A 276849-nucleotide genomic window follows, 5' to 3' on the forward strand; every position below is an offset into this window, starting at 1 on the left:
AGTTGGGGGGGGGGGGGGGGGGGGTGGGGGGGCTCAACACTTGACATGAGTACTAAATGTGGCAATAGTAACAAGAATCGCAGTGCTATTCGACAGCTTACAGTAATTATACTTTGGGTGATGTATTTTTGTCCAATTATTATATGTTCAAAGTTACATGTTCGTTGCCCCTTTTATCCTACTTAACACAGGAACGAGCGTCCCGCGGGAAACCGGACATGGCGGAATGACACTGCCCAACCCAAGAACGATCAGTAACACCGTCCATCGCGCCGGAAACCAGATGCTGGAGGAAAAGGCGTTCTCTTACATGATGATGATATTCGGACAATTCTTGGCCCACGATATTGTCCTCACTGAGATGTTTACTCGTAAGCTTATTCGTGATTATCATGTTCATAATAGAATATATGTACCTGCTGCCATTTATAGTCATTACGTCATCACTCATAAAACAGTTAAAAAGGTTTAGAAAAAAATAAAAAGTGCACCTCTAAGAATTTCAACTTTCGCGGGTGTTTAAAGGTCCGCCTACTGTCACCTATTCGATACACAATTCCTCCGTCAGATTTTGCGTTGACAATGTGTCAGCCAATGATATTTTATAACTGGGTTGCAGATATTTACGCAAATAATTGCTCATTCAAAGACAAAAGATAAAAAAATGTAAATCTGTGAGACTGCAGCTTTAATCATTAAGATTTAAATTCATGTCATCTTGCTATTACTAAATATTAATAAAAATAACATTAGTTTCCCTTCCTAAGTTTAATCAATATATACGCCTTGTTTAGCTATTGATAACACTGGAGAAAATAATATCCATAGATTTAATTTATTTCAAAAACCTATTGTCCACGAACTTTACGGACAGCCCTCATACAAGCTGACATATATCTCTATCCTCTCACGCTTATTTTCAGGGGATGACGGGGATCCTCTAGACTGCTGTCAAAATGATAGCGCAAAGTAGGTGCACTGTCCCAACCGTTTGTTAAGCTTGGTTCTGTTATTAAGGACAACGGATTGCTCGAGAAAGCGGGACCCTGAAGATAACTTTTAGCTTTTCACATTTATCTGAAGTGTTTAAACCTAATTTTGTTCCATATCGCAAAATTTGTTAAAAATACATGTGATGCTTAATTATTAAGTCTTAGTTTGTATATCCTGCCTCAATATGAAAATTAAAAAATAAAAATGTGTCCGAAATTGACAAACTCGTTGTCAAATTGTTATATAATTGTATAATATGTACACTTTCCTTTCAGCTCCGAGTGTTTTCCTATCCACATTCCCTCCGGTGACTCCTTCTTCCAGGACAGGTGCATGCCCCTTGCCCGGTCCAAGGCTCAGATCGACTGCAATGGTAAGGGATAGGGTGTTTCTTGCGTATTTTGATAACATGTCAGGGATTACGAGGAACACGTTCAATATAATGCACCAGTCAATTGTAACCACGCCCCCTCCCCAGCTCCGGGGGTATACCGAGGATGGCGGGAGAAATGGGTCGTGTTTGTACCTTCCAGGTGGCACCGCAGTGCCGAGTAAATGCGGTGGTTTTGTTTTCGCGCCGAAAACAGCTGGGAATAGGCCTTACCTAAGATGTCCGTGTGGTGCGGGGGCATTTGGCGGGTATTTTACCAGCAGTTTGTTCCCGCAGGACGGGGATTTTATCTGGGATTGGCTGGACCGAAAATCAAAGTCCCCGCTATTTCCCAGACCTGGAGAGACGTGGTGACAGTTGACTGGTGCATAATCTTTCGAAATTAAGACATTATAAAAGAAATGACCCCCACTACGATACAGGCATTTTCATAAAATATTAAAATGCTGCGTTTTGAGACGGTCTGATGTCATTAATTTTATTCTAGCGGAATAAAGAGACTTTTATTTCAAATATAACACATTTTCCAGATATTCGCATTAGGATATTGATGGAATGCATCCATCTATATAATAGCCATATATCAGACTTTTTGTTATCACGTATTCATTCATAAACAGCCACATTTATGACATTTTGTTACAACGTATTCATTCATAAACAGCCACATTTCTGACATTTTGTTACCACGTTTTCATTCATAAACAGCCACATTTCTGACATTTTGTTACCACGTATTCATTCATAAACAGCAACATTTCTGACATTTTGTTACCACGTTTTCAGTCATAAACAGCCACATTTCTGACATTTTGTTACCACGTATACATTCATAAACAGCCAAATTTCAGGCATGGTGCCACATGTTTATCCATAATACTTCAGACATTGTCGCCATGTACTTACACATATTCCAGCCGTACTAAAGACATTGATGACATGTACTCACACATACTCCAGCCATACTTCAGACATTGTCGCCATGTACTCACACATATTCCATCCATACTACAGACATTGACGCCATGTACTTACACATATTCCATCCATACTACAGACATTGACGCCATGTACTTACACATATTCCATCCATACTACAGACATTGACGCCATGTACTCACACATATTCCATCCATACTACAGACATTGACGCCATGTACTCACACATATTCCATCCATACTACAGACATTGACGCCATGTACTCACACATATTTCAGGGATCAGGCAGCAGTTTAACTCTCAGACATCCTATCTTGACTTGTCCGTGCTGTACGGAAGCGATGAGGAAGAGGCGTTGTCCCTTAGGGAAATGTCCGGAGGTAAGTATTTTTGCATGTGTGTATCATGTTTGTGTTGTTTTGTATATGATATATCTGTGTGTTTTTATGTGACCTGTTAATGTTGTTTTGTTTGTGATATGTTTGTATAGTTTTGTATATGGTCTGTCTGTGTTGTTCTGTATATGGTTTGTCTGTGTTGTTCTGTATATGGTTTGTCTGTGTGGTACTGTATATGGTTTGTCTGTGTTGTTCTGTATATGGTTTGTCTGTGTTGTACTGTATATGGTTTGTCTGTGTTGTTCTGTATATGGTTTGTCTGTGTTGTTCTGTATATGGTTTGTCTGTGTTGTACTGTATATGGTTTGTCTGTGTTGTTCTGTATATGGTTTGTCTGTGTGGTACTGTATATGGTTTGTCTGTGTTGTTCTGTATATGGTTTGTCTGTGTTGTACTGTATATGGTTTGTCTGTGTTGTTCTGTATATGGTTTGTCTGTGTTGTTCTGTATATGGTTTGTCTGTGTTGTTCTGTATATGGTTTGTCTGTGTTGTTCTGTATATGGTTTGTCTGTGTTGTTCTGTATATGGTTAGTCTGTGTTGTTCTGTATATGGTTAGTCTGTGTTGTTCTGTATATGGTTTGTCTGTGTTGTTCTGTATATAGTTTGTCTGTGTGGTACTGTATATGGTTAGTCTGTGTTGTTCTGTATATGGTTAGTCTGTGTTGTTCTGTATATGGTTTGTCTGTGTTGTTCTGTATATGGTTTGTCTGTGTTGTACTGTATATGGTTTGTCTGTGTTGTTCTGTATATGGTTTGTCTGTGTTGTTCTGTATATGGTTTGTCTGTGTTGTACTGTATATGGTTAGTCTGTGTTGTTCTGTATATGGTTTGTCTGTGTTGTTCTGTATATGGTTAGTCTGTGTTGTACTGTATATGGTTTGTCTGTGTTGTTCTGTATATGGTTAGTCTGTGTTGTTCTGTATATGGTTAGTCTGTGTTGTTCTGTATATGGTCTGTCTGTGTTGTTCTGTATATGGTTAGTCTGTGTTGTTCTGTATATGGTTAGTCTGTGTTGTACTGTATATGGTTTGTCTGTGTTGTTCTGTATATGGTTTGTCTGTGTTGTACTGTATATGGTTTGTCTGTGTTGTTCTGTATATGGTTAGTCTGTGTTGTATTATATATGGTTTGTCTGTGTTGTACTGTATATGGTTTGTCTGTGTTGTACTGTATATGGTTTGTCTGTGTTGTTCTGTATATGGTTTGTCTGTGTTGTTCTGTATATGGCTAGTCTGTGTTGTTCTGTATATGGTTAGTCTGTGTTGTTCTGTATATGGCTAGTCTGTGTTGTTCTGTATATGGTTAGTCTGTGTTGTTCTGTATATGGTTTGTCTGTGTTGTTCTGTATATGATTAGTCTGTGTTGTACTGTATATGGTCTGTCTGTGTTGTACTGTATATGGTTTGTCTGTGTTGTACTGTATATGGTTTGTCTGTGTTGTACTGTATATGGTTTGTCTGTGTTGTTCTGTATATGGTTTGTCTGTGTTGTACTGTATATGGTTTGTCTGTGTTGTACTGTATATGGTTTGTCTGTGTTGTACTGTATATGGTTTGTCTGTGGTGTACTGTATATTGTTCGTCTGTGTTGTTCTGTATATGGTCTCGATATTTGTATATTTGTATTGTGACCAGTCTTTGTTTTTCTGTATGTTATTTGTCGGGGTTGCTTTGTATATGATCTGTTTGCTTTGTTTTGCAAATGATCTGTCTGTGCTGTTCTGTTATCGGTCTGTCTGTATTGATGTGTATTCGACCTATCTGTTTTGTTCTGAATACCCAGTGTTTTCTGTGTGCGATATGTCTGTGTTGTTCTTTGTGTGACGGGTCTGTGTTGTTCGGGATGTTATCTGTCTGTGTCATTCTGTGTGTGGTCTGCCTGTGTTGTTATGTATATGACCAGTCTGTGTTGTTCTGTATATGAACAGTATGTGCTGTTCTGTTTATGGTCTGTCTGTGTTTTCTGTATATGACTAGTCTGTGTTGTTCTGTATGTGGTCTGTCTGCGTTTTATGTATTTGACCAGTCTGTGTTGGTCTGTGTGTGATATGTCTGTATTGTTCTGTGTGTGATCGGTCTGTGTTGGTCTGTATGTTGTCTGGCTGTGTTATTCTGTATATGATATGTCTGTTACGTTTTTTTATATATGGTCTCTCTGTGTTCTTCTGCATGTGATATTTCTGTGTTGTTCTGAATGTAATCTGTCTGTTTTGTTTTGTATATGATCTATTTGTGTTATTCCGTATGTTATCTGTCTGTGTTGTTCTGAATGTTATTTGTCTGTGTTGTTCTGTATATAATCTACCTGTGTTGTTCTGTATGCTATCTGGCTGTGATATTCTGTATATGAAATGTCTGTTTTGTTTTGTATATGGTCTGTCTGTGTTGTTCTGTATGTGATATGTCTGTGTTGTTCTGTATGTTATTTGTCTGTGTTGTTGTGTATGTTATCTGCCCGTGTTGTTATGAATGTGGTCTGTTTTTGTTGCTGTGTGTATGACCAGTCTGTGCTGTTCTGTTTGTGGTCCGTCTGCGTTTTCTGTATATGACTAGTCTGTGTTGTTCTGTATGTGGTCTGTCTGCGTTTTCTGTATATGCCCAGTCTGTGTTGTTCTGTGTGTGATCTGTCTGTGTTGTTCTGTGTGTGATCTGTCTGAGTTGTTGTGTATGTGATCGGTCTGTGTTGGTCTGTATGTTGTCTGGCTGTGTTATTCTGTAAATGATATGTCTGTTTAATATGTTTTTTTTATGTATGGTCTGTCTGTGTTCTTCTGTATGTGATATTTCTGTGTTGTTCTGAATGTAATCTGTCTGTCTTGTTTAGTATATGATCTATCTGTGATATTCTGTATGTTATCTGTCTGTGTTGTTCTGCATGTTATTTGTCTGTGTTGTTCTGTATATAATCTACCTGTGTTGTTCTGTATGCTATCTGGCTGTGATATTCTGTATATGCAATGTCTGTTTTGTTTTGTATATGGTCTGTCTGTGTTGTTCTGTATGTGATATGTCTGTGTTGTTCTGTATGTAATCGGTCTGTTTTGTTTTGTATATGATCTGTCTGTGTTTTTCTGTATGTTATCTGTCTGTATTGTTCTGTTTGTTATTTGTCTGTGTTGTTGTGTATGTTATCTGCCTGTGTTGTTATGCGTGTGGTCTGTCTTTGTTGTTGTGTATGTGATCGGTCTGTTTTGTTTTGTATATGATCTGTCTGTTTTGTGTTGTATATGGTCTGCCTGTGTTGTCCTGTATGTGGTATGTCTGTACTGTTATGTATGTGATCGGTCTGTGTTGTTCTGTATATGATCCGTGCCTGTTATTCTGTAAATGATATTTCTGTATTGTTCTGTATGTTAAATGCTTAAGTTGTTATGTAAATGGTTTGTCTGAGTTGTTATGTATGTTGTCTGTCTGTGTGGTTCTGTATATGATCTGTCATCTTTGCTTTGATGTTATCAGGCTGTGTTGAATTGTATGTGGTCTGTCTGTATTGTTCTGTATGTGATCTGTCTGTATTGTTTTGTATGTGGTCTGTCTGTGTTGTTCTGTATGTGATCTGTCATCTTTGCTTTGATGTTATCTGGCTGTGTTGAATTGTATGTGATCTGTCTGTATTGTTTTGTATGTGGTCTGTCTGTGTTGTTCTGTATGTGGTCTGTCTGTGTTGTTATATATCTGGTCTCTCTATGTGGATGTGTATCTGGTCTGTCTGTGTTGTTCTGTATGTGGTCTGTCTGTGTTGTTGTGTATCTGATCTGTCTATGTGGTTGTGTATCTGGTCTGTCTGCGTTGTTCTGTATGTGGTCTGTCTGTGTTGTTGTGTATCTTGTCTGTCTATGTGGTTGTGTATCTGGTCTGCCTGTGTTGTTTTGTATGTGATCTTTCTGTGTTGTTGTGTATCTCCTCTGTCTGTGTTGTCCTGTATGTGATCTGTCATCTTTGCTTTGATGTTATCTGGCTGTGTTGAATTGTATGTGATCTGTCTGTGTTGTTTTGTTTGTAGTATGTCTGTGTTGTTCTGTATGTGGTCTGTCTGTGTTGTTGTGGATCTGGTCTGTCTATGTGGTTGTGTATCTGGTCTGCCTGTGTTGTTCTGTATGTGGTCTGTCTGAGTTGTTTTGTATGTGATCTGTCTGTGTTGTCCTGTTTGTGATCTGTCTGTGTGATTGTGTATCTGGTATGTCTGTGTTGTTTTGTATGTGATCTGTCTGTGTTGTTGTGTTTCTGGTCTGTCTGTTTTGTCCTGTATGTGATCTGTCTGTGTGATTGTGTATCTGGTCTGTCTGTGTTGTCCTGTTTGTGATCTGTCATCTTTGCTTTGATGTTATCTGGCTGTGTTAAATTGTATGTGATCTGGCTGTGTTGTTTTGTTTGTGGCCTGTCTGTGATGTTTTGTATGTGGTCTGTCTGTGTTGTTGTGTATCTGGTCTGTCTATGTGGTTGTGTATCTGGTCTGCCTGTGTTGTTATGTATGTGGTCTGTCTGTGTGGTTGTGTATCTGGTCTGTCTGTGTTGTCCTGTTTGTGATCTGTCATCTTTGCTTTGATGTTATCTGGCTGTGTTAAATTGTATGTGATCTGTCTGTGTTGTTTTGTTTATGGTATGTCTGTGTTGTTCTGTATGTGGTCTGTCTGTGTTGTTGTGTATCTTGTCTGTCTATGTGGTTGTGTATCTGGTCTGCCTGTGTTGTTCTGTATGTGGTCTGTCTGAGGTTTTTTTGTATGTGATCTGTCTGTGTTGTCCTGTATGTGATCTGTGTGTGTTGTTGTGTATCTGGTCTGTCTGTGTTGTCCTGTATGTGATCTGTTTGTGTGGTTGTGTATCTGGTCTGTCTGTGTTGTCCTATATGTGATCTGTGTGTGTTGTTTTGTATGTGATCTGTGTGTGTTATTGTGTATCTGGTCTGTCTGTGTTGTTTTGTAAGTGATCTGTCTGTGTTGTTGTGTATCCGGTCTGTCTGTGTTGTTTTGTTTGTGATCTGTCTGTGTTTTTTGTGTATCTGGTCTGTCTGTGTTGTTTTGTATGTGATCTGTCCGTGTTGTTGTGTATCTGGCCTGTCTGTGTTGTTTGTATGTGATATGTCTGTGTTGTTCTGTATGCTGTGTCTGTCTGTTGTGTTTTTTACAGTCGGAGTATGGGTGTTTTTCACTTTATCTACTTTAAAATATTTCTTCGCACACAGGCCTTCTGAAGTCGAATGGCGAAAAGTTGACACAGGATTATGACGGCGCTACATGCAGTTTGGCGGGAGATTTTGACATCAATAATAATTACTGTGGGAGATCAGGTGAACACACTTCATTGTTAAGAAAGAAGAACCTACGGTATAAAATAGTGCTGGCCTTTTACAAAACTACTAGTATATGTTTTACAAAACTACTCTAGTATATATTCGTCGGAATAGGGTTAAAATGCCTAAACGCGATAATTATTTTAAAACTTAAAGCATCCAATGCTTATATGGTTAACTTATAATATCGCCTATTACGTAATTTATGCCAGTCCTGTATTGATTGATATTAACATATACATTATTCACGTTCTATGGTGATTGCCGATTGATTTAATAGCGTGTAGAAATCTGGATCAGTGTGTCATGGGTTCGATTTCCACACGGAGTTTTGTCACTGATCAGTTCTGGGATGGTAAATGGTTCTTAATCACATGGCGGATCTCCTTACTGCACATAAATATCTTTGATGCACAAACGTACTTCTAAGCTTTCATTAAATGCTCAACAATGCGACGTTAAGTAAAACGCTTTCTACTTCTGTTGTAGGCGACATCCGCCTCCATGAGCAGCCCGCCCTGGCGTCCATGCACACGTTATGGTTGAATGAACACAACCGCGTGGCAAGAGAGTTGGCTCATATCAACCCGGCCTGGGGAGACGAGTGGTTATATCAGGAGACCCGGCGCATCCTGATCGCCGAGTGGCAGCACATCGTGTTTTCTGAGTACCTACCCTTGGTACTTGGGCCGTACGCTATGCGGAAATATGGCCTTACAGTCGATGTAATTGTTTGTTTAAAAAAAACGTTTTCTTTCGCTTATTCTTTTACAAGTTAGCGTATATAGCATCACATATGTTAATACGTCTGTCTATCTGTGAGCGTATACTAGATAATAAATCACGTCATATATGCTACGTCGGAAGGCAACATTTTGCTTAAAATGAAGTCTTAAAACAAAGATAACTTTTCCTTTACTACACCATTTTAAATGGCTCAAAGGGCAGTCTATGCCGCTTAAAGAGCACCACCTTCGTTTTATTACAGGAATTAGATAAGGTGATTAGTTTCATCAAACACTTCGACAAAGCTGTTTCTAAATAATGTTTTGACAGTGCTCCGTCAGACGGCCGTTCTGTAAAAAAGGTTTGTCGAAGAGTTTTAAGAAACTAAACTCTCAATCAAACTCTTGTAAAAGACCGAAGGCGGGGATCCGTAAGCGGCGTAGGCGTAGGCACACCGGAGGTATGTTTCATTTTAAACGGTGAAGAAATAGTAAAGTTATCTTCGTTTTAAGTCTTCATTCGAAGCAAAATGTTTCCCTCCGACGTAGCATTTATGACGTCATTTATCACGTGGTATACACACACTGTCCGTGAATAAATGCAAAATGCATAAATGAATGTAACATTTAAATGGATTTCTATTAAATTAAATAGTTTCTTGTTTCATCAAGCATCACCGCTATGTAGCGACATATACGCTGTACGATACTGCTATGTTATTTCAATTTTAGGAAGCAATATTGTACCTTCAATGTTCGGAATTAAACTATACGTAATATAAGGTAATAACTTACCTCGGTGTTTGCATTTGGGTGTGGGCTAATGGCAATCGGGGCTTTTATTTTAAATTTTATGTTTATTTTATGTCAATTTGACGTAGATCGATTCTGACGAATGCACCAACAAACACCAAATAAGAAACAGTCCAATTGTTGACCAAATTCAAATTTTACGAACTACTTCTACTGATGTACCGGCATATATCCGAGGTTGTTTCCGTAGAAAATGGCCGAGGAGTTCCGAATATTGTTGACGGTCCACAGAAAATAGAGCGGGTTACCTCAGACTGCCGAGTTACGCCCGTTCTATTTTCTGTAGATCGTCAAAATTGAACTCTTAACATATACCTAGTTAAAAACCTTTTTTTCTCCAACCAGCGATGCAGCTATAGAGACACGTATAATCCTGACGTCGACGCCACCGTCATTAACGCGTTTGCCTCGGCAGCGATGCGTTACGGCCACTCTCTGGTACACAAGAACATCTCAATGATGGACGCTGCGCACGTGGAAACAATGCCACCGGAAAAGCTGGATGACCACTTCTTTAAAGTGGGTATTTTGTGAAATAATATAACTAATAAAAATCGATATAATTATAATATTGATATTGAAAATAATGCAGCCTAAATGATTTTGTAGCATTAAGTTTTAATTTATCGTCTTAATATCTAATCAAGGATTGAAAGGAACTGTTGACGTGTTTCTGACTTATGCAAAACATTATCACACTCTATCGTACACCCTTAGTCTAATGACCTATATCTAAAACAAACTGTACTAGATTTTCAATTTGAGTTGTCTTTCGTGTGCTGAAGCATGCAAAATGGCGGTTTAAATGTATTTCACAAGATCTTCATTTAAGTGTTTCCTAAAACCATGTCATTAATAATGGTTCGCTTTTTATATATTTTCGGCAGTTCAAGCAGGTCTTAAACATGCTGCCTTGCCCTTTCCTTTAAGTACTAAAAAGCAGGTGAGTGTTTTCTATAAGTGTTTCCAAAAACATGTATTACCTTGAACTGCAGGTGGCGCTTTATCACTCGAACGAGAACGATGGCTATGCCTATCACCACATACTGAGGTGGACAATGGACATCAAATGTCCGAGAATGGACGGGTATGTACACTCATATCAAAGCACTGAACGCACTTACTAGATTTGCACACAAAGGTTCACAGCATTGATAATAGTGCTGCAAATTTTGAGAGGTATAGAGCACCTAACTGGTCTATGTCTGCCAACAGCAAGTTTCATATACCAAAATGTTCGCAAAGGTCTGAAGTTTCTGGAATGGATAATCATTTTGTTCAATGCCGATGCGAAGCTGAGAAATCCAAGATGGCGTCCAAGATGGCCGCCAAAACACAAACATTTAGTGAGTATTCATATTTGCCTATTTCCATTACTACATTTGAGTTTTTAATGACAATTTTCAACTGGTATGTTAGTAGGTATATAACGAATGCGATATACTTGTTTTTTATTACTGTCTTTGTCATTTTTGTTTATTTATTTAGCTAAAATGTGCTAAATTATGTGCAAAATAGTGGTTGGGGGTAGCATTTTTATGTGCATACTGAAAGAGGATAAACAAACATATGTATTTTTCAGTTTAAATGGATGCACAGAGTATGGACATTCATGTTTGTGGCATTTTAATTAAAATTAGTGTGATGTCCTCTTGCAGTAAGGTTTATGATGTGGGTGGGGTAATTAAAACGAGTTTCAGCGGTACCTCATACTGCGCTTTTTCTACTACAGATCTACTATTTTTTATCTAGTTTTAAGTATTCTTACACTTCATAGTTAAACAAGACACATATTAAAACAGTTAAATACACTCTTTAATGATTCATAATTTGTTGGCCAAGCTAGGTGGCACCTAATTTTAAAGAATATGTGGGGAGGGGGGTAAGTTTTCATAATTTTATGAGAGGTCATACCCATCATAATATATTACATTTAAAAAAATGAATATAATTCATAAATCTGTGTTGCTTCTTTAATTTATTTCTTTTTACAGAAGGCGCATGCTACATTTGCCTTTAACTGCGAAATTATCAGTAAACCTACTTTCTAGTGATTACAATATATCTGAGCAGTTACTCCCCCTTGATATAATTAAGCCATGGGAAAATCTACTGTAAGTTTGTAAGTCAGTGGTGTTCACATTTGATGCTATTGATATTATTGGAGACAAGTAATTTTTATGGTATGTATCATTTCATAGAATTGATAAAGTATGTTTCTTTATGTTTTGCTACACATTCAATATCTTTAAGAGACAGTTTGAGTACAGTTTGGAGTGCCACTTGAGTATGAAACAGAACTAAACAGAACTAAACGATTTTAAAATGTACAATATGAATTCAAATAATACGAATTTAGGCAGATAAAAAATAGGTTAGTAGTAGGGGTGAAAAACTAGGTATATTTGGTTCTTTTGTCACACACCCCCATGTATTTTTTTTTTAGAAACTTGAGTAGTAATCGGATACTCACTAGTAGCCGGATATACGAGTTATCCTTCTTGACGAAGTGTTTAATATATAATACTTGTAAAAATATATATCCGATATGTTCGAAAGATGGCATCAAGCTTATATCTATTTAAAATAAGATAAAATGAATATTATTTTCAAGGAATCCATCTAGAAGCTTTTTTGTGAAGAGCTTAGTCACATTGATGAGCCAAACACTTATGAAGAAATCGACCACCACCACACTTTACGCACATGACAAAACTGATTCTTATGCATATTACATATGGAGGTATATAGCTCATGCATTATGTACATTTGTATAAACTCAAATACAGTTAGTTATTTATCAGTACATTAGTAACTTGTAGAATACCAATATTATAACAAAATTCATACATGTTGAGAGAAAAAATATGTTTTCATCTTTATAGAAAAGATCTTTATAGAAAATTTGAAGTACACACTATTATGTAAAAAAATCATATACTGTTGCCTGTTGGACAACTTCATAAATGTCAATTCATTTTGCAAAGAGATCGTAATGTTTGTTATAAGGAAGCTAAAACACTCTTACTCAAACTCACTGAGCAGCATCCGTGCATGTATAAGAGAACATGATGCATATCATTCTCAATCTAAATGTATTTACTTTCAGAACCATCGGCTGGAATGACGCTGGGTTTTGAATATGGCCAACAAGGAAAATATTGGAACACATTTAAAAACAAGATCTTACAGCGATAACTTTGACTGGAAAGAACATTGTTTTATTTGTGGATGTAAATGTGACACTAACTGTAAATCGTCATCACAAGGTTATTCGCGAAGTTGGTCGTATGTTGAAAGTTCTATTTCTACAGACCATAATTCCATATATCACAAGGTGTTAAAAACTGCTCTACAGATCAATGATAAAACAATTATCGATCGGTTAAGTGCTGTTGCAAATGGTGATCTTGTAGCAGTTGAAGCCCGCTATCATAGGAGAAAAGGCTGTCTTGCGACTTAATACAGTTATGCACGCACTGGTGGCCGTACTCCACCCAAAACTGTATTTAATGAATCTGACAAGTATAGTGAAATATATAAAAAGGCAGCAGAGAGGCTAAAGGAAGAGTACGAGCACTCGATTGTAGTCCAAAATAAAGTGTATTACTTGTCTACGTTAAGAGAACGTTTCATCCAAGTAGCAACAGATGAGGGGTGTACAACTGCACATAGTTATAAAAGTATGTTGGCTATCAGACAGGAAATGTTTCAATGCCGCATCGGAAACCACAAACAGAAAATGTATGCTTGCAACATTACTACTCTAGTTACGTCAACCCCATCACCGAAGCATCTTGGGCTAGGTGTTCATCTCTACCACGAATTCAACAGCCGCCACTTAATTTAAGACATGTCAGCCCTTGGGTATACAATAACGTATCCTGATCTAAGAATGTTTCTAACCTCGGCTGCTCATCAAGCAATTACAGCACAGAAAGTTACACCATCTGGAGGAATTGTACCGGATAATATTGCTTCCAAACAGAGAGGGGGTAAACTTGTGGTCGCAGTGGCAGATAATTGGGCCCATGATGAGAGGACGGTTGATGGGAAAAGGAATACTCATGCAATGACCAGTATTCTAGTGTCCAGTACAAGTGTTGAAAACAGAATCAGTCAACGATTAGAAAAATCATCCATAAGGCCATTCGACAAAAAGTGCCTACCAGGTGGTAGTTTATGCTGCCTCACTGCTTACAAGAAACCAAGTCAAAGCCCAACTCCCATTTTCGAAAGCTCTGTCACACTAGACGAAATAAATTCAATAGAGCCCAATGCTGTAAAATGTGCGAGACTGAAGGAGTTGCTATACTCATTGGGACGGAGCTCCGTCTTTTGTGATGACTTAGCTGAAGATAAAAAAGTTCCAAACTGGAGCATTTTTTTTCGCAAATTCAATTGGGCAAGCCAATCAAACCATCTCGACTATCGCCTACAACCCAATCATCATGGCCAAACAACAGATTACAGCACTGTATACACAACACTTCTTCGGGCCAAAGAGGTTATGCATGAGTTAGGACAGAGTCATATATAATTTTTGACATGGGACTGCTGTCAAAAGCTTGTGAAATTGTATGGAGTCAAGACATTTCTCTGGAAGGTGTTATTCTCGTCAAAGGTGGGATGCACCTTCTCATGTCTATTTTTGCTGGAATAGGCTACTTGTACGGGGAAGCAGGCCTGAAGCATCTTTTAACCGATGCTGGAACATATGCCCAAGCTACAACAGCCAACATCATGACTGGGAACGATTTCGCATTGACAGCCTTCAAGTTGATTGACGAAGTGTTATACAGCCGTCTGCTCATTAACTTTGAAAGCTGGTGTATAAACAACAACAAACATTTACATCATGACGTTACATCGGTCTTGTCAACCCTCAGATGTATGAATGATGATTCTTACCCAGAGCCTGAAATAGAAAGTTTCTGCCAAGCTATTGCGACTCATGTGGTGCGTCTGCTCGACGAATTCCGAGAGGAGGGTCGGAAAGTATCCCCAACGTTCCAGGTATGGAACAATTATTTATCAAGAGTATCAACACCCCTTAAACTTCTCCTGGCTTCTACAAGGTCTCCAAGTTGGACAGTATATCAACATGCAAAATTACAGCTTATGCCTCTACTGTTCGCTTCCAATCATACAATTTATGCTACGTTTATGTCAATACAAATTTTGACTATGAACAGGCTACCGACGGAAGTCGAAGAGGGATTTCTTGCATGTCTTTTCACGAAAACGGTAACACGAAAATACAGGGGTGATTGTAGCAGTTGTAGAATTGTTGATGTCCGGGGTGAGCTTAAAGTATCGAAGGACTGGAAAATGTTTTTGAGTAACGGGCAGAATAAGGAGAGACTGATCCAGTCTTACAGTTGATACATAGCCGAACATGCATGTACTAAATTAAAACCACAGGAAGTCCTGTTGATCAATGGTGGTAAAAGCACACCATGCGTTATTGTCACCACAAATGGGTGTTGCAATCAACCCATACTCGATACTAACCAAGAGGAAGCAGACACTGTAATGATACTTCATGCCAAGTATGAGGCGGATAGAGGGTCAACTTGTATAGCAATCCACTCTCCAGACACAGATGTTCTTGTGCTCTTGCTGCATCATTATCAATATATAGGCGCTGCTCATCTGTGTATGTCAACTGGAAGGGTTACTCTTCACACGGATGGTAGACGATTTATTCCAGTCCACCAGTTGATCAACAAACTGACTAAAGACCAATTAAATATTCTGCTGTCAGTGTACTGTATCACAGGATGTGATACTACCAGCGGATTTTTCGGAAAGGGAAAGCGCAGAGTATTCAAATTGCTGACGGAGCGCGCGTCAAACTACCAACCTCTCTTGAACTTGGGCGAAGAATTACTGCTTTCCGACCTTCAAAGAACAGCATGCACTAGGTTTGTTATCAGTTTGTACGGGGGAAACGACGTGCAAACTCTTCACCAGTTATGATGCATCAAAGCAAAGTCTTCTGTTCATCCCAGGAACATTCCCCCAACCGCTGAGAGTCTCAATCTTCATCTGCAAAAATGTGTGATCCAGTTGTGGATATGGAGACACGCCACTACAGCACAACACGATCTTCCTCCATTTACCTACTTTGGATATGAAATAGACGGAGATGGTTTGACACCAAAAATGATGAGTCAGCCAGCTGCTGCACCGGAACTCTTGAACGACCTCGTTTGCGAATGCGAAATATGTAGCGAAACATGTGTTTGCTTTGCAAACAGACAACCATGCACAGTGGCATGTTCTTGCACAGGAAACACTCACACAGACGAAATGATGTGCACGAACGTTTACACACTTGAATCCGTCTTTGTCGAGGACACCGAAAGCTCCGACGATGAATAAAAAGAATGCCAACACTTGTTTCCAGTGTAATATAACTATGACACATTTCTTAAATAACACGCGTTATTTATAACACATTGTCCTGCAGTTAGTACTAAATTAATTTAAAACGTGAAATTTACTCATATACTGCCATGTGATCAATTAAATCTGACTTTCGCTGTCATTTCATACACATTTATTCAACATTTGTTCAGGAAAACATTATACATGCATACCCATATTCTGTATTGTCATTTAAACAGAAAAAAAACAAATGTTTTTTTCAGTCAACATATAGAAGTGCTAACTCAAACCCCTATTTTGCGCATAATTAAGCATATTTTAGCCTAATAAATAAACAAAAACGCCAAAAATAGTAATAAAATACACTTATCTTGCATTATTTATATACCTACTAACATATGAGTAGATATATGTCAGTGAAATCTTAAATGTAGTAATGGAAATAGGCAAATACGAATACTTTCTAAATGTTTTTGATTTGGCGGCCATCTTGGACGCCATCTTGGATTTCTCGACACAAACGATTAACTTTTCCAAAAACTACATATCATTGCGAACATTTTGGTATATGAAACTCCTTGTTGGCAGACATAGACCAGTTACTCCTCTAAATATTCGTGTAAGGTGATCTGATTTGCAGCACTATAAATCACGTATAACGAATAACGCACTTCTAAAAATGTATAAATAAATTTTGGTGCTCGCACTTATTTGTTAGCAAATGCCAGTAAAGGATTTGTTAAATTATACGACTAAACCCCCAGCATATCTATTGAAAAAGTGTCTTCTTACGGTTGTAAGCGGACCGTGCACGAGATTTTCGAGTTATGCCTTTAGCCGATACATTGTATTAAGAAAGGTCATGCTAATAATCTAATGTTTATCTTACGGAAAAAAAATAATATTTATCTATTTATAAATCTGTATTTATTAATGTATTTATTTGCCCACTAATATATGCAATACACTTATCGTCGTATAAGTCTATATCTATTACTTGTCCGTGGCGCAATATTCTCCGTAGATAAATAATGTTATAAGACCCAAGACACAAAACCACATTCTTGCGTATTTACATCGTGACAACGAGTGCAATAAATGAAATGTTTTGTTTCACATTGGTTCTAAATCAAACAAATGTAATTCTCAACCAAAACTAAGTATCGGAGCAAAAGTATACATCGTGAATATATCGTGTACAACGACAAGCCTAAGTTAAAGGCAAAGTGACAATTATAAAATATATTAAGAAAGAAAACAGTATTTTATCTTTATTCCAGATTTTTGGAGACAAGTATTCAAGATAATCTGTACAAGGACGAAAATGAAGACTCCTTCGATCTGGCCAGTATCAACATACACAGGTACATTACTGGTTATAACATTATTGGTAAATATACTCTGGAAAAAAAATCAATGAAAAAATCCATCCAATAAAGTGGACATAGTTTGCTTGTGGTAATTGAAATATAACTATGCATATACAATGTATATACTCATCTAGTTTTGAATTATTATGAATGTTGCATTTCTCACGGTTGCCGCCATCTTTTATGAGACAAACTACTCAGGGGATATAGCTGTGCATGTCCTTGCAGATCCATTTAAATTGCATTTCATGTTTAGAGGTCGTGACCATGGCAACGCACGGTATAGTGAGTACCGGAAGTGGTGTGGACTGCCAGTTCCAAGACATTTCGGCCCGGGGCATGGAGGGCTGGTGGATCACGACCGGTCAATGGCTCGAAGACTCTCAGAGGTGTACAGGTCGGCTAGTTGTCCGTATTCATTGTTTTTCTACATTGCAATTATGATAAGTGTATAAATTATAAGAGTAATGTGTTTTAACTGTGTAGGGGATATAAATTTTAAAATAAAGATTTGAATTTTTAAGTATTTTCTCCTTAATGTATTTCTGAAATTAGAGTGCGACTTCACCCTTAAGTTCACTTTTCAACAAAATCTTAAAAATATATGTTCACTTTCATAATTCCGTGAATCAAACTAACTTACATTTATGTTTTGTTTTCAATCAGTATCCCATTGTCGACCCACACTCTCTTAGCACAATTGCGACAATATACTCCATTCCATTTCTTAATTTCGACATAAAACTTCAGCTCAATAATTCCTGTCGGTAATATTTATTTTCGCACTTGACTGTCTGTACATTAAATTTTCCGTTCGTTTTTCATTGACCGGTCGACTTTTCAACCTTTGTAAAAAAAGACCTTTGTCATGCATATGTAATACACGAATTAAAAAAATCTCGATATTTTTTTTATTAAAGCGAAAATTTATACAACAAAAATCATAATTACCACAGAAAATAAAGTAATGAACAGGGGAAATGTAAAAATATATGTAAGGTTTCTTATTTTTCGTGCATTCTCATAGTTTGAACGCTCGTCTGCGCTTCTATAACTTTTCTAAGAAGCACGAGCGCGCTTCATGGGTTTTCAAAATCGCGGCTAATCGTTCATTCTGCATGAACGCACGGAAAATGAGAATCAATCTTTAAGTGTACGTGTAATAATAATATATGAGAGATATTGGCAACATTATCATTATAATAAAAATGAATACGTCAAATGATAACAATTTAACTATTATTTCAGGTGTACTGATGATATAGATCTGTTTACCGGCTTGGTGACTGAACGTAGGTCCCGAAAAAGCTTGCTGGGCCCACTAGCTCAATGTCTCATAGGCTCTCAGTTCAAGCGCTTGAAAGACGGTGATCGGTTCTTTTATGAGAGAGGCGATCCAGTAATAGGATTTACAGCTGGTATTTATATCTTTTTTTTTTAATTTAAAAATAGTTCAATATGAAAGTTATTATTTAGAACACTATCTACCTTACAGCGTTCAAAATACAACATTGGTCAAAAGGTGTCTAGTAATACCTCATTTCTGAGAGACATATATATATTAATTGAATAAGTCAAAAATTTGTCTGCATTAAATTTAAAATTCGATAAAAGAAAATATCTTACGTGTGTTTTAAACATCGAAAGGTGGTTAAACACGTGTTAGAAACAAGACATGTCAAAACCTAGGTTTAGGATAAAATAGTCGATTTTCACAAATGGACCTAGTACAACGATATTTTATTTTCTCAACTAAACTTTATAGGTGGTTACTGGTAAAGTATATTACTTTTCAATGTACTCATGTAACTCCATTTTAATTGCAAAATTAATACCTGGTGCCATTCAATATAAAGTTTAATCTATGAAATTACTGTGTCTACTTTAAGAATGGGTCCATTCCATTTCAGAGCAACTTCAGAGTATAAAATCAATACAGCTGTCTTCTGTATTTTGTGAAAATTCCGAAACGGGGACGATTCACAGAAATGTGTTTATAAGTCCTTCTTATCACAGGTAAGACAACTATTTCTATGATTTTTTTCCACTGCATTTTAAGACTGACTGTGATGAAATTAATAGTTGCTCATGCATGTATTTGAATAACATCAAAATCAAAATGTATCTAGAGGTTTATTTATTCACCCCTCTGTCTCAGATTTAACCGAATGCTCTTCCGATGCGTGAGTCTGTCAGTTCCTATTTGTCTGAAAAAAGTTCCTTTATAACAATCCAAACCAAAAACCAATCCCATCCAATCCATCCCACCGTATTCCATTTTTTTCCTCGACCATTATCCTTTTATCGCCACCATTCCCGAATAATCTTGACCCGCCATCTATCCATTTGATAATCAAGTGACCTGTATCCCCGCACTCCATTTATCACTGTAAGTTGAATGAATCTGTAGAAGTGTTCGTACAAGTTCTATACTAATAGACATTTCTAGTTGTGGGACCAATATGCGACTAAATGTTATGTCCCTCACTGCTCGGCCAAGAATTCACAAACGGCACCACCAAGTGAAATTTATGTTAACCAGATCAACTAGGATACAAGTAATGCCTGATAGGGGATATTGTAAAACCAGCTTAATTACTTGTTAAATGTTTGGTTACTTCAAACTGTCCATTGAAAATCTTATCTTGTTCGGTTGGACCCCTTATTTTCAACCCTTTAGCATCACCCTGCCCTATGTACCTTCTTAATGGTCCAACCTTCTTCACTATACTCTCCTTCGACTGGCCTACGCTGGTTAGCTACCGTCGATTCTAAGACTGGTGTTCCTTGAAAGTCAACACATTTGTGTCCGAGTGATGCACGTGCTGGTACATCCTACATGTTTTTACGAAAAAAACTCCCTCAATAAAAATACATGTATGTACTTCAACACATCTATGTATTTTTTATTAAGATCATCCATGACAAATCGCGACTAATAAGCATATACAAATTGTCATTATATTCAATTCCTTTTTTCTTAGTCACATTCATTTCCCATTCATATCCCATTCATATCTCCTTTTTTAATTACTTCAGCGCATTGATATCTTTTAAATTCGCCCATAGTCTGTGATGTCCCCAAAGCATTGTGTATGCTAGTACGCCCCTGGAACTTAGTTACGCTTTTCCAGTTAGCGCTTAAACTTAACCATTCGCCCATTTCTATAATAAACATTATCATTTAATCCAGCCCATTTCCTTGATTCAATCTCAAATACAATAAGACCAAGGACAGTTCGCTCAGATCTTACTCAATCGTATTATTCAATCTAGTCTATCCAATTTTAAAGTGGCAGTTGCTCCTTTCTAGGGGAAACAACTGCTTTGATTTAATCAAAATAATAACAACCCAGTTGGGTGATCCAAGGTGTAAAACCAATCGTGTCAGTATTGTTTTGGAACAAAGAAGGTTCAAACGACTATTCTTTACCTTCGTTCACAGTTCGTGTATACCACGTGATAAATTACGTCATATATGCTACGTCGGAAGGGAACATTTTGCTTAAAATACGAACTTAAAACAAAGACAACTTTTGTTTTCCTACACCATTTTAAATGAAACAAAGGGCAGTCTATGTCGCTTTAAGAACCCCGCCTTCGTTTTATTACCGGAGTTTGATAAGGTGATTAGTTTCATCAAACACTTCGACGAACCTGTTTCCAAAAAAAAATGTTTTGACAGTGCTCCGTCAGACGGCCGTATTGCGAAAAGGTTTGTCGAAATGTTTTAAGACATTAAACTCTCAATCAAACTCTTTGAAAGACGGAAGGCGGGGCTCCGTAAGCGGCGTAGGCTGTGCTTTGTTTCATTCAAAATGGTCGCGAGATAGTGAAGATATCTTTGTTTTAAGTCTTCATTCGAAGCCAAATGTTGCCTTCCGTGGTAGCATTTATGACGCAATTTATCACGTGGTGTACACGCACTGGTCCAAATTTTGTACAATTATATTAAGGGCATTCCACAGTGATAATGTGAGTTTGAAAGACCAACACATAAAAGTTTCAAAATTTCATTTCTTTTATTTTTAGGTTCAATATTAACAAGCATAATACATACATCAGATACACCATGCGTTGTTGTAAAAACGAGTTTGAGGAAATTTTATTAGATATGATTGTATAAGATATTCAATCAAAAATCATTTACATATTTTTCAAAAATATCTTTATACAAAATGAATATTCAAAATATTCAAGACCGCTATCAACAACGTCTTGTGGCTTTGTGATGATTGCAGCTATTTTAAGAAGATATCCAGACTAAGTTGAATCCATTATTTGCATTATTTTCTTAAATACCTCCTTTATTTTTAAGGGTATCATCAAGGAACCACAGAGCATTGTTGATTTGGTATTCTTGAGCACTTTGAGTCAAAAACATTTTTATATTTTCGACAGACTTTTCCGAAAATATTATGATGCTTTTTTATCCAAATCTGATAAAATATTATTTCGTAAAGTTTGCTCAACTCGAAATTACCTCAAAACAGGTTGCAAAGTACGTATGTTCTACTCCTGAAAACTGAATAAAACATGGAGTTTTGAAACATTTTTATTTTTAGCCTGCCCCACCAACTTTTGCACTGTGGAACGCCCGAAACTAAGTTTGGCTTCACCGTCATAATTGGTTTGAGACTCTAAATAAATATATCTTGTTTATTATCATGTTTATTTCAGGGCATCCAGAAACATGTTCCTTGATTGTAGTCTACTTCCAAGGATAAACCTGTCATTGTGGAAGGCAAACTAAACACCTAGCGATGTACTGTGATATAGTCTTAAATGATTCTATTAAACTTACATGTTTAAAAGGGTAAAGTCATGTTGCAATAAAATGTTCGATCCAGTTTTTTTAACTCATTTCTTTTAGTGCGATTGTGGCGAAAGTTGATAGCTTAAAGATGCACTATTACTCCCAAATAAGTTTTAACACAATTGTTTTAATATACCATAAAGGATAAACGGATGTCGAAAACAATGGTTCTTATGAAGGATACCGAGTTTAATTTCAAAGAAATGTGCAGAAAACACGGTATTGCTGCCTTATGAGACCGTAGTAGATCGCAGTAAATCTTTTATCATTCACCAATCATTTAATATTTTTGCGTTTTCAGCTATTAGATACACGGTTATAATATTGTTAATAGTAATTAATATTTTCCATAAATACATTATTAAGTAAGTAGTTGAGGGTGTATCACTCAAAATGTATGTTTGTTTTACATGTATATGTATTGATTTTCAATAAGAGTGTCACTTTAAAGAACCACTCTTGAGTTCGTTTCCTGAATAGACTGGTGTCAATCTTGAGAGGATAATAGAACGTACCCCTGGTGGGGATCAAACCAACACCTTAACTACTGGACCACTCTAAAGCTCTCACATTCGATGCATTTTGTCTTGAGACTTCCGATTCTTTTCCATTTCCTCAGAAAGATACACTGTACTCTATTGTGAACCGAATATAAATCTGCAAGCAAAGCATATTGAGCGTGCAATATGGCCGTATTATACACTGAAGACGACATATCGTATCCAGTATTATTGCGAGTGAATAAAATTGCGTCATATTGCAAAATAGTGCGTCATTAAAATGCAATTTATTATGTTATATATTGCCGTTTATGTGATTTAAAGTGGTATTCTATATACTAAAAGAGTTATAAGTAGTGCCTTTTGATCCTAAGTGCTGTACATGTTGTATTACAATGTCTTTTTGCACTATTGCCAAAAAGTCCACTTGAGTCGAACACGACCGTTTTACATGTTTTAAAATTTCTAAAGGTCTTTGACCGCACTCATTGGCTGCCATATGATTATATACTAATTAAATTCCCTATAAATTTCAATACTAGCAGGCAAGACTTCAAAGTGGAAAATAAACATTTCTAGCGTTTCACGAATATGACAACCATACATTTCCTTAAAATTCTGTTCAAACCCAATTGATTTCAACAACGAAAAGGTATGTCGAGTTTCTCCTAAGAACATTAAAGTTCAGTACCGTTATTTTTTCAAAGAATCCAACTTGCATCAGGCCGAAAGACAGCCAAGTTTTGGTCAAGCTAAATCTATTTACAGATTATTATATTTCTGAGATATTTATGGGGGGGTTTCCTCTCTGGGTGCAGATATTGGACTGAATATTGACTACAACAACTATAAATAATGTGCATCACTCAGACTCGAACATATAGTTAGAAGTAGCATTCTCAACCTCTAAGGGGCTGTACTCCGTATGATGAAACAACGAAAAACAAAGAAAATTGTCGAAAACTGTCATAAACTTGGTATCGATGTGTACAATGCATTGAAACTTAATAACTGAAGTACCATATAGTTTATAATTAATTTATTTTTGGCAGTTTTTTCGTATTTTCAATTAAAAAAGATTACTAGGTATGTCTACCTAGCACAGTGGATACAACACTGAACTGTAATTTTGGCGACACCGGGTAAAACATTTTATTAAATAATTGTCCTGAGATTCGTTACAGAAAAAAACATTGGTGTACAGTCCCTTTTATATTAGAGAGGTTACCCTGGACCACATACTTTATTTATCATTCAGTAATTTTATGGATTGACCCTGCTATGTGACTTAAAGTGTAGTTTACTTTCATACGAGGCATGCGTTATAAGTGGCCGCCATTTCACGTCATTTCTAGATATTTGCATATTGGAAGAAAACAAGATTCGGAACCATGATACTGGGCGAGTACCTAAATCGGAACAGTACCTAAATATGGAACACCTATTATAAAAGTGTTTTTCCGATCGAGATCAGTTTATTTACGATTTTAATCAATAAAGACGCTTGCTTCAGATACAAGTTCCAAAGAACACGATTGTACGGTAAGTATTTCAAATAATGCAATCATTTAAAGTTTTTCATGTTCAAATGTCAATACATGGCACTCGGGGGGAAAGACTTTATGCTTGCCACAATCACAGCATACTGGTACAGTCTACGTTTTACTGAAATCATCAACTTTTACTGACAAAAATGCCAAAAAAAATGACAAGCTGAAAATAACATAAATTATTAATTTACTTAAACAAAACATGGAGCAATAATTTTAAAAGAATACATAAAAATAAATAACAGATAAATACTGTTCCATATTTAGGTACTCCGAGGACGAAAATGGCAGTCCTTGATTGTGCGGCTAATAGGGTACTTTTCATGCAGATTGGTAGTATCTTGAAAAATGCAATTTATATCAACCAATTGGTCTTGAATCCTAGTATGCTGATGGAAAATTTTGTAGTTGTGGTGCAAGTCCAACTAAATATATTTCACAAATAGTGTCGAAAGTGTTCCGATTTAGGTACTCACCCAGTACACGGGACAACTGTGCCCGGTTTTTATCAGTATATTCAGAACAAACCGATCATAAAAGTTGTTTATAAATACGAGATTCATCAATATTGAAGGCCAAATGATGCCAAAAAAATGAGTCAGACGAGGCTATCTTTCTTTTAAATGGATAAAATAAAACAAGTACATTTTATTCGCTCATTTAGAGAACACATGCAACATTATTTCGCCCATTTCTAATAGTATAAGTAAAACGTAGTTTGGCGCATCCATCGCATTTAAAACAATCGAATAGGCCCGAACTACACAATGGTAAAGATCGAATTTTAATAAACACACTTCAATGCACATAACTGTATCAGACACGTATATTTTTCAAGTCGTCTTCAAATGTGTCCATCTGATGCTCGCTCTAAAGGAAGTGGACAATACTACTGTAAAATAGTATAATATGTCATTTGAGATCAACTTAAATTCACGTTTGGTTTTATTTATCTTTAATGTTGTTGTACCCAGATCTTGGGACACAAAAGACATTAATTTAAAGTTAGACTTGTTATTGTTATTTACATAAATACAAATCTAAACGTTATAAATGTTACCTATAATATTTAAAGTTATCTTATTTAACACTTACCCGATTATATTCAGAACATGATGACATTCGGAGGGGTAAAAGTATTATGAACTGACTCTGTATTTACATTTGCCAAAAGTGCACTTCAGATATACTTTATCCCACACGGTAATTGTAAGCATTTAGTGAACTTTTTCAACAGATGCATGTTTTTAAATTTAAATCGTTCAACAATAGCTTTCCTCGATATGTTGGTGTTAAGATGCATTTGATTTCCTCACCGCTGGTGCGACGTTATATCCATATTTCTTGCATTATTTATCGTAAAGTTTATGTACTCGCACAATGCCAGCCATTTTGTTTTTCTGTGCAACTTCCGCTCGTTTAAGGTCAAGTGCAGTCATGTATAAGGTGACTCATCTTTTTGATTTGCTTATGTTTACATTCCAAAACTTAAGGCTATGTCCGGAGCCTTTCTTTGTATCAGTTACATATTTTTCCAAGATGGCTGCCTTTGATTCATATAAACGTTCTATTTTGTGGCAGTCACATGACTGCCATTCAAATCGTTGTCACTGCCATAATATTTCTTGGCGCTGCCAACGTTTTGGGTGGCATTGCCATCATTCTTCTTGGCAGTAGCGTTTTGCCAACTGTGCGAGTATAAAAGCGCCACGATTTTCGTTGATAGTCAGTCTGAGTCAAGCATTTGTTCAGTGCAGTACCACGTTACGTTTGCTTAAGTAATAAATCTGAGTTTCAACTGAAATAATTGCAATAGTTACATTAAAGAACTACTTGATAAAATAATCACTCAGCAAACGTATAACTTATGTGACTTTGTATCAATTGAACATTTATAAGTATTTTTACTAACGTTCATTATTGATAAAATTGACAAAGTCCTACTAGTACAGTATACATATTGAAGATATAACGCACAGACAACTTTTATAAGCAAGTAGGGTGACTTTTGTAAGTTATCTCGCTTAGATTGCCATTACCAGAACAATATTGAAATCGCGTTGAACTACAGAAATAACAACGCTAGATTCATGAATAATATAACAAATAAATTATATTATATAATACGGGTTTGTCGGAACGTGCGCACCAGCGAAAACTAGTGACTTTTAATGAATATTATGATATAAATACATAATATTTCTGTATAAACATTTGTACCCAGTTCGAGTGATGTTTCACCTTTATTAATGCAATAAAACTGTTAAAACTGTTTTCGATACGTGGTTGAAAATTGGTACGAACTACAGAATGTCTGCGTAATATCAGAGTTGAGTTGGTTACTTGAGAGCCAAGTTGTGATATAAATTTGCGTCAAGTACATTAACTAACGTGAAACTAGGGCGAGCCCCCTACAATATTATTAAATTAATAATATTTTAGAGGATTCATTATGTTTCATTATTTTTCATGAAAAGTCCTACACATGTGACCCTTAGAGAGTTTACGGTATTTATATGGTCATGATTATTGTTTACTGTGAAATATTATTTCATGGTGCCAGTGACCTTCATTTTTTTAGTTACCAATGAGTACTAGTATATGGTTCCACGTGTTTTAAACCAATGATAGTCCTTTATCGAGCTTTTGGTGAAGATTGGACCAGTGATAATTCTTATGGACATTCTGATTTTGGTTTCTGGCATGGCAAGTTAGATATAAAATTACATAAAGTTTATTTTTCGAATTTGGTAGAGAAACATCATATTGAAGGTATTTGTTTCTTTTTTTTATATTCTAATTATATTGTAATTGAGAGTCAAATAGTTGTTAAATGAGATTAAGTGTTGCTGGAATATAAGACATTTTTTGAACAATTACTTATTTTTGATTAAAATGTATTTTTCATGTTAACAAAAGAATAAGCATGTTATTAGCGATTTGACGAGCTTATCAAAGCGGAGTTCGTATATCAACTAGTGAGTAGACTCCCGGTTTGAGCTCTTTGGTAAAATACTAATTATATGTATATATCTTTGTGTTGTGTTTCATATAATGAATAACCTTAATGAAATTTTCGAAACTCGCTGTATTTCTGTATTTACAATGTATTTGCTTTGTTTTATCTACGATTTCATCATTTTATTATAATCATGTTTTGTTTGTTTCAGGGCTGGTAATTAGCTCAGATCATTTTTCATGTTAACAAAAGATTAAGCATGTTAGTAGCTATTTGACGAGCTTATCAAAGCAGAGTTCGTAAATCAACTAGTGAATAGTCTCCAGGTTTGAGCTCTTTGGTAAAATACTAATTATATGTACATATCTTTGTGTTGTGTTTCATAAAATGAATTTCCTTTATGAAATTTTCGGAACTCTCTGTATTTCTGTATTTACAATGTATTTGCTTTGTTTTATCTACGATTTCATCATTTTATTATAATCATGTATTGTTTGTTTCAGGGCTGGTAATTAGCTCAGATCATATATCAAATTTAACTGTAAAATAAAGAGAAAATAATAACTTACGCCTTATCTATTTAATGTCCCACTTAAAGAATCAAAACTCGGATACAACACTATTTCTGACAGCAAATGATGCGTTTGAACGCCATTTTGAAATCCGGGTTGCAAAGAGCATAGTAGAATGGATTTATTGTGGAGTTGAGGAGAAGAAGCCAACTGACTGAAAAGACACATGTATAACGAAATGGTTAAGTTTTATCTGTTAAATATATATACTTATAGTATACCAATTTATGAGAAATTGAAAAATTATCAATACAGTGTAATTACAATGCATGTTCAAAATTCAAGGTTCAACAACATTAGCTGAATTAAAATTAATGCATTTTCGCTAAAGGGGCATATCAATAGTAAGATCATATTTATAGCATATATCTGTGAACTTGTGTACCTGTACTTGTAAAAATGAACTGCTATGAATACATTATGAAATCCGTTGTAACTTTCGTACTAATTCACGCAGTCTATGCTGATTTAATGAATTGTTTTTGTGTGCAATCTTAAACTTGTCTGATTCGTCAGCTTTCATGGACAAGATGTTAAAGCAACACACCAAAGCAGCGCCACGCGCCCCACCTCCGCCCCACTTCCCCCTACAAAGTTAAGATGTCCAAGCTAATACACATTTGAATACATATCAGTGATGTGCACGATCTAATAGTGGGTGAATCGATGCATGTTGATGTTTAGTGATAACAAGTTTTACTCACGAAAATGCCAGAAAACATTTGGTACGCACGCACCACAGAAAGGCTGAATTGAGGAAGTCAAATTCATTGGCATCCAAGTGATTAGAAACGTGAGGAGAATAAGGCTGAGAATACGAGCGGCCCTGTCCCCTTGCTGTCTGCGATTAGTACGGTAATTCTGCGTTTCTGCTACAGTACGTTTATGAGTAGAATCACGACATATTGATGCTACTTTCATTACTCCGGGATTTTGTGATGCCCTGCTGTTCTCGCTACGGTCAGTTTCCACGTATTGACTTGATCGTCCCGAATGTAACTTACGTCTTTGTTTGGTTACTCCGTATATTTTCAGGTACATGAAGATGATAGCTGCAGTAGGGATATAGACGACCACGGCATTCAAGATCGTTGATACTATGTCGTTGTCGAATATAACAAAATAACACTGTTTCTCAGGAATTGTCCTTTTCGCGTGTACAACAGGCCAAAGTAGCACGCAACTGACAGGTATAAAAAAGGAATAGATCCACACTAAAGCTAACATTACTACTACACGTTTTGTAGTACGTTCAACTCGGTATTTCAGAGGTTTTGTAACTGAACAATACCTGTCGAGACAGATAACCAATATATGGGTCACCGAAGCTCCACTCAAAGAATAGTCCAAACAAACAAACACGTCACAAAGCACTGGCCCCAGTGGCCAATGACCTAATACGAGGTTAATAGTCGTTAGAGGCATAGATAAACCTCCAATCGCAGCATCTGCAACTGCCAAACTGACAAGACAATAGTTGTTTAGTATCTGCAACTTCTTTGTCTTATAGAATGCAACAATGATTAACAAGTTTCCGGATAAAGTCACCATGGATAAAGTTCCGCATAGGATAAGTATGATGATTGTTTTAAAATCTTTGAAGTCAACTGCGGTTCTGTTGTTGGTTTCTGGTCCATTTTTAAAGTCCCCGGTTATGTTAGGCAATGTTGTTACGTTACCATAAATTGCGGCTTCCTCTAGCTGTGTGGTGTTAGACTGCAACTCGTTAATTTTTGGTATATGTTCATCTGTTTCATGGTCGCAGTGTATATCCCTTATGCAATCTCCGATGCCAATAATAAGGATCAATTTGAGAAGCATCATCGTTCACTTAAATCACCAAGTTAAATCTGTTATTGAGATATTCTTTGTAAAATATTCTTGCAAACACTTGTGCTAGTGCCGCTTAAAAACTCACATATTTATATGTCTTTATTGGTATTGCTTCACATACTGTGGATTTCATTCTGTGAGTGAGCCAATCCTCGTCGTATTGTCTTGCAATTAATTCTGACAGTGCCACTTATATACTCCAGCGGATTCCATAACGTCAGCATCAACAAAGTATCACGGCCGATATAGGCATACAACTTTATTCTTAGATAAAATCCGTGGGAGAGTGTCCCGGCGGTTTGCTGTGTTATTCATTGTCAATTAACGGTTATGGTATTACATGTTCTGCGAGTATGAACAGTATTCAGGGATTATTTTCCGGCGAATTATGTAAACAATTAGCATGAAATCACGTACAATTACAAACGAAAAATAGAGAGGTAAAATACCACTGATAGTTCAAACAAGAATAATGCATTAACAGCAGTTTTATCCCTTCTCTATGGATAAGATTTAATTAAAGACGGCGTATATTCCACGTGTGTAGTGTACCACGTGATAAATTGCGCCATAAATGCTACGTCGGAAGGCAATATTTTGCCCGGAATGAAGACTCTAAACGTAGACCTTCATTCGGTCTTTTACTTCAGTTCGAGTTTAGTTTCTTAAAACACTTCGACAAACCTTTTCACAGTACGGCCGTCTGACGGAGCACTGTCGAAATATTATTTTGCAAACAGGTTTGTCGAAGTGCTTGATGAATCTAATCACCTTATCAAACTTCGGTAATAAAAGCCGGCGGGGCTCTTTAAGCAGCATGGACTGCCCCTTGTTTTATTTATAATGGTGTAGTAAAAGAAAAGTTATCTTTGATTCATGTCTTTATTTTAAACTAAATGATGCCTGCCGACGTAGCATATATATGACGTAATATATCACGTGGTATACACGCACTGTATTCGTTGGATATGTTCTTTCAGTCGATTTGTTTATGAAACAAAGGAGATGTATCGTACAAAAGACGAATGAGTGGCGCCGGTCTACAAAAAGTTATCATGCAGACATTTATGATCGTAAATCGGAATCTACCATCGGCAGATCGACATAACATTTGACAAATTAATGCGCGCACGGGCGTATCAACCCCAGCGCTGCTACAACTGTTATGGTTAACGACCTAATTTACATTACCGATCTGATCTTATAGCTTCGGTGCTGCATTCTGCATTTTAAGGAGTTTGCTTAAAGTCGCGCTGAAATGAGTATTCATTATATCTTCCTTGATTGTAGTCTACTTCCAAGGATAAACCTGTCATTGTGGAAGGCAAACTGAACACCTAGCGATGTACTGTGATATAGTCTTAAATGATTCTATTAAACTTACATGTTTAAAAGGGTAAAGTCATGTTGCAATAAAATGTTCGATCCAGTTTTTTTTAACTCATTTCTTTTAGTGCGATTGTGACGAAAGTTGATAGCTTAAAGAACCACTCTTGAGTTCGTTTCCTGAATAGACTGGTGTCAATCTTGAGATGATAATAGAACGTACCCCTGGTGGGGATCAAACCAACACCTTAACTACTGGACCACTCTAAAGCTCTCACATTCGATGCATTTTGTCTTGAGACTTCCGATTCTTTTCCATTTCCTCAGAAAGATACACTGTACTCTATTGTGAACCGAACATAAATCTGCAAGCAAAGCATATTGAGCGTGCAATATGGCCGTATTATACACTGAAGACGACATATCGTATCCAGTATTATTGCGAATGAATAAAATTGCGTCATATTGCAAAATAGTGCGTCATTAAAATGCAATTTATTATGTTATTTATTGCCGTTTATGTGATTTAAAGTGGTATTCTATATACTAAAAGAGTTAGAAGTAGTGCCTTTTGATCCTAAGTGCTGTACATGTTGTATTACAATGTCTTTTTTATTGCCAAAAAGTCCACTTGAGTCGAACACGACCGTTTTACATGTTTTAAAATTTCTAAAGGTCTTTGACCGCACTCAATGGCTGCCATATGATTATATACTAATTAAATTCCCTATAAATTTCAATACTAGCAGGCAAGACTTCAAAGTGGAAAATAAACATTTCTAGCGTTTCACGAATATGACAACCATACATTTCCTTAAAATTTTGTTCAAACCCAATTGATTTCAACAACGAAAAGGTATGTCGAGTTTCTCCTAAGAACATTTAAGTTCAGTACCGTTATTTTTTCAAAGAATCCAACTTGCATCAGGCCGAAAGACAGCCAAGTTTTGGTCCAGCTAAATCTATTTACAGATTATTATATTTCTGAGATATTTATGGGGGGTTTTCTCTCTGGGTGCAGATATTGGACTGAATATTGAGTACAACAACTATAAATAATGTGCATCACCCCGACTGGAACATATAGTTAGAAGTAGCATTCTCAACCTCTAAGGGGCTGTACTCCGTATGATGAAACAGCGAAAAACAAAGAAAATTTTCGAAAACTGTCATAAACTTGGTATCGATGTGTACAATGCATTGAAACTTAATAACTGAAGTACCACATGGTTTATAATTAATTTATTTTTGGCAGTTTTTTCGTATTTTTCAATTAAAAAAGATTACTAGGTATGTCTACCTAGTAGAATTCATTCCTTATGCGTGATTGGCTAGTCGATGTTATCCCGTGATATTACCATGTTAAGTATATAGCTTAAATATTCAAACTGCTTAGTCTAAGCCTTCGTAGCAAAGTGGATACAACACTGAACTGTAATTTTGGCGACACCGGTTCGAACCCTGTATCGACTCAATTTTTTGGTATTTTGGTATGTTTTTTTAAAATAATCATATCAGAGAGAAAAATATTTTATTTAATAATTTTCCTGAGATTCGTTACAGAAAACAACATTGGTGTACAGTCCCTTTAATAATAGAGAGGTCACCCTGGACCACATACTTTATTTATAATTCAGCAATCTTATGGATTGACCCTGCTTTGTGACTTAATGTGTAGTTTACTTTTATACGAGGCATGCGTTAGAAGTGGCCGCATTTTCACGTCATTCTAGATATTTGCATATTGGAAGAAAACAAGATTCGGAACCATGATTCACGGGACAACTGTGCCCGGTTTTTATCAGTATATTCCGAACAAACAGGTCATAAAAATTGTATATACGAGACTGATCAATATTGAAGGCCTAATGATGCCAAAAAATTGAGTCAGACGAGGCTATCTTGTATTTAAATGGATATAATAAAACAAGTGCATCGACATTTTATCCGCTCATTTAGAGAACACATGCAACAATAGTTCGCCCATTTCCCATAGTAGAAGTAAAACGTAGTTTGGCGCATCCAAGGCAATGATACACGACGGACAATTTTCCCAGCATTAAATGCAGCCATATTTAATACAATCGAGTAGGCCCGAACTACACAATGGTAAAGTTCGAATTTTAAGTTGCCCTATTACTCCCAAATAAGATTTACCACAATTTATATAATTGTTTAAATATACCAGAAAGGATGAATAAATGTCGAAAACAATTATTCTTATTAGGGGTACAGAGTTAAATTTGAAAGAAATGTGCAAAAAACACGGTGTTTCTACCTAATGACACGATAATAGATCACTGTAAATCGTTTAGCTAGTGTTTTCCATAAATGCCTTTTTAAGTAAGTAGTTAAAGATTTATCACTCGAAATTTATGTTTGTTATAAATGAATATGTATTGATTTTGAAGTCGTCTGTAATTGTGTCCATATGATGCTCGCTCTAAAGGAAGTGGACAATACTACTGTAAAATAGTATAATATGTCATTTAACACATTTAACATCAACTTTAAATCATGTTTGTTTTTATTTATCCTTAATATTACTAAATTAATGATACTTTAGAGGATTTATTATATTTCATGATTTTTCTTGAAAAGTCCTACACATGTGACTGTAAGAGAGTTTAGGGTATTTATATGGTCATGATTATTCATTACTTTGAAATATTATTTTATGGTGCCAGTGACCTTCATTTTTTTGTTACCAATGAGTACTAGTATATGGTTCCACGTGTTTTAAACCAATGATAGTCCTTTATCGAGCTTTTGGTGAAGATTGGACCAGTGATAATTCTTATGGACATTCTGATTTTGGTTTCTGGCATGGCAAGTTATATATAAAATTACATAAAGTTTATTTTTCGAATTTGGTAGAGAAACATCATATTGAAGGTATTTGTTTCTTTTTTTATATTCTAATTATATTGTAATTGAGAGTCAAATAGTTGTTATATGAGATTAAGTGTTGAGTCAAATAGTTGTTAAATGAGATTAAGTGTTGAGTCAAATAGTTGTTAAATGAGATTAAGTGTTGCTGGAATATAAGACATTTTTTGAACAATTACTTATTTTTGATTAAAATGTATTTTTCATGTTAACAAAAGAATAAGCATGTTATTAGCGATTTGACGAGCTTATCAAAGCGGAGTTCGTATATCAACTAGTGAGTAGACTCCCGGTTTGAGCTCTTTGGTAAAATACTAATTATATGTATATATCTTTGTGTTGTGTTTCATATAATGAATAACCTTAATGAAATTTTCGAAACTCGCTGTATTTCTGTATTCACAATGTATTTGCTTTGTTTTATCTACGATTTCATCATTTTATTATAATCATGTTTTGTTTGTTTCAGGGCTGGTAATTAGCTCAGATCATTTTTCATGTTAACAAAAGATTAAGCATGTTAGTAGCTATTTGACGAGCTTATCAAAGCAGAGTTCGTAAATCAACTAGTGAATAGTCTCCAGGTTTGAGCTCTTTGGTAAAATACTAATTATATGTATATATCTTTGTGTTGTGTTTCATAAAATGAATTTCCTTTATGAAATTTTCGGAACTCTCTGTATTTCTGTATTTACAATGTATTTGCTTTGTTTTATCTACGATTTCATCATTTTATTATAATCATGTATTGTTTGTTTCAGGGCTGGTAATTAGCTCAGATCATATATCAAATTTAACTGTAAAATAAAGAGAAAATAATAACTTACGCCTTATCTATTTAATGTCCCACTTAAAGAATCAAAACTCGGATACAACACTATTTCTGGCAGCAAATGATGCGTTTGAACGCCATTTTGAAATCCGGGTTGCAAAGAGCATAGTAGAATGGATTTATTGTGGAGTTGAGGAGAAGAAGCCAACTGACTGAAAAGACACATGTATAACGAAATGGTTAAGTTTTATCTGTTAAATATATATACTTATAGTATACCAATTTATGAGAAATTGAAAAATTATCAATACAGTGTAATTACAATGCATGTTCAAAATTCAAGGTTCAACAACATTAGCTGAATTAAAATTAATGCATTTTCGCTAAAGGGGCATATCAATAGTAAGATCATATTTATAACATATATCTGTGAACTTGTGTACCTGTACTTGTAAAAATGAACTGCTATGAATACATTATGAAATCCGTTGTAACTTTCGTACTAATTCACGCAGTCTATGCTGATTTAATGAATTGTTTTTGTGTGCAATCTTAAACTTGTCTGATTCGTCAGCTTTCATGGACAAGATGTAAAAGCAACACACCAAAGCAGCGCCACGCGCCCCACCTCCGCCCCACTTCCCCCTACAAAGTTAAGATGTCCAAGCTAATACACATTTGAATGCATATCAGTGATGTGCACGATCTAATAGTGGGTGAATCGATGCATGTTGATGTTTAGTGATAACAAGTTTTACTCACGAAAATGCCAGAAAACATTTGGTACGCACGCACCACAGAAAGGCTGAATTGAGGAAGTCAAATTCATTGGCATCCAAGTGATTAGAAACGTGAGGAGAATAAGGCTGAGAATACGAGCGGCCCTGTCCCCTTGCTGTCTGCGATTAGTACGGTAATTCTGCGTTTCTGCTACAGTACGTTTATGAGTAGAATCACGACATATTGATGCTACTTTCATTACTCCGGGATTTTGTGATGCCCTGCTGTTCTCGCTACGGTCAGTTTCCACGTATTGACTTGATCGTCCCGAATGTAACTTACGTCTTTGTTTGGTTACTCCGTATATTTTCAGGTACATGAAGATGATAGCTGCAGTAGGGATATAGACGACCACGGCATTCAAGATCGTTGATACTATGTCGTTGTCGAATATAACAAAATAACACTGTTTCTCAGGAATTGTCCTTTTCGCGTGTACAACAGGCCAAAGTAGCACGCAACTGACAGGTATAAAAAAGGAATAGATCCACACTAAAGCTAACATTACTACTACACGTTTTGTAGTACGTTCAACTCGGTATTTCAGAGGTTTTGTAACTGAACAATACCTGTCGAGACAGATAACCAATATATGGGTCACCGAAGCTCCACTCAAAGAATAGTCCAAACAAACAAACACGTCACAAAGCACTGGCCCCAGTGGCCAATGACCTAATACGAGGTTAATAGTCGTTAGAGGCATAGATAAACCTCCAATCGCAGCATCTGCAACTGCCAAACTGACAAGACAATAGTTGTTTAGTATCTGCAACTTCTTTGTCTTATAGAATGCAACAATGATTAACAAGTTTCCGGATAAAGTCACCATGGATAAAGTTCCGCATAGGATAAGTATGATGATTGTTTTAAAATCTTTGAAGTCAACTGCGGTTCTGTTGTTGGTTTCTGGTCCATTTTTAAAGTCCCCGGTTATGTTAGGCAATGTTGTTACGTTACCATAAATTGCGGCTTCCTCTAGCTGTGTGGTGTTAGACTGCAACTCGTTAATTTTTGGTATATGTTCATCTGTTTCATGGTCGCAGTGTATATCCCTTATGCAATCTCCGATGCCAATAATAAGGATCAATTTGAGAAGCATCATCGTTCACTTAAATCACCAAGTTAAATCTGTTATTGAGATATTCTTTGTAAAATATTCTTGCAAACACTTGTGCTAGTGCCGCTTAAAAACTCACATATTTATATGTCTTTATTGGTATTGCTTCACATACTGTGGATTTCATTCTGTGAGTGAGCCAATCCTCGTCGTATTGTCTTGCAATTAATTCTGACAGTGCCACTTATATACTCCAGCGGATTCCATAACGTCAGCATCAACAAAGTATCACGGCCGATATAGGCATACAACTTTATTCTTAGATAAAATCCGTGGGAGAGTGTCCCGGCGGTTTGCTGTGTTATTCATTGTCAATTAACGGTTATGGTATTACATGTTCTGCGAGTATGAACAGTATTCAGGGATTATTTTCCGGCGAATTATGTGAACAATTAGCATACCACGTGTGTATACCACTTGATAAATTGCGCCATAAATGCTACGTCGGAAGGCAATATTTTGCCCGGAATGAAGACTCTAAACGTTGCCCTTCATTCGGTCTTTTACTTCAGTTCGAGTTTACTTTCTCAAAACACTTCGTCAAACCTTTTCGCAATACTGCCGTCTGACGGAGCACTGTCGAAATATTATTTTGCAAACAGGTTTGTCGAAGTGCTTGATGAATCTAATCACCTTATCAAACTTCGGTAATAAAAGCCGGCTGGGCTCTTTAAGCAGCATGGAATGCCCCTTGTTTTATTTATAATGGTGTAGTAAAAGATAAGTTTTCTTTGATTCAAGTCTTTATTATAAGCTAAATGATGCCTGCCGACGTAGCATATATATGACGTAATATATCACGTGGTATACACACACTGTATTCGTTGGATATATTCTTTCAGTAGATTTGTTTATGAAACAAAGGAGATGTATCGTACAAAAGACGAATGAATGGCGCCGGTCTACAAGAAGTAATCATGCAGACATTTATGATCGTAAATCGGAATCTACCATCGGCAGATCGACGTAACATTTGACAAATTAATGCGCGCACGGGCGTATCAACCCCAGCGCTGCTACAACTGTTATGGTTAACGACCTAATTTACATTACCGATCTGATCTTTTAGCTTCGGTGCTGCATTCTGCATTTTAAGGAGTTTGCTTCAAGTCGCGCTGAAATGAGTATTCATTATATCTTATTTGGTTCATATATTGTGAATAAGCTGCGTTTTTGTGGAATAATATTACGCAAATATTTTCAAAATTACTGCGTTCTGAATCAAATTAAATGCATACTTGTTCAGTTTTTTTGTGTGATTGTAATTCATTCATTGGGATATTTTCTATGTTAAAGCTTAAATCGGTTCTTTTTTGACAAGTTTTGATTAAGATTGTAAGTGTGTACTAACATAAAATAAATGGTTATGCGTCACATCAAACCATTTACTTGTGTAAGTACATGTGAGCAACCTTCAAACATTACTAAATACATAGTATACACGTTTACAATAAAATCAAAGCGCTAAAAGCGTTGACAGGCTTTCGATCTGCTACAATTTATGACTGTGGTCATGTAATCCAGAATGGAGAATAACGGAAAGCGTGTGAAGCTTTCTCTGTTTGTCTAAGTTATTGCCGCGAGAGAAACATCGAATATTATTCATTTTATATGATTGTCACCGTAAATTATTTTAAAATCCGATGCTTTAAAAAGCTGCAGTCTCACAGATTGAACGTTTTGACAACTGTTTTATTTTTTGTCATGGAATGAGCCAATTTTTGCGAAAATCCATGGAAACCAGTTATATAAGACGGCTGACAAAAAATCAGATGGCAGATTGTTATATATAAGTTCAAAAAATTGATATTCTATGCATTTTTCATAAACCGTTAGTAACGGTTTAAGCCATAAAACATTAATTTTCGAACGGAAATATGAAAATCTACGATCTGTTTTTTTGTCAGCAATCTTATATCATTGGTTTGCAGATATTTACGCAAAAATTTGCTCTTTCCAAGACAAAAAATAAAAAAAAGTTGTTAAAATGGTCAATCTGTGAGAGTGCAGCTTTACATCGGCCGATCCTTGAAAGATGTGTTAATGATAGGTTGCCGATGAGGAGCGATGTGGGGCGACCACCCCGTTTTTACGACCAACCCGCTAATGAGACCGATTTTTTCAGACCCGAATTTTTTCTCTATAATTCAATGGTCGTAAACCCCGAAAAATGGGCACATGTATACAGGATAGGTGAGAAGAAAAACTGTAATGTTTTTTAATGATATGCAGTATTTTTACAATTCAAAAAAGGGATAATGACCTATTGGTGTAAATATCAACACCCTTTAATACTTTTACCAAGCAAACAGGGTTCATACCCCGAACATGACGTCATTCACGAACCCTTATTCGATTGTACTTGACACCATCTTGAATACTGATTCCCACCAAGGGTGGGGCAGCTCCATCACTCGGAGTTTTATATTTGAGGATCTCGGCTATCAAAATAATGCGGAATAATTTCTTTATACCTTAAAGCAAGGATTGGCTAATCTAACTCATTTAGCTTCCGGATTATACGATTTTAAAACAAACCGCGGAGAGTGTTATAATGTTAACACTTAGCAAATGAATATCACTCCCATGTGAACAGGCATGTTATGCTGATGGCTAAAATATGCATTTCAAATACATAAAGTTATGCCAGCGGGAGTTTTATTTTCATTAATTTAAACAGGATCTAAAATGACTGATGAGTGTTGGGGTGGGTGGGTAAACACAGATGACATCCCAAATCATCACAGACTACCCCGGATCAGCTACGCACTGTACCGGAACCAATATGTGCCGCCCCGGGAATGATCCTTGTGCAACACGACATGCCTGATCGCCCAGGATCAATACGTTGATACTACGGACCATCCCATATCCAAAACGGTCGCTACACGGACCTTCTCGGGCTTCCCCGGATTGAAAATCCCCCGCATGGTCTTGGCCGGTTCCGGATCACCACGGCAAAATTAACAGTCGGGGTAGTTTCCCGGACCATCCCGGACCACCTGTACTGTCACGGATCTGCCCGAACCCAGCACGGGACGATCCGGGACAGTCCAGGACTATCCGGAGATTAAGGCTTTAGACAATCATAGCTGCTGTGTATGGAGAATTTGATTTATAACCGTCTCATAAAAATAGATTCGTGCCTTTTTTTAAATAAAAGCTTAATAGAACTAAAAAAAAATGCAAAATACATATAAAATGATTATGTATCTATTGAAGATTATTTTATGGAGTTTTTTGCAAAAGAACTGGCAAAAAGCTTAAATGAAAAATGGGTGTATGTACATGTAAATGAAAATGTATAACATATATTCTTATAATTACTCGATTGTCTACAAAGGTTGTGACCCGTGATGACCCATGTGAGGACCCCTTTAAGTCACGTGATTCCTACCCCCCCCCCCCCTGGTATTTAGAAATAAAAGAGCAGATAATTAAGTTATTCAATGGGTCATAGAATTTTTTTATCTTAAAGCATGTAAATGGTACAGAAAATTTGTTAAGTAAAGCAAGTATCATATATATTTCAAATTGTGTATGGTGCAATGTTTCACACTTAAACACCTATTTTTTAATAACGACTTATAGACGAATATCAACACCAATGGCAGGTTAATGTCACTGAAATAATGCTTTGACTGAATATAGAGTACATAATACTTCATTTAATTTTGAGTCCTTTTAGATCATTTTGTGTCAGGAAATTTTTGATGGCAGATTCAGCTTCCACTGATTTGCAAAGTATGATATGAATACAAATGATGTGTATTACGCTTGTTAATCATTTTTACTTTCAACATATTTGCAAGAAGCACTCTTGCTCTTTCTGTTGGTGGTTTTGATATGATTCTATGGTGTTTACGTTTTGGTCGTTTTTGGTTTTTGTTGGTTTCTCATAGTCACCTTAGTTCGGCCACTGAGCCCTTGGGATGGTGAGAGTGTTGCAACATGCAACGATTCTTTGTCTGGTCTACCTCCGTTGTACAGGATATGACTCCTCTTTCTTATCTTATTCCGTGTGTGTTATATTTTAGATGAATGCATGGTTGCTAAAGAATCACTTAACGGAGGTTAAAGATACACTCTTATTCCCATGCAAGATTTACAACAATTAAAACTTTCGTTTTAATATTCCAAAATGGATGAATAAATGTCAAACAATGGTTCTCATGAAGGATACCGAGTTGAATTTGAAAGAAATGAGCATAAAACACGGTATTTCTACCTAATAACACTATAGTAACCCACAGTAAATATTTTAGCATTCACCAACCATTTAATATTTTTGCGCTTTCTGCTATTAAATACACGGTTACAATCTTGTTATCAGTAATAAATAGTTTCCATAAATGCATTATTTAGTAAGTAGTTTATCAGTCAAAATTTATGTTTGTTATACATGTGCATGTATTGATTTTGAATAAGAGTGTCACTTTAAATTGTTCTCTTCGAGTGTACACCTGAATTAATACTGAGGGCAGTTTCCCTTGCTTTAAGCTTTCAAAAAAACACACTGTTTAGACGATGCAAGGGGAATGCTGCAGGGTCAAGCGTCAATGCAGCTAATAAGCAAGAGCATACCATAGACACCCTTTAAGAAGTTAAACAAGATGTATTGCTTTGGTATTTTGTTTAAAGGCATCTCATTAGCAAACTGTACATGTATGTGTGTTCTTCGCAATTTATCAGACGGACAAGATACGTTATAAGTATAAGTTATGAATGCAGTGTATTTGTGTTCTCAGCTTAACAAAGTTATCAAAGTTATTTTAATGGAAGATTATTGCTTCAAAACCTCGTTTTTTGTATGTCAAATATTTATCTTATACACATACCGAGTTAAGAAGACGCTTAGGACAAGGTACCTGGTTTTGTTGATAAATTTAGTTAGCGACCGAGAACTACTTTTTCAGCTAAAAGTTGGTCATTCTAATCCAAATAAAAAGTGAAGTTATATAACAATCACAGAGGATAAGCTGAAGTTTTTAATAATTGTATTCGGATATAAAAAAAAAATATAAAAAAAATGTGTCCGAGGATTACTCGCCTAGCGCATTTTTGCCGGAACAGAATCGTCGAACTCAGGAGTCAAACTACATTTCTCACTCAGAAAAAAATCGTTTGATGAAATAATCCGGAATTGTTTTATATCGATACGATAAGTTTATTGCGTAAAACATTGTACAATGTTCATAGCATATCATATGCAATACAATAAATGGAGAAAGTACAGAAATACAATTTTCTGGAGCAATTTAATATAAATAACATCCTATAATTCTTCGAGTGCGGTTATAAAAATAGAAATATAGCTAAATTTGTTAGTATAATTGCATTAAATAACAGCAATTCAGGTATAAAAGGAAATACGTGCCTAGTTATGTAAAACCTCCCCTAGCAGGTTAGCAAAGAAAATATATTTTGCTAGTCTATATGTGTTATTCTTTGTGTTACAACACTACATGGATTCAAATTTATTTAACGTTGGGCAGTGGCAAAAATAAGGCTTACAAAATGTGTTTCTTTATTCCCTATTTTTTGGGCACACAAGTAGAAAATGAAATTCAGATTCTACCTGATTCAGATTGCATGATACACATATTCTTTTATTTACGGGTGTGTTAGTATACCTCAAATGTGTAATTATAAATACTTTCAGTTCGCCAAATATCAGGAAAAAAAACATGTCCATTCATAATATTTTAACTTGAGTGGCCCAGTTTTTATTTTTATATGTTTTATTACTTGAATCGTCTGCTCGTAATACGTTATAAGTATGTTGGATTAAACTATTATCTCTCGAAACAATAACATTTTTCCAATATTTCATAAAATTTCTTTTCCTAAATACTATCACTGGTACCCTTCCAACTTCTTCGTACAATGCAATTAAGTTTGTTGATTTTATACTCCAAGTATATAGCGTAGAAATATCACATGAATCATTACTATGTCGGTAATTGGATTCATACCCCAGATTTCCGAGCAGAAATTAAGAACTGAGCCCACTTACACATCAAACAGTTTAATTTTCTGATGAATTGGAAGTTCAGTATTATTAAATATTTGATATAATTTATACAGTGAAAAAGATGCATGTTGAGCAATCAGTTTTTGATACCTTTTGAAGTTGCCATTTTTAAACAAATTGAGTATTTAAAGGAATTAACAACTTCTATTTGGTTACTATAAATCTGTAAGGTTATATGCGTTGCCCTTCCATTTTTAAAGATCATTGCTTTAGTCTTTGATACATTTATTTTCAATCCCTACCTGTCGCAGTAATTTTCAACGTCATTTAATATTAATCTTAAGGTTTCAGCTGATTTTTCAAAAAGTACCATATCATCGGCAAAAAACAGTAGGAATATTTAATATCATCTAGAGATATCAACCCCGGCAGATTAACATTAACATTGTGTATAAGGTCATTTATAAAGAACATCGCTATCACTTTTACAGTACCTTTACGGTAATTGATTAAACATACAATTATTAATAGTATTATTAATAAATTGCAGTGTTGTAACGTTCAACTCTTATCAGTAAGTTTCAACCGATTCCAAGTGAGGACCATTAATGCATAAATAATCAAGATTCCTACGACTTAAGTCCTAAGGCTTAACTGCCTAATTGAAATTACTCCGCGTATTACTTGCAGCGTAGTTAAATGTGAAAAAGTATAACACTGTTTGATGAAAAAAACGAGGTGCATTGATTGCCCCTGAAATTTAACATTCTGCCACCCCAACGTCCTTTGACCAGAAATGAGATCGAGTAACATGCATCCAAAATATGGTAACGACCCCATTAAGGACCCCATTGGAAATAAGTTGAATAACTTTAATGGGTTATCCTGTGTTATATATTTGTCACATTGAATTCAATCTTTATTAACGTATGTATGTATCCAAAGCATTCTAATGATAATGTGCTTTAGTATAGATATCATCCCTTATACTTTGTTAATCATTCTGTGATATAACTTTATGAGATATTTGGTTTGTTACTATGACATATATATATAATTATGCACGAATAAATATATGTATCAAGACGTTAATAACGTCAATACACAGCGTATATAAATGTAGTGTACATGAATGGGATAGGTGGGGTTTCATCGCGGACGTCACAGAGCCTGACGTCAACCTTGTCCATGAACTAACATTAATGGACGAAGAAACATTTTTCCTCGCTCTTCTTGGCGCAGAACTCACAGTTTCTGACTACCATCTGACTCGCAAACAGTTCTTGGGGCGATCGTTTATGTTTATATATAAGTGCCTGAATGTCTAAGACATAAAGCTGTGTTTAAAACATGTAAGAGACATAGTGTAAGAGACATAGTGTAAGAGACATAGTGTAAGAGACATAGTGTAAGAGACATAGAGTAAGAGACATAGGTGTAGGAGACATAGTGTAATAGACATAGTGTAAGAGACATAGTGTAAGAGACATAGTGTAAGAGACATAGTGTAAGAGACATAGTGTAGGAGACATAGTGTAGGAGACATAGTGTAAGAGACATAGTGTAGGAGACATAGTGTAAGAGACATAGTGTAGGAGACAAAGTGTAGGAGACATAGTGTAGGAGACATAGTGTAGGAGACATAGTGTAGGAGACATAGTGTAAGAGACATAGTGTAAGAGACATAGTGTAGGAGACATAGTGTAAGAGACATAGTGTAGGAGACATAGTGTAGGAGACATAGTGTAAGAGACATAGTGTAGGAGACATAGTGTAGGAGACATAGTGTAGGAGACATAGTGTAAGAGACATAGTGTAAGAGACATAGTGTAAGAGACATAGTGTAGGAGACCTAGTGTAGGAGACATAGTGTAGGAGACATAGTGTAAGAGACATAGTGTAAGAGACATAGTGTAGGAGACATAATGTAAGAGACATAGTGTAAGAGACATAGTGTAAGAGACATAGTGTAAGAGACATAGTGTAAGAGACATAGTGTAGGAGACATAGTGTAAGAGACATAGTGTAAGAGACATAGTGTAGGAGACATAATGTAAGAGACATAGTGTAGGAGACATAGTGTAAGAGACATAGGTGTAGGAGACATAGTGTAAGAGACATAGTATAAGAGACATAGTGTAAGAGACATAGTGTAAGAGACATAGTGTAAGAGACATAGTGTAGGAGACATAGTGTAAGAGACATAGTGTAGGAGACATAGTGTAAGAGACATAGTGTAGGAGACATAGTGTAGGAGACATAGTGTAGGAGACATAGTGTAAGAGACATATTGTAGGAGACATAGTGTAAGAATATACAGTACAAAGTGCATGTTTGAAAAAAAAATATTTTTCAATATTTTTTTACATATTCGGTATTATAATTTTTAGTAAGCAATTATAAGATTATTTTTTTTGATTTTTAAAAAAAAATGTTTGAGTTTGAAAATCCGGTGCCAGTGGTGAGGTTGTATTTTAAGTCGGTAGGGTGACCTGAATTATTATCTGAATTATTAGAAAGGGCTCGTTCGCTATGCACACCCCGCCCATTCTTAATAAGATTTTAATTCATGTCATGTATCTATTACTTACACTTGACCATGTAAATATAGGGCTTGTCTATGTGTCCTTTAACAATAATATACATGTAGTAGGTTTTTGGCTAATGGTTTTGTCACTATATTGTGTACTCCTGTATAAATTTGGAAATATATATTAACTGTAAAATTATATGTATAACTCATGATTGTTTGATTATATATGTACGTGTTTATCTTCAGCAACTTTTAAATAGTCAACAGCACTCGTCTCGGGATTGTCATTACTCGTTATCGCCAAACATGATAACGGGTAATTTAAGATATACCTTCATGTTTGTCATATGATGATACCAAATATAGTACAAAAAAGTGTTGCATTAATTTATGTTAACAAAAAATGTTTTCATTTTTATATGATATATATGTTAACCATAGTTTAATTTTATAAATTCTTGTTTTAACATACTTTCGTCTATTTACATTAACATCTATTGAGTGTATACAGTGATCACTGGGATTTATTTTAATATCTTCTAACACAGAACAAAACCTTAACAATGGGAATAAGAAAAGTTTCAATTATTTCTGCGCTTAACCGGAAGTTATCACTTTGCACATTAGTGCTACTATTGCTGGCCGGAACTAGTTCCGGTCAGAAAGACTGCACAATGCAGGACCAGTGCTCGTGCACAATGACAGACGGGAGTGGGATTGTGGACCTCACCAGTCTTGCCAGTAAAACGGACGGACAACCAACGTGAGACTTTGTATATCATAATCATTTTACTCTTTGATACCTAAATTGGAGAAGAAAAGAATACAATTAAAGTTTAAAATAAACCTGTTTGTGGAGGGGAGCGAATTCAAGATTGGATAACGCACACCTTCCTTGACTGTAAAAATTAACATCATTGTGTCGTTCATTTTAAAACAAAACCACTATAAATCAATACGATTGTGTTCTAAAGACCGCTCTCTCGGCTAGAACTTTTTTTTCAGTTTACTACAACTGGCGGTAAGTGTTATGTAAAAACATAATCCTTACTTTGAACCTGGTCCGTAGTGCAGTTATTTTATGTCTTTGTCTTACAAGATCCTTGTCGAAATGATTACCATTTTACCGACAGTAAAATCAAGAAAAATAAGTAAACTGACACCATATCCATCCGACCACAAGGAATAATACGGATATTTAATCTTTATTAATTACATTGGTATTATCACGTGCTAATGTCAATCAACCAATCACACTACAGCCATTTGCTGTGTTGCGTTATTAATGTTTGTCAAAATCGTGGACTTGAAAGACAATATTTGAGCATTTATCAACATTTGTCTAAGTGTTCCAGCCGTCAATAACTTAGTTTTAACACCGTCCTTTATTTTGTAATAAAAAAGTGCATTTTAAAAACCAATAGTTCACAAGGCGGTAAATCCCAACTTCTATTGTAATAATATTTTAACATTACTGAACGATTCTGTCTCTCTGTATGAGTAATCAATGAAGAAGAAGAAGAAGAAGATTTTATTAACTATAAGCTTACAGCCCATCAGTTACATATAATATAAACGTGTACAGTATATAAACATTCCCGATAGAACAACTTTCAAAATCAATCATAATGTATAAACAAAGTAAAGTTATATCACATTTGCTTTAAATACTGAAAAATAGTTAGTGGAGAAAAGTGTCTAATGTCTAAACTGACGCATTTCAAAGCCCTTATAGACAAAACAACATAGTTTTCTAATAGTAGTTACATTTTCGCTCGAAATCAGTTCGATAAATTTAGGAATATTTGGATTGGAACAATGTGGCAGTGCGCAAGTCATAGATTCTCACGAAACCCAACGGCTCAATGAAAGTAAAGACACATTCTGCTTGCCCGGAAAGAATCCTATTCCCTCGGCTCGTCTCATCAGCTGTCCGCGAGGCGGAGCAAAAGCGCACACGCTGGGACCCGAAAAATGGTGAAATATGCATGAGTAGGACTAAGCGAGGTCAAAGTGATTGTTTCGTCTGCTAGGCTTGGGCCTGTAAGATCCATTGCATTGCATCATCGTATGTGATAGGTGTTTTATCTGAGGGTTTTATACCCTCACATTAATAATGTATACCTTTTTTTCAGATTTAAGGACGTTATGGAACAAGAAGAGGGCTATTACTATTCGTATTCGCCTTGTGGTTCATTCTCAGAGGTGGAATGCAAGCAAGCGACGGTGTGTACATATTTTCTTTGTTATTTCAAAGTTATTTTTAACACAAATAGAGATTTGATTAGGCTTCATGCATATCTATCAATTATTTACTCCCATCCTCTTAATATATAGAACCAGTTGCAACAAAAAAGCCCATGACAACAAATATAACATCGATTATTCCCACATCTCACAATTGTTATCCTATCTCCAAGCTTGTGTAAGACGTGGAAGAAAAGTAATGGTCTATACCAGGGTATATTACAATAGTACTCGATATTAATTTTCTTCATATCTCACAAGCGTAAAAGAAAACTTATCCAAAATACATGTATGCACACTTTCAGTTGTGTAAGTAACAACTTGTGTCCCCATATCTCGCAAGCGTAAATTTTGATTCACAGGCATGTGTATTAGATCAAAACAAAAAGCAGTCGCAACAGATTGGGGACAGCGGGAGGGCAGCCTTCCAATACGATGCTGACGCTGGAAATGTGGTGGTCGCCTACACCGCCGGAACTGGTGTTTTAAAGTGAGTATGATGGGGGGTGGGAGAAGTGCTGTACATAGATATGTTTTAAACCCGGCCATATTTACATTTGAACAAACACCATGTTTAAGTATCTGGCAACACTTAACTTTCTCACCTAGGCGACCCGAGTTCGAGTCGGCGTATCACAATCGTTGTTAAATAAATACGTTTAAACTAAACTAAAGAGGCTCCTGAATGCACTATCTTTACTGTAGACCGAAGTGAAGTACAGAAACAGTTGGAAAACGATTGAGCAACTCTAAGTAACACTGAGTGTTCAGAGGCGTACAAGTGAAGTTCAGTGAATAATATTTACGAAGACATCATAGGATCATTGCTGCAGCTGTTTTGATGTAAAGTCGAATTTAGTTAGCTTAGACAAACCAGAACCGACTAATGCGGCGTTCACACAGTGCCGATTATGGCTCCCGTTTGAGATCAGACAGCGCTACGACACGAAAAGCGAAAAAGTCGGATTACTACTCTCAATGATCTGGAATGTCCTATCATTGTCTGAACGCAGTCGTATATGTTCGTAACAGAGTCCTACGGATCGGGAATGGTCCGGAGAGGTCGGCCAAGCACTCCCGACAGTTAGGTGCGTCCCGTTACATTCGGGAAACACAGCCGATTTTGTCTAGTCGGATTACAATCGTGACTATGTCGTGACAGATTCGGTCGTTTTTTACCATGACAAAGATACAAATCGAATCAAAATCGGATTGAGAACGGGATAATCGGGACGAATTCTGCTGGAAACGGCTGGATCGGGACGCCTCCTGAACAATATGTTGTCGTGATTAAATAAATGTTTTTACAAATTTTAATAAAAAATTGAATCTCCAGCTACGAATCACAGGATCTTGATCCGACTTTTGACACATTTTAATCGGGAATGAAGATGTGTAGATCTATTATTATAATTTTAGACTGACCACTGTTGACCTTATATGTGACGAGAGTGCATGTGACCCGACGTTTACACCGAAAGGGGAACAAGGAGCGGGCCAGTTTGTAAGTTTAAGACATTTAAGCTTCCAAGTAAACACTGTTGTATTTTGAACCATTTGCCATGTGATGTGTTAAATATATTAATATTCCTCGTACGAAAAAGTTTAAGCCATTGAACAAAAACTCCACAAACCACTTCAACTTGTAAATGTTTACTGCTCTATTTCTCTGTTGGGATATTTAGCCATATTTGTTACCAAAAGGAAAACTTTGAAGCTCAATAGCAAAGCTTTCATTTCAGATTTAACCGAACACCTCTTGTTTCAGGAAATGATGTTGAAGACCGTCTGCGCATGCCCAGGCAAATGTGACAGCAAGGGGCCCACGGGAGATTGTAAGGGAGGATCGGGGGCCTCTGGGGGCCTCAGCGGCGGCAGCATTTTATTGATCATGTGCGTAAACCCTTTTTATTGTATGGCTTTTGCTTAGTTGCATCAAACGTGTGGTAGCATAAAAAACGGAAAGAAATATGTATATTGTTATCAAAGTGCCAAAAGGTATATAGGGAAGTAAAGAAAATATGGACATTTAAATGTATTCATTGATTATGTACATAAAAAAGTGAAGCCATTGAATGTTAATTTAGTGCTTTGAAAACTGTGAAAACCCAGTGAGGGCGTTTGATTTAAAACAATCATAGAATATACCAGTAGCCGGATACAGCTAGGAAGGCCGGAAGAGAAACATTTCGTGCGACTACAGCTTTTATCATTTATTTCAATCTCATCAATGCATTGTACATTGATGAATAAAAGTACATTCAACAAACATTACATACAAGTGCATTGCCACTCTAGTCACGGTTATAGGAGACTAATTTAAAATACAAGTAAGACACTTACATCTTTTTACAGATAAGAGCAAAATACATGGCATGATAATCCCCTGCTTTGCATCTCCTGCTAATTGCACTGGTGACAAAGTAGGGGCCAATTTTCTGTGTATTCATGTATTGGCTCAGGGCCATTTAGGGTCCAATTTTATAATAAAACATCCAAAACTGCACAGCATTGGAGATCTGATAAGACAATTAGGCAATATTAAGATCAATTAACAGAAGTTGAGTACAAATACACGTTTATTGTGTGTTTTTATGTATAATCCCAATGTTGACTATCTGTTTCCTGTTAGTCAGATACGATTGAAAGAAATGTATGGACATTTCCTGATTCTACTGAATGGATGCAGGAGCTCTCAGGAATGCATTTTGAGCATTTTCCGATCAATTTGCATGGATAACGTTCTGTGGTGTACTGCATTCAAGTTTATAGAAATATATTAAATTGTGCATAATCTGGATAGTCTGCAGTTTTGAACTCTTTGATTGGTTAAAAGTATTTATTGAATAAATACAACTGTTGTATATCGCAGACCATATCAAAACTTAACCCCGTTTATATAATTGGCTGCGATAGCTAATCGTATATAACTTGATTAAGCTGCCCCAAGGTTGTCCTAAGTCTTGTTTGCATATTTCGGTAAATGATACGATTGGTTAATAATTATTATCGGATAAATATATTGATCAATAAAACACAAACTAGCCATCTTTAACAAAACCAAAAGTTTAACCAGTTTTATACAATAAGCAAACTTTCTCGAAACTGCTTTAGTCCGTTATAGTATGATTAAGCTAAGCTCACTATTTTTGTTTTGGTATAATTTGTGTAATGTTTACTCCTTTAAAGGTTTTAAGACTTCAATATCTTTATGATATTCATAATTAACCATTTTTTGTATATCAATATCAAGTTTAAGTATGTATTTTGGCTAATTGAAATAAGCTTCTTAAGCCGGTTTATCTGATGAAGTTACGAGAAACTGGGGCTAGTTAGGCTGATTATGTCTGCTAAATGGTGTTTACTTTTTTAAAATGGTCAAAGTATTTACTAGAATATATAGTTGTGCATTTCCTTCAAATATTTCAGAGTATTTGGAGTACTTGTTTCGTACCTGATTGGAGGAATATTGTTTATGAAGTTTGTCAAAAAGGCAGAGGGTTCGGAGGCGATACCAAACAAAGGTTTTTGGGCGTCTATACCACGAAATGTGGTGGTAAGTCAGGATTAGACGCTATTTTGCTGTTTTTATTTTTTTTATTTTTCATAAAAAAAAATTGCAAGGTTTTTATCATTAAGTTTCATGTACAGTCTGATAAAATCGTTAAAAGATAGTAGAACTGATTGTCGGGTTCCGCCAAAGAGATATTGAAATTTAAACGTTATTTGTTTTACAACGGTTGTGAAAAAATACCTTGTACTAAATCACTCTCGTTGGCACGAGATTGCGCGTGACTGTGATCTTGTGTTGTGGGGAGACCGGATTACCCGGAGAAATCCCACTTGTCCGGTTCGGTGAGCACAACAAAATAGTTGTACAGTACATGTACGATAGTTGGCTGCTACGGTATGTCCAACTGAAGCTTTATGCGATAGCATTCGAGCATCTGGGCCATTTTTTTACCGAAAACAACCTCGGATGCACATGGACGATTTACACTGTCAAAATTCTTTTCATTTAACTACGCTGCAAGTAGATCGCGTATTCAGCAGGAAAACTGAATGCCTTTACTCTTGGGTAATCACTGGTAATCGACTTAAACTTAGTAATACGAACTACACGTTAAAACACTTAACTAATAAATTAAAACTATTATTTAAAAAAATTGAACTACTTCCATGTACGTACCGTCACACATCCGAGGTTGTTTTCGATGGAAAATGACCGACGTGTACCGAATGATGTAATAGTCGTTCCTGCCATCGGTACCTTCGTTGCTTTGATTTATAAATGAAATATTCTGTCATTGTATATTAACTTAGATCTATGTATGTTTTCAGAATGGTTGCAAGTTTACGGTTAGCAAGATTCGACGGAAAGATGTTACATATGATCAGATCTGATGTGAACTAAGCTATTTTGTATGTGAAAATGTGAATAGTTATGCGATGAATATGAATTCAAATGTGAAAACCAACTTCAATGTGGATGTTCAATAGTTATGAGTTTAGAATGAGATTTTTCGTAGGCCAAGGCAACAAACATTGTTTAAAATATGAAATATGCACACGTTTTTAATTCCTAACTACATGCTGCCTGTTGCTATGAACAATAGTTTATGACAAAAATGTTGTTCCTGATTATTCTGTTGTTGTATGTATCACTAGTGGAGGGTTAGGGGGCACGTGTTAGATAACACCAGAATACCCCCATTTAATAATGAATTGAGGCAATCTTGTCCTCTCCTTGGAAGGACCAACTTATCACCCAGATCACGTTTAGAGCCTATATTGTTTCGAATCTTGGGGATGAACGTAAACCCCTTTACATGTTACGACGCCACCCCAACCCCCACCCCACCCAAAGTAAAAGCCCTCAAACGTCAAGTCCTGTATCATACTGGCTTACTTGCTTAAATTGTCTTACTTAAAACTTCTGTTATAAAATCAGTAGAGTATATCATATTAATGGTAGCCTTTGGTAATTTATTTAAAATAGTTTTATTGGGAAAACAGAGACTGGTTTATATCCCCTTCAAAGCGTTTTTAGTGTTTGCCTTATATTTTCAACCAATTATTGGTGCTAGATTTTTAAAATGTTTCTTGTTTGTGAAGAATCGTTTCTTATTGCTGAAGACGACTCTTCATGATTAAGTGAGTTGCTATAACTGCGCATGCGCATATAGCCACGACTACTGTCAACACTAATGTATTGTCTCGTCATGCAGTGATTGGCAGGTCTTTTTGACAAGCGCACGGCTTAGTTTTAAAGCTGGTGCAATATAAGAGGGGCTAACTCTAAGTCCCTTAGAACTTCGTTGCGCTCCGATCCTTTAGCGGGGGTGGGGGAGGGGGGGGGGGGGGGTTCGTCATGCGCCTCATGATATTTTTGAAATAGAGAATCAATACTACTTACCAGCAAAAAAGGTTCCAACCAAATATCCTATTTTTGAACGTTTCGCCGCAATCTTGCAGCTCAGATTCACAATCCTCACTTAAACCGTTGCAGATTCGGATAACGTGTACCCCTCTCCCCAACCCCTAAACTCTAACATTAACTTAATTAGAACTTTCAGAAAATATCATATGTACATGTTTTGAAATATTAATCGGAACTACTCAGCGATTTTCCAATCTCGGATGTATGCCGGTACATTAGTAAAAGTAGTTCGTAAAATTGATAATAATGATAAGATTAATCTGTTTTTGTGTTTAAACGTGTAATTTATATTGCTAAGTTCAAATTGATACCCATTGAAGTATATTATTGCATAGATATAAATATTCCAAGGAGTAGAGTCCGTAGGTTTAACTGCTGAATTGAAATTACTACGCGATCTTCTTGCAGCGTAGTTAAATGTTAATAATTCTGACATTGTAAACCGTCCATATTACATCGAGATTGTTTTCAATTTTCGCTTGAAAATGGCCGAGGAGTTCCGTCTGATGAAATATTTAAAATGAGATTGTACTGTGCACTTTCTTTTATTCGGGCTGCGTTTGGATCATGTTGATCGTATATTGCCATCAAACACACCGGTTTGATGAAATGCATAAAACATCACATAAAATACATACTCATATAAACAGTGAATGAATAAAACAAAAACAAAAATATTAAATGCATTTTCTTTTATCAAACTTTCATACTTAGAAATTGCGAAACTATAAGTAACATTCTGTGAATGCACTTCGCTGGATATATCGTAAATTATGTCGTATCGATATATACATGTGCTGATGCTGTAACTCAATAATTAAATGATTAATTTATGATGAGGTCATTGAAAGTATGACAGACTGGCCTTAGGGTAATTTTTCAATTAATCTCAATTTGTGGGGTAGTTTGACAACTTGCGTCACGACAGTTTATATAAGGTTCAGATCAAAATAATCATCGAATAACGTTGTCCTTGACCCTTTTGATTTTCATATATTTATATTTCATACGAGTTGTTGCTCACGATGTTACTAATATATAAGATGTTATATAAATAAATTCTGAAAAGTTCGTCAATGTGCGTCCATTCAATAACTTGTTCCCAATATTAACTAATGCGTGTATATAGGCTGTTTCACGTATGATAAAATAGCAACAAAAAAAAGAAAATGATTGATGATGATGATGATTGATGTGTACAATGCATTGAAACATACTAAGTACCACATAGTTTACAATTTATTTAAGTTTAGCAGTTATTTCGCATTTTTCCATTAAAAAAGATTACTGGTTATGTCTACCAGGTAGAATTCATTCCTTATGCATGATTGGCTAGTCGGTGTTATCACGTGATATTACCGAGGTAGGTGTATAGCTAAATTATGTCACCCGATTATAGTAAGGCTTTGTAGCTCAGTGAGTACGACGCTGGACTGCAATTTTGGCGACACGGTTCGAACCCGGTCTCCGACACAATTTTTTTTTTTACATTTTGGTACTTTTTTACAATTATGATATCAAAGCGTAACAACTTCTATTAGATAATTGTCCTGAGGTTCGTTACAGAAATAAACTTTTTTGGTGCCAATACGTGAAACAGCCTCTTTAAGAACATGACATTGATTATTCGGAGGTCTTGATAAAAATTTAAACGATCATGCCTAGCGCCGCCATTCAACATCTGTTGGTGTTTACATTTTTGTATGGGCCAATGCCAATCAAGTTGTTTTCAAATTGCATGTGTAGATTACTTTGGAAAAACGTGATATTTACTTTTGTTTGAAGTGACACTCTTATTGAACATCAATACAAACACATGTATAACAAATATACATTTTGACTGATAAGCCTTAAACTACTTACTAAAAAATACATAAATGGAACATAACAAATACTGATAACAAGATTGTAACCGTGTTTTATAGCTGAAAACGCAAAGAAAAAAATAAATGATTGGTGGGTGCTTAAGGATTTACTTTGATCTGCTTTAGTATCATAATGTAGAAATACCATGTTGTATGCACCGTTCTTTCAAATTAAACTCGGTATCCTTCATAAGAACCATTGTTTTCGACATTTATTCATCCTTTTGCCGGGCATATCGAAACAATTGTATTAATTGTGGAAATCGTATTTGGGAGTAAGAGTGCATCTTGCATATGCGTTATATTTTAAGTCACACCATCAATGCCTTAAAAATGCTTGTTTCGAATTCGAAGAACAAATTACTACTTAATTTACAATTTAAAAACATTTTGTAAATAAATAGCGACCATTAATTGTTTTGAATTGCTATTTCCACCAATTATGTTTTCATCAACAAACTTTTGAGAAGTTATAAAAGTATGTCGGATATTGTTTCCGAAAGTCAAACAAATGAAAATTCACGCCAAAATAAACTAACGGCATCATTAATAAGCTTTCACCTCGACGTCCAATATGGATGTTTTTTTATTGGAACATATAACAATGAAGCCCATATTTGTTTGGACGTATTCTCTTTCGCACAACTCATTTCTTTATCAAATATGTTTTAATTGCTTTTGTATGATTAGATGAACTTTCATCTGCGCATATTTGTGATACGCGTCACGAAAAATGTTCACTTAAATGACGCACTGCTCAGTGTATGTCAGTCAGTATACTATGAATTCATTGATTCAAAATACACTGGGAAACTCACAATTTGTTCTTTTTCTCACATTAATCATGCGATTTCAATAACTACAGAAATGGCAAGAAAAAACATCAACTACATGTCATTCAGTTGCCCAGATCGTTTGAACTCAAAGGTTGGAGTCCCACTCTGGGCTTGTTTTGTTATGGCCGGTTGCTGACAACGTGACTAGTTAACTAATGGATACCAATTGCCTTCCTGTCAGGCGCACGGCATATAGGATAGGAATCAGCCCCAATTTCTCCTTCATAATCCCTTTCAACAATTGCCTTCCTGTCAGGCGCACGGCATATAGGATAGGAATCAGCCCCAATTTCTCGAAACTCCATAATCCCTTTTAACAAGATTAAGCAAAGCTCACTTTTTTCAACAATTTGTATCATATATACTTCTTTAAGAGTGTGTATACTTAGATAGGAATTATTGTTATGATAATAGCAATTAACTTTTTCTCATTAATAAAAATTCAATTCAAGCATGTATTTTGACTAATTGAAATAAGCTAGTTAAATCTGTTAAGCTTATTAAGTTTCATGAACTTGGGACCAGCCGCGTGGGTAAAGGTGTTCAAAGATCAAGATGTCTTAACCCTTAGGCTGCTGATGGCGATTAAAAAGGCTTTGCAAACAGCTTGGAACCAGACCAGACGCCGAGTTAGACGCCGAGTAACTCGGCGTCTGGTCAGGTTCCAAGCTGTTTGCCACTCAGTCAATATATCCCCAAAGTTTAGAATAAACCAGATGACATTTTTGAGCAGACGACAATTTACCCAGCATGCAAAGGGTTAATAAGTCCAGTGATGTCTCAATAAGTCCAGTGGGTTAGCTCTTACTTGAGTGTGGTGACACTATTACAAGCAAACACTTTCCTTTACATATACAAAATCATGCGACTTGCACACTACGAAAATACGAAAACGAATATAGAGCTCATTTGTTTTATTATAAAATAAATGTGTAGCGTACGAAAGTATAAAGTATTTCAAGAAGTAGAACAGTCATACAGTCAAATTAACAATATGAAAGTTTACAAAGGGTGAGATTTTGCATTTTACATGTTTTTTTGTAATTTTATATATAAACAATTATGCGACAATCATTCAAACACATGCATTCATTCAAATACGCACAAATAACAAACATTCAGCTCACAATAAACAAAACAGAACAGAACAAAACATAACGTAACAGAACAGAACAGAACAAAAGAGAAACATTTTACAATTATGTCATGTACCCACAATGCCTATTTATTATATCGGAATGTAATAGAGTAATAGAGATATATACTTTTGTCATAAAGGTCATCCTTAATTCGCGTCTGAATTTGATTATTTTGATTTATTAATGTTGAAACATAAACAAATACCGAGGTTACTGAAAATTATTTTCAAAAAGGGCTTCTTCTCAGGTGCTTTAGTAAATGGATGAGGTAGAAAACACTTCAATTCACATTTAATCGCACATACACACATTCAAACAAACACTCAGACATACTAAGACAGAATAATAAGCGAACTCACAACATAGCACACTTCCACATATACAACAACATTTATACAACAACATTTACCTGAACAGAGTCAAGTGAAAAAATGTTATGCTTTTTATAATTATTATGTTGGATGAATTTTGGAAAATGCCTTTTTAATGTCAACGATTCACAGTTAATCAAAGTATGAAAATAAATGCTGTCATAAGATACGTATGTATCATTCAAGCATTTAAAAGATAGACGTTTTAGGTAAAAATGTGATAAAAACAATCTTATGAAATATGATTAAAAAATTCTAATAAAATGGGTAAAAATGCTTATTTATATATATACAAATTATCACTTGGTCATTTTAAGTAGTCGGCTACCACTGTTTTATTTTTATGATGCTATATTGTCCAACAGTACTTTACAGTCTTCGTGAAGATAACCTCCAATCAAATACAGTGACGAAAATCCCGTTTAACACAATCTTCCATTGAAAAGATAATGTAAGGGATAAAATCCAAGATAATGGGGGAGAGTGTTTCATTTGAAGAGGTAGCAGACAACAGTTATCATCGAAGTCAACACGAGAACGAGGCTTGAAGAGGCCTTCGATCCACTGTTCACAAACCAACGGGCAGTGTTAGCTGAAAGAAATAAAATAGAATGTAAGAAATATGTTATAATATATAGTCTTTAAGACATGCTTTTACTTTATTATTTGTATTTTTTCAAAGACGTTTAGATATTGAAAATAACTAAAATGAAATTTACTGTGTTATCTTGCAGCCTAGGATTTTTTATGAAATTGTTTTCTAGGATTGTAAACTCATTACATTTGGATGTCCTTTGAATCATTGTCAAATAGTTTAATTTGCAATATTTTTTAGACAATGACATAAAATAATAATGCAAACGCTTCCATACCTAGTCCACCACCGGGTCTGTTTCTAAGAGCGCGTCTAGGGCGGAGCTCCCGTGACCTATGACCCATCCAGAACGTGTTGAAGTCCTGAACAACCGTCGCCCTGATAACAGAAAACAGATGTTGATAATTATAATATTAAAAAAATATTATTTCGAATCTTACAAGACATATTTGGTACAGAAGCATGTTCAACAATCATCACCAAAATGTATGTTATTTTGTATACGGCACTTGAATAACAAATACAAAAGACCGTCATTTTCTCGAGGACTCTAGGGACCGACCTAAAAGCTCGAGTTAAACAGACTCTATTTTGAGGTACGCCTGTGTCCTATGACAAGTCAAAACTCCTATAAGAAACTTGTAACCTTTTCGAAAGCCTGGGTCAGGACCCAAACTGGGACCCCATTTATGCATAGATTCAATCACGATCATACATAAAAAACTTAACTATCTCTAAACCCAAAACACCAACCCAACCCAAAACTATGTACTTACACAAACTGTATGCCACCCTGGAAGCCCACGGGAGGGACCCAGATCAGTGTGATACCTCGTTTGATCCCGCTTTCAGTGTGGGTGACCGCCGAGCCTCTGACACACTGCATCCGCTGTACCTGTACGTTATTTATGATGTTGTTCAGGTTGCTAGAAAAGAAAAATATTCATTTATTATAAAAATGATCCCTTTAAATAAATTGAAATATTATAATTTATTGCCAAAATAAAAATCTTTGGTGTTTCAATAACCTGTTTTAGTTAAAACTGAAAAAAAATTCAGTAGTAGTGAGATATAATTTTCATATATTTCTCTGAAACATTATTTTATTTTTTAATTAAAAGAAACGAATGATTGCTAAAAAACAACTCGCTTTTATTCGATATTTTCTTATTTAGTGATTATCATATATAGAGAGAGGATCTCAACTGAGTTTTTATTTTGTATCGAATTTATTAAACGAGTTCATTTTAAAACGATAAAAACGAGGCTCTGTCGAATGTTTGTTTACGTTTTTTTGTCAGCGCGTATGAATACATTTTTCTGTGATGTGGTAACCTAATTTGCATAGTTATTACACTAGCTATATATATGAGAGGTAATATCACTCCTGCGCCGTAAGTTATGTTATAAATAAAAATAAAGACACTCACTTTCCAACGCCATTCATTCCTTGAGTAAACTGGTTCCCTGGGAAACCCTGACCGCCTGGCACTCCTCCGGGGAAGTTCCCTGGACCACCGGGTCCACCGCCAGGAAATCCGGGAGGCCCGACCTGTCGCTTCTTACGGCCGAAGGGATTACCACCACCTGCACCAAACTGGCCGGCCATACGGGCCTGGTTGTTCATCATTTGGTTGGCGTTGTTACGGGCTGTGACAGCCTGAAAACAGGAATGAAATTATCATGAAATGATGAGGCATAAATCAAGCGATCTTTTTAAACTACTTTGCTTTGAATATGAAGACATTAAAATAAAATAAATTGAAGTTTTGCTTTAAATTTAGTTAATTTTAGTATTACATCTCGCGTTATTTATTGTCGCTGGAATTAAAAAAACACAAAACAAAGCGGTTCAATGTATACATGTAAGTCATCGTTTTACCTTATGGGTAGTTTATTTAGTAGGCATTATAAAGAAATAGCACATACCTGCCCGTTCGTGTATCTGTACTCGCCCACATACTGGAGCTGTCCGTCCGCCGTCTTGGTCCGCGCCTGTAACAGGAAGCCCTTAAACTGGCCCCCGTTTATTGCCCCGATACGACTCCGGATACGAACTGAAAGAAAACAGGTCATTATTATTTGCAAACGTAGATCTATGTGTACTGGACGAGTAGCATCCGTAAATGAAATTAAAATACTGACTCGGAATAACCGCAACAGTTTTGTTCACTAACGTAGCTCCATTTGGGCACATGAAAGTTCGTGGACCAGCACGTCAGATTAAAAATAGCTTTTTTTTCAGGCATTTTAGAAAAGTGAGCACGCCCACAGACTTAGCCAAGCAGAAAGGCAAACACAAACTGATGGTGTTTTTAATTTGCTGTTGTAACACTAAATAGTTATCATATCTGAAATGACATGTATGCATTATAACAATCTTATTCGTTCAAAACGCTAGTTTTTTTATTGATTTTGTTTTAACATCTTTAAAAACTGAGATAATTCGTACATCTACTTACCAACAACGCCGCAGTCCCGCTGTTGTGCATTCTCGCATGGGACATATCCCGCCATGTTTGTGTCTATAATGTAAGGCGTAGCCCGAGTTTGCCGCACATTAGAACCGTGCCCTGGTTTCATAGTGTCACAAGCCATTGGATCCGCTCCGTATCTATGGGCTGAACCCAACCCCACTAGCGCGAGTGTCGTGTATATTAAAGAAATTGTAACATACATCTTGGTGTTTGATAGTTTTTCAAAGTTTTAATTAAAGCAAATTACAAAACGAGCAAACTTATTATGAACAATGTTCTACCGTTAAACTAAATTCAGTTTCAGTCACTTCATAGCGAAATATTATTTGCTGTTAAAAAGTCCCTTTTACTTCAACGACCTCTTCCTCGAAAACCGAAGTTCAGACTGATTTGCTGAAGCTTGGGCGCGATGTTTTATTTAACGGATGGGGCTGAATGTTTAACCTCTGATTGATGTTTTAATCATTTCGGATGGTTGTCAAAATTTCAGTAAAAATCATGGGTAAGATGCGCCAAAAATTTCACTTCGTGTGTTTCCGTCACTTCCCGCCTCTACGAACGTCAATCACGTGTCTCACGGAAATTACCGATCGGTCAGTAATGAATTAAAGACATGCCTTGATTGAGTAGTTACCTGTCATCAATGAAATTTCGTCATCTGATTCATAATTATGATATGCCCGTAAGTTAAGTAACCAATCTGGTATTTGACTGAAAATGTTGTGGTAAAATTGTGTAAATGATCCATTACAGTCACAGTAGTCGAAGGGCAGATATCTTTGACGTTTTAAGTACATGTTTGTTATTTTTCGTGCAAAACATGGCGACATGTAACAACAAAGTTTGCAAACGAAAGCCATACTTATCATATGTTTTAATTATTTGAAGAAGCAAAGAACTGAGTTGTAATTATACAAAACATATTGTGTTTACTATATATATGCCAACGTTTGTTTTTGTTGTTGTTGTTGCTTTTTTGCGTAAATATGTGCAACGTCGATACTAGCATTATTTTATTATGACTCCTGGGGCCGGTATCAATAAAGATCTTTGTCAAAAACTTTCGTGAAATAAAATTTAGCCAGTATCTAAATTGAACACATGGGTAATTAAATATAAAATATCAACTTGTTAACATTTGAGACATTTCTACAGATTTAAGATGATTGGAGTTGCAACTTAGATCTGTTCACAGGGGGAAAAACAATTTTATTATTTCATTTTAGCCTTTATGTATACCCTTGATCATTGACAAGAAACTTGTTCATATAATCATGGCGATCAGAAAGAACAGTTCGTATTTGTGCACACAGTATGTCCCATTGCTTGTAATGGAAATCCTATTTCCATGCCTTTGTTTTCAAGTATTTTTGTAGATATCTTGACCATATATTACACATGCACATACCAGGACATTTAAATGCTAAATAACTTTTCGACCATTATAGGGTTATTTCAAGAAAATACTTCCAGATTATTTATTTTTTGTACAATTCTGCATAAAAATTAAAAAAAAAAGTTATATTGAGGAAAAATGGTTATTAAACAGTTCTCACGAATTAGTCTTTCAACCAATCAACTTACTTCCACAGTTCTTGCCCCTTATGTTTTGTTTTAAAGTTATTATTTTTACATTTAGGTCCTTTTTTAAGGTTTTGTTGGTCACCCAAAGTTAAATTGAATTAGGGAGCTTATGGACATCGGCTTACGAATGAAATTAAAATAGCTTGGGTCCATTTTGAACATTTATGTAAAATAAGAAGAAATTCGTAAAAATCCCGTGTGTTCAACTGTGTGATATCGGATTTATTGCCCCTCCCGCTGCATGATCTCACTGGGGTAGGAATGTGTAACAGGTTTGTCATTATTGTAACGGCTACAGCCCGGACAACATTGTACGGACGGACGCACGCAAGGACGGATGCACGCACTTACTTACACTTAACCGTCATTTTAGCAACTATATCGGGCTCACCGCAAAGGAGTTCGACAAAAATACATAAAATAACTTATCACAGTACTGTTTATGTTTATTTACTTTAATAAAATAACTGTCAATACACACTTTGAACAATTTGGGCAAATGCTAGTTTAACTTCATCAAAAACCAAAATACAAATCATAGTATAGAATAAGTATCCAACTGAACCACTATCACTCGTGAAAATAATAACATGCCTTTTACAAGGGATTTCAAAAATCTGGATTGACTAGAAAAACATCAATACTATTTTCTACAAACAAATTGTTTCCAGTATTATACCCATAACCAAAGATAGCATATTTCTATAATAAACGGAATGACATTTCGTTGTGAAAGGGATTACAATTTACATTGCCCATCTAGTAATGAATGGTTTGTCCACCAGGGGAGAGGGGGTTGGGGGATGGGAGAGGATTGGGGAGGGGGTTTGGCAGAAGCGGGGGGGGGGGGTGGGGGTCGGCGGGCAATATAGCGGACTTGGACAGCCTGAAATTCTTCACAGGTGGTATTTTCACTGGCTTCCCAGCCCGTAAATAGACTAAACCAGGTTCTTTGTCGATGAATTTTTAATGCATCAAACTCTTCAAATCTGAGGGATTTTGTGAAATGTACCTGCATCTAGAGTGGGGGTAAGACGAACAAAATACACTTTGTCTAAATCTTATGGCTATGCCCACTGCGCTCAAAGTGAGTGGGGTGGGGGAGAGGGGAGGGGATAGGGAGATTAATAGGTGCATTAACACAAACATGGTCAAAAGATGCATTACATGAAATCTGAAGGTTGAGTGAGGGTATACAGGCACTTTGAATATTGTATATACATATGGCTGATAAGGGCAAAACATTGAGTTGTTTCATAACACTCGCATAAAACAGTCATTGTTTTCTTAACATAAGGAATACAATTCCATTAATGATACAATATAGGTTGTCTGAGACAAACAAAATAATGACACAAATCACAGGTTGAAATAAACAAGTATACTTAAATCATAAATTAACATCAATGAACTAGTCTAAAATAATAAGATAAAAATCAATTTTGCTGGTGTTATTTTATGAACAATGCAGAAATATTATCAACTAGCGCATGACATAATATTATAAATCAAAATTTACAATTTAATATCGATATTTAATATTAAGAAACCTCCTCGTAGTAATATTGGCACTGGTTATTTATTTTCGTTATTTTTCAACTTTAAATGTCAATATGCTGCAGACCCCATTGAATGAGACAGGGCAGAGAAATTTTGTAGTATTTAAGTATTTTTTATAGTAACAATAAATAATTGATCTTTTTTAATTTCCAATTACTGCAAAGAACATTGCAATAATAACCTAGATATTAAAAGAAAAATAATGCTTTTCCTGGTTTTTAAGTTATCAAATGAATATTGTATTGCTGTTTTCGATGCTTTGTGTCTCATTTGGGTGACATTTTCATTAGTAATTTTTATAGCAGATTTTTTCCCAACCAATGGAGGGAAGGTATTATAGTTCCTTATTTAATAAAAAGAGTTCCCCTTTTCGATTGTTTGTTCATCCTTAATGCTTATGTAAAACAATATTTAATAAAATATGATGTTGAAATACTGATTCATTATAGTAATCATATTGTTTTTCTCATCTCACATTCAAACCTGTGTGTTATTATTGTGTAAATGTATAATTAAATTAATCTTTTGATCTTGTAATGATCATGGCACACCATTGTGTTCAAATTATGGAATAAATGTGTTGAATATTAAATCTTAAAATTTATGGAATAAATGTGTTGAATATTAAATCTTAAAATTTATGAAATAAATGTGTAGAATATTAAATCTTAAAATTTATGAAATAAATGTGTTGAATATTAAATCTTAAAATTTATGGAATAAATGTGTTGAATATTAAATCTTAAAATTAAGTTAGTGTCACACATTGAATTTAAAGATTTAATTGCAAAATCAAACAAATATAAAAAACTGTCACTATAACACTTGTAAATGGAAAGATTTACGCTATTTAGAATTAAAAAATATGATGATGTTATCTCATAATGGCAACATCATTTATGATGATAATGAATTATTGTAAGAGCTGTGATATATATATATATATATATATATATATATAAGATTGTCAGCTTGAAGCACCTTAAGGACATGCATGTACATATTTTTGAGCAAAGGCATCATTTGTAGAATGTCTCTGAATTTCATCAATATTTAAAATATTTATCTGTCATTAAATAAACATGTCATAGCTAATTAAAGGCCTAAATAATGACATCATGATATTCTAAGCCCTGCAGCCATTTTATGACTTACTATGAAAACAATAAGTGGGAATATTAATGATATGTTAGACTTAGTAAAACTTGTATGGTAAAACTATTATTTTCTTTATCAAAATGAAACCAAAAAAGCAATGAAATAGATGATATTTGTTGACTGAATTACTACGCTATTTATCGATTGAACATTTAAAAGATCATACGTGTAAGCAAAAGCATTGTGGATAATCATTGGATTAAAAACATTTTTATTAGTTTTAGAGTTTGTTTCATGATACATGGGTATTAAGTCATCTATCACTGTCACAGACCACTCACTGTCTGGCTGTCTGGTTCGCTTGAAGAATTGTGTTGTTTTCCAGGTAAAAAGCGAAGACGATGTAGGTTGTTGACAAATTTTGAGGCATGTGTGGGGTAAAATCAATTAATCTGTTAATTATTGGGTTAATTTTTCGGATTCGTATAACAATGACAAACAGTTCAAAAAGATATGTGAGCGCTGGTATAACATCGTATTTATGTTCGAGCAGTTGTTTTCGTCTATAATTTGTTTTGTACGAAAGCAAATGTTCGAACATTCAGCTTCAAAGTTTAAGAAAACGTTTAAAACAAGATTACCATTTTTCTATTTAACGGTAAGTTGATTATTTCCAAATACATCTTAATTTAAACTTATGCAACCTACTTTAAATTTTTTTTTTTTTTTTTGGTTTAAAAGTGATGTATTGATTTTTGACCCAGGGGAAGTAACTACAATGGATTTTAAAAGTAGTTCTTAAAGCTGCACACTCACAGATTGAACGTTTTGACAACTTTTTTATTTTTTGTCTTGGAACGGGGCAATTTTTTCGAAAATCCATAAAAAGTAGTCAAATATGACTGCTGACAAGAAATAAGATCGCAGATTTTTATATTTAAGTTCAAAAATTGATGTTTTATGCATTTTCCTTAAACCGTTAGTATATTTTGCACGGAAATATGAAAATCTATGATCTGCTTTTTTGTCAACAATCTTATATCATTGATTTGCAGATATTTACGCAAAGATTTGCTCTTTCCAAGACAAAAAATAAAAAAAAGTTTTGAATACGGTATATCTGTGAGAGTGCATCAACATTTCACAATTTTTGGGATATATACTCAAAGTGGGTATATTTCGACAAAAAAGACAAATCATTTTTAAAAGTGATTTCAGACTTAAAACACAGAAACCCGAATAATACATAATCTGGGTAAAATGATACATGATAAGCAACAGAAAACAGGCAAGTGTCTGGATAAATACATGCAGCCCTTAAACCAGGTACATTATATAATATGATTATTTCATTAATTGAATACATTACAAATGTATACTTCCTAAAAGATTTTATTGACGAAAGTTCTTATCCTAGAGAAAACAAAATGGCACATTATTAATAATGCAGAGTAAAAACTAGACCTATCACAATAACTTTACAAATCCCCCCAGATCAATGACACAATGTTTGAGCAAATCACACTACAGGACATTTTCAAAGTGCTTAAACTGAGTGGGATTATTTCACTCTTGTAGGCGGAGGGGAGGGGGTTACTGTTTTTATGACGGAATGCATCCAATATTCAACCTCAATAAGGCTGAATGAAGGCTCTGAAGTATGTATGTGTGACCTTCACCTTGGTGATGACAACACAAACCTTAAATGTGCAACATCATCAGGTGCCCTACAATTATGTGAAGTTTGGTAGAATATCCATTAATAATTTAAAAATATCGCTGATACACATCTTAGTGCTATAAATTTGTATTTTGTAACATTGACCTCCAAGTATGACCTTGACCTTTAAGAAGAGAGCACTAATTTCATACATGGCAAAACTTTCCATGGTGCTCCACGACAATGAATCAACTTTAATTATAAATCAATAGCTGAGACTAGGTATAAATATATACACCAATGGACAATTGGCCTCTCTTCTGCAGTTTCTATTCATTATAATAGGAATGTAATTCAAAATTTGTTTAACACTGTTTCACACATACATGCTGCATTTCCATAATTATACAAAACATTATATATACATGTATTAATATATTATAGCACATACCCATAAACACAATTTGACTATTGTAACTTTTAAATATATATTTTATCTGTTACACCCATATATTGCTTATGTTATGCACACATGTTTATACACTCGTAAAATCAAGCACGAGACTAAAAATACTCTGAGACTAAATTTAGATCTAAGTGAATGGCAATTATGTGACATATAGATATAAAGATTAAAATATCCTTAACCACCATTTCTTAATTGCACAATTTAAAATAATACCAACAATTAAAATACAGCACATTAAAACAAATATTTTCAACATACAAAATACAATAGGCAACCAATTTTACACTAGGTAAACTATTCATTGTCTCCATGTATTCCAGAAGTTCTAACAGCTGTTAGTGGTTATTCCAAAAATAGCAAGGGTCTGTTTGAGTATAAGGGATTCATGCCCAAAACAGGAGCTTAGAACCCTTTTTATTAAAAAGAAATTCCATTTTTTGATACATAACTCGCACCTTTTTGAGTGCAGCAACAATTTCATGAATCAAGATTGTTGAAAAAATATGGTGGTAATAGTACAAAGTTCATGACTTTTTGTGTCTTAATTCAAAGCTAAGCTTTGCAAAGCTAAGCACCAACTATGGCAAAAAAGTTATCACAGCAAATGAACTGATTCAAAAGGAAAAAATGCTTTAAAAACAACAATGACTCTTTCTATGAAGACCATATAAAAACAGTATTAGTAAAATTAATTCAATGGGTCTGCGAGTTACATTTTGTTTAATTGGTCCGTGAGTTACATTTTGTTTAATTCGTCAGTGAGTTACATTTTGTTTAATTCGTCCGTGAGTTACATTTTGTTTAATTCGTCCGTGAGTTACAATTTGTTTAATTCGTCCGTGAGTTACATTTTGTTTAATTGGTCCGTGAGTTACATCTTGTTTAATTCGTCCGCGAGTTACATTTTGTTTAATTGGTCCGTTGAGTTACATTTTGTTTAATTCGTTCGTGAGTTACATTTTGTATAATTGGTCCGTGAGTTACGTTTTGTATAACTGGTCTGTGAGTTACATTTTGTTTAATTGGTCTGTGAGTTACATTTTCTTTAATTGGTCTGTGAGTTACAGTTTCTTTAATTGGTCTGTGAGTTACATTTTGTTTAATTGGTTTGGAGTTACATTTTGTTTAATTCGTCCGTGAGTTACATTTTGTTTAATTGGTCCGTGAGTTACATTTTGTTTCATTCGTTCGTGAGTTACATTTTGTTTAATTGGTCCGTGAGTTACATTTTGTTTAATTGGTCTGTGAGTTACATTTTGTTTAATTGGTCTGTGAGTTACATTTTGTTTAATTGGTCTGTGAGTTACATTTTGTTTAATTGGTCTGTGAGTTACATTTTGTTTAAATCGTCCGTGAGTTACGTTTTGTTTAATTCGTCCGTGAGTTACATTTTGTTTAATTGGTCTGAGTTACATTTTGTTTAATTGGTCCGTGAGATACATCTTGTTTAATTGGTCTGTGAGATGCATTTTCTTTAATTGGTCTGTGAGATACATTTTGTTTAATTGGTCCGTGGGTTACAATTTGTTTAATTGGTCTGTGAGTTACATTTTGTTTAATTGGTCTGTGAGATACATTTTGTTAATTGGTCCGTGGGTAACATTTGTTTAATTGGTCCGTGAGTTACATTTGTTTAATTGGTCTGTGAGTTACATTTTGTTGAATTGGTCCGTGAGTAACATTTGTTAAATTGGTCCGTGAGTAACATTTGTTTAATTGGTCTGTGAGTTACATTTAGATTAATGGAACAGTTTTTAATGACGTTGAATGTTTAGGGGTGTGGGGATATCAGGAGACTGGGAACAGAATAAACACCAGAATTGTGAGTAACTGATTTTCTAAATAAACCTTACTTCATTTATACACCTTTACTTACATAAATGCAAAATAAAAACATGAAGGCAATCTCTCTCTCTCTAGATTATATGCAGAAAACAATTTCCTTGTCTCTTTCTAGATAATATGCAGAAAACAATCTCTTTCCCTCTCTCTCTCTCTCTCTCTCTCTCTAGATTATATGCTGAAAACAATCTCTCTCTCTCTCTAGCTTATATGCAGAAAACAATCTCTCTCTAGATAATCTGCAGAAAACAATCTCTCTCTAGATTGAATGCAGAAAACTGTCTCTCTCTAGATAATCTGCATATAAGCAATATCTCTCTAGATTGTACACAGAAAACAATCTCTCTAGAATGTATGCAGAAAACAATCCCTCTCTCTCTCTAGATAATCTGCAGAAAACAATATCTCTCTAGATTGTCTGCAGCAAAACAATCTCTCTAGATTTTATGCAGAAAATAATCCCTCTCTCTCTCTAGATAATTTGCAAAAAACCGTCTGTCTCTAGATTGTATACAGAAAACAATCCCACTCTCTCTCTCTAGATAATCTGCAGAAAACAATCTCTAGATTGTATGCAGAAAACAATCCCTCTCTTTCTAGATTATCTGCAGAAAACAATCTCTCTCTAGGTTATCTGCAGAAAAAAATCTCTCTCTAGATAATCTGCAGAAAACAATCTCACTCTAGGTTATCTGCAGAAAACAATCTCTCCCTCTCTAGAAAATATGCAAAAATCACTCTCTTGCAGATTTTTTTTTCCCTTTTTCTCTCAAGATAAACTTAAAAGTCAACTTTCAATAAAATAGTATAATTTAAATTAGATAAAAAGAATATTTTAACTAGAAATGTGTCCATAGGACACGGATGCCCCCACTTCGATTTTTTGTCACAGAAAATAAGCCATAATGATTATTCAGGATAATCTGAGGGCCCTAACTCCTAAATGATTAAAGCGATTTCCATGGCTATCGAACTTGATGAAGATATTATGGTCACAAACATGTGTTAAAAGTTTGGTGAGGATTGGACAAACAGTTTTCAAGAATTAGATCGAAAGCAATCTTCGGGACGTATTTTTCAAGTCTTTTTTTGCAAATAAAGGGCCGTAACTCCTAAATGACAAAAGCGATTTCCATGGCTATCGAACTTGATCAAGATATTATGGTCACAATCATGTATGTAAAGTTTGGTGAGGATTGGACACATACTTTTCAAGAATTAGATTGGAAACATATATTTTTGAAGTATTTTTGGCAAAAAAGGGCCGTAACTCCTAAATGACTAAAGCGATTTCCATGACTATCGAACTTGATCAAGATATTATGGTCACAAACATGTGTTTAAAGTTTGGTGAGGATTGGACAAACGGTTTTCAAGAATTAGATCGGAAACAATCTTCGGGAATATTTGGCAAAAAAGGGCCGTAACTCCTAAATGACTAAAGCGATTTCCATGACTATCGAACTTGATCAAGATATTATGGTCACAAACATGTGTTTAAAGTTTGGTGAGGATTGGACAAACGGTTTTCAAGAATTAGATCGGAAACAATCTTCGGGACGTACGTACGTACGTACGTACGTACGGACAAGGGCAACCCTATATGCCGCCACTTTGTGGGGGCATAAAAATGTTATTTAAGAATTCATTAATCATAACAATTAAACATTAAACATTTGAGCAAAAAGTCAAATCACCTGATCCTTTTATAAATAAAAAATACCAACAAAAACTTTGAACAGGAATGAAAATTAAAACACAAAAAAACTTAAGATCTGTCTCCCGTAACTTAATTAAAATATCTCCGCCTTGCTCCATTCATTGGCTTCTTTGATTGACCTTTACCATCCCCATTTTCCTGCACCTTCATTGCTAAACCGGTTTTGGTTCCATTTTTCACCCTTGGTTTTGTCTGTGTTTGCTTTCCGGTTCCCGGCCTCCTGATGTATATTTTCTTCTGTATCTGCACGCTTAGCCAGGAACCAGCCATGGGTCCGATCCAGTAAATGAGAATGTGGGTGAATTTGGATGTGTCCCCACACCCCCATGTGTGCCCGGTTGCCATGGCTGGATGGACGTACATGCCTGTCAGGTGGACACCTGCAATGTCATTCAAGAGTTCAGTTAGTAAGGTAATTATAAAGTAAAAAGCAGTTATGATAAAGTAATTATAAATTACAAAGTAAATGCAGCCTTTTTAGTTTTATAAATCACAAGCTTGAATTAAGTATTGACTAAAAGTATTAGTGTTTTTACCAAACAAATGGTTTCATGCCTTGCAGTCAATAAATGCAAACAAATTTTTTGTTTAACCAGGTTAGTGGATTATATTTTGTCTACTGGCCCAGTTTCTATTTATATACCGGGTAGATCCACCTATTCACCTGGCTGCTGCTGGCTGCTAATTAACCAGAATAATTGTAACAGTTTTGGAAAATACTGCCATCCCACTGGACAACATGTAATTTCGACCAATAAATTACAAATACATGATGTGATGCGACTAGCTTCATATGATATGATCATGGTGTTTGTGAATTTGTGTTCAATGTGAATATTTTGATATTTTAAGTTGAAGCCAATGGTTAACTTATAACATGACAAAGCTGCTGACCTTACACCAATCCTTTATGACAACACTTCAACTTTTTTCATCTTAAACAGGTTAGAAAAAAAATGTAAACATACCTGCTACCACTAGCAGACTGCTGTTGACAATTTTGATGAGGAGATCAATATAAGGAATCCTTGTGAATTCTTGACATTGGAACCAGGAATCGTACACCACTGCAGCAAACTCGATCAGAAACCCCACATGGACAGGAACATGTAGGTCTGTCTCACAAAACTGCTCATAATAGTTCTTCAGTCGATTAACGTAAGCTTCATGAAGTTCCAAGTTCAAGATATACATGCCTAGATGATATGCTGAGATCCCAGCTGATAACTGGATAAGATTTTTTACCAGGCATATCCACAAAGGCATGACCTTCTTAAAGTACTGCAGCCAGACTGCTATGGGGTTACCAAATCCATCACGCTGAGTGGTCAGTGTCAAAAACACCATGGGTACCATTGCTGACACATACCCCACCTCCCCGTAGTACTTTCTCATTATCCCATGTCCAAAAGGATAACCACAAAGCGTCATTGTTTTGACAAAGTCCAGAACAAACCCTCTCAAAAATGAAGGCACAACAAGTTTGGTAATGTTGTGAAGGACGAGTCCAAAAATAAATATTGACAAGTACAAGGTGCAAGCGGCAGGAATAGCTGGAAGATACTCCATCTCGGGTCTCCAACCTGTGATGGTTGTGAAGATTTTCTGCCATCCATGAAGGCCGGGTCCAGATCTTCCAATGTTCTCCATGGTTTTGAATGTCAAAAATTCAAACTAGTGTACTACCTCAAATGTCCTGAAAAGTAGCAGTAAAGGTAAAAATTATTTCACAACAAAGTTATAAACAAATAACAATAAAATCCCTAAAGAGCATTATACCGATGGACATGAAGAATAGTATGATCATAATATGCTACATAGATTTTTTATCAAGCTCAGCAAAGGTTCCTTATGAAAACATTATCTCTATCAATCTTTAATAAAATATGTTAGGGCATTACTTCCTTAATTATTTTTTTCTGGAACGATTTGGATGGAATCAAAGAAATTATACGTGAATTAGAAAGTTTCCAATATTTATAACAAATTAAATATATTTAATAATATATATATATTTTAATAGCTTTGTTTAAATAAAAAACCCAACAATGTTACGTTTTTATGCCAAGTGTTTAAAGGAGAACAATACCTGTTGATATATTTTTTTATCAATTTTATTGCATTTTAATGATTTAAATAATGCCCCCCCCCCCACCCCCCCCCCTGGTACGGGGGTATACCAGGGATAGCTGGGGAAATGGGCCATGTTTTTACGGTCCAGGTGGCTCGCAGTGCCGCGTGAATGCGGTGGTTTTGTCTTCATGCCAAATATAGCGGGAAATTGGCCTTATCTAAGGTCCCTGGGGTGCAGGGGCATTTGGCTGGGGTTTACCAGCACTTCATCTTCGCAGGGCGGAGATTTTGCCCGGGCTTGGCTGCACCAAAAGTCAAAGTCTCCGCTATTCCCAGGACCTGGGGGGTGGGGGTGGTTACAATTGACAGGTACATTTTGTTTAATTCGTCCGTGAGAATTGACACGTACATTATTAAAACAAAAAACATTTGATTTGTGTCAAGTCAAGATAAAACACATAAGCTTTATACTTTATTTTTGAATCAACCTGTCTTTTAAAGGGTTTATAGTCAATGTCTTGGGTTTGGGTTGGGTAAAATTTGATAACAATTTGACAACGATTTTTTATTATTACTGCCAGTAACGTACAAATCAAAGTAACATGCAGAAAATAAAAAAAACAACATACACGTTAGCTTTTTTTTATTACAGTACGAGTTATTTGCCCTTGACAGTTTTTTGGTAGACTTCGTTACAGTCCTACTACTTAGACAAAACGGAAAAGGCAGAATCGGTTTACATATACAAGAAGCAGGACTCTAGTAGTTTTATTCGTGCAAATATTTGAATGTACAACAGTACATGTTTCAACAAATCAACCAATATCATCGATTGCAATAGCATTATACTTAAATACAAACAAGATCACAGAAATTAAATCATACTACATCACAAAATAGAGATATAATTTGTGTTTTAACATCAACATGAAAACGACTTAATATCGATAGTAAAAGGTTTTATGCTTTTAAAGCTTTTTTATTTAATGACTAAAATGAGGTCTTTGACATATTTCCCGTATAATGAAACTGCAAACCTTAATAATACACAATATGACAATCGCAATATTAACACCATAAAAGACCATCTGAATGTACACTTGCTATTTCTTTTCTTTTTTGAATACATATACTTAAGTATCATTCACAATTGTCACTAAGCTCCATTTGCATGAATATTGGTAAAGAGGTTCATTAACTGTACTCTAAACCTTTAGACTGGCAGTGAATAAGGCAATATCATCGCCAGAAAAAGGTAACATAAATATTGACAGCAAACGAATGTCTTTCGCATCACTGTTGGTAAAGTCTTGTATTTTATGATAATATATAAATATAATGGAGAAGGGGGTGGAGGGTGGGGCGGGGCATCCTGTTTAACCCTGATATTAACATCGGAAACATTCAAATCTATAATACTTGATGTAACATTTTTAGATTGAACCATACCCATACCATATTGCATACGCATCAAAATTGCTTCATGTTAAAGAGTATCAAAAGCAAGGCAGAATATAATTTCAACAAGGGATGTTTTTCAAACAGTATGCCTCCCCCTCTATGTTGTCAGGATTACTTGGACAATTGAATGAAATATGCATGGACCGAAATGACAGCTGATTTGTCATTGACATTGGATGCCTTTGAGGCAGTTTTAAGTGTGAGGATAGTAGGTACATTTTTAATCATGTTTAGATGATGACTGATATTTGCAGATATCACTGTGACCTTGACCTTTTGCCCGATGACCCCCAAAATCAAAAGGGTCAACAACTGGTCAGATCCAAACTCCAAGTCAAGTTGAGGGTCATGGGTGCAAGCATTGTTAAGTTATCACTCGGAAAACCTTTTATCATTCAATGTCACTGTGACCTTGACCTTTGACCCGATGACCCCTAAAATCAAAAGGGGTCTTCTTCTGGTTAGGCCCAGCCTTCATTTTAAGTTTGATGATCATAGGCCCAGAAATTGTCGTGTTTGCCTTCAAGGTTACTGTGACCTTGACCTTTGGCCCGATGACCCACAAAATCGATAGGAGTCATCTATTGGTCAGGCCCAACCTCCAAGTCAAGTCTGAGGTCCATGGTTTCAGGAATTGTCGAGTTCACACTAAGAACAGCCATTTAAGGTCACTGTGACCCTGACCTTTAACCCAATGACCCATATAATCAATAGTTGTAATCTACTAGTCAGGCCCAACCTTCATGTCAAGTTTGATGACTATATACGTCCAGGAATTGTTGAGTTATCACTCGAGCAACCTTTGGTCTACCGACGGACGGACCGACCGACTGACATGAAGCAAAGCAATATACCCTTCTTCTTCGAAGGGGGGGGGGCATACTTAGGGCGTTTTTGTTGGTAATAAACTGGTTTCCGGGTTTATTTCGGTATCACAAACTCTGTAATTGTTGTTACAGTTTCAAATAAAACCAAAACCAGTTGTATCGTGTTATTTAACAAAAACCGAAACCGGTTTTCAAACTATCGAAATCCCTACCGGAGGCGGTTTCATCGGTTCGTTCAATCCGAAAACTTGTTAACTTTAAGAACAACATGGCGGTAATTGATCAACCACGCTTGTTGAAATTAATATTTTTGATAACAATGCCTTACAACGGGCAAATGAGCTTAATGAAAAAGGTACTATTAATAAGTGTGTTAATATATCAGTTTGTATGCTCCGCCATGTTGTTGAAACTGTTCAACCATTTGTTACTTCGAGCAAAATTATCAAAACCGGTTTCGAAACTGCTGAAACCATTGAAACCAAACTGAAACTGGTTTGGTATCAACAAAATCGCCAATAATGATTCATCAAATTCTGAATTATAGTTTTGTAATTGGACATACAAATATATGAAACCGATTCCCGGTTGGCATTAGACCGTTATGCATAATGTGCCGATAATGCGCCTATGCGATACAGACAAGCGCCTACCTACACAGACATGAAGAAAACAAGCAACACGTGAAAATGGAATCTAAACCGAATTATAAGAATTTGACATCAGAAAGCTATGGTAAACCAGCAGAGAAGCAAAATCCGGTATGTATTGAAAAACTTATTATGCGCCACCATCGTTTTAACATTTGCATTCCTTTCAAAATATGTGCTATTATAATTTGATGTACCTAGTGGCACCGGTCATGCCAGTAATGCACCAGTCAATTGTAAACATGGTCCCTCAGGTCCCTCAGGTCCGGGGAATAGCGGAGACTTTGACTATTGGTCCAGCCAATCCCAGGTAAAATCCCTGTTCCGTGGGCAGGGACAAACTGCTGGTAAATCCCTAGTCCAAATAATTGTACTTTGACGGATTTTTTTTTAGATTTTTGATATGGCAAATCCTTCACGTACAAATTGTTTAGTATCAAAAGTGGGTAGTTGTTCCGATCAGGATTCCGGGTTAAAGCATATAGCGTCTATAAAATATCATAAAAACAAGAAATATTACCAGATAATGTTATTTTATATTAGTTCCGTACACAAAAAATAAATATCCAACTTATAATTATGAGTTTGATGGCTTTTCTTCTTTTCATTCTGTCAAAACATAACGATATATACATGAAGGACACCTGCAAGGCTTCACGGCACAGTTTAAAATCGCTCGGAACATTTCGGCCATGGCCGAGTTGTTACGATTGTATAACGAGGTCTATCTCGAAGCTTTGGCGTAGGAGGCCGAGTTATTACGCTTGTATCGAGTTGTTCCCCTTCGCATAATTGTTTTCTGTGTCAGTCAACTTTCGTTTTATTGGAAACATAACAACTTGTTTTAATGCATTACATGCTTGTTTAGTGCAAAATAGCATTTCACTTACATGGTAAAATATGAATATAACTCTTTATGATCAATTTCAACCATAAAATACTTCACTTAAAAGAATTTCAATATTTTTAAAACACCCCCGTTTTTTGCACATTCCCGTTTAGACGTTAGGGATTGGAAGAATCCCGTAAAACACGTCTATTATTTTAGACTAGTAAATCCCTGCCAAATGCCCTCAAACCTCGGGGAGATCCCAGGTAAAGGTAAAGGTAAGGCCTATTATAATGTACAAATGGCACGAAAACAAAACCACAACATTCACTTAGAACTGCGGGGCTACCTGGAAGATATAAACACGGGGGCAGGTTGCATTGTTTTGACACACCAGGCCCCCGTCCGTTGTTTTTTTTATTATATATATATTTTTATCAATTTTTAGTAAGAATATGATGTGGAAACTGTAACTTGTGATAATTGGCATTTTTTTATTTTTTTAATTTTATTATCTTTGTAAAGGGTGAGGACTTGACCCTGAATTTCCATATATTTGCCGATAAGACCCTGTTTAAGAAGCCATAACTTTATCAAATCTTAACCAAACTCTACATTTTTGGACTTTCCTTGTAGAGTTAGTGTCAATCTTTAAGAAAATGTACAGTTTTAACGAAAACAAATGCAATTTCAAACCTGAATTTCCTATAACATGTTACTAGACGAACCAACTACCCGCTTATTTCACCGAAATTTTCCTGACTAAAATGCATTATCCTGCTATTGCATCTATGTTACAATTGACTCGTGCATAAGCATAAACTAAAGATAGTGGCAAGTATTTGGTACTCTCAAATCTTTTCTAAAGTAAATTTTAAGTAGGAATAAGATTGTACAGGTGAGTACAAATTATTTCCCTATCTAGAGTTGTTTTTTATGCATATTTACTGTCTTTTTTTTTTTAAAGGCTTTTTCCACTCACAAAGAAATAATGTACATTTCTCAAAACAATAATAACATGTACCAGTGCAATAGACACCATTTCCTTGAAGAAATAAATAAATGTTTATTCAAAACAAACAAGATCTTCAGAAGACTAGCTCTGATTGTATGAGGGATAATCATAAATAACTTTCTTATCGCTGCACATATTATTCTATAAAAAACTAAAAGTTGAAATGCATATCAAAGCGTAATATTTTCACTACATGCTGAGCAAATTTCTGCCTTCTGTTATCTAGAAGTTAAATTTAACGAAATACAGTCATGATTAACGCTTTAACCCCGGTCAAGTGCATGGTGTTTTTTATATAAAACAAAAAATTTACAATTCTGCAAATTTTTGCCTGTGTCATGATGATTTCCAAACAGTTTTTTTTTCGTTCTGTTCGTTTTTACAATACTTTTTATTTATTCTTATATATGTAAAACTAAGATCTTAGTTTGAAAACTTTTTTGATATCCTCTATCAAATTCAAACGGGCGAGTGGATTTGTAGGACTGGTCAATAAGTTTCCAGCATTTTTATTGTTGAAATGTATTTTTAAATTAGAGTATATTTTCAAGCTTAATACGGTACTTTGAATTTGAACTGCAAAGGGTATGTGTTACAACATGAGAATTTAAACCTTTTCCTCTCATTCCATGTTTAAAATTTTGTCCTGAAACTCATCGGCCTAGTCACAAATGTATTAAGTATTGGTTGTAGTACAAGATGGAAAATGGCTATACATGTATAGTGATAAATGAAAAATATTTTAAATATTGCGTATTATTGCAGGTTTTGCAGAATCTGGTAAAGCCACATGTAGAGTCATTCAACTGCTTTTTACATGAGGGCCTAACAAAAATTGTAGAGGTTTGTTTTATGACTTCTTACCCTTAGTCTGTGACGTAAAAATATGTTAAAATTATAAATCTGTATTAAGAAAGAATAATACCATATATCTATAAGTGAGAGAACAATAATATATTTTGTGGTGTTTTATTTTTACGCACTGTCAATGTTATGTATTATATTGTGCAAAAGTAAATGTTTTTTTAAATGAACAAGACAGGTGCATGATAATTTAAAATGTTTGTTCATTATACACGCCTCTTAAATATTGTGCAGTGCAGGGCTCACGCTGGTGATTGCCATTGTTGTCATTTGCACAAAATCCCAACAGTAGTGATTAGTAGTTATTTTTTTCTTTTAATTTGGTGATTTTTAATGTGTTTTTTTGTTGTTTTTTTCAGAATCTAGACCCAGTAGAATTTTCCTTACCAAACAAGGATAAAATATCATTAAAGATTGAGGTAAATTGAATATGTGCATGATTTTCATACTAATAAATGTATGTGGGTTATATATTTTCTTCATCACATTTGAAAATGAAGTCCATAACAGAATTTCCTTTAAACTTACCTTAGCAGCTATGTTTTGATAAATATTATCAAATCTTCAAACTTACCTCAGCAGCTATGTTTTGATAAATATTATCAAATCTTTAAACTTACCTCAGCAGCTATGTTTTGATAAATATTATCAAATCTTTAAACTTACCTTAGCAGCAATGTTTTGATAAATATTATCAAATCTTTAAACTTACCTCAGCAGCTATGTTTTGATAAATATTATCAAATCTTTAAACTTACCTCAGCAGCTATGTTTTGATAAATATTATCAAATCTTTAAACTTACCTCAGCAGCTATGTTTTGATAAATATTATCAAATCTTTAAACTTACCTTAGCAGCAATGTTTTGATAAATATTATCAAATCTTTAAACTTACCTTAGCAGCTATGTTTTGATAAATATTATCAAATCTTTAAACTTACCTTAGCAGCTATGTTTTGATAAATATTATCAAATCTTTTACAATAGCTTACAATATTTCACATGTATTTTAATTATGCTTTAAAGTCATAGAGATAATATGAGCCACATCACACGATTTGGGGCCTTCGGACATAATTATTACAAATGAAATAATCATTAATAAAAAATGCCAAAAATAATGTTTTTTTCTATGTAAATCAATTTCTTCCTGACTTTTTTCTTTTTAAGGTTTGTCATTGGTGCATCATTTTCTTGACAATTTATGACCATTGGTTTACTCATGTTTCCATGGCAACCATGGATTTCGTCCCGGCATATTTTGACTGGATTAATATTCTGTGTTTGAAATGGCCAAATGTATTAAAAATACAAAAATGATTCATTATTTTTATCTTAATTTATGTTTCTTAAGATTCTGTGATAAGAAAATAGTTTAGATTATAAGTTAGTTGTAATATTGATACGTTAATTTTGCACGTCATTTGAATAATGTGCTTTCATAACAACGTCAAATTTAGTATTCAAAATGAGCAATACATGGTCTCACTTGTAAACATGTATCTTAAGCAATTTAAGTTTTATTATCATAAAATTTTCAAAATGTCTTTCTGAAATATCATTTCATTTAAATACCTTAAAACATTGTTATATTAAATATATGTTCGAAGGCCCAAAATCGCGTGACACGGCTCATATGACATAAATGTGATAAATTGGCAAAATTAAGTTTCAAGTCCTTATTTGAAATTAGATGGTTTTAAGCTTGTCCAGTAAACAAAAAAGTTTCTGTCATAGCCATGACATTGTTGTTGACATTCGGGTTTTGAGGTGCAAAAACTTTAAACCTGACCATTACTGAAAAAATGTTCAAATGAAACTTGGTAGTAATATTTAAGAGACAATATGATAATGCATGAGTACAGACCCATCACTCTGTCATTACTAATGAATTAAGTTCTTTCCCTTCTTTGCTAAAAGACAACCGATAAGCATTGGTGTTTACTCCTTGTTTATGGCACTCTTGTAAAATGATGCGATATCTATAAATATCCCTCGACTCTGTTTGTTACAGAATGTGATAATTGCCAGTCCACATGTCAGTGAAAAGGCAGTCTGCCCCCGAACTGTTAAGGTGTACCCTGTTGAGGTAAGATACATGTATAACTTTACACTGTTTTGTATGTTTCAAATAATTTATTTATAAATAAAAAACATAGGTCTGTGTATGCACATAAATAGCAAAAAGTAAAACATCATTTACAGGACTAATCCTACACTTATATTCTTGGGAGAAGTGACTTCTCCCCAGTCATTCAAAAGAGAGAAGAGTGTCTCAGTGTAGATGATTTTTGATAATTCAAGGGGCTCCTGCTGGTGATTGCCATTTTATGAAAATAAGGACATGATCAAAATGAACATTATCGGTAGATTCATTAATAAAAAGTTTAAAAATGAGTTAATCTTGTTCATGTTCATCCATGTTGATACTGATGTATAATCTTATTAATGGCGTTTGATGACCAATAGATAATGGAGATAAACAAAGACTTCTGTAAAGCCCTTTGCTATGAACTTTGTTAAAGGTGAAATCCTGTGACAACTTTGACCAATAGAATGAGCCCTAGATTTAGAATTATAGTCATAATAATCTTACAAACGTTTTTGATGCAATTTGTCTATTTTGCAATTATCAAGTTAATAAAGGATTCTTCAATTAAGGATGGCTAGTCACAGTATAGATCGGCTACAGTGTGAATGGCCATGTGGGGCCTTCTCTCACCAAAAACGTTTGTCTTTTTTTCCAGTGCCGAGGGCGAGGGGTGACATACAAAGGATCACTGCAGGTACAGATCGGATACAGTGTAAATGGCCATGTGGGGCCTTCTCTCACTAAGAACCTTGGTCAAGTGCCCATCATGGTTAAGGTAGGTTATTTTGGTACTTCAGATTAGTACAATATTGTGAGGTCCTTTTTCACAATTTTTTGTTTTGGCAAATTTCATGGGATTTATAATTTGCATTGCTTTTATTTAATCAACTTGAAGCAACGGTCAATTGAATATTTTGTGCTAGGTTTTAAATTTCGCAATGTTATTTTAACATTCTACCGTATCTTTGTATGTTTTGCAAAATTTAAAACAGAAACACCTGCTTAAGATGAAAATTATTTGAAATTGATGACTGTTATGGTTCCTGATATGGCTGTCGTTAAAAATAGACATACATACACTATTACTTAATTTTTTCAACTCATCAGCAAACATTGTACTTTTTAAGAGCTTGTAGGCTTGTGCTGATTCCTATCAATATTATGATTTCAGAGTGCAATGTGCAACTTGGCGGGGCTGTCACCAAAGGAGCTTATTAAAAGGGGAGAAGAGGAGGAGGTAATTCATTTGGTGAAATTAAGTATAATTTATAATAATTCATGTTTGCTCCTTTTTTAGGTAAAGGTAGTAACATAAAGCTGATGACATGAATTACAACATGTACTCATGAGTTTGTTTCCTGCATAGAAACGAGTTAGAAGATCAAGAGAATGTGTCCATGGTGGGTCTCAATCCCAACCTCGCCTAACATCCGTTTTAAATCAATTTATTTGGTAATCTTAGATAATTGCTGGTAACAGAAATTAAGTTTTTTCATTGTCAGTCTTTTAATTTTGCAAATCTATATAAGTTCACTACAAAAAAACGGCAGTGTAAAATGAATGAGGTATATTCTAGGAATTTGTTTAGATAGAATATCTATATTCATACAGATGCAACATGAATTTTGATTGATGACTTCATGTATGTTTGCCATCCAGGAAATGGGAGGATATTTCATCGTCAACGGCATTGAGAAAGTCATCAGGATGTTAGTACTGCAGAGGAGAAACTTTGTAAGCTTTCAGGGGGTTTTCTGATGTTCCTAATGCTAAAAAGAACTCCATTTTTATCAATTTTTTGATGGAAATTCCCTATGATTTTTATCAATTTTTTGATGGAAATTCCCTATGATTTAAAAGAACAAAACAACCTTAGTCATCAGTAAAATTTATGTTCTGATTTTAGTTTATAAAAACCCACAAGTAAATGGTTAAGAAAAGTGTTTGTGTATATTCAACCTGCGTAATCATTCATAAAAAACATCACAATTTATTGAAAAACAAATTTCGCAAATAGCAGAATTTAAAAAAAAGAACCCTGTTTTTTGTAACAAGCCTTGTGCTGACCACATCGCAAAATATGTTTATATATGTTCTTGCAGCATAAATAATGTTATGGTCGGCATTTCCATGAAAACGTACAACCAACTCCAGGAAGGGACTTTCAAATTGGACCTTCCCTCTTTAGAAATTTTGTTTAACACTCTTTTAGAATTTCCTTATTTTGCTTTCCTGGTTAAATGGAATAGTCCTTAGTTGGTCGTTATGAAAAGGAGTTACCGGGTATATTAAATTCCTTAGGGAAATGCATATATGGCAACATACATAGACACAAATGTACAGACAAACCCTGTTGGCTTGAATTCACTTGGCTCGATTTCCGTTTTGGCTCAAATTTCATGAGGCTCAAGCTATATTCGCCTGTTCCTGGGAGCCAGCCGGGTTCGACTGTATTAGTTTGTTTGTTTTGGAAAAATAAATGTTTAGGTCTACTATACCATTTATTGATAGCTTTGGTTGACACCCACAAAATTATAGTGCAAAAGCATTTACCATGACCATAACTCAAAAACTGTTCAAGATATTCAAATGAAACTTAATACACATGTTGCTTGAGAGGCAATATGCATATGGACGGCAAGCTTTAAAACTATGAAATCATTGTTGAGTTATCCCCCTTTTTCATCTGATAAGCAGAAAATGATTTGTTTGTTCTGCAGCGCTCTTATTAAGCACTAATGTTTAAAGATATTAATCATTTGTGGCATATCTTCAGCCAATGTGCACAGTGAGACCCACTTGGAAATCCCGAGGAGCATTGTTCACGGAGTATGGCGTTATGATGAGATGTGTCGCGAATGACCACTCTGCAACAGTAAGTTGTTACGTTAATTAGGTAATCTTCAATTATTTAAAAAGATTGTGAAGAAAGTTGTACCAACAGTTGTAACAAATTATACTAAGTCACTCTCATTGGAACAATGCCATGCAAGAGTGTGGTCTTATGTGGTGTGGGACCACAAATTAATTTCACATGCGCAAGGTCTGGAAATCAAAATGAAAATCTGGACGAACAAAACAGTTTTTACACTAGGGCATATCAACAAATATCTTCAACCAGCCCTGGTATATAGAATCTGGAAATTAAACACTTTAATCTTGGTATTTTAGTAATGTTCACCTTTCACAATCTTGCAATTATGTGCTGTCAGTCATGATTATGTGCTGTCAGTCATCAGTTTGGATGGGTTTGTAGGTATAGGGGCCCTTGTGTCAATGATCCTTTGTATTTGCTTTCATACTATTGATTTTTAAAACCAGTATCCCTGAGTTGTGATGATACATTATTTGAAACAAATTCTAATGAGAAAGACTTTTTTTAATTTTCATGTTAAATGTCAATTATATTTGTGATAATAAAATTGAACCAAAATTCTTGATCTTATAAATATTTGGTCGTACGTTCATAGATAATATGACACCCACATGTAACTGACAACTTAATGTATGATGAAAAGTTAAAGCTGATTTTTTTTATTTTTCAGAATCTAGTGCTACACTACCTAAGTAACGGGTCATCCCAGCTCTGCTTCTACAACAAAAACCAGGTCTACTTTGCTCCCATAGTCATCATTCTCAAGGTATGAGTGAACATTTAATGGAAGTTGATAAATTGATTGTTGTTTTATTTTTTGATCATTAATATATGCATACACTTTTATCTGTTACTGATTCTTCAATGAATTATGTTTTGTCTATTTGATTATAAATCATAATTAATGTCCCATTATGCAACACAACTTATTACATCAACTGAATGTGTTATTTTATATGTTAGTTAACTGATAGCAAAGAGGTTGATGATAACTATTACCTACATGTTATTTACTTTCTGTTTCCCTGAAGGGTCTGGTATCGATGCCTGACAAGTACATTTATGATGAGTTGGTCAAGGGGAAAGAGGATGACTCTTTCTACAAAGGGTAAGATCTAAAACCTTTTATTACCTTTTTCAAATGGTATGGTCTAATGCCTTGTTGTTTTTTTTCATTTATTATTTTATTACCTTACATGCAATGATATGTTTTTACACATTTACAATGTTTGTAAGCAATGCTTTTTGAAGCCCTGACAACCAATCAGTATACATAATGTTATCATGCAATGACCTTGAATACATCGACCAGTGTGTGTGTATATTATTTTGAATTTTCAAAATGCTATCTGAAGCATCAATTTTTTTTTTTAATACAAACAACTTGATGTTTTTCTTGCATCTGTATTGTAGCAAAACTCAGTGAAGCCCTGACTGAGAAACTATACACACAACAGGATTTTTTAAAGTACATGGGATCTTGATTTCAAGTTATTACTTGGGGTGAAGATGTATAGTGATTTAATAACATGTTTTGTTTACAGCTGTATTGTGGCCATGCTCCGTGAAGCTTTGAATGAGAAACTATACACACAACGAGATGTCCTGGAGTACATGGGGTCTCGATTCCGTGTAATCACGCATGGAGTTGCTGACTGGAAGACTGACGTGGAAGTCGGACAACACATTTACAGGTGAGGCGGGATATTTTCCTTTCAATTGGTGAAAAGGACATTAGTCTTAGCATTATAACATAAGTAGTAACATGGATTAGTAATGTGTTGAATATTTCTACCACTTGATTCAGAGGCGTACACCTTTATCACTACATCACTCTCAACCTATCTTATGTCTTATTAAGGATGTGTGTTTACTCTTTTCAGGAGATGCATATGTTCCCATCTCACGAAAGACATTGACAAGTTCAATCTACTAGTGTAAGTAAATTGTGAGAACCATGATATGGAGAGATTTTAACAAAACATTTTAAATATAGACATATTTTAGCATATATTTTCGGTATAGACATTTTGAACTAACATTTTCAATAAAGAGATTTTGACTTTTGAATAAATGAAAATGATTAGGAAACTGCTACTTTTGTCAGAAAAAAACTACAGGTCTAATCTTCATTTTAAATTAATTACTGTATTCAATTCAAAGTTTATACCGTCTGAATTATTTGTTTGTCCGTGAGCTTGTAATTACAGACACATGACCCATCAGCTGTTTGACTTTGTGAAGGGTCATTGGATTAGGTAAATGTAAAATGAACTTGACCTTGTATTTACAGGCACATGACTCGTAAGCTGTTTGACTTTGCGAAGGGTCGGTGTGCAGTAGAGTCAGTAGACAGCCCCATGTTTCAAGAAGTGCTACTTGGCGGCCATCTTTACCAGATGTTGGTCAAGGTTAGATTATACTAAATTTCATCAAGGTTTATTTTAGTTTTGGGCTGTTTGACCTAGGGTCATTGGTACTAAATAAAGTATTACACAAAATGATTCAATTTTAACGTGTATAAAGAATTAAAAAATATCACAAATCCTACCTTTCCAGTGAAAAGTTCATGCATTGAATAGAATATAATTGAAATTGTGATAAAATTTGATTAGATTTTTATTTTAAAGATAAATACTTTTGGTGTTTCCTAAATAATGATAGAAAAAACATATTAATTTTGATAGTATTTATGATTTTACAATAAACGGAAGTCAAATACAAATATATGCAGACTGCATTTGATTGTCATCGGAAAATGTATAGAGTGCTCTGTTTCACAGGCCAAACTGGAGCAGTATTTAAACGTGCTGCGAACAGTGATAGACAGACATGCCAAGTCAAACAAGGACGGGGCGGAATACTACAAACTTACGCCCGGTATTTCATTCTTACTATTTCATGAACTTCTGTTGAACAATACCTTACGCCCATTATGTGGTATCATGTCAATTCTCCAGACGTAAACAGGTTCTTAATTTTCTGCTTTAAATGTGGGCCTCTGTACCACTAGACCACCCTACATTCAAAATTGCTATGAATTGTTCTTAAATTGATGTAAAAAAATCCTTTCTTTCCCTACTTATTGTCATTAAAACTCCTACTTTTTCTTACTATTTTGTCAATTATATTGATTTTTCGTCAAAAGGATATCTTATTTACAAACTTTTAAACTCCTTTTTCTTAAAGTTTGGGTACTTTCCTATTGCAGATTCCCTCATGCGAGCTCTAAGGTTTGGCCCAGATATCTGCAAGTCGATAGAGTTCACAATGTCGACGGGCAACATAGACTCCCAGCATGCTCTCTCCCTGCTTCAGGCAAGATGCATATGGTTTTTAGATATTTGAAGAAAGATTGTCGAGGTGTTGTCACAGCCTTGGTGTCAAAGGGGGTGTTGTCGTCATAGTGCACTTTAACATAAGCCATAACACAAGAAACTGTTCATGATTTTCAAATGAACTTGGTACACATGTTGCCTAAGACAATACACTAATGTGAAGGAAGGCCAATAACTCTGATTTTTATGATTATTGAGTTATATTGTCAATACAACAACAGACAAGGTCTTTGCACTCTTCGTTGGGAGGGGTATTACTGGTAGCAGGATGAAAACAAACTAGACATACATTCAACATGTATATTGGGGACTAATACTCTTAGTTCATGTTTGAAAATCATAAGTTCATCATTTTGTAAAACATGACTTGAAAGAATTCCCTCATATAATAAATTATTCCCTTTGTAAAATATGAAAACATTTTACCACTAATGTAAAATTATAACAGGATTTCAGGTAGGATAGAAATGAAATGATGTATTTAAGTTTATGAGTTTATAATGAATATCCAAACATTTTCAGATGTCCGGTCTAACAGTTGTAGCAGACAAGCTCAACTTTATGCGGTTTGTCTCTCACTTCCGATGTATCCACAGAGGTGCTTTCTTCGGCCAGATGAGAACCACAGGTGTACGGAAACTGCTACCAGAGGCCTGGGGTATGTTATATCTCATAGTTTTAAGCATCACCAATTTAATTTTCTGTTCTACGGATTTCAGCTGAAAAGTTGAAGCGAGCAGGTAAAAATTAGAATAAGATTACAAGTTGTCTATTTTGTTAATATAGTGGAGCAGGCAAAGATAAAACCATTATATATATTTTTTTTTTACGTAATTTGACATTTGGACTTAAATTCCTTAATTTCCGTTCTAATTGTCATTGGAGGCAAAAACCAGATGAATTATTCATTTCCAATAACTGTTTCAATCATTTGAGAGTTGTCAGATATATATTAAAAAATGTTTTGGCATTGTTTGATATTCCATGATTTAAATATATATCTTGGCACTTTATGAAAAATAGGTGTAGTAAATTCAACGATATATTAAACAATACATGACTTAGGAGTGGCCTTAAGCATGAGACAATGAAAGTTCAAATTATGATCACCATATCATTATAGTAATTGGCGCATAATGTTTTAAATAAGAGTATCATGATAAGTATAGGATATAGGAAGTATTTTTGGAAAAAAGGACCTGAAAATATATTTAGATTGTTTTTAGGTTTTCTGTGCCCTGTACACACACCAGACGGTTCCCCGTGTGGACTGATGAACCATGCCTCAGCACTGTGTCAGGTACAATTACCTTATATCGTCTCATTTTCATGAGGTTCTTTAGCTATGTAATTTGTAAAGCCATTATTTGAATCATTGGTGTATAAACATTTTATTTAAATGTTCTTTTACTTTAAGTTCTTGTCGTGATAGTTTGAAAAAAAATGGCAAATATTCAGTGTCATAATATTTTGTTGAATTTCTTAAATGTTCAGATCCAAGTATTCACCATGTCCCCCCAGCCAGTGTTGAAGGCCCTCTACTCCCTTGGAGTGTGTCCCCTCTCTGACCCCCCGGGGCCGGTACGGGAGTGTTACACCGTCATGGTAGATGGGAAGATGGTGGGGTATGTGGCTGACGACCAGGCAGAGACTGTAACACAGAAAATGAGATATATGAAGGTCAAGAACCTCAGTAAGGTATTAAAATTGTTCCTGTTGTCATTAGTTTTTACTAATGGGGATGTGATTTGTCAGCGGATTCCTGAAATTCCAGGGATCTAATGGCTCAAGAGTACAAAAAAAATCAATATTTTTTTAACTGATTAAAAAAGTTCTAGTTGCTGTTGGTTGCTACTTTATCTGATGTTTGTATTGACACTCCTGTCTGCTTCAAATTTGAAGTCGGGAGAGCCCTTAAAAGGATTTTAAAAAGCCAGTTCGTTTCTTCAGCAGGGTGCTTCACCCCCTTTGATACCCATTTGGGTCCTAAAACGCCCCACAAACCCATCCCTAAAGTGGTTTCAGCCCTTCAGCTGCCAGGTCAATGACGTCCCGGACTAATTTCATTCAGCTTGATTATGATGAAAGCTGATTGCTTATAGAATGACACTTAAGTCCATTTCATTGTTTGAAATTAGTACTTGTGTCCTTTTTAAGAGGCCTTTAAAAAGTTGCCCTGGTAGGGATTGAACCCATAACTTCTTAAACAGGGATTCTTAAGTTCAGGATTATTCCTGAAATTAGAGATTGATTGAGAGCTTTTAACTTCCGACTATTGTTCAGTTGTAGAGATTGTTTTTGACTCAGACATTTGCTTAAAAACAGTAGAAAGTACCTAAAAATGAATATAAATGACTTTGCCCTGCTTTGGGCATAATTCCCTCATACTAAAACAGACCTCCAGCTATATATCAGAACTGACATTTATCAGCTGCTAGAACCCCTGTTAAGTGAGAGTGAGAGACATGCACGTATAACATTAGACTGCTCTTCTGCTTTGTGCTTCATCATGTAATGAAACACCAGCCAATAACTTTATTATAGGCTTGCAAATTTAATTTTAATTTAATGAAGACATGACATCTAGTTGTTTCAAAAAGTCTCATCTGAAGGATAATAAATTTTGTTGTCTGTATGGAATCTTGGTACTTCTCAGTCTGCTGTCATGATTTCTAAAAGATAGATTATTAAATACTATAATTAATGTACACAATGAAAATAAAAAAATAGATATCTGCTTCCACAATACATTTTTATTACCATTATCTACTTGTGTATACATTGATTTACATTATGCTTTCTATCATTTCTGTAATGATCCACAAATGAATATACTTCAGGTACCAAGCACGATGGAGGTGTGTCTTGTGAAGAGGACGCCCTACGCCAGTCAATACCCAGGTCTGTACCTCTTTACGACCCCCGCACGTATGGTCCGCCCCGTGATAAACCTTGCGCTGGAGCAGGTGGAGATGATCGGCACGTTCGAACAAGTCTATATGGACATCTGCATCAACCAGAACGAGGCTTACGAAGGGGTGGGGTTTTGATTATTGTGACATTTTGTTTCCCGATAGTTTGTTTTGTAGTTTGTAAATGGATGTGTTTTTTTCTACCATGAGTTGCTTTGTGTTTGTTGCCTGATTTAGATAGAAAATACAGGTGTGTTCATCACTATGAATTTATTATCACGTATTCAGTGTTTATGAATTTAATTATCCCATTTTAAAGGTCATTCTCAATAGCAGATTGTAAATCAATTAGATGGAAGCAAAAGAACTAACTGTATTGTGCTCCATTTATTTTTGTGATTTTCCAATTTCTGTGTTTTCAATGTTTCACAGTAAATGAAAAAACATTTTTATGAAATAGGTTACAACACACCAAGAGCTGGACGATGTCAGCATGCTGTCATTTGCAGGCAACCTGACACCATTCTCTGACTTTAACCAGAGTCCGCGAAACATGTACCAATGTCAGGTAGGAAACACGTATAAATTTACATTTGCCATGGACTTTCCGTATCACGTATATTGTATAACACACAAGGTTTTGTGTTGTCATTGTTTATTTCAATATAGCGCTCTGATTGTATTAATGTGACTTCATTAAACCATGGTAAACAACCTTTCAATCATCAGCTCTTCATTTATACAATCATGTGTTGTTGACCTTTCTTAAACGATTCATAAGCTGCTGAAAATTTTGCCTGCATGCTCTACTGCATGAAACTGGATGAACACTAGAACGAATGGGATTTACACGTATACTTAATTTACAGTAAGTATTAGGGGATTATCCATGGGACTATCTTAAGATATGTTGAGTATTTGATTGGTGCTTTATGCTGGCTTCAATGAAAAGGTTTATTATTATAGAAACCACTTTTAATATACCTGAAACAGTTTCTTACCCAGTTATGTCAGACGGTTGCTTGATCGCTTTAAAATGAATTTTTCAATGCAATAAAAGTTGAAATTTTGGCATAGCCTTCTATTTTGGCGTCATTTTTGTTGACTTTTGGGGAACGATTCAATATATTGATATAAAATTGGTATTGTAACATATGGAAGATAGGCTGATGATGGACATACACACTGATATGCTTCAGTGGTTCAGTATGGGAACATCTTACGTTTTAACCATAACGTACAGTCGTTTGCTCAATATCCCAGGGATCGGCCAAAATACTCCCTGCCTTGCAAATATCAAGCCAAGCGGGAATGCTTACAGAGAGTAAAACAAAATCAGTCCTTAGTATCAAGTTCGAGCCAACAAGGAAATCAAGCCAAGCAATATCGAGCCATCGGGAAATTGATCGGGAAATCGAGCCAAGCAATATTGAGCCATCGGTAAATCGATCGGGAAATCGAGCCAAGCAGTAACGAGCCATCGGGTTTCAACTGTCCTTCCATTTTAACTTTTTGCAACATTTACACAAAGTTTAAAAAAGAAAATCAATTTCAGATGGGTAAGCAGACCATGGGCGTACCTACCCACACGCTTCAGTACCGAAATGACAACAAGGTGTATAAGCTGCAGACGCCTCAGACCCCAATGGTTCGGCCCAGGAAATATGATGAGTATGACATGGATAACTATCCGCTAGGGACTAACGCTGTGGTCGCTGTCATCTCTTACACTGTGAGTTATGATTGCTTGTATCTTTTGGAAATCATATTTGTTTATTGAATATAATCATTTGCATTTTTGCCAGCACTATTGTGCCAAATAGTTGTTGGCCATGAATGAAATATTTTTACATCTTCATAACATAAATGTATGATTGTTAAGCAGAAAGTATGTATAAATTCTGGCAAAACTATTCTGAAAATAAAAAATACCCAAGCATTAGGCATAACTTATTCCTCTTCCACCTGCCATGGCATTCTCCTGTCGACTGTTAACAAGATTGTTATAAATGAAGAATGATATATTCCAGGGTTATGACATGGAAGATGCCATGGTGATCAACAAGGCATCGTTTGAGCGAGGATTTGGTCATGCCTCTGTGTATAAGACAGAAATGATCAACTTGTGTAAAAAACAGACAGCAGGAAGATTTGATAAAACCATACTCACATTTGGTAATTTTAATGAAAATTTTTACTTATTGGCTCCATTTTGTTATGAAATTAGCAATACATGTATGAAACAGAAAGACCATACCTTAGAATCCTTTGATTTCACTAGGGCCATTTTCAAAGATGATTTGCAAATTGATCAGGTCTTAATTTTAAACCAAATAAGGTTGAGTACAAATTCTTGTTGTCTTTTTAACAATAATGTCGCTAAGATTTAATGTAAACCTGTTTGACTGCACTTTAATTACTGTTCTGTTTTAAAGAATATAATAAAACATAAGAAATTAATTGTTTATGTCTACTTTCAGGTTGCAAGCCAGACACTAAGCCTTTCTTAGAGGGGGAACTGGATTCAGATGGCCTTCCTCACATTGGAGCGTATTTGACAGAGGGATGCACTTACTATAGGTAGGGAATGATGGCGTGACTCTGCTTTGTACCAGTAGCCACAATAGGGTGGGCAGCTGTATCAGTTTGGGTGTGTTTGATGGAGGAATGGATTTTTTATAGGTAGGGAAATAAATGATAGCTTGACTCTGCTATGTACCAATAGCCGAGATAGGGACGCCAGCAGGATTCAGATTGGGCGTGTTTTGTAAATGAATTTCCACATACAAGTAGTTAAGCTAGATTAAGATGGCCTGCTGCCCATGGGCCACATATGAACTTTTGGAACTCTAAGGTAAGCAAATAGGCTTGAAAAGATTCACCATCTATTTACTTATTTAAAAAATATTCACAGTCGAAAACTTTCAAGCTCATTAGAACAAATGCTGAAAGACCTCAACTTTATCATTTCTGGTTGTTTCATGTATTCCCTATGACACAGAATATTTTTTTCAGTGGTATAGCTTCTGCTAGACCAAGCTATATAAGGAAAGATTAATCCTATCCCTAAATTAAGCCTTTTTGTATTAAAATTTTAGTCTGATTTCCTAGGATATATGTTCCATTAACAGTCTGTTTCACAAAAAAGCTGGTGGCTTGTGGTGTGGGATGCCCCTAGACCCTTGGTCTGGTGCCTATATACCGAAATTGGTCTAGGGATGTCCTTGTCTATTGACATAAAGATAAACAATACACACTTTATATCTCCATTTTCCAGCTATATAAATACGCACAATGGTGAACAAAAGGTTGTCAAGTACAAGAATAATGAGCCAGCATGGGTAGAACACATAAAGGTCCTGGGTAACGACACTGGGGAAAACATGCGCTACAAGGTCGCCATCATGCTACGATTTAATGTAAGTATGGGATTTTTGTGCCATTCGTCGAATATTGTGAAAAATGCATTTGATTGTTTTAAATTTGTTATTACACTGAATAAAACATGTGATACAAGGTCAGATGTGTGCATGGATTACAGAGTGTTTTTGTGTTTTTTAGCTCTTCTGGCCTTTGGCCAGTAGAAAAAAAACCCAATTGTTTACACAATAGCATTTTTGCCATTTAGCCAAAGGCCAGAAGAGCTTATGCGATGGTAATGTGTACGTAGTATGTGCATCCGTGCGGTCGTGCGTTCGTGCGTCTGTAAACAATTGCTTGTGAACCCAATACAGTCTTCAGTTTTGATTGTATCTCGATGAAACTTGTACAGTATTTAGATATCCATTAGAGCTGGGTTCCTTTCGAAAACCAGCCAGATCCGCCCATGCATGCCTAGATTATGGCCCTTGATAGTATAAAAAAATGCTATTGTGTAAACAATTGGTTGTGAACACGATACAGTCTTCAGTTTTTATTGTATCTCAATGAAACTTGTACAGTATCTAGATATCCATTAGAGCTCGGTTCCTTTCGAAAACCAGCCAGATCCGCCCATGAATGCCTAGATTATGGGCCATGAAAGTTTTAAAGAAATGCTCTCTATTTTTAGCCAGGTCTGCATGAGCGAATTCTATTTTTAGCCAAGTTTACATGTACATGTAAATTCAAGTCTAGAGTTAAGGGAGACAATTTGCAAGTCTAGGATTTTGAGAGACAAATTGCTTTTTGCTTCTGCAGCTGATTTTGTGAATTACTCTGCCTTGTTCTTGTTGAAAGCCCAAAGGCCATTTTTTAGCTTTAAGTTCTGTAGTTTGCGCATTCATCTTAACAAAATTGGTTGTGAATGTTTAAGTTATGCACCTGGTGTCATTACTGGCCACACCCAGGGTTCACAGGTTTGGTAAGCATAAATCTGGAAAGGTTTAAAAATCTTTTTGTGTGTTCGTGGATCCATCTCAGCACAATTGATTGTGGATGTTTGTTCAAATTGATCAATGTTGTCCTAGGATGCCCTTGACTTTGACCTTTTGACCAACTTTTTTTTAACTTTTAAAACTACAGAAATTTTTACTATGAGTACAGTTTTGAAAGCATTTTTTTTTTTTGTCAGATGACTTTTACTTGGCACATATTAAAATAGTTCATGGAACTAATCTGCTTACAATATTTTCTGGGCTCAGATGTTGAACGTGCTACGTTTTCAGGTAAGCCAAACACAAAACATAAACCATATATCTGTTGCCTTTTACCCATACATACATGCTCTGGATTGATATGACCACAAAAGCCATGCCAGTAGAGCATAGGCCCTTTTGGGCCTCTTGTTTATTTATAGATCTTTACGTACAAATTAAATGTATGTACTTTTTAGCTAGTGTTTTATATGTGATTCCAGAGAAATCCCATCATTGGTGACAAGTTTGCAAGCAGACATGGGCAAAAGGGTGTTTGCAGGTACACCTATTTATTTCTTTTAGACCATTCTGCTTTACCACTTTCTTTAGGATGAAGCTATACATAGTATTCTTTTTGAATTTAAACACAGTTATAGCCTTAAAGAAAATTATTGTCCTAGCCTTGGCGTTATTGTTGTTATTAGAGTGCAGCGTTCTTTGTGCAAAAACATGAAAAGTTTATGCTTATTATGCCCCCTTCAAAGAAGAGGGATAATATTGCTTTGCACATGTCATTTGGTATGTAGGTCGGTCAGTCCGTCAGTAGACCAAAGCTTGTCTAAGTGATAACTCGACAATACCTGGTCCTATGGTCATCAAACTTAACATGAAAGTTTGGCCTGACCAGTAGATGACCCCTATTGATTTTAGTTCTTATCAGGTCAAAGGTCAAGGCCACAGTGACCTTTAATGGGAAATGGTTGTCAAAGTTTGTCTGATTGATAACAATGCCATGACCTATGGTCATCAAACATGATATTGATAACAGTAGATGACCCCTATTGATTTTAGGTGTCATAAGATCAAAGTTCAAGGTCACAGTGACCTCGAATGCTAAAAGGTTGTACAAGTGAAACTTGGCAATGCCTGCACCCATGGCCCATTTAACTTGACTTGGAGGTTGGGCCTGACTAGTAGATGACCCCTATTGATTTTGGGGGAGGCCATGAGAAATTACCCTTGGTGGAGATAGAACCTACAACCTCTATGGTGATAAGTGGATACCTATACCACTAAACCCCTCTCACCCTAGTAAGGATTGAACCCACAACCTCTTTGTTGGCAGGCAGATACCTATACCACTTGACCACTCTCACCCTATTAAATGATGCTTAGTACCCATGTTGCCACAGACAAGGTGCACATGTATAGCAGGGCCTATATCTCTGGCTTAAACATTTCTAGAGTTATGATCCTTATTTAACTGGAAAAAAATGAACCAACAAGAATTGAGGTTTGCTCTGTGATGCGTTTCTTTGTCTCTCCAAAACTTGCCTGTTTGATTTTTTTTTTCAAATTATAAACAAAACTATGTCAAATGAGGGGAGAATGTGTCAAAGGTTATCTTACACTATTACAGTATGATGTATCCGGTTGAGAACATGCCATTTACAGAGAGTGGAATGACCCCAGATATTATCTTCAATCCCCATGGCTACCCATCCAGAATGACAATAGGTATGTTAGGGTGGGTGTAATGTGACTTGGTTACTTTTCCACTTGTATGCATAAAGAGTCATTCACTGAGAGTAAAATAATGTTATTGTTTGTCTTCTGTTGCGTTATTGATAATAAATATGGATTGAGTCAAAGCACTTAATTTTGGGCTTTTGAACATAATAATTAAAATGAAATAATCATTATCATTTATAAAAAATGCCAAAAAACTTCTTGATGATTTATGACACTTAATTAACGAACATTTCAATAGTAGCCGCAATTTGTTTTAAATTATTGTGAATGCATTCATAGTGTCTGTTTCAAATGGCCTGATTGTCTCAAAATACTGAAATGAATCATCAAACTTTGAAAAATTGAAATGTAATGTCTTATTTCAATAAATTAAATGTATTTTCATTCTGACGTCATGTTTGTGAAATCAAATTTAGTTAGTTTATTATGTGCAAGTTTTGAGAAGAATTATCATACATTTTTCATGTACTGAAAACATGTAAGTCTTAAAGCACTTGTCTCAGGATTGCCGTCTACTTCCAGGTATGATGATTGAAAGTATGGCGGGAAAGTCGGCTGCCACGTTTGCGCATTGTTATGATGCCACACCGTTCCAGTTTTCCGAGGACGATCCTGCTATCGATCACTTTGGAGAACTCCTCGTAAAAGGTCTGATTCTTTTCCTACACTATATGAATGCAAAACCATTTTGCATAGCTATATATACAAGGCACAAGGTTGCTGTTTTTTGTATGGCAGGCCCAAAATTCTTGAATAGATCTTGAGCAATTACCATATTTCATTTAGCCATGATAACACCTTGATTTTACAAAACAAAAAATAGTGTACAGTGATTTTCTTAAATACTGTTTCCTTCGAAAGTCCCAAAACAATTAAAAAGCAGGAGAATATAACACAATTTGTACCAAATGGAAATCATTGTGCTTATCTTGATCCTGATATATGGGAATAAAATTGATTGATAAATTGGGGCCAGATTATTATAATTTCATTGCCAATCCATTTGTTCATTATGAAATGTCCTAAAAATTAGGTTTATTATAACATTTTGACAGGTATTTTTTTATCTTTATTTTTTTTAAGCAGTTTACAGAATTTAAGCCTAAGTTTATGCAATTCATTCAAAATCACTCAAATTTTGTTTTCCACAGCGGGCTACAACTACTACGGCACGGAGCGTTTCTACAGTGGAGTAGATGGCCGAGAAATGGAGGCCAATGTTTTCATGGGGGTTGTATACTACCAAAGACTGAGGCATATGGTGTCGGACAAGTTCCAGGTATGTAATTAAGTGGTTGGGTTGGTTAAGTTGTGAGGGGGAACAATTCAACGGGAGTTGTACACTACCATAGGGTGAGGCATTTGGTGTGTGACAAGTTCCAGGTATGTAATTAAGTGGTTGGGTTGGTTAAGTTGTGAGGGGGAACATTTCAACGGGAGTTGTACACTACCATAGGGTGAGGCATTTGGTGTCGGACAAGTTCCAGGTATGTAATTAAGTGGTTGGGTTGGTTAAGTTGTGAGGGGGAACATTTCAACGGGAGTTGTACACTACCATAGGGTGAGGCATTTGGTGTCGGACAAGTTCCAGGTATGTAATTAAGTGGTTGGGTTGGTTAAGTTGTGAGGGGGAACATTTCAACGGGAGTTGTACACTACCATAGGGTGAGGCATTTGGTGTGTGACAAGTTCCAGGTATGTAATTAAGTGGTTGGGTTGGTTAAGTTGTGAGGGGGAACAATTCAACGGGAGTTGTACACTACCATAGGGTGAGGCATATGGTGTCGGACAAGTTCCAGGTATGTAATTAAGTGGTTGGGTTGGTTAAGTTGTGAGGGGGAACAATTCAACGGGAGTTGTACACTACCATAGGGTGAGGCATTTGGTGTGTGACAAGTTCCAGGTATGTAATTAAGTGGTTGGGTTGGTTAAGTTGTGAGGGGGAACATTTCAACGGGAGTTGTACACTACCATAGGGTGAGGCATTTGGTGTCGGACAAGTTCCAGGTATGTAATTAAGTGGTTGGGTTGGTTAAGTTGTGAGGGGGAACATTTCAACGGGAGTTGTACACTACCATAGGGTGAGGCATTTGGTGTCGGACAAGTTCCAGGTATGTAATTAAGTGGTTGGGTTGGTTAAGTTGTGAGGGGGAACATTTCAACGGGAGTTGTACACTACCATAGGGTGAGGCATTTGGTGTGTGACAAGTTCCAGGTATGTAATTAAGTGGTTGGGTTGGTTAAGTTGTGAGGGGGAACAATTCAACGGGAGTTGTACACTACCATAGGGTGAGGCATATGGTGTCGGACAAGTTCCAGGTATGTAATTAAGTGGTTGGGTTGGTTAAGTTGTAAGGGGGGACATTTCAACGGGAGTTGTACACTTCCATAGGGTGAGGCATTTGGTGTCGGACAAGTTCCAGGTATGTTATTAAGGGGTTGGGTTGGTATGGTTTTGAGGGGGAACAATTCAACGGGAGTTGTACACTACCATAGGGTGAGGCATTTGGTGTCTGACAAGTTCCAGGTATGTTATTAAGGGGTTGGGTTGGTATGGTTTTGAGGGGGAACATTTCAACGGGAGTTATAAACTACAAAAGGCTGAGGCAATTGGTGTCTGATAAGTTCCAGTATGTTATGAAGGTGTCAGGTTTGTTAAGGTTTGAGGGTTGTGTACTACCAGAGGCTGAGAAATATGGTCTCAGACAAGTTCAAGGTATGTGGTAGTGGGTTTAGTTCTGATGGGGAAATTTTCATGGGGGTCATATACTATCAGAGGTGTAAACAAGTTTCTGGTATGTAATAAAAGCCTGGGGTTTCTGTAGTTTTGTAGGGGACATTTTCATGGGGGTCTAAAAGCAAGGCATATGGTATCTGACAAGTTCCAGGTTAGTTCATGCATTAAACTCATGAGTAAATGAAAAAAAGGTTTGAATGTAAAATATACCTTAGATGATGTGAACTATGTATCAACTCCCTAAGTTTAAATCACAAACACCCATTTTAACAAGATAACATCCTATAAATATGAATTTTGAAATATAGATTTCAGTTTACTTTGAAACCCTGATTATTATTTTGTTTATTTCCAGGTCCGTACCACTGGGCCAGTTGACCCTGTGACCCAGCAGCCAGTGAAGGGTCGTAAGAAGCATGGCGGTGTCAGGTTCGGGGAGATGGAACGGGACGCACTCATCTCTCATGGCACACCCTTCCTGCTGCAGGATAGGCTGTTTAACAACTCAGACAAAACACTTGTTAGTAGATACATGGTTTTTGTTCGGCTTCTTCTTGCATTTAAATATCTTTCTATCAGTCTGACAAAATGCTGGTATTTTAATGCTGCATTTTACACTCAATTTAAATCCAAAATACCGCAAATAATATGTGGTTCGCATGCTGCAAGTGTTGGGCAAAACGTTAACTTGAGCTAGAAAAAGGCTAATTTTTCATCACAAGGGTGTGTACAAAATTGTGTACAAGATTATGTTCACACAACTTAGCTGTCTTACGGAGTTGTGCATGCTAGTCATGATAGACTCATGAATGATGTTTATGATAGGTATGTTGGCACTTGATTGAATGATGGTCATAATAATGCCCACAATGCATCTCCTACATCTTCATACTGCTGAAAAAATTTCAGGCCCCAGTCTGCACAAAGTGCGGGAACCTCATCTCCGTATCTACGGAGAAACTCTCCACCCTGGACAAGAAGGAGCGTAACCGCAGTCATGTGTGTTCACTATGCAAGTCAACTGACCATATACAGATGATCTCGGTGCCCCATGTGTTTAAGTATCTGCTGATAGAGCTTGCAGCAATGAATATTAGGGTGGATTTGAATGTGAAAGAAATGGGTTGCGATTGATAAAAAAAATGAAATTATACTCTTGCATTAGGAAATCTGTGATGCAAGGGAATGAGATTGATGGAAAAGTTATAATTCCAACTGTCATATTGTTCAGAATTGTGCTACATTTAGTTATTGAGTTAATAGGCTTCACCATTATTGTTACCATGTGTACAATGTATGCAATGTATTAATAAAAGAGGAATACAAATCATTAAAAGTAACGTTTTAACTTCCTCACCAAATTTATTTAAACAATATATTTTATTTCTTAAAACCAGAATTCATATTGAACTCCCTTTCCTGGGTAGGAACTTCCCCCCACCCCCTATACATACCATTGGATCAGTAAGATCAGTTGAAAGTGTAGTATCCTAAAATAACAGATTGACAATGATATTACAAGAATTTATGGTTGAAAAAGTCGAGGTCAAAGGAAAAGTCTTTTTTACAATGTGTATTGTTTAGTGTCAAGTCTTGATTAATGTTTGTTTGGCCTTGGTCCATGTGGCTTTATACAGGATATCAGGCTATTTAGATTAAGGCATCTGTCCTTAGTCCTAGTGCCTTTCAGGATATTGGCTAAGCTTAGGGCTACTGTCCTAAGTTTAAGTGCCTTTCAGGATATTGGCTAAGCTAAGGGCTACTGTCCTTCGTCTTAGTGCCTTTCGGGATATTGGCTAAGCTAAGGGCTACTGTCCTTCGTCTTAGTGCCTTTTGGGATATTGGCTAACCTGAGAGCTACTGTCCTAAGTCCTAGTGCCTTTCAGGATATTGGTTAAGCTTAGTGTTACTGTCCTAAGTCCTCGTGCCTTTCAGGATATTGGCTAAGCTACTGTCCTAAGTCCTAGTGCCTTTCAGGATATTGGCTAAGCTACTGTCCTAAGTCCTAGTGCCTTTCAGGATAATTGTCAAGCTAAGGGCTACTGTCCTAAGTCTTTGTGCCTTTCAGGATATTGGCTAAGAGTAGGGCTACTGTTCTTGGTCCTAGTGCCTTTCAGGATATTGGCTAAGCTTAGTGTTACTGTCCTAAGTCCTAGTGCCTTTCAGGATATTGGTTAAGCTTAGTGCTAACGTCCTAAGTCCTAGTGCCTTTCAGGATATTGGCTAAGCTTAGTGCTACTGTCCTAAGTCCTAGTGCCTTTCAGGATATTGGCTAAGCTTAGTGTTACTGTCCTAAGTCCTCGTGCCTTTCAGGATATTGGCTAAGCTACTGTCCTAAGTCCTAGTGCCCTTTAGGATATTGGCTAAGCTAAGGGCTACTGTCCTTGGTCCAAGTGCCTTTCATGATATTTGTTAAGCTTAGAGCTACTATCCTAAGTCCTCGTGCCTTTCAGGATATTGGTTAAGCTTAGGGCTTCTGTCTTAAGTCCTAGTGCCTTTCAGGATATTGGTTTAGCTTAGTGTTACTGTCCTAAGTCCTCGTGCCTTTCAGGATATTGGCTAAGCTACTGTCCTATGTCCTAGTGCCTTTTAGGATATTGGCTAAGCTTAGGGCTACTGTCCTTGGTCCAAGTGCCTTTAAGGATATTTGTTAAGCTTAGAGCTACTGTCCTAAGTCCTAGTGCCTTTCAGGATATTGGTTAAGCTTAGGGCTTCTGTCTTAAGTCCTAGTGCCTTTCAGGATATTGGTTAAGCTTAGGGCTTCTGTCTTAAGTCCTAGTGCCTTTCAGGATATTGGTTAAGCTTAGGGCTTCTGTCTTAAGTCCTAGTGCCTTTCGGGATATTTGTTAAGCTTAGGGCTTCTGTCTTAAGTCCTAGTGCCTTTCAGGATATTGGTTAAGCTTAGGGCTTCTGTCTTAAGTCCTAGTGCCTTTCAGGATATTGGTTAAGCTTAGAGCTACTGTCCTAAGTCCTAGTGCCTTTCAGGATATTGGTTAAGCTTAGGGCTTCTGTCTTAAGTCCAAGTGCCTTTAAGGATATTTGTTAAGCTTAGAGCTACTGTCCTAAGTCCTAGTGCCTTTCAGGATATTGGTTAAGCTTAGAGCTACTGTCCTAAGTCCTCGTGCCTTTCGGGATATTTGTTAAGCTTAGGGCTTCTGTCTTAAGTCCTAGTGCCTTTCAGGATATTGGTTAAGCTTAGGGCTTCTGTCTTAAGTCCTAGTGCCTTTCAGGATATTGCCTAAGCTAAGGACTACTGTCCTAAGTCCTAGTGCCTTTCAGGATATTGGCTAAACTTAAGGCTACTGTCCTAAGCCTTTCAGGATATTGGCTAAGTTTAGGGTTACTGTCCTGGGCCAAATGCCTTTTAGAATATAGGTAAGAGTTGAGTCCTGGTGCATTTCAGGTTATATGTTAGATTTTAAGCTACTGTCATTGGTCTTTTCAACAAGATATTGGTTAGATTTTGGGCTGCTGGTCTTGGTCCTTGTTAATTTTAACATGAAATTGGTCATATTTTAGGCTACTGGCCTCGTGCTTTAAAACTGAACCTTGTATAACATTGTGTCTACTTCTTCTTACTGTATCTACATAATTGTTTCATAAATTGAAATGGATATGGCCTATAATGCCTACTTCAACAAAATAATTGAAATTGCACATACACTGATTGTAGAATTGTGAAGCCTAGTTAAACCAATTTGGTAATATATTTTTTGTTTTGCACTATCAATGTCTAAGAAAGACAAGTGAACTTCTGTATAGTTGTTGAACTTTAAAATTGAAGCTCGGTTGGTGAGAGTGCTTGAGGTCCTTGAATTTTAGAAACTGTTGCGCCTCTTTGATCACTAGGCATTTTACTATTTTTTATTTTTTTTAAATAAAAGATGACTGTTTTGCTTTAAACATATTTTTTAAGCCATCCAACATGTACATATTGATATTTTGGATAGGGAATGTGGATGAGATCTAAAGATTTTTCTACTACAAAACAATTTTCAAGACAAGCATTTCCAATGTGTCCTGCTTCATATTTGGTATCAGATTAAAATTACAAATGTCTAACACCGGCACCTTAAAACCTTTTTAACTTTAGCAACATTTGCAGATTGATGCTTCAAGTGCAATCCTGATTAATTCATTAAGTAGCTCACATATTAAGAGTGCATTTTTTTTTGGACAATTTTAAGTTTTATATCTGGTTCATTCATTCTCTTTCTCTTATTTGAGTAACTCAGCATTTTAAGTATTCTCTTATTTTATACAAAATGAAGAGCCAAGGATTATGGATGAAGAAAAATATATCTGGCCTGGTATTCATAAAACATCTCAAGTCATTTCTTAACTCAAGTAGACATCTATTTAAGATAAATTAATCTTAAACAAGAGATGTTAGTGAAACATTTATGCCCCCTTGGGAGCCAAATTGTTAGTAGGATTTGGACACTTAAATAAAATATGGACAATCAGAAAACCTTTTTTCAGCTTACAGTCACACTGACCTTGACCTTTGACCCACTGACCTCAAAATCAATAGGGTTCATCTGCTGGTCATGACCAATAAGCCTACCTAGTATGAGGTCCCTGGGTCAAAGCGTTCTCAAGTTATTGATCGGAAACCGTTTTTCATGTTAAGGTCACACTGACCTTGACCTTTGACCCACTGACCTCAAAATCAATAGGGTTCATCTGCTGGTCATGACCAATACACCTACCAAGTATGAGGTTCCTGGGTCAAAGCGTTCTCAAGTTATTGATCGGAAACCGTTTTTCATGTAAAGGTCACACTGACCTTGACCTTTGACCCACTGACCTCAAAATCAATAGGGTTCATCTGCTGGTGATGACCAATACACATACCAAGTATGAGGTCCCTCGGTCAAAGCGTTCTCAAGTTATTGATCGGAAACCATTTGGTATTCCGACCGACCGACAGACCGACCGACCGACCGACCGACCGACCGACCGACCGACATGTGCAAAACAATATACCCCACTTTTTTCAAAAGGGGGCATAATTAACAGAAAGGTCAATGAAAATAAAGTATTTCAGAAATAAGTTCCATCATTAATTTTATGATTTCATATCATAGGACCAGTGAGATACTTGAATAAGGAAAATACTTAAGTTAGATAATGAGTTTTGGAAGTTTTATGAATTCCGGCTGTGAGAATCTAGCTTTATGGCTGGTTAACAAACATTTCCAAAAAATTACTCCCATATACATTCGGACCAATTTAGGTAATGATTGGCCAAAATATTTTAAGTTATTGATCAGACAAGACTGATTTTAGGTAATAACTATAATTAAAGGACGATTTCTCTTAAGTGACTGGTGCAATATTGCTGGTTATCCAACTTGTCCGAGATACTATGCCCTTACACATTCTGACCAAATTTGTTGATGATTGGACATAGGCTACTAAAGTTATTAACCGGCCAACATACTGGATGCCGCCCGCCTGTCTGACCATTCACCTACCCACCTTTATGCAACAGGTGAAACTAGAACAAGTCCCCATCTATACAGTCATACAAAAACTTTGTTATTGAGTTATTGCGTGGCATTCTTTAGACAACCAAGGGGCATAACTGAACAATGATTACATCTAGAGTTATGGGCCTTGCTATAGAAGTGAAGGTTGTCACTGTCATAAAGCATGTATCATGTAAAATATCTGGCTTGGTGTTCAATCATGGCTTGCGTAAAAGTTTTGCAAGTCGACAAAGACGCGGAAGCAGACAACATCAAGGCTATGATACTCACACACAGCAACAACCAACAAGCTAAATTTATCAACACTGCTCAAACTATTGTGTGCCACTAAAAATAGAATAACAAAACACAAAATCATTTGTCAATATTTTAATGTAATCATAATATGAAGGCACTGAACTTTTGGTCCTCGCTTATAATGCAACAATAGAAGGCCGTTGAATGATCAAAGTATACAATGAATCTTGCATGGCTAACACAACAGGGCAGTCTGGAACTTAAAGCAGACAAAATGTAAGCCGGATGATTTTCATTGACAGAAACAATTTCAAAAGAACAATAATTAGTTTAGAAAAAAGGGTCTGGCTTATTTTGTAGGGAATAAGTTGAGGTCTTGGTAAAAGTTCTGAAAAAGCTTCATTACATCAATATTGCTTGTGATATGTCCAACTTCAAACTGAAGACCTTCCTCCATTGAAAGTTCAATTTTCCAATTTTGGATGCAGCTGTTTTTAAAGCTATTTAGGAATAATGTGATTCAAATATCAATCTTAATTCAGAGGCTTAAGTTCTCAAAACTGTAAAAACATTTACTTTAAGCAACACTTTTTTTTTTTTGAAATACAGAAAACATGTTTTGGGTTGAAAAGATGTCTGCAATTGAAAGGCAGTACATGTAAATCTCTGGATATATCCTCATATCTGTCTAGATATCTGTCAGACTGGCTGAATAGAATCCGCAACTCTGGATTTGAGTCTATATGAAATCCCCACTTAATTTTGTCTGCCGAATTGTAAAATTGAGGTGAAAAATAGCAATTTACATGCAGCAAAAAACATTGACAAGAAGAATACATATATATTATCCTTGTATACTTAACATTGAAGAAATTTACATCTACCAGTAATTGTAAGTGAAAATACAATCATTCTAGCATACTGCATCTAATAAACATTTGTAAATAACACATACCAGGTACTATGTCATCCTCATCAAAAACCTCGACAAACGCACATAAAACTCTGTTCATGAGTACTGGATTAAGTGAACATTTATTTGTCTGACATAAAAATCATTGAGTTTATCTAATCAACCCACATTATGTTATACAATCTCTTTTCCAAATAAATACATCTAAGAAGTTTTTCAATTTTTCTGTAAATAAATCTTAATTGGTCAATAAAGACCAACTTCATATGTTTTTGCTAGCAAAACTTTCAATCAGAATTGTGACACTAGCTAAATATCAAACTAAAGTTCTTGATGTTGCATAGTATGATTGCTGATTAAGCAATCCCAATAGTTTCTAAAAGGTTCATGATCTTGATCTCAAAATACTGGGTATTCATAAAACATCTTATGTCATTTCTTATTTTTGTCATAGTCAAATCAAAAGGAAAGTTAGTGTTTTTAAAATAAAAGCATGAATATTGAATGAAATTAATGTCTATTAAGTATTTTAGATAGTTTCCAAATAGTCATATCATACGATCAGTTTGATACTTAACTTAAATAAATGACTTAAGATAGGTAATGAATTAAAATGTTAATGAATACCGGCCTTGCTCTACATTTTTTTACCGGTTTTAAATTCATAATAGCATTTTTTATATATATATTTTCCTGTCAAACAGATATTTGGTAATTTAAGATTCTATTAATAAATCAGCATACAATTTTAAAAATTCACAAAAAAGCCAATAGATATTTACAAAGAATAAAAATACACAAATCAATCACCATGCATGTAGGTATTAGAAGTGTGTCAAAACCATTGACTTATTGCTTATTCAACTTGTATTGCTTGGAAAACTGATAAAATTATCAACATTAAAAAAATATCAACATTAAAAAATATCAACATACAATAAATCTTTACATTAAATACAACAACTTAAAAATCTAAAAACTCGGCTTAAAATTTAACAAATCATATATATCTCATTTTAAAGCTTTATATATTCAATAGATACCATAAATTTTTAATACATAATACAACACAAACTACTGTAAACTGCTTTATTTTCTAAACATTCCTTTGAAAAAATCTCAGATTTGATGTTTTTTTTGGCTATATTGGTCTGGTTTTAAGTTTCCGACCATTAAACAAATTCATCAGCAAAAGAAAAAAAAAAACAAGTATTTTTTCAGGTTTTCAATTTCTGATCTGATTAAATGGCGAAGAATAATTGGAATAATACATAGGGAATACTACAGCCTTTCAGACTGCAATTTGCAAATATCATGAATATTTTAAAACCTTGAAAATTTGAACAATCTACAGCAGTCATGGGCTCGTTAGAAGGGAATGTTGTTAAACATACATGGATAAAAAGGGTTGCATGTTTTTTAATAATGCTTTAAGCCCAAGGAAAATATCATTAAAATTTTCTGGTCCACAAAAATGCATATAAATTGGAAACATTTCATTAAAAATTATAAAAGATACTTATATAATTCACATAAGTACATATACTGTTACTGCAAGCCAAAATTCCACTTAAAAATATACAATGAAGAACGAGGGCAATTAACAACGCTCGTGTAACAAATCAAGTTATTTGGACACAAGCTACAACTACATTCAGAGGTCAAACCTCACCAACTGAAGGCCCTAATTTCTCAAAATATCTTGAGTGCAACAGGTTTAAGTATCTTTTTTCATACGTCAAATTCATTTTTTAAACTTGGTTTTACGAAACAAAAAGGTGTTTAACGTGATTATCTTCAATATAATAATTTCAGTAAAAGCTTCAAAACTTATAACATTTCATATGATGATAATAACAGTGTGCTTAGCTTGATCATGTTATTAGGGACTTAAGATTTCTCAAGAAATTGAATCTAGATGATTATCAATTTCATAAGTAAAATCATATACATATATACGTAACCAACCAGGTGTGAATGAACCCTCAACTAAACTGTACACATAAAACACAAGTATATTCACTACTATAGGATAACACAAAACTGCTTTTTATCATGATAACTAGTCTAAGCTAAGCTAAGTATAGAGCCATCGTTTGAGATTATTGACATATCGTGGATTTCAGGATCATTAATGAATAAATAATACAATGCATTCGCTCTGTGTCAGAGTAAAATATGATGTTTAAGTATAAGATACTCTTTGAATTAAGCTAGCTGTTTCCAAGTAAAATATGATGTTTAAGTATAAGATACTCTTTGAATTAAGCTAGCTGTTTCCAAGTAAACTATGATGTTTAAGTATAAGATACTCTTTGAATTAAGCTAGCTGTTTCCAAGTAAAATATGATGTTTAAGTATAAGATACTCTTTGAATTAAGCTAGCTGTTTCCAAGTAAAATATGATGTTTAAGTATAAGATACTCTTTGAATTAAGCTAGCTGTTTCCAAGTAAAATATGATGTTTAAATAAATAAAATACTATTTGAATTAGGCTAGCTGTTCATGTGTGATAAATAAGACTAGCTGTAGAATCTAAAAAGTAGGTAATATTTGGCTTTGTTAACAAAATCATGTTGTTTTATGCTTTCCATAAGCCTAACAATAATTTTATCTATAAACAAACCATTATGCTTATGGAAACAACAATTTCCATAACTTCTTCTCAAAACAGGCTAGATTACATTGAAAAGAAGGAAATATAATTACTCCTACTTCTTGTATTAGATACAATATCGCTAAATGTTTAAAATTCTGTGTTAGTCGTTTAATGATAGATTTAAAACAAGTACCGGGTATCTATATCTTAAAGCCTTAATGGTTTCTAAAATAACCAGATAAGAAATCAACACCTTAAAGAGACCATTCTCATTTTCTATAAAACCTTGTGACTAGGGGGAGGGAGGAGGGGGGAAGGAGCTGTAGGGGGGTGTGGGGGGCATTTTATCAATTATCTTAGGAGCAATTATGATCCTAGAAGAGTTTTTAAAAAGAAGTAATATACCATTCAAGATCTTTCCTAAGGAAGTACAAAATCCCTTCTATGATTTTTTATTAAACTGCCCCCTTTGTAACACTTATTTTTCAACCTTTTGTAAGTCAATACCATAGGTGTCAGAATCAGTTATAACTAGATATTTCACCAACAAACACTTTCATGAAGTTTGGTGGAAATTGGATGAGAAATGTTCAAGTTAGAGAGCGGACAACATTGTGGAGCCGCCCGCCCGCCCGCCCAATTTTGACAAATTCAGGGGGCCATAACTCTGGAGTGCCTAGAGCGATTTGGCTGGTTATCGAACTTGACCTAGATATTTCACCAACAAACACTTTCATGAAGTTTGGTGGAAATTGGATGAGAAATGTTCAAGTTAGAGAGCGGACAACATTGTGGAGCCGCCCGCCCGCCCGCCCGCCATGGGTGTTCCCATAATACGGCCATCGTAAGGTGGGCGTATAAAAAGACACAGTTTTTGCAAAAGTGTTCAAGCATCCAAGATCTTCCAGGTAATAGTAGGTACATGTACCTGCTCATAAATTTATATACTTTGTTTTATTACATTTAACATTAAAGTTATTGGGCTTGTTAGGTTTACTGGGCAATGGGTGTCAACGGTCTTGGGAGACCTTATCACATAAGTTATTATATAAATAATATTGTCAAAACAATATATCTGACCATCAGTGGTTTCAAATACCGAGGTGCAAAATCCGAACATCCATCATTATGCTACGTACATATGACTTAAGTAAAATAACCTAATTAAAACACCAATGTTTAAATATGCGACACAGGCTTTTTTTATGAACCAAAAATACTATATAATTAACACATGTTTACACAAAGTTTAACACTTTTCACTGGTTCAGAATATGATGCTATGCACTTTCGTGGCTCCTTGGTAACACTTTCGACCCCGGGCAGCATATTATTTTCAGAAAACAATTGTTTTCAGCCTTAAGATATCCCAGAAAATGCTTCACCTGGCATTAAAGAAAAATATCTCCTTATAAGAATGCCCCTAGACCCCCTCGCGCATCTACCTTGGTCTATCACCTCGCCTGGAATGTATATGAAACATTTAAGCTCTAAGTACACATGTCTGTAAAACTACACTAGGATAAAAATTACTCAATATACAATCAAAATCTGTTGGCTCGATATCCCAGGGACCAGCCAAAATACTTTCAGCCTCGCGAATATCGAGCCAAGGGGGAATGCTTACAAACAGTAAAGGTAAATCGGTCCTTAACTTCCAGGTGGAGCTAATGAGAAAATCGAGCCAAGGGATATCGAGCCAATAGGTTTGGACTGTATTTCATTTTTACATATTTAAAGCACAACATGTTACCAATGTTGGTATACACCACAATTATCATAATACGAATACACTAATGATTTTACCATGGAATGTATAATATGCCAACTGTACATTATGTCATCACAGGTTAAAAAATATGAAATAAAAATATCAAATCGGAGTAAACATAATTAAAGCCAAGTGAAAAAAGCACACGCTTTAAAGAAACACAAATTAAAACCATTTAACTTTACTTCTTTTCTTAATTTCAATATTCTTTTTCTAAAATTCTAAGATTGTAACTCTTACTTGTAACTTGGAGCATTTTATAAATGAATTAACAATATTTGTAGGGTTTCTGTTTTGTTTTATTATAAATTTTATATTCTAATACTACAAAATAATTTCGACCATTGAATAATGAAAATTTCTATTTTGACCACTGACCAAAGAAATCATAAGCAAGTAAACCTTAAGCTTAAAAATCATGTGTAATCTAAGCCAGCTGAAAGTTAGAAAAACAGTGCCTGCAAATGAAAGACAAAAGATTAAGTAAGATTAAAATCAAAACAAGAGCACCACAAGCAGATATCAATGCTCGTCTGTTGTTGTTGTTGTTTTTAGTCAAAAGGGGTATAACTCAATAATGATTAAATTCTGAGTTATGGGCCTTGCTAGATTTGTGTGAATTGTCCCTGGCAATCTATTTTTATGTACCAAGTTTCATGGGAAATTCTTGAATGTTTTTAAGTTATGGCCATGGCTTAAAGTTTTAGCATGATGACACCAAGACTATCGCGATAACAGAAGTGTTTTTCTACCCCCCCCCCCCCCCCCCCCCCCCCCCCCTTGAAACCTAAAACCTAAAAACCAGTGCTACTTTTACCTTCTCCCTTTAGGCCTTACATAGGGAACATAGTACTGAAAATACAGAAACAATGCATTATAAGGTATTCAACCCACAATAAGCCTAAGAAATTTAACCCACTAATAAGCCTTACTTAACATAGGTAGATGTTAAATGCATTATTTAAAGGAACAAAAGTCCCCCCAAGCAGGTACAAAAGCTCATCCATTTTTCATGTTAACATCTATCGACAAACAATACTTTGAGTTTCCACTAGCAACAGATGCAAAGAATAAAAAGTTTACTTTTTAAATAATCACTTATGGTCGCAGTGGAAATATTTTATACTTCATTAAAAGCATGTTTCTATCTGTACAAATATTATTTTTCATAAATTTCAAGAAAGAATTTCAAAATAAAACAACTTAAATAGACACCCTAAAATACCGATGACAAATTCATTTACATCAAAAATTGTAAGTCTGCATCATAAAATTACGCAATAAATATGAAGTATCACAAAAACACCATTTTTTTCAACATCACACTTTCAAAATTGAATTAAAAAAACACCACCACACACACGTGGGCCTGGGTTCGAATATCAATCACACGTGAAACAAATATAGGAGCAAAATCACAGATTTTTGCTACAATGTATAGTCATGGGTATGTAAAACATGTATATTTACAATGATAAATGGGTAACAGTCTTGACATTTATGGATCATAAAATGTAATTTTCCATAAAATCTGAACACATTTTAAATATTTATTTTACAATCATCAAATTGATTAAAATGGTAAGAAAACAAATTTTTACCGGTAATCAGTACATTTCTAGAATTGGTACACAATTTTGATTTTTTTTAAAATGAAGATAATTATTCTCAATCCATAAAGGAATACATTCTGTCTGATAAAGAAATTCATCAAAAATAAACTAAAAGTACTTCAACATTAAAAAAAGTAACGGTGGTATGAAAAGTGAAAGAAAATAACCCACACAATTTCAGCAAACTATTATGTATTAAATAAGCATAATAACTTGGGCTAGTTTTTATCATACAATATTTTGGCTATCAGCCGACTTGCGCTTCCATGTCCAAAGCTGTCGGTCGATTCCCGTACATTTCTCCATCTGCAGTTTTTGGCCATCCAGTGACACCGTCATACATTTGTTGGTGTTGACATGTATAACTGTATTGTCCTGTAAGAAAATAAGAATTGAAATTTTACATTTAGATTACTTGATACATTGTACAAATACTAATACCTGGGGGTCAAAGGATATTTCTTGGATGTAAAAAATGAGATCTGGGACAGTCGCCTCAAAAAGCTTGATCAAACCTGGCGCCTTGTTGGTGACATGGTAGACAAACGAGGGCTGTGGAGCAAACACCAACGCTGTCTGTCTATTGAGAACAAGAGGCATAACTATTATAGCACCTGAGTTGCCAATCAGACATTCAATTGGTCATTAAGACCCGATTATTTTGTTAGTAAAGAAAAGCACATGGTTTCATATTCCAAGTTAGTGTTCAAGTTTGAAATTTAATACTTGAAAAGTTGTTTTAACCAAAACAATTGCAAATAATTACGATCTTGGGAATTGAATTAGCCGAAAAACATAGAATGTTTACAAATCAGATAAAATGCAATACTTAAAAAATGATGTAGATTTAACGGAATTGAGATATAACCAAAAAAGTCTTCTCTGTAAATAATTTGGTATTGCAACAAGAGGCACATCAGTGCCTGTGCTCCACTGGCCAAAAGGTTCAAGCAAAGACCACGAACATTTTCGTCAAGTTTCATAGAAATACAATCATCAACTTGTATAAATGTAAGGTTTTTAAATTGATCTTTTTGTGAGAACTTTATGCTTATATGTTTACTCATAAATTATTTTTGTTTAAAAATTATTTAAAGATGCTATACGTGAAAAATTAAGACATTATTTTTTTTTCTATTAAAGGGAGGTAATTCAGTAGTAAAATGTAATCAAAGCTATTAAAGCATGGCATTTCTTTTCTAACCATGTTGATATTATTACAGTCTATTCAAGCAAGATGCCTTTTGTTTTTACATAGTACCCATAGGTTCTGAAAAACAAGGAGCACTATTCCCAACAGAAGGATGTCACTCCCTATCACTGCATGAGCATCATAATAAAGAAATGTTTACTCAAACTGCAAGCTGCTCAATTGAAATAGGTATTTACCTCAAGCATACAGTTTTATAATGTGGCAAAATAGTCGGACTACTAGATTGTCATTCGGACTAGTAAAATATGCCATTATGCTAGTCCAACTGGCAATTTTGGTTAAGGACCACCCAAGGAACAATTCTGTCAAGTTTCATCAAAATCTGCCTATCCGTTTCAGAGGAGATGTCGTTTAAAGATTTTGCTATTTTTAGCTGTGGCGGCCATATTGTGCAATGGACCAGAACCATTTGAGCAATTTTAATAAAGGACCACCCAAGGAACATTACTGTCAAGTTTCATCAAAATCTGCCGAACCGTTTCAGAGGAGATGTCGTTTAAAGATTTTGCTATTTTTAGCTCTGGCGGCCATATTGTGCAATGGACCGGAACCATTTGAGCAATTTTGGTAAAGGACCACCAAAGGAACATTCCTGTGAAGTTTTGTCAAAATCGGCTTATCAGTTTCAGAGGAGATGTCATTTAAAGTAAAAGTTTACGCACGCACGCACGCACGCACGTACGCACGCACGCACTCACGACGGACAATCTGTGACGACATAAGCTCCATGGCCTTCGGCCAGTGGAGCTAAAAATCAGGTAAGAATTTGCTGTATGCATAGCTATTGCCTGGCGAAATTAGTAAATGAATCCAAGTGGATTTTGTTTAATTTAATTCCCAACCATTGACACACAACTCCATTACTATCCTTTCTCCCGATCCAAACCAAGTCTCATGCAACTTGGAACCACAAAAAAACCTGCTGATTAATGAGCTGAGGCGTTTTAAAATTAACTGGACAAATACATTACCCATGAAATAAATTGCTTCAGCTACTAAGGTGTTTAATATTTCATGGAATCCCTACAAAGCAACCAGCCAGTAGATTCTGTTATTTAGACTGGAAATATTTTAAAACCAATTAGATAGGAGAAGCCATCGCTGAGAAGTAATTTAGAAACGTCAGGATGGTTTCACATCTTCATCAGACATAACAAATCAAAATACTTGCCACTCAATCAAGCTGAGAAGTACACCTCCGGAAATAGAACATATGTGTCTATGTGACAGATCTAGTGCGGAATTTATATTACATATATAGACATGCTGTCAGAGTGAGCAAATCTCATTTAAAGATGCCTGCACGTCATGATATATGATTTGTCAAATATGGATGTTAATGAAATTAATTAAAGTTATGTAACCCGCTGGCAGTGCACTCAAAGTGTTAAGGTTGATCTAAATGATGTAACGAGATACACTGTAAACAGATGGCCACTCACCCAACCAAAAATGATTAATCGAAAAATCAACCGGTATTTGTTTCATAACTTAAGTTCATTAAGAGGAAAATCGTGTTGTGGAAACCAAAAAGAGAATCAGTGTGTGGGGTTCAAGAATCAGAGATAATGCCACAGCCTAAATTTCTCGTGCAATCGACCATAAGAACAGAAAACAGCTAAGCAATCAATTTTTGTTTCAGTATAATTTGTGTTATATTATCTTTTTAAAGAGTTTTGAGACTTAGTTAAGTAAATTATTTCTAAGACAATCAATAAAGACTTCTGTAAAATCCTTTTGGCTAAATGAATTAAGATACTTAAGCCAGGTTTGCAACTAAGAAAATGCCCAGGAAAAGACCACTGTGCACGTTTATTACCGCATGTACCATGTTGTACTACAATGGAAAGTTTTTTTCTTTTCTTCATTTTCGTCTATGCATTAACTCTTCATGTTTGAGCAGAAACAAGTCAAGCGGAGCTTATAACTGTTCAATAATTTAGATATCTTGTAGATAAATAACAATACTTCATATGTATAATTGATGCGATCACTTATATGCATGCTAGTTATTGAACACGCTCCTTGACAAGATGGTACAAAACTGTTACTTCACCAAATACCCTTGTGATTAAAATAATTCGCCATTTTGCAAAGTGCTTGTGTATATTTCAATTACTCTGTTTGCGAGTGCTGTAACTTTTACTTACAAACTTGGAGCATAGAAATAATTGTAAAATATTTTTAACACAAACGTGTTACCGGTATATTCAACATAATTGTTTGCACTTTATCAGAAAATCAAATCAACACATGAACTGCAAATATCAATTTAGAAAAAAAAAATGAATAATGGTTGATTAGAACATTGTTTGATTAGGAATTCAGACAAATGGAAGTTACATTATATTACAGGCCGAGTTACAGAATTTTCCCACGCAAACTTTGATCCAGTAATAAAATGCTATTACAGTATTAATTCACTTGTTGTTATATGATTTTAGCTAGTGTGAATTACAATTGTGATGCTAGCCCTCAGGGGCCAGAAAAAGATCCTTTAATCCATGTTATAATTGCCACTGAAGTTGCCCAGTAGTTCTACTGGAGTTATATTTCAAAACCTGGATTGAACACAGCACGATGACTTCAATGTACTTATGCATTTTTTTTTTTTATAACTAAATCTGACAGGGCGCAGTTGAAACTGAAGCTCGAATGACTGAATATATGCCAATTGTCATTTTCAAGAACAAGAGTTTAATTAATGCAATCATCGATTTTTCTTAAATGATGGCAATGACAAGGAAAAGGCTAAAATTGTCTGTTGATATAACATTTTAAACAAGAGCAAAGAAAGCCATTGTTATTTTTGTATTGTTTTTTCAGATGACCAAGTGCCTAACTCCGAGGTTTCTTTAGCTAGCAGTATAGGACTTGCTTTACAGGTGCATATTGTCATAGAAAACATGTGTACCAAAAGAAACAACCAAACTTATATTCACCTCTCTATAGTTCCATTCCTGGTTGCCCTTCTGTCCGTGACACGGGTAGATAATCACGCTCTCCCCTCCGGAGAAGTCAAGGCATCCATCATCTCGGCGAATTTCTCCATTTTTACTCAACATCCAGTACTGGTTTCCCCCTTGGTTATGGCAGGGCCACATGTTCACCGGTTTGTGGTAGTTTTGCGAATCAACAGCACTGTCCACGCACATTGGTTTGGCTCGGCTCCTTATCTGCAATGTTAAGAGAAAATGTAATAATTATTATCCTATCACTATAATTTTATTATATTTTTGAATTCTCTGAACATTTTATCACAGGATGTTGTTAATGTTTCAAGTTTAATACATCCATTACACATCTTTTTATATCACGCTATTGTCATATAACTTGACATTGAAATTAATTAGCCCTACTAATGTATCGTCAAGCATTTTACTGAAAAAAAGTAATGTCGCCAATGAATGGGATAAAAAAATCTTTCATTTTGTGGTATTCAGTACAAATTTTTATGAAACTCCTTTAGAAAATTTATAAGCCTATCATAGGCTCACTTGATAACTTTTCCTTAAGTCATAAATAAATGTTTGTATTAGATGGCAACTTCAGTAAGATCCAATATACACATATATATATGACTTGTTCTTCTTTTCTTTGAGCAATAGTCATTGGTTCACTTGGTTTTGGTGGGTTTATACAAAACATGCAACTTGTAAACATTTCACCTGAAGAATTAACACAATTACATTGGTTTGTGAAAATTATGAGTTTATAGCCCTGCAGTAAATACACACGACTCACTTGACGTGAATTTAGCGGACTTCCTCCAAAACCAGATTCGAACAATATTAATTGGGACTGGTCAAAACCATGTCAATACCGCCTTACCGCTACTGAGTCCATATTGACTAATGTCTTAAGTCTGAGTCTGAGACTTGACCTTTGACCTGATGACCCCTAAAATCTACAGGTGTCATCTACTGGCCAGACCAAGCTTCCATGTAATGTTTGATGACCATAGGTCCAGGTACTGTTGAAGAAGCTTTATTAACCTATTCGTGGTAAAGGTCACTGTTTGATGACCATAGGTCCAGAAATTGTCAAGTTTTGTTCAAGGTCACTGTGACCTTGACCTTTGACCTGATGACCCTAAAATAAAAAGGGTTCATCTACTGGTAAGGCCCAACCAAGTCAAGTTTGAGGGCCATGGGTACAGGCATTGTGGAGTTGGTACAGGCATTGTGGAGTTATCACTTGGACAACCTTTTAAAATTAAAGGTCACTGTGACCTTGACCCAATGAACAAAAAGAAATACTGCAGGTCAAACATTGATCAATTAGACTTTCAGGGCAGTAAAGATTTGAAAGTTAACAACAATGATGTTAACAACATTGCTCACTTTAACAAAGTTCTGGACAATCTGCATGGTATCTGCATGGTATCTACCAACTGTTACACATCAAGCTCAATATAGAACACGGACTAGTCCAATTTTGTTGAGACTACTGCCTTACCTCTCCAGAAGCAATGGACTCTCCAGGCACGAATAAGTCGGGGTAGACGTTGTGGACAAACCAACTGAAACTTTTACACTGGAGCCGTTCTCTTAAAGCCTTTCTCTCTGAGACGTCACCATAGTCACCCTGTGAAAAAAGGAATTAATACAATTTATAAAATGATAATTTTAATAAAATCCTAGAATGGCTATTGCTGTTGGATTCTGTTCTACAATTAAAATTTTGATAGAATACATGTTTGTGAATTGATCTAGAAAAACAGTCTGGCACTTTGATGAAAATTTGTACAATATCCGAGGTTGGAAAAAAATATTCGGTATTTTGTAATTAAAGTCAAACTTAACCTGTAATTTAAGGTGTAAAGAGGACACTTGATAGTGTGCAGAATAATTCATATTAACTTTTTTAATGAAGATAAAAGTGGTTTACAATAATTGTCAGAAGAACTTTGCCATCGTTGTGGGATTCAGTTTCAACTGTTTTTTCTTCTTATTTTAGTAATCGTGACCTTGACTTTGACCCTAGGGGCCCCAAATGCAATACCATGGAAGCTCTCCATAAACTCTTCTTAAAAAACAACTACCGGTATTGGTCACAGTATGAAAACCTTATTCAGTACCAAACAGTTACTTTTTTTAGTAATAATGACCTTGACCTTGACCCTTAGAGCCCCACAGGTCATCCCATGAAAGGCCTGCATAAACTCCTCCTGTATACCAAGTTTGGTCACAATATGTTGATCCTAACTTAAGATATTCAGTACAAACCATTCTATTTTTAGTAAAATACCTTGACCTAGCTTGACTTAGGGGCCAACTAGCCCTTAAACTTATCACCTGGCACAATGTGCCCTACAACTTTTACTTAAGTTCCTAAGTCAATCAGGGGCCATTATTTGTATTTAGGATAATATGGAATTATGTAACCTCATTATTTGAGCAGACGCCGAGTATGGCCTCCTAATTCTTCAAAAAGAGGAGCTATAAAAGGTATCAAAGAGTTTCCATGTCACATTTCGCTTCATTTGGTCAATAAATAAAGACATTCAAAGTTCATTTCATTTGCTTTTCTGTAGCATATTGGAAGACCCTCATTATCAAAAGAAAAACAATTCAGTATTGTAAAAGATCTAATTTGATAGTAATTAATCATGTTATGTGTTTTTTTAAACTATCATTGGTAGTTTTCAACAGCCCGTTAAAAGACCATTTTCTGGCTTAGAGAATCATTACAATGATCTCACTGGTATTTAATACCTTTAAAATCTAAGTTCAGGCATGTGGAAGGTGGACCAAGAAAACCTTAGAATACAATCTACATTCTCAGCCAAAAAAATTGCAGATAGGCATTTAATTATAAGTCAATCATCTGATACACACTGCCTGCGTCAGATTTTGCATTTACAATGTGCCAGCCAATGAGGTTGTATTCTAAGTAAGTTAGATGACCTGAAATAGATTTTAATGATTAAGAAAGGCTCGTTCGCTACATTCACTTCGCCCATTCTTTATCATTCAAACCTTACTTCATGTCATCTTACAATTACATAAAATCCAAATGTTCCCAGGTCAGCATTGCCAAACCGACTGTTATGTTATGTTAACAGTCATTTTCATTACTGGGAAAATGAAAAGCTTTCCAAATATCTCAGTTTTCTTTGACAGTGACTTAATAATGTTTTTAGTAGTTTTTATGGTTTTATTATTAGTTCTGCATTTTTGTTAAAAAATATGTACAAATTTTTTTTTAATCGGTTAACTTTTTAATGAGTAATTTGTCCAGACAAAATCAACAGACCAAAGGACAAGCTCACTCCTCAAAACTTTGTTTTGTGGTGATATAAAAAAATCACATCTTTTCAATTAAATTGAACCTAGAAATCAGATTTACACAAAAATCTCTTTTATTTTTCCATATCTATAAGCAATTCAAATTTCCATTTTAGCCTCATTCTTCCTTTAGAATAAATGCATTGAATATGAATACTGAAATATGCATTCATTAAATAGTTCATCAATTCTTTAGTCACATACGGAAGTAATTGCAGACGGAAATAATTGCTTCATCAAGTCAAACAATTGATAAACCACATAAATTGCATAAATGAATTATTCAGCCTGTTCAAACAAACCTTCCAAACATTGTTTTATCAAAATAGAAAGAATTTACATAAAAAATATATAAATATTATACATCAATATTTGACGTATTTCCGCAAAATCAGTTTGTGATTGACATATCCTTTCATGTTTAATTCACTTTTGATGTTCATATAAAAATAGACATCTTATCAAGCCTTCAAAAGCCATTACGCCTTCCGCCGATACTAGACATGTTCAAATCAACTGCAAATTAATGCCCACAATGTGTCAAATTGATGCACTGCAGTTGCTGGGGTTTTTTTTGCATGATTAACACATTTAGCCAGAAATGTTTCACCATGAATGATGAGGTGTATATTTGATTCAAGAACTAGATGTTTCATGGTCCAAGCTTCATACATATGACTCGATTGAAACGCACCATATCACCCTTTTCAAATGCTCATAGGCTCAGTTTTTGTTGCAACAACCTCTGGGGTGGTATTCAATATACAACTTAAGGTAACCTTAGGGTTATACATCATTGACTTCATTCACTCTATTGGTCAGTTATTAATAACCCTTAGGGTCATACATCATTGACTTCATTCACTCTATTGGTCAGTTATTAATAACAAGTAATCTGATTAACTACATTGTTCTTAGATCCAATTTAGACCAGTATTGAAAACAGGCCTGAGTCTATTATATTCAATATGCAACTTAAGTTAAGCTTAGGGTCATAAATAATTGACTTTATTTACTCTATTGGTTATAAATAACAAGTAATCCAATCAGCTACATCGTTCTTAGATCCAATTTAGACCAATAGTGAAAAGCAGGCCTGGGGCCGTATTCAATAAGCAACATTGATTGAACTTTAATTTTAGATTAGAAACTAAGTGCTTTGATTGGCTATTATATTTAGCTGACCAATAGGCTAATTGGAATCACTGAGGCATGTCTAAGAATAAGGATAAGATCAATATTGAATACTGGCCCTGGGGCCATATTCAATAAACAACTTAAATCAATCTTTAAGTTAAGAGTAGAATCAGAGCTTTTGATTGGACAGTAAAATAATATGACCAATTGACTGAATGGAATAACTGAGGCATGTCTAAAAAAGGATAAGATCAATATTGAATACTGGCTCTGACCATTCCATAATTCTTATTTTGACCAAAGAAAGCTTAAGAAGATCAAGTAAAGCCATGGGGCAATCATGAGTCACCATGCATAATAACTTAATGATAATAAGTTTAGCACAATCTTACTATAGTTTAAACTTTACCAATTTTACAACGATTGCGATGAAAGATATATATCAATATAGGCCAAGTCACTTTTGATTTTACCGAGTACTTGGAGAAAAACCACATGTCTAGCTTTGGTGACCACTAACAAAAACTCACATACGCCCAGGCCAGCATTTGAACCCGGAACACCTTGGTGAGAATCGAGTCAGCTAATCACTAAGCTAACGGGACAATCTACATATCATATTTGTGATGAATTTTAGAAATGTTGTTTCAGGCTCAATATCCTTTTAACCTGCTACTATAAAACGATTGTTTGAGTCAGTATGAATGAATAAAATAGCTAGTAAATTATTTGTGCATTTGGTGGCAAAAAGATTATTGTCAATTTAATGGAGTACATATTTTTTATCAGTTTTATTGTTTGTGGATCAGGGCTGCTTTCAGTTCATAGTGAGACAGTTATCAAAAAATCATAATATTACAGTCATTTCTTTATTACTGATAACCTATATTTTCTTTGAATAAGAAATCACAAGGGAACTTTAAAACAGTGGCCATGAAGATATAAAGAATGACAAGTTACTGGCTTTTGCAGACAGAACATCATAAAACTGTTATTTATTTTAAGAGATCTTCACAGATGCCAGGAAACCTCAAAAATTATGTGTAATATTTATTCTTGGAAACCAGACAAGTGGTTCCGGTCATGTGACCAGTGCTGAAAAGGTCATATGACCAGTTCTGGAAAAAAATGGATCCTCAAGATGAGTCACGTGCAACAATGCACCAATTAAGAAATATTACACACCATGTTTACTAATGCAACACCTTTCAGTGTGGTTTGGCTTTTTTTCTTCTTTTTTTGTTATCCAATCAAAAATAAGCAATTTTGGGTGTTATATTTCATATATCTTATGGCCATTTTCTTACCAAATTAATCTTTAAACATTAAAGCAATAAACATAAGGTCTTACCAAATCATTATTAAAGCGTTCGTAGTAATACTGTTTAAATTCGTCCATCCACACTTCAGCAAGTCGTATGGAGTTTTTCTTCACCACATTGACGCCTCCTCGCCATTTATACGGGGATCGCTTGCGGAAAATATGGCCGACGTGAGAACAAGGAACGATCTCTAATGTTCCACCACACATCCAAACCTGTAAAAGAGGCATTAAACTTACATTTTTTGTTCATTAAATTTTAACTTACTATTAAACAATTATGAAAATGTGGTCATCAAGGTCGGAATAACAGCCATGTGTTCAGTAAACGTGTTTGCGGCAAACGTTTGCTGTTTAGTTCCCCGAGCGCATTGTATGCGCTGTGTTGCAACCAGGATGCTGTACAAAACAGTTTCCTTATGTTTTGTAAATGCTCGCCCTGCACTGCAGGTTCATGTTGATATGCTACATGGGAAGCCGCCTGTGAAAATGAGTCCTGTTCTGTTGGAGTATGCAAATCAAGAACGAAAACAAAAATTAACAAAGAGATATATACATACGCAAATATGTGTACAATCACATTTAAGAACATTTTCAGAAATATGTAAAAAATGCCATGATTGCCTGAAAAAAGAGAAAAACTTCACTTTATCCCCACAGGACTCATTTTCAATGACAATGTCACATAACATATATATCTGTTCACAGTTTTCGGGTAATGATAAATATTCAAGCTATAACACAATGCAGAGAAAGGCAACGATGAAGATACAAGGCCAAGGCTATCGACAATATGCTAACAACATTTCTTCCACAAACATTGCATTATTTGTTGGGAACATTAACTAAAAAAAATATGGTCACATCAATTTTGGGAAACACATAATATCATTACAATTTTAGCAGATTGATTAACTTTGATAATAAATTGTCTGGCAAATTGAGGTCTTAACAAATTGGCAATCATGCTAATAGTAGTTTAAACATTAATACATCACTTGGCAAAATTTGAACACTGAGCCCCTTTATCATGGAAGTTCTCGAGTTATTTTAAAATCTCAATGCCAAGCTGAACTTCTTTTTTCACATTACAGCATGGTAAGATTTAAAAGCTATACATTTTCTTGTGCATGATGTTAATAAACATCTTTGCTTATTATTCTAATGGAAAATATTTTGAGTACACAAAATGTTCTCCAGTAATATCTCAAAGATAGTAAGTTGGACTTCAGTACAATTTTTACTGTTTTTTTTTTTTTTTCGATAAAATATTGGCGAAATTTTTGGTGAACATTTATAATCAATGAGAGAATAATAAAAAAAATAATTAATTAGTAAAACATGAAATATTGAATTATATGCTATGAGGATCTGTGTAAAAATGAGTTAAGACTGAAATCTGACTTGAGTATTTTTGTGATATTCGGGCCAAGCTTGGAAGAAGCAAATATTTCTTACTCAACACTAATTCAATATATTTTTTTCAAAACTGTTATGCCAGTTTAGGTAGAATCTATGTAGTATATGTTAAAGTGTTCATTTTGGCAATCTATAGAAAATGGAGGACAGTCAGGCCGAGATTGCTCGTGCTATACCAGCTCTGTATCCAGAGCTTGTTTGTATTCACCGTCAAATCTGCTCTTTACGATATGAAGCTAGGGTATATAAGGTAAATCCTCCATTACCATTGGCCCACAAATATATGAGGACACAAATGATTTATGCGACTTTCGATAGACACAATGGCCAATATATTTTTTGTTGACGTATTTCAACTCTCTCCCCACAATTGCCTAGGCTTTCTCATTACAGGACAGATTTTTTACTAGCTGACTGTATTGGATTATTTCGGAAAAGAGAAAAAGCATGTGCACTTACGCAAGTCCCACAAGGGCTTACTGTGAAATCATAAATATTCGTGAGACATTAATTTTCGTGGGTTTCGTGGGTTGGCTTATTCATGAATTCAAGATCCCAACGAAAATTTGACCTTTAATTCTGAAATCATAATGTCTATATAAAAGAGTATACATGTATATACATGGTCGCGGTATACAACTTGTAAGTACCTGATTAATTGTTTATTTTACTGTTAATATGGTTTATATATTTTTTAACTTCAATGATAATAAATTAAAGTCAAATATTAGTACTTGCATTCAGTTTTTTATATAACATTGCCACAATTTAATATTCAACCGCCTTAATGCCGCACATGTAAAACATGCTGATTATTAACCTCGTGTGTTTGAGCGTCACCACTTGATTTTGTTTCTTTGATCAAATACTTAATCGATTATTTAATTAAACACCCTTATAATATTTTTCACAGTTTGCCAAAACACATTCAATGGCTTCACTATTTTACATCCTTGATATGGGTGCACCCTTATTTATGACCCTTAATTTACCGATCAAGCAATTATAGACATGGGTATATGCGCTAATTGACATATTGTTTCATTGTAGTCTCATTAACTGTGTGACGTAGATGATACATAACACAATATCAGCCCATGGAGAATTTGCAGACAATATAAGACCGTAATTTCGGAATATTTATTTTTTTTTAAAAAGAAGAAAATCCACGAATTTTAGAATCTACGAAATTGTCCTTTTTCCAAAAACCAAGAAACATCAAGCCAACGAATATAAATGATTTGACAGTATTTTTTTTCCAAAACAGGAAAGTAAACATATGCACTTGCTTTAACAGCCCACAAGGACACTCATGGTTAATTTCAGTACACGTTTTTGACTAATTCATTTACCAGCCAGGGTTATAACGAGGACAAATCAATTACTTCTTTCATCAGTCTAGCTGGAAGCAGCTGACAAATTAATCCAGTCTTGTTTTCATGCACATGGGGTGTTTCTGGGATATTATGGCGAGACTTACAGCATTTAGTATAATATTATAAATGCCTAGTGCTCCCAATTTACTTTGGTATCATGTTTTTATGTATCATTAGAGAATGAACACCTGAGTATGTAAGTTTAAACCATAAACATTACAAACTAGCTTTTTTGGCCTTTAAAGACTGCAAAATACAGTTGAACCCTGTTAGCTTGAACTCCCAGGGAATGGTGAAATTACCTTGAACCTTGGGAAATTTGAGCCAGGCGGGAATGCTTACATTCAGTCGTAAGAAATCAGACCTTTACATTCAGTCCAAGCCAACAAGGAAAGAGAAAATCAAGCCAAGCCAGTTCGAGCCAACATGGTCGACTATAGGTAATATCCAATCTTATTTCAGTTAAATTGAGGACTAAATACATACTGTAATAATCTCATCTAAAATATATTACTGGTCATACAAGTCTGGTCCTTAAATTCTTTTCCAACAATTTTCACATTAACAATTTGACACTGAATCACTGAGGACAATGAAATAAAGGCTATGACAATAACCCAATACCAATTTTGTACAACCGCTGGCCCAATATTCCATGAATGTCTTGGGTCTGATTTTGAGACACCAGACTTAAAACTGCAGTTCTTGATAGTTTGCAAAATAAGTATCTGAGCATTTATAATTATAGGTTGCTGTAAATATCGCATATAAAAAGTTTATTGGTATTCATTCAAGTTGTGTCAATAAAACTGAAGCCAGTTAAAATTTGAAACATCCTGAGTTCCTCAAACATAGACTCAATAAATTAATGCATACTAATTTCTTTTAGCTTGATTGTGACAAAAGCTAATAGCTTATAGAATCACTATCAGGTCCGTTTTCTGCGTAGAAACCAGTACTATGTCCATTTTGAGAGGCCTTGAGCATTCAGTACTCCTGGTGGGGATCGAGCCCACAACCTCTGGCTGATAGACGGACACCTATACCACTAGACCACTCCCACCCTCAATACTCAATACATTAGTGAATATTGGCCCTGAGCTTTACCTCCGAGACAGGCTTATAACCTCACAAACAAATACCCTGCCTCGTCACATACCCTGAAAGACAGTTCAAGGTTTTCCCCGCCCCAGATGTCCATTCCTGGGTCATAAGCACCTAGCTTCTCAAAATACTCCCTCGATATTGAGAACAGGCCACCTGCCATAGTAGGGCTCCTGAAATGGGCAATACATTATTTTGTAAACACTTTCAGAGAAATATTGATAAATCTGCATTCATGAAACCGATACCAACTTTAAGCTCTGTCAATCATAAAATCTTGTAATCTCTCCTGTTAACATATATTACATTAGCATAGCTTTATATAGTAAAACAACTGCTTTAAGGTGTAGAACAGCCTCTTTTCAATGTGAGTATATGCAAGACCGCAACATAGATGCCATATGTCTAAAATTGTCGTGATCTATTTTGAATAAACAACTTTAACAGATGACTATTGATAGATGCCATTGTTGAACTTATCAGTCAATTTTTTATGATTATAAATAAGTCAACACCTAAAAAAAACACTTTAATTTAAACCTTCTGTAAAAGCAAGGCTGTAATATATGTCACAGCTTCATTTTGGAATTTGAAGAAATTACGCTTGAAGTTGAGAATTTTTGCTTCATTTTTAACAAAGTCAGGATTTTTTATAAATAACCATACAGGTTGAATATACTCAACTCTTCTTATGGGCTTTCAAACGTTCAACAACAATAAACAACAATACTTAAATAATACCTTTTATATTATTATTTTTTATAAAATTGGCTATTTTCATTCAACAAAAATCATACTTTTTGGCATTGTAAACATATTGAATATGGGTTATAAAAATAGCCCCCCAAAAACCCTGATCATTGATAAGTCTCAGTTTCAAAAACAATAAAGTAATTTCAACTCAATTTTAGAAATAAACTATTCAGAAATAATGTTTCCCGTCATTTTTTGCCAAGAGACATGAAAAGCAATCATCAATGTCTGTTTGAATGCTTATTTCCCAAAAGATTTGAAATTAATGTTGCATTGTTTTTACTTCATCCGCATATAAATCCCAGAACATATTCAACAGACCATTATTAATTCATCATCTATATTGAAGTGCATTATTACTGCCAGGACCTTTTAAGCATTCATAAATGTAAAAAATGTCCATCGGAAACCAATGGCCATCATTGGACAATAACATAATGAAACTGCTAACTTCATTCCAATAAAACCTGGCTGGTTTATTCTTTCCTAAAATTGTTGTTTTACAAGTAATTTCCGTATTATATTTCAAACACCAGCTCTTTTAACCTTTGCTTTTGAAAATAATATTTGCTCTTGAACAAGAGAGCCATCAGAGAATGCCAATCCAGAGGGATAACAATTTGCAGTAAAAGGACTTCCTAAGCACTATTATTTCATACTTATAAATTTCTGTGGAAAATTTTGTAAGATTTAAATATAAAAATATTGACATTCAGACAAAATTTCCCTATTACACAGTGTTTTCTGATTCAGTATCACACAGTGCCTAGTGCCTAGTGCGAATGTGCAAATCAACTTCCACAATACTACGCGAAATAAATAGGATGTTTTTTCGTCGAAAAATAATTGCCTAAATTGCAAAGAAAATTATAACTATTTTTATTTCTTAAAATACTTGGTATGAAATAAAGGTATTACAATATTTGTTAGTTGATCTGTGGGATTAAATCTTCTCTTTGATTGCGTAAAAGGTAAATGGCACTGGACCTTTGGTCTCGCGCGATATGGACTTTACGCAAGCAATTTGAAGTGAAACAATCTCACAGATCAACTGACTATTCCATTCATGCATTGCACCAAGTTTCATAAAAATAATTGAACTTTTTACGATGACAGGGGCTCTGAATGTTTATAACTGTCAATCCTGAAATAATAGCCTGGGGTCTGGTTAAGTATTAGGAATTCATACTCGAAGCCGAGTAAAGGGGCAATCACTGTACACTCCTACCTAACAGGTAAATAATCCTTGTTATTGCGTCGTTTCCGTTCGTACTCCGGGATGGCATGCCAGTTAAACTGCAGGTTCCAATCAAATCCACCAATACTTGTAGAGCGGGCATTCCCGTACTGGAACTTGAATGAGTCGTCTTCGATGACATCTATCACGGGACACACAACGTTGCTTTTATTCTCTGCAATTCTGTCGAGCAATGGTTCAATCCATCCTAAAAATATAAACATTCCATAATAAATATATAAGACTCAATTCTTGTAGTGGCTGTGAGTAACACAACCATGGCTAATCCTTTGGCCAATTTATTCTAACATCATTGCCAATTGCTGAAATGTACCCCTGTTGGGCATATAAAAATTAGTGACGTCATCAAGTGATCTGCTAAGGCCGCCTGGCACCTTTGTGTGGTAAAACTTCAAACAGTGTATCAAAAGATGTAACATTGGGTGATAGGCACGCCCATTTTTTCCCTAGACTCTATATACTAGAAATGCCAAAATGTACTAGCAGATGACTGTGAATTTGTAATGGTTTCATATCCGGCTAATAACCAGATGAGCTCATGAGCAGTAACGATTTTCATTGACTTTTAAGGTAAAATAATGTTTTTGACATCCAACTGAAATGAACATGGCTTGCAAGAAAAAGCAGTTGTTTGCATTCTATTGATGGATATTGGCCAGAAATGGAAAACAAAATGACAGTGATGACCCAAGAGATCTGAATAACCTAATAGTTTTGTCATCTTCGTTCCACCCAGCAATTTTGATGAGAATCTTGATTTTTAATTCTAATTTTCTTATTTCAAACTGTTATATAAAAGCAATCACAGTTATGATTAAATTTTGTTTGTTCAAATGTTGAAACGCTGGAGAACCTGCATTCCCCATAAATAATTTCAATAACTTGGGTAGTTGGTGCATTCACAGTATTAAACAATATCATCAAGCATGCCATTCCATAAGTAGCATGCAAATATTGAAATATTGTTGTAATTTATTGGCAGTTATAGTAAGGCTAATGTATAAGCAAACAAAGAAAAACAGTTTACAGTTAAATTATAAATACATTTATTCAACACATTTTTGACATTTATGATGCATTTATGATGTCTCTCAGATGAATCAGAATCATGACTTTAAATATCAATTGAGTGCTCAGGGCATAATGGACATAACACCTTTCATTTTTAAATGGAGTTTCACTCATCCTGCACCTAGCCCTAAAACTCACAGTCTTGTCAATCCATCAGATGATAAAGTCTTTAAATAAACCATAAAACACATCTTGCGACAAATGAGGAATTCCTTAATGACAGCCCATGCATTATGCATGCATCCATGATAATATATCAAACCCTTTTACTGATTAAATTAGAATAAATCATAATACAATTTGGAATGACACAGTAAAGTATGCAAATTTTATGAAACCCTTCTTATTTATCATTCCTATATTTACTCAATGATTATTCTGTGGCGTAACTAGCCTTGCTTTTAAGTTTATGATAGAAACTCAAATGGATAATTAAACTGTTTATCAATGCAATTGAATCCTGCTGATTCTCACAACTTAGGCATTTATGGCCGATGTCTGGATGTTAAATGCGAAAGGTTGATTCCAGTTTGATATTCAATTATCTCTTAAGGCTCCGTCAAACACTAAAAGCATTGTGAGAAGCAAGGGAAGTAACTATGGCAGTACTTGGTAACAAGTAGGTTCCCAAGACCAAAACTGAGAGGGTGCAAATTCTGCCCCCAACCCCTCTCCCTGTGATTACCAAAGACTCATTCATCTTCATCTTTTCCCAATTCCTGCATAACAACTATTCAACCATTTTGACAGTCTGTGTATGAAAAAGTGCCAATATCTGAATTTCTTATTGACGCGTACCTCGCTAGTTTAGTCATTGAAATTAGACTTTTGAAAGAATACGTAAGCCCAAATTCTTATACTATTGCGTGGCATCAAATTTTTGAACAAGCCCTGCTATATAAAATTCAGAATTTGAGCAAGCCCAGAAGACATTTTGCCAGGGCAGGGCTTGCAGGCTTGGGTTAATTTCAACCACTGTTAGTTCTCCTTAAAAAGCCACTGAATACAACATATGAAAAAGAGGCTTTTCAGCCTTTAACCTGGATCCAAATTATGATAGGTATCAGAGGCAGACACAATAAACACTACTTTAGAAAAAAACACCTCTTTTCTATAATATATAATGCAAAGAATTTGGATTTATCAATTTAGACTGGGCTTCTTCAGCATAATAATAAAAGACCAAATGAAACGGAAAATGACCCAAGCTTAAGTAAACAAGACAGACAGAATAGCTTAAAGATGATCCGAACCTGATTCTATAAGCCGAAGATGACCAGACCAATTACTTGCTGTATCATTTTGATAGTCTAGACACAGATTTCGATGTGATATCAGCTATGTGGTCTAACAAAATAGTAACAATATCAGGGAGTTTTGATAGATTCATTAAGCGTCAAGTGCTCCTGAGATTGCTACTTATGGGATCACTTATGTTTATCTGTAGAAAGTGATACCTTATTGTTTGGCATTTTTTATCATGGTCATTAATTTTGCCTCAGCTTATGTGATTTTCTTTTTTGCAATTAATGTTACAACTTGGCTTTATATAGGATATCATATGAGTGATTATTCGATATGGAATTTATCAAACAAGTAATCTGAAAATGATAAGAACGAGCCTCGATTAAATGATCATGAACGTTATATTTCTATATATAATAAATTATACAAATTTGATGGTCTACAGCACTAAATAAACAAAATAGAGCTATATACCGCACATAACTTGCAATGTTTTCATTTATTATGCCATGTTAAAAGTCATAATACTAGGTTTATATATATATCTAAAAAATATATTGCCAGTATTTCATGACAACGATCTCATTTATGATATAAGGAAACATGGGCACCTCAAGGCGATCACAGTTTCTTTACGACGAACAAAACATTTGATTGTAAGTGATGTTTTACAGTAATCAAATCAAATTGTTTTAAATCATTAGAAAAACAGCCGTGGACAAACAAACCTTAAAATAAAACTTACAGACAAGCCCTCTGATAAAGGGGTGCTTAAAAGTTATAATTTCGTACCTGCTGCACATTCGCAGTGGGAATCGAGGAAGGTCACAACGTCTCCCTTGGCCGCAGAGAAACCCAGCAGTCTCGCTCGTATCAACCCCTCGCGCTGTTTTGTACGCACGATCTTGACTTTGGGGTAGTCCTTGATGTAGTCTTCCAACTGTGTCTTCAGGAAGTCTGAATATTAAACAAATATACGGAATTAGAAAAAAATATTTTAAAGCTTCACTCTCACAGGTTTTGACAACTTTTTTTATTGTCTTGCCTTTGAATCAGTCAATTTGTGTGTAAATGACTGGAAACCAGGGATTTTATCGCTATTTTTTTTAAGTGTTAGTAACGCTTTTAGCCATAAAACAACTTTTGAACGTAAATATAAAAACTGCGATCTGATCTTTTGTCTGCAGCTAGTCTTATACCAATGGTTTACCGAGATTTACAGTAGGCAAAAATTGGCTCATTCGAAGACAAAAAATTAAAGTTGTCAAAACTGTCTATCTGTGAGAGTGCAGCTTTAAGGACGAAGACTGAAGAAAAAAGGTCCAGACTGGTTTACTTAATACATCAAAACTATGTTCAAGCCTTACATTAGTGTAAGATTTGCCCAGCTTAGAAAAAAGACAAATCCTATTAAAAACTGAAAATTATTATAAAGGGCATTTTCGGGGCAAGATCGATGCAATAAAAGCACTGTTATTTTGTTCTTGTTGTTTTCTCTTAATTTACACTAGATGGCAAATTTTAACGCCATATCTCAGATGAACCTATCTTCAGCAATGGGCAATGTAACTGTGAAAATAATTTAATTAAATATCAATGTGTAGCCTATGATAATCCAGTGTTCAGGCTAAATTATCAGCCGATGGGCTCACTTGACATATTCACATTTAATCATTTTGAAATGCAAAAAAACAACCAGAAATCCATTCAATAGATAACAAAACTGCAAAATTTCGACTGTGTTACAATCCTCTACATGTCTACAATTAATTTTCACAAATGTATTCATTTTTAAGAAAATATGAAATCTTTAATGTGGTTATAAATTTTATATTAGATTCTTTAGACATAATCAATTAAATCAAATTTTAAGGTGGAGTAAATCATATGACAAATCTTTCTTGATTAATATTTGAGAGGAATTATAATAATTTCAAAATTATATTTCGGTGCAAAAATGGCCTTCATCAACTAGATCAAGCAAACAGGACAGTAAAGCTCTATTACCAACTCTTACAGCATTTTTTTGCAAGGAAAACTATGGAATGTCTTTGTACTGGTCTACCAGTAAAGGCCTTCCATAGAAAACACTTCCCATACATTTGGAGGGAAAATTTTCATCAAAAATTACAAAAAAGTTTATTTAAACTTATAGCAATCATAAAGTGAGTGAAGCGATTTTTTATGCATGCTATTCCAATGCAAGAATATTGAAAGTCAATGTTCATTGCTCAATCTTAGGGAATTCCTATGATTTCTCAATTCCAATTAATGCAATAAAAATTCTCCGAAATCGTCAGCCTCTAATGAATTAATGATGACGTTATCCAACTATTTGTAATGTTTTACAAAAATTTTAATCTCATAACAATGAAATAAAGACCATAAAACAAATAAATCAACATTTCCAAATCCAACATTGTTTGACTTAATTTTGATTTATGGAGAAAAGCAGACTTCTAAAATTTAATAAGCACCCTGATTTATCTTTGCAAGTAATCCTCGGGAGAATTTCAGGATTTTTGCTCTCTCTGCTATAATTAAAGCATACCAGGATATCGTTCCAGAAAATTTCTCGTTAATTTCAACGTAAACGATTGTTTTTAAATTCCGTACTAAAAATCACTGTCATTTTTTTATTGTATGGAAGAGGAGTTTTGAATAATATATTGAAGTTTGGATAATATATATGTTCAAAAATATTAAAGTTGTAAGCTTTGGCAATGTATGCATTGAAACATTTAAAGTGACACTCTTATCCAAAATCAATACATACACATGTATAACAATCATCAACTTTGACTAATAAACCTTTAACAAATTACTAAATAATGCATTTATGGAAAATATATTTACTCATAACAAGATAGTAACAGTGTATTTGATAGCAGAAAGCGTAAAATATTAAATGATTGGTGAATGCTAAAAGATTTACTGTGATGATACTATAGTCTCATAAGGTCGAAATACTGTGTTTTTAATGCTCATTTCTTTCAAATTAAACTTGGTATCCTTCATAAGTATACCATTGTTTTCGACATTTATTCATCCTTTTTGGAATATTAAAACAATATCATTAATTGTGGCAAATCTTATCTGGGAGTAAGAATGCATCTTTAAAATAAAGTTATAAGGAATTAAAAGCAATACTTAAATAACGCTAAAAGCACAAGTTTTGATATTGAGAAGATTCTTAAATTACAAATTATATTCATAGCAAAGATTCCCATAACAACCTAGCTGCACTCAGGTAGCATTTAGTGTGAAATAAACCTAGATTTGTGTCACATCCTAGACAATGTCCCATTTTTATGCTAAGAAATATATGAAATTGCTTCAGTTTTTTCACATTTCGTTTTCTACTAAATTTCAATTCATGAGCACCACAACCTTTTCATTAGCACCACGAAATCGAGATATATTGCACCTGAAGCTAGTATAGCAAATAAAGTTATAAAATATGTAAGGAGGCAACCTTTTATAATAAAAAGCTACAAACATGTGAAGAAATTGCTTCTACCTTTTAGGTAAGATTACACTAATCTCAGGTAAGATTACACTAATCTCGTGAAAATCTAGATTTTTACGTTGTCAACATTTAGCTAGGGATCAAATATAAATAAAGCAGTAATTTGTGTTTTTTTCTAATTTTTTTCATTTTAAAAATGGGGAATTTCAGGGGCTATTTTTGGGTAAAAAAAAGGGACCAGCCCTTGGAGAAGAAGCTGGGTTATTGCATCGCTATGGAAATGAAGGGTTAAAAGGTCCCACTGGGGAGGCTAAAACTTGAACTTTTTGGTGCTAAAGCTTTGTTGAATTGATTGAGGAGTATGATTCAGTAAGTTTATTTGCAAACAGAGGTATCATTTGAGTAACGTTGGAATGAAAAATATTTGCTAAAATTTAGATCTCAAAGACTTTACTCAGGTTTTATTTTGGTCAGTTTTTCAGTTTTCTTCAAAAAAGCTATTGTAACTTTACATTAATTTTCTTGTTTACATGATATATGATATATACTAACTGAAGATTGGAAAAAACATCAAAGAGATCTCACAAACTAAATAAATATTTTATCACACACTATCATCTTCTTGTGTTAATGCATTTTGCCCATAAAGAGCCCCTTGGGTCCATATACCGGAAACCAAAATAGGATTTTTGTAGATTTTCGTATACCATTTCCATGGAAATAATGACAATTATTGAAAATTAAGATGACAAATCTTCCACTATGTTACTATCTGTTTGTTTAATTACCCCCTTTGGTAAATTGAGTTCCGTAATATCCGTATTCACAAAATATGGTCAGACAAGCCTTAGAATGAAGAAGCTCCATAGGGAACTATTGTTCAGATGCAATATTCGCAATATGGCGATATCTGCTTTATTTGGGGTTTTATATTTGCATTTATATTGAAATTTACCATACAATATTATCCAAACAGCCTTAGTTGTATTTATGACCATTTTCAGAGATAAATTTCTCATTGTTTGTAAAGCAGTCTGGTACGAAATACTGTGATAAAATGTTCCATCAGGGGTGAATCAATTCTAGCGCCTCGTTTATTTGACTGTTCAAATTTCCTTTTAGTTTAGATAAAAATATGGCCATGAAAGTTCCTATAAAATACCGTCTATATTTATAAATATTATATATGCATGGCAACTTCACACAAAAAAAGAAATCCAAAAAAATGGACATTATCATGTTTCTCAAAATCCTAAAATGTATCTAAACAATTTTTTTTTTCTTCTTTTTATCAATGAATCATTTTGCTGATGTTATATAACTGTCTATCCATTATCCAGTACTTGGGATAAATGAGCTTAAAGCTTCACACATTATATTTTCCAAGTTTGAAGTGTTTATGCAAACAAGTATTTCCAAAAATAAAAAGGCCACTCGCTCACTATAATAAAAGCTGCAAGTGCATTTTCTTGACACGATGTTGTTTTTCCTAAGTCCCTATGATGAAGACACGGGGCTTACTTGTAGTGTTTCATCCAGGATTGGCATGGTATTTTTTTCTTAAAAGAGCACAACTGTAATGCAACACAGTTAATAATTGTCAATCCTGACAAATAGCCAGTGATCTGTTTGAGTATGAGGGATTCATGCCCACAGCAGGGTAAAGGGGCTTAATTGTTTCCAAAGTCATTTATATTCATTTGAAGGTACTTCCGACTGTTTTCGATTAAATGTCAGAGCAAAAAAAATAATTTTACAACTGTACAATAGATTGAAGTAAAAAGACAGCGAGGCCTAAAGGGAAGCATATCGAGACAAAGCTTAAGTCTTCCTCTAGGTTACAACAGTTACTGCTTTTTTCCTTAAAACATGATGCAATATTCTTCTGTGACATTTTTCCAAAAATCAGATTTAGGGTTATTATATGGGCAACATGGATGTGAAACCTCTTGTATCTTTATATGAACAGTCTGACAATTACTTCCATCTTGTTAGTCCTCGCTGAGTAATAGCTCATTTTCTTTAAGGCCTAGTTTAAAGAATGTTTGGCATGATAGTTCCCTGCTGTACATCCCTTGTTTATTGTCCTCGTGTCTTCGAGTCGTTTGTTCCTGTGTATTTGTTTATTGGCTCAGGGCCATTTAGAGTTGACACTTTTAAAAAGAGTAGATAATCTCACTGTCTCACTAATACAATAAAAGTATAAACAATATATATGAATGTACCAATGCATTGATTAATTTGACTGATGGGAAACCTTTTTACGTCATAATTTGAGTAAAGTTTACCACCATTGTCATTTTTTGTCTGTAATTATTGCTATTAAATGGCCAACTAAAATTTTGCCTGACTTTGCTAGAAGATCAGATAGGTTTCATGAAATCTGGGTTTTGTCATTTTTATGCCAACACAAATAATAAATGTGGTTCTGCCATCATGATGTGAGTCATTATGATGGCAGAACCACACTTATTATTTGTGTTGGCCTTATATTTAGGCCCAAAGAAAAAAACTGATACTGAGGATGACTTAAAGCAAAACTTAGGTTCATAAGCGCAACAGTGTTTTAATAGACATTTGGAACAAAAAGTGTTAAAAGAAAAAAAATATGCATGCATGAAGCAAGTCACCAAACTTAATCAAAACAAACCTTTATCAGAAAAGTCGTCAACAAGGATGATCTCCCTTAGCAGCTCTGGGGGAGTTTTGTCGAGGACACTGTGAAATGTACGTAACAACACCGTCCATGCCTCGTTGTGGAAACAGACAACAACACTTGTGTCTGGGAGTTTTCTTCTGTATTTCAAAGTTTTGCACCTGCAACAGAAACAACATATAACATATAACATATAGTAAATGGATGGTTTAAAACAATATACTCTTACACAATAATTTTGGTCATAAGGACATGATTGTGTAGAAGAAAAAAGATATTTGAGAAATAGTCAAGTTTTATTGAATTGTAATGTGTTTAAGAATTGATGATGAAAGTTTGTTATAATATGTCAAACCTAAAGTGTACTAAAATGAGAAAAGTATAAAAAAAAAATGGAATGTTTTTTTTTTATAAATTTTGAACACAAATATTTTTTTAATAAAAGCAATTTCTAGTTTTTTTGTTATTTTGTCTGATTCAGCCTTAAACACGGCACTTCATCTCTATAATTTACAGCCAGAAATCAAATCTTCTTGAGAATAACCACAGAATAGCCTTTAGGCATAGGACCTAGACATATTAACACTTCTGTATGCCTAATTCAACAGGTCTTATTCGTCACACAAATTTCTTGGAAACAATTCTATGGAGCTGAAAATGTATAAATACAGAAAATGTTTATAATATGTATAACACGTTTGGTGTTTTTTAATGCGGTCAACTAAATAAATACCGAACTAATGTCAATTTTCTGCCATGACTTCTTCATATGGTTGACAAAATAATCAAAGTTAAGTATTTCTTTCTGAAAGGTTCCAATATCTGGCATACAGATCATGGACAAGAGTAAGAAAATGATGATACTAGTTTATCTCGACCTTTAAAAGTACACAGATTATTGACAAGAGGATATCAAGATGAGACTAGTTGATCTTGACTTTTCAAAAGAACACGGATCACGGACAAGAGGAGAATATGATGATACTAGTTGATCTTGACCTTTTAAAAGTACAGGGATCTTTGACAAGAGGAGAAAATGATGATACGAGTTTAGTACACGGATCATTGACAAGAGGATATCAAGATGAGACTAATTGATCTTGACCTTTCAAAAGTACACGGATCATTGACAAGGGGAGAACATGATGATACTAGTTGATCTTGACCTTTCAAAAGTACACGGATCATTGACAAGAGGAGAACATGATGATACTAGTTGATCTTGACCTTTCAAAAGTACACGGATCATTGACAATGGGAGAACATGATGATACTAATTGATCTTGACCTTTCAAAAGTACACGGATCATTGACAAGAGGAGAACATGATGATACTAGTTGATCTTGACCTTTTAAAAGTACAGGGATCTTTGACAAGGGGAGAACATGATGAGACTAGTTGATCTTGACCTTTTAAAAGTACAGGGATCATTGACAAGAGGAGAACATGATGATACTAGTTGATCTTGACCTTTTTAAAGTACAGGGATCTTTGACAAGGGGAGAACATGATGAGACTAGCTGATCTTGACCTTTTCAAAGTACAGGGATCATTAAACAGAAAAGTACTTGATGAGACTAGTTGATCTTGACCTTTTAAAAGTACACAGATCATTGACAAGAGGAGAAAATGATGAGGCTAGTTCATCTTGACCTTTTAAAAGTACACAGATCATTGACAAGAGGAGAAAATGATGAGACTAGTTCATCTTGACCTTTTAAAAGTACACAGATCATTGACAAGAGGAGAACATGATGATACTAGTTGATCTTGACTTTTTAAAAGTACAGGGATCATTGACAAGAGGAGAACATGGTAAGACTAGTTGATCTTGACCTTTTTAAAGTACAGGGATCTTTGACAAGAGGAGAAAATGATGAGACTAGTTCATCTTGACCTTTTAAAAGTACAGGGATCTTTGAAAAGAGGAGAACATGATGAGACTAGTTCAAATTGACCTTTTAAAAGTACACATATCATTGACAAGAGGAGAACATGATGAGACTAGTTGATCTTGACCTTTTAAAAGTACAGGGATCTTTGACAAGAAGGGAAAATGATAAGACTAGTTCATCTTGACCTTTTAAAAGTACACAGATCATTGACAAGAGGAGAACATGATGATACTAGTTGATCTTGACCTTTTAAAAGTATAGGGATCTTTGACAAGAGGAGAATATGATGAGACTAGTTCATCTTGACCTTCAAAAATAATATACAGATCATGGACATGAGATTATGATTAGACTAGATGACTCTGACCTTCAAAGATCTACAGATAATAAGCAAGAGAAAAACATGATAAAACTAGTTGAATTGACCTGGAAAATGTACAGATCATTAAAAAGAAAAGTATTTGATGGGACTAGTTGACCATGACCTTCCAAAATATACTTTGAGCACTTGCGTTTGAGGTGTCTTCACTGTATCAGCATGAAAAAACATCCACCTAAAATTTCTAACAATTATTGTTCATACCCCATGAAGGAATAATAATGTTTTGCTCAAAACCTAAATAAGCCAGAAGTCACAGTGATAAAGTATATACAGTTTCTTGACCTTCGCAGCCAGAGAGCTGTAATTTTTCACCAACCATAATTTGCCATAAAATATACCAAAATAAGCCTTAATTATATTGAATAGAAGGAAAAATCCACTGGAGGAAACCTCTTGTTATTAAGTGTCACCAAATTACATTAGGAGCATCTTTGTTTGGAGATGTAACTTGGAACTGGTTCATTTTCAGCACAGCGGTATTAGTTTTGTTTTAGACAAAATGTTAATTGATTTACACCAACGCCATACCAATAGGTCATACTCAACAAATTAGTTATGGAGACCACACGGTTTATCATTACCCTGGATTGACCTTGGATTGACCATGGATTTACTCAGATTGACCTTGGATTGACCATAGATATACCCTGGATTCACCCAGGCTTGACCATGAATTTACACAGGAATTGACCATGAATCAACCCTGAATTGATTTACTGTGGATTTACACTGGATTCTTAGACAACATACAAAACTTATTCCATTAATTTTACTGAAACAAAACCCTTGAAATATTACCTTTGAATTGACAATCATACATGTGCTTCAAGAGTCAACTGTACACTGTTAGAATTTAATATGCATACATGTACTTTTTTTTAATAAAGAAAAAAATGTTCAGCCAAGGTAATTTCCTGTGAATAGGTTTCATTGCCATGAACTTTAATTCACAAGGAATTTACTGGGCTGGAGATTGTTTTGTTACAAAAAATAACTTTTTTTCTTTTAAGTACAAAAATTAATTATGTGGTGTTTCTAAAGTACACCAGTGTCTACAATTTAACACTAACTCAAGTCCCAACATTATCAAAATAACAATTAAGATCTAATATAAAGTTTCGACAAAACCTTGACTTCTTTCTTGCAAAAACAATGCAGTCAGGCTTCGTCCTTAACCCATTTTATTACGTGGCCAGCAGGACTAGTTGAAAAATCTAGTAGCCCAGCCTGGTATTAGGTAGTGTGTGTTTTATTTCGTAGTTTAAAACCTTTAAAGATTTATGATTTAAGAAAATGACTTTAGCACCATACTCAGATGACAATAACGTTCTTATTTAAGGCCTAATAAAAAAAAAAATAGAAAAAAAATTAGCCTACCTTCTCTACCTGTTATTGAAAACTATGTTACCCTAACCAAACCATTTTTTTGCCTGATATAAAAGGTGGGGATAAAGGTGACAGTTGTGAATGTCAACAAATTGATCAGGACGCTTTAATATAGCAAAGTGTCTAAATACCTGAGATTAAAAATCATATCCTTTAACTGTACAAAAACACACGCAGCAGTTACTTCCCTTCACATTTTGAAGTAAGGGAAGCAGCCGCCTTGTGGTGTTTCCTAACAATATCGTTGAGGTTTACTGCTAGCTTCACTTCTAGATTAGTCTAGACAAACACATTCTTTATTTGGCTCTCATAAAAAAACGAGATGCCTGGCGAACTACCAAACTCGAAGAAATAAGTAGTCCTACTGAAAAACTGGTAGCCTCGGGCCTGGCAGTAGAACTATGGTAAATAAATCATTTCAAACCCAAACTTACTCTTCGTCTCGAACATCTTTTAGACTTCGATGCAACGAGATCTGGTCGCTGACGTACTGGTTGAAAGCATTATTTTGCCAGCCATCGTCATATTTCTTTCGTTCTTCCGGGGACAATTTCTCTTTGTCTATGTTTACACCCTCACCATTTTCACCTGCAAGAAAAATATTTGACAACTTTTGGACACAGAAATTAAAGAAATATTCGATAAAGAAATAATTATATTTACTGATTTTAAAATATAGTGTTTGTCATCCATTTTAATGGGGGCGCTGGGCCCAATTCATTTTAAGGTGCCTTTTATTTAAAGCTGCACACTCACAGATATACCATTATTACTTTTTTATTTTTTGTCTTGGAAAGAGCAAATTTTTCGTAAATATCTGCAAACCAATGATATAAGATTGGTGACAAAAAATCAGATTGTAGATTTTCATATTTCCGTTCGAAAATAAATGTTTTATGGCTTACACCGTTACTAACGGTTTAAGAAAAATGCATAAAACATCAATTTTTTTACTTAAATATAAAAATCTGCGATCTTTTTTTTTTTGTCAGCAGTCTTGTTTAACTGGTTTCCATGGATTTTCGCAAAAATTGGCTTGTTCCAAGACAAAAAATAAAATAGTTGTCAAAACGTTCAATCTGTGAGAGTGCAGCTTTAATGGCAGTCATCCATATAAGACTTGTTTTTAATACCAATGGTAATGATGATGATGATGATGATGATGATGATGATGATGATGATGATGATGATGATGCCAGAATGTACAATGTACCAAGGGAAAATGGAAGTAGGGTGTTAAAATTGTTATCTTTTGCCTTCCGCCAGTTACAAATTTCCCATGTGATACTCATCTCTTTTTTTATCTTTTCTTGTTATGGCCAATTAAAGTGTCTAAAGATTATCATTTTTTTTAAATAACAAATATTTTTAAAACCCATTAGAAATTGGACTCCTTGCAGTTAAATTTCTCCTTAGTATAAACTTCTGATCCATTCTTTATAACAAAATCCATTTCCAGGGAGGAATAATAAACGCCAATCTTAATTTCGCATAACCCACTTTTTAATGCATTTTCGACATGTTGGTGAGACTTCCAAACATAATTTCTGTATTAAATTTAAATTAAGTTCCTTCGCTATTTGACAGATCTAATTTCCTTATTCCAAATAGCTTTAATAAAATCACATCATTTTTATTAAAGCCCACTGAAAATCATTTATTATTTATAACAAGGTTTGAAAAGTCACACATAGCCTCTTTAACTCCTTCACAAGTTCTAATAAATGAAAACAATAAACTAGATGAAAAATGAAGATTCAATATACTTCCAATTGATCCTTTTAGATGCCGACTAGGTCGGGATATTTTGTCTTATTTGGGGAGTTAAACTAGAAATGTAAGGTTGTGCAACTAAAGCATATAACTGGAATTCAGCAAATCAGACGTGTCCCCTTTCCAGAATACCTATCATTTGGACAATTCAAGGGCCATAACTCTTTATATTGACAATTGCTGTCTGATTATTTAACTTTTCTGCTAATAGCGGCCATTTTTCCTTCATGAACTTTTCATTAAAAAGTTCATGAATAATTCATGAACTTCATGAACCTTTTTCGCTGGGGCTGTTACACTTATACGACACTTGCAAAAAATGCAAATGATTCTTTATAGCAGAAAAATAAATGCAAGAAAATTGTGAAACATTTTAAAACAAGATATGTTTGTATCAAAAAAAGAGAAATGTTACATCAGTCAGACATTTGACCCACATATCAACTGACATATTAAAACTCTAAGCTCACATTTTACCAGAAAATGATTCAAGTTAGCACAAACAACAGCCATTTTAATATAGTTTATTCACATTGACCTGACAGAGCCTGGCTACCAGCTAGATAGGATTTAAATGAAGTTGGGAAAATGGCACTGTCAGGTCAATGTGAACATGCTATAGAGTAATATATTAACATTAGTCAGCTACATGTTTCAATATATTAAGAGGCAACCATCTCTCTCATTTTTTAGATTTCCCATATTTTCTCTGCACTACTGGTACTTTCTCTTCTTGTCTGCATGTCTGACATATTAGCAGGACAGTTTTATATACTTTTTTCAAGTTAGGCGATCGTGGAGGCCGCCATTTTCCCTCCGATATAGTAAAAAAAACTGCGCTTTGTCATCATCTTCGGTTTCGTATCCAATACATTTCGTAACAAATGCTTTTCGTACCCAAATCACTTTTTTTTTTTTTCATTTTTTTTTTTTTTTTTTAGAGAAAAATAGGTTAGGGTCTGTGGGGAAAAAATAGGGTAGGTCGGGTAACCTGAGACGGACCTATTTTTTTATTTGGTCTAAAGGTCTAAAGGTTATTTTTTTCTAATTCTATGTTTGCCACATAAATGCAGTTTTTTTATAACAAGTGAAGAAATTTACCATTAAGCTACTAGATAATTGTGTTTATAAATTTTTCCCAGCAGTCTGAATGGCATTCACAATTCATTTCAGATGGAAGAACCCTCATTTTGTGGCCAAAATACTGGTATTAATGGCGATTCCTGAACTCATATGATATATATAGCCGGTAAATTGGATGTTTTCTTGGAAAACGAATCCTGTGTAATAAAGTTCCGGCCTAAATAAGTAGGTGTTAGGCTTACAATAAATTGACATCATAGAAAAATTATGCTATATACACAACTCATTATATTTCTATTCTGAAATACGGACAATACATAATTGAAGGCTTCGTGGGATATTGCTTTAGTATAGTGCTCAGTGTAGCCTTACATTATTATAGGAGCCATATGCCTGTAAATTATATGTTTCTGCAAGTTTTCTTCAGTTTATTCGTCAATCAATATGCAATTTCATGCATTTTAGATAAGGAAGCAGGACAAGGCTATAAATAAAGTTTAATGTTTAGATCTAAGGCCTACTTTTTTGTTGTTTTGAATTACCTTACCAACCATATTTTTTTAATTGCCAACCAACTTTCTTTTTCAGACATTATTTTTTTTTCTTTTAAATACCAGAATGACCCCAACAGGTCCAAAGGGATTTGAACACTGCCATGCAAGAAGATAAAATCCTTACCTATTACCGACCAATATTTTTTTCAGGCAGTAACAAGAAACAAATCTTTTTTAGGCCTAATATCTATCATCTTTCAACAATGATTGTTTCCATTTTTACAAAGTTTATGCAATCTGCTAAGAAGACGTTTTTTTTTTCAAATAAAAGAATACATGATGTCTGGAAGAAAAAAATCACACATTAAGAAAAACAAAGCCCCCGAGCATATTTCTTTTAATCGCCCAGTATCAATTTCATAACCTAATTAATGTGAAATGCTTAAATTAGGCTCTTAAATGACAAGATTAAGAATTAGGAAATCTAATTGTAGAAAACAATGAAATACTTAAGTAACGACCAATTCCCATTTCAGAATGGGGGCGTAAATTCAATGCTCCTGAACTTGGTCTTTTTCACTCCTCATTTAATCACAAAACAAGCTCCAATTCCATGCTACTTATTGAGAAATAAGAAAATAATTCCCGATCGTCATGGAAATTGATTTGTGTCCCTCGTCTTTCTATTCAAGTGGCCGAAATTTATGTACAACTAAGGGAACATGCAATTTACATTAACTTCTCTCAAAGTTTCAGCAGATTTTATGATAGAAATTGGTTTTTCAAGTTATGGATGCTGTTTGCGTTTTAGCGCTACTTTTGGCTTAAGTTCTTGAAGTGTCTTGATAAGAAATTGTCGGGAAATAAGTCGCCTATTATTTTAAATGTTACGATGACAAATATTTGATAGAAATCAGGCGCATATATACCTAAAGTGTTTTAACCTGTACAACTGCTACATTATTGAGGTATCAAAATGTGAAGGTCTTTCATTAGTTTGTTCTTAATATGTTATACGATTTTGGAGGGGGGGGGGGGGGGTACCCATCCCTTACATTCTGTAGATTCTGAACACAAACATTCAGTAAAATTTATGACAAACATATTTACTCGATATCTTTAGCATTCAATTGTAATTCCTGATTTCCAGATTTTAGCACTTGCCATTTTGGAGGCACCAGAAATGATTTGTTCGCCCAGGCAAACTGTGGCGTATGCCTAGGTACGTCCCTGAAAATATTATTTTATTATACTTATGAAAATTGCAAACATTTGAAAATTAATAACCAATACAAGTAGAAAGACCTAATATGAGCTGGGATTTGTGTCCAAACTGTCATATGTACACAAGCATGTTTGTTTTACTTCCAACCTCAAATTAATATCAACCATCTCAATCAATGACAATTTTGAACTACAAAGAAATATTGATAAAATGTGCTGCAATTATTCCTGTTGCACAATCAAGTTTGCTTTGATTAACAAATGAAAATGTTGTATAGTAGCATTATGTGACAACATTCTCTGTATTATTGCGGTCTATAATGCCACACAGTATCAAAACCTTCAATGGGAGAGTTGTACAGGCAGAGCACAAATCAAGACACACATATAAGACTTGTCAATTACCTTAGAAATGAACTGATTTTAAAAAGCCCTTTTGGGTAAACATACAATATATAAGTTATCTAATAGAAAAAAGCAGGAAAGGTTAAGCTCAACCTCAAGAAAGTTCCTAACCCTTTGCATGCTGGGTAAATTGTCGTCTGCTCAAAAATGTTGTCTGGTTTATTCTAAATTTCTTTCAATTTACTTAAAACTTTGGGAATATATTGACTGAGTGGCAAACAGCTTGGAACCTGACCAGGCGCCGAGTTACTCGGCGTCTGGTCTGGTTCCAAGCTGTTTGCAAAGCCTTTAAAATCGCCATCAGCAGCTTAAGGGTTAATTATGGTTTTTAACAGTTCAATTTAGAAGAATATTTTCTTTGCAATAACCTGATTCAAAATGGTGTTATCAGTGTGGAAGTATTATGTTAAGGGACTACATGTACACCAGATTGGCACCAAAAAAAGGTTTTTTTTGTTACGAATCTTGGGACAACTATCTAATAGAATGTGTTACGCTTTGATATCATAATTGTAAAAAGAAGTACCAAAATGTAAAAAAAAAATTGTGTCGGAAACCGAGTTTGAATCCATGTCGCCAAAATTGCAGTCCAGCGTCGTATCCACTGAGCCACGACGGCTTACTTTTATTGCGTGACATATTTAAGCTATACACTTACCTCAGTAATATCTCGTGATAACACCGACTAGCCAATCACGCATAAGGAATGAATTCTACCTGGTAGACATACCCAGTTATCTTTTATAATGGAAAAATACGAAATAACTGCTAAACTTAAATAAATTGTAAACTTTGTGGTACTTCAGTTAGTAAGTTTCAATGCATTGTACACATCGATGCCAAGTTTATGTCAGTTTTCAACAATTTTTATTTTTTTTTTCGCTATTTTATCATACGTGCCCCTTTAAAGCAATGATGTAGGACTGAGCTGAAGGAAAAGATCTCCCGTTAACAGACTGATGCATAGAAATTCATTTCAGTACACCAAATTGTATAGCTTAAAGTGACACTCTTATTCAAAATCAATACATACTCATGTACCGTATTATATCATGCATAGGACGCACTTTTTTACCCCCAATTCTCGTCTTAAAAATTGCCTGCGTCCTTTCTATGCTATTAGAATTTTATCTGTTTTTTTTCCAAGTCCATTTCAGGTCGAAAATATCAGACTGGGGAAGAACGCGGTAATAGTAAGTATCTGTACTGCGTCACCGAAGAGAACAACTGACATAGGTAAAATCATGCAAGTTAACACACGCAGAAATATATTGAATGTTTACTTTAACATGATTAATTGAGAAATAAATTGAAAACAAACATGAGTGTTTACTTTTTTACAAAAGGGACGCTACTCACAAAAACTCGATGTGAGTCAGCACTTTAACTGGATTGAGTTATAGCGGCAACGGAAAATCGGGAAAGGAGGTAAATATCAATTAATCTTTATTCATGATTTTAATGTTTCGATATTTTACAAAACATTTTGTTGTATGTTACTGTTTTAAAAAACTAATAAAGGAATGTGCATAACGCAAAGTAGCATTATTGTCACTATCAAATCTTTCAAATGTGTGAAGGTGTGAAAAACACCCGCTGTCTGTCATTAGAAAAACATCAATAGAACACACTATTGCGATGGTAATACCACATGGTTGTTTATTCGCACCATACCCAACGTGCCTTCAGCTGGCAAGGCTAATTACCGACACGCATTAATTATGCCGACATGCTTTAATCTGCGCAGCGACAAGCCTTATCAAAGCAATCATCAGTTTTGACAATACACACTTTTGCTGCGATTGCAACGGTTGCAACGGTTGACTGTCATTCAAAAGGCATGTCGGGACTATTGCAACGGTTGCAACGGTTGACTGTCAGTCAGATGGCTATCTGGACTATTACGGCATTTGTATAAGTCTTATTATATGCGTGAATGTTCTCAAAATGTCAAGACTTATATCATTGTAGTGTACGCTAAATACCGAAATACGACGATAATTATCAAAATACACAAGACAGTTATCGAAATATGCCTTATATACAATTTTTTGTTTGTTTTTTTACTTCAAAATATGTTATAAATACTTTACCGACCTCAATTTTTCGGCTCCGATTTTGACATTTTTCCGCTGCGTTCTATGTTATATATTAGGGGTTTTTACCCGTTTTTCCAACTATTTTTTTGCCTATGTCCAATCTATGCTAGCGTCCTATGCATGATATAATACGGTAAAACAATCACAAAGTTTGACTGATAAACCTTTTACTACTTACTAAATAAATCATTTATGGAAAATATTAATTACTGATAACAATAATGTAACTGTGGATATAATAACTGAAAGCGCAAACATATTAATTGATTGGTGAATGCTAAAGGATTTACTGCAATTTACTATTGTCCCATAATGTAGAAATACCGTGTTTTATGCAAATTTCTTTCAAATTAAACATCAAGTATCCTTCATAAGAACCATTGTTTTCAACATTTATTCATTCTTTTTGGTATATTAAAACACTTGTATTAATTGTGGTAAATCTTATTTGGGAGTAAGAGTGCATCTTTAAGCAACACACCGAAGAAGTATATAAACGTCAGCTGATTCCCTTTAAAAATGACCTCAAACATTATGATTACTTCTGATTGTTCCCAGACTTGGTTAAGATCATAAAAATGTCTTAAGATACTAACCTGGTGCGTTGGGTGCCACATCTCTGTATTTTTCGGAAGCATCATACGCCTGATGTACGATTAAATCGTCAGGATTTCCAATATCTGCAGGCGGATGTAAACCTTCTTGATCCATGTTTTGTATTTCATTCTTTGGTTTATCTTTATGAGTTACAAAAGGATTAAATGGTTCAACCATCCGATTAAATTTATTGATTGGATTTTGGAATCCTTCAAAAACTCCGCCACCGCCGGAATTCTGCACGTCTTTTTTCGCGATATTATGCTCGTGATGCTGGTTTTCGCGAAACGGAGGATCATTATCCGTATTTTGAAAACTTAAAAATATCACTATAACCAGCCACAATGCCGGTAATCCTATTACTAATTTACATATAAGGCTACGCTTTCTTCTAAAGAAACTTGCCATTTTTCTTGAAAAATCCCGACCAGCAGTTTTTTTACAATCCTCTTTTATAAAATTATTTTTCCTTTATCCAAGGGAGGTAATTTGCTTTCTTCACAGAGAGTTTACAGAGTTGTACCTCATTACAAAGACACTATCACAGACTATAAAGATCACTCCAGTGCTGCCTGATAAGCCATTCTTTCTCAAACGGACATCTTGCCTGAAAATAGAAATTGCGTTGTCTTAACAAAAATAGTGTCAGGTTAATTGTAACATGTAGAAGAATTGAATTAGAAACACTACAGAAATAAATGGACTTGATGACAGAAATTATCATGTTTGTTGAATGGAATTATCATCAGAAGAATAAATTTTAAATTTTAATGTTGAAGGGACATTAGCCTGATGAAAGTCAGCTCACAAGGAGGCCACAAAATGTAATATCTATAGTTTACATATTAACCTTTTTAGGTGCCAGAAAAAAAGTTTCAACAATTTGAAAAATGTCTTTTTAAGTCCTTTAAGTTAATGGCAACAGGTCAAGCTTGTTGAAAGAGCCTTTGACACAGTGTAATGCTCTTCCATTCAATTGGAATACAGAACATGTAGTTGAACAAAACTGGAAGGATTATTTCAACCTTTGACCTCAACCTTTACCTTTAATAAGTTTAGGGTAAACCTTTGATCTCTTAGTATAACCTTGACCTTTGAGGTACAAACCTGGGTCTTGAGTGCAACATGCGGCCTTAACATGGTGAATCTTCATGACAAGTTTTTGAAAATCCTATTATGCATGGTCAAGATACAGCCCGGACAAATTCATTCCAGATGGATACACTCACACATGCATGCACAAACAATTGGAACAGCCATTGTGACAACTATGTCTTGTTCACCACAAGCAGACTCGGCAATAAATTTGTGTAGTATTGGCATATTTTCTAATTCTGTGGAAAATATTAGCTAAGGGCTCCCAGAGTGACAAACAAAAATAATGTTAGCATTTTTATCAACAGCCTGACAAAACAATATTTTTATCCTGAAATATCAGCTCCGACAAGGCAAATAAATAAATAAACTTCTTGAAAAACATCGGAGACAACACAGCCTTCAACTTCTGTCATTCCATGTCAAACACATTTAAGACGAGTTATTGCCGAAACTTATTTAAATGCTAAACACATGGGGCTCAATTCAGCTGACGATTACTTCTAGTTAGTCTGTCAAGATACAACTTATAGTCAAGGAACCTTATATGTCATTCTGACAAGATAAGTAATGTTATGAGCAGATGATGCTAACTAAATATTACAGAACATTCTGACGATTTGTACACTTAACTTCTCAAAATTTGTGTCTAAAGCCAATTATATATATTTTTTTTACCAATTTAATTTTTAGTTCTACAACTTTTGACAAGCATGCGAAACAAATATAGAATAATATGACAACATTATTTCTGCCACATTCAATGCAACACTGCTTTTTTAAATATTTTGATATTTTTTTTAAAAAAAGTAGTGGCGATCGCTTTTAAAAATAAATAAATGAAAAATTGCAGTTTCTAAATAATATGTTAATCTTACAAACAAAACATTAAGTTGGTGCCCAGCTATTATGAATTCCAAAAGGGCTTGGTCCCTAGTCATTATAAGTCACAATATAGTGACAAAACAATCCTCTCAACTTTAGCCAAATTCTCACTGAAACATTTTGAGGACAGTTTTTTAGGGTTCATTTAATTCAGAATTTTAAATTTTATGACTATAATAAATTTTAAGAAGGCCTTTCAAAAGACACATTTTAGTTAAAAAAAACAAAAACAACACCAGTTAATATCTGATGAACAAGACAACCCTGCTGATATATCTACTTATACTAAACTGCGTAGGTTACTTTGTTCGGAGTAAAAACATGTACTGACCTAAACACAAACCATGTGCACAAACCAGGTATTTATCAAAATTCCTCCATTTAAGTCACATAACAGTTCGCTCTAGATAATAGTGATGGTTTCTCAATATCTTGGTAACACTGAAAAGTATAGTCCAATCTTTAATCCACAAACTGTCCCTGAGGTCCTCAGATAAGACAATGTGTCGACATTGAGATAACGACAATCCTGGGATAGTAACAGGAATGGAAACGAGCTCTTCACTGTATGACTGTCTGACCAGGATATTGGAAGAACTGCTTCTGGTTAGGACTAGTAAAAAGTATTGACAAATTTGCTCATTTGTATGGCATAATATCCTCTATGTAATTTACTTCTGTAAAATGGTAATCCCTAATTGTCGTTACGAAGACAACACTGGGTGTTTCATCTTGTGCCAAAGTAACTGGTTAAGTAGCTAATCTTGTAAACTGAGTTCAGAGGGATTCTGAATGCACTAGCATAAAATGTGATTGATTATTTTTAGCATTTTAAACCTTTTCCAAAATACAATGGCATCCAATTTAATCCCATGTCATAGTTAGATGACATGAAGTAACATTGTGATGATTAAGAATGGACTGAGTGAGCGTAGCAATCGAGCCCTTCTTCATCATTTAAATATTACTGAAGGTCATCTAAGTGTCTTAAAAATTACTACAGTCGAACCTCGCTATGTCGACGTCGGATTAGTCGATTTTCCGGTTATGTCGACATTTTTTTCCGGTCCCGAATTTATTCCTTCTTATTCTATATAAAATAAATCTGTTTGTGTCAATTTTTTTATCTCGACTTTTTCGCTATGTCAACCTCGTTTTTTAGTCCCAGTGGTCGAATTTCACACATTTCCTATGTTCTTTGTGTCGAACTGTAGATCCGAGACGTAGGTGTGAAAATATTCATGACACTTTGCAGCATGTCGCAAATACCGTGCGTGTCAATATAACAAACTGTCATAATTGGGGGATACAAAAATGTAATTGGTAAGTGCGAATAATTAAAGTTGTTTGTTTATGTATTTAATTAAAGAGACATTTATTGCTCAAGCTCTTTGGTATTGTATAAAACATGAACATTTTATTGATTAGATATCAAGGCCAGAGTTTTTTATTTTTCGTTTAACGGGAGCGCCGTACCTAAATATTGCAAAACCCAAAAAAGAAAAACATTCAAATTCCTAACTTTATTTTTATTTTTTCCGCCGCCCGTTTCTTCGATCTCCGATAGAAAATAAAATTTAGTGTTATTTAACCTAACGCTAATTTCACAACAACAAAAAACTATCGCGCACTGTTTCCAAGATGGCGGAAGCCGGCGATTATTGCTTACAAAGTTAACTGAAATATGTTTCATTGTTTTGTGATATCACATGCATATTATATGCCATGATGAAAATAAAACTTGAAACTTGCTTAATATCATCATCTGAGCGCTTGTAAGGAATATGGCTGCCTTTTACGAAATTTTGAAGCGGATTTAGTTTGAAGACTGATACTGTTGTACATAAAATCATGGCGTTTTCATTTTTTGTGATATCGGAACAGAATTGTATTTTCTTTATATCGAAGCATAAAATAACTTAAATATTTCTGTGTGTAGACCTGTTTACACGGGGACACACTGAAAATTGGAATTTGCTGTACAGTTTCTGACTACAGAAAAAGACGAGAATGTGACATTGGATTTGGCTTGTTTGTCTAAAAGACAATAAAGTTATACCAACATATTGCATACCATTTTAAAGGGCATTGACTCCTCTTTTCATGTCACCTATTTTAAAATGGATTGTTTGTATGTTGATAAAAGAAACTTAAAAAAACTGGACTCGACCGTGAAATCTGGTAAGTTTGAGTTACATACCTTGTTTCTTTCTTGTATATCAGACATTAAATGTCCTCAGATGTGTTGTTTATCTCATTATATATACCCAAAATGATATTAATCAACATTTTAGACACAAACAATGAGCCATATGTCTTTGGTTTTGCCAGTGCAAGTTTCAGTGACTATTAAAAACACTACAGAAGTGTTTAGAAGCACATATTAAAATCATGCACATATATATACAGAATTGATTTAATTATCATCATGTGAAAATGACAGCTTGTTTTGCCTTCATAATACAGACTATTGTTGCATCATTTAATCGATTACCAGTTATTTGCAAATATTTAGGTCCTGAGTGAGAATTGTTTATATTTATATGTTAAATCTGCGTTAGAAAGTCTGGATTTTTTTCACTAAACGGTTTTTTTTTTTCCATATATCCAATATGGCTGCCGCTGTTTCTGCTACAGCGGGTTGGCCAGTTCTCGGCCACCGGCCAAATGTCAGGTTGAAAGTTGGCTGTTTTCTGGCCATTTCTTGGCCAAATATGGGCCGCTCTGTTTAGACACCGGCCAGAAAACGACCCAGCCAATTTTCAGCCAGTTTATGGCCAAATCCATGGAAATTGCTGGGAGATGGCATTCTTGTTTAGGTTTTCATTGAGACAAGCCGCATTTTTAGTTTTCTATAATTATTTTAATAACTTTGGATTTTTGGCGAAATGTTTAATAATTTTACAAAGATTTAAAATGAATAACATTTATGCTGCGGATGTCATTTTATTTTCTACAAACTTGGAACATTTTGGCATTTATTCTTGTTAAGAAATACATAACTTAGAAAGTATTTAATTTTCTGAAAGTATGGACACTTCAAATATATTTGAAGAAGTTGTAATTTTTAAAATAATGCCCTCTAACAGCTGTGGCGCAACACTATTATACAACAGGCAGTATGGAGTACAAAACAAGTGTGCACAACTTCAAAACATGCATTGTATAAAAAAATTCAAAAAAAAGAAAAAAATATGGAAAATCCATCTTATTTTTATTCTTTTTTTCTTGACGCTCATTTTTTAACATCTTTTTCTTATTTTTATTCCCTCCTCCTGGTGCTGATTTTTGAAAATTTTTCCGTAAAACGAAAAATAAAAAACTCTGGCCCATTCCCGAATGGGAACAGAAAGAATAACTTCAAAATGTCAAATGTTAGTTCCACTGCTCTGGTCGACCAAGTCAGAGAAGGACCCGGTATAAAATCTTACAATGTACAAATGTATGCAACTGTGGTTTTATATGTGTTTTGTGTGATCCATAAACGTAAAAGAAATAAATTTGACACAAATCATTCTTCTTTTGTTTCACTTTATTTTTTCAATAATAAGTTTGCTGCTTTCACAACGAAAATATTTAACAAGACCGTTCAATTGTGGATGTAAACATCGTACCATCCAACTCAAATGTGTTGGGATTGGTGATATTTTTTGCAATTCGGATGAGTTGACTTTTCGTTATCTCAACTTTTTTCACTAGGTCCCGAAAAAGTCGACATAACGAGGTTTGACTGTACCTCATTGGCCGAAGTTGAAATTCTTAATGATGAAGCTTGTAGTACTTAATCTTGCCAAATTGCAATTTCAAGTGTAGGTAATGTATTCTAAATAAATGCAGTATTTGAGATTTTATTCATTGTGCACTCAAAGACGCCCAATTGTGTGCAAAATTAGCATCTGCGATAGAAACTTTTGGTCTTAATTGCGAAAATGGTACAGAAAGAACAATATCTGGTATAAACATTATTATGAGAGAAAATGGCCCATGGCTCGATCTGTTACTTGTTATTACAAAGAGATATGAACAAAAACAACACAAGGGGATGCTTTTGTAAGTCAATCAATAAATTAATAGCTCATGAATTATTATGGCTATAGTAAGCCATGCTGAGCCACACATATACAATCATAACTGTCACTGGTAACATGAATTTAAACTTAGATCCACTTCACATAGATTATCCTTGCTAATAGCAAGAATATCTTGAACATCATTAAGTTCTCCAACAACAAATGAATGCAACCTTTTTTGTAAAAGCATGATGATGCTAATGCCTGGCCATCACCAACAATGCCAACACCATGACATGAATGTCAAAACTTGAACTTTTTCCTTTAAAAAATAGGAAAGTAAAAAAAGGTAAAGTTACGCTCTCATATCTAATAAAACGTCTTTGAAATATGTGCATTCTCAACTCTGGTTTTGTAGATATGATGAGCATTATCAGCAGCAATTATCAAGTAGAACAATTCATTACAGACAGTGTCAGTCCCCAGACTCTGAGCAGGGCTGGGCAGACTTACTGTGTTCCATCACATCACTTTTCATGTCATTCACTCTAGGAGCTCTTAACACAATCCCATGAAAGGTCTCAATAAACCCTATTAATATACCAAGTTTGGTCACTATATGTAATAACTAAAAAAAATCCATACCATAGGTGAGTTTTATGCCGCCCTCCCACCTGGTGTCTGAACAAGATCTTAGTCATTCTAATAACCAGGTTTCACTTTTGTTCCATCAACTCTCCTTATATACCAAGCTTGGTTGCAATATGTTGACCCTAACTATAGTCATTCAGTACCAACTGTTTTTCAATTTTTAGTAACAGTGGCCTTGGCTCTTGGGGCCCCAAACACAATCCCATGAAATGTCTCCATCAACTCTTTCTACATACCAAGTTTGGTCACAATATGTCAACCCTAACTAAAGTAATTCAGTACTAACCTTTTTTCTATTTTTAGTAACAGTGTCATTGACCTTAACCATTGCTCTTGGGGCCCTAAATACAATCCCATAAATGGTCTCCATAGACTCATCCTATATTCAAAGTTTGGTCGCAATATGTCAACCCTAACTAAATTATATATTTACAACCATTTTTCTATTTTTAATAACAATGACCTAATGACCCTAGAGGCCCCAAACACAATCCCATGAAAGGTCTCCATAAATTATTTCAATATACTATGTTTGGTTACCATATGTCAAACCCTACTAAAACTATTCAATACCAGGCGAGACTGATGCCGTCCTCCCACTGGTGTGCCAAAAACAACTTTGTGAAAACCTGGTTAAAAATACAAAATTGTGTACAAAGGCAAAACAAAAAAGTCAAAAAAGTCAATCAAGGGCCATATTTGTATTAAGGCCAGTAACCTAATTGTGTGATGGCTACTCTGTAAAGTTTTAAAGCTATTGGATGAACGGTAGTTGAGATCTGAAGTTGCCCTTAAACATTACTCAAACCTTTTAAGTTCATCAAGGGCCATTATAAATCTGTATTGAGGATAATATGGAGTTATATAACCTAATTTTGTGATGGCCATTAACAACTGTGTGAAGAAGTAATTAGTGAAATTCCCAAAATGCCCTAAAATTTTAACAGGACACAATGTGCAATATTACTTGAACCCTAGTTCCTAAGTCAATCAGGGGCCATAACTTGTATTCAGGATAATATGGAGTAATGTAACCTCATGAGGTGATGGTCCTTAATGACTGTGTGAAGTATAAAATGAATTGAATGAAGGGTATTGCAGTTAAAAGAGAAAATGACAACTTGCCCTAAAACTTTAACTGGACACTGACGCATAATTGCTCATGGTGAGGTGAGTACTTAAGCCTTTGAATAGTCAAGCTTAAAATACTTTATCCTATCCCAACCCAAAGTTATGTGAGTTTGTTTTTCACTTCCTATAACCACTTATCATAGCAAAAAAACAAGGTTACCACAACTGTTGCTATTGACCTACTGACCTAAAAATCAATAGGAGTCATCTGCTAGTCATGACCTACCTCACTAACAAGTTTGAGGCCAATTAAAGCGCATTCTAGTTATAAATCGAACAACATTTGCTGACTCAGACGGATCAACATGTCCTGCAAGGCAATTTACTCCTGCTCCTTTGAAGAGGGGCATAAAAATATATGACCTCCAAAGAGGCTAAAAAAATGTTTGGGTTGATGGTACTTTTGTGAGTCAGTTGCAAGGCTAACAAACTCTTTATCACTTGTGGCCTCAGTAATTTGCCAAGTGCACAGCAGTATAACTCAACTGAACTTAAAGATCAAATGTCAATAGAGAGGGACAGTTAAAATTTGATAGCTTTTAATTCCATAAATTGGCTCATTCTCAAAGCTCATATGGGCAAAATTACTTCTCTCTCTTAAAAAGAATGCAATCAAATTGTAACAATACCATATTCAATCTTCAATTTAATACAGTGAAGAATGCGTGACAAGGAGAATTTTAAAGAAGGTTGTTGATGGTAAAAACTAATACAATTTTATTATTGCGCCTCTAAGCAGTATTTGAATTTAGGCTATTGGGCTTGTCCCTGCAGTTTTCCTCTACAACATTGAAAGTTTTGATATATTTTAATAAAAGAGACACTGAGAAACTTGAGATGGAAAACTGCTCTGACAATGTAACACATATTTCCGACAACATCAAAATATTTAGACGATTGTAGAAGATTCGGACAGATTCACTAAAACAGGAACCATTTATTGTCATGACAAGATAAGTAATGTTATGAGCAGATGATGCTAACTAAATATTACAGAACATTCTGACGATTTGTACACTTAACTTCTCAAAATTTGTGTCTAAAGCCAATTATATATATTTTTTTTACCAATTTAATTTTTAGTTCTACAACTTTTGACAAGCATGCGAAACAAATATAGAATAATATGACAACATTATTTCTGCCACATTCAATGCAACACTGCTTTTTTTTAATATTTTGATATTTTTTTAAGAAAAAGTAGTGGCGATCGCTTTTAAAAATAAATAAATGAAAAATTGCAGTTTCTAAATAATATGTTAATCTTACAAACAAAACATTAAGTTGGTGCCCAGCTAATATGAATTCCAAAAGGGCTTGGTTCCTAGTCATTATAAGTCATAATATAGTGACAAAGCAATCCTCTCAACTTTAGCCAAATTCTCACTGAAACATTTTGAGGACAGTTTTTTAGGGTTCATTTAATTCAGAATTTTAAATTTCATGACTATAATGAATTTTAAGAAGGCCTTTCAAAAGACACATTTTAGTTAAAAAAAACAAAAACAACACCAGTTAATATCTGATGAACAAGACAACCCTGCTGATATATCTACTTATACTAAACTGCGTAGGTTACTTTGTTCGGAGTAAAAACATGTACTGACCTAAACACAAACCATGTGCACAAACCAGGTATTTATCAAAATTCCTCCATTTAAGTCACATAACAGTTCGCTCTAGATAATAGTGATGGTTTCTCAATATCTTGGTAACACTGAAAAGTATAGTCCAATCTTTAATCCACAAACTGTCCCTGAGGTCCTCAGATAAGACAATGTGTCGACATTGAGATAACGACAATCCTGGGATAGTAACAGGAATGGAAACGAGCTCTTCACTGTATGACTGTCTGACCAGGATATTGGAAGAACTGCTTCTGGTTAGGACTAGTAAAAAGTATTGACAAATTTGCTCATTTGTATGGCATAATATCCTCTATGTAATTTACTTCTGTAAAATGGTAATCCCTAATTGTCGTTACGAAGACAACACTGGGTGTTTCATCTTGTGCCAAAGTAACTGGTTAAGTAGCTAATCTTGTAAACTGAGTTCAGAGGGATTCTGAATGCACTAGCATAAAATGTGATTGATTATTTTTAGCATTTTAAACCTTTTCCAAAATACAATGGCATCCAATTTAATCCCATGTCATAGTTAGATGACATGAAGTAACATTGTGATGATTAAGAATGGACTGAGTGAGCGTAGCAATCGAGCCCTTCTTCATCATTTAAATATTACTGAAGGTCATCTAAGTGTCTTAAAAATTACTACAGTCGAACCTCGCTATGTCGACGTCGGATTAGTCGATTTTCCGGTTATGTCGACATTTTTTTCCGGTCCCGAATTTATTCCTTCTTATTCTATATAAAATAAATCTGTTTGTGTCAATTTTTTTATCTCGACTTTTTCGCTATGTCAACCTCGTTTTTTAGTCCCAGTGGTCGAATTTCACACATTTCCTATGTTCTTTGTGTCGAACTGTAGATCCGAGACGTAGGTGTGAAAATATTCATGACACTTTGCAGCATGTCGCAAAATACCGTGCGTGTCAATATAACAAACTGTCATAATTGGGGGATACAAAAATGTAATTGGTAAGTGCGAATAATTAAAGTTGTTTGTTTATGTATTTAATTAAAGAGACATTTATTGCTCAAGCTCTTTGGTATTGTATAAAACATGAACATTTTATTGATTAGATATCAAGGCCAGAGTTTTTTATTTTTCGTTTAACGGGAGCGCCGTACCTAAATATTGCAAAACCCAAAAAAGAAAAACATTCAAATTCCTAACTTTATTTTTATTTTTTCCGCCGCCCGTTTCTTCGATCTCCGATAGAAAATAAAATTTAGTGTTATTTAACCTAACGCTAATTTCACAACAACAAAAAACTATCGCGCACTGTTTCCAAGATGGCGGAAGCCGGCGATTATTGCTTACAAAGTTAACTGAAATATGTTTCATTGTTTTGTGATATCACATGCATATTATATGCCATGATGAAAATAAAACTTGAAACTTGCTTAATATCATCATCTGAGCGCTTGTAAGGAATATGGCTGCCTTTTACGAAATTTTGAAGCGGATTTAGTTTGAAGACTGATACTGTTGTACATAAAATCATGGCGTTTTCATTTTTTGTGATATCGGAACAGAATTGTATTTTCTTTATATCGAAGCATAAAATAACTTAAATATTTCTGTGTGTAGACCTGTTTACACGGGGACACACTGAAAATTGGAATTTGCTGTACAGTTTCTGACTACAGAAAAAGACGAGAATGTGACATTGGATTTGGCTTGTTTGTCTAAAAGACAATAAAGTTATACCAACATATTGCATACCATTTTAAAGGGCATTGACTCCTCTTTTCATGTCACCTATTTTAAAATGGATTGTTTGTATGTTGATAAAAGAAACTTAAAAAAACTGGACTCGACCGTGAAATCTGGTAAGTTTGAGTTACATACCTTGTTTCTTTCTTGTATATCAGACATTAAATGTCCTCAGATGTGTTGTTTATCTCATTATATATACCCAAAATGATATTAATCAACATTTTAGACACAAACAATGAGCCATATGTCTTTGGTTTTGCCAGTGCAAGTTTCAGTGACTATTAAAAACACTACAGAAGTGTTTAGAAGCACATATTAAAATCATGCACATATATATACAGAATTGATTTAATTATCATCATGTGAAAATGACAGCTTGTTTTGCCTTCATAATACAGACTATTGTTGCATCATTTAATCGATTACCAGTTATTTGCAAATATTTAGGTCCTGAGTGAGAATTGTTTATATTTATATGTTAAATCTGCGTTAGAAAGTCTGGATTTTTTTCACTAAACGGTTTTTTTTTTTCCATATATCCAATATGGCTGCCGCTGTTTCTGCTACAGCGGGTTGGCCAGTTCTCGGCCACCGGCCAAATGTCAGGTTGAAAGTTGGCTGTTTTCTGGCCATTTCTTGGCCAAATATGGGCCGCTCTGTTTAGACACCGGCCAGAAAACGACCCAGCCAATTTTCAGCCAGTTTATGGCCAAATCCATGGAAATTGCTGGGAGATGGCATTCTTGTTTAGGTTTTCATTGAGACAAGCCGCATTTTTAGTTTTCTATAATTATTTTAATAACTTTGGATTTTTGGCGAAATGTTTAATAATTTTACAAAGATTTAAAATGAATAACATTTATGCTGCGGATGTCATTTTATTTTCTACAAACTTGGAACATTTTGGCATTTATTCTTGTTAAGAAATACATAACTTAGAAAGTATTTAATTTTCTGAAAGTATGGACACTTCAAATATATTTGAAGAAGTTGTAATTTTTAAAATAATGCCCTCTAACAGCTGTGGCGCAACACTATTATACAACAGGCAGTATGGAGTACAAAACAAGTGTGCACAACTTCAAAACATGCATTGTATAAAAAAATTCAAAAAAAAGAAAAAAATATGGAAAATCCATCTTATTTTTATTCTTTTTTTCTTGACGCTCATTTTTTAACATCTTTTTCTTATTTTTATTCCCTCCTCCTGGTGCTGATTTTTGAAAATTTTTCCGTAAAACGAAAAATAAAAAACTCTGGCCCATTCCCGAATGGGAACAGAAAGAATAACTTCAAAATGTCAAATGTTAGTTCCACTGCTCTGGTCGACCAAGTCAGAGAAGGACCCGGTATAAAATCTTACAATGTACAAATGTATGCAACTGTGGTTTTATATGTGTTTTGTGTGATCCATAAACGTAAAAGAAATAAATTTGACACAAATCATTCTTCTTTTGTTTCACTTTATTTTTTCAATAATAAGTTTGCTGCTTTCACAACGAAAATATTTAACAAGACCGTTCAATTGTGGATGTAAACATCGTACCATCCAACTCAAATGTGTTGGGATTGGTGATATTTTTTGCAATTCGGATGAGTTGACTTTTCGTTATCTCAACTTTTTTCACTAGGTCCCGAAAAAGTCGACATAACGAGGTTTGACTGTACCTCATTGGCCGAAGTTGAAATTCTTAATGATGAAGCTTGTAGTACTTAATCTTGCCAAATTGCAATTTCAAGTGTAGGTAATGTATTCTAAATAAATGCAGTATTTGAGATTTTATTCATTGTGCACTCAAAGACGCCCAATTGTGTGCAAAATTAGCATCTGCGATAGAAACTTTTGGTCTTAATTGCGAAAATGGTACAGAAAGAACAATATCTGGTATAAACATTATTATGAGAGAAAATGGCCCATGGCTCGATCTGTTACTTGTTATTACAAAGAGATATGAACAAAAACAACACAAGGGGATGCTTTTGTAAGTCAATCAATAAATTAATAGCTCATGAATTATTATGGCTATAGTAAGCCATGCTGAGCCACACATATACAATCATAACTGTCACTGGTAACATGAATTTAAACTTAGATCCACTTCACATAGATTATCCTTGCTAATAGCAAGAATATCTTGAACATCATTAAGTTCTCCAACAACAAATGAATGCAACCTTTTTTGTAAAAGCATGATGATGCTAATGCCTGGCCATCACCAACAATGCCAACACCATGACATGAATGTCAAAACTTGAACTTTTTCCTTTAAAAAATAGGAAAGTAAAAAAAGGTAAAGTTACGCTCTCATATCTAATAAAACGTCTTTGAAATATGTGCATTCTCAACTCTGGTTTTGTAGATATGATGAGCATTATCAGCAGCAATTATCAAGTAGAACAATTCATTACAGACAGTGTCAGTCCCCAGACTCTGAGCAGGGCTGGGCAGACTTACTGTGTTCCATCACATCACTTTTCATGTCATTCACTCTAGGAGCTCTTAACACAATCCCATGAAAGGTCTCAATAAACCCTATTAATATACCAAGTTTGGTCACTATATGTAATAACTAAAAAAAATCCATACCATAGGTGAGTTTTATGCCGCCCTCCCACCTGGTGTCTGAACAAGATCTTAGTCATTCTAATAACCAGGTTTCACTTTTGTTCCATCAACTCTCCTTATATACCAAGCTTGGTTGCAATATGTTGACCCTAACTATAGTCATTCAGTACCAACTGTTTTTCAATTTTTAGTAACAGTGGCCTTGGCTCTTGGGGCCCCAAACACAATCCCATGAAATGTCTCCATCAACTCTTTCTATATACCAAGTTTGGTCACAATATGTCAACCCTAACTAAAGTAATTCAGTACTAACCTTTTTTCTATTTTTAGTAACAGTGTCATTGACCTTAACCATTGCTCTTGGGGCCCTAAATACAATCCCATAAATGGTCTCCATAGACTCATCCTATATTCAAAGTTTGGTCGCAATATGTCAACCCTAACTAAATTATATATTTACAACCATTTTTCTATTTTTAATAACAATGACCTAATGACCCTAGAGGCCCCAAACACAATCCCATGAAAGGTCTCCATAAATTATTTCAATATACTATGTTTGGTTACCATATGTCAAACCCTACTAAAACTATTCAATACCAGGCGAGACTGATGCCGTCCTCCCACTGGTGTGCCAAAAACAACTTTGTGAAAACCTGGTTAAAAATACAAAATTGTGTACAAAGGCAAAACAAAAAAGTCAAAAAAGTCAATCAAGGGCCATATTTGTATTAAGGCCAGTAACCTAATTGTGTGATGGCTACTCTGTAAAGTTTTAAAGCTATTGGATGAACGGTAGTTGAGATCTGAAGTTGCCCTTAAACATTACTCAAACCTTTTAAGTTCATCAAGGGCCATTATAAATCTGTATTGAGGATAATATGGAGTTATATAACCTAATTTTGTGATGGCCATTAACAACTGTGTGAAGAAGTAATTAGTGAAATTCCCAAAATGCCCTAAAATTTTAACAGGACACAATGTGCAATATTACTTGAACCCTAGTTCCTAAGTCAATCAGGGGCCATAACTTGTATTCAGGATAATATGGAGTAATGTAACCTCATGAGGTGATGGTCCTTAATGACTGTGTGAAGTATAAAATGAATTGAATGAAGGGTATTGCAGTTAAAAGAGAAAATGACAACTTGCCCTAAAACTTTAACTGGACACTGACGCATAATTGCTCATGGTGAGGTGAGTACTTAAGCCTTTGAATAGTCAAGCTTAAAATACTTTATCCTATCCCAACCCAAAGTTATGTGAGTTTGTTTTTCACTTCCTATAACCACTTATCATAGCAAAAAAACAAGGTTACCACAACTGTTGCTATTGACCTACTGACCTAAAAATCAATAGGAGTCATCTGCTAGTCATGACCTACCTCACTAACAAGTTTGAGGCCAATTAAAGCGCATTCTAGTTATAAATCGAACAACATTTGCTGACTCAGACGGATCAACATGTCCTGCAAGGCAATTTACTCCTGCTCCTTTGAAGAGGGGCATAAAAATATATGACCTCCAAAGAGGCTAAAAAAATGTTTGGGTTGATGGTACTTTTGTGAGTCAGTTGCAAGGCTAACAAACTCTTTATCACTTGTGGCCTCAGTAATTTGCCAAGTGCACAGCAGTATAACTCAACTGAACTTAAAGATCAAATGTCAATAGAGAGGGACAGTTAAAATTTGATAGCTTTTAATTCCATAAATTGGCTCATTCTCAAAGCTCATATGGGCAAAATTACTTCTCTCTCTTAAAAAGAATGCAATCAAATTGTAACAATACCATATTCAATCTTCAATTTAATACAGTGAAGAATGCGTGACAAGGAGAATTTTAAAGAAGGTTGTTGATGGTAAAAACTAATACAATTTTATTATTGCGCCTCTAAGCAGTATTTGAATTTAGGCTATTGGGCTTGTCCCTGCAGTTTTCCTCTACAACATTGAAAGTTTTGATATATTTTAATAAAAGAGACACTGAGAAACTTGAGATGGAAAACTGCTCTGACAATGTAACACATATTTCCGACAACATCAAAATATTTAGACGATTGTAGAAGATTCGGACAGATTCACTAAAACAGGAACCATTTATTGTCATGAAGTCATCACGATGTGTTAAAATATTTGGACACTTGCTACGGGAATGGTGGCTGAACTTATAAGTGCACAAACACCTTTTGAGGGATAGAAATGTCTGAAATAATTACAGAATCACTAGAGACTGAGGCTTATGCATTATTCATGTGCCTTAAATACCAGCTTGGGAAGTGGCCATTTCTTCTCTTTTAACCCCTGCAATTAAACTGCCTTGCAGTCCTTCATCCCATTTTTTTCTTTCACATTTTTGCACGTAGAACGGGCTAACCCTTCACTTATTAATGTTGACAACACTGTTGAAGAATCCACCAACATAACTTGGGCTTATTGTTATATGACACTTATATCCGCCTCAATTTTTCCTTTGACAAGACATACCATTCTAGTAAATTGGTATAATTCTAAGTTTAAACTTATTTATTTTACAACAATTGCGAAACAAGTTATAACATCATTATATTAGTTACTCTCGTTGGCACGATGTTACGCGAAAGTGTGGTTTTGGGTTGAGGGGGAAACCGGAGTACATGGAGGAAACCCACTTGTCCAGTTTGTTTATCACAATCCAAACTCACAATGCGCCCAGGCCAGGAATGTATCCCGGGTCGCCTGGGTGACTAGTAAGTGTGCAAACCACTGCGCTAACCAGACATATAATGGTATAATTCTAGTGAAAAAATAAAATAAGCCAATTATCAATCAAATATTTGAAAACATTAAATTAGTTAATGATCACATTGAAATCAAGTCAACAATCCCTGGCGTATTGAACATGTAGCAGAAGGAACATTACCCTAGCCATTTGTTTCCTAAATAAGAATTTTACCATGTAATGTTTTTTTACCATGGAATATTTCCATATCATTTTTCTCTTTCTAACCTCTTCACAAACTGAGACCTTTTTTCTTATTTCTTTCTTTATTTTTCTTTTTCAAATGGAAATAATCCAATGATTCAAAGAATTTAAGAAGCGCAGCCTCAGAGATGAAGTATTAAAACTGGCAGGTGTATTGAAACCCATAGTCTGTTTGTCTGCGAAAAACATCCAACTCAATTTATGATTTATTCGTAATTCACACTATTCAAACTGGCAAACAGGAAAAAGACAATTCTGTCATTGAATAATTAAGTTTGTCTTGAAATATAACAAAGTTCTAGAAATGGGCGATTCCCCAAGGGCAAAAGATGCTCCAAAGAATTACTAGGAAGTTTGTTTGAAGACGATAATGATGGAATAATGATTACTTTTCACATTAATGTCAAAAGAGGCAACAACTTTAATCTTTTTATACCAAAATCTAATATTAAAATTCAGAAATTATAGGGATTTTTTTAAATAACATTCGGAGATGAAAATTAAAAAAAAAATAAAAATGGAAGAATTTATTTATTATTATACAGGAGAAATGTTACTGGCGCGATTATTTTCCAATTAGCTTGTCCTTAGGTCTTTCATCCTTCACAGATGAGTTTTGCGGTCCAAATCATAGTCTTCTAAATTTGCAGACATGCATTTTCCTCTTCCATAACAATAACTTCATGGTACTATTAGAGATTCCACAACTATCTCCTGTTAAACAGAACAACAAATGATATGCTACTGTCTCACACAGTGTACCAAAATTGCACAAGAAATATTCATTATTTCTTCAAAATTAAGTGTCATACATTTTGAGCAATGATTTAACATTGAGCCTTACAGAGTCTAATATTTATTTACTGCACAAGTGTTGACGTCGTTTGATGATCTTTTACTCTTGGCACTGACCTTATTTGTGGTAAATCAGAACAAAAAGAAACTCTTTTGGCACCTTATTCGTCGTAATGAATGCTGAATCTGGGTGTGTAATTTTTCTGACTCCTAGCACTAAAAATCTTGTCCAAATTTGTCAATAAAATGGTGGTGTGTAACCTGTGAGTAGTATTGTAGGGCATAGGTTTATAGTCATATTGGCATAAGAACATAGGCTGTCCAAAAATAACTGGTTATGACCATGATTTTACAGCAAAATGATCAGAATTGATGGATGTTTTAAATCAGGGTGAGCTTTTGTGAATTATGCTCAGGAAAAGATCACCCATGCACTCTCATCTGTATAGGGACAAGTACATTATATTACTTGAATCATCTTGAGAGCAAATCACAACTGCAACTGGCACAAACACTCAGCTGATTTTCAAAAATACGTTGGTGCTACCAACAGTAAATGCCCCCGAATTATAAACATCACTTCAGAACCATATGCCATTACGCTATTGTCTTTTTCATGGGATAAAAAACAGGGCCATATTTAATCATCAACAGCTATTTTAGTGAGAGTTGAGGAATTTCCTGCACATAATTATGTTATAGTTCTGTCATAACAAACATGTGTACCAAGTTAGATGTTCATATCTGAAAATTTAGAAGAAAATCATTATTGTTCAAGTTTTTATTCTATGACAGCAGACGACAACAAGGATATGGAACAATTATTCAACTCTTTCTTTGAGAAAAAGACAAGCTAAAAATGGAAAAAGCTCTCTTTATATGGCATCATGTACGATCTTTTTAATAAACAACAACTAGCACATTAAAGGGGATGTACTCCGTATGATGAAATAGCGAAAAAAAAAAAAGAAAATTGTTGAAAACTGAAGTAAACTTGGAATGGATGTGTACAATGCATTGAAACTTACTACCTTAGGTACCACATAGTTTACAAATAATTTATTTTTTGCATTTTTTTCCATTAAAAAAGATAACTAGGTATGTCTACCTAGTAGAATTCATTCCTTATGCGTGATTGGCTAGTCGATGTTATCACGTGATATTACCAAGTTAGGTATATAGCTTAAATATTCCAACTGTTTAGGGTAAGCCTTCGTAGCACAGTGGATACATAACTGGACTGCAATACTGGCGACACCGATTCGAACCCGGTCTCCGACTTGATTTTTTTTTTTACATTTTGGTATTATTTTCTTACAATTATGATATCAAAGAGTAAACATTTTATTAAATAATTGTCCTGAGATTCGTTACCGAAAAAAACTGTTTTTGGTGCAAATTTGGTGTACAGTCCCTTTAAAGCCACTTATTTCATGGTTGAACTTTTTTTTAAATAAAATCGAGACATTTAAGATAATAATTCCCCATGAGCTCCCACATGCCAAAGCCGCTTATTTTCCCCTACACAATTTTTTTCCAGACTAAAATGCAGACAGACTTCCATACAACCTAAATGAACTATAATGATAGCACCACATTTTCTTCACGTCATTCTTAAGCATCCCATTTCCTTGACATTAATTCTTCGTACTCCCCTATCCATCAAGGCCTTAAATATGAGCAAACACCAAATGAATCCATCTGTGTTCCCCTCGGTGGTAAAACCTTAACTGTTCAATCACATGTAATATGATATGTGTCCGGTTCCGTGTCCCTCATGTAAACAGTCAATTAAACAATGAATTATTTTGCATGTGACTTGGTAAATCAATCTGACAAATCCCTCTGAATTCCTTCTGTCTTCCAGCCATATCCAGACAGAGAATGTATTGTTAATTTCTGGAGAAATGTCTCATTTGTGCCTTGATCCAAATTTGGAAAATATATCACTTCAATATCCATTTTTTATTTCTTAAGGAACTAAATTTTGTATGTGTTGAATTCAACTCATTTATAATAAGATTAATCGATACTACAAGAGAGCGGCAAAGGGATCATAACTAATGCTTATCTGTTGTTGTTTTTTTCTTAATTGGTCAAGGGGCATAACTCAACAAAAAAATTAGCCAGATAGAGATCGAGGTGGGTGCATAAGCTTATTTATACTCAATGAGTATTTTTTTAGTTGTGCTGCAGAGAATCGAACCTACAACCCCTGGATTGACAGCCAACTGTGTTAACACTAGACTACAGATCCGCCTCTGAGAGAGAACTGACAGGTGTATGCATGCATAGTGTTGCAATGACTGTATGAATGAATACTGAGTTCAATCAGTTGTTTTGGTTTAATTTATTCTACATGACTGAAGAGGCACAACCAATAAAATTCAGATGATGACAATGATAATGAAACCAAGGATATGACAGTAATTCCATTAAAAAAAAAGACACCACAATATACGCAAACTAGAAATTGTTGTTAATACATCCTCATGCTATTGTGGTCACTTTTGCCAGATAATTTCAAAATACAACCATGAATGGGATGGAACGGCTGACGTATGTGAAGACACGTGCGATTCCTTTATGACCTGCACCTAATTTTTGTGAAGCAGGCCGTTATAATAAATACTTCAGAACTTGATGATCATAATCCTCTATATTGTTCGACTGAAATTTCTCAGTTATGAAGAAACAAACATTAATTCATCTAAACTTTTATAACCCCCAAAAGTGCATGCAAATATGTCAAAACAAAATATGAACCTTAAAATGCTCTATTATCACACATAAGCTTAATCATAGAATGGCACCCAACTCAAGCTATCACAGAATGGTGCCTCTACTCAAATCCCTTGAGTTGCAGAAGTCGTCAACTTTCTGACAAATTATCGGCTACATTTATCACACATGTCTGTTGGTTGATATCAAATGTCCAATGTTAATGAGATAAAACGTCTTCAGGGAAGACAGTCTTTCTCTTTGAATACTATGGAACTAATACATAAACTGTGAATGCCAATTTCTGTAGAATACATTCTTTATAAAACAAGAGCATCAGGGAAGACAGTCTTTCTCTTTGAATACTATGGAACTAATACATTAACTGTGAATGCCAATTTCTGTAGAATACATTCTTTATAAAACAAGAGCATCAGAAGCTGATTCCAACACTAATCCAACACTTATATCTGTTGTTGTCGTGCGTTATTTCCAATAATGGCATGCTTTAATTCTACCCTAATGTTATAAGTGAATATTAAAGGGACTAGACACCGGATGATCCCAAAATTGGCAAATACAGTATTACCGTAAATGACTGGGCATAAGACGATAGGGGGTATTAGACGCAGGGAAAAAAATCTGTGAAAAATCCGAGAAAAAAACTTTTAATCTATGTTTTTGGTTAAAAGACGCATAGAAAAAATGTCAAAATCGTCCGGCATTTTCAGCCACCATGTTTGTTGACAGTGACAAAAAAAAAAAAAAATTCGTGAAAATGGCGATGGTTATCTTTAAAACCATACAACCATACTGTCGAGAATGAAAAGTTATGTTATGCAAAAAATATTTTGACAGTGCCCAACTTTGTTTTTTATATGTAAGTTTGATTATTGTTTAATTCAATTTATTATTCAAAATAATATTGAATACCGTAATTCACAAGAGTTCGGACACCATAAATTAATTTTTTTTTTCGCTCTCCAAATACATAGAAAATTATCATTTTTACATTTTATTTACATGTTTGTTTAACCTGCCTTTTTTCTTCATGTTTGGTTTTTACCACTTATTAATTTATCCGTAGTAATCAATGGTCATAAACTTATTTATTACGCCTATAAGTGTAAATCCTTCATGAAGTTAATTAAAACACCATTTTATACATGCACTGAACTGAATAAACACATTCTATCGGCTTCAGATCAAAGAGTCACACTGTGTGACGTCACATAACTTACAGTTATACCCACAAGGATCTCGTGGAGAGCATGGACATTGCTTTGCAGGATTAATGTACGATTATTGCTTCATATAGTCTATAAGTGTGGTACAAGTTTGAAAGCTTATTGGCAGTACACTTTTGAAAGCTTATTGGCAGATCGTTTTACAAACATGCCATGTCGATGTTTTCTTAATCCCTTGATTGCCCTTGTTGTTTGTTTAATCCTCAAATAAATATATCACACTTCCTTTTCAACAGGCAATAAATCGTTTAGGATGGGTAGTAACTAATTAAATTGTCACAGTGGTGTATACGGGTTAGGTAATCTAGCCAGGCATTGTAAAGATAAAAATCAATAATCTTCGTCTGTGAAACTTGGTAACTATGAAAGTTATGATTGATGAATTTGGGAAATAATTATGGGTGTCCAAATATTTAGAGTGTACGAACTCTTAGGTGAATTATCGTAACTTTAATCGAAAAATATTTTTGTTGAACTTATAAACGTCTTACGATATACCGTATCCCGATCTTCAAGTGCCGTTTTAACCCGTATATACTCGATCAATATGACGCGAGTAACATCCCTTTCTACATAAATCTAAACAAACTCGGCTAGAAATTGACATCAGAAAAAAAGTTCAAAAAATTGTTACTGGGTATTATACGCAGGCATATTTTTGCATCAAAATCTGAGGGAAAAAAGTGCGTCTAATACCCAGTCATTTACGGTATCTCAAAACAAGCCTTGATCGAGTTGTCAATATCAGCTATAGTATGATGCTGATAATATATCACTTTACCTGATTAAAGAAATATTTTGTCGCTGTCTAAGCTGAGTTTACCTGTTTAAAAATAGTGCATAATGGTTTCCTAGTTTATAGTGTGTATATTCAGCATGTAAAAGTCACTTGATCTGTTCAGATACATATACCAACACTATTTTAAATTTACCCGGATTTACGGATTTACGTGGTAAACACAGTTCCAGTAAAGTTTGAATTCAAAAAATACGAAAAATCAGCGATAGATGCAATGTTTCATAAGCGATGTGATATATCAGTAAGAAAGATTCAATGCGTTGTTCACAACGATATTAAATTATGTAATTTTTTTACTATTTTCTTTTTATCTTGCAATGGAATCATCTGCTGTCCCTTTAAGTCATGAGGTACTGAAACATCAGATAATTGGACTGGAGTACACTTTTACATAATTAAATTCAAAATTGAATAGGAGGGATTTATAGCCCTGCAAAGTGTTCATTCAAGAGCAGTTTACACTGGTTTTACTTCAACCATCCAATTAAATCACTTTAATTTACACATCTAACAAAGACGGGCTGACAAATGGAACACTTTGGAGTGATGCATTGACTGTTCAAAGAACCTGTTTGGGCAGTAAAAAAACTTCCGTCACCACGGTGAAAAATGGCATGTCACACTCATGCTTTGTTTCACTAATTGATGAGCATGTTCCCTTAAAACTTATTTGCAAACAGTAAAGCATCTGAAATGCTGTAGATTATACCTTAAAAATATTTCTTTAATAAAATTAAGTCACTATTAAACAGACACAGGCAAGATACATTTTATAAAAATATCCAAGCCAACATACTAGCATACGGAATCAGAAAACTGCAGTACTATTTTCACTGTTTAATTAAGGATAATTATGGAAAAGTAAATTGATAACCGTATACAATAACAAGAGGCCCAAAAGGGCCTATGCTCTACTGGCATGGCTTTGTGGTCATATCAATCTACAGCATGTATGTATGGGTAAAAGGCAACAGACATATAGTTTATGTTTTGTGTTTGGGTTACCTGAAAACGTATCACGTTCAACATCTGAGCCCAGAAAGTATTGTAAGCAGATTAGTTGCATGAACTATTTTAATATGTGCCAAGTAAAAGTCATCTGACAAAAAAATGCTTTCAAAACTGTACTCATAGTAAAAATTTCTGTAGTTTTAAAAGTTAAAAAAAGTTGGTCAAAAGGTCAAAGTCAAGGGCATCCTAGGATCAATTTGAACAAACATTCACAATCAATTGTGCTGAGATGGATGCATGAACACACAAAAAGATTTTCAAACCTTTCCAGATTTATGTTTACCAAACCAGTGTAGCCTGGGTGTGGCCAGTAATGACACCAGGTGCATAACAAATTCACAACCAATTTTGTTAAGATGAATGCGCAAACTACAGAACATAAAGCTAAAAAATGGCTTTTGGGCTTTCAACAAGAACAAGGCAGAGTAATTCACAAAATCAACTGCAGAAGCAAAAAGCAAATTGTCTCTCAAAATCCTAGACATGCAAATTGTCTCCCTTAACTCTAGACTTGAATTTACATGTACATGTAAATTTGGCTAAAAATAGAATTCGCTCATGCAGACCTGGCTAAAAATAGAAAGCATTTCTTTAAAACTTTCATGTCCCATAATCTAGGCATTTATGGGCGGATCTGGCTGGTTTTCAAAAGGAACCGAGCTCTAATGGATATCTATATACTGTACAAGTTTCATCGAGATGCAATCAAAACTGAAGACTGTATCGTGTTCACAAGCAATTGTTTACAGACGCACGAACGCATGACCGCACGGATGCACATACTACGTACACATTACCATCCATACCTATCTTTACAAGTCACACATAACTTTGACCTTCAAATAATGCAAAATACATTTCTGAGACAATTTTTTCAATTTCAAGCTCCACAACAATCAGATCCTTCATTAGCTATGCAAAAGAAAAATGATTTATCAACATTTATCATGAAATCTTTTCAATATTCTAATAACAAGACCTCACACTGTTCAGAAAAATGAACATTTCCGAAGCATCAAGTAGCACTGAGCAGTGACACTGCATCGACGCTAAAACATCTGACAATATTCCAACAATAAAGACACGGGAAGCTCCACGTAGATTATTGCTTCCTGTGACGGCGACGTTTTTATGTTCTTCAATCTCGGGAGATATAGCGACGATGGACGGCCTTATTATTCCGTCACTACTTATTTCTGCCGCTTTTAATTCCAGGGGGGCACTCAACAGTTTGGAGGCAGTCGTGGTCACAGCGGTAATGAAATATTGATGGAGGTAATTGATGCTATTGATCAAAACAATAATAGCAATTTCCAGAGCCCACAGAGACCCTTAAATCCCGGGCAGCAGGTGGCTCAAAACGGTAAATTGGACATAGTGAGTGTTTCTGGAAACCTTAAACCATCAGGAAGATTCAGATGTTGTCTGTAGAAAGACTGTATATATACAAGGACAGGGCGATGCAGAAAAAAGAGAGGGTGGTTTTAAAGGGAGAAAGGGGCTTAAACATCTGGCAGTGAAGAATAGGAGTTTCACACAAAAATAAAATAGAAATTGTGCTTAATTGAAGTTATAATATGTTTCAACTGCCAAATTTATCTAGTTTATATGAGTACCCCGTACATAATAATATTGAAGTTTTAATCAAAACAAAATACTTCTTTGATTATCTTGGGCATTTATTTCTTTGAAGGCAGAATTAAGGGTAGTAGTCTGGTCGGAGTCCTAGATGAGGGCCGAAGGGTGCTACCAAAAATGGACAGGGTGCTGGCGGGCTGAGCACCCTTCCATAACCCTACTTTCGGTAGCTTCTGGCATTTAAACCCATGTACAGATGAAATTTAAACTGTAGGCCAGTGACTTTTTATTTTACCTCTTAGTTTTCGATATATTTTCAATTGAAACAATGTAGGCATTTTCTGTCATTTGAGGCCTTTTTTGAAAGATCAAGTGAAATCAAAGATGAAAAATTACCATTTATGGCAACCTGAAGCTGGAGATTTTATGGGTCTCGTAAGAACAAAAGAGGCTGGATTTATATCACAATCAATGGTTCAGCACTGACAACTTACAATTCCCTGCAATTTAAATAGGCCATCTATCTGTGCAATGTGAGATCAATGATATACTTCTGAGTCAATACAGATAAATGTAACAGTCACATAATAAAACATCGATGAGCCCTCAGCAGTAAGTGGGGTATATATAACAATTGTCCGTATTTCTCAGATTATCAAGGGGAGTAACTGAACTAACATTTCGCCCAGAGTCGTGTGACTTGCCTAGCCATATAATTGACATAGTGAACATATGTACCAAGTTTCATATGATCAATATCTAGATTAAGTTCCCATAAAATTGGCCAACACCAAAGTGTCTGGATGACAACAACAACAATAACGTCAATGACGCCAATAAATCAATACCTCAAATGCTTTCTTTGAAAAACAGATGAGCCGAGATTCATTCCATGCATATCACATTCCATGCATATCAACAATCTTTTATTAAGAAAACCGATAGGGTAAACATCCCTCTATGGTCCAAGTAAGCAAGTCAAGCTAACCCAGTAATGAAATTTGTCTCGCAGCATATAAATTATGGTCGTATAAGTCCCGTCACCCAAGGTCTGCGAATGATTTTCTGTCTGTGACAATTACCTTTTTCATCAATTTTAGTTTCCATCTTCTGTGGACGCTTCCGTAAGTAAACTGTATTTAACATCATTAGTCTACAATCTTTTCCTAGCAGATGTTTTGGGATGGCGCTGAACCATCTGTCAATGGCACCAGTGGAAAATACTTTTTGCGTTACTCCTGTTTCTTATAAAATTTATATATATATATATATATATATATATATATATATATATATATATATATATATATATATATAAAACAATTAAATTTCAAATTTAGACATTTTTGAGAAAAAAATAAATAAACGTTAAAAACTGACCTCTCACTTTGATCATGCAGAGATAATGACCACAAGAACATCTCAATATTTAATGCGTGGCAATTACCTCAAAATGAATTCAGCTTTCATTTTTCCTTTAATTTTTTTAGGATTTTCAATTAATACTGAGAAGAATTTTCGTCTCCTTGGAGACCTTTTTTCAGTCATCAAGTTCATTGAAGATGTAAAATTACCATTTGTAGCCACCAGAAGCCAGAGCTTTTATGGGTCTCAGACGGACAAAAGATACTCCACGGGTGAAAGCCAAAAGGCTCTATCTGCTGTATTATTTAACATCATTTAAAACTGTTTTGTCTTGAACTCTTTGGGCTGAATTTATTCTTGTGATCAATGGCATCAAATTTACATTTATCAATATTTTATCACCATTGTGACTGCAGGCATTATCTGAAAGTAGCTAGTGACTACTACAATGAAATGATTCCAGCAATTAAAACCTTGAAGCTGCAATAGTCTGGTGACTTGCAAAAAAACTAGTGTTCATTGTCTATGGTGTCCAGATAGCATAGTGGTAAGGGCACTTGCTTCCCACCAAGGCAACCCGCTTGGCTAGACAAGTGGGCAATTTTTTTTATACAGGTTTCCCAACAAACCAAGACCATGCACATTCTCATGCAACATAGCCAACGAGAGTGACTTTTAATAGTATATGTTCAATTAACTTTCTTCACAACTTATATAATTAATATAGTTTAAACTTAAAACATCTAGTGTATGGAATAATCAATTGGAACAAATTTTACTATTGATTTTGAGATTGAAAACCAATCAATAATCAATTTACAACCATTATATTCATGCTTATATCAATATTTCCTATATCTTTCTGTTTTCTTAGTACAACACTCTGGGTTTCTTATGCATATGAGACTTATCTGTTTGGTTATTTTTTTCATCTAACATATATTGATCTTTTTAAATTCATAACAAATTGAACAAGCAAATTTGTTGAATTGATATCACCCGCCTGATTAGGCAAAGTTCATGGATTGGAAATGAAAAATAGTTGGAATATTCCTTATATTAACATGTAAATATGGCAGCAGAGAAATGGACTGTTATGAACGTGAGATATAAGTTTGAGTTTGAATGGAATTATTTGAAAAAAAAGTTTATTATATAGATTTTTGTAAGATTTGACCCAGTGACCTAAAAAAAATTCATCACATGTGACCCAGTTTTATCTAATTTTTTATCACATGTGACCAAGTTTAAAACATGTCAAAGAGTTCATCAAGGAAAACATTCTGATCACATTTCATGAATATACATAATGCCTCTAATGTGTTCCAAAGATTTTTCTAAGATTTGAGCTAGTTACCTAGTTTTTGACCCCATGTGACCCACTTTTTCAAGCATACCATATTTCATCAAGGGGTACATCCTGACCAAGTTTAAACATAATCTGACCAATTATTACCAAAATATGGTTCCTGACAAGATTTTTCTAAGATTTGACCTAGTAACCTAATTTTCAACATATGTGACCCAGTTTTGTATACATCCAAGAGTTCATCAAGGAAAACATTTTGATTAAATTTCATGAATATTTGACCATGTATAATGCCTCTTGTTTGTTCCAAAGATTTTTCTAAGATTTGACCTAGTGACCTAGTTTTTTACCCCATGTGAACCACTTTTACAAGTGGTCGAGATTTGATCAAGGGGAACATTCTGATCAAGTTTGAACATTTTCTGATCAATGCCTACCAAGATATGGTTCCGGACAGACTGACAAACGGAATGACAGACAATGCCAAAACAATATCCCCCTCCCGAAACCTTCTATTTGGCGGGGGATAATAAAAGGGTGAAATCAATTAGATGAGGAATTGCTGTTTTTAAAAAAAAACAGAAATAAGTCCGAAAAGGTCTTACATCATTGACAGACAGCCCAAAATTATGAAATCACTATCAATAATCACCAATATTGATTAATTATCAATTAAAATCAATCTTCAGAACAACATTGCACAGATCAGAAAGATACTGCTACCCTATAGCCTTTATTTTCATCAAGCAACCATGTGAAACAAAAATGCCCTATCAGTTACCCTATCTGTTTAAAAAGAAAAAAGTTACCCAATAGAAAAAGCTGGATAGGAACCCCGGCCAATAGAAAGTCTGCAAGGAGCTTTACAAGCATATTTTCTATCCAACGACCTGATTCGAAAAAGCACTTTACGTGAGGCAGCAAAATTCGAGACCATATTTATACAATGCCCTTAAAGTACCGCTGTCACTTAATGTTCAAAAGAATTTATTTGTGGAGAACGCAGTCGAAAACAGGCAACCCCAATTAAACTTTCAATTTTTGAGAATAAGGTGAATATTCAATAATTGACTGGTTTAGGCTGGTGCAGGTTTGTAAGCTTATTAATACTCGTGATTGGGCAAGTATAGTTCCGCTTAAGTGCTTCGATAAGAATGTTAATCATTTAAGGTTTTTGAAGCATATTGCACATACAGAATGTAACCCTGGTTATATAGAGCTACCCTGGTTCTTTAACATGCACCACACTGTATAGCACTGTCACACAGGAACCCTATTTAATTTCCATCCCGAAAGACAATCTTTTTAATGGCAGGGAATCAAACCTGATACCACTGAATTGACAATCTATTGTTTATAACCACTAGAACACGGATCCTCCACCCATTTACACAGATGTCTCACTGAATAAGAGTACTACAAAACCAAATATAAGGTTATTTATGGAAGCATGGAGCATGAGCAAATCTTCATTGCTCTTATGGTTTCAAGCAGAAAAACAAGCAGCATTTAACTTTTATCAATCTGCAAGATGGCAATGGTGCAAATTTATTGTTTTATTGTTGGTCATATAATGTTTTATCAGTCTCTTGAGGCTAAAAAATATCAAGCGATTTAGCTTTAATTATTGAAAATAAAATCATAAATTCAAATTATTTACTTAACATGTGTTAGATGATTAAGTCAGGGAAATTGATTGGATTACATTTATAGCAATTACAATATAAAAGTGTCCACCCATTCCCTTTGCTAATGAAAAAAATTACCAATAAAAGAAACCTTAACACTCACTTTAAATAAGCACAAGGTAACTTTTACTGTAACTGATACGCACAGGTTAACGTTCACTACCAAATGAAGAATAAGTTCATTACCAATTAAACACAAGTTAACATTCACTACCAATAAAGCACAAGTTAACAATCACTACCAATAAAGTACAAGTTAACGTTCACTACCAATAAAGCACAAGTTAACAATCACTACCATTAAAGTACAAAGTAATGTTCACTTCCAATTAAGCACAAGTTAACAATCACTTAACCAATACAGCAAAATATAAGGTCAAATGTTCATGCATTACCAATAAAGCACAAGATAAAGTTCACTTCCAATTAAGCACTAGTTAACAATCACTTAACCAATACAGCAAAAAAAAGGTTAAAACCAATAAAGCACAAGATTACATTCATTACCAAGTAAGCACAAGTTGACTTTCATTACCAATAAAGCACAAGTTAACGTCCATTACCAATAAAGCACAAGTTGACTTTCATTACCAATAAAGCACAAGATAACGTTCACCACCAATAAACCACAAGTTAACGTTCATTACCAATAAAGCACAAGTTGACTTTCATTACCAATTAAGCACAAGTTAACGTTCACCACCAATAAACCACAAGTTAACGTTCATTACCAATAAAGCACAAGTTAACTTCACCACCAATAAACCACAAGTTAACGTCCATTACCAATAAAGCACAAGTTGACTTTCATTACCAATTAAGCACAAGTTAACGTTCACCACCAATAAACCACAAGTTAACGTTCATTACCAATAAAGCACAAGTTAACTTCACCACCAATAAACCACAAGTTAACGTTCATTACCAATAAAGAACAAGTTAACGTTCACTACCAATAAAGCACAAGTTAACGTTCACCACCAATAAACCACAAGTTAACGTTCATTACCAATAAAGCACAAGTTAACATTCACTACCAATAAAGCACAAGTTAACGTTCACCACCAATAAAGCACAAGTTAACGTTCAATACCAATAAAGCACAAGTTAACGCTCACCACCAATAAAGCACAAGTTAACGTTCATTACCAATAAAGCACAAGTTAACGTTCATTACCAATAAAGCACAAGTTAACATTCACCACCAATAAAGCACAAATTAACGTTTATTACCATTAAGGCACAAGAGTAAACTTCCACAGCCATGCCACGTAAGACTTTGTCAGTCATAATTGAAATCATTATAACCACAGAAAACCATCTGCCGCTCTTAAATAATTCCTTGCATTTGTTTTTAAAAGAATGCTTTATATCGTAATCCATTAATTCTCATACACAAACAATTCTCAGCAACATTTAATCCATCCACAAAACTGGAATAAACGTCAATATAAAGAATAATACAAACCCACTTACTTTAAAGTAATATCCCAAGTGTTGGCTAGCATGTAATATTGGTTCGTATTAAAGTATGGTCCTGATAAGGCCTTTATCATTCGAAGTAGGACAGAGCAGTGCAAATCTAGCTTTAAGCACTTATCAAAAAGTCATGTCCACTCCACTACTCAATTCGACAAATTTATTATGATTTTTGAAATCACAAATTAGTATTTAAACACAACCAGAATTACATCAGATTTGTAAATGCTACAAGAAGTATCTGTTCTATCTGTCAAAGCCTGTTCAACTTGACAAGTTCATTATCAAATACAGCCAGTGGAAAACAGTATGCAATTTGTGTTCATTCTTTTCCCTACTGACTGCAGTACATCATCTTTATGCTAAATTACAATAAAATATGCAGGAAATAACTGTTTAAGAAAATAATAATTATGACCAAATAAAACTTACATAGATGCTGATTTATAATAATTAATTCCACTTGTTCTGACTGAATGTTAACACAATTGGCAATTATAGAACTGTTTTACATTAAAAATTGCAACATATTTAACATATCAGACGAATGTTAAAAAGAGTTCAGTAAGTTACTAATGTTACGTACAAGACGTATTTCCCTACTTAATCAAAAGATTAATCAAATCGTAATAGCTTAATGATGCATTTACTGTAAAAAAACAACCAACATTCATTAGAAACTCATTACGTAATTTACATGGTCAGCAGAAATGAATAAAAACACCTGCCTTATTAATCACATCTTAATCATCATTATAAACATATTTCTCCAACAATCTTCAAAAATGAGAGCCCAAATTTTTACATTTCTCTTCAGCTCAAGCAATTTGAATAAGATTCAAAATTGTGAAAATTTGAGGGCTTGTCTCCAGGATGACATAATTTTCATGATTCCTATAAATATCTTATTCAAATAATGAATTGTATAAATTAAATATTTCAGAACGGCTATTTTTATCAAAATGTTACCTTCTTCAAAGTTGTCATAGTTACGCAACTGGTCAAGAGTATAATGATTAAGCTAGGTGTGGAAATTTTCGATCTTATCTAACGGACTTGAAAATCTCTAAATACTATCAACAAATGGACAAAATCGTTCTAAACATCACTGTTTCCATAATAATAAGGCAATTTAGACTAAAAGCTATTAAACATTTAGGAAGCAAACACCATTTAACACAGCTGCTGATCAATACATTAAGCTGAATTATTATTTTACCATCACGAACAGTGCTCATGCTTTTCTAGCATTAAAGTAAAATTTGGCCAACATTAAAAGGTATTTGATGTTTGCATTGTGTGTCTCTCGTCTGTGTATCTGTATCTTCTCTGTATAATGGCCTTATAATCCGTGATCCTCATCATAAGGCCACTACTTGAACATGGCTTGTCCCAGTAGTTTCCACTAATCAAGGCGTGAAAACAAAACAGTTCTATCTTTTTCCATTATTTAAAGGGACTAGACACCAGTGGTCCCAAAATCAGCAAATACAGTATTTTCACCATGTCAATACTAAGCTAATATGAAGACTATAATACATCATTTAACATGATTAAAAAAATCTTTTGTCACTGTCTCGGCCATTATACATGTTTACCTGTTAAAAAAGCGCACAATGGTTTCCCAGTTTATATTGTGTAGATATATATCCAGCACTTGAAAGTCATGTGATAAGAAGAGATAAATATATCGCCGCTTTTTTAAATTAACTGGGATTAACGTTGTAGACAAACCCAGTAAATTTTGAAATTGATTAAAAAACAAAAACGCAAAAAAAGCGAAAGATACATGACTGTGTCGTAAGCAATGTGATACATCGATCAGTACTGGTAAGTTTTAAAGATTCAATACATTTTACACAACGATATCAATTTTATTTAAGTTTTTGACAAAAGAAAATTTGGGGTATTTGTATCATCTGGTGTCAAGTCCCTTTAATGTTACTTACAACCTTTTCACACTCACCCCTCCAATTTGTATTATATGTAATTCTGAACATATTTTTGTAGTAAAATATAATTAGATTAATAATACACTACGTCAACATTTAATTTTTTTTCTTTTAAGACTCCAAATACAAATTTAAAAATAATATTTTCATGAAGTATTTAATTGTTTCAAGAGTTAAGAAATTTATGAAATACAGATACAATCTCATCAAATTCAGAAATTTGATAACAACTCACTTCTGAAGAATAGGATGTTTGTAAAAATTACAATCAAGTCATAATAAAGCAGGAAAACACTATGGGTTTTTTATAACATTTGGACTAAAACATCCAAAGTTCACGATTTAAAAACTTGCGGCACACAACAGTTCCTGTGAGCCATATATTTCAATATCAAAGTTTCTCCATTTCTTTTGAAGGAAGGATAATCTATTGATTTTGAATCTTAAGTGGACGAGATATTGTTTGAAAGTAAAGATAAGAATGACAGACGATATGTTTAAAGTTAGCTCCAGTCGTACAGTAAATACGATTTAAAGCGATATTTAGCAAAATAACCCCAAAAATATTTTCATTTTTTGAAAGTCACATTTTCTTTTTTCCCATCAATCAACATGCATAATTAAATAAATATTACAAACAGAGTTGGGGGTATTGTCACTGGTTTTAATGTGAAAACAGTTTGAATTACGGCTGCACGCCTGATCGAGTTACGCCGACAACAGCAACAATGACAAAACCAAGGCCATGACAATTAAAGCAGAGCTACAGATAACTTTTAACTTGAAGTGTATTGTACACCTTGATGTAATTCAATAAAGTGTAAAGGTACTCAGTGGATCATTTAAACATGCATGTATTTTACATATATGATAAGCTTGATCATTAAAACAGTTAGTTCTTAATCGATTAAAATACCAGACAGCGTTTCCTTTCCTTAAAAATCACAATGCACGTCAAGGGAAATCACTGTGTAGGAGTTGAAGTGGTATAGCGGCGATCTTCGATTTGATCAAAACAGTTGTTCCCGAAATTGTTAAATCTTCCTTAAAGTAATGGTACACACTTATGGCAATTTTAAATATTTGTATGGACACTAACAAACCTTCTCCGTAGCTCTGCAAGGCCATGACAATAACATTTCTTCAAAAACAAGAACAGACGTGAACTAAAATAATAAAGCTAAACATTGCTTAACGTGATTGGTCCTGGTTTAATACCCGACAGTGGGGTGACCCTCAAAATATTGAACTTTGAAAGTTAAAACATCACTGCACATCTATCTGAAAAAACACAGATTCACTGGGTACTGTATTCATAAATGTACCAGATTACATTAACACTTAAAGGGGCTCCACCAGATGATTCAGTTGCAAGAAAAAATGGGGAAAAACAGATGAGACAGCAACATGATTGTTGTGTTTATTATTTCAATCATGTAAAATGATGTCTTATATCCGCCTCCTACTAACTCGTTTTGACAATTCTAGGCTTGTTTAGAGAAAATACTGTATTTGCTGATTTTGGGACCATCTGCTGAGGTGTCTAGCCCCTTTAAATAACAAAGAATTGACCACTTTTACAGCATGACCCCCCCAAAAAGACATTATTGATCATCTTCCTGAATTATCATTTAATTTGGTTATAAACAATTATCTCATGTATACCTGCCCAGAAAATATCAATACCCTGATTACTATCAATCTACCTGTTCAAGGAAATCAATGATAATGGCCACAAACAAGTTTTCAAATACCTGCTACAAACTGATAAATTGTGAAGATTCCATGAATCTTAAGAAAGACGATAGAATTACTTCCGTTTCCCTTTTTTGCAGCTTTTAAGCTCAATATAAAACAGTTCTTAATTAGACTAGCTAGCATGGCATATGAATATTATAAAGGCATGCACCCTCAGAGCAACACATTTCACATTGCAGAAGTATGCGCTTATTAAACTTTAATTGTAAATTATAGCCTGCAATTACGGCCATATATATCCTAGTGGTAAAAAGTTGTTCTGAATCAGTAACTTCAAAAGGGAAATGACTTTTGATACATAACTGATGTTTCTATGGCATGAACAAATTGGAAATGACCTTAGAATTTGTCAAGCAAGGCTTAAAAAATATATATTACCAGTGTTTAGGGCAACCCTGACCTTCTTGGCAAAACCTTTTGCGACCATAAATAAAGAAAAAAATGAATTTCCAATTTTATTTGTTGTTGATCAACTGTGTTGATTACAATAAAATGATAAAGAATTAATCATTGAATACATAATTTACCGAAATTTAATGGTATGCATTCACGACTTGCTTAGCTGTTTTTATTGGATTAAATTTTTTTTTAAATAAGGCCACACCAAATTGATATTTCGTTCCGCGGATTTACCGCTCCTATTTTTTTGAAAATGTAAAAAAAATATTTTTATTTTTTTTGTGCGCCCGCACCTCCATTTTGATCGCCAAGCAGATTTTTTTCAGGTAATAATTTATTAAAAGGCTAAAAATAATCAAGTATAATTTTTCTACGCTAGTTTTCGTGTTTTTGTAAAGGGAAGTTACCGATGCGTAGTGTTTTTATACTGTATATCGATCGGTTTAGCATGGGTTTCAATAAATTCAATCAAAATGGCGGCTTTCGGTATAAACAATGTGGCTCGAAGTTTGGAAATTAAATCTTATTTTTGACAATAAATATGTTTTGAGCATGCTTGAAGTCATTGTTGATCGCCTCATGCACTAAAGGATCATTATTTAAAGCAATCATTATGCAACAAAGAATGTGTACTGGTATCTAAGACTGGTAGCGATTATATTGCGTAATTAGTGACTCGTTTTGAATGGAAATCGGACAGGTCAACTTAACTGCAACATGTGTCATTGTTTGGTCCAAATTGATGTATCAAGCTCATTTTTGATCAAATTCTGACAAAACAACAGTTTTGAACAAATATCTTTTCACAAATAGCGATATAAACACTGGTCTGGATATACCTCGACATAAGTAAGCCTAAGTTTATCACCTTATATTTTGTTTTTATTTGCAGCATAATCCGGGATTGTAATGCACTTGTCAATTGTAACCACTGCCCGGCCCACCCCTCGCCCTTGTTCAAGGGGTATACCGGGGACAGCAGAGGCAATGGGCTGTGTTTTTACCTTTCAGGTGGCCCAGCAGTGCCTAGTGAATGTGGTTTTGTCTTCATATTGAAAATAGTCAGGAATGGGCCTCACATAGGTATTCGGGGTTGCGGGGCCATTTGGCAGGGATTTTAGCAACAGTGTGTCCCTGCAGGTCGGGTATTTTACCCGGGTTTTGAGAGACCTGAAGTCAAAGTCCCTGCTATTACGGACTTAGGGGGGGGGGGGGGGGGGGGGGGCATATACAATTGGTTGGTGAATAAAAACATCTAAATAACCAAAAAAAAGTACTCTGAAAAATACCCTTTTTCTTTTTGTTTAATAAGCACATGTCATTGCATTTCCTGCGATAATAAAAACAAAATTTAGTCTATGTTATATGGAGTCTGATGTTTGATGATGCCTGTGTAAGTGATCATTTTTTACAAATCCCAAATCAATCCTACATTATGTCTAAATACAGTTGCATATGATGTTAAACTGATTCAGGTAGATTTATATAAGTCGTTTCAAACTTTTTACAAAAGCAGGGTTATTTATTATTATAAATGATTGTCATATTAAAGTACGTTTTAATTATATAAGAAATTAGATTTATCCATATAATGTTTGTACTAAACACGGATGAATAAATAGTATGTTTTCCGACATTTTCCCAATGTCCATTAGAGGTTCAGTTCAAGATGGCATTAAAATGGGTTTAAGGGCAATTATTTGGAACAATCTTTCTTATTTATATTGAATATAAGGAAAAATATATTTTTCGCTCTTCGCTCGCTTCGTTTTTTATGAAAACTGACAAACTTTTTTCTTTTTTTTTTTTTTTCGCTCTCTTACTCCAATTTTTTTTGGCAAAAATCCGAGGAACTAAACATTAATTTGGTGTGGCCTAAATACTTTGTCCTGTAACACTACCTAGCATTTTTGATACCTTTCCCGTAAAAATCAGATATAATTTTAGGCCAAAGTTGGACTACTTCATAATGATACTATAATTATCATAATGTTATTCATGTATTTTTATATGAATAGAAGTTTGCAAGAACCTAAGCATGAGCATCACAAAATGTCATGCCAACATTCAACCATTTTTGAACAGGGTTGTTTTCAACCCTGTTCAGTGTAGCCACAAACTGGACACTCACAACATAAAATGCCTATTAATAGTAACAAGTGTCGTCTGCCTCTTTACCACCAAAAATATAGTTTGAGAAAGTGAGGACTATATAAATTGCAAGCTATGTTTCCAATAACTGAGCTAGATTTGACAAATCAAGAAGCAATCATAACGCAATATCTATTTTAATCATTTAATTTGTTGAACTAAAATAAAGATAATATTAAAGTAGTATCCCTGCGCCCAAAAATGAATGAACATCGAAATGTAAACAAAGAATAACTATCCACTCAAAGCGCATCATTCCATCACGTGACACAATGATCTCATTGATCTCAATGATCGCAGTTTCCCCGCTTAAAACATCACGTGATAGCCCACGTTGGAATAACAAACACACCATTTTGACAGGCACGTGCTAAAGTGCTGACGAGTAAGCTGACGATATAGAATAGGAGAGAGTTGTTGACCATATAGAAAATGAAGGAAAAAAAGTTTTGAAATTAAAGATGTTTCAAGACTTAATGTTAACTTTATTTAATATACTTTTTATAGTGTACGTATTGAAATTAATTGAGTTATATTTTTTGCTGGTTTGTTGTAAATATGAGAAAATATCACAGATTTAATAATTTTTTAGGTGTTTAATCTACAATTGTTTGAAATCAATTATTTTAATTTTGATCAATTTAATTAAGAAACTAGTTCTCTTTAATCTGTTGTATTTTCGAAGTTGTTTTGTGAATAACAAGGCAAACATAGGCAAACTCTTGCTGATGAGTAAAGTTTGATTAGTATATATTTCATTTTCTTGATTGGGTATAGCACAATCATTCATCCTTTTATTATCTTTTCATTTTCTATTATTAAACCCCACACATTTACGGGAAGGAAGGTTTCGTGGAGTTTGTTTCTATGCTGTTTCAATAATTCACCAGCCGTTGCATATTATCTTTTTATCGTTCCTCCCGGCTGAGAATCCATTTTTATGCAAATAATGTATATATCATTTTAGAATACTATTTAAAATTTTAACAGTGTCCCTGAAAAGGATCGTTTTCAATTTCACAATTAGTTTAGTCTGTGTTAATGCCAACATCTAATTACCAACCGGAAACGGTTTTAGAGTTTATTTTAAATTCACCCTGGATGATCAACCAATTTCTATTTTATTTCTTTGGTTAATAAATCCTTGGCAAGCCCAACTCATATTGTAACACCATAGGATGGAGTTATGCTGGTATTGGTTACATTCTCCATCCTGGTTTGCCTGCTTACACAGCGACATTAACTTTATTGTCAATAAAAAAAAATATTTGTCATTTTCCATCATGCTTCAATAAACCTGGGGCGGCCCCTGTGGTTGTTTTAAAGGGGGACTCTGAGATTCGCTGTGCTACATATCTGCACCTTATTAATAAACACGATCGTGAATCATAATTGTAAAAACCCGTATAAAACCCCAGGGTTTCCGCCAGGAATTTCATAAGGCATGCCGGAAGGGGAGGGTTTGGGAGGGGTGTCCCCTCCTGACGTTGATTTTTTTATTTTCGTAGCCAAAATGGTGCAATTTCCTGCATTTTTAACAAGTTTACAATTATGTTCCTATGATTTCGAATTACCAACTCAAGTCCGATTAACATTAAACATATTTGTGAAAAGGTTTAATGGTTTCTCTTCATTAATTATTGGTATTTTTCCGACAATACAATATCGACGATATCGCTCGACTCATGTTTCGTTTAATGCGGGTATTATTTTTATTGACACTGTTGACGTCACAGCAAAACGTGTAAAGCACGCTGCATGCTGGAACACAAAAGAGCCCGGAGCAAAGCGACTGCTCGTGGGTGTATTCGTATTTAAAGCTGCAACAGCTTATATTTTTAAAGCCGGGTCGGCTAAATAATAACTTAAAGGGAATGTAATGTGTATTTTCAGATTTATTTATCTTTTTTCTAAATAAATTAAAAGAACGATAAAATAATCAAAGTTTAATAATAAGCAACACTTTACACTTTACTAAAGACGGGTACGCGACTCAATTACATACGACGACATAGCATAACCCTTGTTTATAATAACACAGATATCTTAACACGGTTCTCAATTATAATTTAATAATTGGTTAACAAACTGACTCTGGATTAAGAAACAAAATAAAACGACACATGATTTATGTTACCGAAATCAATTAACACTTATTGTTTACTTTGCGTTCATAGATGATTATAGGGATGAAGGTCGCAATTACGACAGTGGTGTTTTTCACACATTCCCATTTTGATAAAGAATAGGAGGAGTTTGGTTAATTGCACTGTTGAACCTCACCGACACGCCTTCATGCTGTCGTTGATCCTGAATGGCTGATACAAATGCCCCAATAGTCCTGACACGCCCTCTGGCTGTCAGTCAACCGTTGCAACCGTTGCAATCGCAACAAAATTGTGTATTGTCAAAACTGATGATTGTTTTTATAAGGATTGTCGCCACGCGGATTAAAGCATGTCGGCATAATTAAAGCGTGTCGGTAATTAGCCTTGCCAGCGGAAGGCACGTCAGGCCCGACAAGCCATTAAGGGCTGGCGGAAACCCTGAAACCCTGTTCATGCAGCGCTATCAGCGCTTTGATTCTAAGTTGAACCAGGGGGAAATTAGCTCACTTATTTCTTTGCTCAAGTTTAAATCTGTGAAATACATTTTTGGGAGATGGATTAAAACGAATTCATGTAGGTTTGAAATAAAATTGCTAGGCAGATATTATGACACGTGTAAACATGTTGAACAAATTTATACATCTTTCACATTTAGTCAATAGGAATTGATGTCAGGTTCATCTCAAAACAATTTCTTGAAAACCTGTCATGCCAAAATCATCCTATTGGGGCCCCAAAAAAGGAATAAAATTAACTATAAAGTAGAGTTAAGAAAATAAATATGGCAGAAGATGAGAAACTAAACAATATTTTTAATTGGCCTTGAAGCTGCACTCTCACAGATTGAACGTTTTGACAACTTTTTTTATTTTTTTGTCTTGGAATGAGCCAATTTTTGTAAAAATCCATGGAAACCAGTTATATAAGACTGCTGATAAAAAAAATCAGATCACAGATTTTTACATTTAAGTTCAAAATTTGATGTTTTATGTGTTTTTCTTAAACCGTTAGTAACGGTTTATTAGCCATAAAAGATTAATTTTCGAACGGAAATATGAAAATCTACGATCTGATTTTTTGTCAGCAATCTGATAAATTATTGGTTTGCAGTTATTTACGCAAAAATTTGCTCTTTCCAAGACAAAAAATAAAATAGTTGTTAAAATGGCCATCTTTGAGAGTGCAGCTTTAATTTACTTTAAGAACATATAAAGTTAAGCAGAAATTGCTTGCATTACCTAATCCTTCCTTAATACTGAACAACTCAAATTAATGAAATATTGATGAAAATTATCTTTTTTTTTTCAGAAGTCATTAATGACAATGCAATATTCTTTGAACTCATAAAAACTTCACTTAACAGTTAAAGGTTTCTCCTAATTTCTCAAACATTTAAAGAAAGTTTTCATTTGCCTAGAAAACATGATAATGTTTCTTAACTTCTGCTTACGTAAATCAAATACAGCACCTTTTTACAATTACATTTAAAGCTTTACTCGAAGAATGTATTTGACATCAACTTACCAGGAAAATCTTCTGAATAACGAGAAACGTCAAGTCGTCCCTAGCAGAAGCAAGGATTCTCATGAACAAATTAAGACGAAACGGATGACAGGCAATCTTTCGGAAGATAGGCATTTTGTCGCGGAAAGAAAATCATGAATAAACCTCATTTACTTGCCATTTCTACTGGGTTTCTTATAGAGATAAAAAAAATTATAAACATTTGGTTTCAATCGAAATGTTAGGAAGCATTTCCAACATTATCTGAACAGGCATTCTGTAAGGCTAATTAACTATTCTTTGTTATTTTCTGAGTGAAAATACATGTTCATAACTAAAAATAGATTTAGATACATCATAGCAGTTTGCATAGCAGTCTGCCACACTACCTATTTACAAATGCTGTGTCCTGAATCAAATTGAAGGAGTCAAGCATTTATTGTTACCGTCTCCTAAAATAGTCTAAACTACGTCGTCTGAACTACGTAGTCGTCTGACAGACTGCCGAGCTAATTGGTCTAGGAGTAATCGAGTCTCAGACTCATTGAAGTGTGGTACCCTGGCGTAATTCTTGAAAATTACACCATTTTATGCAAACAAGGAAACAGAAATTCTTAAAAAGGTCTATATGTTAAGGTATTTTCATTAAAAACAATCCTGTTAAGGACTTTGAATTGGTTAAAACTCGTTCTGAGTGTAGACTTAAGAATGTAGATGAAAGCCAAAACAGGATCTCTGTCCATATAATATATCGAAGTTTACTCATTTGTTGGTGAAATGTCGATTGTAGATCAAATGTTTGTGGCAAATATGAAAGAAATGAGTAAAAAATGGCTTATCACATGTAACCATAGCAACAGGCTGTTGTTTTATGTAGTTCTTTTATGTCATTTTGTACATATAATGAGCAATGTGTACTCTTTGTGTCTATGAATTAGTTTATGTGTTAGCTATAACAGACAGTTAAGTTAGTATTTCGGCATGGACACTGCATTTAAAATAAGAACATTTTTAGTGGACATTGTTTTCAAACTGGCTTACCAATGTGTAACAGAATGATCCATATCTTTTGATTTCTTTGTACAAAAATGACTAGAAACTTTAGTTTTTATACCTAAGATACTTGGTATCATTTACATGCCAATAACTTAAAACGCATTGTATATTGAGAACACATTATTTGTGGCAGACTTTGAAAATGATTGGAAATAGCATTTTCATTAGTAACCATAGCAACCGATTTTTGCTTTGACCTTTGTGGCCAATTTCTATGTCATTATAGACATTAGCAATGTGTACTTGCTATTTTAATGTTGAAGTTTATGTAACACTAGTAAAGATAAGTGATATATTTAAACAGGTATCTTGACATATATATAATATTTAAAATAAGAACAGTTTTGTTCACATTGTTTTTTATCCCTGTGTTTCATAATGTTTCATATGTTTTATAACTTTTGTGAAATTTAACGTGAAACTTTAGAGTTAATTTCTGTAAATACTTAGTATCATAAAGATGTCAATAACTTATAAATAAAAAAAAATTATGCGGACTTTCAAAAATGATTGGTAATAGCATTTTCATAAGTAACCATAGCAACTGAATTTTGCTTTGACCTTTGTTGTAAGTTTCTTTATCATTATGGACATTAGCAATGTATACTTGTTATTTTCCTTTTGTAGTGAATGTGATACTAGTAAAGATAGTTTTATATATTAATATTTTGACTTGTGTACTTCATTCAAAATAAGAACAGATTTAGCGAACATTTCGTTCAAATTGTGTTAAAGCTCTCTGTTACGAAATGTTCCATATCCATTGTTGTTTTTTTAATATTTGACTGACTAGTTCAGATTTTATTTCTGCAATTGCTTGGTATCATAAAAATGTCAATAACTTAAAACACAACTTTATGAAAAACATTATTTTTTGAGAAACATTTAGAAAATGAGTGAAAATGGCATTATCAATAGTTACCATAGCAACCAAATGCACTTATGAACTTTTCGTTAACTTTTGTAATCAAACTATGAGTGCTTATTGTTTCTATGCTAAAACTTACATGTTACATGTAAATAGTCCTTGACATGATACTTATCTGACATGGATATTTCATTCTAAATAAACACATTAGACCATACATTTTGTTCATTTCGATTTCTACACCCGTGTTACGAAAAGTACTATATTTTTTTAGTTTTTGTGAATTTTGACTTGAAACTTTGGATTTTTGTTCTAGAAATACTTGGCATCATAAAGGTTACAATATCTCAAAATGTCATTTTTGGGCCAGAATGATCATATTCCCATTCCCATCCACATATATAGATTATGCATGATGTTAAATTGGGTTTTATCTATATATATGCCAGAGACTTCTAGATTCTTTAACCATGATGAAATCTTATTTTCAAAAAAAAGAAATTATTGTGTTATAATCATGACAATGTTAAACCATCTTGTGACACTAGAATGAATTTTAATGTAAAGGTTTCTGTGTTAGTCATTAACCACATATTCTCTATAATAGTGGACATCTATTTTTCATAGATATATCAGTGTTTTTTTATTTCTTTTTAGAAAGCGGCCAGGGCCACTAAAATTGTGAAAACAGTGAAAAAATGCCTAAAATTGTTAATTGACCACAATATATTTCAAACCTTAGATCCTTAGTTTGAAGACTTCTAAAAAATAAGACTACATTTTAACATATCTGTACTGACATATCAAATTGTTCACTCTCTCAAAAAGAAAATATTGATATTGATTATTATTAAAACAAGATATATATAAATAATTTAGTGTATAAATTAGCTGGTTTCATTGAGTCCATGATGGAACAGTCTGATTTTAAATTGTATCGTTCGATCACTGTCAAACTGCACTGAAATCGAAGTAGAAACAATTTATTTCCATATAAATTGTTGACAAGACACAGCTAGTTTGAATTTGCAATGCGGATCATTCATTTCAGGAAGTGTTCTTATATTATATAAGTGTCATTTTGAACAAAAAAAAATTGATCTTCAAAATTTTAGTTTTACTTTAAGACGCTATTTTTACGCTAGGCTGACTCTAGTGTTGAGATGCTAGCTGCACTTGTACAAATTTGGTACTGTTATGCAGTTAAATAATTATGAATCTAGATAATTTAATTTATAAAATGACTTAGAGGAGCTTGATACCATACAGTCCAAAATTTGGCAAATACAATATTTGCCTAGAATTGTCAATATGAAGTTTATCAGGTTTTAGCAGAACAGCCTGCGCAAGGTTTGGATTGGGATGAACCTATCTAACACGAGTAGCCATGGTAGATGCTTTTACTTCTAACTCAGTTAAACAAAATACAGTAAAAATGTATTTTAATCCATTTTTTTTACATACAGGACATTTTTTATCTTTGCCCGTGGGCAAAATAAGGATTTCAAGCATAGCCAAATATTTGGATCTTCTTATCTGGGCTGATAGAAAAGGATTTCGAGCATGGCCGTATAATTGGTTCTACTTATCTAAGGTGGGAAAAAAGGATTTCCAGCATGGCCAAATAATTGGGTCTACTTATCTGGGGTGGGAAAAAAGGATTTCCAGCATGGCCAAATATTTGGATCTACTTATCTGGGGGTGGGAGGGGGGGGGAAGGATTTTCACCATGGCCAAATATTTGGATCTACTTATCTAGTGTGATTGAGAGAATAAAAATCTGCAACCTACCCAGTTAGTCACGATAAGCCCAGCTTCACACCAGGGACTTGCACCGTTAAATTGCCCTTGATTCTGAAAATTAACAACAAGCCTTTAAATTGTATTCAATGAAGAAAACCTATGCATGAACATATAATTGGTGAGGTATAAGTCATTTTTTTGGCAATAATGAGTTTAAATTTACATATTGTTACAGTTCAGTTTATTCTATGTGCTGCGCATCAGTGACTTCTTTTTTCTATCGAGGCTTCTGACTTTGGATCTAATAAGTCAGGCGTTGTTACAGTTACACTTTAAAATTATGTTTATATTTTTTGTACGACATTTATTATTCATTCAAATAAATGATGTCAGATGCATTTGTCTACTTATTTTTTTAAATTATTTTACACTGCTTGTACCTTCCAAACAGGGATTCTTTTCTGACATAGTAATTTCAAATTAACTGATATATATATAAGCAAATATATAAGTTTTGACTTTTTATGCATACACTTTACTGTTTCAGAGCTCAGGTTTTGTAAATATATTTTCTGTTTCATTTCGAGAAATACATTTTTTTTAAATTCATTCAGTAAAACTGTGTTCACAGAATTGGGATAATATTGTGAATTTTTGGGGGTAATGACCACTTTTTGAAGGGGAAAAAGCTTTTAGGAGGCAGTTAAATGCACAAAGAAAAATCCCTGTGGTCTCGTTCCATAATACATAAATGGATGCTTTCATTTAAACATAAACTAGTGCAGTGTTTACACTTGTGTCTTCATAAATGGGATTGCTCGATGTATTCTGACTTAATCATTTAAAAAGCTTTTGATGAAAACAACCGCAATGATCCAATATAAAGTGGGTTATTTGGTGGTTTGAGATATTTACTTCAACATGCATCTTGTATTGAGACATTTGCTTCAACATGCCCCCTGTACAGAGACTCATGATTCAACATGTACGCTGTACAGAGACATTCGATCCAACATGCCTGCTGTAAGGAGGCATACAATTCAACATGTACGCTGTACAGAGACATTCGATCCAACATGCCTGCTGTAAGGAGGCATACAATTCAACATGCACGCTGTACAGAGACATTCGATCCAACATGCCTGCTGTAAGGAGGCATACAATTCAACATGCACGCTGTACAGAGACATTCGATCCAACATGCCTGCTGTAAGGAGGCATACAATTCAACATGCACGCTGTACAGAGACATTCGATCCAACATGCCTGCTGTGAGGAGGCATACAATTCAACATGTGCGCTGTACAGAGACATTCACTTTAACATGCCTGCTGTAAGGAGGCATACAATTCAACATGTGCACTGTACAGAGACATTCACTTCAACATGCCTGCTGTAAGGAGGCATACAATTCAACATGTGCGATGTACAGAGACAAACGATTCAACATGCGCACGGTACAGAGACATATGATTCAACATTCGCACTGTACAGAGACAATTACGATTCAACATGTGCGCTGTACAGAGACATATGATTCAACATGTGCTCTGTACAGAGACATATGATTCAACATGCATGCAGAACAGAGACAAACGATTCAACATGCACACTGTACAGAGACATACGATTCAACATTCGCATTGTACAGAGACAATTACGATTCAACATGTGCTCTGTACAGAGACATATGATTCAACATGCATGCTGTACAGAGACAAATAATTCAACATGCGCACTGTACAGAGACAGACGATTCAACATGCACAATGTACAGAGACATAAGATTCCAACATACGTGCTGTACAGAGACATTCACTTCAACATGGGTGCTGTTTCAATTGCGTAACATTTGTGCCAAACGCAAATAATTAATTGGCAATCAGCAAATGGTTAAGCAAAAAACACACAATAACTAGTAAGTAGTGTCTGAAATTCTTTAAATTGTGTCAACACTAAGAAAGTTAATAATCATTTTTGCTTTTAAAAGCTAACAACAAAATCAGTATTTTATCTATAATTTAAGAGTACAGTTAAAAAAATGGACAATGATTATCACATAGTGTTCTGATAAATACAATTTTTCTGACGAGCTACTTGTAGATTGACTTTATAATTACGGTAACAATTTTAAATAAGTAAATAAAAAATTTACATAGCGAAACAATATAGTATATAAATATACAATTGCAATTCATTTATACTCAAGTCCATTCCCAAAGTTCTATCCATCTCAATGCAATAATCCAATGACACTTTGACAAATTTAAAAAACTTCAATACCTGACTAATTACTTTTACGACAAATGTCTATGCAATATCTCTAGTTATAATGAAGTTACATTTGCTGTCAGGAATGATACTTCAAAATAAAACTCATCAAACACTACAATGCAACACATGATTTATAACACCAGTTTATTCATATTAGGCCACACTCAATTTAATGTTTTGTTCCACCGAATTTGGTCGAGAAAAACTGAAGCCACCGAATGAAATAAAATAAAAGTACAATTTACCATTTTGCTGAGTTTGAGCGAAATTGAAAACATTTTTTCACGTATAAATAATTATATATATTTATTTATATATGCTTTCACTTTTATACATATATAATGTTTACCGTATACTAAATAATTACATCAATTCATTTTAGTGTTTAATTAGTTAAAGTTAATACCCCACAATTTATTAATGTCACAACTATTTTCTGTGAGTTTTCCAACAGCTGTCAGAGACACAATATAACATGATTTGTGTTAACGCTTAATGAAACCTGACTTCAAATTATTGTTTGTCTTATTTCCTGCATTTTTAGTGAAAAATAGGAGAATTTGAATAATAAAAAAAAATATTATCATTGTGTTTTTGTTTTGGGTTTTTTTTTTCAGAACAATAGGTGAGGCAAATCGGTAGAAGGAAACATCAATTTTGTGTAGCCTTATATATACATATTTAAAGATAATACACCATTTCAGCAGCTTAATATATTACAATTAATCACTTACTAATTATTTTCTAACCAACCCATTTGTATTCAAACCAAGAAAAAAGTTTGCTTAAACATTATTAAAAAGAAATCAGAAACATATTACTAGAATTTGGAATTTCACCTCACAAAGGCATAATGATTATGAATTTTTCATAATATATGGTCTGCATAACCAATGAAAGTGTTAAAAATAAGCTGATGACTTTCACGACTCCACAATCAATCCTGCACAGAATATTGTCAACGTACAGGAACAATGAGACAATAAATTTACTTTATATCAGAATCTGCATAAATCTATATTTGTACATCCAACATGCCTCTTTAGATGTTAATGAAGTTCCAAGAAATAAAACTAGAATGAAAAAAGCCAACACACATGCCTCCTGGAAACTATGAATTATTCCAAATTGGATGAAACTTTATGAAAGAGCCATTCACTGCATGTTCACTTACCAGAAAACTGACTTGAATTTCCAATACCAAAGTCCAACTATTGTTTAGAAACAAAAGGTAGTATAAAGAGAAGTTTTAGGACCGGCCACACGCAATTCTGAAGTCAAATGAGTTTTATCGGCTTTTGCAGTTACTCCCAGATCTTTGCCTTGATACTTGGAGGTCAACTTTAATATCATTCAACTCAAGTTAATAATGCTGAAATTTATCTTTTCTGAATCAAGTTCCTTAGGGCAAAGCAAAGAGGTCCGTCATTGGTTTTGTAAAATGAGGAAGAAAATCATTTATCTCGAAAAAGGCCACAGTTTGTTAAATTCAAAGTTGATTTAAGCTAATCTGATTTTTGTAGACAAAAAAATAATTAAACAAAAGCATCACAGGTTTGATCCAATGCAAGTCTTTTTTATTCCACACAGTTTGACAAGGGCCAGAACTCCACATTTAATTAAGCAAGAGTGATTAGCCTTCTTACATATATGTGCTTATACCATCATTGGTAGTATTAGTACCAAGTTTCATGTCAATATAGAAAACATTGAAGACCTGAATGGTTAAATGCTTAAACTTGGTCATGCATGGCAAACAACAGCAGCAGTGTGACTTATTACAGAATGTGCATGGATCATCATTTTTATTATTAGTACCACTTTTCATGTCAATATTAAAAACATTGAAGACCTGAATGGTTAAAAGTTGTGAAAAGACTTGGTCATGGCCAACTACAGCAGCAGTGTGACTTATAACATCATGTGCATGTATCCTCATAGGTTAGTATTTCTACCAAGTTTCATGTCAATATCGAAAACATTGAAGATGGGTTAAAATTTGTACAAAACTCGGTCATGGCCAACTACACCAGCAGTGTGACAATTAACCGTAGCTAAAAATATAACAACAATTATGAATGTCAAACAAGTTCTTTCATACTCAACATAAATACAGTTTTCACCTCAATTTCCCTGTTCATGTCAACATGCTAGGAATTTACCACAATAGGCCATATATCATCATTTTTCATCCAATTTAAGCCAGAAAATTAAAACTGCAGAAGTTGCATGATGTGAAACAAAAGAACGATTGAGCTGTCAAATATAACAGTTGGTGTCATACATTTACACTAAGATAATAAATGTTCATTTTTGTCAAATTATTAGCAGGTTAAAATCATACTTTCAAATGTTACAATTTCAACAAGAGCTGTCAGAGACAATGCTCGACTACACAGCTTTTAAGTAAAGGATTGCTAAGTTTTGGTAAAACATGAATGGATCACTGTTAATTAATTTAGGTCACACGCAAGACCTTAACCAGAATTTCTAAGTCAAATAATTCAAATGGCATTATATGCAGGATAGAGTTATCATACTTGAAAGTATAAAGCTTCAATACAATACATCAAATAATTGGGGAGTTATTGACTTAAATGTGCTATCATGCAAAACTGTAACCAGAATTTTTAAGTTGAATAATAAAGAAACAAATTTATATTATATGAAAGAAAGAGTTATCTTACTTGATTCATTAAGAAGTTTGGATAATTGGGAGCCCTTGTATAAAGTTTCAATGAAAAACATGATGTATTTGCTGAGATATTGTTTTATATTGTGGTTACATGCAAAACCTTAACTTAAGTATTTCGGATAAAAATGGGCCATTATCTGCACTATATTTGAAATAGTCAGTTATATCTAACTTGGTTATTCAAGTAGGTTTGATGGTTGAGTAACATTGTAAAAAGTCTCAATACAATACATCAAGAAGTTGCTGAATTACTAACATGCAAAACCTAATCCAGAGTTTCTAAGTTGAATAGAAAAGGTCAATAATTTGCATGATATGCAAGATAGATTTATCTAACAATGTGGACCATTCAACGGTATTAATATACTGGTGACTGTAAAATGAGGACCACAAAGTCTTTCGCGAAGGTTCTGATTCAATAAAATAAAACCAGATTTTACATTTGTGATTAAATAAGTTACATGCATAAAATGATAACTTTCAAGAAATAGTTATTTTCAAAATCATTTCCTAGAACAAACAACTTTATTTGAGGCAGTATATTTGTTTTACCAGAAATGACAGTACATTCGACTGAAGCTGGAGAAAAACAATCAACATTTTTCAAATTGTGCTGGTTAACTTTATAAAGATATGATCTTGGTCATAGTACAAGGCTTATATTACTTCAATGGGAAAACAATCATCATTCCGTAATAATGTGGATATAACTCGATTTCGACATATAATTGCATTCCCAGCACTATAAATGTGAAAATGTTAACTGTTAAATAGTGTTGTCAAGGCGTACAGCATTATTTCCATTCTCCAAAACAGCAAAAAAATGCTGTCGGCTGCGCTTTAGGTAGAAATAACAAACTCTTGCTTTAAATGTCATTTCATTTGTATTTCAATGCCAACAAAATAATCATGCACATTCATAACATACCACAAGTCTGGAAATTCATAAGATTTTTGCTTAAAATTTCTCAAATAATACAATGCATGTCTGCAATGTTGTTCTTTAAATTCACATCAACCAAAAAGCTGATGTATATTTTTATATGACGCACTGGCCTGGGACAGAAATTCCCTGTCAATACTTGTATATTGAGACAACTGCAACAGTCGACAGTGCAGAAAACAATAACTCAGTTTCACGCTATCTTGTCAGAGACTATCAGACAAAATCTTATGAAACAAAACTTCATCAACCAGTGGCACAATGCAGTCATTTCCAATACATTGGTGTATCACAGTATCTCCAACATTTCTTGCTTGCAACACCGTGCTTTTAACAAGACCCGATGAATGGTGATCACCACTTATGAGGCTCCGATGTTGCACAATTACAAAGGGCCATGGCTAGTTTTTAGACGAAAATGATGCCAATTTATCCCTAAATATGATTATCAACTGGGTATCCAGTACGCCAAATATCATTACTCGGAGTTCTATGTGTCCACCGGGGACGAGTAATACAATTTGTCCTGATGGTTGGGATATTGTACAGATATTGTTACAGTTCCTGTGTGACTTGCAAACCTTCCTTTTATGAATGGTAAAAAAGATAACCAATAATAACCAAGTAACAGTCAAATAATTGGGTTGCAAAGACCGCTTCACCTCAATCTTACAATTGCAGGTTTTTAATCTGCAACGGGATCAAAATTAGCACATTTAATTTAAGTCTGCAACCCTGCACTGGTAAAGTGCTTTTTGGGCTTGCTCAAATTCTGGCATTGATATACCAGGGCTTGTTTAAAAATAAATGGCAAGACCTAAACATAAAGTAATATTTCACACTTTCATATCTAAAAGTAACATTTCTAATAACTGTCTACGCAAAAGTATAGTTGAAGAGGCCATTTGGGCCTGTGGACTAGTTAATTCCATAAGCCTGGTTAAAGCTCTGCAGGCTTATAACATAATGTATTGAACAAGGCCTGAAATAGTACAAGGCCATTGGTCTGTTGAATTTGGATTTCCTACAGGCCATACGATAATTAGTCAGCCATGTTGTGAATGGGGCCAGGGCCTTTTTGATATGTAAAAAATGTGTTGTCATTTTGACCAATATTGGGAATACATAATAATTTTGCTTAGAAATGAACAAGAATGCTTTAAGTATTAGACTGAAAAGATAAAGGACTGTTATAAAGATTGTTTCTTTAAGAATACACCAACACTCCTGTACAAAATTAGTTTGGGGCCAATTGTTCCTATTCGGGGTCCTATTTTTTTTCAAAACAAAAATCTGGAATTTTATTAAAGCATTGGAAATTGATCCAGATTTTGCCCATAATTAACTGATCAGAAAAACAAAAGTGTTCAACGCTGAACTATCACATAAACATGATATTTACTGATGTGAAAGCATCCTATAACAAGTCCATTTACACAATTATAGTGACAGTAAATAACCCTGATGTTAAATGAAAATAGTACTATGATTTTGGACATTTTCAATGTCTACTTTAAACTGAAAGTCAGGAGTCTTATGGATATTGATACTTAAATCAAGACTTCAAGTGTACAGTATTACTTAAATGTTTAATTTGATTTGGCATTTAAATGAAATGCAACACCATCAGACTCAACCTTAAATAGCTATTTGAGCATTTATGATTTATTTCAGGTTTCTCGATATTTTCAGTCGTGGGTCATGGGACCCTCACTACTGACAAATTTCTTCAAAAGTTTATTTTTGGTGTCCAAGGGATGCACAGTAGGTTAGAAAATGGTGTCAAGGACTCTGGTTTTCTGCCTGAAGGAAATCTTTAATACTTGTATTAGTGTAGAATTATGGTCATTTCGTAACCTTTCAATTTCGTAACCGCTCATTGTTGGCGTAACCATTGTGTTAGTCAATTCGTAACCGTTAAGAAATCAAATGGTCATATCGTAGCAGTTGACTTTACAAAATAAGTTTACTATAAGTATAAAACATAAAAAATTGAAGTTAAATCTAGTAGTTGTATTCCTTCTTTATTCCTAATAGTGTAGTGCGATTTGCCAATAAACTCTGAAACTATGACAAATAGAAACATTCAAACTAGCTATTATTTATGTTGCGAAGGAAATATTATAAGTAGGCTGAGTATTAAATGTTATATTTTTTTAATTCATAGATGTTTTACCATTGAGAGGAATTGTGACCTTAAGCCAATATTTTTAAATATATAGACCATATAACTTTAGACTTTCATTTTTTTCAAATTGCATAGAAGTATTGTAACATGTAGTGAGTTTGCCGAATGAGAGTATGCGCTTTTTATATGCTTATTGTATTAAAAATGTGCCGATATGTTTAATTTTGTATCTTGTTATTGGAAATTAATACCATAACTAATAATTTTAGGCTGTTTTTTGTCGGTTTCGGATATAAAGTATGCGGAATGGAATATGGATCAATTGAGAAAAAAACAGAACAAAATTTTGTTAGTTTTAAACAATTCAAACAAATATAGTCAATGTAATAGGTCAAGAATGACCCTTGATCATTTATGTAAACGTAATTTTACTCAAAAATACATCGCAATCAGTCTTAAATTATTGTTTAAAAGTAAGCAAAATGTAAGAAAATAATTAACATATTTTGGTAGTATAACAAATCATTTCTAATTTACCATGATATATATATATAAATCTAATTACTATTGAGTAACGTAAATTATTGGCTTGTTATTAGCTAGAATTTGAGTAATGTCTCCCAATTGTTGTCTTGGTTGCTGTGCCATATACATCAAGGTTCGAACAATACACTTAACTAGGTGCTAAGTCTACTTTTTATCACCTTGTTAAATGGTGATTACCATATGACCAATTGATTTCTTGACGGTTACAAATTGACTAACAGAATGGTTACGAAATAATCAAGATGCAGCAGTTACGAAATGGTTAGGTTACGAAATGACCAGATCCCTGAGTGTACCTGAGGAAATAAGACATCAAGATTCTCTTAGGTTTTTTATATCAATTTTAATAATGTATTTTTTAATTTGATTCAACTAACTAATAAATTGACTGACCAATTAACAATACAGTTAACTTTAATATACTTAAAATCGGTCCTCATCGAGTCAATGTTTCTTTATTGTTGGTTACTGTAAAAGAAACAAAAATGTCATTGATGTTGAGATAATTTTACCAGGATGCATAAATACATGTACTGCGTTTATTCAGTTGTACTTTTCTTGAAATGCCTGTAAATATACAACATATGATAAAGGTTTTCCTGAACCCATGGTTAATTCTGGCTTGTGTTCATTTTGATAACTATGGTGAACATTTTTAAGGTGATCATTTTGATCACTATTAAAATTGCATCACATACTTTCAAACTAAAACAAAACTTTTACTAGTTATTAATTATGTTTGTTAAAATAAACTCATATTTCAAAAAAATTAATATATATTTTCGTTTATTCATTTTTTTTGTTAATGTTCAGCAAAGTATTAAGTACTATCTGTGAATTCTATCAAATTCCACGTCACGAACGACTGACACTTGGTGACACTTCTATTTTATTCTGTAAACCTTAAAAAAAAAATGAAGATAATCTCGGCGTGAACTTAAAGAATAGTCAACAATAACAAGAAATACCACTCTTACAGTAAGGAAGCAGAAGCTTTCTGCTAGTTGTTTCCGATGTATTTATTGATCAATACTGTTTTTCGGTTCCTAGATCAATTTTAAGAGGATGAATTTACTTTAACGCCGTATGTTGTTTCCATATTGACCGAAAGAAAAATATTGAGAAGCAAGAAATGGTCACGATCATCAAAGCGCTGAGTGCACTGGATGAGCAGCGGGTAGAAATGATCGAGTGACATACCGCAACAGAAGACAGGAGCAAACTATCGAAATGAATTTAATTTTTTACTGAGGCCATCCCGGCAGACTTATGAAAAATATTTAATTTATCATAATGACGTGTGATTTTAGTCACACGATTATTATTTCGGATGATCAACATCACCTGGTACGACTAAAATATATGACATATTCGTTGCAGATGTATTAAGTTGAATCATGTTTAAATAGTGATTAATGAATTCATTCAATATAATCATGGCTGGGAATCGCACCCCAGGTTTTGACAGGAGTATTCTACTCTCCCGGGAGCGGGGTGCAGTGTCGTCAAATGTAGACAACTTTAGGTGTTTTTGTTGCTGAAGAAACATAATCTATTTAAAAATCATTTAAAAAACGCAAGATATATTTTAAAATGGATTTTCATTTTGCACTAGTCTCTCCGTCCATGTGAAAATTACCGACGTAAAAGGAGTTTCTCACTATTTGTGATTTAAAGAAACTTTCATTGTTCTTTTCCGGTATCAAAATATAATATATCTGGGACCAATAACAAAATCGTACTCCCTTATGATATAGATCGTCCTAGTGTGAAATTGATTGAATTAACGTTTAAACTATTAAATATGTACACTGGTGACCACTGGGGATTCTAGAACCGGTAATGCTCGACGAAAAAAAAACGAGCGCAAAGTATTGTTCAGCGCCAATGTTGCTATCAAGTGAAGCCTACAAAATGATCGTTTTAACATTGAATCACGACAAGACTGTGATTCTTGCGTTGAATTCAAGGAATATTATAGACTCATACCCTTAGCAGATTAACTTCCTTCTACAAACATACCCTTCATGGACTAAAGGCATTCCGAACCGGATCTGGAAAAATAAGGTGGTGTTTGTTCGAGTTTCTGAATGAATCTAAGGTCTAAGTGGTGACTCATATGGGTTAAAGGGCTGATCGAACTCACGAAGTGGCGACTTCTTGGCAACATATCTTTCTTATGCCATTTATTTTTTAGTTTCAGTCCGCTAAGTGCTTGCAAGTGTGATGTGTGTCGGCGATTTCATAAAAAGTATATCTAATTAATAAAGCGACCGAAATTGACCAAACATCGTTTTTGGAATTTAACAAAGCAGTCCAAAGTTCGATTCAAACATTAGAAATGGATTATGATAAAGATAAGGAATATACTGACCCACAGTATACACCGCGCTTAAACAACCAAAACCAAAACGTCTTTTCAAACAGGAAAAGTGTGTGTTATTAATTTTAAATACACTTTGAGTCGTGATGGCGCCACGGTGGGATGAAGCCATACTGTACAATGTAACATACTAGCGTGTGCAGACATTGGAACAAGATGCAGAATGACACTTTATTCGTGCTTTGCTAACATGGATGACGAGCACGTACGTTTGCAAACAGTAGTACAGTATAATAATATAATGAAAAATACAGAACAAAATGCAAAATGACACTGCATTCGTGCTTTACTTACCTGGGTGACAAGCACGTACGTTTGCAAACACTATAACAGTATAATAATACAATGAAAAATACAGGGACAAGCCCAGTAGTTAAAAATATCAAAATAAATCCTGGTCATAAAGCCATATCAAATTGATAATATGCATTTATACATGTTCGGGTGGGTTGGTTTTCAGCTTTCTGAATAAAAAGACAATTTATATAACAAAACTATATTTTAAGCAAAAATAATATTTTCTAAACTTTATTAATTAGAACAACAGTTATCTGAGTTAAGAACTATATCATTTACAGGGAGAACATTTCTAGACGTCAATAATACCACCAAAGGGCCAGTAAGTCCTTATGCAATTATATTTTAATAATCCAAATGATCCCAAACTAATAATACATGAAGTCAGGATGCATCTATTCTAAAAAATGTGGCCAGTGTTTTGAATTAGAGTAAATTACCATAAATTTGGACTGCGCCGCGTATGCATTGCTATGGTGATTTACCGTAAACATTTATATTTAAGCTCGTGTTTATGGGCCTGCAAATGTATCTTGATACATTGATTAAAATTAGTGAACTCTGATATCAAGGGCATGATTAAATTTTAGATTAAATCTGGCCATGCTATTCTATGTAGTACTTAGTATTGTATTGGCTTAAGTATGTTAGTGTTATATTGGCATGGATTAAAATCACACTGCTGCATGTTTGAAAACTGAAGTAACATAAATTTTTAAGCATAATTTAGCATATACATGTATGGAAGTTGTCAATAATGTAAATTGTAAACATATGGTCAGTTCTATTTGACAGTTTTTTTGTTCAGAGAGTTCCAGTAAATAAATTCAAGTGATTGGTGACATTCAATGTTGCAATGCATGATATTTATGTTGAATAAAATATGTTTAAATTAATAGATGCACACACGGTAATCAAATTAAGCATTCAGCTTGAGCGGAGTTGGTACCATTGGAACAATTTATCGACGCATTCATAAAGCCTCTGGCATACCAGTTCTTGCAAATTTATTTTAATATTAATTAATTTTGCGTTACTGCATTGTGCTGTTCTTACCTTAGGCATGCGATTGTATAACATACTATTGTTCATAGATTGACTTACATGTATTGTAATATTCACCCGCAGATTTTAAGTTAGTTGGAAGCAGCTTGTGCATGTAGTTGATTCAACTGACAGATTAATGTTTACCTGAACAGTTCTGGTAAGCATGTTTGGCATACATGTATGACATATTTTTTTTTCTTTACTGTATTGTTTATTTCAAATATTGTTTTCTTATATTTGAAAATCTATTTTAATGGTCTTAGAGTAGGCATGTTACAATTGTGTGTTTTCACCATTTTTAAATCGTTTTAATATCGTTATTTCATCGAAGTACATTCATCAAATTGAAACATCAGCCTGTATAGATGAAATATTTTTCTTTAACAGAGAACTATTTATAAATGCAACAAAATCATGAATGTAAAACCATTAATGAGCGGAAAATATATTTATGTTTTGCAGCAATATACACAATGAAGCTTGTCACGATGATGATGTTCATTTGGGCCTCGTTCTCACTATTTGACATGCGTACAGAATGTGCAGTTGTTCCACGCATGCGCAGAAACTTTTGTTTGCCAACTTTCTGTGTTGATGCGATGCCTATACCAGGATCGCCTTGTAACTATTGCCCATCAGGTGAGTGTGATTCGTGAAAACTAATGCGTAAACATTATGTAATTAAAAGAGGAACAACACCAAAAAAATTACACTGCCAAATTATTCTATCCAATGTAAAAAGAGAGAAATGAATAGAAAATATGGTAGCCTTTGAACGAATAAACTCAAATACGTAACATAGAATAAACAGCACTACTGTCTTTCTACTGTAAACGCGCCACTTGGAATGATATTTTTAATGTTACGTTATGATGATAAATAGTTTATTACGTTGTCTATTTCTTTTCAGGCCGCACATGTGTAACTGCAAGCGGTGACGTCATCATGGCCGGATATAAACACGTGATCAACGGGCGAACGTGTTACTGCCGACCCGAAACAAGCGTTCATTGGAATATAGCCTGGTGTAAATAGAGAGAACATGTTACATTTTCAGTAGATTGATATGCTATTATATATTGATGTTGTAATAAATGATTGGTATTGGAAAAAAATCGTGCTTTTCATGTTATGCTACTGGTTTGTAAAACATACTGAATTAAAAAAGGAATAAAAGTATTAATTGTTTAAAACAGTTGCTTAAATTGTAATCAGACATTTTCTGAATATCTCACAGATACCCAATTTAATAATATTCTTCATATTATTTGTATAACATAATAATTGAAACAGTCATTCTATGCCTCAGACCGTGAGACCGTCAGAAGTTTTTTAGACAACGGGGAAAGGAACATTCATCACTAGTGTAGTACTTAGTGTTGCTGTTAATGTTTGCATGATGGCGGTTTTAGCGTTAGGTCTGCCCACGCCCATCAGCTGCGTTAGGCTTGATCCCGCGCGCGCCGTGCGTGTTCTCGAGACTTCGCTGTGTGTATTTTTTTTATTCAAAGACGGGCACGAGTTCGAAGATGAGCGACAGGTTCTGTAAGGTCAGTTTGCTTTCATTTGATCATGGAATACAAAAGCTCGCCAACCGTTGGAGAGAGTAACGTGCGCCGTCAAACAAGTTTACAAACACCAGATAGCTGAGCTTTCGGCGTAATGAAACAAACACCAACAGATCCCTTCAGGGAAAAGCATGCTCGACCATGAAGGGGTCCACTGGTCTTTATATACACTAACTTCTCTATTCTCACATAGCCCGGGCTTTGGTAATTTGCATATTTCCTACCAAGTTTACATCCGGTATGAACGTATTTCCGTTTTATACGGATTATTATTATGAACGCACCACCCGCCGCTGTAGACCTCTGCCGCCTACAGGGGACTGTTACACTTCAACCATCAGGAAAGCAGAGCTTTAACGATTGTTGAAGTTCCAACTTACTATGCCTCACAGGACAGCTGAGCTTTCTAGCAAGTGCATAGAAGTGGAGACTATGAACGCACATCCGCCTATAGCGGACCGTTACAAGAGTAAGAATCTTCATAGTTGTATTTTTTTCGAACACCATGCTGCTTAACTGTAAGGACACCATTCGTGTCGATGTGATTCATCATATAACTCAATGAGATGTGTTTCAGGAGCTTACAACACATGAAGGTCAATGACACAGGTCGGTAATTGCTGGCTTTGAAGCGATATTTTCTCTTGAAAAATGCAGACGTTTGATGAAGATGTGACAGGAGTATAATGATATGGGAATCATGACAAAATCCTTAACCCGGATATGATGTAAACTTGCTGACTAGTTCCTCAAGCACACGATTGGTATTGTTGGTTTAAATATTTGCTGTGGCAACTGGTTCTTTACGAAGTTTTCCTCCATCTTTCTTCCATAAGTGTACAGGGACCACCCACTCTGGAGGATCTTTGTCTTTCAGGGATGTGAAGTTCAAGGCACAACATTCTTTTCGATTATCATTTTGAGGTCAAGTTCAAGTTTTCAATAAAAAAATTAAAAATCAAAACAAAACAAAACAACTACAATCATAAAAGAAACCTCGAGCCGGTTGCCTTTGAATGGTTTTCTATGACCATTCTTCTTTTTGGTTTTATTTCTTTCCTTCGATTTTGCAACGAGTACTACCCGAGAAAGCACAGTGCAGTCGGTTTCTTTGCCTTTGGTTTCTGTTAGAAGAAAAGAGATGGCAGCTGCCCCGATCGAACGAACGGGAATTGTTCAAGATGAATTAACAGGTGTTTATCATTTTAAGTGTATCTTTTTTGTGGGTTGAAAATAAGCTAGGTAGTGAAATTGTGTGTAGAATTCGGATACACTAGTTTCGGATCTTAAATTTATAAGTTATAACGCGGATCTATAAACCATGTTTAGTTAATAGGTCCGTGGTTTTAAATTTCACATTCTCGCTATTTATAATTTTATATTTTGATGTAATTTTATTACGGCTAAAACTAAAAAAAACATTTTTCTAGCTCAAATTTTGTAACATGTTAACATTTGAACATTAGTTTGCTATCAATGTTATGCACCAGTCAATGTTGTATAAACCATGGCTCACCCAGGTCCAGTGGTATACCAGGGATAGCTGGAGAAATGGGCCATGGTTTCACCTTTCAGGTGGCCCCGCTGTGCCGGGTGAATACGACGGTTTTGTCTTTGCAACAAAAATAGCAGGGTTACCTATGGTCCCTGGGGTGCGGAGGCATTTACCTGGGATTTTACCGTAGGGCGGGGATTTTACCCAGGCTTGGCTGGACCAAAAGTCAAAGTCCCCTTATTCCCTGGACCTGGGGGGCAGTGGTTACAATTGACTGGTGCATAATACTGCTGTACTCATGTCGCCTTTGACATCCAGTTCATTTTATTTATATTTCTTCAATGTAGGTGAGAAATTTATTCCTGCAAGCCGGCGCCCTGATGGGTCATGGAGAAAACCACGTCGAGTGAAGGAAGGTTATGTTCCACAGGAAGAAGTGCCAACGTAAGTATATCAGATGTATGAAATAAGACTGAAATTGAGCCCAACTCACATTTGCTTATTTTGAAAGAATTTAAAATATAGCACTGAATTCTTTTTTTAAATTATTGTATAAAAAAGATGTCAGACTTTCAGTGACTACCAAATAGGAACTACATCGCTTTTTTTAACCAATTTTGGGCTGAAATTTTTGTCCACATTCCCAGTGATAAATCATATATACTTTTGAACCTAGTGTGAAGATAAAATTCCAAATTGTGTGATATTTTTTGTCAAAAACTATTTTTCTGATATTAATTTTTTTAATTTGACACTCACATTGTTTTTGTATGAAATAGTTGATAAATATACCTTTAATCTTTTATGTCTATTTTTTAAAACCAATCTTGTTCATTTCTAGGGAAATTTTTAATTTCCAAATTCAGTCAAAATAGAGCATTTTTACCAATCTGAAAACAGTGGTTGAAATTAACACAAGCCTGCAAGCCCTGCACTACTTAAATGTGTTCCGGGCTTGCTCAAATTCTGAATTTTTTTTATAGCAGGGCTTGTTAAAATAATTCATGCCAAGCAGTAATATAAGAATTCAGGCTTGTTCATCCCAAAGTTTTATTTCAATGACTGTGAAAAGGCCCGGCTCAATTCCTAAAATGGTAAAAATTATGGTCCGAGTCTAACATTTAAGGTTTGAGATATCTTTCATGAAAATTTTTCAGAAGAAATTAAAATCAACATACAATGTACCTTCTCTGATCAAGTATTTGAAGGAATCAAGGTATATAATTTTTTGACATTAGATAAGATCACTGACACGACAAAAACTATTCTTTAGGTATGAGAACAAAGGTGTTCAGTGGCAGAAAAGCAGCATGTCTTCCCTTCCACCGGGCCTCAATCCTGATACAGCGCCACAAGCAAGCAACAAACAACCATCAGAAAACACAGATAACATGTCTAAGGCAGCAAAAAAGAATGCCAAGAGAAAAGAGAAGAAAAAACAACAGGATGGTCAGACAGTGTCGGTAACTCAATCAGGACTTCCGGTTGTGAATATCTCAGAACAAATGGCTAGAACTTCTTTGAATGCTAAAAAAGACAAGGTTGAGGGTGACAAGCAAGACACGCTGAGGAAAGTCAGACAGTTGAGAAAGAAGGTGAAACAGATTGAGGACTTGGAGAGAAGGATAGAGACAGGGGAGTTGAAGCAACCAGAGAAGGACCAGCTGGATAAGATCTCAAAGAAACAGTCCTTAGTTGATGAGATGGAGGAGTTACAATTGGAACTTGATGATTGATTGTTGGATTATGTAAAGTTTTAACATTTAAGTGTTTTAATTTAGATGCTGATTGTTTTAATTGACAATCAATTTGATGAGATAGAGGAGTTACAATTGGAACTTGAAGGTTGATGATTGGTTTATGTAAAGTTTTAACTTTTAGGTGTTTTAATTTAGATGCTGATTGTTTTAATTGACAATCAATTTGATGCGATAGAGGAGTTACAATTGGAACTTGAAGGTTGATGATTGGTTTATGTAAAGTTTTAACTTTTAAGTGTTTTAATTTAGATGCTGATTGTTTTAATTGACAATCAATTTTAATGGAGTTGAAACTTGGTGATTTATTTACAGAAAGTGCATTTAAATTGGAAAGCTTGGATGGAATTGTATAACATGCAATTAAAAAAGAGTCATGACCGAGAAATTAAAATATGAACTTAACATAATGCAGAATGGTATATAGTTAGGGAATCAATACATAGTGTTTTATTGTCATGTTTTATTTCTTAAACAATCTGTGAGTTCGTGTATACTTGATAAATAATGTAGTAGTTGATATTTAAATGTATCATAATTTTATTCAATGTAAATACATGTAAGGGTAGTTGTGAAGTAAGGAAATGAATATGTCCATATAAGACTAAACAAGTTTTTAAAAAAAACCACTGTACACAGTGATTAACAGTCCTGGGGTTCGTTGAATTTAAGGTCTTTAGGCGTAAAGTGAAAAAACCTTAGTCAAGTTAAAAATAAAAATTTACCGGTACCTTTAGACTTAAATCAGACAATTTAAAACACATTTGAGGAAATGAAAGAAGCTAAATTGTTGCCAGTTGTGATGTTCCTACCATTATAAGATTTGTGGAATTACGACAAAGATCCTCCAAGGTGTTTATACAGATGTGTATATTTTAGCATTTTATTTGATTGGTGTGATAATTATATTTTATTAACTGATTGTTATTACTTACATGAATGATTTTTACCCATTGCAATGTAAATACAAAATGAAAATAAATAGTAAATGTAAAATAATATTGATGTTTTTTTCTATGATGCTGGTAAAAGAGCAGATTGAACCCTTTCATGTCATGCGCACAGAAATCCTTCTATGATAACAAAGGTTTTATATATTAAATGAATGTGTTATGAAGTAAACAATGGACATATCTGCATTGAAGGGACTTAAGTCACAGTTTAATATGATGATTTTAACTGTTTACGCTGATATTTGAAGGGTCGGGAAATTGTAACACTGCCAGTGATGTAAACCATCAACTCATTTTTCACGTGTTTGAAAGATTAGCAAATATGGATACAAAATAAAATCAGTTGAGATTCTACAAGACTTCCAAGTGTTGTTTTCATAAAGATTAACATGATTGTAGGGTCCCTTATACTCTTAAACCCTTAACCAATCACAGATTCAGGGATGGGGGATGCACACCAGTCCTGCTAATATTTTCTCAGTGAACTTTTTATTATAAATATGGCAGAAAAATATTTAAAAAAATACTGTAGAATGCCCAATTAGATACCAAGTTTTTTTTGCATAAGAATCCCAAACCTCTGAAACTCGCTTACACCACATCTTTTTTGGATCTAGGCAGGGGTGGACGTCAAAGTATAGCCCCCTTTTACACCAAATCCAAGATCATGAGTATGAACACAGTTGTTTAAGAATATAATAGAGCCTTAGAGGATTTTTATAATAGCGTATATTAAGTGCAAATAATGAAATGGTTTGAAGTTTAAAGTGTTGAGTTGATAAAAACAATAAAATGGGTTTAATGATTGATTTTATTAATACAAACTAATAGTTAATTTTAACCTGTCACAATGATAGTAGTAGTATTTAACCAAGCAAGCGTCTAGTTAACACAGAGTTTGTTTACATATAGCAACACACATAATTTTGACAGTTACATTGAATTGTCATTTTCTACGTTGAAAGCAATAAAATGGGTGATCGTATGGTGCATATGAAGTTTGGAGGAAATGCTGCAGCCAGTGTGGACGCTTATCTAGAATACAAAAGGTAGGTGATCTAAAATATTGTCACGAGAATCACAAGCAATATGCATGTTTAAATAAGTGTAAAATCTAGTAGAAGCTTTACTTTGTGGTAATCATTATAGTCTAAAAAATAGACGTGTTATACGGGATTCTTCCAATCCCTAATGGTGAAGGATTTGCCATATCAAAAATCGTAAAAAAAAACGTCAAAGTATCCTTCAGTAAAAGGTGTCTGCAATTTGGACTAGTAATTTTTACTGAGTTGAAGCTGGAACGTACTGTCCAGTAATGTTTAAAATGTGTTGTCAGCAACATTCTGAGAAAGTACGATGAGACATTTAATTTGTTCTTTTTTGATATTTTGGATGTATGTCATATCAAATTCGTTAGAAAACTTGACATACGATTTTTTGGACTACATGACACCTTAGTTCCATAGACTAACGCAGTTAATATGTTAGGCTGTAAAACTCATGTAGATTGCTCACGTGCTGTCTTAAAAGGGTAGTAAGGTATACAACCCACACAATAGCTAGTTACTTAATCTCTTGCATTTGCGATGATGTTTGATGTTTAATCACCACATATAACTTTCATATTTCTTTTGGAAAGTGTATTACATTGTACCTGCTGATAAATCATAACACAATGATAACATTACTGTATCAGGGTGTGCAGTGTGTATTTTTGTTCGTTATTTAAACTGAATTTGGATGTGAGATGAACAATTTTGCAATCTTTCAATGTTCCAACAACCTGGTTGTTATACTTAATACGTATCATGGCGTATGGCACAGTATAATTCCATATGCATTCTTTATCTAGACATAAAACCCTTTCAAATGCTGCCGAAATAACATGGGCACACCAAGCATTCATTGTTTTTAACTTAAGCACACATGTACAGTATAATACATATACAACCTGTGCGAGTGTAAAGTTTTATCGTAATATCTATCTTGTGTCAAAAGTGACGAAGGCAAAATCTCCATTTCCGGGCGAAAAGGGGTCGCTTACCAGTATGTGTCAGTTTCATGCATGGATATTGTTAGTATTTACGCATAGATAAAACAATCGTTATTTTTTTCAAATCAAGAATGTGAATAATTTAGTATCTTAAAAATATTATACATATCTGTGATCATTTGAATTACACATATATAGTTCATCATATTTTTGCTATCTTTTGTTCTATTGTTTGTCAAAAATATGTTGAATAAATGAACTTTAAACTGTCTTCGTCAATACTGTTTTGTACACAAGTATATAGAATGGATATTGGGTTCGCGAATAGCTTTCTTTATCAATGTAAAAATTGTATAGAATTTCAAATAAATGTCATGTTGCCAAAATACATGAATTTCAAACAAGTCTATTCATTGTTTAAACTATATTAATTTCACGGCGCAATACTATACAGTAAGTGCGAATAATTTGTCAATAATCCCATGCACTTACATCAAAGTACAATTTCAATCATAATAAAGTAAATAAACACATCAAATGGCAAGATTTTAGGGAGAAGGAAAAGCATGCATTGCAAGTTAACAAAGAATGCCATATTGAAACTACATGTATGCAAAACATTTATATCTGCAATGCAATTAAGCTTTTCAAAAGTAACAGAAACAATGACTGTTAAATTTGGTCTTTTCTTTTCAAAATAGCGCGAACAGACGACATGTACAGAATGACGATAATGAACTCCACACTATGGTGGCCAATAAAACAATTACATGGACACTTTACCTGAAACATTCAATTTAGATAAATGTTATCTATGATGTAACAGATATCTTCTTTTAAATTGCATATATTCATTTAGGTGCATTGAATTTGCTGTGTGAAGAATGTTTTTTAAATGTAAGGTAGAGCAAGACGGCGCAACAAACGACGCCAAGTGACGTTTCATTTTCTACTTTCAGGTGATTTATAGAGATTCATTAGTGAAATAAAAATAATAGTTCACCGTTCAAACTGTTTTTAAATGTTAGCCCGCTCTCAATTCCAATTCAAACGTCAGCGCGCACAGGGCTGGGACACAAATACAGCGGCGTCATTTCCGAAATGACGTTTCGTTCGGAAACAATTTGGCGCGCTTTTCTGATAAATTACAATAAACTGTCATTTCAAATCCCTTTTGGGCATAAAATAAAATTAGTACTTACACAGCTTGACCGATTTAATTTGTGTATGTTTATTTGTTATAAACCTCGTATCACATGTATTATGTGTGCAGAGTGTACAATAAACTTTGAAATTTTTTAGGCATAAAATAACAACGAAATTGTTTGTTTAAGGTGACCGGGTAAATTCAGGTTTGTGAGTGACTTATAATTATTGGTGATGAACAAATTCAAGATTGTCCAATGCTTAATGTTTTGTTAAATGAGAACGCGTATTATCTCGAAGTTCGACGAAAATAAGATTATATGAAAAATACAAGAAATTCGTGCTCCGTTCACATTTTGACGTCATCGATTTCTATCACTTCCTTCATGCCCTTAAGCCTGATTCTCAGATTGTTTTTTTACCTTATACTGTTCATACATAGACGAAAATCCGCAATCTGTTCAGACAACAGTGTTCTTGTAAACTGTATATTTGTTAACGCATCATAAGGCTCCGTCAAAGTCATGCAGTTTTGTCTTTTGTTTTACAGAATAGTGGGAGAAGATGACGGCGGTGTAACGTTTACACCAGAGCAGTATGAAGCCTACAAGAAGAAAGTGCTTCCCATGGTATGTGCAAGAGAACTAATGGAAAAGCAATGTCAGTTTGCTGTCTCATACAATCTTTGAGTACAAAAAATATGAAAGAAACAACGACGTATATCCCGCTTTTACCATGTTTTTAATATGGGAAAACTTCTATAAGCCGCGAAACACGATTTGGGGCTCTTTCACACAACTATTGATTCAACTAAACGAGGAATTGGTAACTTTCAATACACTTTGTTGTTGTTCTTCTTCAGTAAAATAACTTCTTTTTTACTTATAGATATATATATAGGTTTACCATATGGTCGATTTTTGCAGCGGATGAAAAATCGCCTATTTACCGCCTGGACGTCGTCAACTGGCATGGACTGTAATCTGATTGGTCCCCAGCATAACTGTTTCTGTGAACATAGGTCAGTTGTTTACCATCAGTGCTGTAGACCTTATTAGGGTAAAAAAACACCAGTATGGAATGCGTGGGGCAGTCGTCAGACAAGTTGACTAGTACTACAACAAAATTGAAAACTTTATAGGTAACTAAAATTGTACATATACTTAGTAAACCGACATTTTGGCCTATAGATGCCTATAATTCTGTCTGGGACCAGTGTTAATTGTGATTAAAGAAAGAAATCTTTGAGGTAACGAATTTGATAATGACCAGGAATGTTATTTAATAATCAGGTACCATCAACATAAGACGGACTTTGAAAAAATACCCACGGAACGTCCAATCCTGCTCCCATGTAAGGTGAAAGGTTGTGGTTGCCGGAGCTACCACTTTGTCCCCAAGGTCGGTACTCAGCCCATCCGGTGTTCCTGCAAACATTTCTCCACAGATCACTCAGCTGTTCCGCCACACAAATGCAAAACAGGTATGCATCTTTTCCAAAAAAATGTCATGGTTTTGTGAAAGCCCTCGTTTCGTCTTCGGCGTCGTCGGCACCGCTGTGCAAAATCTTTAACTAATACTCAAAAATGGCTCAATATATTCGAATACAACTTGGTATACATGTTACCAGAGAGAATACGCTCATTTACAGCAGGCCCACAACTCTGGCTGTAATTTTTGTCCTCTTATGTCCCTTGTTAGACTGAAAAACACACAACCCAGACGAGTGCTGTCGTTTGGAGAAGGAATTTTCTTAAACGCTAGTTACTGTGAGCCGTTCTTAGAATATCGTTGCCAATCCTAAATACTGGCGTTTTCACTCTTAATTACATAGCTATTGGTATTTTTGGTAAATTCCGTTTTACGGCCATTTTGTGTGAGATAGACAGTCCAAATAAATTCGTTCGCTCTTTTGTTTGGAAAAAATAGCGCTAAACTTTTAATTATATAAATGGTTTATAAGTTGTCTGGTTTTCGAAGAAAGAAATTGAGGTAACGTCGTTGTCGGCGTCGGCCTCGTCGTCAACCTATCGGAACATCTCGGTCACCGTCTATCAGGTCAATGCCAAAAATGGCCGAGTTGTAAAGATTGTCCGTCAGCGTGTTAAGCCTTTAACTTTGGTCATAACTTAAAATGGTTCAAGGTATTCAAATGTGCACAAACATACGTTACTGATAAGCCAACGTCACACATTAAATAGAACATTTCTATGAATAAATCAAACACATATTGTTCGAACTGACCAATCAAAACCCTTTAAAAAAACTATCACAATACAAAAAGTGATACGTTATTTGGCGCTCGTACCTTAACTTTTCAGGCAGGTGTACATGTGGCTGTTTCACCAGCACATTAACCTGTGGCTGTGGTCAGCCATAATTATCCAACTCAATATGATTGGCGACGAAGACATCGTTGAAAGTTTCAAAGATACTTCAGAAATTAGTTCCACTGGTACGCTATTCTAGGCTTTACCAGTCTTCCACACCTTGCTTCTCACACATTCATGATTGTTGTCTAAGGAATGGCTGGAGCTGCTCATGGATCACTCTTGTAGATTATCAATTTCTGTATATCCAGGCAGTTGCAAATGTGGCGGTTTCACCAGCTCCTACACCTGTGGGTGTGGTCAGCCCTACTTTGCTCACTCCATGGTTGTTGAGACCCGAGAGGAGAGGTTGGCCCGAGGGCATCCCGTGGGCCAGGACGTACCTTACCAGGCCATGGGAGGACTGACGGGGTTCTCGTCTCTTGCGGAAGGGTACATGCGATTAGATCCTAGTGGTCAGGGTATGTGTGAGTTGATCTTATTGAATTAAATTAGGTTATTCTGAGAACGTAAAGTGTATTAATTGACTTTACTGTAAATGTATATAGTACATTTGTATATATTTCTACATATTCACACATAGTTATGAGGGGTGGGTACGGACAGAACCTGACTCTCCATTTTTATTTCTCACACCAAAAAATTCATAAATCGACGAGATGTATAATAACGCTTTGTACACTACATGTATAATAGTTTCAGAACGTGTAGTTCGTAACTTACACTCTGCTTCTACTTATCCACTGTTTTGTGGTAAAACGAATATACCTGTAATTCTAATATATACGTCACTAATACCGGTATGTTCAATGACCTTAACATTATGCATGATTAATTTGTATATTTTAACAAATACTAATCTTATATTGATTTTAAGTCTGTTTGGAGACTAGACTTTAAATACCCTTTGTTTCAGGAGCGCCGCCCGATGAGTTTCTTAACCAGCCCATAACATCATCAGACCATCCGTTTCTACGTGTAAACGCAGAGTCTATAAAACAACATAAGACCAACCAAAGGGCTATTGCAGGTTCAAAAAAATTAATCAAAGTGCCATTTCTCTTTTTAAATGAAATAATATTTATTTCTTTTCTAAAGAAATACTAGTACGAGACCAACCATGTTTTGCTAACTAGTGCATTTTGTACTTGGTATTAATAATTCAAACGTGGAATATATATATAAAAAAGAAGTCATAACAATCCAAATTCAATGATAGTTGTCTCATTCCATTTGTCCCATTTTTAAGCCCGACACGGTGGCCAGGGTCCCAGCCAAGAGGAAATAGATGCTGATCTGGCTGAAAGAATGTCGGCCATGAAACGGCCAGGGGAGTCTGACATGGACTTCTACGAACGGAGATACCAGGAGAGGGTAGGTTTTAAGAATCACAAAAAGCTGCTTTTAATACCTTTGTAGCTCTGAAATAGCGGACGCTGCATTTACTGGTCCTCATGGACTTCTAAGAATTGGCAACAATGCAAGTAGCGGGCACCAGTAGATAGCATGTTTGTTGTTGCCTATACTGGTGGACTTCCTCGAATGGACTCGCATGCAGCTTTACCAAAAGTTTTGTAATATTGCTAGTAGTAGATAACGCAACTGGTAATACTGGACTACTTTAAGAATAATTACCTGGAGAGGGTAGGTTTTAACAACCGTATGTAGCTTTCACTTCTGATGTGTATCACTGCAAGTAGCAGGCACCAGTAGATAACATGTATGTGGTATCTACAAGAGAAGATACTGAAGAGGGTAGGTTTTGTAACCTCTGATTTGTATCACATCAAGTTGCATGCACCAACGTACAACATTCTACGAGAGGTGATGTACGGAAAATGTTGGTCTTAAGAACCCCAAGAAGCTGTTAACTAAAGTAGCTGACACTAATGGATTACTTCCTTGGAAGAGGTACAGCGATAGAGAAAACATGTTTATTGGACAAACAGGTGTTGATATTTGAATCCAGCATCTCAACATGTAGCACCAAAAGAAGTCGGTAATAAAACTAATACTCCTTAGTCCTTACTCATAGATTAATTCGAGCGGAGAATAAGCGTCAGTCCTCTGTAAAACCTAAACGCTAAACGTATTGTCATATCATTGTTGTCAACGTTATCGTCATTTGATTGTTGTTGTTTCCGCTGTAAGTACTTTTGTGTTGGCCATAACTTGGATATATAAGATGCACTCTTACTCCCAAATCAGATGTACCACAATTAATACAATTGTTTTCATTTATCGTAAAGGATGAATAAATAGCGAAAACAATGATTCTGAAGAAGGACACCGTGTTTAATTTGAAAGAAAACACGGTATTTCTACCTTATAACTGATCACTGTAAATCTTTTATGACCCACCAGTAAATTAATATTTGTTCATTTTCAGCTATTAAATACACGATTACATTCTTGTTATCAGTAATTGACATTTTCCATAAATGCATTACATGCATTTAATAAGTAGTGAAAGGTTTATCACTCAAAACTTGTGTTTGTTATACAGGTGTATGTATTGATTTTAAATACAAATGTCACTTTAAGGATATCCGCATGGAACTTGGTATCCATTTTAGAGATGATATGCACATGTAAAGCAAGTCTCATAATTTCTGGATAAAATATCTGTCAGGTTATGTCCCTTTTTAGACTGGATAGGTCCATTTAAGACTGGTTGTGTCCCTTTTGAGACTGGTTATGTCCCTTTAAGACTGGTTATGTCCCCTTTGAGCTGATTTTGTCCCTTTTGGGACTGGTTTTGTGCCTATTAAGACTGAAGGTGGCATGGGTTACCGTTGCTGTTGTTATTCGATCTTGCTTCACACATTTCAGCAAAAGGCCCGAACGAGAAAGAGCACGGGCGTCCCGTGCATTGCCAGCCGGTAAACAAAGAGTTGGGAGAAGAATCGAGCCTCCAAAGAAGTGATTTTGTTTATAATTGTCCCTATGGCTATATTTTATATAAATACTATTTCTCAATATGTGCTATTGTTAACATGACCACGCCTCTAAAAGCTGCACTCTCACAAATGTTATGTTGAAAGATATAGTTTTTTTAAAGTTGTTAAAATCATCAAACATCAACAAAAAGATATCATTTGAATTGACATGGGTAAATCCAAGCCTTAAAGCATTGAATCTCCAAGTGCTAGTGCAGCTTTTCGGCAAAATAGAACATTTTCTGTCACATTTTAAATTAATTATTACCAAAATATTTCTGATTTTAACTTTTGATGACATTTTATCTTTGTTACAAGAATTTCGTGTACACACACGAACTTAGTTATTTCTATGTCTGACCCTAAAAACGTGGACGAGTCCCTTAAAGGGGATAATTACACCAGAGAGAATAAGTTTATTGAAAATGTTTTAACTTTTTTGTTGAAAATTAAAGCTATAAAATAGTGAACTATTTTTTTGTATTAAAATCGAAGATCATGTATAAATAAGTATATTTATGTAGGTCTGTTACGGTGATCAGTTTGATGATTTTTTTCTTCATAATTCATTGACAAAATGTTGTATGACCATGTCTTGGGTGGGCTTGTTTGTTTAGCTTGTTGTGTTTGTTGAATAAATCTGTGTTTTATATTGCCGTTTTACTGATAAAATTTGTATTATTACCATAATATATGGAGTGTGTTGATTTGGAGGTCAGTTTGCCAAAGGTCAAGATCGCGGTAACCTTCAGTTGAAAATTGGTTTAAATTTTACTCTGAAGAACACTTTGGTGCAGGGACCTCAGTTTTTGTTATTATGATTTGTCATGACCAGCAAATGAACCATATTAATTTAAAGGTCGATGGATTAAAGGTCAAGCTGTAGGTGGCCGAAAGCTGAAATCGGTTTCCAATCAATATTTGAAGGACGCTATGGCCCAAGGGCCTCAAGGACCTTTGTTGGTAGGTTGGTCATGACCAGGAGATAAACCCTATTGCTTTGAGGTCAATGCGTCAAAGGTCATGGTTGTTTTGACCGGAAGTTTAAAATAACGCTTAATCATAGAGACGTCGAATTTGGTAGATGTCACTAAAACATGACCAGCACCCTAATTGGTTTGACTTTATTTGGGCAAAAGTCAAGGTCGTGGTGACATTGAGCTGAAAATCCGATTTCGTTCTATAATTGAAGAATGTTTGTATCCAGGTACCTCGAAAACATTCGCGGCGTCTTTGACGCGTTGCATCAAAATTAGTCAAGAGATTTACTTAAATACAACCTGTTACATGCTTAGCTTAAATTCAACCTTTAAAAATGGTTAACATTAATACAACCTAGTATATGGTTAACATAAATAAAGCCTATTTCTTGGTTAATAAAAATACAACCTGTTATATGGTTAACATAAATACAACTTTTTATGGTAAACATAACATGTAAACATAAATGAAAATATGTAACATAAATAAAACTGATGCTATGCATGAGCCATAACCATTTAAGGCACCAACTGAATTTATAATTAGTCCATGACCTTTTCTCGGTTATATATAAAACATGCAGACCTGATACTAGGAACTATATGCCTATTTTAAAGCTACTATCAAGTGCGCATTTTTTATTGCTAAGTTAATGATTATTTTGTGGATGGAATGATACACAATGACTCCAATCATGGTCACATCACAATTATTGCCCATACTGACATTTAACCCTTTGCATGCTGGGTAAATTGTCGTCTGCTCAAAAATGTCGTCTGCTTTATTCTAAATTTCTTTCAATTTACTTAAAACTTTGGGGATATATTGACTGAGTGGCAAACAGCTTGGAACCTGACCAGGCGCCGAGTTACTCGGTGCCTGGTCTGGTTCCAAGCTGTTTGCAAAGCCTTTAAAATCGCCATCAGCAGCCTAAGGGTTAATTTCTGAAATTCGAACCTAGGTGGTAATCGAAATTTATAGTACGCCAATAAATGAAACACAGGACATAAATGACTTGCTCTTGTTAACTGATTTGAAGTGATGATATATCCTACAACAAACACAGGAAGAACAAGTACTTTGTCATCGATTACTAACAGTTATATCCTGTTCGTGCGAATCTTTTGAATAAGTTGAATCTATGTATATTGATGACAACATGGATAAATTAATAATTAAAATGATATTGATGATGCTGCCGAGTAAGATTTATTATTTTCAGACTTTGTATTTATTGATACCAATGTAATAAATTATCAATATTCTAAAGAAATAATTTAAACAAATAGTAGAAAAAATACTCTTTAGATCAATTATTGATTATGTTTTCTTTATTGTTCACGAAGAGAATCATAACGGGACAGAATGTTATCAAGTTATTAAAACTAAATCTAAACCTATTGAATGTTAAGAAAATCATCGAACTACCTTGATCAGTTGTTTGTATATCAATTGTGCACCGAATTTAGTCATGGAGACGAAAGAAGATAAGAATACATATATTGCAGGTTAAAACTTTTTGTTTGCAAATAAACTTAGCGAAAGGTGATTGTCAAGATACATATCAAAGCCGTGTAAATAAGAGTCAAAGTAATTGCATTTTAATGCATCAATTTCAATTCTAAACATAAAAAGCGTTTAAAAGTACATAATAATGGATCAGTCAACGAACAGTATCTGATGACGTAACAATTATACCGCAAGTCACAGACTACAGTACACAGGTCATGGTTCAAGATCACGAGTGTTTACAAACAATCGCCACATGTTGAATGGATTTAATTCATGTTGATATTGTTGGATGTTCAAAACTCAACCGATATAGAGATATTTAATTTATGTTGTAGTTAAGATTTTGTCATTCACCACAGGAATGAAATTAACTATCGTTCAATGCTGCACTGTTTTTAGTCATTCTAAAATGCCGTCCAGGCTTTTTTTTAATGATGGTTAGCCTAGTCTATTTGATACGATAGTATAGTGTGGCTACTGTAGTCGCCCTGTTCTGTGTTCTGTTACATGATACGATAGTATAGTGTGGCTACTGTAGTCACCCTGATCTGTGTCCTGTTACATGATACGATAGTATAGTGTGGCTACTGTAGTCGCCCTGATCTGTGTTCTGTTACATGATACGATAGTACAGTGTGGCTACTGTAGTCGCCCTGATCTGTGTGCTATTACATGATACGATAGTATAGTGTGGCTACTGTAGTCGTCCTGATCTGTGTGCAATTACATGATATGATAGTATAATGTGGCTACTGTAGTCGCCCTGATCTGTGTTCTGTTACATGATACGATAGTATAGTGTGGCTACTGTAGTCGTCCTGATCTGTGTTCTGTTACACGATACAATAGTATAGTGCGGCTACTGTAGTCGCCCTGATCTGTGTTCTGTTACATGATACGATAGTATAGTGTGGCTACTGTAGTCGTCCTGATCTGTGTTCTGTTACATGATACGATAGTATAGTGTGGTTACTGTAGTTGTCCTGATCTGTGTGCTGTTACACGATACGATAGTATAGTGTGGTTACTGTAGTTGTCCTTATCTGTGTTCTGTTACATGATACGATAGTATAGTGTGGCTACTGTAGTCGCCCTGATCTGTGTTCTGTTACATGATACGATAGTATAGTGTGGCTACTGTAGTCGTCCTGATCCGTGTTCTGTTACACGATACGATAGTATAGTGCGGCTACTGTAGTCGCCCTGATCTGTGTGCTATTACACGATACGATAGTATAGTGTGGTTACTGTAGTTGTCCTGATCTGTGTTCTGTTACACGATACGATAGTATAGTGTGGTTACTGTAGTTGTCCTGATCTGTGTGTTATTACACGATACGATAGTATAGTGTGGTTACTGTAGTTGTCCTGATCTGTGTTCTGTTACACGATACGATAGTATAGTGTGGCTATTGTAGTCGTCCTGATCTGTGTGTAATTACACGATACGATAGTATAGTGTGGTTACTGTAGTTTTCCTGATCTGTGTTCTGTTACATGATACGATAGTATAGTGTGGCTACTGTAGTCGTCCTGATCTGTGTGTTATTACACGATACGATAGTATAGTGTGGCTACTGTAGTCGTCCTGATCTGTGTTCTGTTACATGATACGATAGTATAGTGTGGCTACTGTAATCGTCCTCATCTGTGTGTTATTACACGATACGATAGCATAGTGTGGCTACTGTAGTCGTCCTGATCTGTGTGCTATTACATGATACGATAGTATAGTGCGGCTACTGTAGTCGCCCTGATCTGTGTTCTGTTACATGATACGATAGTATAGTGTGGCTACTGTAGTCGTCCTGATCTGTGTCCTGTTACATGATACGATAGTATAGTGTGGCTACTGTAGTCGTCCTGATCTGTTTTCTGTTACATGATACGATAGTATAGTGCGGCTACTGTAGTCGTCCTGATCTGTGTTCTGTTACACGATACGATAGTATAGTGTGGTTACTGTAGTTGTCCTGATCTGTGTTCTGTTACACGATACGATAGTATAGTGCGGCTACTGTAGTCGCCCTGATCTGTGTGCTATTACACGATACGATAGTATAGTATGGTTACTGTAGTAGTCCTGATCTGTGTTCTGTTATATGATACGATAATATAGTGTGGTATCTGTAGTTGTCCTGATCTGTGTGCTGTTACACGATACGATAGTATAGTGTGGTTACTGTAGTTGTCCTGATCAGTGTTCTGTTACACGATACGATAGTAGAATGTGGTTACTGTAGTTGTCCTGATCAGTGTTCTGTTACATGATACGATAGTATAGTGTGGCTACTGTAGTCGTCCTGATCTGTGTGTTATTACACGATACGATAGTATAGTGTGGTTACTGTAGTTGTCCTGATCTGTGTTCTGTTACATGATACGATAGTATAGTGTGGCTAATGTAGTCGTCCTGATCTGTGTGTTATTACACGATACGATAGTATAGTGTGGCTACTCTAGTCGTCCTGATCTGTGTTCTGTTACACGATACGATAATATAGTGTGGCTACTGTAGTCGTCCTGATCTGTGTGCTATTACACGATACGATAGTATAGTGTGGCTACTGTAGTCGTCCTGATCTGTGTCCTGTTACATGATACGATAGTATAGTGTGGCTACTGTAGTCGTCCTGATCTGTGTTCTGTTACATGATATGATAGTATAGTGTGGCTACTGTAGTCGCCCTGATCTGTGTTCTGTTACATGATACGATAGTATAGTGCGGCTACTGTAGTCGCCCTGATCTGTGTTCTGTTACATGATACGATAGTATAGTGTGGCTACTGTAGTCGCCCTGATCTGTGTCCTGTTACACGATACGATAGTATAGTGTGGCTACTGTAGTCGTCCTGATCTGTGTTCTGTTACACGATACGATAGTATAGTGCGGCTACTGTAGTCGCCCTGATCTGTGTCCTGTTACATGATACGATAGTATAGTGCGGCTACTGTTATCGCCCTGATCTGTGTTCTGTTACATGATACGATAGTATAGTGCGGCAACTGTAGTCGCCCTGATCTGTGTTCTGTTACATGATACGATAGTATAGTGTGGCTACTGTAGTCGCCCTGATCTGTGTCCTGTTACATGATACGATAGTATAGTGCGGCTACTGTAGTCGCCCTGATCTGTGTCCTGTTACATGATACGATAGTATAGTGCGGCTACTGTAGTCGCCCTGATCTGTGTCCTGTTACACGATACGATAGTTTAATGCGGCTACTGTAGTCGCCCTGATCTGTGTCCTGTTACATGATACGATAGTATAGTGTGGCTACTGTAGTCGTCCTGATCTGTGTTCTGTTACATGATACGATAGTATAGTGTGGCTACTGCAGTCGCTCTGATCTGTGTTCTGTTACATGATACGATAGTATAGTGTGGCTACTGTAGTCGCCCTGATCTGTGTTCTGTTACATGATACGATAGTATAGTGTGGCTACTGTAGTCGCCCTGATCTGTGTGCTTTTACATGATACGATTGTATAAGTGCGGCTACTGTAGTCGTCCTGATCTGTGTCCTGTTACACGATACGATAGTATAGTGTGGCTACTGTAGTCGCCCTGATCTGTGTCCTGTTACATGATACGATAGTATAGTGTGGCTACTGTAGTCGCCCTAATCCGTGTTCTGTTAAATGATACGATAGTATAGTGTGGCTACTGCAGTCGCCCTGATCTGTGTTCTATTACATGATACGATAGTATAGTGTGGCTACTGTAGTCGCCCTGATCTGTGTTCTGTTACATGATACGATAGTATAGTCAGGCTACTGTAGTCGCCCTGATCTGTGTTCTGTTACATGATACGATAGTATAGTGCGGCTACTGTAGTCGCCCTGATCTGTGTTCTGTTACATGATACGATAGTATAGTGTGGCTACTGTAGTCGCCCTGATCTGTGTCCTGTTACATGAGACGATAGTATAGTGCGGCTACTGTAGTCGTCCTGATCTGTGTTCTGTTATATGATACGATAGTATAGTGTGGCTACTGTAGTCGCCCTGATCTGTGTCCTGTAACATGATACAATAGTATAGTGTGGCTACTCTAGTCGCCCTGATTTGTGTTCTGTTACACGATACGATAGTATAGTGCGGCTACTGTAGTCGCCCTGATCTGTGTTCTGTTACATGATACGATAGTATAGTGTGGCTACTGTAGTCACCCTGATCTGTGTTCTGTTACATGATACGATAATATAGTGTGACTACTGTAGTCGCCCTGATCTGTGTTCTGTTACATGATACGATAGTATAGTGTGGCTACTGTAGTCGCCCTGATCTGTGTTCTGTTACATGATACGATAGTATAGTGTGGCTACTGTAGTCGCCCTGATCTGTAACAGGACGACTACAGTAGCCACACTGTACTTTCATAGCATGTTATGGATCACAGATCAGGGCGATTACAGAAGCCACACTATTCTATCATTGCATATTATGGATCACAGATCAGGACGATTACAGTAGCCACAATATACAATGTACTATCACAGCATGTTATGGAGTACAGATAAGGAAGATTACAGAAGCCACAATAAACTATCATAGCATATTATGGATCACAGATCAGGACGATTACAGTAGCCACACTATACAATGTACTATCATAGCATGTTATGGATCACAGATCAGGAAGATTAAAGTAGCCACACTACACTATCATAGCACATCATGGAACACAGATCAGGACGATTACAGTAGCCACACTATACTATCATGGCATGTTATGAAACACAGATCAGGACGATTACAGTAGCCACGCTACACTACTATAGTATATTATGGATCACAGTTCAGGACGACTACAGTAGCCACAATATACTATCACATCTTTAATCAAACCCACTTCAGAAACACTACAGTAGCCCTGATATACTATGATATTAGAAATTGAACACAGATCATAAGCCAACAGACTAAGAAACAAGTAACAGACAGATTTTAATAAAGTTTACGATATATATAAATTAATGCTAGGCCAGTGCAATATAAAGGGAGATACTTTGTGTATATATACTAACGTATGAATTTCATGATTTCAGGTCTATGCCTTTCCATGAAGTGTTTTGAGTGTAATTCGGAACAGTTGCCACGGGAATGCAGCTCCGTCTTCAAGTTGACCAAGGAAAATGCTACCTACATCAGAGATGACTGTGACACGTGTCTCAAGGTGTATTTCGTTAATGGCTCAAGTAAGTTACCAATTGTGTTCAAACAGCGTGATTTTAAAGACTATAATGTTATATATATAACGAATAAGTTGCATATAATATTTCCAAGTTATTTAAATACTAGTAGCTAAAAATATCTACACCCAATGCCTAGTCATGAATCCTTGATTGCAGTGTGTGTATACCACCTGATAAATTACGTGCTACGTCGGAATGCAACGTTTTGCTCCGAATGAAGACTTTATATAAAATAGCGCAGTCCACGCCGCTTTCGGAGCCCCGCCTTTGATCTTTTATCAGAGTTTGATTGAGAGTTTAGTTTCTTAAAACATCTCGATAAACCTTTTCACAAAACGGCCGTCTGACGGTGCACTGTCAAAACATTACTTTGAAAACAGGTTTGTCGAAGTGTTTGATGAAACTAATCACCTTAACAAACTCCGGTAATAAAACGAAGGCAGGATTCTTCAAGCGTCATAGACTGCCCTTTGTTTCATTTAAAATGGTGTAGTAAAAGTAAAGTTTTCTTTGTTTTAAGTCTTCATTTTAAACAAAAAATGCCTTCTGGTGTAGCATATATGACGTAGTTTATCACGTGGTTTATCCAGATTGAGATATCAGAGTATTTTGTTCATGGGCTGTCCTATAGAATGCGAGAGTCCTATTTAACAGTGTCATCGCATTTTCAGGTTACCAGAGACATTGTCGACCCAAGGTTTCCAGTGGCTACCACCTATCTCTCGGATGCGAGAAGGATGGGGACAAACGTACATGTTATTGTCAAGAGGAATTGTGCAATGGAGCTAGGAGTGAGCTCGCTGCGTTCACTATAATGATTTTTGTTTGCATATCTGCCTACCTTTTGTATAGTTTCATGTCTCCGGATACCCTTCATCTTTGAATGATAAATAAATACTCGGATGAAGTTTTATCCGTACCTTATTCGACGCAAGCTTTGTTTTATTATGTTGAATGGAGAAACCACAAACTATCATTACCATTGCTAGTGTGAACTCTTAAACAGGATCTTGGTTAAAATTTAGGCCACTGAATGGGCTTGTCTCTGTACAAAGTTTCCATTGTTTTATCTATGTATACAAATCTATATCAGTTTTCCTTTTAACTCGTTTACAGGCCTGTTTGCGAGTGTTTCCGTTTTTTTCTTCCTTAAAATAAACATAAAACTTGTAAAGAATGAGTTGTTGTTTTCAATAAGACCCTTAAAGGATTTTAATGTAACATTCTGGAAAGTCAATCAGAAACACGAACTAATCGCTCTTTTTATCGTTTCTTTCGGGTTGAAATCTACTCAATAGGCTTTAAAAACGGTTGTCGACAATCAAAACTTAAATCCCATTTTATTGTATTAGTAATTTACTAGTTATTCTTTCTATTTTTTTTCACAATCTGTCATAATGTTATATACAACAAGGGTGTGGGGTTGGGGTATGTAATAAACACACACATGGACACAACTGAATGAATTTAAAAGACGTTTCAATCGTTATTATTTCGTAAATACCCTAGGATCGGGTACGCTTGCCAAGGATTTTTCGGCGATAGCTGTTCAACTTCAGTTTTGACCTATATATCTAGACAAATGACCTTTTTCTGCACAAATCCGAAACAAAATCGAATAATTTCAAATCCACTGTGTTCTTATTTGTAAACAAATCGAAGATATATCGACAAATAATCGCCAAGAAAGGGTATCTGATTTTCAATATTCTGCACTACCTCGCAGCTGGGACCAGTATCAAAATCAAAGCACTGAGAATGTTGCACGGCTTAAGCGATGATTTCATCTATTGGATTTTTAAAATAGTTCATATAAATAATAGCAATCTTTTACATATTAGGCCAATTAATAGTAACAATGCTATATGGAAAAAGGAACCATTAAAATGTTCATTATTCATAAAATTAAAAAAGCAAGGGTGTATACTTTTTGAATTTGCACAAACATACATAGCAATGCAGAGAAAAATGACCAAGCTAAATACCAAGAAGTTAAAGTATGATCCCCAATATATATGTTCGCAGAATCCGAGGTATATATTAATGGATAATGACATAGGATAAATGTTCTTCTATCTAACATAAAATGCTACTGGGTATATTTCGAACATTTAGCTAATTTAACTGCTAGAGCAGTGCAGAAGGATGGAAATTGCACTTAATCAATTATGTATTGTATATCTGAGTTACATCCCTTGTGGTATCTTACTTTTAAATGAGGTCAAAACGAGAACTGCCAGGAGTTTTCAAGTTTAAAGGTGTTTTCCCTTTCATATCCGTGTTTGATGAGTATGTTACTGTAAGTATACGCAAACTATTACGCATTCTTACTTCAGAATGGATATGAACTTATTTTATAAATAAAACATTATTCCAGGTATGGTTCACAATCTGAATTTTATTGAGATCTGGTACTTTCGCGTATGTTTTCAACTACACATAAACTCAGTTGAATTTTGTGGCCTATTTCAAAAGCATTGAGCTAATGCACCCGTCTAATCATACACTCAGCTTGCCACACTGATCTGAGTTTGACGAACCAAAATATAACGTTGGAAAAACCAAACCAGTTCAGAACTTGCCACTAATCATTCTGATACGTCAGATTAATGCCATTGTGATAACCATGATGTCTACCTAGTTGTGCAAACAGTTTGCTTTGACCATAAAAGGTACTATACGTATATTGAAATAAGACTTGGCACATACCTTCTCAATGTTATTACGCACATGTTTAGCAAAAACAAATACTCTGCCATTAATATCATCACGGACCTACGCTACAGATCCTACAGGTCCTACAGATCCGTGATATAATAGAGTAAGAATTGTGTGTAAAACTAAACTTTTTTCAACCTCAGCATTACTTAAAACACTATTGATATTTAAATAAAATCATGTGCACTGTTAGATTCATACTGTTTTCTCATACACTCTTCATGACCTTGATTACAAACTGATCGCCGTGAATCTTTTTAACATACTTCTTGTATAACTTGACCAATGCGTAGGTGGCTCAATGCATCTTGTCGATATTTATTTTTTATTAGCAACAGTTACATCCTTACAAGCCCGTATTTCATGTACGCTCTTTACTTTAACCTTTTTAAGTTGATAACTAGTCTGATAGATTCCATATCTCCTGTGTAATGGCTCTTTGTCAAAAGCTAAGCATTTAAGGATTGATTCTTATTTTTTGTGCGTTCATGCAATATGAACGCTCGACCGCGATTTTGCATATCCATGAACAGCGCTAGCTATTCTTCTTTTATATGAGGGATACCATTATATCATTCTTATGATGAAAGCAGATCGTAGTAAGATATCTATGGACGGTGATTCACCAGCGCCCAATCAGAGCGTTGCTTTCTTGCAAAACTCCGCCTACAAAGGTCACGAAAGGTCGACCGGTTCATGCAAAATGAAAAAAAAATATCGTTCAGAAAATCAAGTACGAATGTATATATATTGACATGACCATTTACTTACTTAAATTACTTGAAATTTATCCACTTCTTACTTAACAAGGTTACAATATATCATATCTTGGTTACATTTGATTATCGGTCTGGTAGCTTTACAAACTACTGAGTTACGCCCCTTGGTCAAAATTCGACAAGGTATTGTTTTTTTTTTATGTTATTGACAATTTAACACCTTAAAAGGGTATAATAATCTCGCATTTTGTATTTTACACACTTTTTTTGAAGGAAAAATACCATAGATTTCTACCTATTCGGTACGAAGGAAACACTAACGCAGGCGTACACATCTTAGGTTCATATTTTAATGTTCATTAACAACATTTTTTAGGTGGCAAATCGATTAATGGCGACCAGTGGTGTTTATGCGCGTCTGAACTACACATACAGGGACAGTCGTTGGACAGTTTGCCATGTAAACAGTGAAGAATTCAAATCAAATCAAAATTCCAAGTAAACTTGTTTTGCTTGTATGGCCAATTTAACGTTAAGGTTTGGAATGTAATGGATGGCACGAGAGTGCAGATAATTAGATGTAGATCATCTTCTACTTAATCATATTTTATTGCTTTTTTGTAAACATAATTATTTTGCATACAATTTACACGTACATTTACAATCAAATAAAACAAAAAGAACAAATGGGTTGGGCTACAAGTTATTACAACATTAGTTACAGCCCTTCCCAGACGTCAATATAGCGTCAATGTCGTTTAAATCTATGATTAAACGTAACTAGAAAAATGAGAAAACGTTAATTACTTTTGAGAAAAAAAAAGAATTGATTGCCACCAAAAGAAAATACAATGTTATAACATCCCAGACCGTTCATATTGTGAATGAGGGTGATATCAAAAGAAAGGTTACGTTAATTTTATGTACTTGAGAACTTCAAGAAAAAACACACTGTTTTCATCGACTGTGTTATCTTCTATCCCATATAATAATTTAGATGTTCTTAAATGATGAAATATTCGAGTATTTCGAAAAAATAAAACGCGTACTTTGCCGTATTTACTACATATAAAGAAATAATGTTCTACATCTTCTGTGCCTTGTCTACAGTCACAAATAGGATTATCACGAAGAAAGTGTATGTGGAGATATGCATTAAGGTTGCTACAAGCATTTCTGATTCTTGTATGGTGTATATTTGAAAGTCTATCTCCGACAAGATAATATTTCGGAACAATTGAGCCTTTGTATGTATCTTTTAAACGTGCCTTAAATTCATTAAGCGTGTTTCTGTTACGAAGGTGAACATCAAGCCGGTTCCACAAATCTATGGAAGATGGGATTGTTGATTTCGAGTAAATACTTAAACGTCTATAGAGCTAGGTATGGTGATATAATTATGTCTGTTTCGAAGCGGATAATTGGTTGTTTGTTCAATTGTCTGTGGTATTTGTTCGCGAAGATACTGTGGCAAGCTACCGAACTTTTGACGATACATGAAAATTATTTTTTGCATTTCCCTGCGCTCACTTGGTGGAATCCAACCAATTTCAATTAAAAGTCTATGATTAGAAACTGATCGGGTTAACCCAGTTACAATTCTAGCCGCTTCTTATTGCATTCCTTCTCATAGACGGCACTATTATCCGAAACTATAGATGAATATTCAAGCAAAGGTCGCATAAACGAGATGTATATTTGATTAAGCGTTTTTCTACCAAGTTTATATTTTAACAATCTCATTGACCCAAGCACTTTAGAGACTGATTTAATAATTTGGCTTATATGTTCGTGCCATGCTCCATTTGCTGTAAACCAAAGCCCTAAGTGTTTATGGTTTTGAACAAAAGTTCAACATGTTGCCCTCGAACACGATATTTGGTAGAATCTGATTGCACAGCGTAAAAAAACATAACTTCTGTCTTAAGGGGATTGAACTGTACAAGCCATTGTTTTGCCCTATTTGAAATCTTTTTAAGATCGCTATTTAATGTAGATTCAATATGGCTGGTTTATGACGAAGAAACGGCTAGAGAGCTATCGTCGGCAAAGAGTCGCGTTGTACTTACAAGGGAGTCGGCAATATCGTTAACATAAATAAGAAAAAGCAGCGGACCAAGTACAGACTCTTGAGGTACTCCAGCATTGACATTGCGAACTTCAGAAAACGTTTGTCCAACAATAACTCTTTGTGACCTACTCGACAAATATTGATAAATCCAATCTTTCACATTGTCTTCAATGCCATACTGTTGTACATCTTCTACTACGTGTCTGATAGCTATGTAATTGCAAAAAATCAGGTTTTATCATTTAATTAATGTTTTTTTAATAAACCTTATACCCACACCCGCCGGGCTTCCCTTCATAACCTGCCTTTCTAATACATTCTACAACCACCATCCTGTTGGACATAGTCATTATGTACTAGGGATGGGTTTTGTATCACGATAGTTTATCAGCGTATCGCAATATGTGTCGCGGTGTATCCCGATATTTCATCAGTGTATCGCGTTATGTACATGTATAACATTTGAAATAAAAAAGAAAGGAATCATAATTAATTAAGTGTTCATGTTTATATCATCATTATGTTTGTTCACATAAAAATCCAAGCTACATGAGTGTGTTGGGGTGATACTGAATTATTAAGGCCATTGCAGCCGACCGTTTCGTTCTGCCAAAGACTGTATTGGTTGTTGCAACGCAAATTAGTAATGTATTTAATGGTCTGAAGAGTGAGAAAGAAAGCACAAAGAGTTAGGTGATGACGGGTGATACATAGGAAACAAGGGAGCGCGAAATATAGTCAGGAATACAACAATGGGCACTGGGGAAAGTTTACATGACCACATTAATTTCAAATCATCGATGCAATTCTGAACAAAAGTACAGATATTGTTGTTGAAATCGAGGTCGAGGGCGGTATTTCCATTGGAAATGAGTCTACTTTCGTCCTTTTCAATCCCAGATCCGGATGCGTGTTCATAGTCTGCACGAACCTGTTTAACCTTGAATGGCATTCACTCATGACATACTGAAGTCGACGTTCATGCTAGAATTTGAAATACCTCTTATCGGCGGCATGCGTATAAAACACGTTTAAGAACAAGTATTCATAGTGTCATTTGGAAGCTTATGTTACAACAGGCATTCGTGTGGTTACCTTTCTACTTTATTTGATATGTTTTAACGATTGTGAAAACGTTAAAGGTTTGGTTGCAAGTAATTATTAATTCAGACGAGTAATATATTACAATTAGTGACTAGTGAGCCATTGAATATGATCTGGTATTTACTGGCATATACAGTAGTCAGCGAAGCGCAATTGGTTCCCGTTTTATTCGCAAATTTATAAGACTTTAATAGAAAACTAAGAACCAAACAGGAAAAAAGTTGAATTTATTAATAGATTGGCATTCTATATTTAGATAAGGATCATGAGATATGATATATTTTGCCTTGTCAATGGCTTAGTGGACCAATAAGAGACTATTTATTTTTAGGTCTCATTCTTATTTTGATGATTTGTCTATCTGAGCCGTGTTGTTTGTTCATATTCTTTTATTTTTTATATTAAGTCGGATGCCTGGTAGCTCCGTGTTTGTTCCATTTTCAAGCACTCATTGATACTGAGTGTAGCGAAGGAATAGGTTAATAGGTCACGGACCGTGATTTTGTTCATGCTTTTTGAGTTTTATCAGTGAATTAACAACAGTGTAAATTTCAATTTGATAACTAATACCTATTTGGTTTTTGGAGATCCTTGTCCTGTATGGAGGCTATTCGTTGCTAAAAGTCCAGACGTGTAATTCCCACAATGTGCTTCTTAATCGTACTAAATAACTCTTACATTTATCAATGTAGACGTGCTATTTGTTGTTTCTATTCGTCAGTTTTTCCGTATTGATTTGTCATTTGTCATTATAGTAGTCAAAATGTATATTTGTCAGATCGACCCTGTATAAACTCACTAAAACATAGATCGTATAACTTGCCTTTAACAATATGATGATCTAATATAGAAAGCCGAATCATGCATATGTAAAACTGTTATCCTACAATCGACACTCGCATTCGTAGAATGAACATTTGCAGTCCAACAAGTCCAGGTTTACAAAAGTCAATTGACAAGTTCAGAATTACAAGGATAGACGATTTCGCCTATACCTTATATGGTAAATGTCACCGAAAGAAACGAAGGTGAATGGGCGGAGCTAACGAATCAGATTTTCTTTCGTTTATTTCCGTCGAATCAAGCAAGGGAGATGACATCTTCGCCTACCTCCTATGTGATAAAATTGTGAAATCCTTGACGGACGCTGGTCTTGATGTTCAATTGTGTAGGTCGCAAACAATGGATGGGGCTGGTAATATGTCAGGAAAACAGGCCGGATGCGCGGCACAGTTTAAGTTGATCTCACCAAAGGCAAACTACCATTACTGTTCAAGACATGATCTTAATCTGGCATTGTGCCAATCTTGTAAAATTAAGGAAATTCAATTCATGCTTGATACACTTTAACAACTTGGTTTATTTTTCAAATACTCACCAAAACGAAGTAGGCGGTTAGAGGAAGCCATTGCCGATGTCAATTATAATGTGGCAAACTCAGATCAAATTGCAAAATCGAAATTTCATGTTTTTTTGTGAAACTAGATGGGTAGAATTTTTTTCTACTTTGCGTGACTTTCACACTATGTACGAACCGATGGTGGACTGTCTAGAGGCAACTGGACAAACTGAAACTGGCTGGGATACAAAAGCGACCACTGATGCGTACGGCCTTTTGGAGCGTATCACTAACTCGGGCTTTATAATGTGCTTCCAGACAGTTTTACACATGTTCGGATATGTAACTGGGTTAAGCAGCAAACTGCAGGGCTCAACACTGGACATCATTGAGGCATATGAAATGGTCAATACTGTCAAAAAAGCTGTGTCTGCTGCCAGAAATACCGATGCTGAAATCATATTTCAAGAGTCGTCTAAAACAGCACAGAAAGCAGGTCTCGATTGCCTCCAAATGCCCAGACGGTGTGGCAGACAGACCCAGAGAAATAATGTCCCAGCTAACAATACCGAAGAGTACTTTATTAGAGTCATTTTTAACCCCTTTGTAGATTCACTTATTCAACAACTGGACATGCGATTTAATACAATGACTAGTCAAGCATGTTTGGCTCTCTGTCTGTTGCCCAACAACATCGACAAATTAACGGAAGACTCCGTCAGGTCACTAGTAGATCACTACCAAGATGACATGCCGCAGCCGGAAACATTCCAGCAAGAGCTACAGCTTTGGAAACGGACTTGGGGAAATAAAGACGAAAAGTCGAACATTTTATGTACCCGAACATTATGAAAATTCTAACGTTGATGATGTTAACATCAGTTAAATCTGCAAGTATTGAAAGATCAAATTCATCTTTGAGTTTTATCAAAAACGCTCACAGAAGTACAATGGGACAGGATCTGTTTATTCATAGAGATATCAACTTAGATTTAGAGCAGATAATAAATATGTATGCCAGAAAATATCCTCGCCGTATGCTACTTCTAGATCCTCTATCAGAATAAAGATATACTTGTATATGCACTTAAGTTATTCATCGACGAAATCGTGTTTGTACTTTACTGTTCTCTCTCGCTCGCTCCAACGCTGTTTAATGTCCAATAACTTAAAAACAAAGAATAAAAACAGTCATAATAGCTGTCCTATAAGGCTTGAGCAGAACCAACAAATGGCAAAAAAGTTACGCCCCCCCCCCCCTAAGACCAAATCCTGGATCTGCCCCTGTTTAAATCAAGGGCTAATCGGTATGCACGGTGAGAGGGGGTTACGCTCTAACGGAACAACTTCTTTTTGGAAAAATGACGAATAGGCGTTTATGTGGCCTGCATTTTTAATTTACATAATTTGACAAAACTAGATTATTTAGCACTGTGTTACCGCAACTGTAACAGAGAAACAGGAACACAATAGCATGCCTTCTTTTAAACAGAGTTTCAACGGTAGTAGAATAAAACAATAATGCCATCGAATGTAAGAAAATTGAAAATAAGGTATGTTCGTTTTAACTTACGAAACAGCTGGTAAAACAAAGAAACAACACTTCAACATGCAGAACTTTTTAATGATAAATCAATTATTTATTAAAATGTCATCAAAACTTACCGGATTTTGTTAAACCTGACCTCGATTAATAGTATGTAAAATCCTTCGATGTGTTTTATCCAATTAAAAGGACAATTTGATAAGGAATTCACTCATTGTAAATGAAGTCTCAATATTAACCTTTCATGCATTATAAGATTTTCATAAAACATACCACTTAAAAAACATGACAAACTAAACGTTAACAAATACAAAACATTTCAATGTCGCTAAATTGCCTAAGATATTGGAATGAGTACACAAATCTGATTATTTATAATAGGAGAATGTTTGTCAATTGATGGGAGCATTTTATTTAAAACTATTTAAAACTCGGCGTTTATAAGCCAGCATTCCACCAATCATTGATGCTTCCATCAGAATGATAGCCAATAGTCCTCCAACTCGAGTCCAGAATTCAACACTTGAGAAGCAGGGATGTCCAAAGATGATGTCATCTAAAATATTTAAGTTATATGATAATGTAGCCCATATTCGTAAATTAAAAGGCGAACAAAGTGTTACCATATTAAACATATTCTGGAGTGACGATACTCCAGAAGGATGAACTACATCCAACATACAGTGAAAACTACAGGGAAAAAAGTAGTAGAAAAAATAAAAATATACCTGTTTAGAAGCACAAAGCAAGGGCAAAAACGACTGTAAACGTATAAACACCACAAACATAAATACAAACACCACAAACATAAATAAAAACACCACATATCGACCACAGACTACATTCAAAGTTTTAAAATATAAATCATTCCGTCAAAACACTGTCAAAATCCACTAACACCTATTTCCAAGGGTCATTGAGACATAACCAACGACTCAGAAGGATCATACAGTACATAGCGACACTGGTTGCGAAGTACGGGGTACAGCCACCACAAATCACAAAATATAAGTTGTAAGTGTAGTTGTCCTGCCTGATCAACATGTGCATCTCCGGCTGTATTCATAACACGTCTAAGTGAAACTTTTCGACTTAAATGCATTATGCTCTAAAGTTGAATTTCACGAAAACTAACAAAAGTGTTTACACCAAAAAACACGTAAGCTACCTATACACCAAGTTCATTAACTTCACTCCAATCCTACCTTTATTCATTGGTCAGAAACCATTTTTTCTACTTAACCTTGACGTTGACTCCTAAAAGTGTAATCTCTAACTAGTTCTTTACACAATGTTTATACACGACAAACTTTATCACTTTCTATCAATTGTAACTAAAGTTTTTGTTCTAAGCTAGCTCTATACATAATCTTCCTACTCACCAAGTTTCATCACTATTCATCAATCCTTACAAAAGTAAATGGGCGGAAACCGTTTTTTTCTATTTTAAGTAGCCATGAGCTTTACCTTGAACCCACACATCTCAAAAGCAATCACAATCTAGCTCTTCAAATGAACTACCTACACACCAAGTTTCATCACTTTTCCATAATCGTTTTATAAGTTAAACTTTTTTCACTCTAAAGCTTTATGAATACGGCACATCTGGTCCATGGGTAAAACCAATCAGTTAAGTTATTACGAAATTCCTATCTTGAATTTGACTGGCATTTATTTATTTGATAGCTATATATCGAAACGGTCTAAATTTCATCGAATGTAAATTAAGTTGAAAAAAGTAAGCAAACATATTTGTTGGTTATAGTTTTTTTTTTTACCATAGATGAGGTTTCTAGCAAAATCCAATTGGAAATTAGGCAAAAGGTATGAAATTTTGACAAAGCAGTAGGAGAATGTAGTTTATAATACGAAACTCGAACATGAATATAAGTGAGTTATACACAGTATGATTTATTTACATCACTTAAAGAACATTTTATAAAACAACTAACATGTTCCGAACATGTCTTAGACCTATTTCATTAAAACTGTGATATAATTAAGCTGTTGATGACAGTTTAAAGGTATTGAACATTGTATAGCGAGTACGCAAACTCAAGCTGGTTTTGAGGCGCTTTTGCCTCATGTGGTAACTTCGGAAAATATAATTCAACGAAAATAGAGCTTACTGGACAGAAAAGAGTTGAAATAATAGAAGCGATTGTGAAGAAGTAGGACAAAAGAAGGCATTTATAAAAAGTAAAAATCAGTAGGAAAGAGTAGGAACGCTGGAAACCCGGCATAGTGTGGCATATGTCTCTTTCAATACATGTATATTTAACGATGTAACCATAGAAACTACAGGGACAAGCCCAGAAGCCTGACATTTAATTAAGCCTGAACAATATGTAATTTTACCCTTCTCATATTCCGGCTTTTCCTCTCGAATCGCGTCTTTAATTTCAGTCGAATCATTCCGATGTAACTTCAAACTTGTTATAGCCCTCCTCCCGGAGCCTTCCTTCTTTCTGTCCGATGACCGACGTTTCCGGCACTATAAATATCATACAGCATTATTTACGACTTGCAATAAGGGTGTTACCATTTACAGTTCTCAAAAAAACAAAACGTTGCCTGTCTTATCTACCTACTTTCAAATATACAATCTTACATACAAAGTTTTATTTAATACTACTGTAGCGAAATTTGGCCGTGTGATAGGTCATTAAACTGTTGTCTGCTTCTTTTACAGTAAGGCATAGGATTTTGCCGTTATATAATTTCACTTTCGTTTTGAATAGTTAGAAAACCTCTTGTTTTTCGATCGTCTTAAAGTAATATTTTTCATTAGCAAATAAACCTTAAAAGAATAAGAGGAAATAGAAAATAGTTAGTATTCATAAACAACTATATCTTTGATATGTTCCCAATGCTTAAATTTTAATATGGGTATGGAATTAGTGAATTTATCTATGAAAACAACAGCTAATTACACAACATGTTAGTCAATTGAAATAAGATGGTTGAATAATAATAATCTTGATGCAAACAGCGATTTATAATATAAGTGTTGTTTTCTGAAATTATGAAAATATGAGCTGACCCCCTATGGAAAAGACGTAAGGAACTTAATGTTAAAAATCGACTACTCCAAGTGGTTAGGACCGTCCAATGTGGTCACGTGATATCGTGAATATAAATACAGCAAACCAGCGGGTTTTATTGATCTTTATGCTGACTTCTGCAAGTAAACCAAATTGGTAAAACAAGGTGTAATATATCTATTTTTTGTCTCTAATAGGGACTAAACACTATTTGTCCTAGCGGCATATATACATGTTAATTTCCTAGGGATTTATACAGAACTATCTATATTTATAAGTGATGGGCCGATGATCGCCCATAATCGATTATATCGGCAGACATTCGTAACTCGGCGATCGGCGACCTCATCGTTCCTTAATCGAATAATCGAAACAAAAAGTTTGCTTGAATCTAGTAGAAGTAACTTAGGGAAGTTTAATACAATGTAACCGCTACTTTGAGTTTTAACAGTACTTTCCCTTAGTTTTTCTTTGCGTTCAAATCGCTTTTTGATGGCAGACAGCGACCCCGATCAAAATCATTTGATTACCCTGGCAATCGGTCGTCCAGGTGCTGGTAAAGTGCAAATTATTCCAGCGAAATTGTTAGAGTCATTCAAGCCCAGATTCTTATGAAACTAGGCTTGATCGAACCTAGCTGTGCTCACATATTGAAATGAACGTCAAAATCACTCGATGTAAAAACAAGAAATATTTGAAGGTTCGAAATATTTGCCGTCTTATTCCGAAAATACGTGAAAAAAAGGTTTGCTGTTTTCATTTCCGATAACTCATTATTTTTAATAGCTAATACCATCCAAAATCAATTTGTTATGTCTCATCTTTTTCAATTTAATTTTCAGAACCAGTTCAAGTCATCGACAAATGACAAAACATATGTATTATACAGGATAAGACATGGCTGACCATCGCTTTAAGTTGATAATTGCCCTAGTGAAGAATAATTACCCTCGGGAAATTATTCTTCGCACTGAGGAAAATTATCATCCAAAAGCCAATGTCAACAATGTATAATTTTATAAATAACAGTCAACCTAAGTAAACCTCACCATAAATGTTCCCTTACTTCATAAACCTTGGAATATTAATTTTTAGACTTATTCAATGTGCCAGAAATCATATCTGTTTTCCGACTGAAGCATTAGAAATGAAATATACATGAAAACTAAGGTCCTTATTGATATATATCAGAAAATGATGCTTTTGTGATACTGTCCGATTACAACCGATTAATCGGATCGATCAGGGTCTCCGATTTATCGATTATGAGAATCCAAGCCGATTGCCCATCACTAATATTTTTTTTATCGATGAAACTGTGAACCATAGAGTAATAATAGAAAATCACCTCCTTAACAATAGAAGCCATGGAAATAAACTCAAACCTCCTTACCTTACATTGAAATAATACCATAAGAACATTTTTAAATGGAAAGCTAGGGATATAAAAAAGGAAGATAAATTAATATTCCAATCGTTGTTGATTAATCATTGATTGAACGATTATTATTTTCACTATCCAATCATTTTAAATAATTATTAAAGTAAATTATTTGGCAAATAGCCAAAGAGGAAAGTCTGATATATAACCATTAGCCCCGGCACGTTACACTACGCACAAGTGTTATACAAAACAAAACAATGAAATCACGTTTATATTTCCTCATTTATGAGTTGCAGCATTTTCATTGTGTTGTATTGTATTAGGTATGTTTACATTTCATAAATGCACATGACATTAGAAAAAGGATCAACATATTTTTTTCATTGGTGAACGTTCATTTAAAAAGACGCAACAATATATCAAACGAAGTTAGGATCAGGGCAACGCCCTGGCCAGGGATTCAAAGGGTTGAAAGTGTTTTCCTAAAAAAAAATGACATTGGAAGAATGTTTTGGTCATCGTCGGTTACATTCTCGTCGGCGTCGCTATGAATGCCACCGTCGGCGTTATCAATGCAACCGTCGTCGTAATGAATGCCCCCGTCGGCGTATTCAATGCATTCATCCTCGTTATAATTGCCCCGTCGGCATTTTCAATGCAACCGTGATCGTTATGAATGCCCCCTTCGGCGTTTTCAATGAACCGTCGTCGTTATGAATGCCCTAGTCGGCGTTTTCAATGCATTCATCGTCGTTATAATTTCCCCGTCGGCATTTTCAATGCAACTGTCATCGTTAAAAATGCCCCCTTCGGCGTTTTAAATGAACCGTCGTCGTTATGAATGTCTCTGACGGCGTTTTCAATGCATTCATCGTTGTTATTACGGTTTCAAGGAACCGTCATCGCTCCAAATGCCCCCGTCGGCGTTTTCAATCCAATCCACGTCGTTATGAATGCCTCTGTCGGCGTTTTCAATGCAACCGTCGTCGTTGTAATTGCCCTGTCGGCGTTTTCGATGCATCCGTCGTCGTGATGAATGACCCCCTCGACGTATTTAATGCAACCGTCGTCGTTATGAATGCCCCCGTTGGAGTTTTCGATGCATCCGTCGTCGTGATGAATGCCCTTGTCGGCGTTTTCAATGCATCTTTCGTCGTAATGAATGCCCCCGTCGGCGTTTTCAATCCAATCCACGTCGTTATGAATGCCTCTGTCGGCGTTTTCAATGCAACCGTCGTCGTTGTAATTGCCCTGTCGGCGTTTTCGATGCATCCGTCGTCGTGATGAATGACCCCCTCGACGTATTTAATGCAACCGTCGTCGTTATGAATGCCCCCGTTGGAGTTTTCGATGCATCCGTCGTCGTGATGAATGCCCTTGTCGGCGTTTTCAATGCATCTTTCGTCGTAATGAATGCAAACGTCGCTATTAATGCCTCCGTCGGCATTTTTAATGCAACCGTCGTCGTTATGACTGCCCCCGTCGGCGTTTTCAATGCAACCGTCGACGTTATGAATGCCCTCGTAGGCGTTTTCAATGCAACCGTCGTCGTTATGAATACTCCAACGACGTTTTCAATGCAACCCTACTAGCATTGAAAGCCTCCGTCAGCGCTTTCAATGCAATCGTGGTCGTTTTCGATTCCCTGTCGTTAAAATTTGAATGCATGTACAGGATATTAAACTAGTGTATTTTCCATTATCTTAATGAATATTTATCTTACCGTAGGGTTAGCGCAAGTTGTCTCCAAATCGCCATCATAACACACGTCGTATTCAACTTGAAAATACACGTCCGACTCTGACGTGATCTTGAAAGCGTCAAATGTTTCCGAATCCAGCACCCAGTAATCATCAAACAGACTACTCAGATCGGTGTTGTGGGAGAAGGTGCCAATGTCGCTGAATATTTCAGCTTCAGTATTGCAACTGTAAAAATAACAAAGACGTGTTTATCTTGAACATAGATATAAAGTCAGGTATATGGATTCGTATAAGTTATCGTTCCTACTTTGCAACTGTAGCGCTTCGACATATTTGTTACGTACGTAATCGAGATGATCATATACACCGCATACAGGAAACATAACTGACTTATCCTCTCCATTTTAAGGCATCTTGGTACTATATGGGAAATGGTATTCCAATTTTAAACGCAATACAGCGATTCCATTGGCGAAAAAAGGGCAAACTTTTAATTATGGAAGGGAGATCCGTCGGACCCACTTATCCAACTCAGCTCTACTCAATTTAAAAAAAAGCTGCATCCGACCCAGTATACAACATAAAACAACGTTAACAGTCCTGTCTTCTTTGTGTTTAATCTGTTTTCAACTGCCCTGCAGTCCGAAGACTGAAAACAGCAATGTCAGACTGTTCATTGAAAGTCGTGGTAAGTTAAACACTGTCGACGCTCTTCCTTTAAGAACCATTAGAATACACCCTACATTTGAAGCCAATGGAATTGCATATAGGCAAGAATCAAGTACTAGATTTAAATAAATCATTATGAATTTCACCTTTCGCGGGTGTTTTAATGTCCGCCTACTGCCACTCATCCAATACAAACTCGCTGTCACAGATTTTGCGTAGTCAATGTATCAACCACTGAGGTTTTAGTCTAAGTCATATAGATGACATGAAGGAATTCCTTAATGACAAAAAGGACTCGATTTCTACGCTCACTCCGCCCATTTTTATTCATAAAGAATTATCTTCATGTCATCTAACTATAACTAATTTTAAGCGGAAAATATAGACTGATGCACAATAGAAACCTATTAATGTTAATTAATGAATTATAATGTTAAACTCCATTGACTTAATAATTAAACGAAACTAAAATAATCTGATGTGTGTACAGATAACAAATATTAGCCTTTATAAAAGGTGTTTTCAATGAATATCAACGTGGCTACAAATTCCCGAGCAAAAAGAGCGCCAAAATATCGCATTGCATGCTGGGATGTTTTAGCGTATCACATGACCGTCATTTTCAACAAACGTTTGCCATATTTCGAGGGTATTTTGACGCTTTTTAAAGTGGTGAATTTGACAAACAAACCCGCAACTGGTAGTAAGGTACCGCCTTAAACTGTGTAAAATGTCTTTGTGTTTGCAATATTTTTGTTTTACGTTTTTATAATTATGAAACCTTAATAAAACTTACCCGCCGCTGATAACCGTCTCCATGTTTGAAGAACCAAACGAACCAAGAACATCAAACACTAACTTATCGACTTCGATGCCTCTTTCTGAAATCAGATCGTTCAAGTATAATTGTCACTTTTATTCTATGATATTGTTACATTTTTAAACTGTTTTATAAGCTCCACACTTAAAATCAAAACAATATACATTAACCAAGAAAAGAACCATCTTTCTCATGGTATGATTTGTGCTGGAACGATGTGGTCCCCTTCCGAAATATTTTTGTCGGTTTTCCGACAATATTGAAGAACTTCCTCGATATGGTCGGGAAAATTCGGAAAGATAAAGGAGTTGTCCACCTTGTGCACATTATTGTTCTTACTACTAAGACTTTGAATTTTTCTATGTGTTTTTTACGAACAAAATGCTTTTCGAATGAAATACATGTTCGTTAATCCAGCAAATCATTATAAAAATGCATAGGGGTAAATAAAACATGCCATAACCTTTAAAATGGTAAAAGTTTAGTAAATATTCCGATTAGTTAAACCACAGCATGTCAGAAAATGCTATATTTCGATATGTAACCGAAACAAGTGAATAAAGATCTACCATATATTTCCCCTAAAGCCAAATCTTCGTCAACATTTGTGTCGCCGTTTATTGCACCATCATCGTCTGAAAACAACAACCACAAAACATCAAATACTACGGCTTTTCTAAACGAAATAATTCAAAAGTGGTTTTAATGAACTAACATTATGATATAACGTATAACTATTTTTAAATCAACCATACACGCATGTATTTATTCGATGTATTCACACTAATTCAATGTATTTTCTCATGGACATATTACGGTCTCTCACATGTGCCTGAACACTGACCAATGACAGTATACCACTAATAAAAACAATAGTACGAGAGTTATATTTATACATGCTATGTATCTTTATGTGAAGGTGATATTTATATTTTATACAATTCACTTAAATTCATTGCATAATTAAAAGTAATGCTATGTTAACACCATTTTAGGTCATTGGTTTGGTTTTTGTTGACTGTGTCACTCGCACGCACACGCACAAACGCGCAAAAACGCACACGCACGCACACGCACACACACATGCACACAGTAATACTTATTCCATTGTTAAGCTCCTCATCGACGAGACCGTCACAATCGTTATCCAGGAGATCACCAGGTTTTGTGCTAAAAGAGGCACCGAATGCAGGCGAAAAAGTGTGATCACTCGTAGTCGGCGTACACTACAATAAATGTCGGAACAAATATCATTATTGATCGTGAAAAGTCAGGAACAAAATAGAAAACATCCGGCTGATCCACACGACCGACGGGACTTTAACAATAGTTTCGGATGATGTGATGACCTGTTAAGGGTACCTTGATAACATCACGTTTTAATGTCAATCAACCAATCACAGCCGTAATTAATTTTCACTCGCGTTATAAACGCTAATGAAAAGTGTGGTCTTCAAAGACGATATTTCAGCAAATATCAACATTTGCTGAAGGGTTCCAGCTTTTGGTACTCTTGTTTTAACACTCCTCATGATTTGCCCCACTTTATTTCGTAGTTACAATAGTGCATTTTACAAACTTTAAGCGAGTCACTTTAATTTGACAACAAAACATTTAGGAAAATGATTTCAGAAACTAAGTTCAATCTTGAAGAAAAGAATTTACTTACGATGTTTTAAAATACCACCCCAGATCAAATGTTACAACACAGTACCTGGAAATACTTTTACGGTTTACAACACATCAAGCAGTGTCAGAAATATTAAGGCGACGTATCGTATCGTATCGTATTGTATTGTATTTGTTTTGTATTGTATTATATAACATTATATTGCATGATAATCCAAGTTCACTTACAAGATTCGTTGTAGGGTACCTAACACCCCACGGCGAATACGCTTGCCTCAGTTTGCCGTCCGCGGCTTTCTCAATAATCATCAACATGAAAGGTCGTCTTGATCGAAATTCAACCAGACCCGATTCAATGGCAAACGCATCGGTGTCCTCCACCTCAAAGTCAAGCAGAAAAAAGTACTCAAACCGTACCCCAGTTTCACCTACAAGTAATGAAATGTTTTAAATTAGCAACGCAAGTGAAGGACGTTTGCAAAACGCACTGTATGGACGTGTACGGAAACACAACCCGCTTGGCTAGTTCAGGTAGTGGAGCTTCGTGTAAGTATTCGAGCGGTCGTTGGCTAGAGTCTGTTGTACATATGTACTAAACGGGAAACAGTTGATGTTATCTTATTTTTAATTTGATTAAATAGTGGTTATAACACGACGTTAAGCTAAGCTGGATTCCAGTAGTTAACGCAGTATACATTTATATATTTCACGATATAAAATAAATTCAAGTGTAATATCTGGACATTATACTGAGCGTAGTCTATACCATAGTGTATAGTTCAGTGAGGTTAACAATACTATGGAGACTACATCTGGACATTATACTGAGCCTAGTCTATACCAGAGCGTATAGTTCAGTGAGGTTAACAATATTATGAAGACGACATGGACAGGCCCAGTAGTATCACTTTAGAAAACCCCGTTTAAAGGCGCTAGGCTGAGGCCTAGCAGACAATCAACGAGGGAAAACACGTACAAAGCAACGCAGACAGACCACACGTGCAAAATAACATTTATGGATTGATTCTATTTTTCTATGAACACTCGGTCGCGCAAAATAATGAAGAATTAGCAAAATCGCAACATAGCGTTCATACTACATGGACGCATGAAAAATAAGAATCAGTCCTAATTCAAGAAAAACAGTTTACTCTTTTAAACAAGAAATAATGCATTTACTGTAATACCTTGAACTCTTGGGACGTCCGCCCGATTAGTGGAAAAGCTTGCTGCGTCCCCCAACGATGGTCCAGTAAAACTTGTTGTTATGGTCCCTAGTTTCAACTGAAAAAGTTAATGTTCATCTTGGTCTAGCAAATAGATAATCATTGTGAGATTGTATACGTTTGTTGTACTCGTATTCCAGATACTTTTCAGTTTGTTACACATGTATTCTTGAATGGTCATGTATCCTTTCCTCAGATCGCCCCAAATCAAGAAAATACTTCAGTCAAATCTCAGTCTTAATCTCAACTCATCTTACCACATAAAATCAAATGGTCTTAAAAATGATTACACCTTAGAAAGGGGGAATTCTCTCATAGAATATGTTTATTAAAACTTTGTTCAAATTTCAAAATAAAATAAAATCTACAGCAAAAATAAATATACAAAAAGAAACCATATAATTTGTGTACATATTATAAAAAGTAAACGCCTTAATTAACAATTAATTGCCACAAATTCCACAGTTCATAAAGTTTAAAAATATCCTCAAACAACTCATTGTTTTTAACATCTTCTCAATTATGATTGTTTGCCCTAAAATTAATTTTCTTTGAAGTATAATTTATATTGACAAAAAGTTTTTATCAATCCATTTTATCAGAAAATACGCTACCAAAACGAGTAAAAAAATTACAAGAGTTTTAATCATACTTCGCATTTATGTGGTTAAATGAGTTGAGAATGAGATTTGACGTTAGTGTTTTTGTGATTTTGTGATTGTTGGGCCCGGCTCAGCTTCAGATAAAAAATATATCAATACGGACTTGCATTTTTAACGAGTTTGGTGCGAATACGGCTATTAGTAGTATCTCTAAGCATTTAATATAGATTTATTCTGGACATATCTTTTAAGAAAATGTTCTTTGAATTGTAAAAAAATGTTTCCTGATCAAATTTTAATCTTACTTTTGGAAGAATATTTTGGATATGCTTTCTGGTTCTGACAATATATACGCATACCACAGCTAGCCCCAATTTCTCGAAACGTCTTAAGTCACATATGACAGGATAAAGCTAAGCTCACTACTTTTGTTTTTCAAAAGTTTGTTTGATATTTACTGCTTATGTGTTTTTATACTTTTTTCATCTATCACTATTCAATTAAAGTATGTAATTTGGCTAATCGAAATAAGCTACTTAAGCCTTTTAAACTTAAGAAATTTCGAGATTGGGCCAGATTTGCAATTCAAACTCAACGGACTAAACTAATTATGGAAATATCCGTGACCGCGAAATGGAATAAAGTTAATGCCCCAACTCAACTCAACTCAACTCAACATCTTTATTTCCCCCATGGCTAGTATATTCAACAATCTATTGACATGTCAATTAAGGCAACAACCATTGTTCCATATGAAATGCACAAAGCATCTGCTAAATGTTACAGTGAAAATCAACTGCTGTCTGTGAAGTTAAGTCTAAATATGACAGTGGCTTGATTTCTAGGACCTGAACTCATAAAACATCGAAATTCCCCTTTTTACATAGGATTACACATAATTCATATATAAAATGCATTTCCATAAACATAAAATGCGATTCCACTAATGTGAAATATGCCTTACATTGTTACATCTTATGGAAATAAAGAGATGATTCATGTTTTATTGTATGTTATATTGAATTTTAATGTTTTATGAGTTAAAGATGCACTCTTACACCCAAATGCGATTTACCACAATTAATACAATTGTTTTAGTATACTTAAGAGGATGAATAAATGTCAAAACAATGGTTCTTATGAAGGATACCGAGTTTAATTAAGAGAAAGAGACAGAAAACACAGTATTTCTACCTTATGATACGTAAGTAGATTACAGTAAATATTTTAGCACTCACCAATCATTTAATATTTCTGCGTTTTCAGCTTTTAAATACACAATTATAATCTTGTTATCAGTAATTAATACTATATGTTTTATATAGTAATTAATTAAAGGATTATCACTCAAAATTTATGTTTGTTAAACATGTACACATATGTATTGATTTTGAATAAGAGTGTCACATTAAGCGCCTTTAATAAGCCACTATGGAAAAAGTGGGGTTTATATCATAACCAAAATATTGATTGAAACGATACTTTAAGCTCCAATAATTTGATTATATAGGGCAGCGACATTGAATGTCACACATAAACACAATAATTAACTCAATGCATTGACTTACGTATTTTTTCATTATGTCAAATGCGTTTTATAAATAAAATTCTGAAACGTTCTAAACCAAAAATGGTGGTTTTATGTTAAATAGCTGCGTTAAGGGTTTGTTTCCCTATACTTGGATATAATATAACTAATCCTGAATATTTTTTATTTAAACCTAATATTTGCCACTCTAGGTTAAAGTATATATAGAGCATCTTTCATCAGCAATAATAGACGACAACATGTCGATATTATGCATATCTTTAAAAATGATTTTTTCATTCTATTCTCATACTATAAAAAGCATAAAGTCACAAACAGATGTTTGAATAGTTTTGCCAAATATTTCAGCATCATTTAATGATTTAGTGCATTTTATGATATTATAACAGTGTTGTTTTAGTGTACGTGCTGAATAAAATTTGAAAAAGAAAAAAAAAAAGTTTTCAATTTCGCTGAACACCATATTTCATGAACAAGCGGTATAGGCGCTCTTCCAAAGAACTACATTGTAGTTCAAAACACATTAAGAAGTTAAAATTCACATAGACACAATATTTCAATGACTCAAAACAAACTGGCATCATGCTTATATTAGTACTACTGAATGACGTCTAGATTGACTAAACTCAATAATTGCGAAGGCAGACCCATATAAAATTGCTAGGTAGTACTCCATGAAATTGAAATAGTTGTATATGAACCTTACATACTGGTACATAACATCGCTAACGATATATATGTACATATTCTGTATTTCTGGTGACTTACAGAAAAAACTTTTTACTGAGCAAGAGATGACCTTTCTACGAATGGAAACATTATATGCGGCCTTCTGACATCAAAATTAAATTTCAATCAAATTTCAATTAAATTGACCTGTAGTTATAGCTTTTTCAGAGGACGATATCTCAATAATATACCTTTATTTCTGCCATGTCGGTTTTGTACGCTACAAAATATAGGTCGTATTTTCTCCCTTCAGTAGCGTAGAAATACTGGCGAACACCCCACTGAGAGATTGACGGAAGAGTGAAGGTTGCTCTATCCTCAGTGCTGTCAGGATCATTGTCTGTAAAAAAGGATAATATCATCTCAGTTTAGCATCGCTTACGCACCAGCCAATTGTAGCCACGCCCCCTAGGTCCGAGGGTATAACGGAAATAGCAGGGGAAATGTGCCGTGGTTTTATCTTCCAGCTGACCCCAGCTGTGGTTTCATTTGATCGGTGCATTATGACCCTAATTATGCAGCTAATCTGTCAAACCGGTATTTTAAGTATTTTACAAAATAATTGGCATATACAACTACACATTAAAGACCCACACAATTGGAAAAGGAGATCAGAAAGTAAGTGATTGGATAACTGAATCCGGCTAATGCCTTCATAGGCATTTTGGGCACGACACATACGCTCAATGTTTGCATAATTAGTATCACAATTGAATGTCAGAACAGAACGAGCGACAAAATGTTAAGTTTACATAGCACTTATTTACATGTGGTTAACGTTCAATATAATATATATATTATAATATTATATATAAAATAACACAAGCTATTTATATATTGACAGGGTGATTTTTGACTATCAAACACATAGATAACCTTAAGCTTTAGCCTTAAATTCTTCAAGCAAATGATATCCACCACGCCGGACCTGGATTTCTTGCACACCGGTCAGGAACTGATCAGGCATTTCATGTGAATGTGGCAGACAATCTGTCTAGAACCCCAAACGCCAGAAGAGTCACGACCATAACACGCCGTTTTTCATTTCTTTAGTGCGAAATCAAATATATATTTAAATTTTAATTACCGAATGTCAATAAATAATCTTTAAAAACGTGATTTGGAGAACTATTTGTCATCAACATGTTACTAAAATTACTACGCGTCGTTGCGGGTAAAAAGCAGATGTAAGGGACTACTATTTGATGACAGTTGTAACACAGTCGTCTTTTGTATAGTATATCTGTTCTGTTTGATAAGTTTATATTCTAAAAAGGGATGTAAATGCTGAAAACGCGAAATTGATGTTTGTAATACAAGTAGACTTGTCTGTCACTGGCGATATTTTGTTTGTATTCGAACGCGATTTCAGGGTATTTATAAGCATATTTATACAATTGGACTTTTTCTTGCAATACCCATATTGTTTCCTGTAACTTATATTAAAGCACTAATCTTACTTGTTTACCTTTTTTAATTCTAAGAATGTTAGTGAATATGTATTTCAGATATGCTTTGATCTTTGGAAAATAAACATAAACAATTCAAACTCACGGGCATATTTATAAAATGGAGTATAAAAACCCGGTATATACCTACACTCAAATAAGTTCAAAATGTTAAATATTTTACTATTGTTTTCTTTCAAGAGACTGATTGCCATGCTGCAATATGTCCTTTTTGACATTACATGGTTACTTTCATAAATGTTCAATTTATATCGGGTTTAAGCATTCATTTTCACAATTTAACTGTTGACAAATGATTTTTTTCCCGTGACACTCTCTTTTTTTCCTGTCGGGAACCTGGAACAAGTTAACGTTCTTGTATGGCCAATGTTGAAAAGTAAACTTGTTCGAATGTCGGCCAGTATAAGCTTTAAATATTGAGTTTCCCTTGAAACAGAATGGAAACAAAATTTAACATGGTCTGGAGTGAAAAAACATGTATCCCAACTCTCGTTTCGGATATTTTAGAGAAACTCGCTAATATTCGTGTCCGTTAAATATCTAGCATTCGAGATTTGTGACATTTTCGTACCTGGAAAAACTCCATATACAGCTATTGGATTATCGGACATGATTTCAAAAGCATCCCCCGTAAATCCACTAAACTGACTCCTCTTTTTATCAAAATAATTATAATTTTCAGTGCTCCCGCCTTTTTGTTCAAGACCACCTGGTGTAAGAAAGCTAACTCTCTGGTCGTCCACTGGGTCAACCATGGTATAGGAGTTATCAAAACTAGGCGGGTAGAAGAGAACGTAGCGTTCTGCACTGTTGTGGCTTGGGAGGAGCTGAAATAACAAAGGCATAAACACATAAACACGAAATTTTGAATATAATTAGATACATTTTTTTTCAACCATGAAGAAGAAAAACAATAAAATCCTTCAAATAAATGAAAAAGAGACACAAGAACAAACATCAGACAAATAGAGAAGAGTGGCGACATACAAGAACATACTTCAAACAAAAGGAGAAGAAATACAGGAACATACTTCAAACAAATAGAGAATAGTGACGACATACAAGACTTTACTTTAAACAAAGGAGAAGAAAAACAGGAACATACTTCAAACAAATGATGAATATATACCAGAACATACTTCAAATAAATGATGAAGATACACCAGAACATACTTTAAACAAATGGTGAAGATACACCAGAACATACTTCAAATAAGTAATGAAGATACACCAGGACATACTTTAAACAAATGGTGAAAATACACCAGAACATACTTCAAATAAGTAATGAAGATACACCAGAACATACTTTAAACAAATGGTGAAGATACACCAGAACATACTTGAAATAAGTAATGAAGATACACCAGAACATACTTTAAACAAATGGTGAAGTTACACCAGAACATACTTCAAATAAGTAATGAAGATACACCAGAACATACTTTAAACAAATGGTGAAGATACACCAGACATACTTCAAATAAGTAATGAAGATACACCAGAACATACTTTAAACAAATGGTGAAGATACATCAGAACATACTTCAAATAAATGATGAAGATACACAAGAACGTACTTCAAACAAATGATGAAGATACACCAGAACATACGTCAAACAAATGATGAAGATACACCAGAACCAGAGCATACTTCTAACAAATGATGAAGATACACCAGAACGTACTTCAAACAAATGATGAAGATACACCAGAACGTACTTCAAACAAATGATGAAGATACACCAACACCAGAGCATACTTCTAACAAATGATGAAGATACACCAGAACATACTTCAAACAAATGATGAAGATACACCAGAACATACTTCAAACAAATAGAGAAGAGTGACGACATACAAGAACATTAGAATGATACCATACAAAAGTATATCGGTCAACGGGCATCAAAACGTTACATGACGCCTGATGGTTTATGGTACGACAAAACAACAATCTTAATTGTGCATCGGATACTTTAACAATACTTTAATATTTCATCACTCTATTAATCACATATCTCTAAGTTTGATTTCGATATGAGTTTTTGTTCTCTTTTATGATATCTTTTTGTATGTTTTTTTTTTTAAATTTAACTTACTTATTTCTTTCTCTTTTCTTTGTATTTATGCCATACTGTTTATAATCGTAAAAAAGCAAAAGTTTCACTTATTTTTCTACAATGTTATTTGTGCCAATTCTTAAAAAAGCGCCCTCAGCGTTCCTCATTTCCGTCGGACGACTTATTTTGGACGTTTATTTTATTTATACAAAATAAGGGAAACGAAAATAGGACAAGTATGTAATTTGAGTTCATTACAACAATTTTACTACACAATGATGGTTTCATTAATATCCGATTGTCCTTAACAATATATGTATAAACTACACCGTATTAAGGTATTTCACGCCGCCCTGAGATGCTTTGCATCAATAGTTTTTTTAAAAACCATGATATACGTATTTATAATATAACACGTTTTTGACAACGATTCATTTAAGTTTTTAGTTAGCTTAGATATCTTTGCATTTTTAAAGACCTGGATAGAATCAGAGGATAACATACCAAAACTGTTTACAAATTTTGATTGTCTTTTTTGTAAAGCTATTAGAAGATTTTTGTTTGGTAGAGCAATGTCAGGTATTGTGGTATATATTAATCAGAGAGTTTCAAAATATGTATCAAGAATATTCGATACTTGCGATTTTGTTATATTTATAAAGATAGATCAAACGGTCATTAATAGGAATACTGACATGATAATATGTTTTGCATACCTACCACCAGAGCAGTCAAATTATTACCCGGCAAATTTACAAAGGTATAGATATGTTAGAACAAACTCTTTACGAGTATAACATTGACATTGGTAATAACTTCATTATTGCAGGAGACTTAAATGCACGTACTGGTTCGTTAACAGAAACACTAAATTTTAACCCACATATTAACATTTTAGAACCATATGAAGATATTTTAGATGATTTACACATTCCTGCTAGATCTTCACTAGATTCAAAGACTAATTACTTTGGCCTTAAATTGATAGAATTTTGCAAAACGTTTGGTTTAAAGATAATCAACGGTAGACTGTTTGCTGATAATTTCAAGGGAGATTACGCATACATTGGTCCAAATGGATGCAGTGATATAATACGTTATTTGTTCTGACGATATTTTTAACACTATTAGCAATTTCTATATAAGTGAAAAGAGTAATTCAGCCCATATGCCGCTGATGTTCTCATTTAAAGGTGAGGCATATATACAAGAGGTCAACATAGACTCTTCAACATTTAAGAAGTTCAACTTTAGTGAGGGTAACACATTAAAATTTAGAAATCAGATTACAAATTGCTTTTATCAAGATTATACCCAACAATATAAACATGAAATTAATAACGGGAATAAAAGCATATCTAGGGAAATAAACGATTTTAATGCTGATCTTAAAAGATGCTGCGAGGTTTGTGCAAAAAAGCTTGTTAAACGAAATACTAAACAATGTGTATCCATGAAATACCTTAAAAATAAAGCATTGCGATTATTCAGAAGAAATAACATAATTGCAAATCTAAATAAATACTTAAGGCAAAACGGGCGCTTAGAAATACATGCGACAAGAAAAAACCAACATTCTATGATAAATAATTAGATGAACTTATATCGACATGCGATGATCAAAAGTACTTTTGGGTAAAACTTAAACGTATGACAACCCAATATCAATACAACAATGTGAAGAGCACTTTGAAAACCTATTTAAAAGTAATATAAATGAAGAAAATGTCTTGCATGAACCAACCAATCTTGAGTTCAGCAATGATATAGCAGATACTTTGTTTAATGATGAAATTACTGATGATGAAATATTACAGGCAGTAAAAAACCTAAAACGGGGTAAAAGCGGTGGAAATGATTTATTAATCCAAGAGTTCTATATTCATTCAATTGATTTAATTTTACCGATTATACGGACAATTTTTAACAAATTATTTACGGAGGGGCAGTTCCCAGATCAATGGTGTGAATCAATAATCGTACCTATATACAAGAAGGGGGAGCGCACATCCCCCGGCAATTATAGAGGTATATCATTACTCAACGTGTTAGGGAAAATTTATACAAATATTATTAATAGACGATTGACTTTTTTGCGAATATTTTTGACAAAATAAGAGAGCCACAAGCTGGTTTTAGAGAGGGATACTGTACAATTGATAACGCGTTTATTTTACAGGGTTTGATTGAAAATAAACTGAACAGAAAGGGAGGTAAAATGTACGTAGCATATGTCGATTTTCTCAGTCAGTAGACATAAATTGTTTGAAATCCTTTCATCTAATCGTGTATACGGTAGATTATATAAATCCCTAACATCAATGTATATTAGAGTTAGAGCCAAAATCTGATCTAATAATAACATCAGTCAAATGAATTTGATTGCCCAACCGGTTTAAAACAAGGTTGCCTTTGCTCTCCGATGTTGTTCATATTCTTTGTCAATGTGTTTGTTAAACAAATAGAGAATAGCGAACTAAAAGGGATTCAGCTCTTCCCTGATTGGCGAGAAATATTATGCCTACTATTCGCAGACGATTTAGCTTTAATGGCTGACACTGTAGTAGGCCTTCAAAGAATACTTAACAAAATATCAGATTTTACACAGGAGTTTAACATTACAGTCAATACTAAGAAAACAAAAGTCATGGTCTACAAAATGGGGGCACACTTTCGAAGACTGAAAAGTGGTACTTTAATAAGGAACGATTTGAAGTTGTAAACGGATTCCCATATGTTGGTGTTAACTTTCACAACAACTATCATTCCCAAGAATGGCAAATGAACAGGCAACTACTGGGAAGCTAGTACTTTGCTATCAAAACTATACAAATTTAGCCAACTTAACCAAAAATCGTATTTTAAGATTTTTGATACAAAAATAGCGCCAATATTAACATATGGTTCAGAATTATGGGGTACTGAAAAACGTAACACAATTGAATCTGTCCAAATATACGCATGTAAAAGTTATATGTGTGTCCCTCAGAAAAGAACAAACATAGCAGTTCTTGATGATTGTGGAAGATTTCCGATGTATATACAAACTATGAAAAAAGTAATAAAATATTGGCGTAAGATACTACATATGCCAAATGATAGATTTGTGCGCCTTGTTTATAATATGCTCAAATATATGGACGAACTGGGGAACAGCAACATTGTGCAAAGACTTAAAGACCAATATATGTAAGGTTGGACAAGGTTAATATCAGAATCTCATAAGCCTATTCAGAAATCTGAACAGGGATTAAAGACATGCACCATACTTAAATAATGTAAAAATAAGAAAGTTCCGAAGTGCTTTAGCTAAACTTAGGTATTCCGCCCATAATTTAGAAGTTGAATCAGGCAGATATAGTAATACTCCCTATGAAAATATGTTAATTAGAGGTTCTGACTGAGTACCATTTCATAATGAAATGCACTATTTTTAATGATCTGAGGATCAAATATCTCCCCAGCAAGTATTACAATAATCCGAACATGCATAAATTTCATTTTCTACTGAACACAACAACAGATAGCACAGTTAATAACTTAGCAATGTTTATCTTCAATGCCTTAAAATTGAGGGAAGAATTTGTAAATAATAATTTACCATAACAGTGTTGAAAAAAACCATACTGATATATATTTATTCATAACTATATATAAGATTGTTCTACTTTGTGCATGGTATTATATGCACATTTATCACTACATATATTCTTTGCCAAATAATTTTCACATGCAACTTGTGTTCACCATTCACCTGTAATTGTCTCATTTGTGTTTGTTTGTACATAACGATTGTTTTGGGCCGGTGGCCTTTATCAAATAAATGATTTGAATTAAATTGAATATATAACGGTGTAAGTGTGTTTTCCATGACTCAATTACTTAGGTTCATCTTACCAGTGAAATATCGTATCACATTAGCAATAACTGTTTGATAAATCACATTTGACGGAGTGTATTTGCATTAGATATGTTATTATTGCTTAATAAACAAAGCGGACAGGCCTACTACTCCCCATAAATAGGGCAGGCCAACTACTCCCCTTAAAGAAGACATGCCCACTATCAACATTCGATAAATTCTTTTTCCTACACGCAACAAAGAGAACATAAACAAAGAACAACATTTTTTTTTGTCAAAATAGACGGTACTCACTGACGACTTATGTTATCAAATATAAATATAGAAAATCTGAAACATTTGTACATCAATGTGATAAGTTTAAACATAAACTCAATTTCATTAATATGATGATAAAAAGTACATTAAATAATAATAGAGGCATTATGCAAGCAGAAATTTATTTCATTATTTTGTAAAAAGTATTGAATACATTGTTAAAAGTTAAAACAGATAATGGGGCTTGAAATTCACGCTTAACTACATGTTATGCTTACCCATATTTGAAAATTCACCTGTACAACAATATATATAATAATACACCATAAAAACACAATTACAAATGATCACGTTGCTGTACCAGTCGCAGCACAAACACTTTTCTGTATGAGTATCTCCATGCTATTAATGGTTATCTGATGATATTTAAAGTGAACCTTACATATTGTGTAGAATGAATTCAATACAAATAAACGTTTCAGGTCACGTACCATGTCAATACAATAGAGGCCAACACTCTGGACAATAGAGACGCATCACAAACTCACCCATTTACGTTCGTTTGTACATGATGTGCATCATATAATATTTGTGAGATCATATAATATTTCACTATTTTCGATATTGTGACACTTATTAAAAGGAGACAAGTGTTCTGGTTCAAACAGATGTAGCACAGACGCATTCATTTTATATTAGCTAACAATACGTTGAAAAAGCAACTGAATCTGCCAAAGTGAGTATGAAGAGTTTGAAATGAAATCTTTCTAGCCGTATGCACACATCGACGGAAGATCGGTTAAACTGTTGGCTACTTGATGGGTGGACCTACATAATTGTTGATTTGAGTGACTTTAAATCAGTACTCCAGAACTATGTATGTAATTAAGCTGACAGCACCCTCCCTCCTCGCGAACCCAGTATTCGCTCGAGCTTCATTTATCATAAATAAAATAAAATGACAGATTGTACAAACAAATGCAGTAGCCAACCATCTAGAGATAACCCTGTTTGGAAACATATGTAGGTCAAGGCCTTACAGACATTTATTCTAAGTTATTACTAAATTATTAATGCTCGATAGTGACGAAAGCTCGAGTCCGTTCTAGTGTCTATTTTGAGAGGTCATAAGAAAGTTCTCCTAGTTTTGTTCAAACCCACCTCTTGAGTGAGAGGCGGACACCAATACCATAACACCACATTCACCCTCAAACATATATTTAACGAGTGTACTCGGTTTGTAGATGTCGTGTTGTGGGTACAAACTACAATAATTTTAAACAGCATGTGGTATTATTATTTATTCAATGTTAAAGATATAGGCCTTAAAAGGGAGTTAGGCGAAAGTGCAACACTTGTGGAATTAAACTGATGTAAACAATGCAGGGTCCTTATTTCTGCAATTGTTATAAATTATATTCACAAAAAAATTCTAACTGAAGTAAACATACAAGAAACTCCTTTTGGAAAACATGATTTCAACACGTGATACAATAAACATTAACTGCACATTCTGTAACCTTTAGATTCATATTTTACAACGAACCAAGATGTCGACTTGATAGTTTATTCATTCGTAAAGCATTTACTTTTCGAATGAAATATATGTCCAGTCTTGTGGGTAAAAAACATACGTTAAAGCATTCATTTCGTTGGTAACGGATAACGTTATTTTACACGATCGAATAAAAAAACCTCTTACAATCTACGTGCGCCTAATTTTTTTATTGCACATACCATAGTCGCAAGGTCTTCGTCATAGCTAGAAAAAGTCCCAGTAGCCCGAGTAACCAAAACAACAAACGGTTCTAAAAAATAAAGGTTATTGATTAAGCTAGTTGTATTATTGTGTATGGTATCAATGACATCAGAATATTTTGAAAAAAAAAGGAAAAAAAGGTATGATAAGTAGCGCAATTCTAATTAATATATAGTTAATAATTAATAGTTATCTATAAAACTCTCTTGCAACGATTCACAAAGTGCACCATGTTCAAGCAATTGCTAAGCACGCTTAAATTATTCATCTCGCTATAACATGTATAAAGTAACTGGATTGTATTAAGATAAATTCTACATTGATATGGATCATTTAGAACAGGCCCCGAGTTCTTTTACAATCAGAAGTCCGTTATTACAGGATGAAGCTGAGCACACATTTTCCATTTTGGTACAAACTGAGTAACCTTTTTTATTTATATTATAACGATAAACAATTTTTGTTTTGAAACATCATGTTTACGTATAAATTTAAGATCAAGTTTGAGTATGAAATTTACGTTATGGTTAGGTATAAATTTAGCTTAATGGTATGAGCTGCTTGTTACGCCTAAGGTTGTTCGAGCAATTGGAGCCCGTTCAACTTACCACTTGATGTCAAATGAATATTTGCACACTCAGCGGAAGGGCCACATCTCAATTCAAAAACATCATATTCCGACAGCATAACATTTTCATTGGTAGATCCAGAAACTACAGCGGTTCCATCTATTTTCTTTTGTAAAAAATAAACATTTATCAATATGAAATTATATCAGTTTTCAACAAATATTTTTGAAAACGAGCATGAAAATATTATTAATATGATAGTAGGATATCAGGGGCCGGACGCATAATTCCTCTTAGTCATCTTAATGATAATATTTCCGAATTTTTAACACTAAATATTTTGAATACACTCTATTTACATCAGATTTATGCATATGACTATTATTTGGATCTTTGTTATGCTTTGTTATTTTCATTTTAGGCATAACAACATAGTTTTATTTAAAGTCATCTCAGGATTCATGTTTTTCACTAAGTTAATAGATTTCACTAAGACACTTATAAATACGGCCCCTGAATAGCATGGAAGATCAATTATATGATTAGTTCAAAATGAATAATAACAAAATTTAGATTTAATGGCTGAAGATTATTATGAAAAGGATGTAAAAACGGATTATTTACTAATTTACGGGGAAAGTATGGTAGGGTATGAATTAATAAAGATATTGAACATTTACATGCATTAAGGGCCTAAGTCGTTTGAAGGATCAAAACAAAATATGTTTAAAAAGTTCATTTTTTATTTATTTTTCAGGTTCAATATTTAGCAAGCGGCGTAATACACGTATCCGTTGCAACAGTGTTAGCTGTAATTAGGAGTTAAGCAAATTTACGAAAGAAGATTCGTTTTCCATATTTCCCAGTTATTTTTTATTAACTTTTGTATATATTATTACATCAGTAAATATTATACACATATACTGTTGAACAAGTTACATGTTATTAATATACATGTATATGTTTTACAAAAAACATATACAGATTATGTTAGCAATATGTAATGCTGTTGAGAAGAGTGTTAAAGAGAGATTAAAGGTAGGTTAATTATAGAAAGAAGGGAGGAAATAGAGAAAGATAGTTTGGTTCCCAGTGAAAACTGAACAAAAATTATCACAGTCTGCTTTGTACGTAGAACTGCAATGTACATATATAATTTTGTTTTTAATAATAGTAAGAGGCAGAGGGTATGTTTTGCCAATAAAACTTGAGTTTTATGTGGTTATTCCAAGACCAGTCGATCGGATTACTTTTTTCTCATTTATTTTTACATAGAGTATATATCAGCACACAGTTTTAAATCCCCAATTCTCAATCTATACAACAATTCTATGCATTTTGATAGGATACACATATATACAATAACGCAATAATACTCACACACACATACTCATACATTCGCACACCGAAGCGCACGCATAGAAACAAACGTAAATCACAGGCATAAGCGCGTACTTATTTAACAAAGGATCAAACTATCAAATATAAGGTCAAATGTTTAACTTACAACGTTGTCGGCTGCAGCATCGTAGTCGTTAAACGCAACATTAATCGTACTTGATCCAAATGGTATTGCTATAACTTGAGCAGTTACAGCTGTGGATGAGAAATAAAATAAGTACAACAAAGAAAACTACATTGACAAACGCCGGAGAAGCCTTTACATGTTTTAACAAAATCCTGATTAAAGGCAAATGGATTACTATCAAAACAAATTTCAAACAAGAGAAACATAATGCTACAACTCATTACATATAACACTAATATTTAAAAATCGCAAATGAAGCAAACATGAGAAAATAATCCTTAAAAGTTGGCACCAATTTCTCGGAAGTTATGAAGCTTAAATTTGCCAGTTTGTTTTCTTGCGTTTATAATGTATGAACGCAGTAGGGCATGCTAGCAAATTCCATGAACCGCTTTTTGGTCATATGTTCGCTTGTCCATACAGCCTAAAGCAAGAAAAAATGCAATCATACTTATGTTTAGTATTATTTACATTTGAGATAATTATTTATCTGGATAAAAATATCATTTTCTTCTGCAACTTAGTATTTGAAACTGAAAATGACACCGACAACATACGTTTGTTTAAAAGAATAGCGGATTTTTTTATAGCGAAAAGAGATATAGTAAATTTTTGCATGATGAGTTTCTGGCACCGTTAGACCTACTTATCTTCGTAAATAAACTTGAACATGCGTACTTGACAATCGTGTCAATCGCATGAAGCACGCGATCCCCATTAATGACACAAGAAAATAAACCGTTTATACTTAAAGAAAGAGAAAAAGAAAGACTGCTTTATTAGCACTTTATCGGTGTTTGATTGCAATTAATGATTCAAATCTTGCAAAGAACCATGACACGTTTTGACGATAACCACCTCTTTATTTTCATTCACTCCAGGATAATATTTCAAACATACTTATTTGTAAAGGAAGCATTGTTGTTGTTTTTTAAATGTGTAGTAGATATACCCTTCTATTATTTACCTTAACCTATTTAACTTCCCTCAAAAACTTATTAAGTTCTCATAAAAATGAATGAGTTATTTGTGTCGGCACCCGCAGTTTTTTTGCTGAGTCATAAAACATTTTTAATGGTTACAATTATACTAGCATCAAATTGACCTCCCGGAAAGTAAAGTAACCTGCCGCTCGTTATCGATTTCATTGATTGTTGTTGTATCCTTTTGATATATCATACATTTCTGTCTCGAAGGGTATAGAGATATTTTTAAAATTGAATCGGCTACCTTTAAACCAATCGGTCAGGCCATTTCAAACATCCCCTTTATAATACCCTTACCATCGATATTGTGGAGAGTGTATTCATAAGTGCTATCATGCGAAACAGCGTCGTCGGGTATAGCTATGAACGATCTCTCGGTAAAGGATCCGATCGCCCTTGAAATGACCTTGACTCCTATTCGATCGTGTAGAGCTGTTATTTTGATGGCTTTACCCACAATTTTCCAGTTTGACTTTCCAGCTCCATTGCCGGGGCCATAATATTCGTTTGGTATTGTTATCTCCACCTGAAATAAATTGCGCATTTTGAGGGCTGAAAGAGAATAGGCTCTATCTTATTCTTCATTTAATGTCACTTAAATCCTTATCGCTGTCTTACATTTTATATTTTCATTTTGAATTAAGTCCTTTTTTGGGTTATCCTTGGTTGATATATCTTTGTATGATATGGTCCATTTTTTATATTATTTTGTGATGTATCATAATAAAAATAACATACATCCATAATACATCCATAATAATTAAACTATGATAAAGCATGTGTTTGCATAATTATTCGTTTATGTTTATTCAAAATATGAAAATGTTTACCACGTTGATACATGTGCACTTTATGCGAAACTAAATCTATCTATCTAATTTTCTACCTAATTTCGACTTACTGAAGGTCGGAATGTTTTGTGATTTTGACAAAAGTAACGCTAGCATCTACAACTAAGACCATGAATCAAACCAACTCAGACGTAAAATTTAATCAAAGTTAATTTTCAGTATATTTACTCCGTCGTGTTACTCGTTTACAATGAAGCGTATGATTAATCATACGTTACTGATACGAAATTAAGTACCTGATTCAGTATTGAGATTAGCATTCATAAAAAGCCCACTATCTATTAGTGATAAGTATTTATTTGATATGAAAAAGCCTTCTTTGGTTTGTAAACTAAAACTCAAAATGTACACGATACAAAGACCAGAGGGAAGCATGAAGATTAATAACGGGTCAGTTATACATTACTTTCATCATTATTCGTTGTTCTTTGTAACACAAGGCATACTTGTCCGAATTACGGAAACGCTGGTAATGTACATATTGAGCTCATTTTCATTAAACCATCTTAAATAGAAACATTTAATATTTATTTTAGGCATATAGTTCAAAACTTTTCACATATGTACATAAAACACCTGTATTATTAGATCTCAACACATACAAATTCATATTGTATCGATTGTAGGCTGTTATTAGAAATTACAAATGGAGACCATTTTAATAGAATGCAATAAGCAATAATAGTCATAAAAATCACGAGTAGATTCCCTCCTTAATAAATATCTTTACAATTTTATGATATAATGTTAAGCTTTTATTAAACTATGTTACGCTCCCATTAAAACATGAACACATATATGTCAATGATATGAAATGACCAAGTTAGTAAAAAAGTCTACTTTGATCATATACATTTATAATTGATAATTTTTAGCCGAAGTTGATAGTGTTTGCCAAGGGTTTACAAGAAGCACTGTTCCCTTCAAGTGGGGATATTTGTTTTATTTTACCGAAAAAAAACTAACTTTATTTTCATCTAATACAAAATACAAATAAAGCGCCTAATCGGTAGAGCGTAAAATCCGTAAATTGAACATCGTACCATGACGTGAGCAGGTTACATGGCGCTAGCGGGTAACAGTTCTGAGTTTCAGTGAAATTCATTGCCCGCTTAAGTTTACAATATATTATATAGGAAATAAAAGGAGCGAGCTATACTACTAATCATTGAATCACAATTTACAAAAACCCCAAAAACATCACAAAGTATCTCTATAGCAAAAGCATTGACATACCGCGCTATCCCGTTTCACTTTCGAGTAATAGATGAACTCATTTCCATCAAGTTGACCCTCAATTTTCACTTCCGTCCCCAGACCAGGTGTCATTATCTGGATGATCAATTCTGTCTCTCCGAAGTGCGGGGTGGACCCCGTATGAAAAACATACCCGAGATTTTGAGGACCTGTACAAAATAAATTACTTACATATATTTTTGTGTTAGCATTTAAACAATCCATATAACATCTTAACACGTCTATGGAAGCCCGGTAGATAAATATCGCCATTAGTCGTGAGGATGCTGGGTTGCTCAATGCAGAGACGAATAAAATAAAGGTTATACATATATAGATGTTAGTATCTAAAGGATCATTTCAACGTCGCAACGCGTCTTTGAACCGAGTATAATATAGTTTGCCTGTGGTCGGCCAATGTCAGGGCCTTCTTTATTAACCAATTAAGTGTACCGAAAAAGGAAGAAGTGAAATATACTTAATATTTTATTTGAACTTATTTCAAGGAAATTCGCAAACCATCAGCCAAACCTTTTACAGTTGTTTTTATGAAGTGATTTTTATCCTTCTGGAACTTCCGGGGACTGAACCATCGTGAACCTTGTTATTTGAGCATTCAATTTCGCACATGTTTAAAAACCAGTTACCCATAATGACCAACACCTGGATCACGAAAACATCAACATTTAGATATAGGCATTGTATTGTGACGCGCATATTATTCGCTGCTGATCTTTGTTTTAATTTGTTTAGGTTCACAAACTATTCTTTTGGTCATGTATGAACGCCCTGTCACACAATAATAAGTGTTCACGTGATATACAAATTTTTGTTAGTTCGCGATTCAGACATATCTTCATAAAATACTTAAACATTTCATGTATAACTTCAAACGTTTTCACCTTGAAACGATTGTTAAAATAATTTAAAAAATTAAAATTGTGTGCCTTGGAAGTTCGAACTATATTTGTTTCCGTATGACAACGAACAAGTACGATTGTTTTCATTTGGTGCCGTAAACCCTTTTTATTGTTATTATTATGATCGAAAAATAAAAATCAAGATATACTCCTAGATTGGTATTACTTGTAGATCTAATAAATATCCAACACCGATAGGGTACATAAGTAAGATCTATTTCAAAGATTTAATAGTTTGATGTTTTTTATAAAATGTTAAATCTTATCCTGGTCGGACACCACACTTTACCAATCTCTTTAAAAGGCAAACAACAACAGCAAGGTTTTATAAACCATATTAAAGTTTACCATATTCTATTGCTCCTTTGTTGTAGATAAGCCTCAGTTTGATATCCTGGCCTTCGTACACATTACTCGTCGGAACGTAACTGCCATCAGCTTCAACAACTTGGAATTTCACATCAGTTGGATTTGGTCGGTGCATGTAGTTTGACTTCACCGCTCTTAAAGGAAATGATGATTCTACGTTTAAAACTAAATTATGAAACTTAATAAGGTTTTTAATACAGCACAAAAAGACTGATTCAAAGAGCATGTCGGAGGAGGACATTATACATACTTCAACAAATGGCTACCATTCAAGAGAAAGTAATACAAAGGGCTCGGCTTATTAATATTTTACCTCTTTTTTAAATGACAACATTTATGGAACAAGATCTGTCACAGGAACGTGACAAATACCTCTGAATGGGTTTGTTGGACGGATAGCCATCTCAATAAAACATTAATCTTGTACGAAGAGTTTGATTAAAATCCCATTTATTATATCAAATGCCTTCAATTTGTGCTGTATAAATCAGTGAAAACAATACTAATTCCTACGAACGGATATAACGTCAAAGCTGTGTCACGACGTACACCGCTCAAAACTCATACTGTGCAACTTTGACCTCAAATTGATACCATTGAAATAACAGCGCAAATACCATGCGCGAAAGTTCTATCTATTGAACTTTACAGGTAGGTTGAATTTCATTTATATTTACAAATATATGTATGAAAAATACAATCTATTGCTATGAAAATAAATACCGTCAACATTTACCTTCCAATATGACATTGACCTTTGAGATATGAGCACAAAGATTGGTTAGATTCCCATTACTAATTACAAAGTTATCAATTGAACACAAAGTATCGATATGAAGTCTATATGGTATTACATTGCCCATCCAAATGACCTTAAGAGCACAGCACGAATGACATGCTTGACTAACCTTCCAATAGAGCTTGCAAATCTGTGAATTTCATTTATCATGACATAGTTGTGGCTGAAATTCGATGAAGTTTGATTGAATACCCTTTAATAAATACAAAGAATGGCGGACAATGAAGTATTGCTATGCCGTATATATCATACAACATGACCTTTGACCTTGACCTTTACGACAAGAACACGGATTTAATACGCGCCACACCTTACCATAGCTCACTACAATTATGTTTTGTTTAAGAATTTCGTTCTATCTTAATTTCGATGTGTTGCGCATTTGCATAGCAGTGTTTACGTGCAAAACGGTGGAGTAGAAATTTACTTACGATCAGCGTGAAATTGGTTTCTAATCGTACAGCGTCTGTTTAGTATGTAGAAGCGTTTTGACGAAATTATTTTACTATTGTTTGCAAGAACGTCATGGTTGCTTAAACAAAATTGTGGAACGTGTTTCTTGAAATGTACATGTCAAAACAAATAAAAAATCAAGGTCATCGTCGACCAATCAATATGTGCAAGGCACATGCAGGATATTGAATACACATTGTATATGGCTATATATGGCCTGCAAACTGCTATAAGCAAACATTTAAGCCCAAATGTCCGAACACGACAATCAAATTTACGAACAAAAGAACAGAAAAAGATCAGGTTAAATCACCATTTTTCCAAGCCAACTGAATGGTAATTACAGAATGGTTTTAGATTAAAAAAGAGTTGAATGAGCATATTTCATACATGCATTTCAAAATGGAAACTTTTGAAAATGCATTAACACTCATTACACAAGAAAACATATTTTGCATCTGTTGATTTACGCCATGAATTATACTCTATACCAATCGCCTTTGAACAATATGAGATATTTTGATATTTAAGGTTTATTTGAATGAAACAATATCAATACATATAAAAAAATTATAGCTTGGCAGAAGGACCACGCATCTTTACTCAGCTTCTCACGCTAGTTTATTAAAAGTGAGGGGTTTGGATTACATAATCACTGGGTTCATTGATGACATTCTATTATATGGGAACTACATGCAAGAGTGCACTAAAAATGTTTATACCATAACTGTTCTAATGCCACATGTAGATCTTATTGCAAGTGGAGGTTTTCGCCAACCACTGAAATACTATGAAGCATGATAGATGAATTGACAAATAACACACACTTATCTGTCATTTTGGCTTGCCGAAAATATTGGATAAGTTATGGCTTGTTTCTAAACGTAATGGGATTTTTTATTGACAATTAAAAAAACAACATTACAGGCGTTTAGTAAGAATAATCAATGAAAACTATGACGCTTAAATGCCGGTTTCGCAGTATATAAAAATTGAGTGGTGGATTGATAAGTTGGAATTCCAAATAAGGCATATTTCAAGAAAGCCTGCAGAAAAAGAACTTTTCATTGATGCATCATTCCTTGGTTGGGGAGCAAACTGAGGCACACGCAAAATTGGTGGTCGCTAGCATTATTTAGAATGCAATTATCTCAAAAGTACATTATAGATGTTAGCTTTTTTCATGCTTTGGGGGTCATTTAGAGAACAATTTAAATCTAAACATGTTAACAAAATCTCGGACAATACAATATCCTTTAGCTTAAATTGAATTGTAGAAGTCCAATTCGCAGATGATAAGCGTGTTAGTATTGATATAAGGAATCGGTGTTTAGAGTAAAGCTTGTGGTTTAATTGATCCGAGATATGTTCAGGCTGATGACGTGCGGTAGCTTAATTCCTACATATCGTAATTTATCACTCAATAAAGACAATGTATTGTTGATGAATAAGTATGTAAATTTACAAATATGGGAAGGTTTTTGAAACCGCACTCCTTATTTTTTTCTTTTTGATTGTGATTATTTTTAGCTGAAACGTTATTAAACAGTGTGACGTAATACGTTAAAAAACGTTATAGTTAAGATATAATTAAGATTTAATTAAATGGATATGTGTCTACATACTGTATGTTTAGTAATGTAGGGCATATTTGATTGTCATTTGAATATGGAAGTGGTTGACAGCCGACCTGGTACAAATGTACAAAATGGTCATGTTAATTGCAAAAACGTTTATTCCTTGGGTTGTAAAGCTGTCATATTTATACAAAAAAGTAGTACTTAAGAGAGATGATTTTGTATGTAAAAACAGTTGGGTTAAAGAAGGCAAGAAAGCGGCCTTGGGTCCTTAATGGACGGCAGTTAGGATGCGGGATTACCTTAAATGTCATGCTGTATTTAGAACTTATTATTATACTTAGAAAGAACGTGGAACAATAAAGAACTGACATTCGAACGGTTGTTGTTTAATAACTGAAAGACTTCCAACAAATTAAGTGAAGAGTAGCATTACGTGACAACAGTCGCCAAATTCGATTTTAAGACAAAAATAATATTCATGTGCGAACATTCTAAGGGCCGCAAAATGGTAACCGATAATCGGCCCGGGCCGCAAAACTGATAACTGCTGAGCCTTGCAAATAATGGTGAAATTCCTGTACAAATGAGTTACTATATATAGTAACACATGTACTAATTGAGATTACTGACTTGAAAATTGAGTAAGGCCTGTGCTCATGGGCGTTGCCAGTTTTGCATTTACTAATGCCAATGAGTGGAATCAAACCAAATCAAGGCAACTGTTTTATTAATACAGTATAATCTATCTAGGCAGCATTGTGAGCAAGTTTAAATATGCACTCTTACTCCCAATTAAGAAGTACCACACTTATTAAGAATTACTTTAATTTACCGAAAAGGATGGATTAATAAAAAACCCAATGGTTCCTATGAAGAATACCGTGTTTAATTTGAAAGAAAGGTGCAGAAAACACGATATTTCTACCTTATGGGATGAAAGTTGATCACTGTAAATATTTAAGGACCCGAGAGTCATTAAATATTTGTGAGTTTTCAGCTTTTAAATACACGGCTACAATCTTGTTATCAGTTATTGGTATTTTCAACAAATTCATTATTTTGTAAGTAGTTAAAGGTTTATCATTCAATATTTATGTTTGTTATACATGTGTATTTATTATATGCCTATCAAATTCCTTTTTAATATCCAACAGTAAAAATACAGCACGCCGTATTGAAAAATCCGTATCATGATACTGTCGTTTTCTGATTCCGTATCATGCGAGTACCGTGTGTAATCTCGGAACTACTTTCGCGTTGCTAAAAATAGCTTGACCATAAATACTGGTAAAACCTATCAACTTTTAAATACATTAAATTATCTAACTGTTAACTCTCGCTGAAGCATATAAATATTCAGGAACATGGTTCTCATGTTCTTCAAAGAACCACGAGGATAAGCACGAAGCCGAGAACACTTCCAATCTATCTAGACAGCTATTTCAGTGAACAAGTTCTATCCATGTTTATTATCATAAAACAATATGAGCAGCTCGCAAATATCCCACGAATATTTACTCTGTTAAAATGGCTGCGTTACGTCTACAGGAAAGGACGATTAGTGTTTTCTCGTAAATTAAATACCGTTTTTTTGTATTATTTTGCTTAATAGAGTTAATTCTGTATCTTCTTACTTCGTTTCGCTGTAGTAGCCTCCCTTGACTTCATAACTCAAAACTGCGTAACACATTCGAAAAATAAAAAGGAATACTTAAATGGGCAGGTATATAATAAATGGAATATTACGATAACACGATTTTCTGGTGACCTGCATCACGTCTCCTTCGGTGCGGTCTCGACGGATACGTGTTTACACACCGAACTCGACGCGATATAGGTCACCAGAAAAGCGTTCTATCATAATATTCCCTATATATTGCTGTTAAATACTAGTGTTACTTTAAATGTACAGGACGCATGGCTTATCAAACACAACCAGCTACACATCGCCATCATCGCTTTTTATTTTGTTTTATGTAACCACTTTTGAACGTAACTTTATTCTGTGCTATGGCATAACCAATCGTTCAGAATTTATGGCCGTCGTTAAGGTGAAGGAATAATAAAACCCCGAGTGTAATTCATTCATGCGTGCAAGTTTATGTTTTCTGACGTCAGCAAATCATCGATGCATCTAGATTGAAGGTTAAGATATACTAGTAGTTATTAAATTTATGCGATCCTGCATCATTTGTGGCTATGATTGCTTTATGGTGTCTGGGTTTTAGTTGTTACACCCTAACACTAGGGAAGATATTTGAAATGATACTTTTAATGTAGCGTAACCAAATAAAATATCCTTAGACTCGAAAATATGTTCAGGCGTGAGATATTTTCATCAGTTTCAAATTTAATCTTCAAATATAATTTGTGTGTTTTACCAAGCGCGAAATTGTAAAATGACTAAAAAAGTATCGAAATTATCTACGTTTTTGTTATTAAGCAAGTTTGTTACAGCCAAAGAATTCATCTCTTAAGCACTCTAATTTATTTTAATGCCGGGCGAGTTAATATGATTCAGTTTGAATGAGCCTAAGAGTGCGAAAATTACGTTAAAATGACACAACACTGTTCTCCAAGCTACTGAATAGTTCTTAATGGGCTGTAGCATACGCGTACCTTATCCCATTCGGAACTACTCGGGCATTTTCTATCGAAAACAACCTCGGATGTAGGCCAGAACATCAGTTGAAGTAGTTCGTAAAATTTTAAATAACAGTATACATTAAAATTGGTATTTTAAAGTGTATGTTGTATTACTAAGTTTAAATTGATAAGCATTGAAGTGTATTATTGCATGAATAATTAAGATGGAAAGGGTAAAGTCCTAAAGTTTGACTACAAAATTGAAATTACTACGCGATCTACTTGCAGCGTAGTTAAACTGTATAGAATTCTGACATTGTTAACTGTCCATTTACATGCGAGGTTGTTTTCGATCGAAAATGGCCGAGGAGTTCCTTATGACCTTATCCGTATGCAATAACTCTTGGGTTTGTAAAATTGTTACTTTTAGAGAAATAATGGAAAGCACTCACGTCCGGCTAAGAAAATAGCCATCAAGATTATGTATAAATATGGCGTTCAATCACATAAGGCCGATTGTTCAGAACTTTTTTAAAATTAACAACGAGATTAATGACATCGTTGTTAAAATTTAAACCAACACTATTTGATGATGGTCTTATATATTGAAGTATAAACAAATGAAGCTGAAACAGCCGACTTAGGTCCTTTTAGCAGTACAGCAAACCAAACGCGTGTATATTAAACACTAGAGCAGTAATGATTTGAAAGTTAACAACGATGACGTTAACAACGGGCCGTTTTACAGAACATTGTTAACAACATGATGGACTACATCGTTGTTAATCTTTAAACATGAAACATTTCATTATGTGCTCACATATTTGAATATAAACAAGATAAGCTGAAACCATTGTCTCAAACCTTGTCGGAATACAGCAGATCACAAGCGTATCCTTTAAACGTCCATAGCAGTTACGATTTGAAAGCTAACAACTGTGTCGTTAACAACGTGTTTAACAATAACAAAGTTCTGAACAGTTGGCACACTGTTGTTAAGAGTAACATAACTCTAAACAATCCGCCCATTGCTGCACACCGTGGTTAATTACCAACACACTTACGATGTTTGAAACTCCGATGTTTTAACCGTACTTTTCAGAAGGCTAGGCGTATCACACTGTATCTCGTAGTAATTTACCGTCCCTTCAGCGCGAACTAACATTTTGTAGACCGTACCGCTCTGAAAATGAAATGAAGATACATGAATTGAAGGCATATTAAATGAGATATGTCAACAACTACATGGACAAGCCCAAGCAGTAACAAATATATACAAATACCATGTTTAAAGGCACATAAGTAGTTCCTTACATGAACTGTAGAGAGTCATAATCACCTTTACATGATAACTTAACGCCAGCTCCACCAATTATCGGTGGTGCAAAGAAAATGAGCTGTCGACACTTCCGTGGTGCAGCTGTGCCTTGTGTTTACTTCTACACACGTGAGTATGATTTGTGTTTAATTTGATAATTTTGTTAAACGGACATTTTTTGAAATTCGGAGAATGTGGTACCGTGTTAAACACTTTTACTACATGTTGGCTACGATTACGTTTCAATATTGTGCGAACTGTGGTGCCAGGAGCTTCGCTCCCTAATCGGACTTGTGCCTGTTTTGAGATCTGCTAGCATTTCAAGCAGACTTCCGTTGCTGCCACTGCTTCAGACAAATCTGGCGCATGCAAATTTCACAAAAGCTTTTTTTCACGATAGGCGTAATCTTACACTGCAACAAACTACTATCATGTATTTACTTACGTCTAATGTAGCACCACATTCGGATGTGCCTACGTCTATGGTGGTGCTGAGCTCGTATATTCCGCCACTTAACGTTGCCGAACACTCTGGGCTAGCTAAAAAATATTTCAGTCATTTATATCATTATATAATCAACCGAGATTTGATTTTTTTCTTAAAATATTCCGAAAACAAACTAAACACCGAATACAAAGACCTTTGTTGGCGATTCAAATTGTGTGCGTGCGCGTGCGCGTGTGTGTGTGTGTGTGTGTGTGTGTGAAAGTGTTGTTCCAAGAGAAATCACATTTCAATCGTTCTCATTTTATGTTCATTATAATTTTGATAACCGATCCCCGACTTAAGCATATAGCCCCACTAATTATTTCTGTTAATGATACTGGTTTTTGGTTTTATCGACAATCATCTAGAAAGGCCACCGGGTTTAAAACCCACCGCTTCTAGCCGTTAAACAAATTTCCAAAAAAATAATCTTGTTTTTATACCTTTTACGATTTTTTTGAGTTCGAGTGTGACGCACGTATAAAATATATCTTTATAACTCCTTAAGTAAAAAAGTAAACTCTTGTTCCAAAAGCTTCATGTAACCTTCTTTATTATAAGGAAAGTCAATTTTTATCTCCAAATTGGAAATGCTAGTCCTCAATTGCTATATAAAAATAACGTAAGTTACTTTTAAACTTTCTGTTGTAGTATGATAAGTTAACATATACATACGTACATGTTTCTATAGCAACAAAAGTAAACAAAACATATCAATAATTCTCTTACTTAGCACGGTAGGTGATACGTAAGTCTTAACACCAGTGATATCGGTGTTGCTTTCTGGATCCAACCGGAAGTTCAACCGGAACTCCTTATCTGCAACTGTCGTCTCATGGCACGTATAGGAAACTACAAGAAATAAAAAGACTTTTAGTTTCTGGTGGGTCTTTCTTCAAATTTCACTGCGCCAACAATGCATTTCCTGTCAGTAACTTTTTCGTTCATAATAATTGTTAGATTATGAAATGATTTGGTAGTAATGTTTATCATATCATAATGCTATTTTGCGTGCAAAACCAATGTCCACAGGTCGAAGCTGAAGGTCAAAATTGAGGGTCATTCGTATTCGAGAGCTCGATATTGTACTGACTGGTCATTGAATGTATGACTAATAGGGTGAATCAAACCAATCTGCACATATAGAACATTTGACTTACCTTTGACTGCGAATACACTGGCGCATTGCAGCAGAATGGATAGGAGGAGAGCAGCACCAGCACTCTGACCGATGGGTGAAAGATAAAAAAAACATAATTATACACACATACCATGTCATAAAGTTCCATTAGTTATTACATAAAAATAGCAATACTTATTTAAAATATCTAACGATTGTTCCCGTCTACAATAGATTCAATAGGTCATCATTGTTTGGGGTTTGATGTTCGAAACATTAATACTATTTAAAGAGTGCGTGTTTATATCTACACTTCAACTCTATATGAACTGCCTTTTGGCAATTGCGAATATTTTCCGATAAACGCAATATCTTTGGATATGTTCGGAGCGCGAACTATCGCATATTAATATAAATGTATATTGAAAATTGTTTATCTTGTTATTGTTTGTATTATGTCAGCAGGTCCCGATAAAATCAACATGTTAGTGTTAATTTATAATATGTGAAAGGTATTGTTGTCATTAGTGTTTCATTTTTAAGTTAAAAAGTGATTCGAAGTGGTTGATTTTCTTGCGTTATTGTGACGTCATTTAATGTTAATGTTTCCGGTTACGGTCGGGTCGTTCTATTTATAGTATAGGAGATGAATAATTACTGTTAGGTTTACATAAATGAAATGAAGTACTTTCATATATATATATATTATTGGCGTAAATGTAAACAATGAATCGCATGGTCGATGTCACTATCGGGGGTATGAACGCAGTAGGGCTGGTTATAGTACGCGTGGAGTCCTTCACACTTTATCCAGCCAAACTGCGTTCATATCCCGCAATTCATTCCTTAAAAGTACACTGACTAAATGTTTCAGCTTCGGACTCCACCCATTTTGAACAGCCCCATTGCATACCATACCCCAATAAAATGCATCATGTCGAATTTTAATCCTTAATTAAGAATATCGGTGCATACACAGATGCACCGATATTCTTAATTAAGGATTAAAATTCGACATGATGCATTTTATTGGGGTATGGTATGCAATGGGGCTGTTCAAAATGGGTGGAGTCCGAAGCCCAATAAAATGCAACATGTCGAATTTTAATACTTATATTTACATTCATTTAAATCTACATTTCTGCTAAAATAAATTGATTATTCAAACGCATTTTCTCTTTTCTTTCTCTCAATGTTCTCAACGGTGGGTAAATTAGAACAGCTATCGTAACCTAATTTTATACGACAATGAATGCACAGATAAAATAGTTCCTTATTTATATGTTTATTTTCTATGTTTTCAAGGTCAAGAATATTATAAATACGTATTATTGCATACAATGTGTGTTTTCGGTCCGTTATCGTGGTGTATTAAAACGCAAAAACCCGGGCGTTATCGGTAGAAAACGTGCATTATTCAGTAAATTCACGTGCCGTTAATGCCCGGTTTTTTGCTTTACATACGCGCTTTCAGGGCCCGCATCATAACAATGAAGATTGAGCGACCTGGTTTCTGACCGAAAGTTGGTCAACGATGCAAACTTTTGCACAAAAACATATTTTAGAATATATAATGTAGCTGCATACAAATACCAAAACATGAAATAAACCACATATAACTTACATATTTTCTGCTGAGTTGTCTTTTCCTGGCAAGCTGATGTGTTTACCAAATAGTTTTTTCTGCAGTTGTTTTGACTAATATTAACACCTCAACTTCCATTCCTTAAATGAACGTCATTTCGGCAATTGCGTTCATCAATCGATGAACGCAACATCTTCGGATATGTTCGGAACGCAATTCATTGCATTACAATATACATGAAAATTATTTATCTTGTTATTGTTTGTATTGTGTCAGAAGGTCCCGTAAAATATAAATCAACATTTTAGAAAATGTTAGTTTTTTTAAATTTTAAATGTGTAGTTGCCATAACTGTTTGAATTTTACGTTTAAAAGTGATTTCAAGTGGTTGATCTTTTCCCGCGATATTGTGACGTCATTTGAAAAAAATGCTTCCGGTTAGAGTCGGGTCGTTCTATTTACAGAATGGGTAGGAATGGGTTACTTAAAAGTTTTTTTTTAATGAAATTAAGTTTTTTTTAACAATTCTTGAATGAAATAATGAACTATTGGTGTAAATATAAGTAATGAATTGCGGGCTTGATGTCATTATCGGGGATATGAACACAATTGGGCTGGTCAAAGTACTCGTGGAGTCCTTCGGACTCCACACACTTTGACCAGCCCTTCATATACTGTATTAATATTGTAATTTATATAATTTATTTGTAATTACATGTATTGTGTTTTATTCATATTTCCCCGATTTAAGGGTGATTTGGCTTCTATTGTTCTGTATCAGATTTGCGTTTTTGATATTTTTCCGCTGCGTCCTATCTTATATATTAAGGGTTTTTACCCGTTTTTTCAACTATTTTTTTGCCTGCGTCCTATCTATGCTAGCGTCCTATACATGATATAATACGGTAATAATTACGCAGCTTTTTTTCGGCCAAAATAAAATAGATTTCATATCATGTGTTTTTAATATTCCCGACATAATTTAGCGGCATCTTTAACGCAATATTGGCAGCTAGATTCTAAATTGTTTGTGAGACGATATTTATGTAGTATTAATATTCTAAATTGTAATGAACATATATTGTATAAGTCTTTCAAAATCACAAAATAAATAAAATAGACGTTTTGAATTGTTTGGCTTATATTACGGTAATGGGGCATTCTCGTCCACGTCAATTTTGTTGCGTTTGGGGGCAATTTTGGAAGCTATGCCATTTAAAATTGTGATGGTCTAAAATGCTGTATACTAATTAAATTAGAACTTATTTGTTAAGTGTTAAACAATCAATACGTTGATTTCTGACCAAAATCCAAAGGAAATGCACAGCTGTTAAAGAAACCATTCATTACGGGATAATTTGGCGGCCATTATGAATGCCATTTTGAACGTGCCGTTGCCAAAAATGTTGTTTGAATATTTTAGGTATATTTATTTGACCAAAACAATATCATTATGATTATGTATGATGAACCATCGAATCAAATAATGAATATTCTGAAGAATAGAGCTCCTGTCAAACTGTCTTACATTTGTTAATATTCAATGTAGGCCTTTAGTTCCTAAATCTAAATATTGCTAATCATACTTAGTAGTTAAATTTCAGACTATCAAATATCATTCCTAAAGAAGAGTTGAAAAGTATTCACATACCCTACAAAAAAACAAAATTGTTGAATAATATTTCATTTCAGATAAATTATAAATATGAAGACAGTTCTGTCTTTACAGGAACAAATTTATAAATAAAAAATAAAGATAAAATAAAATCTTACGCCCATTTTGAGGAAAAACTATCCGGATAGTCCCTTTAAACGAGTATGAAGTTTCAAATATTTAAATACATTATATAGTCCTTAACGGTTGATTTGGTAACAAATATTTAATATTTCCTAATTTGTGAGCTTTCTTTATAACAACCTGTGATCTTTGAAGTGCAGCAGTGCGTGCGGTAATGGATGATATGATTGAATGCGTGTCCCTATAGTTTTTGCTTTTTATGATACCTTTATGACATATGTCAACGAAACACCCTGTACTGGTATTTCAATAGGCTCTGCTTAATTTTTTTTCGATTTTTAAATCTACAGTAATTTTATTATAAAATCGAGTCATCAGTATTGCTGAGTGTTTACTACGTGTAGTATTGCTATGTTTGATAATCAAGATAATGATATATTTTATGAGCGATTATTTAACTTTTTGATATATTTGTAAGAAAGAATATACCCCATAGCAGCATTCTATCAACGAAGGACCTGCTAATTATCTGAGGAAATAATTATCGAATATCAAATGCAACTTCCTAGCCGAATGGGTCCGACCTGAAGTTAGGGTAAAAAACACCAGCATTCCAATACGGGATTTGGTGGAAGTGGTCTAGTGGTTGTGTAAAAAAATCACTGGGGTTATATAATTGACAATTATTCAAGCCAAGTGGACACTGAGCACCTTTCAAATGGCTGTGATCATTACAATAACTAAAAATTTGAACCTGTATGTGAAAATACCTTCAAATCTAGAGAGGTACTGCACTACATCATTTTTGACCGTCAATTCGGCGGTCTGGCATGTCATTGACACACACTTAACTTATCAATCCTTATGTATACGTCATTGTCCATGGGATCCCCAACATCCTCATCTAACACTGTCGAACCAACTGTCGTTGCTGAAAAATGATATACATCGTGCTCAACCTCTCGTGCCTTGCCAATGTTACCCAAAACTTGACAGATACCGGATTGTACATGTGATCCGTCTCACCCCGTGTGCGCGCAACTATGCAGTCAACTCTTGTTTACTATGTGTCCCCTGTACACTACTTGACAGGGCTTCGGAACCTTTTAAGCAGTTGCTCCCGGGTGCTGGATTTACGACGGCGCTTTTCAAATCACAGCTGTCTACGCTGCTCTAATACTTTCATCGACCGGTGAAAATGAAACCGATTGGCTAAAAATGTGTACACAAAAACTTACAGCCACCACACGGAGATATGTCACCTGTATATTCGCCTGTTACAAGGGCCAGTCTTCCGGTTTAGGTCGGCGCGAAAGCATGTCCACATTCACGTGTTTCTGACCTGCATGATACTCCGGTAACATGTTGTTCTTGGGCAACTCCTGCATCAAGCTAACAAGTTGGCAGTGTGGTTCTTTGAAATTAAGTAAGACTCGAGTCGTCGGTTCTGAGCTTGAGAGGCCGCTTACCCACCAAAATGTGCTTTAATTGATTGGTATCTCACAATAGCAGGATCTCTTTTCTACTGCATGGTGCAAAAACTACGCTGCTCTAATGTAAAAGCATAGCTTCCATAAGCTACTGCATTTCCGTGCCATCATGCAACTGCAAGCCCATGTTCACTAAGGTCTTCAGTCTGAGTCACAGACCCAGAATGGCAAATTCTTAAATGTTACTAAATATCTTTAAAATAAATATTTTCGACAAAAGAAGTCAACTTTTTGCTACTGAGCTTGTTTCTGTAGCTTTTCGCATAAATATTAATAATATGCCCTGTACATAGGGCGAGGTCGAACGCAACAGCGTTTAATAAGAACTTTCCTTTATAATTGCAGATTTCGCATTTATTTATCGTTTACCTTTTTGGTCGACTATATATTTGCTTGAATTCGTCCGTCCGTTCGTCCGTCTGCACGTATTGTTCTTCTGTAGATCCTATCTTCAATATCAATTATCGAATGGGTGACGTGTTGCGCGCACAACACCCATTCAGGTCTTTAATTAATCCAATGTCAAATAAACATATTAATAACAAAGTAAGTAGACACACGATCGAGAACGTAATCGCACAAAGTACTTGCAAGAAAATTCAATGATGTCATTTCCTGTGTGACGTCATCTGGCTAAAATTTGCGAGATTTTTAAATTAAATATATTTTTTTGTATTCTCTTCTTATTTTTTATTATTATCCGCCTTAAAATTGTTGCAGTGTTATGTAACA

At 34.7% G+C, this 276849-nt stretch overlaps 10 protein-coding genes across 13 annotated transcripts; 6 read left to right on the forward strand and 4 right to left on the reverse strand.

Moving 5' to 3' along the window:
* The first annotated feature begins 361 nt into the window (after positions 1-361).
* Positions 362-22094, forward strand: LOC128226727 (peroxidasin homolog pxn-2-like). The gene is made up of 15 exons (XM_052936728.1): positions 362-371; positions 924-969; positions 1269-1366; positions 2603-2704; positions 7906-8010; positions 8503-8693; positions 9897-10070; positions 10547-10638; positions 14441-14567; positions 14976-15103; positions 17225-17308; positions 17571-17711; positions 18563-18732; positions 19225-19330; positions 21995-22094. The coding sequence occupies exons 1-15, from the start codon at positions 362-364 to the stop codon at positions 22065-22067; spliced, it is 1647 nt and encodes a 548-aa protein (XP_052792688.1). The 3' UTR covers positions 22068-22094.
* Positions 22095-45437: 23343 nt separating this feature from the next.
* LOC128239529 (uncharacterized) lies at positions 45438-51823 on the forward strand. Its single transcript, XM_052956163.1, has 7 exons — positions 45438-45698; positions 47071-47161; positions 47545-47672; positions 48602-48686; positions 48951-49075; positions 50612-50738; positions 51524-51823. The coding sequence occupies exons 1-7, from the start codon at positions 45499-45501 to the stop codon at positions 51584-51586; spliced, it is 819 nt and encodes a 272-aa protein (XP_052812123.1). The 5' UTR covers positions 45438-45498; the 3' UTR covers positions 51587-51823.
* Positions 51824-57321: 5498 nt separating this feature from the next.
* Positions 57322-60107, reverse strand: LOC128226733 (uncharacterized). Its single transcript, XM_052936742.1, has 6 exons — positions 59891-60107; positions 59358-59485; positions 58859-59088; positions 58205-58354; positions 57706-57806; positions 57322-57425 (listed from the first exon to the last, which is right to left on the reverse strand). The coding sequence occupies exons 1-6, from the start codon at positions 60105-60107 to the stop codon at positions 57322-57324; spliced, it is 930 nt and encodes a 309-aa protein (XP_052792702.1).
* Positions 60108-65523: 5416 nt separating this feature from the next.
* On the reverse strand, positions 65524-72593 carry LOC128233364 (aquaporin-11-like). Its single transcript, XM_052947013.1, has 3 exons — positions 72541-72593; positions 70807-71534; positions 65524-70218 (listed from the first exon to the last, which is right to left on the reverse strand). Exons 2-3 carry the CDS (start codon positions 71486-71488, stop codon positions 69908-69910), a joined length of 993 nt encoding a protein of 330 aa, XP_052802973.1. The 5' UTR covers positions 71489-71534; positions 72541-72593; the 3' UTR covers positions 65524-69907.
* Positions 72594-74847: 2254 nt separating this feature from the next.
* LOC128232207 (DNA-directed RNA polymerase I subunit RPA2-like) lies at positions 74848-98913 on the forward strand. Its single transcript, XM_052945625.1, has 30 exons — positions 74848-74960; positions 77459-77536; positions 77917-77976; positions 79573-79647; positions 80306-80425; positions 80822-80887; positions 81310-81384; positions 82427-82525; positions 83196-83291; positions 83557-83633; positions 84070-84219; positions 84409-84462; positions 84819-84936; positions 85309-85405; positions 85737-85843; positions 86386-86521; positions 87090-87163; positions 87358-87561; positions 88704-88901; positions 89236-89343; positions 90331-90507; positions 90806-90950; positions 91256-91355; positions 92053-92194; positions 93613-93671; positions 94752-94849; positions 95387-95512; positions 96016-96143; positions 97957-98121; positions 98511-98913. The coding sequence occupies exons 1-30, from the start codon at positions 74889-74891 to the stop codon at positions 98733-98735; spliced, it is 3429 nt and encodes a 1142-aa protein (XP_052801585.1). The 5' UTR covers positions 74848-74888; the 3' UTR covers positions 98736-98913.
* A 4537-nt stretch (positions 98914-103450) lies between these two features.
* On the reverse strand, positions 103451-199724 carry LOC128229860 (polypeptide N-acetylgalactosaminyltransferase 5-like). Of its 4 annotated transcripts, XM_052941750.1 has the most exons (15): positions 199617-199724; positions 190102-190164; positions 179664-179748; positions 145880-146487; positions 138640-138793; positions 134536-134702; positions 129209-129373; positions 126071-126287; positions 124145-124262; positions 120221-120406; positions 115901-116029; positions 114385-114618; positions 110464-110604; positions 109434-109468; positions 103451-108308 (listed from the first exon to the last, which is right to left on the reverse strand). In XM_052941750.1, exons 4-15 carry the CDS (start codon positions 146286-146288, stop codon positions 108287-108289), a joined length of 1977 nt encoding a protein of 658 aa, XP_052797710.1. In that variant the 5' UTR covers positions 146289-146487; positions 179664-179748; positions 190102-190164; positions 199617-199724; the 3' UTR covers positions 103451-108286. The 4 variants fall into 4 exon arrangements, with proteins under 4 accessions (XP_052797710.1, XP_052797701.1, XP_052797717.1 ...); XM_052941741.1 differs by lacking the exon at positions 179664-179748; XM_052941757.1 differs by lacking the exons at positions 179664-179748; positions 190102-190164; positions 199617-199724 and adding an exon at positions 148192-148278.
* A 5282-nt stretch (positions 199725-205006) lies between these two features.
* On the forward strand, positions 205007-208179 carry LOC128234282 (partner of Y14 and mago-like). Its single transcript, XM_052948437.1, has 3 exons — positions 205007-205127; positions 205777-205873; positions 206703-208179. The coding sequence occupies exons 1-3, from the start codon at positions 205076-205078 to the stop codon at positions 207163-207165; spliced, it is 612 nt and encodes a 203-aa protein (XP_052804397.1). The 5' UTR covers positions 205007-205075; the 3' UTR covers positions 207166-208179.
* Positions 208180-209041: 862 nt separating this feature from the next.
* On the forward strand, positions 209042-217197 carry LOC128226736 (protein FAM221A-like). Its single transcript, XM_052936757.1, has 8 exons — positions 209042-209188; positions 211829-211907; positions 212205-212299; positions 212571-212761; positions 213860-214069; positions 214525-214638; positions 214858-214982; positions 216319-217197. The coding sequence occupies exons 1-8, from the start codon at positions 209112-209114 to the stop codon at positions 216532-216534; spliced, it is 1107 nt and encodes a 368-aa protein (XP_052792717.1). The 5' UTR covers positions 209042-209111; the 3' UTR covers positions 216535-217197.
* A 1409-nt stretch (positions 217198-218606) lies between these two features.
* LOC128239561 (uncharacterized) lies at positions 218607-225168 on the forward strand. Its single transcript, XM_052956165.1, has 3 exons — positions 218607-218730; positions 224093-224242; positions 224911-225168. The coding sequence occupies exons 1-3, from the start codon at positions 218670-218672 to the stop codon at positions 225120-225122; spliced, it is 423 nt and encodes a 140-aa protein (XP_052812125.1). The 5' UTR covers positions 218607-218669; the 3' UTR covers positions 225123-225168.
* Positions 225169-233607: 8439 nt separating this feature from the next.
* LOC128238870 (uncharacterized) lies at positions 233608-274703 on the reverse strand. The gene is made up of 21 exons (XM_052955169.1): positions 274663-274703; positions 271345-271408; positions 270914-271036; positions 270143-270237; positions 269444-269562; positions 262941-263095; positions 261673-261842; positions 259883-260111; positions 258579-258667; positions 257111-257237; positions 256481-256551; positions 249132-249387; positions 247283-247431; positions 244173-244269; positions 243214-243413; positions 242456-242582; positions 241926-241991; positions 241333-241417; positions 239888-240092; positions 236095-236230; positions 233608-234292 (listed from the first exon to the last, which is right to left on the reverse strand). The coding sequence occupies exons 1-21, from the start codon at positions 274666-274668 to the stop codon at positions 234147-234149; spliced, it is 2715 nt and encodes a 904-aa protein (XP_052811129.1). The 5' UTR covers positions 274669-274703; the 3' UTR covers positions 233608-234146.
* Between the last annotated feature and the right edge of the window lie 2146 nt (positions 274704-276849).

Source organism: Mya arenaria, chromosome 1 (assembly GCF_026914265.1).
Source record: "Mya arenaria isolate MELC-2E11 chromosome 1, ASM2691426v1".
Lineage (NCBI taxonomy): Eukaryota > Metazoa > Mollusca > Bivalvia > Myida > Myidae > Mya > Mya arenaria.

What these genes read in the sequence shown, in the direction of transcription:
- LOC128238870 (XM_052955169.1), bottom strand. An exon ending in CCGACATGGCAGAAATAAAG is followed by an intron (nt 244,270 to 247,282) that starts GTATATTATTGA and finishes TAACTTTTTCAG; the next exon opens with TTGAAACTAGGGACCATAAC. An exon ending in CAACTTGCGCTAACCCTACG is followed by an intron (nt 236,231 to 239,887) that starts GTAAGATAAATA and finishes TGATATTTATAG; the next exon opens with TGCCGGAAACGTCGGTCATC.
- LOC128233364 (XM_052947013.1), bottom strand. Translation starts at nt 71,488, where the DNA reads ATGGAGAACATTGGAAGATCTGGACCCGGCCTTCATGGATGGCAGAAA. An exon ending in CAGTCTGCTAGTGGTAGCAG is followed by an intron (nt 70,219 to 70,806) that starts GTATGTTTACAT and finishes ATGACATTGCAG; the next exon opens with GTGTCCACCTGACAGGCATG.
- LOC128229860 (XM_052941741.1), bottom strand. Translation starts at nt 146,288, where the DNA reads ATGGCAAGTTTCTTTAGAAGAAAGCGTAGCCTTATATGTAAATTAGTA. An exon ending in ACCTTGAACTGTCTTTCAGG is followed by an intron (nt 120,407 to 124,144) that starts GTATGTGACGAG and finishes CCTCTTTTACAG; the next exon opens with GTTTGGATGTGTGGTGGAAC. An exon ending in AACGCTTTAATAATGATTTG is followed by an intron (nt 116,030 to 120,220) that starts GTAAGACCTTAT and finishes CTTTTTTCACAG; the next exon opens with GGTGACTATGGTGACGTCTC.
- LOC128234282 (XM_052948437.1), top strand. Translation starts at nt 205,076, where the DNA reads ATGGCAGCTGCCCCGATCGAACGAACGGGAATTGTTCAAGATGAATTA. An exon ending in TGTTCAAGATGAATTAACAG is followed by an intron (nt 205,128 to 205,776) that starts GTGTTTATCATT and finishes TCTTCAATGTAG; the next exon opens with GTGAGAAATTTATTCCTGCA. An exon ending in CCACAGGAAGAAGTGCCAAC is followed by an intron (nt 205,874 to 206,702) that starts GTAAGTATATCA and finishes ACTATTCTTTAG; the next exon opens with GTATGAGAACAAAGGTGTTC.
- LOC128239561 (XM_052956165.1), top strand. Translation starts at nt 218,670, where the DNA reads ATGTATATTGATGACAACATGGATAAATTAATAATTAAAATGATATTG. An exon ending in GATATTGATGATGCTGCCGA is followed by an intron (nt 218,731 to 224,092) that starts GTAAGATTTATT and finishes TCATGATTTCAG; the next exon opens with GTCTATGCCTTTCCATGAAG. An exon ending in GTATTTCGTTAATGGCTCAA is followed by an intron (nt 224,243 to 224,910) that starts GTAAGTTACCAA and finishes TCGCATTTTCAG; the next exon opens with GTTACCAGAGACATTGTCGA.
- LOC128226736 (XM_052936757.1), top strand. Translation starts at nt 209,112, where the DNA reads ATGGGTGATCGTATGGTGCATATGAAGTTTGGAGGAAATGCTGCAGCC. An exon ending in GCCACACAAATGCAAAACAG is followed by an intron (nt 212,762 to 213,859) that starts GTATGCATCTTT and finishes CTGTATATCCAG; the next exon opens with GCAGTTGCAAATGTGGCGGT. An exon ending in AACGGAGATACCAGGAGAGG is followed by an intron (nt 214,983 to 216,318) that starts GTAGGTTTTAAG and finishes TGTCCCTTTAAG; the next exon opens with ACTGGTTATGTCCCCTTTGA.
- LOC128239529 (XM_052956163.1), top strand. Translation starts at nt 45,499, where the DNA reads ATGGGAATAAGAAAAGTTTCAATTATTTCTGCGCTTAACCGGAAGTTA. An exon ending in GGCAGCATTTTATTGATCAT is followed by an intron (nt 49,076 to 50,611) that starts GTGCGTAAACCC and finishes CAAATATTTCAG; the next exon opens with AGTATTTGGAGTACTTGTTT. An exon ending in CTATACCACGAAATGTGGTG is followed by an intron (nt 50,739 to 51,523) that starts GTAAGTCAGGAT and finishes GTATGTTTTCAG; the next exon opens with AATGGTTGCAAGTTTACGGT.
- LOC128226727 (XM_052936728.1), top strand. An exon ending in AAGTATCCCCAACGTTCCAG is followed by an intron (nt 14,568 to 14,975) that starts GTATGGAACAAT and finishes TTAAAACCACAG; the next exon opens with GAAGTCCTGTTGATCAATGG. An exon ending in GCCAGTATCAACATACACAG is followed by an intron (nt 17,309 to 17,570) that starts GTACATTACTGG and finishes TTTCATGTTTAG; the next exon opens with AGGTCGTGACCATGGCAACG.
- LOC128232207 (XM_052945625.1), top strand. Translation starts at nt 74,889, where the DNA reads ATGGAATCTAAACCGAATTATAAGAATTTGACATCAGAAAGCTATGGT. An exon ending in AAATATCATTAAAGATTGAG is followed by an intron (nt 77,977 to 79,572) that starts GTAAATTGAATA and finishes TGTTTGTTACAG; the next exon opens with AATGTGATAATTGCCAGTCC. An exon ending in CCATAGTCATCATTCTCAAG is followed by an intron (nt 83,292 to 83,556) that starts GTATGAGTGAAC and finishes GTTTCCCTGAAG; the next exon opens with GGTCTGGTATCGATGCCTGA.
- LOC128226733 (XM_052936742.1), bottom strand. Translation starts at nt 60,107, where the DNA reads ATGTATGTTACAATTTCTTTAATATACACGACACTCGCGCTAGTGGGG. An exon ending in ACAGATACACGAACGGGCAG is followed by an intron (nt 59,089 to 59,357) that starts GTATGTGCTATT and finishes TCCTGTTTTCAG; the next exon opens with GCTGTCACAGCCCGTAACAA. An exon ending in CAGGGTGGCATACAGTTTGT is followed by an intron (nt 57,807 to 58,204) that starts GTAAGTACATAG and finishes TTCTGTTATCAG; the next exon opens with GGCGACGGTTGTTCAGGACT.